The sequence below is a fragment of the Argiope bruennichi genome, chromosome 4 (genome assembly GCF_947563725.1).
Source record: "Argiope bruennichi chromosome 4, qqArgBrue1.1, whole genome shotgun sequence".
Classification (NCBI taxonomy): domain Eukaryota; kingdom Metazoa; phylum Arthropoda; class Arachnida; order Araneae; family Araneidae; genus Argiope; species Argiope bruennichi.
In genome coordinates this window covers 77,011,514-77,293,916 of record NC_079154.1, presented here as the reverse complement: position 1 = coordinate 77,293,916, position 282,403 = coordinate 77,011,514, and the positions used below count along the sequence as shown (strand labels likewise).

General features: G+C 27.5%; 9 protein-coding genes and 1 long non-coding RNA gene across 16 annotated transcripts; 6 read left to right on the top strand and 4 right to left on the bottom strand.

The window, feature by feature from the left end:
- Nucleotides 1-28,493: 28,493 nt before the first annotated feature.
- On the top strand, nt 28,494-84,260 carry LOC129965713 (ras-related protein ced-10-like). 3 transcript variants are annotated; one of them, XM_056079830.1, is made up of 6 exons: nt 28,494-28,694; nt 67,099-67,230; nt 72,217-72,331; nt 74,026-74,143; nt 78,240-78,379; nt 84,096-84,260. In XM_056079830.1, the coding sequence occupies exons 2-6, from the start codon at nt 67,109-67,111 to the stop codon at nt 84,171-84,173; spliced, it is 573 nt and encodes a 190-aa protein (XP_055935805.1). In that variant the 5' UTR covers nt 28,494-28,694; nt 67,099-67,108; the 3' UTR covers nt 84,174-84,260. The 3 variants fall into 3 exon arrangements, with proteins under 3 accessions (XP_055935805.1, XP_055935806.1, XP_055935807.1); XM_056079831.1 differs by lacking the exon at nt 28,494-28,694 and adding an exon at nt 28,820-28,972; XM_056079832.1 differs by lacking the exon at nt 28,494-28,694 and adding an exon at nt 65,882-65,904.
- A 14,376-nt stretch (nt 84,261-98,636) lies between these two features.
- Nucleotides 98,637-104,700, top strand: LOC129965861 (heparan-sulfate 6-O-sulfotransferase 2-like). Its single transcript, XM_056080100.1, has 2 exons — nt 98,637-99,367; nt 103,760-104,700. The coding sequence occupies exons 1-2, from the start codon at nt 98,778-98,780 to the stop codon at nt 104,415-104,417; spliced, it is 1,248 nt and encodes a 415-aa protein (XP_055936075.1). The 5' UTR covers nt 98,637-98,777; the 3' UTR covers nt 104,418-104,700.
- Nucleotides 104,701-116,026: 11,326 nt separating this feature from the next.
- Nucleotides 116,027-124,258, bottom strand: LOC129966730 (heparan-sulfate 6-O-sulfotransferase 2-like). The gene is made up of 2 exons (XM_056081272.1): nt 123,527-124,258; nt 116,027-121,686 (listed from the first exon to the last, which is right to left on the bottom strand). Exons 1-2 carry the CDS (start codon nt 124,081-124,083, stop codon nt 120,999-121,001), a joined length of 1,245 nt encoding a protein of 414 aa, XP_055937247.1. The 5' UTR covers nt 124,084-124,258; the 3' UTR covers nt 116,027-120,998.
- Nucleotides 124,259-124,692: 434 nt separating this feature from the next.
- LOC129966054 (protein FAM204A-like) lies at nt 124,693-131,717 on the top strand. The gene is made up of 6 exons (XM_056080410.1): nt 124,693-124,965; nt 125,040-125,200; nt 126,744-126,858; nt 129,465-129,554; nt 130,264-130,370; nt 131,586-131,717. Exons 1-6 carry the CDS (start codon nt 124,804-124,806, stop codon nt 131,626-131,628), a joined length of 678 nt encoding a protein of 225 aa, XP_055936385.1. The 5' UTR covers nt 124,693-124,803; the 3' UTR covers nt 131,629-131,717.
- A 3,717-nt stretch (nt 131,718-135,434) lies between these two features.
- LOC129967133 (uncharacterized) lies at nt 135,435-139,703 on the bottom strand. The gene is made up of 2 exons (XR_008784350.1): nt 139,292-139,703; nt 135,435-136,223 (listed from the first exon to the last, which is right to left on the bottom strand). It is a non-coding gene; the product is annotated as an uncharacterized LOC129967133 (long non-coding RNA).
- Nucleotides 139,704-139,983: 280 nt separating this feature from the next.
- LOC129966907 (probable ubiquitin carboxyl-terminal hydrolase MINDY-4) lies at nt 139,984-157,274 on the top strand. 2 transcript variants are annotated; one of them, XM_056081518.1, is made up of 11 exons: nt 139,984-140,062; nt 140,658-140,791; nt 141,267-141,409; nt 141,598-141,708; nt 142,376-142,467; nt 143,261-143,359; nt 148,829-148,901; nt 149,202-149,267; nt 151,685-151,748; nt 151,847-151,946; nt 153,739-153,853. In XM_056081518.1, exons 3-9 carry the CDS (start codon nt 141,299-141,301, stop codon nt 151,688-151,690), a joined length of 558 nt encoding a protein of 185 aa, XP_055937493.1. In that variant the 5' UTR covers nt 139,984-140,062; nt 140,658-140,791; nt 141,267-141,298; the 3' UTR covers nt 151,691-151,748; nt 151,847-151,946; nt 153,739-153,853. The 2 variants fall into 2 exon arrangements, with proteins under 2 accessions (XP_055937493.1, XP_055937494.1); XM_056081519.1 differs by lacking the exons at nt 139,984-140,062; nt 140,658-140,791; nt 141,267-141,409; ... (1 more) ...; nt 142,376-142,467; nt 143,261-143,359 and adding exons at nt 146,852-146,892; nt 155,043-155,115; nt 157,169-157,274 and having other exon boundaries at nt 151,847-152,008; nt 153,739-153,919.
- Nucleotides 157,275-158,194: 920 nt separating this feature from the next.
- LOC129966714 (ras-related protein M-Ras-like) lies at nt 158,195-172,688 on the bottom strand. 2 transcript variants are annotated; one of them, XM_056081238.1, is made up of 6 exons: nt 172,605-172,688; nt 172,009-172,294; nt 171,334-171,487; nt 168,469-168,568; nt 166,795-166,874; nt 158,196-161,104 (listed from the first exon to the last, which is right to left on the bottom strand). In XM_056081238.1, the coding sequence occupies exons 2-6, from the start codon at nt 172,193-172,195 to the stop codon at nt 161,029-161,031; spliced, it is 597 nt and encodes a 198-aa protein (XP_055937213.1). In that variant the 5' UTR covers nt 172,196-172,294; nt 172,605-172,688; the 3' UTR covers nt 158,196-161,028. The 2 variants fall into 2 exon arrangements, with proteins under 2 accessions (XP_055937214.1, XP_055937213.1); XM_056081239.1 differs by lacking the exon at nt 172,605-172,688 and having other exon boundaries at nt 158,195-161,104; nt 172,009-172,197.
- A 603-nt stretch (nt 172,689-173,291) lies between these two features.
- LOC129966749 (protein disulfide-isomerase A4-like) lies at nt 173,292-187,422 on the top strand. Its single transcript, XM_056081306.1, has 10 exons — nt 173,292-173,529; nt 173,611-173,746; nt 176,046-176,251; nt 176,409-176,547; nt 177,505-177,710; nt 177,792-177,947; nt 179,192-179,340; nt 180,495-180,651; nt 183,232-183,471; nt 185,211-187,422. The coding sequence occupies exons 1-10, from the start codon at nt 173,457-173,459 to the stop codon at nt 185,615-185,617; spliced, it is 1,869 nt and encodes a 622-aa protein (XP_055937281.1). The 5' UTR covers nt 173,292-173,456; the 3' UTR covers nt 185,618-187,422.
- A 1,748-nt stretch (nt 187,423-189,170) lies between these two features.
- LOC129966874 (uncharacterized) lies at nt 189,171-236,662 on the bottom strand. Of its 3 annotated transcripts, none has more exons than XM_056081479.1 (10): nt 236,523-236,662; nt 199,072-199,202; nt 198,885-198,989; nt 198,062-198,133; nt 196,491-196,634; nt 195,455-195,527; nt 194,115-194,251; nt 192,458-192,754; nt 191,311-191,461; nt 189,171-190,111 (listed from the first exon to the last, which is right to left on the bottom strand). In XM_056081479.1, exons 2-10 carry the CDS (start codon nt 199,198-199,200, stop codon nt 189,582-189,584), a joined length of 1,638 nt encoding a protein of 545 aa, XP_055937454.1. In that variant the 5' UTR covers nt 199,201-199,202; nt 236,523-236,662; the 3' UTR covers nt 189,171-189,581. The 3 variants fall into 3 exon arrangements, with proteins under 3 accessions (XP_055937454.1, XP_055937452.1, XP_055937453.1); XM_056081477.1 differs by lacking the exon at nt 236,523-236,662 and adding an exon at nt 200,418-200,506; XM_056081478.1 differs by lacking the exon at nt 236,523-236,662 and adding an exon at nt 200,668-200,860 and having other exon boundaries at nt 189,172-190,111.
- LOC129966876 (WAP four-disulfide core domain protein 1-like) lies at nt 210,996-276,212 on the top strand. Its single transcript, XM_056081480.1, has 7 exons — nt 210,996-211,150; nt 256,139-256,340; nt 257,888-257,944; nt 259,876-260,031; nt 261,093-261,146; nt 274,637-274,721; nt 275,335-276,212. The coding sequence occupies exons 1-7, from the start codon at nt 211,028-211,030 to the stop codon at nt 275,375-275,377; spliced, it is 720 nt and encodes a 239-aa protein (XP_055937455.1). The 5' UTR covers nt 210,996-211,027; the 3' UTR covers nt 275,378-276,212.
- The last annotated feature ends 6,191 nt before the right edge of the window (nt 276,213-282,403 follow it).

Genomic DNA, 282,403 nt, shown 5'->3' with positions numbered 1-282,403 from the left:
TTTATAATAATATAAATCATCAATTCTTAAAAGAATGTTAAATAAATACGAGTAATTTATGCATTTAATAAATATATTTTTATCATATTGATTTTTTCGTATTATTTATTACTGGGAAAAACCCAGCAATAATATTTCTCAGAATTGAGGAAATCAAATTAAACGCTTCTCAAAATCGCATTCGATTATTCTAGTATGTATAAAAACGCCAAACTTTTGAATACATAAAACATCATACATGCATACTGCATTGTTTCCAATTTATTCTCTCTTTTTGAAGTACAGTCTTTAGTATTATGTTAGTAGAAAAAAAAAAACATTTTTGAGTAGAAATTCCTAGAAAATTGAAATTTATTTGACGAAAAAAAAAGGTATAAAATATTGCTTCATTTATGAAATTTAAGCTGTATTAAGCTAAATTATCGTCTGAATGTCTAAAATCAATATTTTCTAATTATTTGGCAATAATTTAAGAAAATCAGATAAAATAATTATCTGCTTAAAAATTATCGTTTTCATAAACCATTCTTCCAGAAGAATTTTTTTTTTTTTTTTTTTTTTTTTTTAAATTTTCTTTAGAATTTTGTAATGCAGTGAAAGTAAACTTTAAAGAAACAGATTTAAAAAAGTTGTTTACTGAGATCTTTTTTTTCTTCATGTAAGTTTCGTTTTTATTTCTTATGCCTGAGAATACTGCAATGTGATTTTCAGATAAAATATTATTTGAATTCTTAATATTTTTTGACTGGCGTTTCATTAGAAATTTCCTAAATTTAATTTTTTTCTTGCCCAAAGCACTAACTTTTAAAACAGTCAAGAACGTTTTAATTAAAAAAAACTGTTTATTATGCATATTTTATAATTATTTTTATCTTCCATACTTTATTTCAAATATATTTCAATATAATCGACGTGAAATCAAATGAAAAACTATCATATCTGTTTGCTTCTTTTATTAAGATTTACATTTCTATTTATGGATCCTATTTATAATTAATTACTAAAGAATATACTCACATGGCAATTGTTCATGACATGATTCTTAGAATATTAATTCTCATTCGATAAGCTTGGGAAGACATGAGACAAGCAAAGTCATAATAGTTCAGACATGACGGAATATTTTTTATATTGAAAATTTACAAGGAAAATCATTAAACTCTCGAGAAAAACAATAATTAAAATTAATCAATATAAAAGATATTTTGGACATTCTTTTCAAAACCGTGGGTACTATTTCAGATATTACTACAAAAAAAATTTTTAAGCGATGATGAAATTACAGAAAAGGATGCAGGAATTTTAATTATAATTTTTTAGTTTCTTGAGAAAACTTAACTTTATTTTGAAAATTTCGCATAATTCTATATATTAAATAAGATTTTACATTCAAAATAAATTTTATTACAAAGTAGTTATTTGCTCTATCTGATATTACATCGTTTTTTCCCTAAGATAATCAGAAACCGTCCTATAAGCAAGTCAACGCTAAAAATCACCCTAGGCAATATAAAATAATAAATAAAAAATTTATGTATTCAAAATTAAAATTTAGGTTGCGAGTTAATCTGAATCACCGTTATAATAACCTTTGCATTTTATTTCATGATTGTAATGCGATAGATTTGCATACAAACAATTCATTTTTATGAGTGTAGAAGCAAGAAAAAGTGATTTTAAGAATCAATCAAAAAGGTGGTATTTTTTTTTTTCTTCTGTAATCGCTTGAATGTCCCGAAAACAAACATAAAATTTGTTTTGAATCTTGTGTGTAATTTTTCAACTCGTTAGTTTCTTAAAGGTTACCAGTACAAATTATGCTGAAATTACCAGTACAATATACAGGAAAATGTCTTGCAAGATATTTATTTAGTGATTATTGCTATTTCCATTATATTAGTGTATTGTTTTACTAATCCTTTGATGCATTACTCGTGATAAAATGTCAGAACAGATTCTGTTTAACCATAAGGTAAAATATTGTAAATCCTTGCTGAATGGCGGGATTATGCCAGTAATAAATTGCACGCATGGCAAAAATCACGTTTCGAAAGTTAAATTTTTTGTGTGGATAAAATGCTTTAGATGTAATTCAAAGTAAGAAAATATGTGTAATTTAAATCTAAATACACTTGCAATTAAAAGTAAAAAAATAAAACAAATGTTAATTGAGTTAAAAAAATATTATTTAATATAAGTAGGCACTTGATACAATTTTTCTTTTTAGAAATCTAATGATTTTTGCTTAGAATAACGATTTTTTTTTAATTTTAAGGAAATTAAAAATCTATCTAATCTAATCATTGTCTATCATAAATTGCCCACTTCTTTTTTTATAAAGATCAACTCTAGTGCAAACTCAAATGATTCCCATGGTTTTTTTTTCTTTTGATAAGTCGATAGGGATTGCAATACCGGTATACCGGGATACCGAATGCCGGTATTTTGAGCCATTTGTACAATTTTGTAATACCGGTATTCACAAGTTTAAATACCGGTTTTTCGGTATTTACTAGAAATTTTTAAAATTGTCTCCACTATATGTTCAGGGATCACCAACATAGCAAAATAGTATACGTTTTTGTTTTTATGTCTCCCTAATGGGCGAAATTAATTAACTAATTAATAGCTTAATTAATTGCTTAAATCTAAATTAGCGAAGCATGGATTACCCCTGAAAGAAGAAATTGCATCCATAATGACTGATGGAGCAACAGTTATAAAAAAAAGTTTTAAAGTTCATTGGTGCAAATTAGCAATTGTACTATGCTCATGGAATTCAGTTAGGAATAATAGATGTATTATACCAAAAAAATAAAGAACAGAAGAATCCAAATACTGTGGATATAGAAACTTCGGATTCCAACTTTGAAGAGAGTAAGAGTGAGAGTGATATTGACAATGAAGATAATAACAACGTAATTGTTGAATAAGTTATTGCTAATGAGGATGAAATATTAACTTATCAAGAATTGCTTCCTATAATTTATAAAGTTCGGAAAATTGTTAAAATATTTAAACGTTCCTCTATAAAAGATGACATATTATTAAAATACATACTAACTGAAAATAAAACAGAATATATGTTAATATTAGATTTTAAAACACGTTGGCACCGTTTACTCTTAACAGCACACATCGTACTAGAACAGCACACATCACTATCTGAAGATTATATATTACATTCAAAAATCGCACAGAAGAAAGGCATATCGAAATAGAAAATGTCTTATGGTATTTACATAATTATAATGATTTTAAAAATGAAAATGAATAAGAAGAAAAGAAAATAACCAATTCAAATCTGATCAAATTTATAGTAAATTTTCTTAAAATTTTTTACCCACAAACCTATCCACATTCAACAAAATTCTATTCAGTTATCGAAGATTATGATGACACTAATGTCGATAGTGAAAAGGAATTGTCTCTTGAACAAAAATTAGAATTTGCGATAAATAAGAAAATTTCAACGAACCAAAATACAATACAGAAATCAAATATCCAAAATCATCCGATAAGAAATCGATTTATTTGAAGATGAAGGATTTAGAGGTAAATACTTGGAAAAAGTATATCGAGCATTGCTAACAGTACCACTAACTATGCCGAAAGAGCGTTTTCGACAGCTAGTAATTTTTGCACAAAATTATTTTTCAGGCTTAATGACAGTACAATCGATGCATTATGTTTCTTAAGATCACATTTCAAAAATTTGTATTAGTACCACAGACTGAATAGTGATATTTACAGTTTTTTGTGATTTAAATAAATAAGTTGTTCCTTTACTTTTTTGTGATTCTTTATATACTGTTATAATTTATAAGTTGCAAATTATTTTTGTGATATTTACCCTTTCTAATAAAACTGGCAAATAAAACAAAGAAACACCTGCTTTTTCTTTCTCTTTCTAAAATTTCTAATACCGGTATCCCGGTATTAAGATCTAAAAAATACCAAATACCGGTATTGTAATTTTGGTCCGGTATTGCAATCCCTCTTATAGACGTATTATTTCGTCTTCGTTATCTCGATTTTTTATAGGCAGCTGATGCTACTATGATCCTTTGATTCTTCATCATTATTTCTCGATCAACTTAGCAATTAATTCCTTGCTTTCTCCTTTGATATCTTAATTGCTTTCGCAAAATGTACGATTTCTGAGGTTTGAATTTTAATATGACAAAGCGGCCTACGCTCTGCTGCGTACCACGCAAGCAATGGCGGATTTACGAATTTTGTGACCTTACTTAATGCTTATTATAAGGTCCCATTCATTTAATAAGTTGATAAATTTTGCTTTAAATTTTAATACTTTTTTTATGGTCATAATATTCTGAATGGTTTATTTTAGGTTAATTTTTTATTTTAGTAATTTTTTTTAAATATGCACTTACATTTATCTATTATAAATCATGACTTCACTGCATCCACAATTATATTTAAGCAGATACATGATATTTATAATTATTATAATAACTAGGTAAACATAAGGAAACATATAAATGTCTAACCACTTATAATTGACAAATATCATTATTGTCCTAATATTTTTTTGATTAATATAATTTGCATTTTTTAAAATATATTTATTTGATAATTGGGCTGAGAACAAATTTTTTAATCTACCTGTGTATGATCGCTTCTCAATTCAGAAGCTCTATGCATTTTATTAATTAGAAATCTGTCACTGCCATCACGCCTGAAATTCCAGCATTGGATCAATTAAATGGGATGAAGAATGGAAAGATTACATTGATATGGAATGATTGGAAAAGTTACATTTGGAAAGATTACATTACTAAATGGAAAGATTATATTTATATATGTGAAAAATCACATTCAGCAAACGTTTACTATGGTAAGCAAGATCCACGATAAATGACGAAAAAATATTGGTGGTGAATTGTTAAAAAGAAAAAAATCTACATTTCAATTGCATTTAAAATAAAAATTGGAAAAACTATCACAATAGCAGACTATTCTTACAAGCGGAAATTCGGATTATTGTTCTTCTAATTTTCGTTAGTTAAAAGTCCAACGAAATTTGAATTAAATGTCGTCTTTTTTATTTTAAATGTATCAAAAACAAAACATATTTTAATGAAATCTCTTAGAATGTTCAATGCCAAATTTATAATCAAAATATTTATCATATAATATCAGGCACATTTTAATTTAATAAATATTTGAAAAATTAATTTTTTATTCTGACTGACAAAACAAAGCTTCCATTGTTTTAATATTTGTTTTTGATAAAAAATGATAGATCTTTCCGATAATTTACATTTAGAAAAAAAATGACCTTCGGATTGTTCTAATAAAAAAACTATATTTACAACAATAGCATGATTTTTCTATTAATTCTACTTCTTCCAAATATGGCTTCAAAATTGCATATGCTATTGGGAAAGAATATTGACACTTCAACCCACGCCTAAGCGAAGGCGTTTTCGTGCCTTTCAAGTCCATAACCGTTTCGGCTTTTAATTTTTTTCCCTAACTGTCACTACCGCACGTGAGGAGAGCGATTATTTAATAATGTAATGCTCTGCCTTCATAGTCGTTTGGCAGAAAGCCAGAACTCGAATCAAAAGAAATCCCAATGGTCTCTAGTTTCTGACAAATATTATTTCAAAGTTGTAGCACTGAATTTTTTATACTAAATTCGAGTTGCAGCCTTTCAGGATATTACAGTAAATAACTGAAATATTTATAACATTTTGAAATATTTTATGTAAATTATAAGATGTTGATTTCTAATAAATAATCTTAATTTCTACATCTTTCATATAATCTTTAGAAAAATTATAAAAAATAGCGTAATTTAGGCTTGAAAAATGCCCCACAGTAAGGATTAAAAATGCCGTGGATATATATATATATATATATATATATATATATATGTAATGATATTTTAAACTCTTAATTTAATCCAAATTAATTTCCAAAACTTTACCTTAATTTAGCCCTTCCTAACTTCATTCTAAAATATTCTCTTATTTCGTGATCCAATTCCACTTTCAGTTTAATTAATTCCTTTGTAAAAATAATGTGCCATTAAGAACTACGTTTCAAATGAGAGTGATACTTCGGTACCCTTGAACAGGTGTCAAAGGTCATTCCCTCGGCGCGTGCACGGAAATCCTATGTTATATAAGGCAAGTCATCATCTGCTCGTCCCTTTTTTCCCTTTTCTTACTTCTGTGTGTGCCGTGCTGCTTTTTCTTGTATACAATCATGCCTGCCACTCGGAATAGAATAAAACGTAATTAAAAATACCAAGTCTCTTCACTGTTTCGAACCTGCATTCTACTTAAATCAAAATATGTTACATATTATTTAGTTATTTAGCCGACAAGATACGAAATTTTATTACATACATACATACATACACACACACACACACACATATATATATATATGTGTGTGTGTGTGTGTGTGTGTGTGTGTGTGTAATGATATTTTAAACTCTTAATTTAATCCAAATTAATTTCCAGGCTTTATCTTGATTTGGCCCATGGTAAAATATTCTCTTATTTTCTGATCTCATTCCACGTACGAAGCTGTGTAAAAATTACTGCGCAATCAGTCTACGTATCAATGATCCCTTCGGTGCCCTTGTTAAAGGTAAACTCGTGTATTCAATCGCCAATTGGCCGGAAATCCCATGTTATATAAGACTAGTGATCATTTGGTTCGCCCTCCCTTTTCTTACTTCTGCTTTTGTGCCGCACTGTGGCGAACGTGCCTTGTCCGCTTCTCTTCTTGTAAATAATTATGCTTTCTCGGAATGGATATTAAAATTAATTTAAAAATGTCAAATGTCTCATCTATGTCTCTTCAAACCTGTCTTCTGCTTTCAAGATATATATATATATATATAAATGAAAATAGAATATGTAAGAAAGATAGTTAAATGATAAAAATAACATTTTTGAGAATAAAATAAATTTAGAAACTTCAAATATTTTTCGTTTTTTAAAGAAAAATTCAATGTTCCTGACAACGAAGACGTGGGAACGTGATTTATAAATTAAAAGCATTTTTTTCCTAATAAATATTAAATCTGATGTAAAATTTAGTATATATGTAAAAAAGAATTAGTTGATTTCATTGTAAATCAATATAAAAATATTTGTTTCTGCAAACATTTATTTTTACTGACGAATCGAAACTATATTTTTGGTTCAGTAATTTTCAGATTCATAATCACACACCAATGTGATGAAAAAAAAAAAAAAAGAATTCTCATAAAAATCAGTCTAAAATTAGTATATTAGTGCGTATGAATTAGTAATAAATTTAGTATAATAAAATAAACTTTGCATAAAAAAATATAGAATTATCTGAAAATTGAAAATATGAAAAATGCGAGATACTTTACAATAAAAATATATTGTTCTGCCGAAATAATAAAAAGGTAGGATTAGCAAATGAATGATGCTTGTAAATATTTAGTTTAAAATTCATTCGAATCCATTGAAAAGGATTTTGTACATGCGTATCAAAATTTGAAGAAATAAGTTTCAGAAAAATACAAAACACATGCATATATTTCCAGGCTTCGGTTATTTTCATTTTTACTTTTTTGAATGCGAAATATATAGAAAGTATTATAATCGTCAAAAAAATTCGAACTCGAGATTGTAAAGGATCTCCATATTTTTGATAAATGTACTTTGCATTTCTCTAGTATTTTATTATCTTAATTAAAATTTAATTAAGATAATAACTTAATTTGAAATAGAAGTGATTCAAACTTCAAATAATACAAAAACGTGTTTGATGAAACCAAACATATTTTTAAAAACATTTGAACAGAAGTTAAAGTCGTTCAACATTAAAGTCTTATCTGTAGAATATAATAATTTTTTTTATATAATTTATGCAATACCTCAGAGGATTATTCAATAAAAAATTCTCCCATTGAACATAAAATACAATTCCCAACAGCAAGAAAAAAATTATTAATTATAGATCTTTGTACCGAGTGTCTAAATAAAAATTTAAAATACGTAATTGATTCAAACTACATAAAATATAATTCTTTTTTCTCAATTACATTTTATTCGATCAAATGCCTATGCCTATTACTAACGGTTTAGAAATTAGTTGTTGGTCTATCTTGTATATATAACCAATGTTTGACTCAAATAATGCAGAATTAGGGAACCAATAAAATGGATATTTTAAAAGTTCACAGAAAAGTTTTTCTTACAATAGTTTTTTTCAGAAAATATCGTGATTTATATTTATTTCACTCCATACATAGGCACACCAAAAATTCCCTTGTAATTTCCTAAAAACCTGTAAGTTTAGATTTCTTTTCTTTCAGCTTTTGTCTGCTTAATGACAACACGTTAATGATTTTTTCGTGCGCATAAAACGAGCTCGAGGAGGTAAATTTTATTTTTTAATTTGCACGAAATATATAATTGGAAAATATGTTTAAAATATTCATAAAAAATTATAGAATTAATTATACGACAAAAATGATTGAAAAGATAATTTTTGAATTTTGTGAAATTATTAAAAAGATAATTTTTGAACTTGAAGTTGAGGTAAAAACCATTTTTATGCTATAGTATTTTCGGAAGTTATTGCAGAAAAAAGACAAAGTTTTGCTAAATTTTTAATTATTTAAAATTCTAATTAAAATTTTAAGAAAATCGCTTCTAAATGCTCATTTCCACCCTCCAAAGTAAATATGAGCCGAGTTCGGTAGCTCTAGGTCAACAGTCTAGCCTATAATGCATCAATACACACATTCATCTTTATTATAACTTTTACTTAATGACATTAGACTTAAATGTACTTTAACAACTTTAAAGAATTGCAGTGGTCTGGCCGCTTCGGAATCGTAAAATTATGGATTCGAGACACAATTGAACCGATGGTTCGTCATTATTAGGCATAGTATATATTGAATATGGTGTTGAGGGTCAAACATCCGCAAACATACGGAACAATGAGTTTGGAAAATGAGCTATCTGCCACGAATAAACAATGTATAGGTAATTTAATTCAAATCAAACTATTAACATTCCCTGATGGTAAAAAGGTCTTCGCTACAAGTCGCGATTTATTTACATCATTATTTATGGAGATTTTTTTTAAAAAAAATTTAAAATCGGTATAAGATTAATTTAAAAATTTCATATTCTTCATGAAAGTGCTCGTTTGTTCATCACTTTCTTTTTAATTTTCGCATGAGTATTCGCTGTCGATTCAAATTTCTAATTAGGTAGTTAGAAACGATGAAATTTTGGCGATTAAATTGGAAACCTAATGCTGTGTATTTATATGTTACGTCTTCTTAATAATAAGCAAAATAACAAATTTTCTATATTGAATAAAAATATTCACAAGAAAATCACCTTATTTACAATATATTAACACTATTGTGGAATCATGGAGGATTTATGCAAATTTATGAATTATTCCTGCTTCGAAGGCTATAATTTGAGCATTCAACGTCATTGTTAATATGCAATTATTTAATAGTGAGAAGATAATGAAATACTATTATTTAAGATAATGACTATAATGACGTTAATTACAGGGGAAAAAATTACTATATTTAGCTCTCTTATTAAGGAACCTTTTGACGCTCTGTTGTATGCATATCAAATCTAAATAAAGTTTAAAGGGTGATAAGAGCATTTTTAATAACCAATTTGTTTTAGAAATTCGGTTTCTTGTTATTGGAATTGCATATTATTATTGTTTTTATTTAATTAATTAATTTATTTATTTGTTTTGTTAACAGCATTTGAAATCAGCGGGAGTAGTAACTCCAAAACTTTCTCGCACACTCACTAATAAGCTTGTTATGATAGGGAACGCCTTACAGGGGATTGGCGTACAATACTTCAGAAATATTAACTTTTGGCGTGTATTTAGCATTTTTACTGAATCTATCGTGTCTACCTTGGTGAGTTTTTTGGCGATTAATCCCTGGCATGTGTTAACAATATACAAAAATTCGAATTTGTGTTTCAGACATGTTTCTCTCAATCGAATGAAATAAAAATTTGACACAAAACTGCACTTGTAATTTCATACCAAATTTGAGATATTTAAATCATTGCGTTTTTGAATTATCGCATTTACAATTTTATGAAAATACAGATAGATAAACAATCAGCCTGTAGTTGGACTTAGCTCAAAATTTGACAGATGTCTACACTACAAATGTTAAATCTGTGTACCAAATTTTATCTATCTAACTTTCTTAGTTTTGCAGTTATCATGTTAACTTATATTCGAACAACCGGAGAATCCTATTTCCTCTGAACAGATTTTACTCAAAATTCTGAAAATTTGGAGAGATCTGCAAATTGGAGGAAAGACCATGTACTAAATTTCAACTATCTAGCTTAAAGCTTTTTTGAGTTATTTTTGTCATAGACAGACAGACAGACAGATAGACGTTTTCCAAAAATGTGTTTTTCGATCTGAGGGAGGTCTAAAACGTGGAGATTCGTCAAAATCTCGAGTTCGAATGTTTCACTATTACTATACTTTCTCTATACTATGCATACGAGAAAGTAAAGTGGACTTACGTGCCGGCGATAAAGTCAGCTTTAGAATATCAAAAATCTTTACAATAAGAGTTTAATTAATAATAGATGTGCCATTTTCCATTCAATTTTAACAATTTAAAAAATCATTTTCGGAAATTATTTTTTGCTTTTTTTTTTTATTGCAATATAAGAGGAGTCACTCTTACGAGTACCAAATAATTCAAATAATTTTGATATGCCCTTCTAACTTCATTTTCTAATTTGTGAAACATCACGTGATTTTATTTATTTCTGATTCAAAATATTTCAGTGTCAGTTTGTGCTAAAAGCATTGCTTTATTTCTGAAATTTTGTTCATCCCTTTCTTCAAATTTTTGATTATAAAATATTTTGAAAAGCCAATTTTGTAAATCAGTCTTCTATCTGTATTTAAATTTCATTTAATAAAAAGTTCTTATTTCTAAGAGTTAACATTACAGCTAAAATTTGTTCACCATTCTTTCGACTGGCTTTTATGATTTCCAAAAGTTATAATTTTTTTCTTTCAATAATAAAAAAAAGTTTAATTGTAAAACTATTGAAAACAGGCTTCCATTTCTAAGAAATATATAAAAAAATAATTATGTTTCATTAGAGAATCATCGCTCATGTACCAGGGCTTTCTATAAAGGGTGATAATTTTTTAAAGGTGATTAAAAAAACTCGAGAAAAATTAAATTAATATTACATATGTAGTAAATCATTAATGGCTCATGTTTCACGGTTATGACATTGCTGCTATGGCCTTTGCGGTCATCCAAGTACATGCCGTTTCATTTTAACATATGCCAAAAATGGATGTGACATGCGATAAACATACGAAAATTTTATTTTTCCCTTCATTAAAATTTATTAGTTGAAACCTATGTGATGCTGCAAGTAGCTTATGGAGAATTTCTCCTTTCTCTAACCAGCTAGAAGACGTTCAAAGGAAAAAGACAATCGATTTGAAAGGAGGATGGACTTTATTGACTATTCCAACGCAAGTAAATATAAACGCACCATGATTGATGATGAGAGAAGTTCATCGAATGACATTAAGAGACATATAAAAAAGATTAAACCTTTCATTGGAAGCATCTCATGCACTGCTGACAGAAAAACTGCACATAGTACATATTTGTGTTCGGTGAGTTCCGAGAATGCTCTTTATTATCTTTCAGTGTCATATATTGCTCATTCTCCTTATAGTCTTGATGTAGCACCGTGCGATTTTTTAATTACATGAGTTTGAAGAAATACCTGAGAGGAAAGCATCTTCTATCATCAGAGGCAATGTAAAAGTTGTGAAAGGTATTTTGAAGTGCATGTCAAAAATTGGCTTCCAGAAAAAAAAGATAGAATAAATGTATTACACATAATAGGAAATATATTGGTAAAAACCTCTAAAATTAGTAATTATTTTTATTAGCTTATTATCATTCTAGCCTATATCATATGTATTTTGATGATAATATTTTAAATATATTTCATTTTCTTTCGCAGCTTATCTATATTGAAAAGCTACCTGATTTACTACCGATATCGGAACTATTATTGCTGTGCTAATAGAATCTCTAGCATATTTACAATTTTTGTTTTATTTTTGAATTCCGAGTGAGTGCAGGGCTGAAACCTTTAAAATATATTATTTTAATTAAAAAAAAGATCTTGATTGTGCAAAGTTATATTTTTCCGAAGTATAATATGAAAAACATTTAGTTAATTAATCGAAAAAAAAAAAGAAATCTTTTTATTTCTGTCACTGCTTTCCAGATGAAAAAGTAAAAAGAGTTTTTGCGCTTAAATCATTGAGACATAGAGTAGAAATTCATCCGATATTTTCATCGTTCCCACATGTGTGTCGCCAACTCAGTAAGTTCATAAATCAACACTACTGTCTTCCTCATTCCTCACTATTTCCCTTTCTCTTGTTTTCCCTTTTGCAGTCTGTTTCAATGCATTATTATCTTCTTGAGAAAATAATTTTGCTAGTCTCTATCTCCCCCCCTTTCCCTCAAAGTTTTTGTTTACGATAGGACTTGAATTGGAGAGAAAATTAAATTAAGAGAAAAGCTGCAATATATTTATATATATATAATTTCTTAATCTAATTTAAATTATAATTAATTTTCTAATTTTTATCTTAATTTAGCCCTATTAATTTCATGCTAAAATGTTCTCTTATTTCCTGATCCAATTCCTACTTTTTTATTTAATTAATTATACAAGTGCTGTAGAAAACTGTAAATTCAGCATTTTTCCACTCTCCGAGTGAAAGGATAAAATTCCTTAATGTTTAGTAAATTCTTTTAAAAAAACCTGGATTTCTCTTTCCTAAGACTAAAAGTGTGAAGCAAATCCCTATCAAAATTTCATTACAAAATCACTGAGAGAAAAATTTCTGTCTCTTTTGCTCTTCTGCTCTTGTGTCGTGTTGTAGACTAATGTATTTCTTACCACTTATTCTTGAACATAAACTATGCCACCCGGGATGTAGTAAATCGAAGTTGAAAAATTCAAAAGTGATTTCTCTTCTCGACCACGAAATTTACTAAAAAATATGTTTGCATATATAAATATGTAAACATAAAATTTTATATTTTATATTATTATATATGTAAGCGTATTTTAACAGTTGCTTGGCGAAAAAGAAAAGACTTCTAAAAGTTTAACTTAGATTTATTTCATCCCTGAGGGTATAATTTGTGCAAGAAACAAACTATCATAAAGAATGCGTCAGTCTTCATTGCAGCAAGAGCAAAAAATTGAGAAATTTTTCACTTCAGTGATTTTACTATGAGATTTTGATAGAGATTTCTTTTCATGATAGATGCATGTGTCTACTTAGGAAAGGGAATCTTAGGTATCTTTAAAATAATGTTGATGTATCTTTAAAATAATCTTTAGGTATCGTTAGGTATATTTAAAAGAATGTTAAAGATTTTAATCCATTCACTTGGAGCGTGAGAAAATGGTGGAGTCATCAATTTTATAAAGCACGTGTAGAATTAATAAAATAAAAATAGTGGAAATGGATCAGGAAATAAGATAACATTTTAGAATGAAGTTAATATGGGCTAAATTAAGATAAAAATTAGGAAATTAAACAGAATTTAAACTAGATTTTAAAATATCATTACATACACTAATGTATGAAAAAAAAATTTGATGACGCTATAAAAACAAAAATCTTAACATTTTTACAGGATATGTTGATAAAATACAATAAAGTGCAAAATTTCCATAGTAAAAAAATTGCTTCTTTACTAATAATTAAGGAGAATTTATGTATGTTTATTAACTCTCTGCATTTAAGATCGTTTGACCAAGAGCTACGAAATTTAACACAAATACACTTTGGAGAGTTAGAATGTGTATCTTGGAACGATTTTGTTTTAGAAAACTTTAAATATGCTGTTTTCTTTTCTCAATATTTCGATAATATTGAAACCATAGTCAAAACGTTTTTGTTTAAAAAACAGATATTTTTCTACTTTATCTTTTTCTGTTGTTTGTTAGTAGCAACTCGCTCTATCTTAACTGTCTCATCTTGAACTTCCTTCAGTTCATAAATAGGATTAAAATATTTATGAAAGTTTAATCTTTTCCTCTCCAAGTTCAATTTTTTCTGCTTCAAAACTACAGAGAAATTTAGCCTTTAATTCCAAAATCCCTCACAATATTGATGTTAATCTCTCTTTTTCTTCATTTGAAAAACTAATCCTTTTCTCAAATCAAATCAGTAATGATTTTACTCCAGACACACCGAATTTTTCTTATTTTGAACCACTGAACTGAACGAAAGGTTTTCTCACAGTGAAGGCTAAATTCTGATGAAAATTTATTCGATTCGATGGATTGTTTCGATATGCATCAACTAAATGTATCACTGAAAAAATAATTTTTTAAAAACATTTTACGATGGTATAAGAATTCTTTTCATGAGATAAAATTTTTAGGAGTTCTCAGATTAACAACCAAATTTCGCTTCCTTTTATTAAAAATTAAATCTCCCTTTGATTTTTCGAAAAAATAAGGGATACACATTCCCACACTTCAAGAATCTTTGTGCTAAATTCCGAAATATAAAATCAAATGGCTTGATCCGGATTGCTTAAACTGACAAGCACATGTATTTTCACTTTTGGTATTAAAAAAGATAATAGAACTATGGATATTAAATATGCTTGGAGATTCATAACAACTTTTATAAAATCTTTTCAAATGTTTTAAAAAGAAATTTTGTGAAACTTGCTATGGAAGTTTTTGATAAATTAATACTTTTCCCAATTAAAATGAGCAAAGATAAGAAATTCCAACAATTATTTGTGGAAGTTTTATATCAAATTTTGAATTCAATCGTTCAAATAAAAGGAATCCAAACACATATTGGATTTTTTTGAATTGCCAACGATTAATTGACAAAAAATAGTCTAAAAAATCTAACTTTATATTCATTAAAAAAGGAAGATTCATACCAAACTTTCGTCACAACTGTTCGCAATTATCATGCAATTAATACCCAAATATCGGTGTTCTTTTTCTTTTTTTTTACTACGAATCACTTAATTCTAATACGTGAGATTCTGAAAATAAAAATCTGAGCACTCATAACGTTCACGGTCTTTTTCAAAATTCATAATTTTATGCGGGGGAAGGAAAGAAATACCTTTATTAGAGAGAAAGCGAAAAATTTTTGGAAAGACCACTTCCGCTGTTAATAATTGCAATTGCTTTTATAATTGTTGTGTTTTCATACATAGTTTAATTAATCGGATAAGATAATTAAGAGGCTTTAATAGGCGGGTAGATCATTTTCAAAAATATTTTATGCATAATTAATTAAGAGTTGTTTTTCGTTCTCCCTACTCTAGCATAAAACTTTGTGGCCTTTGAAATATGGGGATTACACTTAAAAAAAGGGAGTGGTAATGGTGCATTTCATAATTTGCCATGGCGTCATTTTATGTGAATACACTTTGCACAGCTGCAATATTTTTTGTATGCTGTCTTAACGTAACAACTGTTGTTTACTCTGTAAGAGACTCCAGATAAATGAGAGAATTCTATTGCCTCAAAATCCGGGATAATGTTTCGTGCACGAAAACGGAAAGGAACAGTCCCTTCCTTATAAGCAGCTGGTCCCATACTATCTTTCACCTCTTGGTTTCAGCTTTGCGTCCGTAAACACTGAATCAGGGCTCTGCCGAACGGAGTGATTTGGGGCTAATCCGGGCTCATAGGGTTAGAGCCGTTTTTATAAAACATGTTTTACAATAAAGTTTTTCTTAACGTATTTTTGAAGTGAGCGATGAACAATGCGTTTAAATTGTTTTATCACCAATTTGTGAAGAAATAAATTGCTAAATTTTTGAAAGCTAAAAAGATTCACACTGGGAGGAAAATAGTTCACTTCTGATAATTTTCCTGATTAATATTTTTTAACACATTCTTATAAGAAATATAATTTGCACGAAGAACTAACGCTATTGTAATTCCTATGATGTTTCTTTGGTATTAGTAAAAATTAAAACTCAGCATAAAGTATATTATATTTTTTTATTCATACATTGTCGTATTTGACATGCTGAATAACCATCAAATTTAAATAATTAATATCGCTATGAAAATTTATAAAAACAGGCATGCACTACATTATTTTATTAGCGCATTATTTATATTAGCGAATAAAAAAGCAACAAGTAACATAATTATTAAAATTAAAGTAAAAATATGAATATTCAGTGCATTTGAAATCTAACTTTTTTTTATTTTTTCATACATAAAGTATAAAGAGAATACTGTAATTTTAAAAAGTTTTGAATTTCATATTTTGATGAATCCCCACATTTCAAACCTTATTGATTTCGAAAAAAAAATTTTTTTGTCTTTATCTGTGTATGTCTGTGAACACGATAACTCAAAAGTGCTTTGAGCTAAATGGATGAAATTTAGTATATGGGCTTAAGACCAAATTTGTAGATTTCTGACCGAAATTAAATTACAAGAAGACTGTCTATTCGAGTTGCTCGAATACAACTATAAAACTATAAAACAAAACGATTTAAACATATAAAATTTGGTGTACAAGTTTAACGTCTGAAATATAGATTCTTATCAAGTTTTGAATCAAATCTATCATTAACCGTCTGTTTGCCTGTACTTTTACAGGAATGCAAATGGAATAATTCAGAAATGCAATTACTTTAATCAATGAAATTCAGTATGCGATCGTGTGACCATAGCTGTAGATATATGTTAAATTTTGGTTTCAATAGATCGTTTAATCGTTTAAAATATACAATAAATTTAGTACAAGCGCTGGATTCACGTCAAAAATCTATATTTTATTTTTGTTCGAATTGCATTTGCGGCTTTACCCTAGGTTCACAATTTTATGCAATTGTGGTCCACAATTTACGGGAGGAGAGAAAAAAAAAATTTTTAATTGGAAAATATTCAAGAAAGTTTCCACTCCTCCTGAATTAAAATAAATTCCAATCATTTGAAAGGTCACCACTTGTATTTTTAGAAATTATTATTTGACATATATAAATATTGGTACTCGAAACAACAAAGCAAGTTTGAATCATTACGCATTTTATAATCTGGAAGATAAACATACAAGATCATTCAGATTTGGAGAATATCGTATACTCTGCCGTAAATGAATTAAGAAATTTTGTTATCATGTTTCACATCAGCATTTTTCGTAAAGACTTTTAATTAACATTTTCAGAAAACTTTCGAAAATTTGTTATTTTAAGATTATAATAAAGTAACAAACTCTAGTTTCTTCCTTTTTTATGTTCGTTTTCGCTAGCAGTGCAGAAACTATCACGAAATAATCCTCTTCGGGAAAATGAAGATGGCAACACACGTTTTGGAATCTCGGCTTTATGAGGGTACTAAAGCAATAGAGAACAGATGTGTTTGTCATCTCCCAGATGATTTAGGTACGGGCATGACATAGGGGACGCTGGTTTGGTGCACTCATCTGCTCGTAGACAATCTGTTCGTGTGAAATTTCTAGCTTGTGACTTAAACTTTCGCTTATTTGAAGTTTTATCTAATAATTTCCAATGTATTTCGATTTAATGTATTCATTTCGTTTAAAAGAGCCATAGTATTTATTCAGCTTTCAATCAAGATTTTGAAAAAATTAAAAATGTAAATAGTGGGAATTATAGAATTTTATGCGGGTGAAATTTAATAGAATTAGATAGGAAAACATATTCACTATCGCACATCTGGGAGCCCCTGGAGTTTATTTTGAATTTTGTTTTTCAAAATTAAATTAACGAATAAAAATTAAATAATAAATGAAAAATTATTAGGATCAGTATCGATTTATGGGTGTTTATCAAGTTTGTTTATAATTTTAAAATTTATTATTTTAAAAATTCCATTGATTCTTTGACAAAGTTGCTTCAGTTACTTATTTTATTTTAGTTATTTATTATTCATTTATTTTTAAAAACTAGAACCAATGGTGGCTACTTTGAGGAATTTCTTTTCCTACATACATAGCATAAATCTCAAAATCTTCGGCAATCGTAACATCATTAATAAATTCAAAAAGAAAATGATGTTCGAAAATGTTCAGTTTCATTTACTTGATAATTTCCCCACTTAAATATCTTCAAATGTCAGCTGACCACAATACAAAACTATTAAGTTCATCATCGGTATTCTTTGTGCAACTGGAAAATAGAATGTTGATTTAATCAATTAAACATTTTTAAGAAAATTAAGGACACATAACAGGAAACAAGAAAATTTATTTTTCCGGTTGAAACTTGAGGATGCTTTTTAGGATGTTAGATGATATTAAACATTTTAAAATAGCAGAATTGACTTAAATGTTCACCTTTTTTAGAAAGGTTTCTTAGCTCTTAAATATTTAATTCTCATATTTTCTCAAATTATTGAGCAGATTACAAGTTGAAATTACAGTTTAACATTCAGTTATTATCATTGTCAATGCACATATTGCAGTTTCTAGAAGAAAAATTGCTGTTTAGTAAAAACATTATTTAATAATACCAGCGTTTTATAAAAAAAGTACTTTTAATTTTACAGTCATATTTCTATCTGGTAAACATCCTATATGTATTGCATCGTTTTACACAAATTACTATACTGAAATCCACGTGCTAGTTATTATATTGGTGCTAAAACATCCTAAAATATATTTAATACACTTAATTCATTCATGCTTTAACATGTTTCATGAAATTTTTTTTATTCAATCCAATATTTTTGCAGCCAATTTTCATATCGTATATGATAATTTTCTTATCGTATATGAGCTAGTCAGAAAATTAAAAGACGGTCATTCAGACAAAAGGAACTATTGCTAATCTTTCGATATTTGCACCCAGTAATAGTTGCGCTTCTTAACGGATTGGTAACGGAAGTGTAAGGCGAGGGTGCAAATACTCGCCTTTCTTAAAAGTTAAACCATTAGTGAAAAACTTCGGCTCATTTGTTAATTGTTAGTGAATAAAAGTGAGTAGGGCTTTCTAGTGCTACAAACTGACAGATAATATTAAAAGCTTTTATTTTCAATGACGTTTGCAATGATGTAATTTTGTAATCGATTTTTTCACTCACTTCGCACGTTAGAAGATTGAAATTTCATAAACTTACTTATGATAATATTCTGTTGTAACATTTTTGAAATTTAATTATCAGTTAATCATTAGTTAAATTTAGATTTAGCGATAACATCCCATTTAGTGTAGTGAATTTGAGAAACAATAGATCTTAAAATTAAATTTTTTTAAAAATTTCTTCTGGGATTTTATTAATGTGATTTTTAAAATTAAATTTATTATTTATTTTAAATACTAGGAAGGCGCTTCGCCTATGTAAGCACTGTATTTGCTATGTGCAATTTCATAATAATATGTATCTCCAGTCTTTTAATTTAACCTGTTATTGTGACAATAACAATTTTCCTTCAAAATTAATAAAACAGACAAGATATCTTATAGAATGGAATTCTATTTTTATATATTTTGGACTTCAAACAGGAAACCTAAAACTGGGCAAAATAAAAAGAAAAGAACGAACTACTGGTGTATTAAATATGTTATTCTTGTTCAAAACCTTTACATACCTTAACAACATAAGCAATGCAATGATTTGAAACTCTGATATTGTTTTTCTTTCATTATAGAATCATTTCTATAATTCATCTCTGTTGAAATAAATAAATAAAAAACAATCTACGCTGGTCCGATGAAAGGTTTCTCCAGATCATTTCGCATTGTTTTCGCAAGTAGAACATTTTCATTCCTCTGTTTAGCACATCATAAATTTTTAAATCTGTATCTGCCCAATATGTAACGCGATTAACACCCAAAGGCTTCTTCTTTGTTCAAGCTGATGAGTTGGGGAAAAAAAAAGCTACTTATTCTATTTCTCCCTATTTTTTATCTTTAATACAGCTACGATTGAAAGCTGACTTCAATAGTACCGAAAATAAAACCTAGGAATACATTATGATCAAATGTTACTGAATTAAGTTTTGTAATGAATGAAATCAAATTCAATAATAGTTGTTCTCAATTTTGATTGGTTTTGTTTTGTATATTTCTAATTGGTTTTGTTTTGTACATTTGTATATTTTGCTTTTTTTTGGCGGCTTATTGGCGTTTATCCATAAATACCATTGCATTAAGGACCATAAAGATATATTTTTTTAAAATTAAAATACTACCCCTAAACACGGTTTTGAGCTCACGTGATTCGAAGTATTTTCGAATGAACATTCACCCTACGTTTTCATTGATCACCTATCACGTGTTATATGACTGCTTTATTATTTTAGTTCTGCGGCTTTCTAAATTTGATGACGAAAAAGCAGATAAATTATTTATTTTTCGTTATCAAATAATGTATTGATTACATTACTGTAGTGATAACGTTAGAGAATGGAGACCTTAGAAATTTGACAATTTCAGTTTCGTAATAATTGGTTTATAGGATAATGCTAACAAGGCGAAAGTGAAATGGTGCAATAGCTTCATTTTGATGGTTTATAGCAAGCGTGACCTTGAAAACTTACGAAAGAATAAAATATTTATGACATTTCAATAAATTATCTAATAAAGAAAATATATGTCGAAAGACCTTTTGTCCTTAAAGAGAGTACGCCTAAATTTGAATAAGAACAAAAGATAAAATTAGAAAGTCTTTCGCTTTTTGTTTTAAACGAATATATTACAATTCATTAAAATTCATATTACCACCGCTGTAACAAGATAATCACAAAATGAATACTATAACAAATAGTCTTTATGTCGAATGGTATTTGCAGTTATGAAAATTTAAATGGAAATTATATGAGTTTATAGAAAATTCATTACAATACTGTACGATTGATTTAGCATAGGTTATTCACTTAACAAAAAAAATGTCCGATTCGCGAGATGACAACAAGAACGTTCGCACAAGAATATGAGAATCATAAAAAAAATGTACTATTTCAGATTTGAAATTACATAGAAATGAATGAGTTTGCGATTATTAATTTTCAATATTCTTAAGAAGAATTTTTACATAATAATTTGTCTGACATGTTTTGCGAAATGTATTTTTTTTTTTCATTTCACCCAAGCCACATTGGATGATCAATTTATTTACCGGAATATTGGCTTTCGTAGCTATTAGACTATTAATTACGAATGCATTTATTTCAAATTTCATCTTGCTTTTTTTTTGTAAAACTAAAAACAATTAATTTACTACAAACTATTGCTTTTTTAGAATAAAAAAATTGTACCCACTACAAAACAAAAATCGAAGCGAATGTTCACCTTCGGAGCTAATGCTGAAAAGATACAATTTTCAAAAGTCTTACTTTTAATATTAGGGAAAGTATGCTGTTCAGTACTTTAATGGAACAATGACATTTTCCACTACTGATGACAGATGTTTGACAGCAATAATTAAAGAATGACAGTTGCTTGAATTTTTTTATAATTAAAACATGTTACAAATTGTATATCAAATCAAATTTTAAGAATTGTGAAAAATAATAAATCATGAGATTGATATCATTAAAAAATCATTTCCTGAATTATAAAACAGTGAAAAAATAATTTTGTGAGATAATAATTTCAGAAGATATGAATGAAAAACATATAAACCTCGCTAAACTTTTTATTGATTTACATTTTAATTAATTTTTGGACTTTCAAAATTGATAGTGATCTTCTTCTTACTTTGAAGAGCGCATGTACCAAATTTTATTAAGATTGGCAACAATTGTAGAATTTTTGGAAAAAAAAAACATACTAATAAGCATTCCTCTTTATAGATAGAGATGGTTTTTTTCGGTTTTATAATATTTTTTATTGATGTACTAAAGATGTTTTCTTTCTCTTTTTTTCTTCTTTTTTTTTAACACAGGAAACATTTCTAGGAATGTAACACTTGAACTCGAGATTGCAAAAAACTAAAAATGGAATTTCACATGCAAAAAAATTATTGATACTTTCTTTTAATGAAAAGGTTATTAAATATAGATTAACTAATTTTCTTATTAATTTTTAAACGCACTTTTAATACACGTTCAGATTTTATAAATGACAAACATGAAGTCTGAGTTTAGAAAAATATCGGATGAAAAGCTTATTGGAATTTATGTAAAATTTACAATAAACAACTTCATATATTTTTATTTCGTTAAACATTATTCAATAAAACCAATAAAGAAAATTATATTATTGTTGGTAAATTTTTTTAAGGAAGAAAACTTTTTATGATATCACATTTTACTAAAAGTGGTTTTGATTTTGATGGAAACATTTAATAAGAACATGTATTTTACCCTCACTTGTGCTTTAGTTACTTTTATTTTTATTAGCATGTCATAATTTGTAAAAATGACATCTTGTAATCGATTTTTCATTGCCTTGCGAATGTGATGGAGTACTGAAATTCAATTTGTTTCGGTTGAAAGTAAAATATCTTAAATTTAATTATCGATTAATTTTATCTGGTAAATTTGAGAGAAATTCATTGCAGGATTCTATAGTAATTTTAATAATGAATTGTAAAAAATTCTATAATAACAAAAAATGATTATTTATCAAGAAAAATAATTATTAATGAAAATATAATTATTAATCCTAATTTAAAACAAATTAAATTAAATTTATTAGTACATTAAAAATTAAAAAAAACATTTTTAGTAAAAGATTTGTTTATAAAATTAAAAATTATAGATTTGTTTATAAAATTAAAAATTATAAACGTGTGATGCGCTGAAAAGAATACGTCAAAAGAATGCTACGAGAATTTCAGACATAAGTTATTTTATTAGATCATTGTTCTGATCGCTAGATTTTCAATAAAAGTTATTTTCCATCCTTAGAACTTTAATAAAATGACTATTATTTAAAATCGCAATTTTTTAATTACTTAGTTCTTAATTCTTTTTTTAAAAAAATTAAATCATGCTAATTTTAAACAACATCTCTTCAAGAACTTCGTCAAAAATATGAAGATATTTGAAACAAGGTTACTCGTATTTAAAACGGTTGCGCATATTTAAGATCTAATTATTTTTGTCATATTAATAACTATAGTCTATTTATAAGTTATCAGCAGTGTTTAATCATCGAGTAAAGTAATAATAGAGTGTTAATAGAGTATAATTAGCGTAAAACCCAGAAACGTTATCAACAGGAAACAGGTCTTGACTATCACATTTCACTTTGTCTTTTTCATTCTTTTGTGTGTTCCCCCTCCCTCATCTGTATGATTATAGTTCAGTGTTACCCCTGTTAGCCATTTTAATTGTAAGCTATTGTTTATTCATAAATGTAGGTGCGATGCAATAAGATAATCTCATTCTGTATTATGTGTATTTTTCCAATTGTGTATTCTTTTTTATAATTGTGATTATTTTAGAAATTTATATATTATTTAATTATATTCTATTATTTTTATTATATTCTATTTTATTGGAAAATTCAATAAAAAAACTCTTCCTACAATTAAACTCATTGCATAAAAATGCGAACAGAAGTTTTTGTTCTTTCATAATGCCTTTAAATAAATTATTTGAAGAACAAACTTTTTTTTTATTATTTCTAAGTTCTTCCCATCGAAATTACTCGAGTTGAATTAATTAAATAAAAAAAGGTGGAATCGGATCAGGAAACAAGAGAACATTTTAGAATGAAGTTAATATGGACTAAATTGAGCTAAAAATTAGAAAATTAATTAAGTTTAAATTAGATTTTAAAATAGCATTACACACACACACACACACACACATATATATATATATACCGAATTTGTCGGTGTCAAACGTTGGTCTGGCTTATAGAGTTGCAAAATAAGCACATGCTCACACACGCACACCCACATGAGCATGTAAAATTTTCTTATACATATACCATTTATTTATATACACAGATCATTTATGATATACGTCGACATGATTAAATTATTATGGCATGAGATTAAAATAGCATATCGAATAACGGTGAATAGAATGTAAAATGCAAATGTTGCAGGCGTTACAGACAATAGAGAACTCTATTATTTATATGAAAAAATTAATATATTTATCTGAATTATCCGATAACAAAATAAAAGACGGAGAATTATTGTTCAGAATACGTAACTGGTCATTACAGATTCGCTCGAGTCGACCGTCTATCCTCCCTTACAAAGGGATTCCACGGTTGTGTCACAATGAAATAATAGAAAGCTACGAGTTTATTTTAATTATACTAATAAATAATTATACATGCTGATCTGTCCAAATTGTAGGTGCGAAAAATACATGAATACAAATCGTTCGAATTTTTATTTCAACCTATAAAATATTATTACTATTTATTGTGAAATTTTGTAGCCTCCCCCCAAAAAAAGTGCTGCCTGGGAAATGCCGTTCCTATCTCTCCTACTATGTTACGCCACTGCTGAGAACTATTGTCATATATCAACTTGGTACGCGAATTTAAAAACAAGGTATTAGCTTAGACGCTGTCATTCGCTTAAAATTAGCATGCCCATCTCTTACATTCCTCAATAGGACTTTAAAATAAAATGCCAATTTAACAAAATATTTAAAAATAAAATTATTTACAAGACGCGAAAGTTGCCATGATACGGAGAATTAAATGAACTAGTTTAATTTTTTTCTGTTATCCAATGAAAAAACGTTTGACAAATACTTTTTTTAATAGAAGGCTTAGTAGTCCTTTCAATTTCAAAGTAATAATTAGAAAAGTGAATTTGAAACTTATTGGAATGATCTCCTTTCGATTTTCTCCTTCTATGCTCCTCTGCATCTTCTGCACATAAAGCGGAAATGAGGTAATGTAAAAAGAAAGGCAGCAAACCGCGGAAGTCATGGCTGCCTACAAGCGTGTGCGCCCCCGGTTCATTGCTTCTGCGTATAGTGATGCAATACAGTACATTTCGCGCTTCGTAATCTGATAAAGAAAACTAAATATGCATTTCGCACACCTACCTCTCCATATATTTAATTCAATATTTGACATAGATTAACAATTTCAATAATAAAATTGTATATCAAATTTCATTTCTAAGTTGTTGTGATTTTGAGTTTTAGCGTTCTCACATATGCGAATATATACAACTACAAATGCCCCCCTTTTGACAGATAAAAGTCCAGAGTTTGATATACATCTGCAGCCCTGATGATAAATATAAATACCGCATTTCATCCATATAGCTCTTAACGTTTTTAAATTATTGTATCCACATGCATACAGACAGACAGATAGACCTCATTTTCATTTCTATCAAAATTTGTCCACGGATTTCGTTCAAGTTTTGATAGAAATCTACAAATTTAGTGTTCAAGCTATTTACCAAATTTCATTGATCTAGCTCATTCGTTTTTGAGTCATCGCGTTTACAAGTAATCAGACATATAGCCAGAGTGGCAGAGAGATAAATGCAATTTTTTAAAAAAAATCTGTTTTTCGGACTCAGAAGGGTCTGAAATATAGAGATTCATTTGATTTTGAAGTTCGAATTTTTTGACAATACTTTCTCGTTATATACGGAAATGTAAAAATGAATGACATGTCTGAATTTCTTATATTTTCTTAATACAGATATTTAATTCGTGCACGAGATTTAACAGTGCACAAAAGATAAGATAAATAATAATAATAAAACAAATATAAGCAAATCAACGTTCAATTAATAGAAATTTAATAGTGTCATAGAAGTGAATTTTCGAATGGAATCGGTGCAGATGCAGCCACAACATAATAATAAATGGAATTACGAAAATTATTTAAAATCCAGCATTATATTCACTATGACAAAATATTTATTTCTAAAAAGAAAAAAAAACATGAAAAATGTATTTTGAATTCTAAAATGAAATTGGAACAGTGTTCTTGTTTCATGTGTTCTTCACTTAACTTGTCGCATGCTAACATGATTTAAACTCAATTTTTAATTTCAATACAGCTCTCGATTTCAAAATCTGATTCTACAGAAGAATCATCTATCTAGTATAACGTCGAAGATCAAATATATCACCCCCTCCGCCTGTTATGGTGTGAAGTTTGGTGAAGAGATGCTGGTTCAAGTGTTGACTACTATATTTGATAACGGAACTAAATTGGGAAATTTGACACAAAATAGTCTTTGTGTTGCTTTAAACGGGATTTAAGCTTCAACATATGTAATAAATTTCTCATCTTTTAAATTACGTATTGAAACATCAAGATAGGATCTTTTCGTATTCTTAAACGGAATCCGTAATTAATATTTCAAAATTATTTCTAATCAGATTAAAATCTTCCCATATAAGAAATAAATAAATAAAATCTTTTACATTATCCACTATCCTGTGTATTCATTTATCGAATTTAGTGGGAAAAGAACAGAATGGAATGATTTTGTGTCATGATTAAAACGCATTTGTATATATTTATATCCCCCCCCCAAAAAAAAAAATTCCGCAGAAATGTTCCAACTTCTTTTAGTTGTTTAATTGCTAATTTTTAACCTGCTCATTATACTTAAGTTAAAATCAAATTATTATTTATAAAATAAGACGATTATAATAAAAAGTAATTTACATCTATGAGCGGAAATTTCTTTTGTTTAAGAATTTTGGTAAAAATTTTTTAAAAAAATCCAGGAAAATACAAATTTAGAAATGGCTGCAAGTTTTTTTTTTTTTTTTTTTTTTTATTTGGATAAAAAATTATTTTCCCAAAAAAGGTGACAAAAAAAAAAAAAAAAAAAACCACCCAACTCAGGTACAAAAGATGTTCAGAGAAGGAAGATTCAAATCACGATGCCATAAATGTATTTTGGGGTGAAATTTTAAGTGAAATTAACAGGAATTTATATTTATCGGAAACAGTAGCATGAAATAAAAAGCAAGAAATTTAATGCCTCAAATTTGCAGTAAAGGCTAAAAGTCAGCAATTTCTATGGAAAAGTTATAATTATTTAAGATGGTCCTAAATATGCATTATTATGGACAATAAGATGGCAAAATTTTCTCAGAAACATTGTAAAATAAACTAAATCGGCGATAAAACTGAAATACAATATTCTATTAGAATATAAGTATGCATATATCTTTATTTGTTTTCTGCGAACTGGTTTCTTTTTTTCCTTCTACAACGTAACACTTTTTAAGAGTCATTGATATTAAATTTATTTTTTCTAAAATTAATTCATATTTCAAAAATATTCCACACAAAATTTTTTAAAAACTATGTTGGTCACCATTCATATATGTCATGATCAATGTGCTAATAAGGGATAAGGAAGAGAATTATCAATGTTCCAGTCATAGCGACACAAAGAAGACAAAATACTATGTTTTTAAAGCCAGATGCGATCTGAAGATGACAAAATGAAGTACTTTATCTTATGCATCTTTATCTCTTCTTTCTCTGTTATAATATGAGTCTAAGAAAAACATACTGCTGCAAATGATCGTTATGACCTGTTGGTGAAGTTTCAAGTTCAGAACAGAAGAATTCTAGGTTTGGAACTCATTTCTATCGGCAATGTAGACTTGGTGCATATTAACCCTTTGCACACGGAAAAGTAATTCGATGCAAAATTATTCAGCTAACACAAGAACTTGCCTATTGCTATGAAAAATATATTTATTATAGTTTTAAGTTGAATCTTACCGAAAAATTAATCTACATCTTCTTACTATTCTTTAGGTATTTTTTAAAAATAAACATTTGAAAAAAGTCAAAATAATGCCCCGTTTTGAATGGTGCGTGAGTGGCACCATCCGAGCACAAAAAGTTAACTCTGACTCAAGAGTCAAACAGTCTTCGGTTGGTATGGAGAGGAAATTTTGAAAATGAAATTTCCATCATATGATAATAGTTCAAAATTACGAGGCCCATTCCAAAAAATCTTCGAGTTGTTTTAAAATCGGATCTGATCATAAGAAATACTTTCTATTCTATAATTGTGCCATAATTAAAATAATCTTTTTAAGATATAAATACCCAAACAGAAGACAAAGTACTAACATCTGCTACTCTTTAGTTTTATGTCAATTATATTCCCGAGGTTAAAAATATCTATCGGGACGTAAGTGACCAAATAAAAGTTAAAAGAATGACGTCTGCTACGTTGTTCTTTGAGGTAATTAAAATTTCTATAACTTTCTCCAAAGCTAAAAATATCCATCGGAACCTCAACGAACAAGCAAATATGGAAGGATTGACGTCTACTGTACTAAAAATAAACTCAAAGTTACACCCTGTTTACTTCCTTAATGTGCTGAAATAATATACAATCTGCGCAATATGCAGTCGCTCCCTATACAATGATTTTGTTATCATTTTTCCCTGCGGTTTTCAGAACGGATGAGAAATCCCTCTTTACGGGAATTCTCCAAACAGACGTAGAACAGTTCAGAGTTCCTCGTTGTGCACCGGAAGCATAGGTCACGTGGGCGCATCAGAAACGGAAGTCAACTTTCCAGAGCTGAGAAAGTGCACGAGCGATATTGTTCGGAAGGAGAGTGTTTTTTATCTGTCAATTTTTTTTCATGCTGGAAATCGTAACTCAGCTTTTCGATTTACTCTTCTTTTATTTTGGGATATAATATCGATTGCATCTGGATTTTTTTGCCAACAGGTGCGTACTGTTATTTCATTTTTATTGTTTTACTTGAATTTCATTAAAGTGCGTGGGAAATCGTGTTGATAAGAGTAGTTTGACAACTAATCGGATCACGAGAGCTGAGAACGTTCTTTTGATCTGAAGTAAGGTTTCGCTTTTGCGCTATTTTCCCTGTCCTTTTCAGTTCAGTTAAAGTTTGTCATTTGATTGCATTTGCCGAATTTCAGCTTCTGTATTTTTCCGTGGTTTTAAGAAATAACGAAAGCTTTGCGTAAATTAATTTGGTAATCAAGGTTAGTGCTAGTATTGTATTTTGTTTGAATGATGAATCTTTTTCATTATTTCCTTAAAGCATAAGATAATTTATTATCATAATACTTTGTGACTTGCTGAATTATGTTTTTGTTTGTATAATGATACTTTTTTAATTTATTATTTATTGTTGTGTACTTTAGTGAAATTGAATGCTATTTTGTTGTTCAGTTTTCGCACTATTTTAAGCCTATATTAATGGTCTGATTAGTATTAAGGATTAACCCCTTTAAATTTTAATAAAAACGATAATTTTGTGCATGATGGATAATTTGTTATTTATTGTTGTGTACTCTAGTGAAATTGCATGCTATTTTGTTGTTCAGTTTTTGAAAAATTTCAAACATATATAAATGCTCTGATTATAATTAGATTTTAATAAAATCGATAATTTTGTACTTTATGGATAAATTATTAACCCACTTCTTAGGGGAATTCAACAAGTGGTTTGTTTTGAAATAAAGACATTGCTTTGAATATGAAATAGACATTTTGATCTAGTTTAATATTTGAAGCCACACCCGGTCTCAGCTCGACCTATCTTTTTGTATATTGTGCTCTGCTAGAAATTGATGTATGGAATTCTATTAATTGCTATTCTATTAGTCTCTTTTTAAGTTTTGCCTTTTTTGATTTGCGAAAAAAAAATCAAAATGTGTATGAAAAGCGATATAAATACGTAAATTACTTAAACCTTCGATTTAGACGAGGAAGTATTTTTTCATAGCACTGTAAAATCGAAAATCAATTTGTAAAATATTATTAAAATTCGAATTCTGGAGAATATTTCGGTTTCTTCTTATTAAAGCTTATATATAAATTGTGAACCCAAATATAAAAACTCAATGTAAATATAAAAAAATAAATGTAAAATGTGATAAATGTGTTTAATAAGAGCGTGGATTTTAAAGAAATGTTACTATTCACGCTTACTAGTGAATATGTATAATGAAAACTTCAAATATAATAAATGTATGTTAAATGTGAATTATTTTTTATTATTATTAAAGCGCTTAAAATGCTCATTACTAGTAGTTGCAAAACATTATATAAAAATGAATTTGAAGTGTATATAAAAGCGTATGTGAAGTGTGAAATATATAAATTGTAAAATCTTCGGTTTAGATGAGGAAACATTGGAAACCTTTTCATAGAAATTGTTCACTTTGTATAATTTTATTGAAATCTTGATTCTGAGCTTCTTGTTACGAATGTATAAGTCAAATTGCTAATATTGGCCCTTTATGTGGGAACTACAGATATTAAGTGCTTTGAAAGAGAAAAAAAAACTTTCGGAAATCATGTTACACTGTTTGAATTGCATTAATTAAAAGAAGTATTATCCATCATTTTATAAATATTTCAATTGGAATATTCATTTATTGATATTAAATGTAGATTTATATGATGAATTATTTAGAACATTAAATTGCGAATTATTATATATTGTAAAGTTTATTATGTATGTGAGTATTCTTTCCTCTTGTGGTGCTACTCTAATGTTTTAGAAAATATGAAGAAAGTATGCAGAAAATATGAAGAAAGTATGTTGAGAAAGTATGCAGCATTTTAATAATGTTTCTATGCTACATAAATTTTTGCACGAAATATCGGTGTCAAATACTATTGTCATTATTAATCTAGTGAACAATATGGAATTAAATATCAATTTTTTTAAAATTTTATTTTCAAAATATTTTATTGTGAATTTTAAAAATTATCCATATTAATTATTGAAGGCATTCATTTTATTTTTGTAGATTCAATGATTTTTTTTTTTCTGAAAGTAACAGAAAGAAGCAAAATATTTAGCTAAAAGCAATTTAACTTTAATTCCAATTCTTAATTAAAAGTCACACTAAACCAATTCCAGTAAATTTAATCATTTTATTGTTAGGCGTTTTTTAAAAATTCTTTTTTGAGGAAACTGCATATCAGTTTACCTCACTATGGTGAGTTGGAACAATGAACAGAAGTTTGGACAATGAGGGGACCAGAGAAATTATACCCAGTTTATTCGATAGCATTTCGTAATCTTGAAGTTCGTATCCTCAATGTGTCTTTGTCTTGTTTCAAAACTAACAAAACGGATTGTTTTGGTTTCAATTTTTTTGCATTACTGCATGACTAGCATAAAGCAAATTTTGAAATTTGCTTTGTGCTAGTCATTTTTTTAAAAGTTTGAATTTGAAAATTTATATTTCAGTTTAAGTTGTCTGGTCAGTACAAGCATAGTGGATTACATTGTCGAAAACTATATTTTAATCCATTCCCTTCCGTTTCATTTTTATATTACTGCAATGAAATTAATTAAAAATAATAATATAAGAAAAGTGTCGTTTTGAACCAAATTTATGAAAAATACAAATCTGATATTTTTCTTATATTTTCTTATTTCATTTAATTAAATGTATTAATTTAATCTTTACATTGCCATCGTCAGGCTATAAATTTTGTCGGCTTGCACTAAGTTAAACTGAAAATGATAATAGTGCATCGTTATGGAGAAATATGAAGCTTTTAAAAATAATGAAAAATGAAGTTGTTATTTACAACGAAAACGTAACCCAGAATTATATTTTGTTGAAATGGACATTTTGCTGTTATCGCTGTTTTTATTTTCTGGTTATATAACAAATTACAATTTTTCAGTTGTTCAGAAAATACTATCTTTTATAAATGTATGCAAAATACCTGTGAACAAACTGAGATCTTTTTTTTTTTAAAAAAATATCTCAAATAAGTTGAATAATTTTCAAGAAACACCAGGTTCGTTTAAGCGTTTCCATTTTTAACGCCATCTCCAGTCTTATGATCCAAGTGAAAAAAATATGCATCAAAAGCCAATGAAATTTTATGGTGGAGTCCTCGACTCTTTTCTTAGGGATTAACTCAGAATTCATTCCAACTCTATTATATTGGCCTTGTGTGACATTAATCCTAAGTGGAAGTAAAGCGAACACCAATGTTATGAAGCAGCAAGTCTTTTCAACTCACGTAAACAAGGCTTCATTGACATTTTTAATGGCCGATGACGCAACCGGCGTCAAACATTGAATAGGTCATTTTAAGTCTCAGTCAGCTGCGCCGTTGGCATTCACAGTTACCACATCTAATGTTATGTCTGGTTGGGGGAGGGGGATCTACACTATCGTGTATTGAAATCGATATAATGCATAGCGGTATGAGTAAGATTTGCCCCCCCCCCAATTGCATCGATTACACTTACTTTAAGAGAATTGATGATAAATCCATTTAGGCATCTTGTAAGCATATTGAAAATGTTAATAAAATAGAAATTATGATGATTTACGTTTCTATTCGTATTCGAAGACAAAGCAGTGATTAACGAACATTTTTTACGTTATTATTCTCACGTGCTGAAGATAAATTATTTCTAACATTTCCATAAACAGAAGAGGTATTGATGGTATTCAAACCGCGAAATATGAGTCACTGGAATACTATTTCTAAAAATAAAAAGAGCCAGTGGTTGTTTTACGCCACATAAAAGTTTTGTGGTGGGTAGCAAGCCTACGTGTGCTTAGTTGAAAAATTTTAATGAAAACAACATGTGGTTGAGGAATTTAACGCCAAACCAAATATACGAAAGGAAACGATAATATTCTATGAATCGACCAAATGCGAAAAATTTGAGGATAGTATTAAATACAAATTTTAATGCTTATAAAGATTTGGTTTGTACGATAACGAAATTAAAAATTTCATTTCAAATATTACCTTTAGACTACTAAACAATTTAATATTTTTGTCATGTTTTAAACATGTTTAGAGTTATGTAACTCAAATATGGCAGCTAAAATAAAACTTCCGTGAATAAAAGAGGCTAAAACTTAATTTTATTTCATAAATTTTGCCTTAAAATTAAAAATTCTATGAAAACTCTGTATTATTTTTATAATGAACTAGTGAAAAAGTGAATTAAAAAAATTAGTACTTGATTTCGCCCGTATTTGCAATTTAATCTGATACTCGATTCCATAACAAATCTAATTACCTTGGTTTAAAAATTCAAAGTATAGCTAAGTAAATGATTAATCAAAATTTTAAAATAACGCCAAATTATTTTAATAAAACAGTCGATTAAATAATGCCTTTCCAAACTCCGCAGAAATATGTCTACCGCATTCACTTGCATTTAAGAAAGAATTTTATTTATTAGATTGGTATTTGGCAATAAAACTTAATTTGTAGATATTGTTATATTTGAATAAACTGTTGTTTGTACGTGTACAATAATAAAATATTTATTGTATTAAAACTTAAAGTGCAAGAAATTTGTTTTAACGATTTCCGATATCTGATTAGTTTCTTTGGTAAATTTTCTTTTTTACATGAAAAGTGTCAATAAAAAGCGAATTGAGAAATTACTTACCTGCGAATATAAGAAACATACTTTATTGTGTGGATCAGAATTAAGAGACAAATCTTGTGTAATTTTGTTCTTATCTGTGAATTTGAAAAGCATACATTTTTGAATATTAGTGAGATAATTCTACTGTTGTCATAAGAATTTATAAGGAAATTTATCAGCATTCTATTATTACCATGAAAAGGGATTTATCAGTCTCTTACAGGTGTTGTTGTAAATATTGCAATGTCACATGAGTTAATTTCATAAACTCCTGAAAATGCATAAAGCGTAAGCTAAAAAGCATCAAGGTGAGCTTCCAAACACAACGGGAGACGAAAACAAAGTGTTTTATGACGTATCTCATAATAAGACTGTAGGAATGCACAGTAGCTTGAAAGAATTAAGAAATCGCAATTTCAGTGGACATCTGGAATTAATACTCATCTCAAAAATCTTGCTTTGCCCAAACAGTTAAAAGAGAATTATACGATGCGAGTATTTTTGGCTGAATGGCAATTCATAGAACTTAAGTGGCATACCGCAATGCTATCAAACGCCAGTGATATTTTTCTTTTAGAGACAGGCAGGGTGGGTTCCACATCAGTGCAAGAAGTCATTTGGTCTGAATGAATCAGAATCCACCCACTGGCGGATGCATCTAAGTAAGCCTGGAGAACGCATACATAATTTTCTCCTGATTGCCTTTTGTTGACTGTGAAGCATGGAGGTGGCTGCCTATTAATATGAGTTGCGATGTCTTGATATCTTTTTCCACCTATTTATTATTCTTAATGGGATAATCAAGGCAATCAATCTTAAAGCATTTTAGGAAATGACGAGCATTTTTTTGTTAGCGTTATCTTTAGAACTTTTTTGAAGATAACAGTGCTTATCCGCTTTGCTAAATATGTTCAAGCATAATTAAAAATGAGTGACGATTGAATAGAAAATATCCGCGAGCAATTAATTATCAATTATAATATCTGTGCGCAATTTAATCCGCAAGTGTTGCTTTCTGCCACACATCCAGAATTAGAGATTACTTTGCGGGACGACTTCTATATGTTCGTTTCACGTCATATGCATTGTATAGTCTATCACTATCAGCCCCGCCCCATTAAATTTTTTTCTCTCCTTTGTATCATAGATGTTTGTTTAATGTTGTCACTAACTATATTTTACCAACTTTAAATTATTAATCAACCTTCCATTTCCCTATCATGCTTTTCAGAGTTATAAATAAATTTATTTAACATCGTTGAGTTTTCAAAATATTCATAGTAGAGTTTTCAAAATATGTTTGCAATCAAAATTTGGATCGATTATAGAAAAAATAAGAAGGTAAAGGATGTGCAGATTCGTTTTTTATTTATAAAGAGAACTCTTATCTGAAATCTTCATTTAAAATCTTTTTTTCTCCAGAATTTTCATTCTGAGTGATGTTGAGAATGCATCTCTCTTTGTGAAAATGATTTAGTTACTCTTGGAATATTCTGCTCCCCACTTAACAATAAAAAAAAGAAAGAAAAATCTCTTATTGCCACACATTAAATTTAGATTATGTCAAAGCTGCTTTGTGTAGTGATTAATAAATGCCAAACTCATGTACATGAAATCTGTTCTCATTTTTTAGCGAAATTCGAGATTCTGCCACCAAGCAGAATTTCGATTTCAGAATAGGAAGATAGCAAATCTGACATCTAGTTCCATCTCTGTTTGCGCTTGGGATTACACGAATTGATATTGGATAGATTTACATAACACAGTGATATAGAGTGATTCTGTTATTTTTTTCTGTCCTAAAAAAGTTTCAATAATTAAAAAATATTTCCCCAAAAAAGAACTTGATGTTCATTGATTGGATGATAAGCAAATGCCCGTATAAAGTATGGAAATTTGTACAAAGGGCTTCATTTGTCAGGTATCAGGATATGTTGTCGTCTGATTATGGTTCAAATTTATCCTTGTCTCAAAATTATCCTTGTGTAGCTAGCTCCAAGGGTCGTAAATCAATTAAATCAAATCATATTTTTTTATTTCCCCAAGTTCTTATTTCTGCATGTGCACATATTCTTTATGAAAATTTAACATATCAAATCTGAAATCAAAAGAAACTCTTCATTAATTCTTCGATTTTTTTTTCTTCATATTTTATGGATTTTATCCTAAGTGCAAATATGGATACTTGCACTTCGGGCGTGCATTTTTTTTTAACTAAAAATAATTTGAGTCTTAAGTTGGAAGAAGGAATTAATTTTCTGACAGGGTCAATTTTTTTTTTTAAAACAGCCTTCATAAATTTTTCTGAGCATGTTTAGCAGGTATGCATAAATAAATAAATGCCATGTACGTTAGTTAATGATTGCCATTATTGTTATGACTAATCGACTCTCAGTAATTCGGCACTGCACTGTCCGGACCCTTTTGTATTCCGGCGCTTCCAGAGGGGTGAGTGAGAAATGTTTTAGAGAATGTCATTCATTGCGTGTGTATGTCATTGACCTTTGCATGACGCAGAAGTTCTGAAATGTATATTATAATTGTTATAATAATTCCCTGTAATTTTTAAAAAAATATTTTGGACTACAAACAGAAGTTTTACTTTTAAACTGCATTTTTAATGAACGAATTTTAATCTGGTACTTTCTTCTATTCAGTAATCCTCTCCTTTGATATTTGCTAGATTGCTGAAATTCTACTTAAGTTCAGTTTTGTGAAACTTTACTTGAGGTCTTCTATTGTTGCTTGAATCATTTTTTCCTACAATTGTTTTCAATTGCTGTCAATCATGATTAATCTTCTTGTCTTGACCTTTGTTCTATTTTCACTATGATTTTCGCCATCTAGAAGTTTCCCGTTTCAAAATCATGTGTTTGTGAAACTTCTGTTGCAGGACTTCCTGTATAACTAACTGTTCATAGATTATTTTTGACCTTTGCAAATTCATTCAGCAGTTTACTAAAAAATATTGATATTTCTGCTCAGGTTGCTAAAGATGATTCTAATTCAAAAGTTCATTAATAGTGAATTGATTTTGACGACAAGCTCATGTGCCAGCCGGTATATTAATTTTCTGTTAGCTATTTAATGATTAAAACGGCTTGCAGAGCTGTTTAGACTTATATTCTTTATACAATATGAAGAAAGTGATAAACAATATAGGCATGATGCTGAAATTTAGACGAAAATAGTTTATCTATTTCTAAACATGGTTTCAAAATTGAAAATGAATGATAAATGTATTGGAATTTTACAATGAACACATTTTGATATCAAATAAAAAACAGGTAAGAAAAGCTGAAAAATATCTATAATACAATTTATTAGATGAGTAATAATAAATATTAAAAAACATAAATTATTTAAAAGGAAAATAAAATTATAAATAGTTTATAAAAAAAAGCAAAAAATTAAAAACAAACGAGGATTAATATTAGAATTTTTCAGATGTTAAATTTCTTAAAAAATAAAAATTTAAGGCATAACATCTCAATTATGGATACTGCTAATTTGAAAAGAAGTTAAAAAAAAAATGCAGTCGGAAACCAAATCAAAAAATGTCTGTTGCTGTGTTTTAAAAAGTATTAATTTAAAATCAACGCAAGGAAAATTCCGGATGTGTATCAAAACAAATCAATATTTAACTGTAGAAATAAAGAAAAAAAAACTTAGGTACGTTGTTCAGAATTGACGACCAATGCATTTTAAAACTATAATATATGAACCATGAAAACTTCGTTTCTTTAAACTTTTAAGCAAAGTACAACCAATTAAGGCAAAAAATTCAAGAAGAAAAAAAAAAGGTGATTATTGCTTATGGTTTTACGAAATAAAAACAAAATTGAAAGCTGATTTGAATTAAACTCTCAAATAATACTTTTTAACATGTTAACTATTGTAAGCTGACAAGCTATTTATGAACTGCGTGAATGCGATATGGATGACACGTCAAGAATGATGTAAACATTGTTCAAAACAATACTCTATAAGGCAGATAGTTGAATGTATAGCTACATACAAAGTTGACATACAGTTATTTATTAGCTAATAGATGCTTACCAAGAAAGGTTTTTCATAAATTAAAAATAAAGCGAAATTTTAACGTTTTTTGTGATTTCTGATTTACCGTACTCTTTTGTAGCACTTGAAAATTAATTTAAAAAATAAGCCTTTCATTGATCCCAGTTTTATATTTGTATAATTTTTCTCCAATTTCAATAAATTTTCAGAAGTATATTTTACAACAATACTTTTTATTGTTTTAATTACTGGATTTATACTCAAAGCTCATTGTGACGGTATTAATTATAATTTTTGTATGCTAGTTATTCGTTACTTTATAAATAAGAGTAAGTTTTAAAAATTAGATAAGGCTTAAGATTCGATTTATTTATCTTTATCATAATATTATGCTTTTTCTAGAAGTTCGAATCTCCCTTATTTTTATTTTTGAATTATTGTAAAATTTAGAATTGTAAAAGCCTTGGCAACTACTCTTTTATACGTTTGGTTCTAAATTGAGGAAGAAACATGTCGCTCACTTGCCAAATCGATTAACTGCATGTAATAAAAAGTGGTGAAAAGTGATAAGACAATATACTTCGTTTATTAAAACTCCATTTAAAATATAAATTCAAACAAACATTGTAGAATATAATTACTGCAGATGTAACTGATTATGAAATGTATAAAATTGCTTACCGTTGAAATTTTCGTTATTATTATATAAATTTTGGTATGATTGAAAAAGTTAATTAATTTGGTAAATGAAAAAAATAAATACAAAATAATAATTAATTTCCAAACATTTTTTTATTGATGAGAAACTTTATTGTTGTATACTTTTTTTAAAAAACTTAACAATGATTACTATTATTAATTTAAATTGATTATTTAGCAATATAAATTATATCTCCTTTTTCAACTACTGTACTTGAAGTCCCATCTTGACGATTTGATTTTATAATAATCATACTTAATAGAAGGAGTTTATATCAGGAAATCCATCATATCTTTTTTTGCATTGCTCTAGTCACATATTTGTTCATTCTTGTTGAATATATAAAATATAAAATAAAATATTTTCCTAACCTAAGCACTCTTCCTAACTATGAATTTCCTAATATTAACGACGGTGAATTCTGAATCTTCTTTAAAGTCATATTTGAACTATATGCTGTAGGATTTCGATTTTTCTAATTTTATTCAGCGCATTTTCAACCAATTTACCGCTTCCTGTCTAATACGTATTCTTCTTATTTTTTCTAATGAATTTTCTGAGATGCATTCATTAGATTCATTTAGATTATAATGAAATACGTATTGCAGTGTACGTTGGTGGATTTATATAAGAGTATGGAGTTAAGTAAATTGTCTTTGAAATAAGTAAAATTTTTTAGATTATCAAAAAATTTTTTTTATTAATTTTTTTTGATTTTTATATGGAGAAATACACTATGAATAGAAAGGAATTAGGAGTGTATCAAGTGCTTTGGCACTAAATAAAAAAAAACGATTCAAAAGTAGTGTTACTCGTGAATAACTGAAATGTTATTCAATTTATTTGATACTGAAATGATCTTATGATAAGGTCAAGTATGGGTTTCAAGATTGGAAGTTTCAGTTTCGAAACCTGATTCTGTCAAGATCTGCTTTGTATCAGAGTCTATAAATCTAGCCTCGAGAGTCGATTGTCTTTCCTTCGGTATAGTGCGGAAATTTGAAGAGGGGGTTGCTGGCTCAAATGTCAATCTCGTAATGTGCCTTCAAAGTTCGTAAAAAAAGCTAGCGAGTTGTTTTAAAATGGGATGTTGGTATAATAAAATTTCTCTAGAATTGAGATTAGGCGTTGCATTTAGATATCTTACGCTAGAATTTATGAAGTTATGAATTTTTAATATTTTTTAATGTTATAGAATAATTAAATAATATAAATGCGAAATATCTAACTGATAGTCAAAAGAACTGAACATTTAATATCCAGACGCGAAATTACAAATCATTGCTATAATTTAATATTTTTTCTGCTTGATTCAATATTTCTTTATTGATATGAATTTAGTATATATTCTTTTGGCATATTCCCTATGTGTTTGAAGATTATATATATATATATGTAAAATTGGATTTGTGTAATGAAATGCGAAAAGGGAAATGCGCATTTAAAGAAAACCATTGTGAAATACTGCGTTTTTCATAAAGTTTATCTGATATAATAAAATATGCTACTGCAGTGTACGAAGAAAAACGCCTGACTATTCTGACTCCTAACTATATGTTCCACAAATAGTTATCATGGTATTACAAGAATAAAGCAATTTGAATGCACGTACCGTCATTTTTTTATTTGTGTGTATGAAGTTTAGTTGAAAAAGTATTTTAAATGAAGTGATGGATTGAATGTATGGGAAATACAAGATTTTATCGAAGAAAAGCCGCTTACATATTTTAATGGTTTTGAAACATATTCCCAGGTTAGAGATTAAATTTGAATAAAAGTAATTTTGATTTGAATATAATGTAATCCTGAGTTACATAGAAACATTCTTTTACTTACCTGATGAACCAGGCCAAGAAATTTTGATCCTTCGGGCTTTGATCAGGTCTTCAATTAGACAAAATTTTATTTAATTGGAAGATTAATTAGGTAATTTTAATGTTCAAAAAGTTTTTTTTTTTAAAGTTTCTTTTCTAAACTAAAGAATAAGATGGTTTTACACTTTAAATCCATGCTACTTTCACAAAAAAGTAAGCATGAACTACGAAACTAGAACGGTTTCGGAACAATTGTTTCGGACTGCATCTAAATTATAGAAAACAGTGGAACATTCTGAATCGCCAGAAATAGTAAAATAAAAGATTTAAAATAGGCAGAACTGGTTTTGTTTTCGAGATTTAGTCTCAGATTTGTTTTCGAAATTTAGTCTCAATTGTTAACAATTTCACTTGAGAACCCAAGACTGATTTAGCAGTGGCACTGATTAAAAAATTCAATGCAGCTTTTTATAATTAAAATTTTGAATTTCGATTAAATTTTGGTTTGAGATATACATGCAAATAATGTTAAATCTCTGTTTCATTTTTATATTCCTGAAAATAACGAAATAAAATTTAATTAAAGGGTTTATTGTTATTTAATAAATAATATAGTAAAAATTAAATTATTAAACTTGTCATGAATGCGAGTTAGATTTATCAAATTTATTAACAACTTCCGACTACAAAATTTTTAATACATTATTCAAATTTTGCTTTTATTTCTAAGAATTTATATATTTATTATTTATTACAGTTGCATCATCAATAATTGCAAGTTTCAATAACTGAAACGCTGCTAAAAATACAAATGCGAAGCGATATATTTTTTCACTTCATTAATCATTAATAAATTATCTATTTGATTAACCGTTTGGCGTCAAAAAGACGTTACAGATCCGTCACATTGAATTAAAGAAGATTGAAGATTCGTGAACAGTTAATAAATAACTGCCGTATTATGTCATAAATATATTCATCGGATTAAGAGTGAAGTTTAGCAAAGATATTTATTCAATGAAAGAACGGGACTTTCATCTTTGAAAAAAGCTCATGCATCATTAAGGCATTTATCATGCTAAATAATCGTATCGATTTTTTTTCAAAAAAATTTATTTTCTTTAGACTTTATATGCAACTGCATTGTTTTTTCTTATCGTGTATGTTATTATCGATTAGACGTATTTTTCTTTGAAGATAATCGTTGGATTATCTTCAATGAAATTAATGCTATGAACAATAAATAGATTCAAATTCGATCCTTTTTATTAGAAATGAAAAAAATGCACTCATTTTTTGTGTTACATAAAATCTTTGTTTATTCATTGTGTGATATGTGTCCCCTTCCCAATAGGAATGTTTGTAAAAAAAACATTATTATTATTTTTTTTTTTTAAGTTTGCTGTTTCAATTTTTTATTGGGAACAATTATATGTCTTAAATATGCATTCTAAAAATTCTTAAGTTCTAAATTTCAGTTTTTCATTTTATAATTTCAGCATGTCTGATGTTTAAGTGAGTTAAAAAAAAATTCTTTCTAAGTTGTATATTCACAGACGTAATGTTCTCTTTCTGTAATATTGATTACAAACTATAAACTCCTTGATCAACAAATTTATTTCAAATTATACTTAAATAGCATATCCTATTTGGGACATTTATTATTATTTTTTAATAAAGAGTAAATGGACCTGAGATACGCTTGTCGAAGTGATTTTAGCTTTTAAATTAATTGCTATTTAGACATAATCTTATATTTAACTATCAAAAACGTGTTATTTGATACATGACTGTTATAATTCTACTGTGAAATTGATAATACACTTAATAAAACGGAAAATAAGTTAGTTGTCATTATCTTTCTTTTCTCATAACTCATGGATTCGTGGGATAATTAAGACTTCATTTTTTTGTAATAAATGTACTTTTTCCATTTAGATATTCTCAAATACCAACTTTTCAAGTGAAACTAAAAATTTTGTATTTTTCAGCATTCTACATTTAGCTGTCTAATGAAAATGACTGATTCGCATTAAAGTATGTAGGAACGACTTAAAAACCCTACATAATGGCACTTTCAATTTATTCTTTGCTATGAAAGACACCCAGTTTGGAACAATACGCTAATAATGATGTAAGAATATAATTTTTTCCTTTGTGTCGCACAGCTTCGATGACTCGGTTTATTAACTGTCCCAGTCCATAAGAGGATGCGTCATTTAGGAGTAAGACCGGAAAATGAAAGACTAGGAAAAAAGGAAGAAAAAAACTGTGTCGGACGTAACTGCCATCTTTAAAACTTAGATAAGAAAAAAACAGCAGAGCTAAATGGTGAACGTGTGATCATGGTCTATTCTAAGCAACTGCAAGTGCCGCCGGAGTCTTAATAGCTTGGGGTGTAGACCGTTGTATTACAAAATTCAAGTTAGATAACTTAATTAGAGTAACGTGATATGGCAGTGCGCATGGTATGAAGTGCAGTGACCGATGTTTTAAATTAGTCATTCTGTCTTCTCATATGGTTTAAGAGGGTGAAAGGGGATATAAATAAGGATATGTTCTCTAAATGAACCTTGTCGTCAAAGAAAATGTTATGCAAGTCCATAAAATGGGATATAGAATAAAATAAATTAAATATTTTAACAACAAAAAGAGCATCGAATGCTTACAAAGTTAAATAATGGGAGGAAAATATAATTTACAATTCGGTGCTGAGGTATATTCAAATCTCGATTCCCCAAGAATACCGATTTTAAATTACTTCTTTCAGTTCCATAAAATACCTTTGCAAATAAAGGAAATGTATCTCATTTACCAAGAAACGAGAAGGTTCTAGTTACTTTTGCAATAATAATAATAATTAATGTAAAATTTAAATATTTTTCAAAACTATTTACTAGATTTCCTTCTAACGGAATTTTTTTTAGCGGAATCTTTTTATTTCGCTTGTTCACTACAAATATATATTATCGAGAAATCTCAGAAAAATGATCATTCTATTTTCGTTACATGTATGATTACATTTTGAAGAACGCAATATATGTAATGTATGATTGAATTCATTTACAACTATAAAAATGATTGATTTTTGAAGGTAGAGAGTGATTGGTTGATAAATACTATCTCTTCAAATTCGATGTTCTCTTGCTAGAATGGTTGTTAACCAGTCATCGAACTGCCTTCGATATTTAATCATGAATATTTTAATAAGCCCCTTGAATTTGTCGCCAAATAGTAATGCAATGGTGATCAGTAGCCAATCCTATTGTTGATTTGTTTACTGGTGTCTTGTTGAGTTGTACATACGTTGCTTAGGCAATTTAGCATTGTTGGCATGTTGGGCGATGTGAAGAGAAGTATTAAAATAGATTTTTACCTCAAACTTAATTGAATTTGTTTGAAAACACTGAAGGACGTGTTAACCTGGTAGTAAGGTTTCGTCTTTGGCAGTGGAGGGTTCCGAGTTCGTGACCCGATTCCACCGAAGAACCTGGTGCACGTTAAATCCGTCGAGGCCAAATGTCCTCCCGCTAGTGTGGTGCGAAAGTTAGGAGAGGTTATTACCAGCTCAGGTGTCGTCCTCGTCCTCTGACTACGTTTCAAAATTACGAGGTCCGTCCCTAAATAGCGCTAGTGGTGCTTTAAAAACGAGAGGTTAATATAATTAAACTAAGCTTTAAAACACTAAAAAATAACATAATTTTCTACTGCGTAATTTGTACGCATTATGAAATACACATGTCTTGCTTGATTTCATTCTTTTTAATTTATGTAACAGCTGAACCTTGAGCTTCGGGGCAGTTTTTCCAACCGAAAGATATATTGCCCCAGAATGATATTTTCATCATCATCATAACATAGCTTATTAAATAAACATGCTCAGGATAGCATGTATTGAAATTTAGAGCACATAAATCATCTGTGAAATACACAAAAAAGTGTGTGTGAAATTAGCAGAATATAGTTCTTCAAGACCATTCATAGATATATTACTGTTTACATCTTTCCGTTTCGATTTTATTTTTTATTTCATTTTTCATTCTCATTTTTTTTTTTTTTTTTTTTTTTGCTGTCTTCTGGCAGCCTGTTTTTCGATTATCCATTTCTCTTGTGACACCAACTATTACTATTGTTCATCGATTCCATACGATTCAACAAATCTTAATCTTGTATTGATTCTATGATATGTTAACTATTCGGAAATCTGCCCATTATCAGATTGTAAAAAAATTTTTCAAAAACTGTTTGTAATTTTATTTGTTTACAGTCCACACGGTTTTTTTATCGGTCATAACCTATATTCTGATAAATATTTTTTCTTTTTCGTTACCAAAATCTCTAAACCGAAATTCTTTCCTGATTCCGTTAATATTACCAAATTGAGCTGAGACTGGTAAAAGAATTTTTTTTTAATTGGTTGTTGCAACGATAGCTAGTCAGTTATGTCAGTGGAATAAAATGATGATAATAATGTTTTAGTTTTGAAAAAAAAATGATTCTATTAAATCATTGATCCTTATTGAGAATTATTATAAATTTAGATTTTACTTTTGAAGACAGAATGTTGATAAAAATAGAGTGCATAAACTAAAATTTGCACAAAAATTCCAAAAGAAAAAAATGTGTCCAGATATTTATTAAATTTTTTTCTTAGCTACTAAATATATTCAGTAATGGTGGATTTGTTTCACAATATATCATAATTACTAACTAGAAATTTCAAATTCCATATTCTTTTTTCGTACGTTTATTCACTAAGCATATTAATAGTTGATAATTTTATGTATAGTACCTTCGTTTTATAAGTACTAATTATATTGTATTATATTTTATATTTGTTTTACAAGTACAAATTTTTCATGCAATAAGGAAACTTAATAAATTCCTATCACTGTCCTTCGATTTGAATTCATGTAATGTTAATGTTTATCAACTTTATATTCACGTCTTGTAAAACATTTTTAAAGTAATTTAAAAAAATAATTTGATAAATACATTTTTAATATTTTATATCTTTTAGTGTAATATAATCTTATCAAAATTATTTTGAAATATCTTAAGGAATTTTAATAAAGGATTCATTTATTATATTTATAGATTCATTATATTAGATTCGCTAAAATAAGTTTCTTATATAAATAAGTTCTATTATAATGATGAAACATGATTTTTATGAATTATCCTAATTTTTCTTGTGATTTGAGATTTCTTAATATGCATCTTGCATTCTCGTATAGGCATAATAATTTCTAAATATACATTTTCAATTAAGCATCATATATTTATCTTTGCTCAGTCTGTTATTTCTGTTCTATATTGGATAAATTTTTTGAAAAGCTGTTTGATCTTTCCCGCTTATAGGGATTGGATATCGATCTTAATGTGGATGGACCTTGAGTTTAGATTTTTTTTCAAATGTCTATGAAAGAGATGACGAAAAATAAAATATTTAACATGTAAACTTACTGTGATAACTAAATTGCAATGCTTGGTATCTTTTTAATTAAATATTCTTTCGACTTTCGTTATCAGCCATTTCGTATCCAATTCATAGCCAAGTGAGTCTTCTTTTGCGGAAGTCGTTTACAATCGAACTTCTACAAAAATCTACATTTTTAATTAACGCAAATATTTGTTTTATGTTGATGTGGGCGCTAGTTTGGAGGCCCAAATTTATTTGATAAAACACAATTTTCGAATTAATACTTTTAAATAGGTTTATTCATATGTGTGCAACTTAACAAAATAATAGGTCTGAGATTTTTTTGTGTGTGAATTTTATTAACTTTTTAATTGTTTGGGGACTGGTAAATGTCATCTTAATATATCTTTTGATATTCGATAAAATTTCTTTATCTATTGAAATCCTTTTCTGTATTTTGATGTGTAATTTTCAACAAATCTTATATATTCAATTTTCATCAACATGATTGTCTTTTACAGGATTTTTACGACTTTATATTCAACGACTATATCCATAATCCGATTAGAGTAGAACTAATCTAATCGAATAATATCAATATCCATTATCCGATTAGAGTAGAACTATTCTAATCGAATAATATCAATATCCATTATCCGATTAGAGTAGAACTATTCTAATCGAATAATATCAATATCCATTATCCGATTAGAGTAGAACTACTCTAATCGATTAATATCATCATTCGATTACAGTAGTTCAAAACCGACTTTGAATAAATCAGTGAGATTAACTTCATTATGTTTTAAAACTCTAATAATCTGTAAACTTTCTTACTAAAAAGCCGAGATAAAAAAGAATTTCAACGTAAATGTAAAACAAAAATTAATAAAACTTGTACAGAATAAGGTAAACAAGTTGTCGACATTAACAGGTTCTCGATACTTTGAATCATTTGCTTCGTATTTTATTATCTATTGATCTATTTCCATGATTATCTAGATTAATGATAATTTTATGAAGCACTTAATGTAATAAAGCAGCACATCCACCATTCATGTTTTATTTTAATCTAGTTAACCATAAATATTGTTTATTTTTTTATTTCAGTTATATCGTTTCGATATACTTTCATGTCCTTGATCCAAATTATCTAATATTAAAATCGGGTAATTTTAATTGCCTCCCCTAAGTTCTGATTATTGTCTGATCTCCTTTCTAATGGAGACCAATTAAACAGAATCCTTCTTTAGCTTTAATAATAAAAGAAAATTATGGGATTAAATATTTGATGAAACAGCAAAAACGATTTGAATTTCAATACAACAATATAATTTAATAATGGAAATTAAGCTAAAAATATTTTTTTAAAAATTGCAACAATCCAGTCGAAATTCGCGTAACTATTTAATTAGGATCATTAGAAAGACATTTTTTTTTTAAATTTTAAAATAATATAGAATTTTTTTTTGAGTAGGAATATTTTCTGTAGTTATCGCGTAAAAACGCCAAAATTCTGTTTAATTTGTAATTAATTGAAATTCTAATGAAAATTTCAAAAAAATCATTCCGAGGTGCACATTTCTACTCTCCAAGTTACCTATAGCCCATATTTAGTAGCTGTAAATCAAACAGTCTAATTTGTAGAATGCCAAAACGCACGCACGCACGCACACACACACACACACACACACACACACACACCAATGCCACCAACCATTATTTATCATTATTAGAGATAAAAAATGATTGGTGGCATTGGTATTTGGCAATATTTTACTATTCGGAAATTAGAGGTTTTTTACATTTAATTTATTAGTTATTGGAATAAATTCCTATCTATAAATAAAAGTTCTTTATTGGTAAAATAACTGCATTTCAAAGATATTTGAAGCAAATCGAAAAGTAGATTTATTCACTAGCCACATTTTTTTTCATTAAAACTGCATAGATTATCTTTTAAATTCTTTAAAAGTTTTTTTTTAATATATCACTCATCTATCCTTATGTTGAGTAACTAATTAACTTCACGGTAGTAAGCTTAACTTCACGGTCTAGTAAAGTAATGAAATGTTTAGTAAGTCATTAGAAGTTCTCATTAAAGATCATTGATCTTTATCTGTGAACATTTTTTCTATCTCTCCTGTTGAGAAGCGTTTCAGAGAGTAGTGGCACATGGCATCGTGGGGGTTCGACGCCTTAAAAAATGCATTGCGGAATTTAGAAAGAAAAACAAAACAAGACACAAGGAAAATAAATGATGGCAACAATAATTTTTAGCGCTGGTTCTTAATTAGCTGGAAAATAAGTGAGAATGGTTTATAAATTGCTGTACATAAAGTTGATATGCATGCAACAGATGTTAGCTGTTGCAATATTTTATTATGAATTAATTTAATATGCCGAGTCTGATTTTAGACGGAAAAAAGTATTTCTAGGAATCAATCCAAAGTTTGCTTAACTTGTTTTTTTACAGTGCGTGTATGGTATTTGTGCTATTTTCCCTCAAATTTCAAAAGAGTGGGAAGAATGTAATGATAAAATGTGGGATACGAAAATATGAGAATGCATTAAATGTTTGTTCAGCTTTTGTTGCTTCATAATATGAAATATGCTGCTTCATAGAAAAGGCAGAACAATGGAAAATAAATATAATGATTTGTCTTTCCTGATTCGGTTATTAACTGTCGTGGCTGGTTTAATTTTCTTTTTAACGGTAATAAAATTCATAGCTATCAGTTAAGAAGATTTTAATTTGCTACTTAACCGCTGAATGAATCGCTAACGTCTACTTTGTTTTTGATTTGCTGCTGTTTGCCATTTCAGTCCGGATCATTCATAGCGGGTTTTTCAGGATTTGTGTAATTATTTAGTATGAAAACTTTAAGTAGCTTTAGAAATAGTTCATTTTATTATTTTCGATCTAATAACAATATATAAACAATGGAAAGATATTCTGCGAAGATTTAATTCAAAGACCTTTGAGATATGGCATCCGTTAATTAAATAAATTAAGTAACAGATTTTAAATAGAAATGATTTGGTTAGATTATATGTGTCTGTTAATAAAAAACGGGCAAAATAAACAAAATTTGAAGTGAATGAAAGACATATATGATGATTGTATCATTTTTGCTGGTACTCACAAAGAAGAATCAATATTCTACTAATCCTATGGAATTTACTGTTACGGTATTTTTTGTATGTTCTATTGGAGATTTTTAAATATTTCAGATTGGCTCCTCTAATGTGCATAGCATCTATTTTCATTGAAGGAATATTTTGGAAGGGTATTAAAAAAATTAGAATGAGATGAGTCGAGAGAACGACATCGATTTTAACTGTGCAGACAAAATATATTCATCATTTTTATAAATACAATGTTTTTGTCGCTTAGTTCTGAAGTTGTAATTACGGTGACGATTAATCGATTCAGGTTGCAAAGACAACATTCCTGCAATTATGTTAAGAATTTCTTTCTTCTTTTTTTTCTATAATAACAAAAGAAGTTTTTTTTTTTCTAAATTTTTTTACTGAGTTCTATTTAGAAATTCAATAATCTGATGCAAATGCAGACAAAATAATCTTATCTTGAAACCGCAATTTAGATATGAAAACTGCTGTCGTAAAAGGAAATCTCTACGCTCAAGGAACCAAACTCTACTTCCCCAACTGCTACAGCTCCAAATTAAATAAAAATTGACGTAGTGCGCATGACAAAATGACATATATAAAAGGGTTGTGACGGCTTTGTCTCCATGCTGAGTATTGAGTTATATCGAGGAAGCTCTATAAAGTACTTCATTACTACCCAATGGGATATTTGAATTCAGCATTTATTTTCTTTCTCTTTCTCCCTTTTCTATTCTTCACTCCCCACTTTTAAACAATTTCTTAGATTTTGTTTAAAAAATAGTTTCGTTCTAAGGAATTTTGACTTTTATTCTATTATTGCTTTGTGATATTAAGTAGTTATTCAGATGAATAAATTATTATTTTTACAGGAAAAAATATTTATACGGTCATTTTTTTAAATATGTTTTTCAAAGTTGAATCTAACCCGGTTAAATGAGCAAAAAAAAATTTTTTTTAAAAATCCGATATTTAGTTTTGATTTTTAAAAAGAGCACCACTTTTTTGCGCTTGCTTTGATGAGTGGTTGGATATCTGGAGATATTTTACCTTTGAGAAATGAATGAACTCTAGATGAATTGATAATTTTACTTTTGTAAATTATTCTTTATAATTTCCTTGTTTAATCTAGTCGTGTACACCTGTCTTTTTTCGAATATATGTTATCACGAATTGTGACCATGCTCTATACTATTTGATGACATCGATATTTATATTTTTTATTGATAATATTCTCTAAATCGGTTACATTATTTCCCTATTATGATTTTAATGATGTAGCTTCATGCATCTAATTTTTATGAAAGAAAGAAAATTAAAATGCAAATTAAACTAAACTGCTATACATCTAAAGTAGAGAAGACTGTTTTATAAAGATGTTTTATGTTTCTTACATTGGGAGTTACTATAAATATATATATATATAATTAAATGTATTTTAGAGTTATATGTATAAATAAATGTACCACTAAATATTTGGCAAACAATAAAATGTAAACATTAAGATCCATCAGAAATTATTATAAATTTTTAGAAAAGGATTTTTTAGTCGTTAAAAGTCATTTTTAATAAATACAGTAAACATGGCTAATATGAGTTATAGTATTTTTTCCGTTTCACTAAATAATTCTTCCAAAAACAGTTTACTCTCACAGCACAAAATCGCTTTGATTTTCATAGCACAAAAACCTAAATGGGTTCGTTCAATATCTATAAACATCCTTTAAATTTTAATTTAACTTTAATGTACCCGTATTAAACCTCGAAATTAGGTTTAAATAGTATGCCATGTTACCAATTTAAATATATTTTGAGAACATTATTATGACCCTTACTAGTATCTGATCTTGCAAGTTTGTGTCCGATTTTCATTAATGGCCTCTAAGTGTATTTTATAAGAAAATGCCGACGCTTTGTTTATGCTCCTTGCATATAAAAAACACGTGTCTTTATCTCAATAGTGTAAAAACCAGATAAAATAGGCTAATTTATGAGTATGACAAATTTTTAAAAATAGGCAATGAAAAGATTAATTTTCGCCATGTTTATGAATTCCAGAAAGACGTGAAGTGGAACTGTACGCGCGCTCACACACACACGCTTACAAAAAAAAAATCTGCTCTGAGATCTGTGAGGGAAAAAAGGGTTGATTTCGGAATGGCGATTTTACACTCCAGATCAACCAAGATTTTTATGACCATCCAACAGTAATGATAACATTGTGAGTGTTTTACGGGAAGAAAAAAAGCCCTAAAATAACGATTGTTAAATGTTGAAGTGTTCAACGTAAATTATAATAGAAAAATAATAGTTGAAAGTACAGAACCTGTAGCACAAGCTTGGCTACACCCTTTGAAATTGTTGTTGTTGAGTATTTGACGGGAAACCACCATAATTATTCATTTCGAGCTACACCAGTGTGATGAATCCAACGTATCAGATAAATACTTTGATTAGTTGTCTATACTCGATGTAGCCAAATTTGAGCATTCTAGGAAAACGTCTGTTCATGGAAAACAAAATAATAATAATAATCTTTCTTCACAACAATGTCGCATCACAAGTTGCACTATAAACGTTGAGAACATTTTAAAAGATGAAATGGCAAATTTTTCAACGTCCACCTTATTCTCCCAATCTTGTGCCATTTGATTATCATCTGTTTTAGTTTTTTCAAAATAGTTTAAATGGCTAAAATTTAAAACTGGAGAAAGTTGTTGACAGCAATTTCTTTCTAGGAAAGCCAAGATCATTCTTTAAAAATTGATTTTGTAAACTTGTAGATCGATGAAAATATACCATGCAGAATAACGAAGATAATATTCTTTATTAATAAATATTATATAAATTTTACCTTTTTAATGTTATCAATAGATCGGGAACGAATTTCTGCGATCATGTAATGCATCAATAATATTCTCACTTTCACCATGATTAGGTTTTTTTTCTATCCACCCCTGTATAATGTGCTCTAACGAAACAGATGTGAGAACCAGATTAATCTCGTACTGAGGGTAGTTTCCGCACGTTTCTGGAATCTATCTCGATAGTCGGAGATTTAGCTCATTATCTATAAGATTAGGTGGTTGCTGCTCACGTTTAAACATCGTGCTTTTAGTTCCTGCACGTATAGGCAATAAAGAGATAAGCAATAGCGTTTATAAAAAATTATATAACTTTATAAATAAAAAAGACATCATTCAACATTTATGATTGTAATATTTTTAAGAAAGACAAGTTTATTCCTTACAGAAATTGAATTTTCTTTAGAATACTAACTTTTAGTGACTTTCCTCAATTTGGTATGTTAAACTAATTTTTGATTACAACATTGTTTTTGCTGAAAAGCATTTTTAAAAATTCAAAATTAAAGAAATCATTATAAAAAATAAAGGATTATTTAATATATTGCTCGCTAGTTTAAATTTATTTTTATTGTAAATGCGAGAGATTAATTTGATTCAGTTACAGCACTTTTAAGAAGTTGAGGTCATTTTTTATTAAATAGTTACACATGCCGGTTTGTCTTTTGGGTGAAAACGTTAAGGATTTCAATTAGAGAAGGACTCCATTCGCTTTTTTTTTCTCTGGCAAACCTACAAAAATGTTTAGCAACCTCATTTATGAGTGATTTTTTTCATTCATAGATGAGAGTTTTAACCCATTTTTAACCTCAGATATGCATAAAAGTAATGGATGCTGTGGTTATATCTAAATAATAATTTAATTACAAAATATTTTAAAATTTACTTGAGATAGGATGGTTGCATTTAATTGCTCTAAGGCACGGTCCTGGATATCCATGTGTAGAAAGAAAATAACGAGTTATATATAGAAATACGGAGATTACTGATGAATCTAATCTTCCAGGTTGGCCTATACCTGCTTGTCGCAAGTGAACCATTCATTTTTCAGTAACAATTTTAAGGGTCTAAAAATAAAGAGACTACAGTGGAAAATATCAGGGATGTGTGGGTGATTTTTTTCAGAACTTCTAATTGAAATTTTATTATCAGATCCAGACTCTTCAGGGCCTCATGTGAATGAAAGTTGTTCCGTTGCCCTTCAGTAGCATTATTTTGTTTTTCAAGAATTTGCTTCTGCGTTTGTTTTTAATAGCTTGTTCGGACATCGGTAACTATTGATTATAAACTATTTATCCCTTTTTTCCAGCCTTTGGATTAGTTTAGACTCTTCTTTGTTGAAAAAGAAGATGAGAATTTCTTTTCTGTCTCATTAAAGAGTGATCTTTTTTAAGAGCATGGATAACCGGGATGCCACGATTTTTTACTCTTTCATTAGATATATTAATTCTCGGTGATTAGGCTCAATACCAAAACTATCTTTTTCATTTGGGTATATCTTATAGTTAAATAACATAATCAAACATCTAGTTCAAATATCATAACATGATAATATTTGAAATTTAATTCGTCTGTTTTCATATTATTTAAAAAAATTAATTATAGAAATAATAACGTGCAAACAAACAATATTTCGTCATAGCGCGCGTGAGTATAAATCTAATAACTTTAAACAATGAACTATATTTTTATAATATATTTAAAAATATTTTTGAAATATATTAAAATCAGAGAAAAATGTGCGAAAATACAATTGGTAGCACTGAAAAACTATTTCTTATTTTGTTGTATAATGCTGTAAGAATGATTTTTTTTACATTAATATATATCGATATTGTTGATAAAAACTATAAAACAATTAGTTTTTAATTATTATTTTAGGAAAATTTTGGGAATTCTGTTATTTGCGAGTACTTGCATCCCAATTAATAACTGCGTTCGATATTTGGGTAATTCTAAGTTCAGCAGTTTACCTTCTATAGTATTTTAGACGATTTTTGCACTATGTATATTGTATTTCATAATTATCTGGTAGTATTCATTACACAAACATTATCATGTTAAAACTGAATAATAAAATATTGCTTGATGATAATACAGGACAGCTTCCGGGAAGAGACTGGAATCTATACTTTTATGTTGTAAATGATCTTCTAATGTACGTGTCACGTAATCAACTGTTACTCCGTTTATACTGAAGGTTTCTTTAAAGTCTTAAAAGCTTTATTAATATTCACCGTAATCGAGCACCTTCTGTGAAATCATGTGCATAATATTGAATCATATTCTACATTCATTTATTTCATGTATCGCTTGCGCACAGACTTGCCATTTCCGCCTAAATTTCAAAGCAAAAGTTATTTGTTTCAGCCCATGAAGTCATCTCAGTCTTTTAACATTACTCTTTTCAAAAGATCCTCTCAATACGCTGCGCACTTCCTTTAAAGTTAATAATTTATCCATCAATTAAGTGTTGACTTGTGCTTTGTCCTTAGATAAGAAACAATTTTGTTTATTTAATAAATTTTTTGTAAAATATTTGATCATCCAAAAAATAAACAAAAAGTTTATAGAATTTATTTAATAAAATTCGCGATAAATGCCAAGCTTGACAATTACCTTATTGTTGCGGTCGTCTATGTTATGTGTTTCCTCTTCACAAACAAGGAAACCTCTTCTAACACTTTCCTACTATCCTAATAAGCACATTGTTTGTTTGTAATCTTCAAAATTTATTATCAGAAGTTTGTATATTAACCTTGAACGTGATCAAGATGAGTGAATTTGTAGATTTTCACCTTTCAGATAAACATATATAAACAAAATATAAAAGTCGAACTTTGTTCACAAGAAATCTCTTACCAGGAAATTCCGTGGTATCATTTAAGTATTGACTTATCCAAATGAATTCATATATTTTTCCGTTCAATACGAATAATTTTATGTAAAAAGCAATGATTTTCAGTTTTCATAAAAACAGGAGGGAGCAAAATATTTTTTATCACTTTTCAGTAAAAAAAAAGTTATTTTATTTTCAATTATTTTGTGTAGAAATCGATCTTTGCTTTGGAGGATTGCAGGTTTAAATCCAAATTTCATTGAAGTATCTGCAGGAATATAGATTTATGGTTAAATTAATATATTTAAAGCTTTTTGTCCCTCTCATTTTAGAATTTGAAGTGGTAATACTGATCTTTTCTATTTAATCACAATTTAGATATCACATTCTATCCCACAGTTATTCAGGACATATCGTTTTACTCGCTATGTTATCAAAGGACAACTACTGCTTTTGCATTAATTTATTAGCACTAGTACAGTAGACCTTTCTTTCATTTTTGATTACCATTCTGGAGTGAAAAAATTTATCTTTTGCTTCAACCATATCGCTAAATAGTGTGGAAATGAGCCGTAGTGGGAAAGAAGGGGTAGGTGTTGACTTGCCATCTTTGGCGACAGTTCAAAAGAGCGAGGCTCATCTCCAAATGATCTCAAGTAATAAATAAATAAGTGAATGTAAGTGAATAATAAATAAATAATCACCGAATATGAAGCTTTATTATGCAAAAATTGCTGTATTTATTGGACAGATACATACTTCAACACGTTTAGCGCCAATGTTAATTTGGCATCCTTTCCATTTAGCGAGCGATATACTATTTCATCGACATGCTGATGGCTGGAGATCTATCTGTATACGGTAATTTTAAGATCACATTATTTAAATATATTATTTTGTTATTTAAAATTTGTTAACAAAAGAATGTAATATTTTAAATTGTATATTGGCAGTTATAAGTGACTGATGTGGTCTGAACGAAAAATATAGTGTAATCATTTGTGACTAACATGGCGCTGAATGTATTAAGAGATAATATAAACAAATTTATAATTCGAGAAACGGAAATGCTTACATGCATTTCTTTTCTTACTTGTTGTAACATTGTAACTTGATTCTTGCCAAACCTTATTGCTCGCAACAGTTATTGTAACAAAGATTTTCAAATCCTTGATTATCGTTGGCCGTGAAAATGCATATACTTGAACTACAAATCCCCACAAAAGAAATCACAAGGATTTTACATTTGGATATCATGACAACAAAGTAACAATTCATCTCTGCGAGGTGGGCGACTAATCCACCAATGTAGTACATATTATTCAGATAGTATCTCTGTTTTCAATGGTCATTACAGATTTATTACTGGTATTGGTCATTACCTTTTCCCCTACTATAACTGCGTACAGTGATATAGACTTATTACGGAAGGTTTTGCAAAAATTGTATTAAAAACTTCATGTTTGTGTGTGTGAAAGGGTCACACATTAAATATTTGTGTATTTAAATATATTATCTTCTGAAATATGTATTTTTCATACATTGAAAATACTGTAAAGGATCGAAATCAGAGCATTCATTTTGATTCACTCTATGTAACTAAATACTTAAATGTGAAACAAAATTTGCTATATTTATAAACGAATATATCCATTTGTCTATTTCTCTCAGCTGAATGAGTAATCTAAGTCAGTTTAAAAATCTCACTGAAGTCAGGATAGCATATAGGTTATACTTTTCAATTTGCAGCAAGTGTTATGTCGAAGAATTTTGATGTTATTTAATTACACCAGATTTCTGTTTTGTTTCTATTAAGATAGGCCTATAATAAGAATGCCACTTTGGAAAAAAAATGTAAAAAGCTGTAATTTTGATGAAAATTTTAAATATTACCAAATAATTCTGTAAAATTTCTTTTTTTTAAATCAATGAATATTTTTTTTGTCAGTTCAACATTCATTCCAAATAATACAATTTGTGATAAGCTCAGTTGAAATCTTTTATATAAAGTCATTTACTGAAACCTTTATTTGTCATACTTATTAAGAACTCGCTCCTAAATCTTGTTAAAATTGACTTTATGTTATCGAATCTGAATTGCCTTTTAAACTTTTAAACTTTTCTTTAAGTTTAGGTATAAAATCCCTTTTTATACTCAGGTTGAAGAATAAGCACAGATAATCTAACGCATATTATCAGGAAAAAGACAGAAAATTTCTTCGTTGTAAATACGTGAACTGAAATTTTTATCACTCAAAAACTAAAAAAAAGTATAAAATTAATAATTTTTAATCTTTTCCTAAAATTTTTATTCTTTTGTGCTGGAAATAACATAGTTTCTTATAAGAATAATAACATAGTTTCTTTAAAATCAAATCAAATAACGAATTATTTTGATATTACAATCTCAAATGAGTTGATAAAAAAAGCATATGGCCTTTTTAAAACTCATTATATAAAAGAGACAGATTCGAGATACGGAAGATAAAGCAAGCCTTGAAGCAATGAAGTGTTATCAGAGAAGCTTCAAAAAGAAATAATTTATACCGTCTAATCTTTACTTTGTCTAAATTATGGTCCGTTACGTAATTTTTAAAAAGCCAAATATTTTATCTCATTACAGAAGGACATAATAAATATTTTATTGCTTTTTTCCTTAAATGGAATAAAATTGAGACTGCGTGGCACTGTAAATGTTTCTTAATAGATGAATTAAAAAGCAAGTTCTATAAAAATTTGCAAATTTTTCCCGATTATTTTTAATGTATTAATGTCAAAAAATTCCCGAAATAATCAAGCTTCTATTTAATTTCTTTGCACTAGCGTAATTCTGATTATTTCAGTTTCCGGTGTGCATACATTCAACGTGAGGACTATAATTTCCATATTTCCTTGTCATTCAAAAATATAGTTTTATTATAATACTTTTTTCTTTATTTTATTTTTCCACAGCCAATCATTCACAGGAAAAGCACTGTAATCATCAAAGAAATTTGATCTCGAGATTTTCATAAAATTTTGTACTTTATAGTTTCCTGAGTTAAAAGAAAATAAGAGGCCGGCATATCCTGGTTGGTAGAGCGTTGGATTCGCGTCCCTTAGGTTGCGAGTTCGAACCCCGAAGATTCTCTGCGTGCTTGGTGGCTGACGCGCGTATAAATCTGTCGTGGTCACAAAGTCCTCCATGTCGAGAGTAATACCACTGGGGTTATTGGATCAGGGGTGATCGCTCTCTGATTTAGGTCTAAATTACGATCTGTGGATGAGTGAATGAAATCCGCCCCGTAAAAAGGGTTGTGACGTGTGTGTAGCTAAGTCGCTCTCTTGGTCCTAGATAGCGCTACTATAGAAACAAGAGGCGCTCCACTTCAGGCTTAAATCGGCTGTCTTCGAACAGCGGGCTTATCCATGGCAAGTGCCATAAGAAACAACAACAACAAAGAAAATAAGATTTTTGTCCATCGCTTCGTGTATATGAACATAATTCAAAATCCTAAAAGATAGAGGGTCGAAAGTTTGCTTGCCATCTTATCACTCAAATTTGTAGATGCATGTAGAATTTTTGACAAAATCTGCCAACGTAAAGAGTAGCATATGTTATAATTGTGTACTCAATTTAATTTATCCAGTTGTTTCGTTTTTTAGTAATCGCGAATGGATACAGACAGACAGAGATACGATTAACTCTTTGAAGGATTACATTCAAAATTTCACGCGGATTTGCACTTTAGATACTGTTTCTTTGTACTTAATATTATCCTTTTAGTTTCTTTTTTATGTTTTGTAGTTTTTTTAATGTTTCGTAGTTCTCTCGTTCACCTATATTCTAACGGTAAGACAGACAGACAGATTTTCTTTAAATAGATTTCCTTCAAAATTTGCTAAAAATATTTCTAGTTTGTTGTAAATATACCAATTTTTTTTCAACCAGTTCTAAAAGCTTTAAAGTTATTTATAGACAGTCTTCTTAGATAGTTGAACAGTATGCTAAAAATGTGTTTTTCGGACTAGCGGATGACTGAAATATGAGTATTTTTCAAAATCTCCAGTTTGAATTTTTTGATGATAACAATATGTTCTCTTTGTTTACGAGAAAGTAAAGAGCAGTTTGACTTTCATTCTAATAATGAAATTTATTGTTGAAAAATATATAATATAATATTTTAAAAATTTCAAAATTCAATTAACCATCTCATAGCAATAAATTTAGTATAATTTAAAAATTTTTTAATGTTTCGAATAGTGGAAAATAAATTTTGTGCAATAATGTTTTCAATACTTATTGCAAATAAACTGCAAAAGCTTGCTTAATTTTTAACTAAAATTTTAAAAAAATCGTTCCGAGGTGCCTCTTCCTGCTCTCCGAATTTTATTTTTACCAAATTTTAGATCAAGCGGTCTGTCCTATCGAATGCCAATATACACATTCTCCTTTATTGATATCTTCTTGCGTCATTTTGAAAAATAACGTTTCATTTCTGTTGAATATAGTGAGTGATTAAATCTCTAGACTATGTTTTTTCTTCATTTCTATTGTTAGATGCTGACCTTTCATAACTTACTTACATTTTTCAGTAATTCCTTGAAATGACATTGCATGGATATAATTTGATGACCGTGCAGCCTATGGTTTCGGGAAATAATTGACTTCAGTTTATTCATCCGTGAAGTTCTAAGGAAATATTCAGCACTATTTCGTACAATTATGAATACTCCAAGCATCCAAATTGGAGGAAGTCTGCTTAGAAACCTGGCAAAATCATTGTTGATTATGCATAAATTTATAGATTCGTAGATAATATAGATATCTTAAAAATTCTGGGATGTTTTTTCAGTGGGAAGTTTCGAATCTGAGATGCCTTTTATTGTTGACGGAAATATGGAAGATATATGAAACGCATAAATCGGTGTAAAAATTATTCGTGTTACTTCATGGAAATACACTTTGGATTTCTAATTAATAATTAAACTATTTATAGTAAGAAAGATCAGACTATTCTTACAGACTTTCTTAATGGGCATCTGAAAACTGTGAAATATTCTGAGGATTCTGAGTTCTTTAAAGTTTGCCCTAAATGTTTTACGGAGGGGACTTTACTTGATTACATTCTTATTTGTCTGGGCCTCTCCAGGCAGAGTCTATTGACAATCCATTGTAGTACTGAATTTCTTCAGGATGCACAGGTTCATAGACTTTTTATAGTTCTGCTGTCCTTGGGGGAAGTGCAACAACACATTTAAGCTATTTAATTTTGATCCTACCTTTAAAAACTACTCAAATCAAGCAAAATTGATAATTTCTTAAAATTAAGATCCTTCAATAAAGTAATATTATAAACTGCCAGACAAATTACAAAATCTTTCAAAAACTAAAAAAGTTAATATTTCACTTTTTTAAAATACTCTAAATCCTTTGGATCAGTGGCATAGGTTTAAAGAAAGTACTTCATTTGTTTTGACTCTGAATATGCTAGTTCCATAAAATTGTTCTTTTCGTAATAAATCTAAAATGAGCAAATTGAGTAGAAAATACTTGTTCATCATGTTATTGTCTTCGCAATAGAAATAAATAAGCTCAGATTGAATTAAATATAAAGAATATGAAATACAAAAGTAAATATGTTTACTATTTAACGCGTTAGCATTAAAAAATAAGTAAACATTAAAAATGAGCATTTAGAACGCCAAAAAAGTAATTGCAGCCTGGCAATGAAAAGAAAAAGAAAATATTTAAGATTACTAAATACTTTTTCCATTTTATATGCTCAACTTTTGTTTTAATTTCAAGCTTCTAATTATTTTCCCGTTGATAACCGAACGAACTTTACATAACGAACATTAGAAAAGTTTCTTTTCTGCTTATCTCTTGATAATTTAATGCAACAATCATGGATAATTAATATCTTCTTACGAATACTCATTGAGAAATAAGACGTTTTATATGACATGCTAATTATAAATTGACTGAATCATTTCTTTGGCGATCATTTTATACGTTAGAAAAGAGAATGGTATTTCACACTTGCTGAAATTTTGGTATATTTTTTATGTATAACAATTTGAAGGACTCTTAAGTGTTTTGTATAAATATTTTTTGGGATAAAAAAAATGTTATTTTAATTTTTAAATAAGTATTATTACTTTTCAAAGAAAAGAGATTGTTATTTATATTTCCGTTTTACTTGAATAACGGAATGCATGGAAATTTTTCTACACGTGTATTTCTATAGGTAAAATAGTACGCATACGATTGTTTTCTATTATATACAAATGCTATTTTTCTTCTGATTCTAGGCTGCCATCTTGCAATATTAGATTCAATACAACCAAAGGACACAAATATCCCTTTATAGTAAACATTTGTTTTTATCTCTTTTGTTGATTTAGTTGATTACGGTTCAAAACTACATCTATTTCAGAAAAGCCCTCCTGTAACTTCAAAGTGGACTTAAAATTAATTTAAGCCACGTTACTCTCATCTTTGAATCAAATCAACGCTCAGTATTCATTTCTCTTTAGTTTTGAAGCTAAAATTCTACCATCAGATCTTACGAAGCTGTTAAATTTGAATTTATACTCATAGGAATATTAATATCTTGCTCTAATAAATTCGAAGATTGCAGAAACATTTTGAAATTTGGTTATATTTCTTTACAAGTGCTGCGTTATGAAACGTCTTAGTTAATTTTTCTGTCATAACCATAATAAAATAAGCTTTAAAGATACATTAATTTCTGACTGAATTACTAAAAAAACCTTTTCAGTGACTAAATTTGGTGCTCCTAGTTAAAATGTTTCCGCATAATCCACCGTACAAAAACGATATGTTTGATTAGTAGGCCACCCTTTTCCTGAAGTTTTCTTCAATCCGCTACATGTAAACAAAAAGAGTGATAAAGAAGCATGCTTTGTTTTTGAGTCCACCGCTGTTGTCAGAAGAGTGATAACACAAACTGACCTTATGGCTTATCACTCACCGGGCTTCTTTTTAAAAAGTTTTTCGTTTCATTATAGCTGCTTATTTCATGGGAAAAGGGTTTAAGAGGAAATGAAAAAAAAAAAAAGGAATGCATCGCCTCTTTAACGGAAGTTGCGGCGATGCAATTCTTTGAAATGGCTGTATGAAAAAATTTCATTTGTGGGAGGTTTCTAAATAGACCGTCATTTACCTCCCTCCTCCCCCCAGCTTTTGGACTATTCATTTCATTGTTAATAGAGTATTGTTGTTAACACAGTAAAAAGATATGAAGTAAAATGATGAAATTTTGAAAATACCCAAACATAATCATTTAGACGCTGATTCTTCTCCTTATGATTTTAAGTTTGGGGTTGTAAAATTAGAAAATTTCAGTTTTCTAAAAAAAATCAAACCTCTTTTTCCCTTTTAAAAATAGACAATGGTTTTTCTCCTAAGGAAAGAAATTTTTATCCTAATCTCAAATTGAAAGTTGCTGCTTGCTTAATTTCATCAATGATTGATCCATGTTTTGACGCTTTTTGAATCTGACATAGGCAATTAATTTCATGTCCGTATATCGTGTAGATGGATTTACATGTGAGCTATCATCCTTTCATTTGAATAGGGTTCATAATTATGATGTGGACTCAAAATAGCCTTTTTATAGATTTAAAATTGAAATCTGTTATTTGGGCGAGTTGAATCCAGGATTTGCTGTTTGAATTTGTGAGTTATAGATATTGATATTTTAATTCCAGATATTTTAAACTACATTTATTTTTGCTTCTTGTATTTATCTGTATCTTCTTGTATCTTGTATCTGAAGTATACAAAGAGAAAATTTGCATTATTTACCAAAGAAAAAAAATCACCCTCGAGATTTTGATATCTCGTTTTATCCTTTCTTCAGACTTCATTGAAAACACATTTTTAGAATTATAGACTGTGATCTTTGCAGTAAATTTGCTGATTTCTATCAAATTTACTGCAAAAACTACGGAGTTTTCGGCAAACATGTATGAGAAGCTTGTCTAATCATCTGTCAATGCTCTTGTAAATACAGTAATACAAAATAGCAAATCTCTAGATCAGAGGTTCCCAAACTTTTTTTTCTCGTGGACCACTTCCAAAGTTTTACTATTTTCGGTAGACCCCCTGCTGCTACATTTCTACTGCAGCAAACACTGGATATTTCTACTTCTTAAACATTTCTACTTCTCAAAATTTATAAAAAAATATCACCCTAAATTGGGGGTGTTAAGAAGAAAAAAAAAAGTAGCACATTTTTAGTTTCAAAAAAGTAGCACAGTGCAAGTCGCATTTCATCCCTTTGCAGGTCTAAACAAGCATCCCGGACGAGCGGGTGCACGGGCGACACTTTGGAAGTCTCGACATGTGGTGTACACTTGTACTATTATCTATTGTTCTATTTAATTCTGTGTTTGAACTGAGTCTCGAATATTTCTGAGTACCTACCTAGTGAATGATGCTACCTACCTACGTTGATAGGTAAATCCAAGCCAAAATTTTTGTTCTTTATTATGAAAACCAGAAAATTTTTCATGGACCCCCACTTACAACTTGTGAACCCCTGTTTTCTTTTCACGTCTCCTATGGACTGGGGGTCCACCTGGACCACTTTGGGAATCTATGCTCTAGATAGATGAAGTTAAGTATATTTATCTTATAACTTTAAACAGCAATTTATTTATTTCATGTATCTCGGAAACGGCTCTAACGATTTTGATCAAATTTTATATTTAGATAGGGTTTTGCTTTTTAAGTTTATCTATGTAGGTCTCTTTCCTGAAAAAATACGATTTCACTCAAAAAACACACACATTTTTTTATAACTATTAGAATAAGTATATTGAACGTCTGCTTCAAAGTGTGGGCAGTGCAGTATAGTGGTCAGAACGACATGAATGACGCGGGGTCTTCGGTTTCGAGTTGCGCTTTTTGCATTGTTTTTTACTTATTTATTTATATTTAATATTTTTGCTTTTTAAATTTATATATATATATATAGATGTCTTTCCTGAAAAACTAAGATTTTTCACAAAATTAATTAAATAAATAAATTATAACTATTAGAGCTTTTTTTTCTGACTGCTCTCATGCTGACAATGTCATATTACGCCATCTCGGACCCGATTTCATTTCACCATAGTAAAACTCAGTGTAAGTTCAAAAATGTAAATAATGATAGATAAACTGTATAATGAATACTGTGGTATAGCAGATTGTTTCCAATAACATGCTAAACTAAGTGCATCCATTAATTTTGTTATTTAAATTACAAATTCCTATGTTGGTAAGATTGAAAAATATTCATATGTAATCAGTATGTGATTCGTATCTAAATATTTTCTCCAAAAAATCACAATTTTACAAAAAAAAAAAAAAAAAAAAAAAAAAAAGCCTGTCGAGCGAAGATCGGTTTACCAGATATTATAATATTAAGTTGTAGATCTGGATTAAATTTTGGATGCAATCCGTCAAAGGGTTTATCATCTGTCAATATTTGTATATAAACACGATAACTTGTAAAAGTACCGACTTAATCTAATGAAATGTGGTAATAATAATCTTATCACCAACATTGTCCGCTTATACAATTTAGGTCCAGATTTTTCTTCTTAAATCGTGTTTAGATAAAACATATTCATTTAGCATTTAAAATATTGTTAAATTGCATAATGGCTTTGTAAATATCCTTCCTGTATTGTTTCGTATCTTCTCGTTAAAATGGATAGATTGTAAATTTCGCAGACAGCGAATTCAGTCATGTCGCATTTCCTTTTAGATAAACAAAAATGTATGATCACAAAAGATCACGTCCGTATTTTCCTACCGCCCCTCAAAAACAACAATTTGAAGCACCCACCCTCATAATTACAGTTAATGCCTGGTTCGCTAAGAAGAGACAGGCGAAGGTCAAAGAACAAGATCAACACTTTCACAATGAGCGCTGATGAATGAATGAGAGAGAGAACAAAGAAAAGATACAGGAAGGGCACAAAAAGGAACATTGCAGAGAGAGAGTTAAGAGGGATGTTCGTTCATTTCATAAGAAATTAGTTTGCTAAGGGCGAAGAACTCGTTATAGAGTATACATGCAGCCAGATTTTCTTAACAAATATCAAACAGTGCATCTTTGATGGAAATAAATGCCAGGTAGCATAGACCATTGCATAATATTGTGAGACATTATATGATTCACTATTCAACAATATTATACAATATATCGAATATTGTACAATATATGAATGCTAATAGGGTGACGATACCCAATGAAAAAATATAAAATGAATTAAAAATTTATTTTACTATATTCAACCTAACAATACCAAAAGCATACCTCAGTTTTTCAGTGATATTACTCGTTCAACAAAAGTTCCTTCCATGACTAATGAGTAAATATTCTGTTCACTCTGAACTGGTAAATCTGTAATATTTCTAAGAGGCGCGGTGGGTTAGTACTAGGGTCTCGGCTCTGAAACAGGTTCTGGACGTGTTGGCCTAGTCGTCTTCAGTAGCCGAGGGTTCCAGATTCGAGACCTGATTCCACCGAAGAACCGTCGTGTAAGCGGGTTTGGTACACGTTTAATCCGTCGGCGCCAAATTTCCTCACGCTGATGTGGTATGGAAGTTTGAAGAGGGGTTGTCAGCTCAGGTGTCGTACTCGTCATCTGGCTGAGGTTTGAAATTACATGGTCCGTCCCAATATATCCCAAGTATTGCTTTAAAACGGGACGTTAATATAATTAAACTAACCGAAGCAGATTCGAAATAAGTGTTTCTGTTACTAGATGTGATGAATGTTTGATCAAATTAAACTTAATCCTATGTTTGATGGTTTGAGGGGACAGCTGATGGCTGAAGAAGTACCGTTGTTGCTGCCGCATAACATATATTATATAACATTTGTTTTTAATTTAAAAATGAGACTTAAAAATGATTATTTGCCTCTTTAATAGCACAAAATGACTCGTGCCACTTGGCCGTACACCCACACAAACGAATGACGTACTATGAATGTCCGATACTTCTTTTAACTTAGATGTGTAAGATCGATAACCACTGGAATTTTTTCCAAGGCAAATATTCGAACGATTGACCAAGAAGCTCCTAGATTGAAGGAAACATTCTGCATCAACAATACAGAAACATTCTGCAACCCCAAGAAATGCCAGCTGATATTTTTTTAAACGAATTTTTTTACAATAAATAAAATGAAACTAGAATGTCGCATTTGAAAACATTTTACAAGTCTTGCGCACCTGCTGCAACTTTCAAATGGTAAACAATTTATTTTTTATAAATTTTTAATAAATTAAAAAATATTAGAAATTTATTTTAGAAGTATTTTATTCAATAAAAATTGTCCTTGTTTTGTTTCTGATTTCGTAAAACTCTTTAACACTGTCAAAATAGAATAATCTTGGACAGGAGTCAAATTGACTGAACGTTTCCGTTGTTGGGTCACTGCAGTGACGTTTTCATTCCAGGGTTGATCTACGTAACAGATTCATATTTTCCAATCTTCAATCATTTCTGAGATAAGTTGCTTTTCAAGGACGTCCTTGGACTTTCGATTGTAATGCAGCAATCACTGGAAGACCCTGTAAAAGGATGAAATTGGAAAATTTCCGTCGATTGTGTATGTGTGTAAACGAGATTAACTGGAAGTAGGAAGTTGGATTGTGTTTATATTTTCATTTAACAACAGAAAGGATGTAATTTTGTATCTTTATTCGATAAATCTGAAGCCTTTGAAAGAACCTTGGTATAATTCTGGAATTTTCAAATGGCAAATTATTTATGAATATTAATGAAGATATATCAAATATGCTTGTTAAACAAATTTAATATATTTTTTTATGGACACACATTTATTAATGTATGATTTTATTTTAATTATTTTTTTATCTTTTGTTTATATTTGGTATGAATATTATGGATTCCAGATATGAAATTCCTAATATATGACGTCACTAATATGTAAATTAATCATTAATCAATAATTATTTGTCATCGAGAATAGGCAGATGTGCGAAATTGAAATTGCTAATGTTTTGTGACTATTATTTTCATATAAAAGATTCTTTTTATAATATACTAGCTGTTGAAATTAGGATAAACGATTTTATTTATCAAATAGAAAAACCCAAGTGCATCAGTGATACAGTTATGGAAAAAATGTCTCAGTTAATGAAGAATTCATTAAAAATAAATGGTTTGTCTCTCAAATAATTAAAGTAGATAGGATTGAAGAAGTTTTATTTATTCTAATGAAACCTAAGGACACACTTCATATTGTCAAGAGTTTGTTAAAAATGGCACCAAAATATTTTCGATGATAAATATCGTTTATATGCTTTTAAACAGTTCATAATTACAAAATTATTTTTAAAACATATTTTTATTAGTTCTTTAAAAAGTATAACTTTTTTTTATTTTAATTATTTTCTCCTTTTTAGTCTTATTTATGATTCTTTAGTTTAATTTATGATTTATTATTGTAAATGTAATTGAATCTTGTAATCAGTTTTTCTCAAATATACTACTAAATTTTATGGAATCAAAATTTGATGAAATGAATGGGTTCTTAAAATATTAAAATAGTGAATTGTCATCGAGAATACATAAGTGTATGAAGTGTATGAAGTGTATAAGTGTAACAAGTATAAGAAAATGAGTGGAAAAATAAATCACAAGCTTCCACTTTACGAACATGAAACAAATCATCAACATTTAAAAGTGTGTAAAAATACTCTTTTCTGAAAGAAATTATCGTTTTTATGATTTTTTTAATTCAATAACACTTTATTGGCTTTGGCTTTTATAAAAATCAGAGTCTTATGATTTTTGAGTTTTTACTTCTATATTTATACTAAAATTATATATTTATATGTATTAAATTACTGAAAGAGTTAAAGCCTTAGTGCTTTCTTAATTAATGATTACTTTTTATTTGCAGATTTTAAGTTATGACATCACCCAACAGGCCAATAAAACTGGTCGTTGTGGGCGATGGAACAGTAGGAAAAACTTGTATGCTGATTGCTTACACTACAGGCAGTTTCCCGGAAGGTGAATATGTACCGACTGTGTAAGTTGAAAATTGTATTTTACTTGCTTTAAGTCTACTAAAAATAAATGAAAATGTTATAATGCTGTTTCTATACAGGCCTGAATTTCTCGTTTGACTGAGAAATTCTAAATTTAGTATGATATATGATTCTAAATTTAGCACAGTAGTAGGATTATACCCCCTCAGAGTGATTTTAAAAAAAATTAAGCGAAATTTTGCATCGATAACTTTCTAAAATGCCATAGCACCAAAAAAAATTAGCAATAGCATTTGATGTGAATAAATATGTTTTTAGTTATTTCATTTTTTTAATGCGCAGATAATTCTGTCTTTTTTTAAATTGAGTAAATGAGACAAAATTCGCACAGCTTTCAAAGTGGCATCGCTGAATAGATAGGCTTTTCAACTTTAAGGTGGTGTAAAACAATTTTTGAAATTTATTGCCAGGAAAAAACTGAATTAACTGCTTGGAAAGTTACGAAAGTAATGTAATCATACTTTGAATATATTTAGGGGATATTTATCGTTACTATTCGAAAACATGTACATAGGTAAAACAATTTTTTTGACACATATTTTGAGCGACATTCCTTCAGAAAATATACAAAAACGACAAGGGAAGAGAACTCTGGACTTTTATATACTATTTAATGGACTATTCTTGAGTATATTTTTAAAGACTTGTTCTTGCTGGCGTCAAATATTGATCTGCAACAAATATTGATCCATTACTGGATATGGATCAATATTTGATGCAGATCTAGAATTTTGCTAAAGCGATTACATGCTAATTCGGCTGCATTTTTAATTATTATTATTCGCTTATTGAGAGAATAAGGTGGATAGATAAATAAATGCACCTACATAATTCTAAAAGTTTTTTTTCCGAACTCAGAGAGGTCTAAAATTTGGATATCAAATCAAATTACTGAGATTAATTTTTTTTTTCATATTGGAAATGTAATAAAATATATTTCCAATATGTTTTTTTTTTTCGTATGTGAAAGAGTAAAAATTTTTATGTACTATACATGTAAGATAGACTTTACACATATAAACTTCAAATCAGAATAATATATGAAATGTTTGATATTTGATTCCTACATAAAAAAAACTATTAATATTTTTGACTAATTTCCTGGTTTGGATGTGTAATTGATTTATATATTGAGGGCTATGAAATGTTTAAATAATGATCAGAATTTTTTGAGCTTACTCATCTATGGAACAAAATTTCTCTGAATTAGCATTATTTCTCTTTCTTTTCCTAATTTTCCATGCATATTTAGCTTTTGAACGTGCATTCTTATTCTTTTTACTTAATCAACTCAAGTGAAGAATTCAAATACAAGAAAATTTCCATTTAATGGTTTCGAATCAATGGATTTCAGTCTTCATGCAATAACTAAATTTTCGTTCGTGATCTTTTGTTTATTTTTTTCGTAAGTTTGAGATGGAATGACTCTTCCAGTTATAAGGTTTTCTTTTTATTATTAATTTATTAAGATGATGTATAGATTAACTATTTAACATTATACATCAAATTTACAATTTCAAACGTAATATCTAATTGTAAATATTCTTCTGCTGGAGTTGTTCCATCATAGAAGCAGATTGTTATACCAACTGTTAAGTATTAAATACGGTTAATACTTAGCATTTAGTGGTCATCACAAAGGGCGGAGCAAATTTAACCAAAAGAACTTTGCATTAAAAGAAGAAAAAAAAGTCTGTATTCAAATTTGTTTGCATGAGTTTAATTACTGCCTGAATAATAGTGAATGCTAACCATCAGATGTTTTTTTGACACATCAATGAGATACTCAGTGTATTTTTATAATAAATGACTTTCTTTTGGGCAAATATTTCCTGCATTCCATCTAGATTTTTCATAAATAAAATATCATGAATCATTTGTGAACTTGGAAGATTTTTCTTAGGATTTTTCTTGTGGAATTATTGCATTTATTCTCTCAAAGCCAGTTCCATTTCTTAATTAACCATTTATTCTGTACCGTGACAAGGAGTTCCAGACAAATTATTGACCTAATAAGGTATAAAAAAGAATAAACTGTGTAGTTAAGATTTTTCTAAACTTTTAATTATTAATAGTAATGGATTGTGTACTTACACTAGTGAAAATTTTTAAGCTCCTTTTTTTTGTAGCTGTTTTATGTAGAATTAATATTAAGGTCTTTTACAAACTACTATAACACAGACATCCAACAATCAAGGATGGTTAATTCCGAAATAAAATAATTAAATAAAATGAGATGTAAAAGAATAACCCTCACTTTAAATTATATAATTTAATTCGACTAGACAGGAAATGGAAATCGGAAATTTACTTCTGTTTCGAGGTGGTATGGAAGGAAGATGATTGCGAGTTTATGAAGCACACCATACTGATAGTCCATTTCCAGAAAACCATAAATAGAATCCAGTATGAGTTAAATTTTTCATAATCATGAATTTTAATGGGAAGACGTTTTCTTGAGAAATAAATTTTGTTTCATTGTTTTACTAAACTATGTATAGTCAATAAATTTATGAGAATTTAATTGAAGCCAAAAGTATAGCCTATGGTTCAATATTTAAACCAAATATTAAAGATTATTTACGTAAAAAAAGTTACATAAAATAATTTATTTTCTCTGTTTTAACTTTCTTTATACGTATATTAAATTGAAGCTTTATAATGCATATGTTTTCTGATTAAAAAGGATAAACTCTCAGAGATTGCAGACATTGTGAAAATGGCGCTTAATTAATTATTAAGTCTGCTATTTTGGTTATAGCCTTCAAAATAATGATTATAGCTTATAATTTGGTCTTACTTTCTAATTTATAATTTCATCTCTAAAATTAATTATTCAAAGATTTGGCAATAAAAAGAACATATTTTTGGATCTTTTTTTAGATTGTAATCCGAAAATTAATTAAATTTCATACTTAAAAATTATAGAAATCTTTTTTAAGAGGAATAATTTTGTTGCGTGTACTTTAACTGAAATACAGTGTGTCTCAAAATTGTGTAGACTGGCGCTTTTTCGAAAAAAAAAAAAAAAACAATTAAAAAATGACGCAATAATCGGGAAACAAATGATCACATGGAATCATAAGTGTATTACAATAAAAAAAATATAGTATAAGTTTTACAGAATGTCTATATAAAAAAAGACCGTCCCAAAAATATATGCACTTTTCATGTATTTTGTGTTCAAATTTTAATCCATTGCTTTGAATTATTTCGAAAATCTTATCAGGTATGCTCTTAGCTGGTGGTAGGAAAAATGCGTGGCATTAATGTGAACTAACTCTGCTTTATTCTTGTTTTAATTCCTGAATAGTGAGGATCCTAGATATATTGAGGAATATTGAGAATCCTAGATATACATCTTTCGTGGAAATAATCCATAAAGGTTTTCGCTTGGATTCAAATCTAAGTTAATGGCTGATCTATACATAGTAACTCATTTGATTTTGTGTAAACTATGCTCATGTTCAGTAAGAGGTGTGAATCGAAATATTGTCCTGTTGGAGTTTCCACTTTTCCCCTCCTAACTTTTTACCAATTAGATGTAGATAACTTTTGAAGACATTTTGATAATTTTCAGAGCACCATCGACCATTAAGAAAAGCAATATCCATTGTTCCGTCGAAGCAGAATGCATCCCATAGCATGAAAGAGCAGCAGCGTTTAGTCGACAGCAGCATGTTGTCGATTAAAGAACTCGGGAATTTTTCTTCGTATATCATGCTAATAGTATGCCCAGTCATCAGGACGATCCAAATTGTTTTTTTTCCACTGCAGAGAAACATTTAATCATTCATAGTGCATGTAATTATAGCCTGAAATATGCGTGCCTTTTTATGGTGCAATTTCAGCATAGGTGTCCAAAACATTCTGTAATATTTATGAAAACTATATGTGACAGTGAACATAAGGTATCGAAATGGAAACTTTAGAATCCTCGCAATTTCACGTCATATATTTTTTAGGATAGTTAAAATTTGTACATTTTTTTAAAGTATGAAATATCTGTATTCTTATAAATTTATTACGATTCCATATGTGAATTATTTTTTCGAGATTATTTCGCCATTTTTTGAAATGCTGTTTAAAAAAATCGCCTCTCCATATAATTTCGAGCCGTACTATATTCCATGGATATTATTGTAAAACTATATATGTGTATTGTTATAATTAATGAAAAATTCTAATTTAAAAAAAAAATTAGTTATGTTTTCTGTCAAGAAAATCGCTTTTCTTAAATTTTCTAATTTATTCTAGTTTAGTTTTAGTGAAATTTATAAAATAAATCTTTTAAAAATAAAATAAAGTTTAAAGAAGTAATATATGTGCAACATATTTTTGCAGATGTTAGACTGACAAGAAGATAAGTTTGGAATTAACTTCAATTTATTTTCCCACTGGAGGGCATGGTTTATGCAGGGGAATTACTGACAGAACGTGTCTGTTCGCACCGGACAAAATGTGAAACGTTTTTTCCTCGACACTCTTTTACTGAGAAATTCTTATGGCGATTTCTTTGAACTTGTCAATTCGGGAAAGGGAATCTTAAATATCTTAGGAAGAAATGACGTGAGCCTTAGTAATTTTTATCCCTTCTCTTGCAATGTGAGAACTGCATAATCGCAAAGCTTTAGAACGCGTGTTAGAAATAATTAAATAAAAAAGTGAGATTTAGATTAGGAAATAAAAGAAAATTTTAGAACAAAGTAGTATGGGCTAAACTTGAGGTAAAGGAAAAATACGAAATTAATTAGGATTTAAATTGGAGAAAGAGATAGCATTACATATATATAAATTAAGTGTAATTATATTCGTTTATTTTTGCTTCATTCGATATATTTGGAAGTAAACTCAACTACTAACCTTTTTTTTATTTTGAGCAGAATAAATAGCACCATACACAAAAACGAGTGGAGCTATCAGATTGCTAGGAATATTATAAATTATGTCTCATATTTTTTTCGCAGGTTCGACAATTATGCTGGTACTATGGATTGTGATGGAGTAAGAGTCAGCACAACATTATGGGACACAGCCGGACAAGAAGATTATGAAAGACTTAGACCTCTTTCTTATCCTGGTGTAAGTACGAATCTGTTTCCTTTCTTAGAAAAAAATAAGCATCATAATGCATTTTAAGAATTAGTAAGTATCATAATGATTTATGTGCTATTATTCAAAATAAATGCAAATATTACAAATGGCTATAACTTCCTTGCAAACAACTATAAAAAGAAAATAATTGAGCATAATACAGAAGAAATCTGAAAGATTTCTTTGCATGAATCATAACTGCTCTATAAGAATTTCTTTGATCATACTGGCAACATCCATGTTAGTTTATTTCTCTGACGCAAGCTTTCAGCCATTGATATGCATTCGATAGCCAACGCTGGTTAGTATAGATAATGTATTTTGATGTATGAATTTTATAAAACTGTATAAGAAGAAATCTTCTGTAATACGTTCACGTCGGTACGTACCACCGGTTACTCGTATTTGAATGTTTCATTAGGTGCAATACAATGGTTTTTGATAAAATTTCATTTTTGTCTTCAATTCTACATTACCAGATAAAATAAAGAATAGCCGTCATGGAAAAGAAACAGTAATTACATCCTCGACGAGAGCGTAATAATTAAAATCAATATCAGACCATATCAGCATTGTTAAATCCTGAAATTATATATGCCTTTTTTACCTAAATGAAAGTATAAATTAAAAAAAGGCATGAAGATTTTACTCTAAGTATACAAGTTTAGCTTTCATTTTTGAATTGTAATTGTATTGCAAAACTGCTTGATATATATATATATATATATATATATATATAATAGTTATGCAATTTTCAAAACAATACATATATATATATATGATATTTTAAAATATAATTTGAACTTAATTAATTTCCTAATTTTTAGCTTAATTTACCCCATATTAACTTCATTCTAAGAGGTTATCTTATTTCCTGATCTAAGTCCACCTTTTTATTTAATTAATGCAACGGAAGCTCTGTAAAATTGCTGACATCAACAAGTTCCCACATTCAGAATGAAGGGATAAAAAATTGTCGAGCTAAGACATTCTTTTAAAAGTTCCCTATAATTCCCTTACTAAAATCGGCACGCGTAAAGAAATCACTTTCAAAATCTCACAGTATATAATCACAGGGATAAATCTTTCATTAGCGTTTCCTCATTTTCGCTCTTCTGTCTTTCTGTGTTGATGTGTTCGTCGCTTCTGCTTGTACATATATCATGCCGTCCGGGATGGAATAAAACGAAGTTAAAAATTCAAAGTGTCTTCGGCCAGGATTCTACATAAAAAATTATATATATATATATATATATATATATATATATATATATATATATATATATATATATATATATATATATATATATATATATATATATATATAATATTGCTTTTTAACACTATATGTAATTTACCAAAATATATTTTAAGAATTAAAAAAGATTCACTATATTTGCTAAAGTGTGTCCCGTTAAACCCCTCTTTAAAATTTGATCTATTCATGTGCGCATAGGTCTGTATTTTGAAACACTTTAAAGGTTAAATGGAATAAAACGAAGATGCCAAGTAAGTTTAAATGCCAGTAATTGAAAAGCCTTTGAATTGCAGATTTCCATTCGCCAACGATGGAAAGTTGATTTAATTTTGTTTGTTAGAAGATTTATTACTTTTTAAGATACAGTTTTGGTTGTCTTTTCTTTTGTTTCTTTCTAAGATAATGATTGCTTATGTTTTCGCAGACAGACGGCTTTTTGTTGTGCTTCAGCGTAGACAACAACAGATCTTATGAAAATATTATAACTAAATGGTATGGCGAGGTTAAACACCACTGCCCGAGGACGCCGATCATTCTAGTAGGTAAGAAATTTAAAATTTGTTCCTGTGCATATTTCGGACCTTTGTGGGCATGTTAACCGAGATAAGCAATATTTATATGTTACTTAAAATGAACATATAAGTGCTAAAATTTATTTTACATTTCAGAACAAATAGCATGCTTTTAATATTATATAAACTTGTAGAATCCAAAAGTTATACAACTTTACTCTGCACGAGCATGATGAAAATAGGGGGTTCAGATAGCTTAAGTGAAAAAAAAAATATATATCCGGATTATCCTTCTTTATATTTTATTCCGTTTATGTATTTTAGTATTTCTCTCATTATTTTTGGAGTTTCGAAAATATGCAGAATTCTCAAAAATATCTGGTAAAAATGCAAAGACCAAAAGGAAGTTTTATTGTAAAATGAGACATATGGAATCTCACATGTGAAAAAGGAATAAAATTGATTTATAAGAAAATGGATAAAAATAAAAAGAAAAAATATTTTAATGGCTCAGTTTTATTCAATAGTTGCGGGAAAGTGTCTCCTCCCGAAACAGCTATATAAAATTTACAGCTAATACTAATGTATTCGCGCATATTAGCAAAAAATTCATGCTCAGTTTTAGTATCAATTTACAGTATAGCTACTCTATCTCATTGAGCCTAATGTCGCAATTAGACGTACGTTTTCCGAAGTAGATTAAGAACATGTTCCATGAAATTCGATAGAATATGCTTTGTATGAGCCGCCAAAATAAATATATACTTGTTAAACTTTATGACCTTTGCGGTGAAAGAATAGGAACATCCTTTCCGTAGTAATTAAGTAATATCTAGATCATTTCTGATGTTTATTCTGAAGTGAGCAGATGTTCATTCTTTTTAAGGCTCAGAGTAACCTTATAATTAATTATAGGCTTAGGTTTGAAATTATTTGGTCCTGTCCCAAAATAACTGTCGTTTAATTTCAAACAGATTAATGTAATTAAAGTTAATTAGATCACAAAATTTAAATTGGATTTGAGTGCGATTTGCTGAAACATTAGAAAGACTTCTAAAGCAAAATATGTTCTAGAAAATGATCTTATGTATGACTTTTTAATATTCTATATAGAATGCACGAGCTTCGCCATTTCAATTTAAACGTTAATGGTTAACTTTTTCTGATTTGCTTCCGATCTTATACTTAACAGATTATTATGCATCCTATTGTGTAAGAGCAACTGATATTAGATGGCTTTCGTTTATAAATATCGCCTCTTAGTTGACCGCTGATTATTGCTCTGAATGAAGGATTTCCACACATTAATATTTCATTACAGAATCTGCTTATATTCCTACTATCATTAATGGAGATTTTTCCCTGATTAGCATTGAATCTTATTCTAAGTGGATGATCCTGCACGTTATCTTTGATATTAAACAGCTTTTGGACATAAATGTAGCTTCTTTGTCTACTGTCCCTTAACATCGTCTTTTATTTCTTCTATGAATGATTTTGGAACATCCATTTTTCATTTTAGAATCTGCTTATATTCCCACTACATGTCCTAACATTTTTGTTAGATATTTTAAAATCTGAAAATAGAATCCAATTATTGCAAAGGAATCTCAAAGCAGTTTAGACACTTGTTATTGTGTTTTTTCGGTGCAAAAAGGAATTGTCTTCTTTATAACATTTCTTCTTACAACATATTACGTTTTGAACTTGCATCATGTTCTGAATACAACTTCGAAACAATGCAAAAATTCCTATTGCCACAAACAACTCGATTCGGCTGTACAGGAAGAAATGTAGAAGGTATCATTGCCTCTTCTTATACAGTCAACATTATGATCCTAATATTATTTAAAGTAATTGATATACTTCAGGTGTTTTATTATTCATTTTGATCACCAGTAGCTGATATTCTGTGTAACAAAAGCACTTGAAAAATTATTAAGTTCTTTGCATAACTCTATTATTTGTCACGTCATTTCCATGAAACGTTTTTTTTTTCTCGTAGCGTTCTGTTCATTGTCAGTTTCATTTGTAAATGTTTATAATATAGTGATTGAATTTTTCAGGACGTGTCACTGAAATATCATCAAGATTTATTTTTTTATTCAAGTCACCGTCAAATTTGAGGCACATATTACGCAGTTTATATCTAGAAAATTTTTATTTGTATACAAAAATTATTCGATATTAATTTAGTCGAGCATATATTCAATTTCAATATTGTCTTAAATTTCGTAAATCAATTTTCTATGAAATGTGTATACTTATTTGAAGGGTGATTGAAAATTGTAATCTCAGAAGATAATTCAAAACGATTTTTAATTTCTTTCATTTTCAATTAATTTTTAAATTCTGTATTAACATATTTTAATTCGAAGTATTTCTACACATTTTTATAATGACAGAGGTTACTTTAGACTTCTATGAAACTTAATAATCATATTTTAGAAAATCATATCATAGAAAATTATATCATAGAAAGTAGACTAATGGACTACATTTCATAAATCTTTATTTCAGTGATAAAGACACTGCAATATGTAATGAAATGAAATATTTTTGTCTTTAAAGGGCATTGGAAGCATAAATATTAACTTAGTTGTATCTTCATATATACAAACTCAAACTTGTCAATTCTTTCTTTATAGTATATAATATGATTGCTTATAGCATTCTCCATTTATTTTATATGATTATGTAATTATTTCTACAAATATTAAATTGAATCGCTAAGCTCTATGCATGCTCATGAAATTGCTGGTACTGCATATTTTTGTAGAGAAAACCAAAATTGGGGTATGTTGATGTTGAGATGTTCAAAATACTGACTTTGGACAGATTTTTAAAAACAACTGGGGAAATAATACTTGTAGCGTATAATTTTGATTTTTGGTAAAAAAAGATATCCAATCCCAGTAATTTGACGAGATTGGATTAGACTTATTAATTTTGTTTTTCTTTAATCATTTATGGCAATAATCATATTATTCCTATCTGTTACATTTTAGCTTCCATTATCGGTAGATATCAGATTACAAATCTATAAAAAAATCTTCTGATAAAGCTCATCCAATTAAATTATCTCATATTTCTTGTAATTACAACCATGCTAGATTTGTTTCTTTGAAGTAGTTTATATTATATGGAAGAAAGGAAAAAAAAAAAAAAGATACCTTCTGTTGTTACTACATTGATACCACTCACTTTATTATCAGCACTTTTATCTCAGTAATGAGCTACCACTTATAAGATCATTATTTTTGACATATATCATTAACCAACTATTCTTCATGCTTTGCTTCAACTTTATTGAACTTAAGATTGCAGTTAAAAATCTTATCTTCATATTTAATATTTCCTTGTAAATTCTGCAATTCAAAGCATATTATAAAGAAATGGGAATCTTCATAAAATCCATCAGATTTACACAGTTCCAAATCTATCAGAAAAAAAGGGGGGGGGGGATTTCGTGATCTTTAGTTAAAATTGTCTTTACGAGTCTTTTTGATCTCTTCAAACGTGCGACTTGATATTGAAACTTTGAATAGATCTAATAGTTCATTGAAAGAATAAAACGCAATTTTTTTAAAGAGGGTCAAAGGAATCAAGTGGTACCAAATATGACACAAAACGATTAAAGACAGATGGAAGAAAGACGATGTAAGCTTTTCGAAATCATAATAGTTCTCATTGATAGGTTTTAAAAAATCATTCACTTAACACTCAAAGGATGCCCAAGACACTTTTGTTTTACATTTCAATAAAAAAATATTTATAAATGCTTTCTGAAACGCTTAGCAATTTAACAAATTTTCATTTAGTGTACAGCTAACAGATTTTTATTTGAGTTTGATTTCGATTAGTTTTTTTCTGATGGTTTTATTTTACAACTGTTATTTATAAGTTATATTTTTTTCATTAAAGTACTTCATTGTATCAGTATTTAAAAATGGAAAATGCATAAAAAAAATACCAAATATACTGAGTGGCTAAATGGATAAGTTGATTAAATCTCTTATCAATTTAATGGACAAACAAATTAAGTCTATGCCTTTTAAGTTTATTATACTACGACATTATGGTGATGTGTTATTATTATTATTTTTCTTCTTTTTCTGTTTTATAGGCACAAAAACCGATCTGAGAGATAACTCCTCTTCCAAAGAGAATTTTATTAGCAAAACACAAGGCAAAAAGTTGGCTGCCAAAATTAAAGCCGTCAAATATATGGAGTGCTCGGCAAAAGAATTCACTGGAGTGAAGGAAGTGCGTATCTTTCCAAACCTTCTTTTAGTTCGTTCGTTTTTAATTTGCATTAACGTTTTGTGCTCTTCCGTTGACACTCATTTCGTAGCCATGCTTGAAGTCTGACGACATGATCATTTTTTTTCTTTTCATAGTAGATAGAATTTTTTTTATCGAATATAATTATAATGAACATTTATAATATAAACTTGACATTGGATGCATTATCATCGTAGCTGGCATTTTATCATAATAAATCATTTGAAATTAAGAATCATCACTGTGATTGACATAATATCATAGTTTTAAAAAGCAAATCGCTCCTCCACTAGTAAAAACTGAAAAATTATACGTAGTTGAAATATAATAAGAATATGCTTATATTATTCGAAAAACACTTATTTATTCATAAAAGTGCCTTTGCAACTGCATACAAGGGAGGCATAAATGCCCTGAGCGCCACGAAGAAAATATTAGTGCATTTATATCGCTTAAAAACCACGATGAAGGGGGGAGAGTGTGGAAGGAAAAAATAAAACCATGCTCAGGGTACCATATATCCTAGCTTACACATTGATGAAGATTGTCGCCACCTACCTAGCTACGACTTTATATCAGCTATTAAGTTTGTAACTTTAGCTTCTATGCATAACAAAATATATCTCAAAATAATAATATTAAAGAATAAAAAATGAATCTTATTGTATAAATGGAACATGAGTCAAATAATTGTCACAGACTTAGAAAACCCAATAATAGGGGAAGTATAGATGACCACAGCTTTCGCTGGAAGAAGGAGTGGGGGTATAGAGGCACTCATAGAGTCAGCTTTGGCGGGCGTCATGGCGACAGAATATTAGTGTATTAAGTATCAAATATGATGAGGAGGTGAAAAAATAATTCCGCGTGTGGACGTTATTTATCGTGATGACGGCTAGTAGCGCAACAATCATATTAAGTCCCGAGTGCCACTTGCCATCATTAATTATTGAATCTATATTTAAATACAAATGTAATTTCATGTAGCAAAAATATTACATTTTTTATTTAAATTCCTCTGTTATTTTTAATATATTACTAGCTGCTTTCGATGACCAGATTGTCACCAATTATATTTATTGTATTGGTCTATTTGTGTCAAACAATTCCAAGAACTAAATCTTATCTCACAAAAAAGAATGCATCTCTTTAAATTAAATTTGTATAAGTAGCATAGAGAGAGAAAGCAATCTGGTTGGTTAGCAATGTCTGCAAATTCGCGAATACAATTGGTAAAATCAGTTTAATTGTTAAGGTTGAAAGTTTTGTAAAAGTTTTATTTTGAGATATCTTTGGAAACACTAGAATAATGGAAGGGAGTACAGAGATTAATTGCTAGCATATCTTGAAATCAAGAACTTACATATAAAATGAAAAAAAAAAAAGTGCAAAATCGGCGCAGTATTTGTGACATCTAGAAATCAAGAACTTGCATATAAAATGAAAAAAAAGTGCAAAATCGGCACAGTATTTGTGGCCGGGAGATTTTCCAAAAGTTTTTCCCGTAATGCATATAGAGTGAATTAGTGTTTTTGGAATATTTTCGAAAATGGAGGGTAACCATTGATAACATCCTAAAAGTCTTAAGCTCTCATATAAAATAGAAATTGTATGGTTTGGTTATATTAACGTCCCGTTTGAAGCAACACTGGGGCTATTTTGGGATGGACCTCGTAATTTTGAACCGCGGTCAGATGACGAGTACGACACCTGAGTTGGCACCCCCCTCTCCACACCACACCAGCGGGAAATAGAAATTGTGGAAATCACATCAGTTGTTGGGGAATTGGGTACTATTTTTCTAATTATTTTAAATATATAGCCTGATTTATATATATTATGATCGATGTGTTTAATCGATTATGATTAAGATAACTGTTAAAAGTGGTTAATTGATTATACTGACAGTTATTAATAATTGATTAATCACATTCACCGTAGTATGTAGATTACATATATAGGATCATAGATAATAGATCCAATGTCGCTACTCTTCATAGATATTTGATCGAATTACAAACTTCGATTTCTTGCTCGAGTCTCGGCATCACTGAAAATCCGCCGTATGAAAGAACTTTTTGTTCTCTAAATCGATTCGTACTGAGAATATTGAATGTGATTGTGAATAGTAGTGTTCTAGAAATCCATAGTTCAAATTAGACGCAAAATAGGATTCTAATCTGACTGATGATATCTTGGATACAAATGCTAACAAAGAATACATGAAATTTATTCAACACATTGCTATAAAGCATCAATTACAAATTTCACTTTTTCTATGCTTTGAAAGTGTCATTTTGTTCGTTTTGTAAAGGGAATTTTCAGGTATCATGAGCTTCATTTCTTAAGAATATTTTAGAGATTGAAATTAAAAAGTAGTGATATTTCACATTCAATGATTTGTATTTGTAACGATAGTTTCAATCTTGCAGTGTTATTCGTGAATTTTACTTTCTTTTTTTAAAAAAAATATTTTTGTATATGGCAAGGCTTACAAAAGTATGTATTTTTGATAATTACACAAATAAAGTAAGCAATGTAATAGTTTTTAAAAATTCGGCTTTAGGAATTTTTTGATTCCCTAGTGCTTAGACTACCATGAATCCTAGAAGTTAAAAACACGAAGAACTAGTTGGATGAAATTTTGAATATGATCATTTTAGCAAAAATGTAGATCTATATTTTTCGATAGCATTTGTCAGATACCGTCTATCAGTCTGTTTATTTGGTAGTATTTTATTTTGCATAAGAAAATTGAACAGAATAAGATTTTTTCTTTCTTCTGTACCCTTATTACTTTCTCGTAAATAAAGAGAATGTATTTCTTTCTTCAAAATATTCCACCTCGAAAATTTCCCCCTCTCTTGAATCTGATTTTATGTCTACCGAAAAACACAATCTGATTTAGGTCTGTCTGTATGCTTGTGAACATTATAACTCAAGAGCACTTTGGGCTAGACGATTGAAATCTGGTGTGTAGAATTTACATCAAATTTGTAGATTTCGTTCAAATTTTGGACAAATTCCAAAGACAAGAATTTTTTTCTATCTCAGTTCACGTAAACTCGATAAATAAAATATGCAAAGAGCTCTCTAAGTGAAATTAAGTATACAGTTTTATAATTAGAAATTTAGATGTGTGATTAAATGCGAACTAATTCTGTTAAGTGATTGGCTATTTATTGACCTGTATATTCAAACGTATGTGAATGCGATAACTATAAAAGAAAATGACTGATATAAATAAAATTGGGTATATGATCTTGTTTCTTAAATTGTATCTCTGTGTTGACTTTTGATTTCGATTGATCGAAAAGAAGGCGATCAAAATGCATACTCGGTTTTCATCATTGCAGTTCAAAACACAAAACTCTCATACGCTTTACTGTATTATTCTGCACCTCTATTAGCACAAGATATTGTTCGATATTCTGAATGTTGGGCAATATTGTGAATATATCGTTACAATGTTGGTAGATATTGTTACAAAATATTTTTCTTCTACAAATACCGCCAATAAATCACTAATAACGTAACGCATGTAATCGCTATAGTTCAGCAGCTTGCTTGCTGTCTAATCCTCCAGTTTCTCTACGTGTCGGCGACTCCGACTACTCTCACACACCACTTCTGACGATATGCACAACTTCACTGCAGCTTCAGAGTGCCCGTCTTTTATAGTTCCGGGAGGCGGGGCTAGAATCTTCAGACCAATCAGGGCTTATCTGTGTGTTCCTACTGGATGGTTCGTGAAACTTCTCGAACTTTCCAGTATGATCCATTTAGTCGCCAAACTCGCCAAATTCGTCACCAAATGGCCTCCAAGCTCTCAGGTCATTGACGCACAGGACAGATCTTACAAAGGGTTTTAACGGTTTTTCCCAGGATGACACTATTCGTGCCGGGTAGCAAAATTACAGATTTGTAACAATATTTTATGCTAACTGGGATGAGAGTCAGCAAGGTGAAGAAAACACTTATTGTTTTGTCACCTCCTGTCTTGCCCTGTTCTCTTAGTCCCAATGTAATAAAGATTGAGTACCCGTTTTCTTGTGGTGGCCTTGCTAAGGCACAGGGTTTTCACGGGGAAAAGAGGGCCCTACGTTAAGGAATATATCCTAGGACCTAAATGCATCAGATTTAAGGAGTATAGAAGAAAGTTTCGCATTTTTTTTTCTTTTGTATTGAGCTTTCTATGTTTGTTGCTCATTTTTTTAGAATTTTAATAACTTTCCTTGTTTTTATTTGTTTTTCAAACTCAGGTTGAAACTACAAAATGTGATTAAAAAATGTCAAAGGTTAGATTGCATCGGAACATCGAGTTCTCATCGTAAGAGCTTACTGATATGAAAATTAAAAGAAAGAAATTCGATTTTTGAGATTTATTTTTGCTCATAAATCATTTTACCATCTGACCATGATACGAAATCTATTCTAAAGTAACCTACTTGTATCTTTTTAAAAATAGGTCATTTGTTGAACTAGAAATCATATTATCTCAAGAATGAAAGGTTTATATTTAACCATGTGTTCAAATAACGAAATGATCAGTCTTTGACTCGTCACAAGTATTAAAAATCGTTTCTGTGGTTTTGGACCTCTAATATAATAATAATAATTTTGGAGGAGTGTGAAATAATGTAGACTTTTGCTGTGACAATCCATAGCGGATATGCGGTTAAGAACTATATAGATATAAGAAATTGAAATTTTCGCTAGTTATAAATTATTAATTCAAAATTCTCATTTTTTTTATTATAAATACTTTAGAAATAGATATAATTCATTCAATAAAATTTTATAGAGTCGTAAATTTATGCATTTGGAGGTTCACGTTCTCAGAAATTCTTGAAGTTTTATTTAATAGCTAAATAGACAAATATTTCAACTGAATTTTCTAAGCTTATATAAAAATGAATGGGTTTTTTTTTGTAAAAAAAATCATAATCCATGTTTTATAACAGTCCGATGAAAAAATTTTTTAAATAAAAACTTGTGTTTTATAATTGACAACTAATCTATTCTGTTTTTTCTTCTTATTGAAATATTACTCTAGAAAATAAACAGCTCTGGTGAAGGTAGTCCAAAATTGTATAATAAAAATCTATACTTTGTCCATCAAATATTGTAGAAAACATGGACAGTAAACAAAAACACAGTCAAGAAGAGCATTTGTAGGAACTAACTACACAAGTAGACAGCAAATTTCTACTTCAGTAACAACATTAACACTCTCACTGCAAATACAATTTTTTAAAGAAATTTATTCGTTTGAGCCCCTACTCGAATTTATATTATTTCCCTGCAATGTGTGACGTCAAATTGAATTATCTAGAAGAATCGTCATATTTCGGTTCCTAATAAAATTAGAACCATAATTCTTGCATTTTTCAGAGCCTTCTTGTTGCAAATTTTCTCTTTGGAGATCATAGAATTAGCTTTCGTTAAGAATCTGTACATTTTTTTATTTATAAGACTAGCAGGACAAAGAAACAGAATATAGATTTTAGAAATATTCCAACGTTTTCATTGGTAGTTGAAATGTGAAGTGAAGAAAATTATAGTTATACTACTTATTCTTTAGATATATGATTTCGAATTTTGGAATCTAATTTTACTAATAATAGCAAATTTTTCATGTTTTGGCCTTGGTTTACCCAAAATTCATATATAATTAGAATTCATTCTTGTATTTCAGGTATTCGAAGAAGCAGTGAGAGCTGTTCTGAATCCTCGACATTCCCCTAAAGTGCTTCATCAGTGTGTTTTACTTTAGATACAAATGTAATTGTTCTCCATGTTCTTAGTATTTTTATATTTACATCTTTTCATTTTTCATTGAATAAAGTATTTGTATATTTTATTTTGTTTTGTTTATTGAATAATACCGGGAAGTGCCGCATTAGCAAGTATTTTCTTGCTCCCCTAATGGATATAATGAGATGTGATCGAATTATGCGTACTCTGATGACGGCTTAAATGAAGGACGAACACAGGGCTATTTTGTGTTAACCTAATTGCTAGTTTTAATTGTCGTGATGATGCAGTAATTCAGGTCACCTCGTACGCAAAAGCAGTTCAAGTGAGCATTCTTTGGAAGCATAGGTTGTAATTATTTCAATTAAATCTTCTTGCATTACTGGATGCTTATGGTTTCTTCAACAAAGCCATTTTAACCATCAAATTATGAGAGACATCAAAGCCTTGACACTTTAATAGATATTCATTTGTTTCCTTAATTATATACATAAACCTTTATAATGGAGTCGAGTTCCAGGAATCATAATGGCATTAAATACTATTGTATGCAATCCGTTTCAAATTACGCTTCAACTCTTTTCAAGTAATATTATTTTAATTTATGTTTCGTCATGTAAACGACAGATATAATAAACAAAATCTTTCTTTCTTAGCTTCAACGATGGAAGGAAATCAAGCGAGTGAATATTTAAGGAAAAATGAAAATGATTGGAACTTTAATGCAACAATATAATATACTATCACAAAGAAGTATACTATAAACACACCAAAGAATGTACAAAGTGCTAAATTACTTTTTAAAGGCAGTCATTTTGCTCTGTGTTTTATTTGCTTCTCAACTCGAATGTGTAAAAAACGGGCTATCTATTTAATATGTAATATCAAGGTGCGTACTTTTTTTTCCATTTTATTAAAAATTTTCTAATTATGCAGCTATTTAGTTAGAAGAGTAAAATATAATATTTTTAATCGCTTCTAATTTATTAGTGGTAAGCGCTTTTGTTCCATCCACACACGAAAAATGAATTATTTATTTAAAATAAATAATGATTTTGAAAAATCCTATGTATTAGTGCCAATCAACTTGCATTGTCCCGACAATTTTTAAAACGTATACGTAATGCTTTCATTTACACAAAGATACTCTTTTTCGTTTTATTCCTTTTTAACTCTTGATCTTTTAGGAACTTAAATGACTGAAAAAAATGTTGTTCATATTCATCGTTTCTTAATTCATTCTGCATGTAGTAAATTAACTCATCGGAAACGTAGAAAGAAATATCTCCGTCTATTAAAAATGGCTGATATGAATGAGCAAAAGAACTTCGATTTTGTCATTTAAAATATTGCCTTTTGCTTTTTTTTTTTTTTTTTTTTTTACTTATACGAAGTAGAATAATCGTCAAAAAATTCGAACTATGGATTTTGGCGAATCTTTACGTTTTAGACTCTCCTGAATTCGAAAAACGCATTTTTGGAAAATGTTTATCTGTCTGGGATAAAGGTAACTCAAAATCGTTTTGAGTTAGACCTACGAAATTTGGTGTACAATCTTCAGATCTAATTAGTAGATTTCTATCAATTTTGAGCAAAGTGCATTCTGAGAAGTTTGTCTGTCGGGCTATCGGCATAAAAGTTAATACGATAACTACAAAACGAAGAAAGTTAAATAGATATTGGTATTAACCCTTTAAAGGGTCATTTTTTCATATTATGTAAAAATATTTTTAGGCTTGAAATTAGAATAAGAAAAGGGATTCATTTAGCTTATTAGATAGGTTTAATTTGATTAATTAATTAATTTGGTTAATTAATAATTAAGTAACAAATCAAGGCACGTCATTTTGTCTGTGATAAAGAATTGAATCATCTAAGTTTCTGTCTTTCTAAAAAAATATGTCAGAACTTATGCCAACCTACATAATTCCATACAAAGATTGATAAATTTGGTGGGAAGCATACTTCCCACGGCCCTAGAAAGGGTTAAAATATGGTACATAGATTAAACATCTATAGAGTAGGCTTATATAAAATTTTCGGCCATATCCAACAACGGTTTGATCGTCTATCGGTATATACTGTCAGAAAATGTAAACCCGACTCAAAATTGCAGTGACTTCAACATATGAAATTTGGTATCTGATTTTGTGGATACAATTGTAATTTTGTGTAAAATTTTTGTTTCAATCGGTGGAGAAAAATTTGTCTGAAACCCAAATTCGGTTTTTGGATACTATTAATCGTATGACAGGGAATAATCACCAAAAAAACTCGCCAGTGATCACGAAAGATTCAATAAAAATACTAAATTCATGTCAAAAGTTAGTATTTCATAATTATTGTACGCCAGTGCCATGCAAGGTGCTCTCTAGGATAACACCTTTATTTGAGAGTATGCGAGAAAGTTTTTGGGAGACCACTTCCGCTGGTTATTCCATCACAAATAAAACAAAAAAAGTAGTGATTTTTAGCAAGTAATATTTTTTTTTAAATCAAGTGTTATTTGTTCCGCATTTTCAAACTTGCGACGTCACTTTGCGCACTACTAGTTTAAGTTTCTTAATTTTAAATGATTAGTTTCGCTCCATCTGGAATCCCGAGACTATTCGCGCTCTTGTAAGACGCAAGTTATGTTTACTCCTTAACAGTTTATTTGTAACCATTTTATAATCGCACTCTTACGAATCGTATTTTTTTCAGTAATCTGTAAGTATGAGAATATAATCTTTAATCAAGCTTCATTATATTCTTTGGGTTTTACTACACATACAATAGCTTCCAGAATATTCCAATAATAACGAACTTTTTATTAAATAACTTAACTATTACTTACTTGTTACTTTCAACTACCGCAACAGCATTGAAACATGACTGAAGAACTGTTTTCTTTTCGGTAACAGATAATATGTTTGCTACGTGTAATTTTAATTTGAGAAGAGACCGTTCTTTCTTCTTCCAACTGAAAGATTGCTTTTAAAATCAAGCCATGTTCTTTTAACAACCATAATAGTTTCTTATTAATTGAAAATGCTTATTTTTTTTATCATCTTTTATAATAAATATCATCATCTTGTTTTAATTCCTAGATAATTTTTTCATTCCATACAGTGACGCTACTCGAGCACCCTAGTCAGTCTGCAATTAGAATTGTTAAGCTCTGACAACATTTATACTAATAAAGCGTGAAGAAAACAGCCTACGCGAATAGAAAGGAAAATTCTAGACGTTCACTGAATGAATTCCTACTTCAATAACTCATTAGTGCAGTCTGCCTTTTATGTAGCTTTTGTTTGTACAAAGGAATTTCATTTGCATAGTTCCACTCAGTACGCCGCCTTATTTGGATTAAGATTAATCAATGTAATTAACCCCAGAAGAGCTTATTAGGCGCTATTCCTGAGAATCTATCATTTCAATATTTCTTGATACCGATATCGAAAAGTCAGTTATAAAAAGACGATTAATTCTTTGGAAGAATCAGTTTATACCATCATAATTTTCAGATCTCGAAGTTTTAAAATGAATCTTTATATTCATTTGTATAATTATGAATGTAATTTCTTTCCAGAGTGACTGACAGAAGTTAAAATAAATTTTTAAGTGAAATATATTAAATAAACTAAGCGAACAAAATGCGTTACATAGCTTTAAAATTTTGTTCCTAATGAAAAGTACTGTTTGATATTATAAGTTAAAATTTTTTAATTGTAAGCAACTTCAAGGGGTATTCAAAAATGTTTGCATTTTCCTCCATTTGCTGTTTTAATCCTAATGTGACCTGGTGCATATTTGATGATAAATTAAAACTTAATTTATGATTTACATTTAATGGTGGCAAACATCTCGGATATTAACTTGAGTTGCTCGCCTCTAGCCATTTTTATGATATAAATAGGAATATTTTGGTAATATTTCTGGGGCTAGAGTGGAACGTTATGTGTTCATGTCACGACATTTTTACCGCCAGAAAATTCTGAAAAAACGCAGTTCAGCTATAGCAATCTTTTAGGTATATTCTTATTTTGAAAGTAATTAACATTGGAATGAGAACTAATTGTTGGAAAAAATTGTAAAATTTCAGTAGTTCATAGCTTTAGGGGTCCAAATATAAGTTATTACAGTTATATAATTATTGTTCCCTTCTTAAAAAGACTGAAAAATAATCTCAAAGACTGTGCCGAATATTGGAAAGTTAAATTATTTTTACAGACAACTGGTTTTCGGCAAAAATGCTATCGCATTTTGATCAGTACTGATTTTCTTATTCATTCGAAAGTATAAGATCATTTGAAATGAACTGGCAGTTTTATAAAGAATGATTAATGCATCTCAAGAAAACTTTTCATTTAATGATAAATTTGATTTCCGGATTAAGGGCCCTTCGAATATCCTCTTACTGTCCAATTGTATCAGTAATTGCAACATTTTATTTCGAACCCAAGATACTTTTAAGATTGATATAACTTGGCCAAAATAAGTCATCAGAGTGTTCTTTGTCGGAAATGTTAATGCTTTGTTTGGCTGTATTTCTTGCACTTGAAAGATAGATGTGTCTTTTGAGCCTATAGCTTAAATATTGATAAAATAAGTCAATTTTTTTGGATAATGAAACTTTTTATTTCCTACGTGTAATACTTTATGAATTTAAAGATGTATAATGCTTTATGAATTTAGGAAAGGCGTGAGTTTAAGAACTGCACAAAAAACATTCCGAGTATTTGTTTAAATGTGTTCCTGTTCTGCGCACTGTGAAAAAAAATAATTTTGTAAATTTCAAGTTGAAGATTTTTTACCGAAACTGCCGAGACGGCCTTACAATGTTGATAACGGTTTTGTGAGTGCTTTAGTTGAATAAAATAATACGGTAACAACTGAGGTGAAAAATCTGAGCATTAATGATTCGATTGTGTTTCGTCATTTAAAAAAAGCTTGAGTACATTTCTAAGCTCGATACTCGGATAACTCATCTTTCTCTCTGTGTCATTCATTTCTACATTGTATGTTACAATGAAGATTTTTTTTTTTTTGATCAAGTGGTATCAAGCGATGAAAAGTGAATTTTATGTAACAATGTTCAATTCAAAAAGAAGATGGAAAACGCAGATAAAAGTGCAGAGCTTGTTCGCAGAAATTAGTCTCGCAACTTCCTCCTTACACGAAATCCATACATGTTTATTTAAGAAAAAATAATTCCCATACTTTATCACATGGTAAAGAAATATCGAGCTAGCTTGTATCAGAGCATCAACATATACCTGCTTTTGTCTCATGATTGCATTACATAGTACTTTTTCTACAGCAGCACTTGAAAAATAATGATCCTATATTTTCATATAATTTTTTATGATTTGTCTGTCAAGGTCAATTTTGTTATTAGTTATCTGGGTTATCTTCGAAATATGCCTCCATAACGATTTATTTCCGATGGAATTTCACAACGGAGTAAAATAGGTTCTCTTCTCTCTTTTCAGTTGTCAAATTTTTGGTAGCATGACCATTTTTGGTATTAAATAGCATGACCAAGACAAATATGCTCCTTTCGAAAAAGCTAACATTCATTGCGAAACCTGTTAAAAATGATTATGATGCATTTCTAAAAATGAGCAAGGATTTCGCATCATTATTTTTTTTTTCACTTTTTCGTACACAAAGAATAGAGAGAAAATTGCAACTGTCAAAAAATTCGAACTCGAGATTTTGATGAATTTCTATGTTTCAAAACTTCCCTGAGTATGAAAACTGAATCTCTGACATCATGTATCTCCGTGTCTGAAACAATCTCATTGAAAAAAAAAAAAAAACTTTGAGCTAGATTTATGAAATTTGGCATATGGTCTTTACATCAGATTTGTAGATTTCTTACAAATTTTGAAGAAATCTATTTGGATGAATTTTATCTGGATGTTCAAGTACAAGTGACCTTTATAACTTCAAACTATAAAAAGATAGATAAGTAAAATTCAATGCACAGATTTAGCATCTAAAATTGCTGATTATTTGCAAATTTTCCATACTCGTCAAAAAGTTGGCCTACATTGGTTTGTACTTCACAGCATGTAAATGTATAAAAGCAATGATGATGATGATGATGATGTCGTGTCCGTGTTACCACGGAAAGGGGGTGCAGTAGCTTCTGAGAGTAAAGACCCCTGAACACCCGAGGGCAGAAGTCTGACTTCTAGCTCATATGAAGACACACATTCGCTTGCACAACCCCTTTTTACAGGGGGTTTCTTTCGCACACCTCACAGATAGAACACAGAGGGCCCCGAACCAGAATTCGAATCCAGGACGCCCAAAACACGGGGAAGACTGCGCTATCCCTAGGTCAGGACGCCAGCCATAAAAGCAATGACTTAGATCAGTGAAATTCAATATGTGATCTTGTGATTACAGCTGTAGTTCTTTGTTAAATTTTAGTTTCAATCGGATCTGAAAAAATATCCAAAATAACATATTCATACGATAGAATCAATAAAAATGCTCCATATATATTTCGTGCCCATTATTCGTTGATACTATGCAATTCATTTGTAACCATACCTAAAGTCTACAATTTTACAGAGGAGGGAAGGGTAAGACCTTTATTGGAGAATATACAAGAAAGTTTCAAGGAGATCACTTCAGCGGGCTTAGTTTTAGAATAACGTCATATTCTGGAAACTACACGAGAGTTATTTTGAGTTGTATTTCATAATTTTGATCCATAGTAGGATGGTACCAGATCCCAGATGCTGTCTTCAAAACTTCCAAGTTATTTCAATCCGAGTGCATTTAGCTCATGGTGAGAATTTTGTCGTGCGTCAAGTCCACATATATGGCAAGGAAGCGCTATCGAATAAGCAGAATTAGGCAACTTCCTAGAGGACCCGCGACTTTGGAGGTAGGGGATACTTCACTAATTTGATTTATTTATTTGCAATATTTTCAGTAATCTGATTTAAAAGTATCTTATGCTTATTTAAATTAAAGCAAGAAATTTTTAAATTTTATAGCATCATCAGTATTTTTTTAAAAATATATTTTCATATTCACTTACGGATTATTATAGCGTCACCTTTTTCGCACCTGACTTACTGATTCCAGACTCAACAATTTTGGCAACATTTGTTAATAGAGTATTTAGATGATATCAATAAAATTTTACAATTATTTTGTTTAAATGTAATTTTAAATTCAAATTTTTGATTCCTAGGACTACCGAATCGAAATTAAAGAGGGGAAAAAAACTTACGTTGCTTAAATTTTTTTTACAAATTTTGTTGAGTCTTTTATATGGCAGATCTTCAGAGGTCTCTAAGATCCTCTGATTAAATAACCGGGTCCTTACCACTAAACGACATTTAGTCTGAATTTAACACGGGATTAAGGATAGAATAAATACAAAGAGTTTAGGTGCAAATATATTATCTTCTTTTAATGGTAACGTAGAGTGGTAGTGGTCTATTGGCAGTCTTGGTTTCGGGTTAGAGAGTACCCTAAAAGCGCAAAATGTCCTATAATTCGATGAATTTGCGATTTTCTTCTAAAAAGACGACAAATCTTAGACGACATCTCAGAAATAATCCACGAGTTGTCACTTTTCAAGTGGGTCTTTTCACGAATTGTCTTTTGCGTGGGTTTCTTGGAAAAAGAAGTTCATTCCACTGAATATTTGCATATTTTTACAAATATGTGTGGGTTTGAAGGGTGTGCTAACTTCCACACTTTTGCCATTAAGAAATACACTTAACACCCATTAGTTCTGCGGGAAAGAACTAATGCCTATAAATAATTCCTAATACAGTTTCGTTAATTTGAAGTTCTTTTCTTCATTTTATGATAATTTTAAAAATATATTATGACGCGGATGGGCGTAAATACTTGAAGAACTGGTGGAATTATTATTTTTTTAAATTTTCGGTAAAGGATTCGAGAATTTAAAAAGAAGGAAAGAATGAAAAGAATAAAGTTGACAATTTATCAAATTCCTAAAATGAGTAGAAAAGAAAATTGGACGGATCATTCCTCCAAGTCTGATCCCAGGGGGATGATAGTAAGATTCTGACTTCAGGATCAGAGAATCACAGTCTTGAAGCATCATTCTATAAATTATCTGCTCTTTCAGAAAACCCAATACATGGTAAATCCTTTAGAGACAGTTAAATATCTTCATGTTGGTGTGGTGAGAAAGGATGAAAATTGGAGCTAGTTTAAGTGCAGTCTCCGCTAGCTTACCATGGCTCAAAATTACTAGATCCATCTCAAAATCTGTTCTACTGTTATTCCAAAATAGGTTTTTATTTTACTGACGTAAACTAAGATGAAGTCTTCCGTTTGTACTGAGTGTTATCAGTTCAAATGATATAAAACAAATATCTTACCACGGTCCAAAATCACTAGATCCATCTCAAAAGCTGTTCTACTGTTATTAAAAAATAGGTTGTTATTTTACTGAAGTAAACTAAGATGAGATCTTCTACTTGTACCGAGTGTTATCAGTTCAAATGATATAAAACAAATGAAAGAAGAAAAAAAATCTCAGTATTAAAAATTGATTAATATAAATTTCATATTTGCGTCGAATATATATTTTAGTATACATGTTGTTATCCATTTCGAATGAAAATATTGTATTTAATTTTATTTATTACATTCTTTTATCTGTGCATTGTCGCTCACCTTTCGAAATCAATGGGAGCAATTTTTTCAAGATTTTCTAGCACACTCTCTAATAAATGTACTACCCCTCCCCCACCCACACACACACCAAGAAACTGTGTACCTTTGGTAAGGCCGTTGAATCTCTCTCACAAGAGTAATGGATTTGGCAAATAATGGTTACTAAATGTAGCATGAATCTAGTATTTTTACTGAAATCGGCGTACGATCTTTAGCTTTTTAGTACGATCGTTAAAAGTTATAAGATAAATCTATGAAAATGAAGTACAGAATAATATTGATTTTATATGTCGATTTTTCTTCGTGACAGTGACGCCGTCTGCTGGTTTTTCTGTAATATTTTGCAAAAGGAATTATGTCTCGAGTCTGCATTTCAATGTCCTCAAATGTGAAACTGCATGCAAATTTCTTTTGCAAAAAATACTGTTACAAATATCTGCTGTCCATTCGTGACGGTATCTCTTTTCTGTCAAATTGGTTCAGTGATGACGGCCTTAAATGAACGGATTATACCAAGGAAGATACATTTTGAATTTGAGGAATGTGATGGAAATCTGAATCTCAGTTTTATTTCGTTTTTAGCGTCCGTTTGCGGTGGAAAAGAAATAACTGATTAGCCTTCTCTTCGGTTTTATCGCATTTGCAAGCGTCTTTGCATAGCGTTTCTAGAGAAGGAAAAAAGCTGATTTCTTTTTCTGGGTATAGTTTGATAGAGAAGTTGAATTTTCATTGGAAAAGGGAATCACTGAGAAAGCAAATGCAATCGAAGAATTTTCGATATATGAAATACTTGAACAAAAGAAAAATGCTCATCGAACGATCTGATTGTGTTTTTGAAGAATAATTCTCTGCGATTGAAAAGTGGATGCTAGATTGTTTATCGTGAGTTAATGGCAATTTAACATCGAAAAATGATGACAAAATGGCGTAATTTTAGAAACTGAAATATTTGAACGTTAAAATTTACTTTATTATTTACATAATTGGCTAGACTAGGTGATTTATTCTTTGTTCATGACTAGTTTACTAATCGTCTAATCAAAAGTTGAGTTTACTATGACCAAATCAATTACAAAAATTTTGTGAAATGTGAGTTGAAAAAACTTATGCCAAATTTGCAATCCAAAATTATGATGTAAATTCTAATTAATAATTAATTATTCCAAAATTATAATGGACAATGCTTTTTCATCAAACAGTAAAGGGTGAAAACTTAACTTTTACAAAATACAATAAAGAAAATACAAAATACAAAAAAAAGAAGAAAAAAGAAAGAAAGAAAGAAAAAGATTATCGACTTCATGACTGACGAAGAATGGAAAATCTTACAAAATGAAAGCAGAACTTTATTCTGTGTAAATAGCAATCCTCTAAGAAAGTCATATTTAAAATTGATGTCATATAATAAAAGGGACTGGGTATAAAGTTTTGTGGCTCCCCCTCCCATTATCATTGCGATCTAAACAGTATTGGACATATTCGGTCAAACGTTAAAAATTTGATCAAAGAAAAAATTATCACCTGTAATTCGAGTCTGCGGAATATAGAAAATCTATTGTTCAAAATGACGGATGGAGGCAATTCTAGAGTTCAGTAACATCTCGTGGAATAAGTTGAAAAAAAAAATTCACATTGAGAAAAGGATAAATTTTGCAGGAGCCAGTAAATGAATTTGAATTTAACGCAGTAGAAGGGATTTTGGTCCAAAATATGGAATCTTAAAACAATTGCATTTTTTTTTTCAAAAATCACAAAATAATAATTGATAGAAGTGTTTCTTATACAATTGTGTTTTTGAATGTGATTTCATTGGTAAGGAAAATCTTAATAAATATTATTATAAGATGTAGAAGTATATAAGTAAAGGTAAGATTTATAATCTAAAGGTAAGATTTTTGTTCTTTAATCTTTCTTACTACGCCGGTTTCTCCTTCAACTTCAATACTAGTTCTGATGAGTATTTTAAATATATTCATATTGTTACGAACCTGTGATGCTGCTTCCCAGCATAGTTGGTTCCATGGGAGGTCTCAGAGCTTGGCGACAAACTTGGCGACAAATTTGGCGTCAAAATAGATTATACCCGAAACATCGAGAATTTTCCCGATCCGTTCAGTAGGAACCGAGTTACGCCTCAAACGTTCCTGATTGGTTGAGAGGTTTCTAGCCCCGCCTTCTGAGACCTATAAAAGGAGCGGCCCGCAGCTGCCGGGTGGTGGTGGTGGACAGAGAAGAGTAGTCGTGAACCAGTGGAATTGACAATGAAGAACTGGTCTTCCAAGGATAAGTGGAGCAGCGACGGAGTCAAGCTAGTGCTGAACTAAGCTGTGCGCTACTGTCTGCAGTAAAGAGTCTTGTATGCTGCACATCTCGGCTGAAGATAATCGTCTTCTGTGCTGTATATAGTTGTCGTATTTGTGCTGTCCTGTGTGTAGTTGTCGTATTTGTGCTGTCCTGTGTGTAGTTGTCGTATTTGTGCTGTCCTGCTGATTGAGCGTTCTCCACACCATATAACTCCCACTATCCAAACGAACCCCGGAAATTTCGTAACAATATATTACCAGTTTATAAAAGTAAAAATGAGGCTTTGAATCATTTTAAAAGTCTGAATATCTTTGCTTATAAATTTTATTAAGGTAATTATGGTTTGGAAAGTGTGTGTGCTTGTGCGTGTGCATGCATGAATGCATTAAAATAAAGCTATGAATCAAATTTTAATGTAAAAAATTCTTCACATGGTTCTTTAGTAAAATAGTTATTACATGATTTTCTCTCTACAGCAAGATACATATCTCAAAAATAAATAAACAAATATTCTAAATTTTGAAAAAGTTTCACGCATATTTAATAATGAACTTTGTAATTGATATTAGATTCTAATCATTCCTTTCCTATTAGTATAATATCCCGAACATTATTACGACATCCTGGCCATCATGCAGAATATCGAACAATATCGTTGGAATATCGAACAATATCTTGTGCTAATAGGGTATATAAAAATCAAGAAATAATTCTAATAAATTGCATCTTTTCTATATTAAACTTGCCCGGTGTTTTCTTGAAAATTTGCTATTGACAATTTATCTGATTTCAGTACAAAAGAATTGAAAGCAATTCATTTTTAATAAACGAATTTTTTCCAATACTGCTGCATATTTTTTAACTGATTTTTTTTTTCCTTTACTGTACAATCTTAAAGCACACAAATAATTATTTAGTGCTTCAGTTTTATCTGTGTAGGTTTGCATACACCGTAGATATACCTGGTATTTTGAAGATTCCAGTTTTATAATAATTTTGATTTCGGTGAATAATTTTTGTTTGAATTTGTTTTTAAATATTGCATGAAATGGCAATCTGCCCTTAAATGTACTACTGTAATCTGCAATACTTTTAATGAAATCTTTTATTGAAGGGATATTGAGGGCTCGTCTTATATTGTCGTTTCTCATGAACCATCTCACTTTCGTTATTTGTTTAAGGATTATATTTTGGCACCTGTCTATGATATTTATGTTGGATTTTACTGCGTATGCCCAAACTGGGCAAGCAAACGTTAGGACAGGTCTTAGCATGGCTGTATAAACAAGCAACTTATTTTCCCTAGTCATTTCTGAATTCCAGGCAATTAGGGGACATAATTTACGAGCGTTATCATGGAATTTTTGTTTAACATAGTTAAGATGGGGATACCAAGTTAAGGTTTTGTCTAATATTACACTGAGGTATTTAGCTTCCTGAGACCACGGGATTTTAACTTTATTAATTTAAATTAGGTTTTGGGTAGTTTTCCTTTTCTTTGTGAAAAGCACTGTTATTGTTTTTGAGGCATTTATTCGACTTTCCATTTGGAGAACCAGCTTTCTAGTTCTTGGATGTGTTTGTTTAATGCGTGAGTGATGAATTTTATGTTTCTGTTTTTGGCCAGTATAGCTGTGTCATCTGCAAAAATGCATAGTTTGGTATTGTGTTTCTGATGTATATCATTAATAAATATTGAGTATAAGATGGGGGATAATTTAGCTCCTTCCGGTACACCTGCTTTTATGGAGTGAAATTTGGAGAGTGTGGCGTTAACGCGCACTGTGAAATTTCTATTAAGGCCTTTTCACACGGGCAAATACCGTCTATACTTTTGTGGACAGTTTTCTGTTTATACCCGCAGGCAACCGGTCAAGCAAGATTTTAGTCATCGTGGACTGTTTTCAACCGGCTTGAAAGTGTAGACGATAGTGACGGAAAGATTGTTTGCAAACGAAATTCAACCAATCGTGCATGGCTTTGATAGTGACTTAGTGACCAAGATAGTGACCAAGAATGACGTGATTGACGTCAATATGAAACTAATTTGTAAACACATTTCCGAATCACTCCTTAAAAGACGGCAAAAAAATGTTGCATAATCGTGTGATAAAAAATGGGTTTTAATCGACTTTTTCATGAAAAGCCGGCTATTTGGAATTCACTGAATATTCATTATTAAAAAAAAATGTTACACGAAGAAATTCGAACAATAATTATCAGAAGATGAAGATATATTAACACCTGTAGATAGTCATCAAAACCAAGATAATTTATTTTCAGAATTAAAAAAAATTATTAATGTTTATGTGAACTGTCTTCTTTTTATGAACTGTATTTGGTCAGATTAAATCTTTAATTTTTTTTTAAATAATGGTAAAATTTTTGAATTTCTAAAATATGTAGTTATCCATCTTCCATACAGTTAAAAAATCATTTAATTCCTATGCTGTTGTGAAAGTTAATAAGGATCAATTCATTTTCTTAGCGCTGAAATATTGCTCAGCACATTATATAGTACATTTGAGGGAATTGCAGAATATTAATGATTCTGTTATTGTTTAATGTTTTAATTAATAAATAATAGTGAAGTTTTTATTTTTAAAATTAATTGCACATCCAACTCACAAAATCGCTTTTTTAGCATATTTTTGTGTTAAATTTGATTTTCACAATTTAATCTATAAAATACCAATACAGATACATTATGCAATTATTAGATTCTTTGTACGTAAACCTGTCATTATTACTGAAAAATTAACAAAATTGATGGAACAGCAGTATATCCCAGGATATAATTGACGGAATGTATGCACAGGAATCCAATTAACGAAATGAGTAACTACAGATATTCACCAAACAGAAAAAGCGAATAAAGAGCGATAAATTAGCCATAAAGTACACCTGTGTTCTAGGTTTACCATACAGCAAATCCCTACGTGACGTCTCTACACACATTTTTCCGTGCGCGTTTGTCCACGAAAGTGTAGACGGAATAGAGATTTTTTCATAAAGATGTTTCTTCTATATTTATATTTTACAGTCAGCAGTTTATTGGTATAAATGATGAGTACGAACCGAATTGTATATGTAGACTAGCTGGAAAACAATGTTAATCCGTAGCAAAAATTCGAATCATCTCTAGATAATCGTTATTCATCGCGGAAGTTTAGATATGTATTCCTTATTTGCAAAATATTAAAAGGTGTGATTGTTTGGAATAGTTTGCTGAGTTAAAGTGGAACCAAGATTCCTCATTGCATCAAATGTTCTGCTCTGCTAGAAGAAATCCAGGACATGTCATGTAAAATTTTTTGAATTTATAAATATATAGCCTTACAAACATTTTTAGTGATTGTCATGATGAAGCATTCGCAAAGAGATAATTATTGCGAAATTTCAAGGTCAGTTTCTTGATAATTTTTAAGCTTGCAAATTTCATCTGTGGGCAGAATTAAATCATTAGATTATGAAATGTGTTGTGGCAACGAATTCACTAAGTAAAGCTATCTAAAATAAAACCGAAAAAATTCATGAAAACAATACTTCCATTCATTAGTTTTAAAATGCTTTACTTGGGTGTAACTTCAAAAAGTAATTTTTCAAAATTTATTTTTATTCCAACGATTCTCTAAATTGGTTGGTTTCAAATGTTATGGACTTGATGAAGAAAAGCGTAAAGTACCGATTCTTTTTGGGGTTTTGCGTTCTTGTTACTATATTATGTTTCATTTTACTTAGTTGGTTATGCCCAGATAAAGTGTGTGCTCTTTCAAACTGGCATTATTCGCAATTTCGATATCCAAGTTGGAGTAAACTGAGTTTAAAACATGTTGTTGCAGATAATTTAGGACGACCATTAACTTTTCTTTCGCATCCTTTAATAAAGGAAAGACTGAAAGTAGTCGATGTGCACGATAAACTTTCATTTGACGAATTAATAAGATCTGATTTTCATTTTGATATTAAAGGATCTGATGTTATTGTATTTCTTCATATTCAAAAAACTGGTGGTACTTCATTTGGAAGGCATTTAGTCAGGGATTTAGATTTAGAACAACCTTGTCAATGCCGGAAGGGGAGGAAAAAGTGTCGCTGTTACAGACCGGACTCCGATGATAAATATTGGCTTTTCAGTAGGTATTCCACTGGTTGGAAATGCGGCTTACATGCCGACTGGACAGAACTGACGAATTGTGTTGAAAGTGCCATGGACCAAACCGAGAAAGGGTCGGCCAAAAGAAGGTAAAAGTCCTTACTTTCTTTCTACATGAAAATAAATAAATTTAAAATTATTTAAATATTTTCTTTATTCTTCGTATAATTTTCCTTAGTATTGATAATAATTGGTTATTTATATATTTAACAATAAAATTTTTTCTTATAAATGGCTTTTTTATGCATCTAACATTAAGTCATTAACTATTTTCAAATATTATAAATTGACCTAATTTTAAAGTATGCAGTATATTTTATATACTTAAAATTTTTTTCAATGAACCTCAAAATTTGATATTATGTGCCTAATTGCAAAACATTTTTAACCTTATTCTTAATGATTTTGTACGTGACAAATATTTAGATTTTTTTAAAAAGCTTCTATTATGCAAATTTATCTGTTAAATATTTCCATAGAATTGTGTGACTAATTATCCAGTTATCAGTTACCTTTTACTTTTCACTTTACCTCAACTCTAGCCCTTGAAAAATTAATTTTAAAATGGAAAAACCGTACATTTTGACGTAATAGAATCTTTGAAATCTTAAGAATGAGTTCCTTATTCATGAAATTTTAATAACATAGATAAGTAATAACATATATAGTTTTAAACTGCACTTGAAAAATAATAAAATTTCTTTTAACCATTTAAAGAGTTAAAATATATTTATTGTTCTTGAAATAATAAACACATATTCAAGTTTCTGAGAAAATCTGTGTTTATAATATATATTGTGTAATTTTGCAGTCATCCCAGAAAATAGTGTATGCTGCTAGGAATGCATATTTTAATATTTTTTATAATTTTTTTATGAAAACTGAAAGTATTAATTAAAAGCAATGTCATAAATGTCAACAGTAGCTTAGTATTTATTTTTTACTTTCTCTCGACTTAATTTTAATGTCGTATTCTTTTAAAATAACCTCAAAATTGTATCGTCATAATGTTTCCAAAAGCTGGCACCTGAAGCATCTTTTGCTCACCCTTTAAATGTGTTTTCTCCTAAGAATCATGTTAGATCTTGCTTATAAAACTGGTATGGGTAAGACTTAATTATGAACTTTTTGTCTAGTAGATCAAGATCACATTAAATATTAGAAAATTCAGCAAATATTCTCCTGATTCTATTAATTCAACTATCATATTTAACAAGCTGTCACTGAAGAAAAATTCAAGTTTATCAATTTGATCATACAATTAAGTCTCGCTATGATATGATTGTTTTGAATCTCGTTCAGAAAACAAAAAAATGTTTTTTTAATTTTATAGCAATAGATATATTTAAAGTAATTTTTAAATTTTAAGTAGCAAAATACTTGATAGTTTATTTTCATAAATATTATTTTCATCTTAAATTTGCTGAAATTTTGGAGTAAACTATTAGTTTTTAATCTGGACTTGTGTATTTAAAACTTTAAAAATAATGTATAAGATATATGTATGGATTATCTACTCAAAATTCAACTAAGCTTAATTTTTTTCATGTTAAAATTTGTATTATTAATGAAATTTATACTTAAGTGCCTACTTTAATTATGGCTTTGAAGCTAATTCTGAATTCTTTGAGATTAGCATATATTTTCAAATAAAAAATGATCTAAAATATGTAAATAATTATATCTTATGTTTGTGACTATAAATATTCTTCTGAAAAAAATTATCTTAACTTTGTATAATTGATGTGTTTCTATTCATCATGTTTAGTAAAATTTTCCAGACTTAACATTATAAATAAATAGGAGGAAAAAGATGCCACTTCTCTGACTACAATTCACCGAGTTATGAAGTTTTGAATATCATTATTTCAGACCTTTGCCTGTATGAAGATCAATTAGTCTACAGACTCTTGTTATAGCAGTGACTGTTGATTGGCATAAGAAATTAAATTCAAAATTTCATAATTCATTAGATTTTGTTGCAGTAGGGTGGATTTTTTTTTATTTAAAATTTTAATATGTCAAGAAAATTTTATTAAATATGTATGAAGAAATATGAAATAATCATCATTGTATAAAAATTAAGATACTGTAATTTTTTCAGCTGTAAAATATTCCTCTTTTTTGAATAGGAAGAATTTGTCACAAGTTTGGGGTTTATTTTATCTTGGTGGTAATTTGAGGTGGTAAAAGTTGCTAATCACCCATCTTCTCATTTTTACCTCAATTGCCCAATGTCTTTATATTTATTTAGATAGTTTCTTTTAAATTTTATGGACCTTTTTTTTCTTAAAATTAATTGTATTACATTATCTATTTTTTCTCTTAAATCTTCATGCCTGGCCTTTTTAAGAAACAAAAAGGTTTAAAATTGCATTTGATTCATTGAAAGAATTTAAAATAACATTTGATTCATCAAAAATTTTTTAAAGAGCATTTGATTTATGAAAAGAATTTAAAATGTTACACATATTTAATAGTGATTTATTTACTTGATATTAGAATATAAACAAGCTTTTATAAAAATTATGAAATAATTCCAATTTACTATACTATTATTTTTGTATTTAATTAGATGAGTTGCCGCATGTTTGCTATGCAAATTTGGTGATAATGACTTAATTTAATGAAATGAAAATTATTAATTTTGGCATGAACCGATTCTAATACTACTTTACATTATGTTAATGATTTTTTCACTTTATTGTGTAATTATTAGACATATAAATAATTACTTAGTTTTTTCATTTGATTTGTATTGTTCCTTGCTTACTCATGGTAAAGATAGCTGATGAGTCTTCTAACTTAAGTTGCTTTCAAATATCAAATGTAATCATGCAACCAATTTGGCCTTAAACATGCCAATATATATAGTATAAAACTTGAATGATCTTATACTGATCCAAAATTAATTTTTCATACAGTAACATGGTTCAGTAGATCTTTGATCTTTGTGGAAGATCATGTGTGTTTATAGCCCCTTTATACTGTCCACATTGATCCGATTTAGAAATCAGTATAATGAAATGTTGCTAATGGTGTCGTTCTCATCTTTTTAACAGAGTTGAAAGTATCAAGTTTCATTATCAGTAGTCATCATATAACTTTAAAATATGTATTCATTAAATTAAATTATTCTTTGATATTATTTTTTGTATATTAAATTCATAGTTTAACATAGGATTTAAAGAAGGGAACAATAGTTATTTTATACATACAAAGGTTTAAAAATTTACGATTTTATTTTCAAATATTTTATTTGTAAACAACAAATTTAATGAAATGCAGTTATTCTTCAAGGTTGAAAGAAAATATTTTTAAAAGGGGGAAAAAATTGAATTATTTAATGAAATATAACTTATATTTTTATATATATAATTCTATGTCAGTTATATATGTATTTCATGCAATTCTAATTTTAAAATGCTTTCTTAAATGTATTTGTACACTATTAAATGCAATTGTGTATAATATACACAATTGCATTTTAATTTTAAATTTAAGAATAGTAAGATTTGTAGAATCGACACATTTTGGTTGATTATCAAAATGGCATGATAGTTTCTATTGATTGCAGAAATAATTGCAATCAATAGATTGCAGTTATTTTTATAATATTGATTAATATTTTGATATAATTTCAACTCCTTAATAGATATGCCATGTCCTGAAATTGCTGATTATAGATCAGATGCTCTCTCATTTGTATACTATGAAGTTTTGGAAAATTAGTGGCGAGCTGTGGTTTTCACCTTATCGTCATCTGAGTAACCATTTATGGTGGTGTTGATGTGCATGTTTTTTAGGAAGATTGTTGTGGGATGAGACCTGTTTTGTTTTTATTGCTGAAAATCCTGTTAGTGTTTTTCAAATACTTTGATAAAGACTTCTTAAACCGTACTTTGCAATCTTGGATGAGGTTTTATAGAGAATATCGAAGTTCTAGAAATTCTTGAAAAATAATAATTCTTGAAAATAATTTTCAAATTCTTTAATATTTACAAGAACAAATAGTAAAGAATACTTTCCTGACTTCAAGATTTCATTAAAATTTACCAATGAAATATTTTATTAGATTTTGATTTTTCATAATTTTATTAATATTTCTCCTGGAAATCAGATTGTGATTACGTGAAAGCTAGTAATTTTATTAATGCTGCTGAAATTTTTTAAAAAATAATTAAATTAGATATATATATCCTTTCAAAGAAATAATATATATATTATCATAGTATTCATAAATTCTGCATTCTTATCTCGGCAATAATGTTGATAACTTTTATGAAATTTTTTTGCAGAATTTATTTTTTTCTTCTCTCCCTTGTCTGGTAGCTGAAAATCTATCCTTGTAAATAGTTCTGATTTTTTAAAAACTGAGGATATTATTGAATTTGAATTTTATATTTTTAATGTGTGTTTAAATGATTGAAGAATTCTGAAATATTTCTTTATATGTAAAAAATGCTTCTGATTTATTTCAGATATTTTTATATCACATTGCTCAGAGAACCTGTAGCAAGATTTCTGAGTGAATTTCGACATGTACAGAGAGGAGCAACGTGGAAAACTTCCCGTCATTTATGCGATGGGCGTCCTCCAACTCCTGAAGAACTTCCTCAGTGCTTTGCCGGTGAAGACTGGAGAGATGTCTCTCTAAATGAATTCATGACATGTCATTCCAATCTAGCTATTAATAGACAAACTCGTATGCTTGCTGATCTTACTCTTGTTGGATGCTACAATACATCAGCCATGCCTCCTCGAGACAGGGATATGCTCATGCTAGCAAGTGCAAAGGAAAATTTAAGAAAAATGGCCTTTTTTGGCCTTTGTGAGTATCAAAAAATCTCTCAATATTTATTTGAGAGTACCTTTCATCTCCACTTTCTCCAACCATTTCATCAGTTGAATGAAACGCACGGTAGCCTTGCTCGTTCCGAAATCAGTGAAGACGATATCAAAAAGATCCGTAGGCTTAATCATTTAGACATTCAGCTTTATGAATATGCCACAACTCTTTTAAAGCACAGATTTGAAATTGTAAAGAAAAAAGATAAAAATTTTGAAGAACATTTTAAAAATTTAGGTAAGAAAAAGAGCACTTCTGATGGCTATGGCTCAGGATTAAAAGAATCTTGATTAAACTGCATTATAAAAGCATTTGGTTTCAGCAAACATTATAGCTCCTATAATATTATGAAAGCATTTTTATCTATATTTTTTAATTATCAGCTAGTTGCAACAAAATGGTTCTTGCTGTTGATCGCAAAGATTAAAATATCATGAAAAAATCTCTTATTACATTCAGTCAAAATATTTTATACAATAAGAAATTTGGTATTGGCTAAAATTGAATCAATATTATACAATTATTTCTTTGAATTCTTCATTTATTCAAAATGCAGTTTATATGGAAGCTATTTTATTTAAAAGATGAGTTAAATTATTTTATAATGTATTTTTGACTTTTTACACTATTTTATTTAATTTGACTTGTTTCATGTTTGTTAAAATGAAATGTCTTACTGGAATTTCCACTGGCCATCTGTTGTGCTAGAACTTTAAAATTTTGTATGCTTATGTGTTGCATTTGCAAAAATGTTTATAACTTAATATTTGCAGGACTTAATTATCCATTAATTAATTAATTTAACCAAATGTTAATTTCTTATGAAGTGCATTTGATCATGGATGAGCATTGGTCATTTGCTGAGAAGTATCATTTTAAGTTTTATAATATTTATAATAAAAGAATGATAGATTAAAGACATAAATTTTTTTTAATTGCATCTTTTTGTACACTAACCTGTTTTTAAAAACTTTTTAATGCTTATTTTCAGTCATGATCTATTCATTTTTAGATCATAATCATAGTATTTCTCATCTTTATCAATTGCTGGAACCATATGCTAAATTATTCATTGCACACATCTTGATTGAAAGCTGTTGACGTCTTTTCAATCATTTTGATATTTTGCTATCTAATCATTTTGCACAATATTGACAAAAAATCTTTTTTTCTTGCTTTTAAATTGAATATTTAAATTAAATACTCATTGTGCAGTTATGAACATATATTTAAGTATCTTTAATTTGAACTAGCTAGCACATTTTTATTTTAAAAATCACTTCCCTAATAATTTAAAATGTTTTAATGAAAAGTTAGTACAATATAATTACTCATTATGCTGAAGATATTTAGATGTAATCTGAAACTGTAAAATAATTTATCTAAAAATCTTTGATTTTTAATTGGAAATGATAAATATTTTAGTAATTTTTATGATGATCAGCATTTAAAATTGATAAAATTTAAATATTCTTATGATAATTATCCAAATAGTCTTTTATAAACCAATGTTAATATGAATAGAATATGATTGTTTGCTGCACTATTAAGCTCTATAGGGGGTATTATATACAAGAAATGCATATTGATGATTCTATTAGAATGGAAATGAAACATTTTCTTGTGTGTCTTTTTGAATATATCTTAGCTTATGAATATTGTTTTATTATACATTCTGATAAAATTTTTAAATATGTAATCAGTATTTCTGCATGATTAAAATGTTGATCTACAGAACAAAGAGTAAAAAGAAAAGTAACATTTTTTTATGTATAATTTTAAAATTATGAATATTATCAAATATTTATACTTTTCAGAATATTATATTGGCATTTGAGGATTGTATAAATGCTTAAAATTGGTGGTTCTCTCTGCAGCTCTTGATTACTGAAATTTTTTATTCTTCTTATACTTTTATTAAAAACTTTCTTAAGTATCTAGCATTGAAGATTAAAAATCTTATCAAAACATTATAATAATTTTTACATTTCTTTTAGAGTGTTTGTCATTTTATAATAATATAGAATATATATTTAATAAAAATAAAAGTTATATATTAACATTTAAGTATCCTCAAATATTACATAAATCGTTTGAATAATGCTTCTAAATTTTGATATTAACGGTATGGTGCTTTCAAAAATTTTATTTTCCTGAAATATTACATTAGCATAACATAATTTTATCAACTGTTCGCTATGGCAAGGCTTCTTAATCTGTCATTTTGGATCGAAAATATTTTGTCTTGTAAATAAAAAAAAAATGTTTCTCTAACAAAAAACAAACAAACAAGGAAACCATCAAGTGAGGCATGAATGAAATGACATGAATCTATTTTTGAAGTATTTAGGAAATTATTCAATTTAGGATGACAAAGAAAATAATTTTGTTTACAAATACTGAAAAATTGTTAAAAGCAAGTTCTATCCATGTTTAATATTTTCAAAATATAAATATGCAAGCTGAATTAATTGACATTATCTATAATTTAAGAAGCCTTGTGCTAATATATTTGAACTTTTTTAATTCTTAGCATTTCAATTTTGCATTTTTACAAATCTCTAAAGGATTTAAGCCTTATGTATATTTCAATCACTTTGTTAAAGTTTGTTTGCTTTTATCTGTTTAACCCCCTAACTGCCACGAACACATGCACACACATACCTTCCTTTGTAATTTGTTACTTAAACTATAATGCAATAAACTGCCTTTGAACTAGGGCTCACTTGGGAAAATGGCCATGTCTTGAAATAGGAGAAAGGGATATTACTGTAAGAATGACACAATGTTTGATTACTATGATCAGATAATTCTGCAGATCAATTGCATATGATTTTATCAGCAGTTATGGTGTTAAGAGATTACAAAGTTTTGAAATTTGAATCACTTGTCTTCCTTGAAGTTTTCTTGCTATTTATAAAGATCATTCTTCTAATATATATTTCTGTTCTCATATCACTTCATTATAATCATATATCGGTTATAATTTTCCTTGTAGATCAAATTCCTTTCATTGGAAAGCATTATATGGCTTTTACTTAAAAATTACTCCTTTTATGTTGGTTACTTTTATCTGTAGAATATATTTTTATAGTGGGAATTGTCCTGTTCAAGACAACTCAAACATGTGTTTGATTTTATGAAATAGTTTTGATCTGTAATTTAAAAGCTGAATACATCATTACTTTCTCAGTGTCTGTTTCCCCTCCCCCCAAAAGCATTGTTTTTATTGATTTGGAATTTTAGATGGTTTGAGGTCTTTTAGCTGTATTCAATATGATAATTTCTCTGTTGTTATTCAAATATTTAACTGAATCTGTTTTTAAAATTATGATTTTTTTTTTTTTTTGCTTAGTTGCATAGAAGAATATATTTTAATTTTTATAAAAAGATTTTTTTTTTTTTTTTTTTTTATATATCTTTTCATTAAAATAGTAGCTATTGCTATCATTGTATGTTGTTCATCTATGTCTCGTGTCTAGAAATTCGAATTATGAAGTTTTTATTTGGCACTATAATATAAACAATTTTACAGAATACAGTGGTGCAGTTATATATTTTATCAGGGAACTGATAATAGTATAAGTATCTTAATGGAATTATATAAAAAATATTGAAAGGAAATTAATTTTTCATATTTATTTATATTAATGTGACTTTCATGATTATTTGCTTCTGAAAAATTAAACTGAAGTTTTGTAATGGATGGATTTACAAAGTTTCTTACTATGTCTGATATAAAGATTTTCTGACAGTCTTGAAGAAAATTATTTGATCTTGTATAGATATTAACTTTTTTATATTTCAGTTTACTAGGTTTTTGAGAAAATGGTTGAATTATTAAATGTTTTGAACTATATAAATACAGAGAAAAGTAGGGGGAAAAAAGGGGAAGGGGTAAATATTCTGCTAAAAGTTACAAACAAGAGTTTTCCCTAAATAAAAATAGTTTGATATATAGATTGTTTATAATATAAAAAAGAATAATGACAAATTTCAAATTCCTTCATTTTATTCAGATTTTTATGAACCATTTTAATAAGTTTTTAAGAAAGGATGCTGATTTGTATCATATGATTTTAATTTATATCTTGATACATTTTTCTTGTGTATGTAGGCAGTTTCAAATTTTATTAAAACAGATACCCTTTATGTACTTTTTTTTAGGTATATTTGATAATTTTAATTCTTGCTCAAATGAAAAGTAATTTAGTAGTTCATGTTTATTTTCATTACTCATTATTTCCTTTTTTTGCTACATTACTTACAGCTTACTTAATTACATGGGTTTATATTTATTTATAATTTATTAACTTTTAATCCTTAATTTGGTATCTAATCAGATTTTTAAATTGTTATATTTATCAATTTGTATGTATTAAAAATATTTAAAGCTTTCATTTATTGTTATTTTAATCATGAATGGATTTTATTGATAGACATCTGAAATTTAAGCACTGAAGATCTTAAATTTATTAGTTTAGAAAATTATGAAATTTAAATACTTCATGTTGCTCAAAATTGAATTTTGTAAAAATATCTTGTTCATATATGTTAAAAGAATGGAAAGTGGTTTTAATACTTGTAATTCTTTATATTTACGGTTATGCTAATTTAACATTTTTGTCTGTTGAGATCTCTTTTTATATCTATATATATTTTTATTCAAGATCTGTTTTTATGTGCTGTGTTTTCTGTTTTATTAAATGAGATTTTTATTTACTGCAATTTTCTTCCATTTTGTGTTTTATGTGTATAGCTTAGAAATATAACTAGCATGAGTAAAATATTTCGCCAGTCTAAATTTGCAATATTATTACTTTTTCTATTTAATGGAAATTTATTTGGAATAATTTATATGGAAAAGTTCTTAAAAAGAATATTGGGTTTCAAATATTTAAGTCGTTTTGTGACAAATTTGATAAAATTTTGAATCTGTTGCATATTGCTTCCTTTTATCATCATAAAGTATTTTTTGTTGACATTGAAATGGACGATTTACATTATATATTTTATACACTTATAATATTTTATTTTCATGCTATTATATTTTAATATTTCATGTAGTCAAGCTTTAAAAAATGCTAGTCAGTAAATGCCATATCTCTGACATCTTAGATTTAATGGATGTCTTAGATACTATTTAAAAAATATATTTATTAAAATGTTAAATTTTTTTTCTACTTAACAGACTTTTGATTGTTATCAGACTTTTTTAATCATAATTATTATGACTTGTGAATGATTTTTTTCAAGTTTTATTGTTTAGATGGACTTATTTATAATTGCATAATTTTTATTTTTAATCTATTATTTAAAAGTATATTGATACTTCCATATTCATCATATTTTAAATACATTTTGAGCTGTTTAACATATTTATGTTTAATAGTAACTGGGAAATTTAAAAGGGAAAAGTGGTACAAATGCTTTTGATAAATTTTAAAATCAAATATTTTTGATTTTAAATTAATGTAGACTTCAATACTATTGGGACCATTTGTACTGGAATAAGAGAGACAATCATTATAGTTCCTGTATAATAAAAACCATGCAAAGGTATATATGTGATGTTAAATTTTTTATCGGTTTTCTTGAAAGAAATTAAATCTATATAAACCATTTTGTTTAAATAGTTAAGTATGTATTATAGAATTTTTCTAATGTTAGAGCAGTTTTGCTGAATATTTATTGGGAAAAAAAAAAGGTTGATGGCATTTAACTATGTAAAAAATAGCGATTCATTACGACATGATTATTTAAAAAATATTTTAAGTCTTTAAACTATCTGGATTTTATGCTTTGTGGTGGTGAATATGTAAGTATCATACGAATCTTTTGTATTTTTTTTTTTTTTTTAACAAACCAAATAATTATACCTAACATAGTCAGTTGATAATGGAGTGTTTGTAGTTTCACTGTCAACCATTTGAAATTCAGAATTAGATGCATTCATTCTGTATGTGCTTATCTGCGCTACTGCAAAAGTAGATTTTTTTTGCTTCATTTCTTTTTTATTTGTATTTAATAACTTGTGTAGATAAATGCTACTTTGTGTAAGATGTCTATTTGTATGTGAAAGTGATTTGTAAATGATAAATGCCTTTTTGTGCCATAATTATGTTAACATGTTAACCTCTATGGATTCTTGTTATTGTACTAGAATTAACATATCATGCAACACTGTTTTAACAGTGCAGGGATGGCCAGATCATTAATTTTGCATACCATTGTAGCCTCCCTTCCTCTAATGTGTTTCATTGTATCTATGCCATTTTTGTTGAAGTTTTGTTTTAAATGTTGCTTTATTTGTTAAAATTAAATTTTGTTTTGTAGAAAATTATCGTTTCAAAAATGCATTTATTGATTTTCTTTTGTTGTTAATTTTTCAGTTTTTTCTGGCAATCCCTGTCTTCCATACTGTGATGAAAAATGAAATGGAACTAATATAGTTCTATATATGTTTACAGTATATTATTTGAAACTTAAAAACAGTGGTTCTTAAACATGCTATTGTAAGAGCTATAAATAGACTATATAGGAAAAAGAGATATCTATTTTAAATACAGTTAGTTTTATTCCTTTTGAATGTTTTATTATTTATGCATATTCCAAATGAAATTAACTTTTCCATTGAAATTTTAACTTTTCTCTGAAAATAACTTTATGTATTGAGCTTGTAGTGTATTTAATTCTGCCTTACGGGCATTAAAATTACATATTAGTAATATGATACTAAAAAAACTTTTAATATTAAGATAACTTTACCTTTCGCTACTAACTTGGTAATAATTACTAGGTTTTGACTACATTCAGGAGTAGGAAGGTTATGTATTTCAAAAATTAAATATTGCAGGAATATATAATGCATTTATCTTTATTACTGTATTTCCTCTGCCAAAGTTTATTAGATGAAACCAATTGCGAAAAATTGAGTATTTATTGTTTGACATTAGATCTTTTTCTCACTAAATGGAATACATGTTTGACAAGCAGAATTACTTAACTTATGGGCTGTTGCAATTTTCTACTAATAAGCAACTTTAATTTCACTGACCTGTGGAACTAATCGTTCTTTTCTATTCATATATTTGGCTTATTATTTTATTTACCCAGTTTTATTTATTCATCTTAAATGCGATGGGAATATTCATTTCTAATAGAGGAAAATAAAAACTGTAATTTCACAGGTAGTTAAGAGAGATTGCAAACATTATCTTCTAATTACAGAAAAGAACAAAGAGTTCTTCCCTGTTTTCATGTGCAATTTACTGTGGTAAAAAGAATTCAGACTTTACCACCAGCAAACAGTTTAAAGATTGCAGTATTAAAATTTTGACTCGATATATGTTAAACTACATTGTTGTCGTTTTTTGCTCAATATTTTCCATTTTAAATTACTCTTGTAAAGTTACTTCATGTTCCTTTCTTGTTAATTAATGTCAAGTTAAGTAGATTTCATATTAAATTGAAACAATTATTTCCTTTTACTATTATAATAAATTATTGAACGTTAAATTATCATACATTAAAAGAGTATAATACAGATGTTCTTAGTTTTCTAATGAGCAATCAAAGTAGCTTTAAGATCCTTTTCCATCATGTTGCCTTTGATTTTCTCTGTTCATCTTTTCTTTCCTCGGCTGAATCTTATAAAGGTGATTGTTTTATATCTAATTTGTTACACTTAACTGGTATAAATTGTTTATAATTGTTTGACTTTAATACTACTTTTACTTGAAATTCTAAAATCCTTCTTCTGCAAAGTCAATAAATTCAATGAAAAAAAAAAAAAACTTGTACTTGTGGAAAAATATACCCTGTGGAAAAATATCTAATTTATAGTAGAATTTTTTCTCCATGGGGAATGAAGCATAACTCATTACCAAACTCAAATATCTGAAAGCATAGAATATAATCTGTCCGCATAATGGCATTAGTTAAACATGATTTCAGACTTAGGCAGAGCTTATTTGGAAATGTATCTACTACTGCCAATATTAAGCATTTAAATTATGTATTAATTTTTTTTCCCCTCCTTGAACTTCAACTCAAATAAATTTATTAATTTTTTGAAATTCTGGATTTCTAAAAATCTTTTTCAAGTGAATTCTACTTCAAATACAATAAGCTTAATCTTTTTTGGTTTTTTGCCCTGGAAAGACTGCAGGCTCTTATTTTGTATAATTTCATTTTTAATATAAATACTTTAATTTGTCATTTTGGAAATTTAATTGAAAAAAAAATTCAATTATGGAGGTGTAAGGTATCACTTCTAAGGATATTGTAATTATAGCTTGTCTATCTCTTTATTTTTGTGGTCTTTTTTTTTTAAATATAGAATTTATTAAAGTATAAAAAAACTCTCTCTCTTTTTTTTTTTCAATGTTAAATTACTATGGTGAAGGAAAAGAATTACATGTAAACTATTTGTAAGAATTTTTTATCTTTATAAAATTGTTTGAAGGAAATATTTTTAACTGGATGTTATTAGCAGGTAAATAACAAAATAATTGCTTTTATGAATTTTGTCATCAAATTAAAAGTGAACCACATGTTACAACAAATGTTACATTTGGTATTGACCATTATTATCTTGTAATATCTTGCATGCATTGCATTTTTTTAAGAACCACTGTTGACCAGAGTAACTATAAATATTATTTTGTATTCTGTGTCTCTGAATGTTAATAAAATATATGTAAAAAGATATAAAGGCTGTAGAAATTAAAATGTAATAGAATAGATGGGTTTTATTTGAAATTTAATAAATAAAATTCCATATCTTTGTAAAAAAAAAATTAAAAAATCATACATTATTCCATGGTTCTATTAAATACATTTTGAAAATTTTACAATTATATTTAAATTTTATTTAGGAACAAGAATGAATTAATGTTCTTTTCAAAAAAAAAAAAAATGATTTCCAAATGCGATATATTGAGAATTAATCTCTTATAATTATATATTGCTATTTAAAAGTGAAGAGATTCAGTTAAAGTTGCATAGAAATGTTTATATTTTGTCTTTTTAATTATTACCTAATAATGATATTATCATTTGCATCATCTATTTGATATATAATAGAAACTAAATCAATATTTTGTATTCGTTTTTTCCTGCCAACATAAAAGTTACGAGATTTGTTGATCTTTTAAAAACTGTTTCTCCTTCCCCTAATATTTTTTTCTCTCATTATGTTGATATCAGTGGTAACTTTACAATTAAGTTAACAGAGATGTAATACACAGCATATTAAAATTTCATAAAGCTTGCTGATTTTTTTCTAATTTTCAGTGTTATCATATGATTAAAACTAGAACCAGTGCATTAATGGAATCCTATAACTGAATTTAGTCATGAAAACTAATTCTACAGTATATTGAAATTGCAGTTTTTCTAGCTGTTTCTCTTACTATTTTGTGTTTTAAAAATAGCTGGAATTGGATTAAAATTGCTAAATTTGTATGGCAAAATGCTGCATTAAAAATGGCATTTATTGAATCCCATTTGAATTAATTAATCACAGCAGAATTAAATAATCCAATCTCAAATTCAAAAGGAAAAATCAGATTGGTTCTTTTAATTTTTTATCACTTCTTTCTAAACTGTTATCTTTAGCATTTTTTACTTTTCATCACTTTGCTTTACTATTCATTTGAAGAAGAAACCTTCTATTTACTCTTTATTTGAATTTATTTGTCTTGTTTTGTTTGAATTTATTTTTCTTGTTATCATTTATTCAAATAAAAATGATGTGATTAGGAAAATGCTTATATTGAAGTATATTTCTACAACAGAGCAATAATATTCCAGCTGTTCTAATATTTATAAATCATACATAGGTTTTTACATTCTACTTATTTAATGTTAAAATGAAAAACATTTAAATTTTGAAAATGAATGCAAAATTTTTGGAATATTTAGAACATTTCAAAGTACACATTTGGTTATTTTTTGCCGTAAAGACAAAGTAGGTTTGTGTAGGAATCTAAAAGAAAAGGATAGAACCTGTGCTTTGTTTGTTCCCTCCCCCTTCTTTAAATACAAGTTGAATTTTTGCTTAATATAAGAAAATATACTTTAATTTTTATACTATCGTAAGGTAATAAGTTTAAAAAAATTATTTTGAAACAAATGCTGCTTCTGAAAGAGTTTTGAAAAATTTAAGGAGCTTTTTAGCTCCAGTATTACTCATTTCAGAATTGATGGACCTCCATTAGTTGATCCAGGAAATTACTCTGCTGTTACGAATTTTATTTAGCAGTAATTGTAAATGCTAGGGGACTAAATGACATGATTTATATTTATTCTATTGTTCATACATATAAATAATATTAAAGAGTGAATCACATCAGTCTAGTGTATGTATATATGATAGTTAAAATAACGAGGTAAAAAAATAAGGTGTGTTGTTTTTCAATAATTTTTTTAAATAAGTTCAATGATGTTTGTAAATGTTGGCTCTGGTATAATTCTATGTATAAATTGAAAATTGTAATAATTTTATTGTGAATAAATACAATATGGTAGTTCTAATGAGACACAGAATGCAGATTAATTATGTGCAAATATTTTATCACTTAATCTGTAAATGATAGACCATAGTTTTTAATTTTTTGATAGTGAGTTTCAAAGCCAAAATACATTTTTACATTAAATTTGTTAAATCTGTGATGTATTAATATAGCTCTTTTACAACATGTTGCTCCTAATAAAATATTGCATTATTCTGCTTTTGTCTATTCTTGAGACCTAAAATTTTTGATCATTTGTCTATAACAAATTTAAAATTATAGAGTTAAAAAAATGTATAAAAAGGTATTATGTAGTATGAAAGAATTGCATGATTTTTCAGTCATCTTGAAACAAAGTGTTTTAAAGCATTTCAGGGATCCAAAATAAGCCCCAATCTAATAACCAAAATTTTGGTGGAAGTTATTCCTAAGTTTGTTTTTTTTACATCATTTTAAAATTGAAAATTTTGCCTTTTCAATTATACTAATTTTTTGTAATTTTTCTTTCAAAATTCTCATTTTTTAAAGAAAATGTAATGCAATTGGTTTTGAAATTAGTAAATTTATAGGTACTCCTGTGCTGGGCAATGTTAAGACTTTGAATTACACTACTAACATTTTTTCTTCCCTGTGAAAGATTTTTATAATATAAAATTTTATACAAAAGTAAATTATACATTAAAGATTTTTAATGCCGAATAACAATATAGCAATAGTATTTTATAAAATTGAACACTTTCTTATCCAACTTCGTTAATTTCATCTTTAATATACAATTCTGTAAAAAAAAAAAAAAAAAAAAAAAAAAAAACCCTACATTAATATTGGTTCTTATTTTTTCTCTAAATGTATTTAAAAATTATTAAGTTTATTTTTAAAGTTAAAATTTGACTATTCACCTTGAAAAACTTTTGTACAAATTGAGTTCCGTATTCGTCTTTTCTATATTAAGATTCACTGATATGAAGGCATGGCAAATTTCATTAGAACTTTAGTATGTTTATTTTAATAAAGGATTTATTTGTTATGAAATTAAGCATTTAATTTTTGCAAAATTTGTAAAAAGTAAACAAGAAATTATACCCATATATTCCTTCTAGAATTTGACTAAACTGCAAATACACTTGAGATTTAACAGCAGTAAAAGTTTTTTCACTATCCATTATATTTAACACTAAAGCTACTATGAGTGATTAAATATCTGATTGGGGAAATGCTGTTACGTTTAGTGTTAATTGTCGACATAAAATTTTGCAAGTTATTATTTAATGAGTGGAAAGGAAAAAACATACAATATGATGAACTGATTTCATACAAAATAACACCAGCATATATCCAGTTTTTCTTTTTTTATTGATTTTTCAGTAAAAGAAATACTTTTATATGTAAATGGCTACATATGCAGAAATTGTGCAAGTGCTTACTAGTCAAGTTGAAAAAATATTTTATAAACATCTCTACTCAATTTTAAATTGCTACACAAGGTTAAAAATGCTGAATCATGCTTATTTAAATAAAATAGATTATTTTAAATGCATAAACAAACATGAGCTATACAAATCAGTATTCAAATGATTGTCTTTGCCATTTAAAACAATGACAACATCAACAAGAAAATAGTACTATACAAGATTTACATAGAAACACAATCTTTTTACAATATAAGAAATGAAAGATACAAAGTTTTAGCTTAGGGATTAAAAATTCTTCCAATTCCACCAACTATTTTATTTACTGTCAAAGAGTAAATAAATGTTTGATTATAACATGAATCGCAAGAAATCTATCTCAAAACTAGAAGTATTCGACAGTTTAAAAAAAAAATACCAAGAGTTTACTGTATGTTTTGAGACATTGAAAAACTGGACTCTCACATAATACAATCACTGAAAAATTTAGAATAATTAGCAATAGTATTACTGTGGAAAAGTTTGTTATTCCAATGCTCATTAGAACATATTGGGATAATTTTAACAATGGAAACCTGCACAGTAATTAAATTTAAAATCATAAGGATATTTGACTTGTAGATATATAACACAGAATAATGTGGCTTCATGCAATGCATCTAATAAATATACTATTTTGTCGGACATTCAGTTAAATTTTTTTTTTAAATTTAAAAGAACATTTTCTAAAGATTAAATATACAAAATCTCCATTTGATAATTTAAATGAAAGGCTATTATTACATAAGTATGATTCTCGAATACAGATTTATAGAGGAGATTTTTTTTTTCAATATATGTGTTAAAGTATTAATTGCAGTAATCAGAAGCAGCAATAATTATTGAATAATCTCAAAAATGTTTAAAATATATCTCTTAAATATTTAAAATAATTTCTTTAAAAACATTTGTGCAGTCTCTATTATCATGAGAATTGCACAAATGTTTAGGAAATTATAGATTTAAAAAAAAAATAAAGTCTTCCTCTTTTAGAATACAGTGAATTCTACCATAATATATATATATTATTTTTAGAATAATTTTATTACTTTTTTTAAAAATTCCTGTAATAAGTACCTTTTTAAAGAAATATTTAAGAATTAAATACCTATTTAAGAAGAATATCCACTTGTTAAAATTGAATTTATTGCTGAAAGTGGTAATTCTGACAATTTTTAATTCTAAATAACAGATGTTACAATTTCTTATCGCCATCAGAGTTGGCATAATTTTATGGAACCTGGCAATAAATCAAATACTAATCTTATGTCTTCTAACAAAACAGATCTTTTAAAAGATAAAATAATTAAAAATTGCATTTTTTATCATGCATCGAAACTGAAAATAATTATTGTTCTGTAAAAAATTAATGCTCATGCATATAGAATGTACTATCTTGTAAATGAACCCAAATATGGTTCGCTTGAGAGATGTTTCTTTCTTTCTTTTTTAAAACATTTTTCAGATTTGTAAGGCAGTTTCAGCAGTAAGTTTATGCTTATAACAATCACTGGTAATGACAAAAAAGATAGTTTAATTTAAGTTTTTAAAAAGTGATCATAGCAAATCATCAAGAATTTAATATGTATGTGATTTTAATTAAACTATCTTATATTTTAGATATCTAAAACAGACTTTGATTCAGATGACAAATCAAGGTGTATAGAATCATGTTTTAAATATCTAAATTATGCTTTGATTTTATATGCTATATATATATATATTATTACCAAACAAATTGCAGACTTAATTTATTGAATGCTATTTTTATGATTAACACTCCAACCTCTCAGATAATGTTACTCGTAGATTTTTCACTAATTCTTTCTTTAATTCATGTTATTTTCTTAAATATGAAATGATTTCCTGTTATTTTTATGCCATTTTGAAAACTGCTTGAAGTGTTCTAAAACAATTTTATACAACCTAGTCGGATGATATTTCAGTTTTTCTATATTGCAAAACCTTTTGCAATTCTAGTATTTCATCACAATCTCTCTCTCTCTATATATATTTCATACAAAAACAAACAAAATTCTCTGATCGTCCTATATACCATGGCGAAACTTCAATATTAAGAATTTCTAGGAGCATAAGTTTTGGAAGTTGAATAAAGGAAAACATGCAAAATACGAGGATATTTTCATATTTGATTGTATAAAATCTGATTATCATGGCTATTACAAAACTCAACAGTTTTGATAATATTATTCAAACCAATAATATATAAATTTTAAGAAATTAGGAAGCATTTTTTTGCCAATTATTTTTTTACTTCTAATATTTAAATTAAAAAAAAAAAAAAGGCAATAGCATCAAGCCTTATATCTAATGATATAATATTTTTTATTAGTTCATCCAAATTTGTTACCAATTAAAAATGTTGAGACAAAATTTTGCATTTATCATTTTGTATATAAAATAACAAATAACATAATCATTAAAAAAAAAAAAATTGATCTTGAGATTTTAACTCCTGAACTCCATATTTTATACTACCCGAGAGAAACTCACAATTTGAATTACAGTAAATACAGTAAAGAAAAATAAATTTTAAAAAAGTAATGATCTATGCAGATGAAATTTGGCACAAATTTTTTTTTTCACCACAACTGCAGATCTACATAAATTTTGAATTGAATCCCTCAGAGTATTGACTATCTGCAAATCTGTTTATTTTTAAGAATGTGAAGGGAATAATCATTACAAAAGATAGGTAAATGAAATATAATATGTAATCTTCACATCAAAATTATAGATCTATATGAGATATCAAATCCTATCAGTTAAAGGAAAATTATATAATTTCATAATGTATACTTAGTGCTTTTTCCTATTTGATGAACATAAAATGTGCCATGTGTGTGGCACATAATAATATGGAAGTACATAAGGAAGCTAGAAAAAGAGAACACTGACTTTTAAGATATCAATCGGCAAAACATGGCATAATGGAAAGACAAACATAAATGAATTACTGTGAAACAGATAAATATCTATGCTATTATGATAGTATTAAATTAGATAATTTGAAGAACTGGCAAATTTTCAATACAATATGCAGAAATTTAAAAGAAATTATTAATGAGATTTAACAACTTCAGACAAATACAGCAATGCATTAAACTCTGACATGGTCTTAAAACAGAAATCTGCAAGAGGAAACAAAGGAATTAAGCATTTATTGCATTGCAGATTTCAATATAAGTTTTAATTATTACAAGTAAGTATTGCAATAAATATATGGCACTAACACCATGAAATTATAAATTAATTATAACTTAAACATTTTTACCATATTGAAATAAAAAGTATTACAAAGAATGTATAAAAAATTGAGCATCATTAACACATACACTACCATTTACAAAACTGCACCGTCTAATCATGTATTCACATTTATTTACATAGTATTAAAACATACTGCAAAACCTTTTAAAAAGTGAGAGGTATATTTTGCCTTTCCTTTCCAACTACATAGCAGTTTGCAGGAATGCTTCTTATTTAATTATTTTTTCTTCTTAATGTTTAGGTGAAGATCAGAATATACATTTCCAATCTCTCTGTAATTATATATATATAGAAATCCCTCCCCCCCTTCCACAAATCAAACAGCAAGATAACATTAACAACAAAGTAAAATAATTAAAGCTGCACTTATAGAAATTTGTTGAAATGAAATAAATATTATAGAAAATAAATAGTTTCAACACCATAACAAGTTTATATATATGTGTATAAAATGCTGCCTCAAATAGCTGGGAAAGTTGAGGAGTTTACAATATTTGCCGAAACTAAATTTGTGGAACACTGATTATGGGTATTTGTTCGATAAATGTTTAATAATATAATGGCCAATTTTACATAAGTAACACCTAATAAAATTACCAGAAGCAATCTTTACATAAAAGATGATTACAGAAATGCAAATTTGATTTTGTAAGGATTTATCATTATCAACTTTTTGAATATAATGTAATAGTTTAAACATCTATTTATTTTTTTAGAAAAAAAAAAAAAAGAGTTAAATATCTATTTGTTTTAATGAAAAAGGGAAAAAAAAAAGTCCCTACAAAACCAATTTCAAAAGGTTTAAGAATTAAACAAAAAATTATTAAGCAAAAAAAAAAAGAAAAAAAAAATCATAACTTTTGATTATAGTTACTAATTTACACCCTAATAATATGGAGCAGAATGATCAAGTCTGGTTCTTGCGATATAAATCAAACCAACCAACCAATATCTGATTTTATGTAATAAGAAGAAATTTAATATATATGATTTTTTTCTAGTTATATTTTATCTAGTATTCATCAACTCTTGAAAAAATATTGTCTGAAGATTTATCTTTTACAAATATTTTAATCTAGCAATACCCACACATATTTCCTAGCTTCATACCATTTTAACCACTATACATAATAATTCATAAAACAATAACAAGAATAGCAAATTATCCAACTTCAAATCCAATATTATCCTTCAAATCCAATGATTATCCTTAGATTGAAAAAAATAAAAATGATTTAAAAGAAGAATTTTAAGATTAATAAAATGGGTAAATATACAGAGAAAAGAATGAAAATAAATTTATCAAATATGTATGGCATTTTATAAAACACTTATCATAAGCAGTATCAAGAATAGTGAAAAATTAATTAATAAAATTTTGAAATAATTCCGTTTATTTATACATTTATGGATTCATAATTATTTTTTGAAAATATTGCTGTGAAAAAAAATGTTTATAATTGTACTTTTAAGAATGTTCATGTAAGTTCAGACTAATTACATTTTAAAATAAAAAAATAATAAATTAGAGTAATAAGATTATTTTCTATAATTAAAGTAAACAATTTCATAATCTTGCATTTAGTTTTAAAAAAGAAGAAATAACAATCATATTTTAATCAAGCAAATTATCAATAAAATCCTCTTTTTCAGCCCAATTTTCAGATGACAAGTCATTTTTATCAAAAACTTCAAAATTATTTTCAAAAAGAGGATCCATTTTTTTCAGTTTTTCAAATCTCAGGAAAAGAAGTTCTTTGGCATAATAATACAACTCAGTGTCAAGATAATTAATCCTTTTAATGTTTTCAATATCTTTGGCACTTATTTCTTTAAATAATTCCTTTCTGGCTGATCTGTTAAGAGAATCATGAGACAACGAATTTTTGGCTTTAAAATTCATACCAAATGTTGCTTCAAACATGTATTGTGATACTTTTGGAAATTCTGAGAGACCAAAAAATGCCATCTTATGAAGATTACTTTTAGCACTAGTTAAAACAATGAGATCTCTGTCTTCTTTTGACAAAGAAGAAGAGTTATTGTAACATCCTACCAATGCAAGATCTGCAAGCATTCGCGCTTGTCTGTTGATAGCTAGATTGTGCTTGCAAGCCATAAATTCTTCTAGGGTTAAGTCACTGAGATCATCTCTATCAAAACATGCAGGCAGTTCATTTTCTGAAACCTCAATTCCACCACACCAGTGACGTAAAGAAGACCAACTTTGTCCTTGTCTCACGTGCCAGAACTCACTTAAGAATCTTTTCACAGGGTCTCGTAACACTGATATGAAAAAATATCTGAAAGAGAAGAGGCAGTTTTTCATTTCATATGGATTTCATGAAATTCCTTACATAAAAAAAAGGGAAATTTATCACATACAGAAATTGTATATCTATATATTATTAATGGAGCTCTGTAAAAAAAGTATATCAGATTAACAATTTTGAAGGCAATGTAAGAATTTTCATTTTTCTCATCTTTAAAATGCAGAATATTGAACATAAAATACTAAATGAATTTCCAAATAGAATGAAGAATTTTTTGATAAAACAATTCTTTTTTAAGTCAAAAAACCTCGTATATTTCAGCTCTTTAAACAGAAAAATAATGAAATTCAGTTGCTGAAAAATTTATTAAGCAGACTTTACTTTTGGTGCCAGCTTATTTATCTCTATAAATAATTAAAGTAAATGTGTATCCTGCGTTCTAAAAGACAAACTTTTGAACTAGGAGATACTGAATTCAGCACATATATATTTTGGAGAATGTAAGTGTAAACTTTAAAGAAATTATTTTAAAAACTTTAATTAAAAATTGAGTGAAATTTAGACATTTTTCTATAATGATTTCTTAACATATCAATGTAAGAATGATTTCAAAATGCTTTAAATTTTAAAAAAATACCTTTTCAGAATCATGAATTTAATTGCTGTCTTTTTGCTAGTTAAAAAAAAATTACGATTTTCAACAATAATTTTAATTTTTATAATGAAAATCAAATCCATTTTACTATTTCATCAAGTTCAAAAATCAGACATTATATTATAAATTTTTCATATTCTATAAAAAGAAATTCATAACTTTTTGATCTGAAGAACTGATAATTGCCACATTTATCAATTTTCTTTTTATGGAGTTTTATACACTTGATAATGCTGTCAAATTACTTTAAAAAGGGTTATTTTTTAAAAAACTTAAAATCTGAGTATTTTAACTTCATTTTAAAGTATTCCAAATTTTACGTTGATATCATATAAGGAAAAAAATATCAACTTCTTCATAATTTCTGCTAAATTAACTGATCATATGCCATAAGAGAATCATTCTAATATAAAAAATAGTCAATTCATGTTAAAAATTCTAAAATTTTTCATTCATGTTGGTCAAATTGAGGCAGTAGGCAATACAAATGAACAGTACTACTCAATGTTGCAACACGTTTTTTTTTCTTTTTTGCTTTTCTTGAACAAGCAAGATCTTCAAACCTTAATGCTATATCAGTTCTTATTCTGTAATACCCACTATTTTAATTCTATTGATTCTATTTATAATTTTATTCCTATTTGTGCATTAAATATATGCCAGCAATTAATCAGCAAAACAAGTAATGTTTACTGCAATCAATAATAATTTACTAAAAACATTGTCAAAAGTGCTACATTTTTTATTGACAATATTCACCAATGACAGGCAATTAAACATAAGAGTTTATCAATAGTATGTCATTAAGATGCAAAAACCCTTTTTATGTGATGATTTTCTGCAAATTCTTTTGAATTCATTTTGTTATTATATGTAAAAAATTATTATCATTACTTTTTTTTTTATCAGAGTGAATAAAAAGATCTTCCAAGTTTCAGTCATTTAAAGATTATGAACTATGCAAACTTTAAGGTATATTTATGTAATAAATTGTAGAAAATTTTAAACTTTTTCTTATCAGAGAGATAAGTACAACAAAAAAGCAAATAATCATTACAATTTAAAACATTAATATATAAAAAAAAATATTTGTTGAGTTAATGTAAAAACAACTTTTGGCCAATTTGTATTCTGGGTTTTCAGTACATATAAATAATACTAGTAGCCCACGTAAGATACTGACAATGGCAGTTTGAAATATTACAGAACACATACCGCCTTTTCACTGGTTTCCCTTCATCTTCATCCATGATTCGATCAACACAAGTAGATAATTCTGACCAGTCTGGATGCACTCCACATTTCCAGCCTGTTGTATAACGACTGAAAAACCATGTACTTCCATAATTCCCTGGTCTATAACAGCGGCAAATACGCCGATTCTTTTTGCAACGGCAAGGTCTCTCCAATTCTAAATCTTCTACCATGTGGCGAGCAAAAACACTTCCACCAGTGTTTTGAATATGTAAAAATACGATGACATCTGATCCCTTTATATTAAAGTCTACTTTGACAGAATCTAATTTATTACTTTCAGAAGCATATTTTTTATCAGTAGTCCAATTGGATAAAATTAGTCGATTTGCTGTTAGCCTCCGCCAGCGGGTATCATTTCTTCCAGAAATCAGAAATTTATTAAATGAACACGATTGATTTGAGCACACATACCACATACACAGCAACACAAATGCGCTAATAATAATTACACCTACAGCACAAAACCGCAATAGTCTTCCAGCATATGATTGCATGTTTATTAATGAGCTTTTCATATATGTTGTTGCTACTGTTATAGCAACTAACAATCTTAAATGACATTTCAAACTGAAATCTTGCTTCAAACAGTCAAAACTACATTATTATTTTCAACTCCTTAAGATTCTAGCGTTTGAATTACATATTATAAAATCTTTATTGGAAACTAAACACCAGAATTAATATTCAATCTTGTCTTTCTTGTTTTGTTTACAAATGACGGTTACAGTTAAATGTAAAAAACTGCTGATCAGGAAGAATTTCGTTTAAAAATTTATACAAAATAGATATATTTTGAAATACTTTGAATTTTCTTTTAATATAAATTTAGTATTTTTGCAAGATATTTGCACAATTGTCGGAATGTAAAAATTTTCTCGATCAGATATGCTTTTAAAAAAATGATTTGTTTATGAGTTGGGTTAAGCCCTCTTAATACCAAACTAAAGGTGGGTTCACATGAGGCTTTTTATTGCGCGCAAACGTTGTCCCTCTATTGTCCCCGTGTGAACAGTTGAGACAACGTGTCGGGACAATGGCTAATAATTGTCCCGACGGGACAACCATTTGCCATTGTCCCGTTGCAGTCACGTGATTTTCCTGAAGTAGGCGTGACCTTCTATTGCGCGCAATAGACGTTGCGATTGAGACGCTCATAAACAAACTGCAACTAGGCACTGACAGTGACAGAATATATAAAACTGCAGAAAATGAAATGACTGTATTTTAAAAATCTAATGGTCGACTCAAATGAAGAATCATCTGACTCTGATTTAGATGATATAAATTGGTTTGCAAAGAAAAGAAAGCAAGGTGCTAAATCCTCCTTTGAAAATGCAATAGAGCCCAGCTTTACAGATAACAAACATTCAGAAGATACAGTTTCTGAAAAAAATAAGGTTTGGTGATTTGAGTAGAAATATCATTTTTCAATCTTAAGTAACGAAAATTATAACTTTTTTATTACTTTTAGAAATTTGAAGAACTACAAAAGAAAGCAGAACAAATAAGATTACATAGTGCTCGCAGACGTGAAATAGCTGAAAAGAGGAGGGCTAAACAACTTATTAAAAAAGCATTACGAGACCCTCTTGTTAAACACCTAGTGGAAAAGGAAAAGTGTTCTTCGAATAAGTAAGATATAATATGAATTTTATATTTCAAATTTCTACTATGGATTTGTCCCCCTCCTCCTCCCAATCTTGAAACATATTAATTATTTACAAACTGATGTATATGTATTGAAAAGTGGTTTTTTTTTTTTTTTTTTTTTTTTTTTGTACTTTTCAAATCACATTATTATTTCCGAATATATGAAAAATATTGTATAATATGCAAAAACTATTAATTAGAAAAAGGGGTATTATTTCTCTAAAATTAAATGCTGAGTTTGTGATGTAAAATTATAGAATGAGCATTACGGTTCTTGATGTTTTGCTACTAAATTATTACTCTTTTCGTTTTTGTAGATTTAAAAAAAAACTATTTGTAATTTCAGTTGGAATTTCACAAATGAAATAAAAAAGAATATGAAAAGAAACTAAACATATGTTACTTGTGATATTTTTCTTGGAATATTATGTATATTTTGATTTCTATTAGATTTAGATTGTACAGCATTTTTCTTAGATTTGAAGTACATAAAATATTTTGTCAGATTTTTTTTTTCAATTGAAAAATTATTTTATACACATTCATAATCTGACAAGAAAAATATGAATTTGAAATAACTCGGATGATGTTATTAAGTCATAATCATTATATATGTTTTTCTAAGAAGTATTTTCGCTAATCATAACTCATCAAGTTTACTCAGAAAAAGGTGTTTTTCATTTTTCAAGTTGAAATCAATCTATACAGCCAAATGATATTTGATGCCAATTATCTTTAAAATCTAAGTAAAAAGTTCTATTGAGTGTTAATTTTTAATTGCTTCCAAAAAATTTTCTTACTCACTTTAAAAATATTAGAATTGAAAGTTATAACTTAAAAATAATTGGTTGCATGCTAGGTTAAATCTATTTGTTCAGTACAATTAATAACAATGGGGACAATATTCCTCCTACATCCTTTTAATGCATGCAAAATTACAACACTTGAAATGTCCAACTATCTCTTTATTGAAGTTATTTTAGGAAAGTTGCATTATTATTCATAATAAAAAGAATCCTTAAAATTTAATCCATCCATCATTTCATCTTTATTATCTATAAAATCTTATGCAGTAACAAAATGATTTATGTAGAGCTAAGTTTAACTACATTGTATTAAAGAAATGTTTAAACCGAAAATTCAGAAATCATTTTTAGGTTCTTGAGATAATTATGAGTTAGTTTTCTTGATTGAATACATTTGCCATCAGTTACTTGATATTTTGATATAACAAGACTGTCTTTATTATGTATTTGTGCTATGTTTGAAGTAAAATATAGAAATTAAGAAATCATATCTTTAGTAAATTAAATTATAAATGAAAAGATTTATCACATATTTATAAAACTGATAGTATCCGATGGTATTCATTTTACTCCTTAAGATTTATTAAAATAATGAGAACATTAAAAATACACAGTTTCTTTTCAATTATGTTTAAGTTTTTTTTTTTTCCTGTTTCATAATTATTTTTGCTCACTAACAGCTTTTATGAAAATTTGATGCATTAATATTCATTATATAGTAACGAAGAAGCTTCTGAGAAAAAAGAACAAGAACAATGGAATGAAGTGAAACCTTATCTTAATATAAATAGCCACTTGCAAGGACCAGTATCCCATGGAGATTGGGGACCAAAGGTATTTAAACAATTAATTTTTTTTATATTTATTTATAAAAACAGTTAATTATAAATCTTTGATTGCACTGACTTTTAAGTAAATTTTGAATGGAAGTATCTGTTATAAGATTTATCTTTAACCATTAACTTTGAGTGTGATTTATAAACCATATAGTTTTAAAAATATCCTCATTTAAAATCTTAAAAGGCTAGGTTTCCGATTCATATTTAGTTGATTATGTCATTCAAATTATAATAGTATCTCAAATAATATGGACATGAGACAAAATATGTGAACATTTCGTTAGTATGTACATATTCTGACAAAGAAGAAAAAATTACAAATGTTTGTGCATAGATCTTAATCATTATTTTGAATTTCACTGTCTGTGTATGTATGTGGAGGACAGTGTGTGTGGGAGAGAGAAACAGTTTTTCCAAAATTTTAATTAATTAGATTAAGCAAAATGTTAACATTTTTTATTTTGTAACAGTTGATTTTGAAAAGGACCATCAGACAAAATATTAAATATTATTTAAGATGCAGAAAATATCTTATCTAAGAATGTCATGCAACTTTGTATCCATGTAATGAAATCAATATTTTAATTTTATTTCAAATAAACTGCATAATCAAAATTATTTGAATTTTGCTGTTAATACTGAAAGAAGAATAGAAGAAATATTAATATAATATATTAAAATGCACTGGTTTTTATTGATATTGATTGATTTTTTTAAAAATAGATTTTTAAATATTTTCTGCTTGTTCATTTTTATTTTTGAATCTTTTTCTCTCTTTCTTATGTAATCTCTAGTTAAATGAATTATTGCAATCTTTAACTTAAATAATATTTGATTCTTTATGTATATCATTACGATTATATTATAATAATTTTAAATTTTATGGACTTGGCATAATTATTTCTTGTTAGATTGATTGATTTCTGTAAAATAGTAGTGAAACCAATTATAATATTTATATATCATATGAATACTGCTTTCAAAATAATCAATATTTATTCTGATGAATATAGTTTTAAAACTTTTTATTGCTTTCGTGCTGTTTATTGATTTTTAGTATTTTTTTTGTGTGTGTGTGATTAAATAAGTTGCTCTCAAGTCAAGTCAGTTAACTCCTCATTTTGAACAATTTTCTGTATTTTAGTGATTCATTTGATTTAATCCTAATTTTGTATATTCATGGTACAGTTCTCCAACAATAAAGATCACTGCCATTTAACAAAATGTTATTTATTTCTGGAACCAATGTATTTAACCCTATATTCTTATTCAAGCTTACCAGATGATCGTGAAATGGGGAAAACCAGAAATAATTTAAGGAATTATGACAGATTTGGAAATGTCTAGGATATTTATTCTAAAACTGGCATTTCTTTAAATTTTTATAATTACTAACATAGTCAACAATTTGCTGATTTTTTTTTTCATAAGTTGAATAAAATATTGTTGGCATCCAGTCAAAATTGGTCATTTACTGAAGGCGGAAATGAAGGCCATTTTCGTTTTCCTCGCACTCACCTGGTGGTGGGGTAATTACATTAAAATTACAAAGACCAAAATTTTGATTATGTAGGACCATCAATGCCACAGGTGCCTTCAGTTCTGAAGGCACATGGTATATGTTTTTATATATATTTATATATATATTTTATATATATTCTATATATGTATTTATATCGAATGCATGTAGTATATCTTATTATATCCTTTGTTATAAACATTTATAAGTATATATTTTTTTAAAAACTGGATTTTTTTCACTGCAATTTCTTTCATAATTTATGATATTATCATGATAATCTGATGGCGTTATAATATGTTAATTCGTCATTTTTAAATTGAATTGTGATTGAAATTTGGTTTATGATTTGCACTCTCAGCTAAAACAGTTTAAAAATAGTGGTTGGTTATATTAACACTTGGAATTGCAGTGAAAAAAATAAAGAAAATGAATCACAATAATTAATTTATTGCATGTATATATATCCCCCAAAAATTTTCCTTTTATTTTCACAGTATCAAGTTGATCAGTACAATTAAGAAAAATGATTTTACTTTTGCGTTCTGTGCAAAATGCATTGTAATCAAAGGCAATCTCACATTACTTTTAAGATTTTTATCTTTTGCACATTATTAAGAACATACTGTGCAATACACAAAAGGACGGAAATGTAGCAAAATTATTCTGAAAAGTTTAGATACTCTAAAAACCAGGGAAATTTTATAGGTCTGGAAATAACACGAAAAATTCAGAGAAAATTTGAATAGTTAAAATTCTGGCCACAATATTATATAAATCCACCAACATATTCTGCAACATGAATTGCATTCCAATTTATGTCACAGTGGTGTATTGAGTATCTTGTAGATACAGTAAAATTTTTCATATTATTTCATCATGATATGTAAGTGAAAGAAATTAGTTACTTACTTTCTAAGGCTATTTATTATTTTTTTATAAGAAATTTGATGGATTTTTTAAAAAATTTGTCAATGATAGGTTTTTATTGAAAATTGCAAGAAACACAACATGCTTTAAATTAATTTAAAACTAAATTATATGCAATTCTTGAAAGATTTTTATATTTCTCTCTTTATTAGAATGAAATAGAAACCATGATTAATGATGCTATAAAAGAAGGAGATTTTGAAAAAGCAGAACTTTTAAGTGACACATTAGCAAATAAGCAGGTAATTATATTTTTATAACCATTTAATATGCTTCGTTACTTAAATATTTAATACTTTCAATTATCTAAAATGGTAATATGGTGTTAGTACATTAATAACTAATAACTGCATGTTTATTTTGAGATCAATTAACTAAATTGACCAAAGTTAATAACAGTAATCGATTATAAAATAATGTTCATATATTTATATTTTAAATAAATAAAATCATAAAAGTATGAATAAGGACTTATTTTAGATAATGTACTGAGATATCGTTTATGGAGATGATAATTAAATATATCAAATAATCTGATATTGCAAAAATCATTGAGATGTTCAATTGCTTATTACACTTAATTTTTTTCTCTCTCATTTAAAATTATTCATATGTTTCAGTATTTTTTGTTTTTTAATTTGACTTGAGCTAATTAAAATATGCTTCTGTTGTAAATATGTATTTTCAAATGTATGGTTTTTAATACTGATATAGAGTGGATAAATTTTATCTATTAATTGTTAGAATTTAGCAAATAGTAACCTACATATTTTTATTTTGCTATTGCTATTCCATATTAGGATGGAAATTTTACCTTATGAATACTAATCACCTTATTTATGTATACTTATGAATTCAAGATTCTTTAAACTTTTTTTGTATTATTTATTACTTAATGCTAACACGAATTTCTGAGAACAGCATTTACTTATTTGCATTTATTTCTTTAAGTTTGCAGGAAAAATTTGCAAAGCTTTTGCTGCAAAAAGGGAATATGATGTAATAGAAGAGCAAAAATCTATTGAGAAAGCTAAAAAGCCGAGGAAAATTCGATGGATGTAAGCATATCTATAATTTATAATGCATACTGAGTTGCAATCTTTAAGTTATGATAAAATTAAATAATTTTAAATCTATAACTTGGATTACAATTGTTATAAAATATTTTTCTAACACCTAAAGTATTGTGATTATATATTAAATATATCAAATAATTTAACATTTAAAAAAAATTCAGAATGAATTTGACTAGCTTCTTTGTACATTAAAAAATGTCAATAATCTAAACTATTACACTAAAAATTAAATGTACTCCTAAGCCAAAAATGAAGATGAAATGATTTGTTGCAAAAAAGAAATCTATACTATTCTAAAAATACATGAATAAATTGATTTCAAACTGAACAGTTAGACTAGAGGTAGATGATCGTTAGACATTTATCAAATAACATGCCAGTAATTTTCATAATTCATTCAGTTCTTCAAAATTTTTCAATTAAAGAAGAAGAATTTTGGGTAAGCAAAACAAAAATAAAATTATATGTTCTAGGCATTTATATTGAAGCAATCTGTGCAGAAAAATTATTAATAATTCGACAATACCATAGCAATACACTAGAAGTTAGTTCTTTCAATTTGAAATCCAATATTAAAGTTTATTCATAAAGAAATATGTCCATATAAAAACACAATTTTTCCTGAAATTAAAGTTTTTGTTGTTAAAGAATATTTCTGAATTCTCATTAAAGTTTTAATGCCACCAGAATAGTAGTTTTTGATGGAGAGCCTGGGCGATCAGCCTATAATCTCCGCTCCCTAAATGTGCTATTGAAAAAATAACTGTGCAAATATAAAAAGTTTTAACTTATTAAGAAATGTCTTTTTTTTTCAGTAATTACAATGATAGATTGCAATCATAACCATCCTAGTATACTTAAAATTACAAATGTTACATGGAAATATAATCATTTTAAAAATATGAATTTTGTCACTTTAAAGAACAGCCTACTATGTATTTGTGTTAATATTAAAATAAATTATATTACCATTAAAAAGGAAACTCAAATATCAGTATTTGAAGCATTGTTAGCTTATGTGATTTTCTGCTGTTTGGTTACTATTACTTATTCAATTAAAAAATTATGCTAAACCTACTATCTTTGGATAGATTTTTTATTGTTATATAAACTTTTAACAATACTGCAGCAATTCTGTTTTAACGAATATTCAATTTTATATTTTTCTTTTGTTATATATGTATATTTTTCTTTTAGATTTGAAGCTAAAGAAAAATGGCAAATGAAAGGAAATATGTAAGAGCAAACTTGAAAAAAATCTCTTTATTATTGTTACATATATGTAACAAAATCACTGTACATAGAAAAATAAATTGATTTTTTATTTTACTCTTTTTCTGATTGAAGAATGTTTTATTTATATAAATATTTAAAACATTAATTATATAAATTATTTAAAAATTGTAAATAAAAGAATACAATTTACAATATTGTTAGACTAACTGTTTCAGAAAGCAGTTTGTTAAAATTAATTTATAATGACTTAAATAAATATTAGCAAACAAATCTGATAATTCTATAATTAGTATTTATTTATTTTTTTAAACATATATAAGACACTTCTTCTCTTACGACATCTCCATTGAATAATATATATAAGTATGCTTAATTTTAAATCCAATAATACATTTATTAAACTGCTATGCTTTATTGTTAAAATATTTCATAACAATTTTCTTTCTTTAAGCTGAAAAAATTTATTACTATCTTAACTATAATATAAAATAATTAGATATTAAAACTCAAAAAAAAAAAAAAAAAAAAAAACATTTCAAAGAAATTAAAAATTTAACTAAGATGTCATCAGAAATCTGAGAGCAAAAGTTATATAATATGAAAATATGATACATTTGAATATAAAATATGATTACATTTTTTCCTTCTTTCAATCTCATTGCAAATAAATCTTTTTGCAATGATCTTAATTTTTAACAAGTACTTCAGAGTGGAAGTAAAATTAACCAATGTATTTATTAACCATTGCTTAAAAAAATTTTTAATACAATGACTAATAAAATATCAAAACAATTGTACGTCAAAAATTTCTTAATTATTCTTGGTTTTTCATATTGACACTTTATAATGTGTTGGCAAATGCCGTCGAAGATGCATTTTTTGTACAAACCTTTTTAAGCATATTTTACATTGATAAGGTCGAAATCCTAAATGGACTGCTTCATGGGATTTTAAATTGGTTGGATAATTTGAACTGTAAGTGCAAAATCGACAACAGTAGCGTCCCCCATAAGTTTTGTCATTTGGTGTTCTCTGATAGACTGAAAAAAAAAGAGGACAAGAGAATTTTATTGTAAATGAAACAAAAAATGAATATGATCTAAAGTAATATATTTCTTGATACATTTCAGAATCTACAATATTTTAGAATAATAAATACAATTCATAAATTTCAGGCTCATAATATATGAAAAAAAGTTTTATAAATGGAATGATATTAAAAAATTCAAATTATAAAATTTATAAATAGGGTGATATATTACAATGAACATCTCTCATTCGTGTTCATAAAATTTTGATCATTCCAAGCTAATATGAATCAAAGACAGTAAAAATATGAAATCAGAAAAATGCTATGCAAATATATGTGAATAAATACGAACAAAAATTCATTAATGTTGAGTCATAAAGATTGACATATAAATATGCTTTTTTTAAAAAAACCATTCCTACAAGACTTTAATTATTAAGAATTATGAATTTAAAACTGTTTAATATCACTTTCCATAATTTGTACATAATTATATTATCTTTTATACTGTATAATTTTGGTTCTGAAAAAAAAATCCACTTTTTTTTTTACTTATTTTTTTTTACACAATTAATTCTTTTTGTATAAAAGAAATTTGTAATTCAAAAATAATTTGAATAATACTGGATTTGTACTTGAACTTCTAGGATTGTATTACAAAAATATTACCTGACTGAAATCACAAAGAGCATCCAAATATTTGTTAAAAGCAGTAATAAAATTGCGACTTTATTTAATTGCAATTGTTTTTTAAATGAAAAAAATTGTCATATCTCTATAAAATTACATTATATTATTAAGTAAAAATTTCAAGATTAAAACTGATATATATATATGTTTCTGAAATATATAATGCATTTTTGATTCTTAAATTTCTATTAATTTTGATAAATTTTTATTTATATTGCTGCTATTTTAAAAACTCGATTATTCTGTGGAATGTTATTCAATGTAGCCATTGTTTCTAGAATACAAAATCTGAATTTTTTTAGAAAGTAATGATAAAAGAAACAATTTAACTATCCTTAAGAATAAAATTAACTTAATACTGTGCATTAAACGCTGTTTAAAATATCATAAGAATGCATGACCCTATTTATTATGTATTCTTCAGAACTGTAAAAGAAGAAATGTCATCAGTGAATTTGATATTTTCAAATGGTTCAGCTGTTTTAATTTCTATAAATAAAGTAAAACACCATTTATATAATGTGCAACAGTATAAAAATGAAAAACATATTTCCAGAATTTTGCTAAACAGTTGTGATTTTAATAAATTTAATGCTATTAATGTAAATTCATGTAAAAATAATAATTTTACAGAAATTTTTTTTTAGAAAAATATTAGTATAACACTACTTAGTATTGAAAATAATTAATTTAAAAATTAAACAGTTATCATAAAAGTGTGAAAAAAATATGCTTTAATTATATATCTTGAGTTCTAATTATAGCTTTTTTTTTATTTTACAGTGTACATTTAATTGAAAAATTTGTTTACCGCCTATCTGTTATTCCAGTTATCAGCGATTATTCAATACAATATTATGAGTCATTAACTTCTTAGATTGCTTTTTGCTAGAGCTTTCACAACATAATGTTTAAAAATTTTTTTAACTGGAAGTCAATGTTTTTTTTTTTAGATGGAATAACTCTCCATTATTTAAATTAGCACCAGATAATTTGACTTCTAATTAATTCATTACTTGTGAATAATTCTGCAAATATGATATCAATATAATGGTTTACGTACTTTTTGATTTACATTAATTTTGATCAAAATGATTACGTGATTTTTGCTTTCAGGATATTCCGATCTTCTTCACTGCCAAAAAGCTTTGCTTTCTTTTCTTATAGGAAGAGAATATAAATAAGAAATGAATAAACTGTGCTTTACTACATTTTTAACTGAATGTAAAAGAAAGTATTAAAGACTTGTGCATCAAATAATTTAATGATAGTCTAAATATTATTTATCAATTAATTATTAAAATTAAGAATTTTAGATATTTCTTTTTAGAAAATAAATTTCTTTAAGCTTTTTTTTTCCTCTGAAATGATATTCGACAAATAAATTCCTTCAAACGTATTAAGTAAACACCTTTTAAAAGCACTTTATCTTTAAATAATGACAGAAATTTAAGAAAAAAAACTTATATTAATAATAAAAATATTTATTTTAATGCCATAATTTTTTTAAAAATTGTTTTGATATATATATATATATATATATATATATATACATATATAAAGTTGCATAAAAACACCAGTTTTATTGTAATTTAAATCAAATATTACACCTGAATACAGAATTGATAAATTTATATTACACATTGTCAATATTCCATCTTGATTGTAATAAGTGATTTTTATTTTTATACATAATATCAAGTGAATACAAAAATTACTAAGTATTATTTTTCAAATTAAACAATAAAAGAAAAATAAATATAAAATAAAAATTAGTTGTATAGTTTAAATAAAATAATTCAGTAATAATTTTAGATTTTACTGTACAATACACAGCAAAATATTTCATTGAAATAAATATATATATAAAAAACAAAAATAACTCCATTTACCATTATTGTTAAAGGTGAGAAAAAAGATGTAGATATTAAAAAAAATCCTATTTTTGAAGCTTTTAGTGAGAGAAAAAATTAATATAAAAAAATGCAAGTTATTTTATGCTATATTTAAAATTTGTTCAGATTCTTAGTGCTCGAAAACTCACTAACAAAATTTTTTTGCTGCTCTGTTTATTTCTGAGCAGCCACCAATTTTCAATATTTCAGTAAATGTCAAATGAATGAAATAAAAAACTCTCCATAGTACCCAGCTGCCATAGGTTGTTTTATGTCGTAAATACTTTTATTTACATAGTGCTTATCACCTCCAGATTATTTAAAAAAAAATATAAATGTAATAATTTTATAGACTGAATAGACATACAATTATTTATGCAACCACCAAAGATTAAATTTTCTCTTTGTAACAAGATTTTGTACCAATTATAAATGATATAACACAATTAGAATATTATACTACTGATATAGCAGATATGGATTAGCTTATAATATTATCAAAATGAAAACTTATTTCTGGTAACAATCAAGAGTGAGAGAAGATTTCTTTAGTGAAATTTACATTTGTCTATATAAAAATTATAGTTCAATTACCTGATATTTGCTAAAGAAATATAAGAATAATATACTTCCTGAACAATGTCAAAAATTAGCAAACAAAATAATTGAAAATGGTTATTGATAATGCCAAGAGAATTATATTAACTTTTTAGCAGTTCATTTATCTTTATAAACATTTGAACATATAAGTATAACTGATAATATAAAGTTAAAATTATGATAACTTATAATGTGTAAGCAAATGACGCTGTAGCTGCATTTTCTGCACAAAAGATTTTGAACACATTTCACATTTAAAAGGCTTATATCCTAAATGAATAGCTTCATGATTTTTCAGGTGAGTAGTTTTAAAAGAAGAATAATCACAAAAGCGACAATAGTGCACTTTTCTGGATAGTTGACCAAGTAATTCTTTTCTCTTCCCTAAAAAAAATGATAAAAACAAATATTAAGTAACAGTTCAATAATAAATATTGACCAAAACTCATTTAAAAAAAACAGTGTCTAATTCTTCATTAAAAAAAATCTTATTACATTCATAATTACTTTTATGCTGTAGAATATATATATATATATATAACTGAACATTTGGATACAATTTTCATTAAATCCATGGTAATGTAAGAAACTCGGATATTTTTCTCAAAAATGAAAATGCTCTGTCATATTCATTACTCTACTTAGATACACTTAAAAAAAAAAAAAAGTTGAAAAGTGTTTTGTTTAAGAAGCAAAAAAAATTCCAAATTTCTTTTGGTAATTTATTATAGATTGAAAAAATAGCATTTTTTTTTATTTCAAAAAAGTTATAATAAATTAATTTCAGCTAGTTGCTTACAATTTCATTTATTAAAGTAAACAATTATGATCATAGAGCAGATTGATTTTTGGAGAAGTTCCACAATTTATTATATAATTTTGAAAATAAAAATAAAACAAAAGCAAACACTAGCTTAAAATATAAGGGATCCCTTGTGAATTCCTTGGCCTTCTAAAAAAAAAACAAAAAAAAACTTATATTCTGATTTTTTTTTTTGAAATTCAGGATTGCATGAATATTACTTATAAGTAAATAGCACTTTTACTTATATTATATACCAAAATTCTGGACACTTTTGAAAATTTTAATGTCTTCTAACTGTATATTTATAGAAAATGTAACGTTTCACAAAATGGAAACACTCATATATAATTTTAAAGGGAATTTGATGCTAATTTCAAACCAAAAGCAAAATTCAAATATTTGCAATACAAAAAATGTTGAGAGACAATAATTATTGAGATACATTAGATGCTGATGGCTGCAGCGAGTTAGTAGGGTAGCCTTTATTTTTTATTACAGCTTCACACTGATGTTTCATTGAGCTGATGACAGTTTTAAGCTCTTCCTTCGTTATTGCTTGATACCAGGAAACAATTATAGACTCAATTAATCCTCTTTTATTTGATGAACACTTCATATATATAAGAGTTTTCAAACGGTGCCATAAGTTCTCAATAATTTTGAGGTCAGGACTGTTTCTTGGCCATGATAACAATTCAATGCTCTTTATATAAAATCACACTTTTGATATTTTTGCTGTATAGTAAGGAGCTGAAAAATAAATGATGCATTGTTAGAAAAGAGATCACTGATGAAAAGTGTAAGTTTTGACTCTAGAATAGTGACAATGTATTTTCTTGCATTTAATGTCCCATCGATAACATGAAAGAGTCTAATACCATCTGTTGACATGCATGACCAAATCATTACACTAACCGAGTTCATAGTTGCCTGAATGCAGTCAGGATGTAGCTCTTTACCTATTCTATGTCTTACCTATTATCGCCATCGCTATCAAATAACAATATCTTTGTTTCATCACTCTGTATAACTTGTAACTACTGATCATCTGACCAATTAATGTGTTCTTTTGCCCACTGTACTCTTTTTATACACTACTGTAAATTTTTTTGTTGAATTCTACCTCTTAGTCTATCTAATAATCTTCTCCTGATTGTTCTTGAACCGACATAAATGCCAGAATTATTCAATTCACTTCTGGTGGCCACTGATGACATTCTTCGATCATGGAGACAAAGTCTTTATATTTTACTGTCATGAACAGATGTGGTGTACCTTTTTCAGCCATTTCCTGCTTTGTTTTTTATTGAATTTGTCTCCTGGTATCGTAAACAAAACTTAGGGACGCCATATGTATTACTGAACCATCCACCTGTTTTGCAATTTCAGCATTGGAAAGACCACATTCATCTAAGTTCTCTTTCTAAGTATCCAATCTATTCTTTTATTTGATGGCATTGCTTCATTTTCAAAAGTGTCCACAATTTTGACACCACTGTAAGATATCTGTTATATATAATTTCAAATATGATTTTCAGCAGTATAATAATCTTGTTTTAGACATGAATAATATCCTTTATGATGAAATATTATAAAAATATTTTCATTTCTCGATAAAAGAAATGCAATTTCTTATATTCTGTTTGAAATACTTCGACATCTAAAAATAAAATAAAAGCAAACTGAAAAAAAAAATCCAATTTTTATCATGTAAGCTTTAATGACAATATAATAAAGATTTATAATACAATTAGTAAATTTATAAATACCTTTATAATATATTATTACGACAGTTAGTTTTACATTATAAACAGCAGCAAAAACTTTAAAGTAATTCAAATAAAATAATTACATCTTTTAAAAGAAGGCATCACTATTAATCATTTAAATCTTTGAAATACTAACATTAATCATGATTTTGGAAGACTATATAAAACAATAAAATTTATATTTTTTACACATTGTAAGATACCTAAATGAATTATTGTACTTTGATTAATGATTCATTTATCAAGATTAAAAGACAATATTAAGTTCAAGATTTATAAATTTTTCTAGTTATATTTGGATAGTTAGACAAAAGACTTCCTTTGAATAGATTTTACTCAAAATTTGATAGGAATCTGCAAATATGTTATACCATACATCTCAAAGGGGTTATGAATTATCTTTTTCACTGTCAGACATAATGCCGCATAGGTGTTTTTCAAATTCAGGATATTCAAAAACACAGAGATTCATTAAAATCTGGAGTTCAAATTTTTTGACGTTTACAATACTTTCTTGATACTTTAGGTATGAGAGAGCAAAAATGTATTCTCTATTAGTAAGCAACAGAATTTTAGTTTAATAAAAGAATTTGATGTATGCCTTAGAAATTCAGTTTTCCTTAGTCCATCCTGACAAATCTTCATGTACCATTTCATTAAAATAATAGAAAATTTCTTTATTTGATGCTGTTGTAGAGTGTAGAATATCAACATAATTCCTGCATTTGCTAGGAATATTTGTAGAACACTGTATTTCTTTTTTAAAAATTTTCATCCAGATATTTATTAGTACTGGTAAAAAAATGTCCGGTTCGATAATCAATAAAAAACATTTCTGAAGAGAATTTTGCAAAAACCAAGCATTATATTTTTATTACTTCTAATTGCTGCCTTGAATTGCTGCCTGCTTTCTATTTCAACTCCCATACTCAATTTCATACCAATTTTATTTAGCACATATTTTTTAAACAGATTAAGTAGTTTTTCCACCCTATATCATAAATAGAATAATTCTACGGAACCTTTTTTTCAGAAATCAAGTGACGTAACTAATTGTAGCTATGGAGATCGCTTTAATTTGTCAAAATATCATGTTTTGAAAGTAAAAAAATGGGTTCTAAAAATATAGGAAAGCGTGAAAGTCTGCAGAAAAAGGGGGAGGATAATTTCTCATAAAAATGTGAAATTGAACAATCATTAAATTCATTAGTTTACATGCAATGCTTATTCTTTATAATTTTTTTAAAAATTTTCCTCTAACGAACCCAAACACTAAACCGAAACAAGACATCCAACAGCACTAAAAGTAAATAGCAAATAAAATTCACAGTGGAAGTAATAGTTCTATTGAAATTCAGAAACTGTTCACATTTTTTCTTACTCTTTTGTACTTTTATCAAATAATTTAGTAATTATTTTTATTAATAAATCTAAAAAACTATTTCAATTTTTTAAAATCATAGCTGTGACATTCTATTAAAGATTAATTTATTTCAGGACAAGATAATTTCTATACTTACAATTGGCAGCTACACTTGATTGGTTGCTATAGTGATTGCACGGACATCGCGGGAATTTGAATGAAAGTGTTTGTTGATTTATGCGATTGAGACAGTATATTTTTCGACAGAGGAAGCCGACTTTTTAAGGTAAATATTTAACTGCATTATTAAACGGATATCACTATTGCTTGCAAAACACTGACTACACGATTCAAAAAGTTACCAAGTTTTTTTTTCCTATTAGGTTATTAAATTTGTTTAATCGTTTTATTTTCCGTAAAAAGTAAGTAATAAATCATCAAATTTCATTTTTTCTTCCCAAATTTGATACCATTTTATAGCAGTTATAGATTTAAAACTATTATTTTGACATCAAAATTCAAATATTTCCTTTTAACTATTGCTATTACTAAAGTAAACGATCTGATTATCCCAGTTAGTATGAACAGACTTAATTTTTGAGTTGTTCGTGTATACTGAGAAGATACCATGAGGTTGAATAAAATTTTCGGTATTAATTTTTTTTTTAACATTCGTAATTATTATTTCATACATTAAGAATGTGAAAAAATTAATTAAATAATATTTTTTGAAGTCTACTTTTGTGAATGCAAAGCATGACATTATTTTGCAGAATAGAGGCAGTAAAGATGCTTTCACAAAAAAAGGAAGTGGCTGAGAAATAGTTAAGTCAAGAAGTCATGGTTTCTGATTTTTCTTTTCTTTTCTCTTTTTCTTGTAGAAATGTTTATCCTTCTGGATTGGTTTACATATAAAACGATTAAGCATCTTGGATTTGTTGGGGCAGTTTGAGTTTTAACATTCTACCATCAATTTAAATGATTGTTCCAGATTGCACCATTTCTTTCCAAATAAGTAAGTATTTTGTTTAAAAATTATAGATAAACTATATTTAATTTTTGAAAAGGTTTCTGAAGAATTCTTTATTAAAATTTTTTATCAAACAAAAAATTAAATTACCCTATTTATGTTGATAATGATTATTCTATATCTTTCTTATACATTACTAATTTCTGTTTTATATATTTCATATTACCTAAGTGTCAGTGTTAAGTCATAAGACTTCCTGGATTAATCAGAACAAAGTTTTTGACATTTGATCACAGGTTGAGCCGTATCTCAGAATCTAAAGTTCCTTAAATTTAAGTTAATCTGCTCACTTAGTAAAACAGAAGTTTACGTAAGAAAATTTATGAAACTGATAATATAATTAAATGCTAATTTAACCTATGAATAGAATAATTATATTGAAAAAGAACCATTAAAAAATCCTACATATATTAAAGTGATATTTTCATAGTAAAATAATATTTATTTAATATTTTTGTAGGGAGAACTGAATTTTAAATATAGCTGAAAGGAATGAATGTTAGATCTTCAAATGGATCAACTAGTCGTTTGATTAATAACCCATGTGGTATTCTTGCTGGTCTTATGGCTGAAGAGAGGCCAATCACTATTGATGAAGCCTGTGTAAATATTTTTTTAAATCATATTTATGCTTTTTAATAATCTGAAATTAAGCATTATATTTGTGTTATGAAACTTTTTTTATATGTTGAAAATGGAACTTGCTACCAAGAAAATAGACTATGCATTTTTTTATATTATTTATTTATTTATATACTTCGATAATGTAAATTTATTTGATTTTGTTATAGGCTCTAAGATATTTACTTTTTGGAAGTTTAAAAAAATCTTTTAGTAATGCTTGGACCGAACAAAGTTTCCATTTTAGAAGTGTGCCTCCTTATGGATTTATTCAGAAAAAAGTAATCCTTTGTATCAATCTTTTTCTATTAATTTTAAATTCAAAAGTGTATGCTTTTCATTTAAGATTTCAGTTACTTATTATTTATGATTGCTTCTCTACTATGTTGGTCAGTGAATGGAAGAGATTATACTTTGGATTTTGCAATATATAATCTCTATCTTATGAGATGTAACAAAATTTGATTGTTAATTATGCCTTAATGATACAACAAAAATAAGAATGTAATGATGTATCTGAATTATATAAGGTAAAGAAATTTTCTATTAATTTGTTAAAAAATATCCCTGTTGTCTTTTTTAAAAATGTGAATCAAAAAAGTAAAAATAGATTGTTTTAAATTTGTTCGTTCCACTATAATATTCTAATTTTCTTTTTAAAACCAACAAATTTTAAATACTAAAATAAAATGTTAAAGGAAAAAATGGTAAATTCTTGTATTTACTCTTTAAAATTAACAATTTGATTCTTCACTTCATTGCAATTATAAAGAAGTTGAATTAAAGATTTTAAAGGTACAGCTTTTCATACTGTAGGGAGAAAGTCCCTCAAACATTAGTCTAGATTCGAACTATTACATTCATAGTCTTCAATACCAAGGATTTGCAACATAGAAATCCAACCAATTTCACATTTTAACAGATGTTTCTATGTATATATTCTAACAGGCTGGACCATGTGGAGTTTTAGCTGCTGTTCAAGCTCATGTAATTTGTGAATTACTTTATGGTGTCTCACGCATTAATGCAGATTCAGGAATGTAAGTATGTAGTCAACTTTAACGTATTAAAAACAAATAAAATTTCAATTATAATGGAAACATAAAATAAAAGCTAAATTATTTTATTATTTTTTATTTATTCAGCATTTAATTCAACATTTTGAGGGTTATGGTACCTAGTGTTAAGATCTTCTCTTCAAGAGTGGAGAGTTCCCAGTTTAAAACCTGGTTCCCCAAAGAAGCAATATATCATTGTTATTTAAGACTTTTATGACACCAAACTTTAGCTAAAAAATTATGTATAAATTATCAATAATTTTACAAAAATTAATTTACCTAGACTAATTATGTTTAAAACACTCATGGCAGAAATAAAAGAATAGTAAATCTGATCAGTAATCAAGACCTTTGTACCTGCATTCAGTATATTTAATAATTTTATCTCTTAGAGAATTTGTTATTATTAGAAATAGGATTTAAAGCTCTCTCTATATAGTCCAGCTTGCCTTCAAAATTTATTGAAACTATGCTTAAAAAATTGCAGAAAAAAATATTTTCATTTTTGATGTTAAATATGCAAAATAATTTTATGAATAATTAAAAATTATTAACTTTACCAATGTTTCTTTATCAAACTTATTTCTTTTGTTATTTTACCATAAAGAAATTGAAATAAAAAATTAAATAGAATTGTAATTTGTTACTTAGATATTAATCAATTAATAACATTTATAAGCACATTTTTATTTTACTATAATTAGATTTTGCATATTATTTTTTATTTATTAATTTAAATTTTCCCTTTAAATATTCAAATTATTTTTATACACAGTGTTAAGCTAACATTAAGTGAAAAACGGGAGGCCCTTGCACGAGCTATGACTTCAATACTGTGGCAGGCAGGAGAAAATAAAAGAGCAATTGTAGCTAAGTAAGTATTCTTTGTTTAAAATCGTGCTTACTTATTCAGATTTACTCATTGTTATATTTAGCACTTTCTCTGTATCAATCAGCACCATGAAATAAATTAGCATACTTATTACTTGCAGTTGACTAAAATTCCATTTAAAATTTTTGGTTTTCGTTTAAAAAATTGTAAACAGAATTTTGATCGGAATAAATCTTTTGTACTAAATTTTAAAAGAGTAAAGTTTTTTCTTAAATTTTAAAATTATTACAATGAATGGCATTACTTCTTTTGTTTATCCTTTGAACAAAATTTTAAGTTACTAATTATTATAGCAGATTTTTCTGATCTATATTCTGTTACAGCCATAGAAATAGTAGCTCTTAACAAATTAAAATCTGAGTTCCCTTTTTAATTATATAATTTTTTAAAAAAAGTTAATTAGTTTAAACATAAAGGTGAATAATATTTCCTTGACTTGTCTTCTTTGATTTTCTAATTTTTAAACCTAATTTAATAAAAAGAAATTTGATGATTTTGGAAGTCAGTACAGTTAGATACTGTATATATAAGTAGTTATCACTTTTTTCCTGCCACAAGTGTTCAGAAATGAAATTTTTTAAATTATCAATTCTTAAAATGACATATCTGAAACATACTAAATCTTTGGTTTTCTTTTTGATTGAAAAATAATTATGCTTTAAAATAGAAAAACTTGCAGCGTAATATCAATCTGTAATAAAAACAGTAAATGGAAAAATTTGTGTGTAGAAACAATTTAATAATTATCCTTCATGTTGGCAAAATTAAAATATAGTATTTTATAGCATATTTCTTTTAAAAATCTTCTTTTATATACAAGATTGCTATGAATTAAGATTGTATTCTAAACATTTGTTTATAAAATATTGAATAATTGGATATTTATGCATATCTTCGACCATTAGATGTTTTGATTTATAGTTTTTTCCTTTATATTATACAGGGTATCCACTCAAATTTTGGTTTAATAGTTAAATTCTGAACCTTTAGAGATAAGTAAATAGTCTCTTTGGATTTTTCCAAATAGAAATATGCTCTAAGTGGCATAAAGAAATATGTTTATAGTGTTTGGATTAATAAATATAATACTGAAAAAACTAACAAGTCTAATTTTGTATAGTGTTCAATCAGCATACAGTATACAATTTTTTATACAGACCAATCATATTTTGTAAATTCTTAATAAACTAACTTTAAAAAAAAGAACTCATTCCTTCTTTAAAATTGATCGAGTCATAAAACTTTGAATTTCATTATTTTACACTAATCAACAGCTGCCACGAGAAAAAAAAAAAAAAGCGGTTTGATTGAATTGTTGCCTTGCCACGAAGAAAAAAAAAGTGGTTTGATTGAATTGTCGCCTTTTTTTCAAGACGACCATTGAAATTACCTAAAACCATACAGAAATAATAATATTCAAAACTTTATACCTTATTATAGAAAAAAAAAAAAAAACTCATGACTGAAACATTATTACTTAACTTTAAAAACTCAGTCAGTTTGGGTCGGAGAAAATGGGAATTTGCTGATGAGCAGTTGATTCACCAGGAAAATCGGTTTTAAATTAAATCGTTTTAATATAACTCTATATTCACGATTCCACCAAATTGTTAGAAATTAAAGTTGCATTATTTTAATTATCTTATATTTATTCTATTCATTGTCTACATTGTCTTGTCTATTATATTGTGTAGTGGAGATCAATTATAGATATTGTAGCGTGCAGTTCATTTATCTTAAATTTCACAGGATTATAATTTCATTTTTTGAATTCTTTTTATCTATTTTTACAGTTTTATAGCTGTCGGCAATGGACATTAAACATTTGATAAAATAATAAAAATGGTAATCTATTGTTGGAAATTAAACAATAATAAATAAATAAATTAATTAAAAATTGCTAAAATTACGGAAAAAATTTGTATGCATATTAAATTCGTATAATTAGGAATACAATTTTTTAAAACTTGAAACGGTCTAAAAATGATTTTTGTGTTTATTTTTTAATTAATTAAATTTCTAATTAATTTAAAAATCGCTCCGAATCGTAATATCCTTCAAGATATATATATATGCCAATGTGGTAACTGTAGATTTAATGATCAGACCTTGAATGTCAATACACACACAATCATTCATCATCATTATTAGTAAAGAAGAGATAGATTATAATACTGAAAAAGTGTATAAAAATTTAGACTTCGTGATTTTTATTATGCTTATTGATTCAAATAAACAAGAATATAATTCTTTACATTGTTTAGAGATTTTTCAAATTGGAAGAGCTTAATTATCTCCACTATTTCAGAAATAAGCACTACACTAAGATTACAGTGGACACTTTGTATATTATGAAAAATGTATGAATATACTGGTACATTTTGAAATCTTACATCTACACATCTTATACAGATATATACGGCTTTATATTATCTAAACAATTGCCTCGACTAGAAAATATAATTATTTAATTTTCTATCTATATGTTTGCTTTTCATCTGAAAGCGAAACTCTACTCCTACTTTCTCATGTTCATTATCAACTATCCATATACGTTATCTTGGTTCCTCCCCCCCCCCGAATCATTGTGTTTTAGAAATCAGGTCAAAGCTATTCTCATGATCTGTGATATAACATTAAGTTCATCTAAAATGGCCTGAATTGAAGCCTTAATTTTGAAATTTAAATTATCTTAGAAGTGTCCACTAAAAATTCATATAAGGTGAATTTTAAATACATTTCACTTTTTAACACATGTACAATTATCATCATCAACAACACCAAAATGGAGCACTTCTGTAACTTCGTACTTATTATCACATCTTCACAAAATTGATGTCATTGAAAATGGCTTAAAGGGACAAGTTTGTGGAGAGGGACAAAGTGATTAACAGAGTTAATTAACATAATTAATTACTAATAATCCGAAATTTTTTTCATTATGGAAACAGTGATTCTTCCAATAATTCGATCCAGCAGGAATTTTTTTTTGCATATGTATCAAATTTCGTTCCGAAATTTGCTGTATATCTTGAGATATACTTAATTTTATTTCCTGAAAACTACACCCAAAAGAAGCCAACTCTCAGGGACCGTATGTTAAATGAATCTGTTTTTGATAATAGGAAAATTTCGTACCGTTGTTTTTTATAATAAGCACCACTATTCAGATTTATCCTTATTAGGAGTATAATTTTTCAAATCATTAATATTTTTTTTGTTTTTATTTAAATACTGACGCATTTAATTTTTAAAGCAATTCATCATTCAACCTTTTTAATTGATTCTTCATTTGAAATCATTAATTTGAATGAAATTTTAGATGAAATCGCCGAAAAGAAATCTGTCTATCTTACCGCCTAACATAATAAATAAAAAAAAAAAAGAATTTTAAAAATTTATTTTGTTAAAATGGAAGAAGTTTTGTACGGGTTTAACCATCTGGCTTGTATCTATTTCAAATTTGGAAATTCCAGCTGTATGAAGATAGTTCCTCTGAGACTGTCTATTCCGAGGTATTAGAATGTGACTACTCATGAACGAAACATGCCAGAAATGTGAATTTCAGTTTGTAGTTATGATACCTACGCTATTCATTATCGAATTTTTTATTCGATTAATCGAAAATATGTTACTTAAAAGGAATACTGGATTGTATGCTCTAATTGAAGAAGCATATTTTTGTAGCATACGAATAAAGTGTGGAATTTAGAATCTTGAGTTGGCCGAAAATTCTTAATGGATTACATGATACTTTTTATTTTAACATGTTGCTATTTGTTAGTTAGTATGCTATCTATAAACTACGTGGTGTATGAAAACCACTCATGGAAAAAAAAGGGGAAAAAAATAGTATTTTAAAGAGCTGCTGTAAGATTGACTGAGCGATGGGATTACTTTCTATTACTATTACATATTTTCTATTACTAGTAATACTTTCTATTACAATGGCTAGTGAAATCAAGATGAACGAATGCAAATGAATTAAATCTGGCACATTATCATACGACGATTTTTCGTATGACAAAATTGGATTTTTACATAAATGCAGCTGCAAAGAGGTTATACTTTGGTGTAACTTAATATCTGTGAGAGAATCATTTTAAGGACATTCTGAAAATATCTTCTACCTAATCAAAGAAATTTCCGAGTAACTGCCCAATTTTAAGTTATTGAATATCTAAATAATAGGCGCTGATTAATTTCTTTATTTTAGCGTTATTTAACTTTGTGAATGATGCGACTTTCTTTAGATTTCTATTTCATTTACTTGGAAACGATAACTGTTAGTAAAGAATAAAAATTGGTCATATATTTCTATAGTCAATTTTCCTGGAATCGAATTTCATATCGTTTGAGTGGGAAAAAAAACACCATTAAAATGTTTAAAGAAAGTAAAATTGATGTTCAATTCAAATATTGTGATCAATAATTTCAATTAATTCAATATTTTCAATAATTATCCAACTGCGCTTTTATAATGGCCATTGAAATTCGTGTTTCACAAAGAGTAGATCTATAAATAAAAATAAATTTAATACATGGTTCCTGAAAAAGAGGACTTTGCTAATTGACTGTGGGAATTTTACAATTTTTATTTATATTTCGAAAACTATTTAGAGTGTGAACACAATTTTTTGGATTTCGACATTTTAGTATGTCAGTTTTGCTCTCACGCAAAAATTTTACTATGTTACAATTCACTTTTTCCCCCACATTCATGGTTAAAAATTCATTAAATATATTAAATTTGTGTTATTTATGCGTATTTTGTTTCGTGATTTTATAAAAAACAGTAATTATCCTTCAGTGATTTAGAACATTTTTGAGAAATATATTTGTTTTAGACAGCGGCAAAAGTTCATGAGTTTCATTTAACATTGAAAGTGTAATTTTTCAAAACTCTATCACTTGAGAAATTATCATCAGAATTTCATAAAGTTTTATTGAGAGATTACTTTTATGACGATAAATCAATTAAAAAACGATAGCCGTAATGGGAAAATTTTTGAAATAGTACTTGTTTAATCAATTTATGGATTGGAACTTTCAAGTAATTTCCAACAAAACAAATTTCCTGAAAATGCGATAATAAATAAAAAAGTTACAGAGGTGTGCCTTTTTGTTATTGTTGTTGACGAGTGAACACCATATTTGTGACATTATTATTTATTTAATAAACTGGTACATACTTAAAGTCCAATAAGAAGAAGAATGGATTATTTTTAAAATATTGTGAGAAATACAATTAGTTTGTGATGTTTAGAGTTTTCCTGTTTGTTTCGTTTTCATACCATTTTTATCAAAATAAAAGTAAATTGTAAAAAAGTTATGAAAAATTAAAAAATATTATATATCGGGTCTACTTGATGAAAATTTCTTCAGTAATTGTATAGCCTTTATATTGTAATGTAGCTTCGGAGCACTTCAATAAATCATCGTTTTTTTCAGGAAGCACAACAGAATTGTTTTAAATTCTTCAGCGGTGTCAGATATTTTGGAACCAGATGGCATTCTAGAATATGTAAGTTTGAAATTTATTGTTTGAATTTTTCTAACATGTATTCTAATGGGAATTTTTTCTAATATGTTGAAATTTTCATAAATATATTGCTAATCATTTGCTAAATCATTTTTATTAAATTTCCTTTTATTTCAATATTTCATAATTCAAGCATTCAGAAAAATAAAAAAGGATACAATTAAAAAATGTAAAAAATTACTATTATTTTTTTTATAAACATTTTCATAATAAAAACAATAATTTGTGCTCTTATTACCTAATTTTTTTTTTTTTAACATGTGCAATATGTTATCTTTTCAGTTACAACTTATTTATTTTGAATGCAAATCATGTCTCCTAGAATATTACATCAATTTTATACCCGAGGTAAGTAGATAGCATTCAATGTACTCTTATAGACTTGTATAATTATTTTTGTGAATACAATCTTAATCCTTTTTATGACATTTTCAACTATTCTATAATGCAGAGTTTCAAAAGCTCTAAGAAAATATCTGTTAATGCTTTAATATGTTTATTTTCAAAACAGAAGAAAGTGTTAATTCAGGTTAAAAGGCTCAGGGCTGATAAAAGGATTTTCTTAGCAAAGTTTTTTTAATAGGAATGCTATCAAAGAAACAGAAATCACGCAAAGCAATTAAAATGTTCTTTTTCAGTGACATTACTACTGACTTTTATATAAAATAATTTTTTGAATGAATAAAAATTTTAATGTTATGAAAATTAATATTTGTTCAGCATTAAAAATATATATATAATTCGCAAATTTTAGCAATTGACCTTTGTTTTTAGTTTAAGGTTATTTAATTTTAATAGCAATTTACTTAAAATTAAAAAATTTTTAACAATGATTATATTACTTATATTTAACACCAACATATTAATGGAATAATTCTTTATTTTTAGAGCATTAATTTTGTATATGAAGTGTATTATAAAAGATGAGGTGAAATAAAATTTACAAATATATAATAGAAATTTATAGTTTTCATATATCAAATGAAGAAGCTTTATTTATTTTTAGCCATAGTTAAACAACAATTTCATACAAATTTTTTTTATAAAATTTAAATGATATATATATAAATGGGTGTTAAAAGTTAAAAAAATTTAGCATAGCTCTTCGCCACATAAAAATAATCGTTTCTTAATATACCCATTACTCCTAAAAATGTTCATCTTCAATTATTCATTGCTAAGATTATTATTTTAAATCTAGATGACAACAGATAATAATCCAAGCTGTATCTTCTTTCTTTATTCTGTCATAATGACACATGGCCTTGAAAAGTATGTAATTTTATATATGTGATATTGCGTTAATTATTTACGTAGTATGAGATAAAACTCTGATTTCTAATAAAATACAAATTACTTTTTTAAAAAAATTATATTCGTCTGTGTGGTAAATAGAGTTTGTATAAATTAATGAAATATTTTTTTATTGATGCATAAATACGGTTTGAATATTATTTAATAAAAATAAATTAATTTTTTAATTATTTTTAAAATAATTTATTTGAAAAGAAATTACTTATCTTATTAGTGGTTTGGAACTTATCAACTCAAAATTAAGAAGTGTTGATGAAATTTAAGATAATTCCTGAATTTTATTTTTTCTTAATTATACTGGTTCTAAGATAAAAGGTAGACAGATATTCTTTTTTTAAAAAAAATAATCTTAATAGCAACCTAATCTTAATAAGACCTCGATCTCCGAATCCAGAGAGTTCCAGGTTCGAAACTTGATTCTACTAAAAAATCCGCTATGAATGTGGCCCTGGTGCACATTAAATTTGATCTCGTGGTTCATATCCTTCTCCCGTTAGTATGGAAGGAAGTTTTGGAAGAGAAGGGTTTTCAGCTCAGGTGTCGTCCTCGTCATCTGACCAGAGTTAAAAATACGAAAATAGATCCAATGTTACGTTGAAATGGATGTTATATGAGACCTAAATATTTTTTTCTAACAGTTTTTAAAAGAGCCAGCATCTAAATTGTTAAAAATTAATGTTATTTATACTTATGAAATTGCAAAGTAACAAAAGCATCAAATATTAAAAGGATATGTTTTTTTAAAAGGAATTATGAGCATAGCGGTTTCTATCCTTTATGATTTTTATCTAGAAATATAGTACCTTATAAGAAAAATAATAAGACAGTTCAATTATGAACAAAATAAAATCTTTTAATTATGAATGGATTGATTACATTAATTATGAATGATTAATTATTAGATGATGAAGTGTCATTAGTAAGTTTGTGATTGGTTTGTTTAATGCGAACAACTTTCAGTTCGTTGATCACTCACTATACACTGGGGGATTCTAAATGGATTTCCATTTGGGAGTGAGAATGAAATCCTTGGGACTGAGAGAGGAAGAGGCCTCATATTGGATGGCTATATGTCATTGCATGATATGGGTACTGAGACTAAATATCATTATAGGGATGTAATTCTTGAACTTCTCATGCAGAGCTATTGGAATCTTGGATTTTCTACAGAGCTGTTGGAATCTTTTAATGAAAAAATCTTTTTTTGTTAAATCACACACATCTCAGCAAGTCAATCTATTTTATTTTAATATAAATATATATACTGACATAACTTAGAAACTGTTCAAGACTTCAATTATCAAAAAAATTAAGTACTGCTGTGGAAAACTCAAATTTATAAATTACGAATAAAAAGCAAATGAGGTTATCCAGTTGCTAATTAACTATGCAAACAATTTAATATGTATTGCTTTTTATTCCACACATGCTTATCTATCTGGTACTTACAGGTTTAAACAAGAAATGGATTGTACAGATAGCCATTTGATTGGAACAGATGGATATTGTTCTCAGGTATTTTTCTTCAAATAAAAATTACTGATTTTTTAAAAGTAAGTTATTGAAAATTATTTGATATCTTGAATCAATACTGACTTACCATATATTGCTAGGAAGTTGTTAATTTAATGCTGACTGGAAAAGCCGTACCAAATCTGTTCGATGGAGTTGTGGAATTGAATTCAGGTGGTTCAGAAACAACAATTCTTCGAGGTATACCTGGACAGTCAAAAATTGGATTATTATCATTATATGAATACCAAGGAAACTGCACAGTATGTTTACAAAATGCATGGCATCCATTAATTATATTAAGCATAATATTTTCATATTTAATGCAAGGAATCTTGTCATATAAAGATGTGAAAAAAATCATAAAAATAAATCTTAATCTGTCACAATTAATTAGATCAATTTAGAGTAATGATGGTAATTAGACATTTTTTTATTGACCTCTCAATATAATTTCTAAAATTTAAAATTTGCTTCATAAGAAGTCAATCCAAAACAGTCTTGTTAAATATTTTCCAATTATAAAAATTTTCAGAACTCTTGCTTTATACATCAAAATATAATTAACTAAAGATGGACTCCTATTTCTGCGCCATTTAAAATTTATTTAATTCCAAAAATATAAGCACGAGCAAAAAGCTGTATATATGATATTTTAAATTTAAATACGGTTTTTTAAAAGTATTTGTAATGTCAAAAATTAATTTTATTTATTTAGAGGTACCTATAGCTAATGGATAGAATGAAATCAGATTTCATGTATACATAAAAAGATGAATTTTGAAAAAGAATGAATCAAAAGTTGCTTATATAAAATCTTTAACACAGATGAGGTTAACACACTAAAAATTCTCTACATAGTCCAGGGCATTATTACACTGATCAATAAAAAAATTATTTTCTTTAATTTTCATACTAAATATCATACACTTTTGTATGTGCATTTTTTTTTTTTATATTTGAGCTATATTGAAATTTTTCATGATTCATTTTGTATCTGTTCAGTGTAATTCTTGATCCGTTTTCATTCCAACAACTTCAAAATCTCTTCTGTCTGTGACTTGTGAGACTAAATTTTCTGCAGAATTATTTTTTATGTCTTTTTCCACAGTTTGTATAAGAAATTTAGTTTTATTTCCTTCATTAGTTTAAGGGGAAAATGCCTCCAAACGGGGAAAATAAATTATGTCCACCTTATGCACTTATGATATATATTAACAGAAAAAGAAGCTTTGGGAATTTTAACTTCTATTTATTTCATCCTGGGAGGCATAATTTGTACAAAGAAAAAGTGGTAAAAAATGCCTCCATCTATATTATCTGATTGGATCAGGAAATAAGAGAATACTTTAGAATAAAGTTAATATGGACTAAATAAAGAAAAAAACTTAGGGAATTAATTAGGATTTAAATTAGATTAAGAGATATCATTATTTAAATAGAGGGACCACAAATAAAAATAAAACAGTTGAATATCACTTTAAATCTAAAATTAAAAATAAATATAAAAATGCATATATGATTTTGGATACTCCATAATTAAAAATATTCCATTCACATTTCTATCTGTTTAAAATAAATATTTTGTATTGCATTTTTTATTAAGTTTTTTTTTTTGTATCATTGCACTAAATTTAATTGTAAATTTAAACTAAATGTTTTTCTAATATCTTTCTGCATAAATTATAGCAAAGTCAATACATGTGTAAATAAATTATAATAAAGCCAATAAATTATTTTATAGATGGTCATAGCATTACCAATAAATTCTCTTTTTAAGTAAGATTTAGAATAAGGATTTTTTCAGTGAAAATTTAAATAAGACGATCGATAATTCTAAATTATGCGCATACACCAACTCAAATATAAAATTATTACACTTAAAAAAATAACAAATTCTCCTCCTTAATGAACATAGAAATTCTTTTAATTCAAGCATTCAAAGGAAATTACTTTATTTAGAAATGTTTTCTCATAATCTATTTTGTTTTAGGTTGGAAATTACTACAAAAATCCTGTTTACCCAATATGGATAATGCTTGCAGATAGTCATTTCACAGTCCTTTTTGCTTTGTCAAGAAGTATTTTGAGAAATAAAAAGAAACAAGATCCTTTTACTTTGTATCATTATAATGGATTGGCAAAGAGACATGCTGAAACTTCTTATATTATAAGTGAGAAATATATACTAATTGTCAATTTTAGCATTATACTCATTTATATTGATATTTATATTAAAATATTTATATATACTCATTATTAAATACTTATATATTTATATTTAAATACTCGTATATACTCAATATATTCATTTATATTGATTCCACATCAGCTATATTCTTAAAATAATAAAATTTAAAGAAATCTTATAATTTTTCACTATGAAGAGAAATGTTTGGGGAACAGTATTAACACGAAATCTCCACATACTTTTCTAGGGGCCATTTTTAAGTTAACTGTACTATTTTCAATTTCTATAATTAATTATTTCTTAAGATATTTAATTAACAAAAATTCACTCATGTTATTACAAAGTTTTTTGCAATTTTTTGGAAATTTCTATTACATGAAAATAGTTTATATATCATCTTAAAAAACAAGCAATTATCTTTAAATCACACTAATTTAAATGTGCAATTTTTCATTTAATTTTTATAATATTTTTTCGATTACTTTTACACTTACTTAATAATAATGTTTTCTATTGTTGTAATTAATTTCTGACTAATTTTACTGTTTCTTCAAATCACCGGTTTTACCATTGATTTCTAAAGGCCTTAATTCTAAGACAGAATTTTTACTGTTTTTTCATAATATACACAGCAACCCAATGATGCTAGATTTAATAACTATGCAATATTTCATTTAATTATTATGAATTTATAAATGATCTTGTAAAGTAGTATGTATAGTAGTAAAAGGGTATCAAGCCCCATTCTATCGAAAGATGAGCAGGGCAGAAAAGAGAGGGGGGGGGGGGTTAGAGGCAATTAGGCAGATGAAAACCAAAGAGAATAGTGCTTTGAATCAGTGTGATAAAAATTGTAAAATAAAGGAATTTCTGTGGTTACCATAGCAGTGACAGGAAAGAAAAAAATAGAAATTCCAATAAATGCTAGAAAAATTCCAAGAAAATAAAAACTGTTATAGTATTATTTAAACTTAGGCTTGAAAATCCTTTTTTCTCGAACACTAGATACATCATTTTATATTATATAAATTCCATATACATAAATCTAAAGCATTAATTTAAGTTTTTTTTTTCTTTTAGAAAATTAATTAGGATTTTGATTTTAGATCCTGCAGGTAATTCTTCTCCTCCACCAAATGACAGAACGTTGCCAGCTGTTATATGCTGCATTCATACCAGGTAAATAATAATCTTCGATTGATTTCACCAAAGTTATTAGAGAATGTATTGCTTTATTTTAAGATTTGGAAAATCTGCAATTTATATTTCGTTAAGGAAAGTTAAACTGAAATTAAAACACAAATATATGTAATTTTAAACCATTAAAGTTAAGAAAATTCTGTATTGAAAAGTGATAATTCAAATAAAAAATGTAATCAAGATAGATTACATTCTGATTATAATAGATTGAGAGCATCGTCAATGTTATGCTTTCACGACGATAACACAATAGAAATATTTAATTTGAAATTAGATTTTTATTCTTTTTGTTTAAGAGATAGTCTTGCACTTCAGTTGAAACAGATGCAAAAACAAGAGCAAAAACATTTTTAATTGCAGAAAAGAATTATAGTTTTGAATGTAAATGGATAATCATAATTTATCCATTGCAGAGAATTATAAATTATCTTTTTATTTAAAAATAGCTTGATATCTTTAAATTAAATAATGTAGAAACTGAATGCTTAGCAATTTAATCTTTATCCACATATTTATTTTTTACAATTAATACAAAAATTTTTGGTAAAACTAAACATGCTTTGTAAAAATATGAGTACAGAAACTCGTTCTGTACTGAATGTGCACTACAGATTTTTTAAAAAAATTTATAACTATTTTGAATGATTATTCTATGAAGATTTCTCTGATTCATCATAAAATCCATCTCTAGTTGTAATTTCAAAGGAGTTAAATGGTACAAATAATAATATTTTATTTTGGTGCAGTCTATAAATACACTTTTGAAAAATTATGTTTAAATTTTATACAATCCTTTGATCATATGAATCAAAATTCAATAAAATATTCTTGACACTCCTACTTTTAAATCAACTAAAATGTTTCAATTTTCTGCTCACAAATCTGACAAAGTCATGAAGTTTGGAATATTATTATTTTAGGGCAATCAGCAATTTCATTATTTTAGGACAAAATGTCTGAAAGAAATTCTGAGTGTTGATAAATGTATTTTCTTTGAGATGATTAATGGAGTAATCGAAAATTAGAAATAGCATTTTTATAATTTTTTTTAGTCTGGTGTAGCATTTTTATAAAATAGTGTCATTTATAAAATTTTGTAAATCAAATCAGTTTTTGATGGGAAAAAGGAACATTTTGTTAAATATGACTCATATAAAAATTTAAAATTCTCTAATTCATCAGTATATTTATTGATGTAAATGGCATACATTACAATTACTTAATTCATTTAGACCATTTTTTTATTATATGTGTTTATTTGTTAGAAATTAGCTGTTGAGCCCCAATTAGGGTGATATCCTATACATATTAAATTATACTTGCCTTTAAAAAATTGAGATTTGTATTAATAATATAGATATTTCGAAAGGTCACAGAAATCTTACTCTTGAATTTATTTTTCACGAAATTATGAAATTGTCATATTTCATAATTATTTTATTTCTTACAGACAATTACAGCTTTCTAATTTTAGTTTAGTTTGTAATTCTAAGACAGAATTTTTACTGTTTTTTCATAATATACACAGCAAATTTTTTAATTTGTGTTTTTTATCAGCATAATGACAATATGTTAATAAAAACTAACTTTTTTTTCATTCAAGGATAATGTACTCATGAAAGGTTAAAATTTATTTTGAATGAAAAAAAAAAAATGCTTTAAAATATGCTTAAAATATTTTTTAAAAATTAAAAAACAAATTAAGTTTAAAATATGTAAAAATCACTTTTGTGGTATAATACTCTTGCAAGCTATCTGAGAACATACACACACACATTATTATAATTAAAGAGAAATTTCAAAGAAAACACAAAAAAAGTACTTTAAATAATATTCAGATTTTTTTTTTCCATTTATCTATAGCTTAAATAGTTTTAATATACTTTACTGTACTCTGTTTATGCATTAACAATTTTTTTAAATTTAAAAAATTCATATAATTAAATTAAAAGAACGTTTGAAGCTCTTAGCCCTGAACATTGCATATTTTTTCTCCAATCTTGCACATTAATATTTTAATTCTTTCTTAAAGGTGGCCCAATGCTTCAGTTGACCCAAATATTCAGGTTAATGAAAATTCTGCTGAAACAAATGAAGAGGATACTAATGAATAAACATGTTCATAAACTTGAGTCCACTGGAAAAAATCATAAAATATTGATTAAAAGTCTAATCAAACCTTCCATTAGATGAATCAAGCTATTTGTACAGGATTTTATTTTCAATTATATATATATATATTCTAATTTAACTGTGCTTATTTTTCTTCCAGAATTTTTTTTTTATGTTAGAATGAAATGAGTATTAAATTTAATGTTACAATGAGATAAACATTATAAATTTGGATATTATATGCATCATATAAAACATTTTATTATAATCTACCTATTCTATATTTCCTAAATTCACATCCTTTATTTTCCCTTTCTTGAAAACAAAATTACGGAAATTATATAATATATTCAATGCATTTTACTATTAAATCATCATTAAAATCAAAACCTAGCAAAGTTGTAATCAGCATATTATATATATATATATATATATATATATATATATATATATATATATATATATATATATATATATATATATATATACACTAACCCAAATAAAATGCAATAATGAATATAATTCTATCTGATAATGTGTGTTCAGCAAATTCTAACAGCATAATTTTTTTTGACTAAATAATACATTAAAAGTATAACAAGTCACATACTTTTTGATTAAAATAAATTAATTAATCACAGAAAAAAAACACAAGAAATTATAAAAAAGACATTGCTTTATTAGTTATACAACCTACATTAAAACAATTTTATATTAAAAACGTAATATATTATAGCATAATTTTTCCAAACATGAATAGATCTCTCAATTTAATAAGACTCAAATCAGACAAAAGAAATATTAGTTTTTGAAAAATCAACCATCATACTTTAATCATATATTTTATATCTTTGAATTTAATACATTTTTTTTATTAAACTCATAGAACTGTATGTTTCACAATATAATATGAAATATTTTTAAAAACATTATATTTGATTTGAGTGAAAATCAAAATGAAAACAAACAAACATTAAAATTCTACTTAAAAATATTCAAAAAATGTAATGAGACAATTGATTAAAATCAATTTCTAATATAAATAGACAAACTATTAGGCAGAATCATTTGTATACCATCACTTACAAAACACGAACATTACTTCTATTTACATAATTGGTTTTGAAAAAAATATTTTAAAACTATTAAACCACAAAACATATATTTTTTACATTTGTACATTTCTTTCATAACTTTTACAATTAATGTTTGAAACAATCAGAAAATCTTTAGTTTAAAACAGTTTTATATATTAATAAAAATTTTTGTTATATTCAATAATAACTGATAAAAATTTTATATTTCCAAGACACATGTAGCATTTCAGTTTTTATGTCTAAAATTTAAACAAATATAAAATTATATTTTGAACAAAGAAAAAATATTTATTTAAACACAAATATACAATAAAAGATAAAAGCAGACATTTCAAAATCTTTTATATTCAAACATTCCCTAAATCCCCTCCTCTCAAGGTAGTTAGATTTATATGTATGGACAAAATATTCGATTCTTTTACTCCGATACATATTAGTAGCTATTTAAGCTTCATAACATCAAAAAAAAACAAAAAACAATAAAATAAAGAATTATTTTTTATTTCACTACTGATAGATAACATCCCAAGAAATCTGTTTCATTTTTAAAAAACATATAAAGCGGAACTGCTGCCATGTCATAACATTTTTACAAATTGCCTAATTATTAGAACTCTATTTTTCAATTTACAATAATATTTTAAACCTAATTAAAATTCATATTGTTATCCTATGTAGAACAAATACTTTTATGATTATAATTTCTTATAAATATAAGGAATATTTAATGTTACATTGATATTCCAGTACTTCAAAGAAAAAGGTTATTTTTCAAATATATAAAGTGTTAGTTATGCATTTTTTTAAAAATGGTTTTGTCCATAGACTGGTTATTTCATTTGAAATTTTTAAAATACAAAAAATATTTTCAAAAATTTAAATTTAAGAAGCAATGACATATGACATGATATAAATCTGAGAAAGTACTGAAAACATTTACAAATATTATCTTTAAAATCGATAGATCTTATTTCAGAAAATAAATTGAAACATATGAACATGAAACAAAAGTAATTGTTACTGAAATTTAGAATACCTTTCATATCAAATGGATAAAATATATTTGACTCTGAATACTCTAGGAATTGTTCATTGAAAAACCTATAAAGCCAACACAACCTTAGTAGCCACCATGACTTGCTTTCTTTGATTTGGGAAATATGACATTATTTTATATATCTCGAACAGTCTTCCACAAAATTTGTACAATAAACATATTGTTAAACATCCTAATCAGTTCAACAGTTATCTATTGAATACTTTATTAAAATTTCTTTAGAATTTAAAAACACCAGATTTCAATTTCTGATTACAGAAAATTTATTTACTAACTTCATACATTTGGGTTCTCTAATTAATAAATGAATGGAAAATTGAAATCAGAAAGGTTTTTAAATTAAATTGATCTAAACTGAACAAAATTTCAGAAAATTCATCAAGATTTAAATTTTATTTAAGAATAACGTAGTACAAATCCTTATAATGTAGAACATATAAAAAAATATGCCTTATGAAAAAAATTTATGTATGAAGTGCTAAAAAAGAAATCATTTATTAAAATGCTGAAATAGATAGTCTCAAAGTCTATTTTAACAGACCACAACTGTATCTCAAAATTCTTTGGCTGCAAAAGTGGCAACAAACCAACATTTTGCTTAATTAAAGTTAGCACACTAAAGATATTGTGCTGTTAATTAATTTCTTTATAATAATCCCAGAAAAGGAGTATAAGTAAGCTCTTTGTCAAGGTTTAAACCTTTTTAAATGCAAAAAGAATTAAAGAAAAAAGTGGTATTTTTCCATTAGTCCAACAGCAGCTAAAAAAAATATGAGTCAAATGTGCCACTTTTCCATTAACAGGAATTACTAAATGTGTCTAGTATAAAAACCCTTTCATTGCAAAGTATGTGGCCTTAAGAAAAGGTTTCTATACATAGAATATCTGTCTAGATTTTGTGGATTGGCATAGTTAAGTTTTTATTAGAAATAGATATTTTGCACCTACCTAATATATTTATATAGTTTGTCAGTAACTGCTGTTAAACTAATGAAAAGTAACAAAAATGCTACCTTTAAAAATAACATTTTCTTTTATTTCTTAATCACAAAAAATTAAAGCTAGTTTGTTAACTGCTTCCAGTTTAAGCAGTAAAAAACAACAAATCAAACATATATATATATTTTTACACAATTAGTTTATGCATAAAAAATATGCTTGAAAAGCAATATGACACAAAAACAACACTATAAATAGTACAACATCCATAGGTTATTTCCAAAGGATTTACAACAGTTAAAAATTAGTTGATATATACAAATTTGCACATATTAAGAGAACACATGTATTAATGCAATAAAAGGAACAATAGTATCAAAATAAGAGTGACTAGAGTATAGAAAATGAGTTAATCACTAAAATACTTTACTAAGAAAAAATATCTCCGTTAATTTTAATTAAAAAATTTTTAAGGGAAATTTATAAAATAGAAGATAAAGAAATATAATTTTTTTTATCAATGAATGATATTCTTACAACATTAGGGAAAATGTTGCAAGAATAAAGCTTGAGCCAATGGCACCTATCACAACATGTTTTATGGAAAATTTTTAGACAAGCATCTAACAATTTAGCAATGTAAATGCAAATATATTTTTTTCCCAGAACATTTTAGAAAGTGCAAAATTAAATGATGACACATCGGTTATCTCTTCGAAACCAAAATCTTCGGCGTCTTTTATCTTGTAAAGGTGGTTGATTTCTGTAAAACACAAAAAAATATAATTTAAACACCATGAATTAAAAATTTTCTTGATATAAATTTTAATATAAATTGAAGCCTGCATAGAAATGAACAAAATGTAATATGAAAACAACAATTATTAATCCATTTAGGAGGAAAAAAATTGTAAATTAAAAGGGTTTTACATTAAAAAAAAAAAAAAAAAACTTAGATTCATCAGTTAAAATGTTAATCAGTTTCATTTATTGCTTAATATTTTATATTGTAAATTATGATATTTAACTAATTAAAAAAAAAACAGATTTTTTAGAGAAAGCAGAAGTTATTTTGCTGCATTCACCATTAATAAATACAGAAGTGGAAAATAAAATTCCAACACCAAATATATATATATGTTGTTTAAAGAAGTATTAAAATTTTAAAATATTCTGCAAGTATTGTCAAAAGTATACTTAACACCTAGACAAAATTGTTGCCAGAGATATTTTTCTGAAAGCAATAATGCGGGAATACCAAGATATAATAAGCACTAAGAAACTAATTAAAGGGCAGATGACTATGTGAATATCCAAAATTTGTCAGAGAATCAATTTGAAGCTGGGTTTATGTCCATGTCACATCATAAAGTATATCTTAGACCGATGTTTTTGTTCCAAATGTTTTATCATGTTAATTGTTTTTCTTAGAATTCTCAAAGTATTAATTAATATCACACACACGCACACAAATAACTGTTTAAATGTCTAAATCAAATGTAGTTAAGTTGATGTACAAGACCTATTTCTACCTTGAAGTTATTAATGGTTCAGTGTCTGATACAAACTTTTGATGACCATTTTTGAATATAGGTATTTGAATACAGGCCCCTAATGAAAATAAAAGATTTTAAGAGAAATTTGGAATAATATTAAGATCATCCTGCTGTTATCTTGATGGACTTGAATACAGATTGATGCATTAGCAAGCTGATGTAACAACTTGTTTTTGAATTTCATTATTTCAAAATAAAAATAGTAAACCACATACCATGAATGCAGTCTGATATATCAATACCCTACCACAACAACCATTAGTGAACATAATACAAAACAGCTCCTTCTCCTTCACACTGTGCAAAAATTGTTGATCTTACTGAACAGGTGCAAGAATCATGGTTGTTTGGTTAGTGAGATTTAATGGTGAAAAATCCATATTTAACTAAACTGTATCAAATGCGAGGTATAAAAGAAATCCGAGTAGTAAAAAACAAAAAACAAAAAAAGTCTTTTGTGAGTATTACAAATGATAAATTTTATAGTAAAAGTAATGAATATTAAAAAATGAGCAAAAATATCATGAAATGAAAATATTTTTTTTCCTCCTCAACAGTGTTCAGGATGAGAAAAAATCCACTTGACATTGAAAGGAAATTTAATTTCAACTTAGAAGTAAAAAAAAAAAAAAAAAAAAAAAAAAACTAATTAACTACTAAGTAGTAATAAGTTAACTAATTAAGTAATAAAAACAACAAACAAAAAAAATGTTATTCTATTAGCAAATGGTCATAAAAATTGACTTTAAAAAAAAAACTTAGTGTTCTTTTTAGTGCTAGTCACTGACACGGATATTTAAAGACAAAGTATAAAAGATACTAAATTAAACTCAATGAAAAGAATTTTTAATTTTTATTTCAATGAACCTTTATCAGAAGAAATAATAAAGGATTGCTGCTGTTCACCAATAAGAAGTGGTTTCAATAGAATTTCAATCAATAGTTCCACTTGCACCATGATTAACAATGAAATTGTGTCATCTGCAATTCACTGGCATCCAGAATGGCAGATGACACAATTTCATTGTCAGTTTTGTTATGGGAAATATTGCTTACTGCCCTTCAGAGGAACAAAATCAGAGGTGATGATTTTACTTCATTACTAACTATGGGATAATTTGCTTCAGTTGAACAGAATCACCAATCTGCATACTAATAGAAACTGAAGCCTTAAAGGCAAGATTGACTGAAACCTATTTTTTCTTCTTTTGAATTTGATGGGCTTTTGTTAATAATTATAGTTTTGTTTGTTCTTTCAAATTTTTCTTCGTAATTATTTAAAAATTAAATAAATCATGTAAAATTTAAATTTAATTAGAGTTCAGCATGAATTCCTTTTGTTCAGTATGAATAGCTGATAAATTAGGTAGAACAAAATAAAAAAAATAATCCATATCAGTAGGAACTATATGTGTTTAGTTTGTTGTAGTCAGTGGTATACAGTATGTCTACTGACTTTATCCGTCTTTCATAAAGAATGTGTCCTTGATTACAGATTCATAGCTAGTTACAGCAGAAGGTGCTTTAAATTTTGATAATTTTTTTACCTTAAAGAAATAAAATCTATTGTTTTATTTTAAATTCAATAATTTCTTTTTCAAACTACCTGGACGAACAAAATTTAAAAAATGAAGCATGATTTCCTTCACATTTCACAAACTTTTTTTAGGAGTTACACTGCTAATTACTGTTAACCTTTTTATCACAATGAGCACAAGTAATGGTTCCATAGCAAGTAACATTTGCGTGTCTAAAATGCTGGCAATTAAAACAATGGAGTGGATTTGGTATGTAAGGTTTTGCTGTTTATTCATGTAATTTGCTATAATGGATTGAGATGTTTTGGAGGATGGATGTTAAGAGGAAGGAAACACATCTTGTATTTCCCTTCTGTTGGTGCATTAAAACTTTACCACAAGAATATGCACTCTGGAAAAGTTCAAATTATGAAACTGAACAATAAATTTCATATTATAGAAAAATGAATTCCATTACAAGGAAAAAAAAAGACTCACTGGAAGATAGATTTGGAACTTTCTAGTATTATAGAAGGAAATGAATTTCTTTTTGGTTATTCCATATCAAATTATATTGACATTGGCATCATTCACCATGAAGCCTAATAAGATAAGGCAACACTGGGTCTGGAAATTTCCAGGATCAGCATTTACTTTAGTGCTTTTAATTAAAGCCCTTGTAGCTTTCTCCAAGTATGTAATTTCCTCCCTTGAACCTCAGCAGATTAACTACTAATATAGCTAACTATCAGTTGAATAGATATATCGGGGATCACAATATATCAGTCTCCTAATGTATTACCAAGCAAGTCCAATGAGTTATCAAGCACATGGAAATTTTAGCTATTCATGAGAAATAAGAAACAAATATAATGACAGTAACTTCTCATGGAGAGCTTTTTTATTCACTACCAAAGAATGGAAGTAAATAATAGAAGATGCACAGGAAAGCAGAACGTGAATTAAGAAAAATATTTGGGAAACTCAGGATTTGGGCATCCATTCTTATTTACAGAAAGGAAGCTCTTAATTTACAGAAAGGAAGCTCTTAATTTACAGAAAGTAAGCTCTTAAAGGAATAAGAATCATAGATAGCAATCCTACAGAATCACATCTGACACTTATATAAATAAATATATACCCAATTTCATTCAACAATACAATATCTACAAGGGTTTCTAAGAAATAATTCTATTATTTTTTTTGTAACTTAAAGTCTACTTTTTTCCCTTTTAAGCCTTTGAAATTTTAATAACTTTGAAATTTTACTGCAATATGTAAGCTATATTATTTTCATTCATTTGGCATTCCTTACCAGTGTCGCATTTTTCTTTATGTCAGTATATATATTTTCTAAGGAAAAAAACATATAAGAATCCCTCAAAGAAGAGTCAGTTCCCACTTAAAAGCTACGTAACTCATAAATTAATATGACCTTCATCAAAATGTAATGAACAGTTTTAATGAATTATATTTGTTTTGATGTTTTGTTTTTTCAAGTAATATTGATAACATAACTGAATATCCTGGTTCCAAAATATAAGAAAGGGATACATTGCTTTTATCTATGTATTTATAAAGAATTTCAATATTTGACTATAAGGAAGATTACAATGGAAGTATAATGCAGATAACACATTTAATTTATTTAAAACTAGCCGCCTTTGGCGACCAGCCGGTTCGCCAATCTTAACGCTCGTTAAATTTTAATAGTTAAATATTTTATGTAATTCCTACTTCATAAAAATATTTCAAAATTTCAAATTTCAATTCACTCATAATATTATAAAGACCTTCAGTCATAAAGTAATCTGTATCTCTCTAATTTTCTGTTAGCTCCCGTAGAATTTAGGCTTTACATTAAATTAAAGTGTAAATGATTAATCTGCAATTAATATAATAATTAATATAACTTTCAGTAAATATTTTTTACTGAAACAAAGCATTTTTTTTTAATAATATGATTACTGATAATAGAGTCACTGAGCGTTTAAACTTTATGGGCACTAAAGAATATCTTTCTTAATTTATGTATTATCTCAAGAATTTGTCAACAAAATTTTCTCAGATTCTTCATGAACAGATCGATTCATTAACAAGGTTTCATTTTAAATGCATCAAACACTAAGAAAATAAAATGAATCGTTTAAAATAATCGGTCGAAAACAGGTTTAAAAAAACTACTTAAAAAACGATGTACTTAAATCTATTAGCATATACAAAAAATATATATAACTAACATAAATACAATTTAATTACAAAAGCATGCAACTAACCTAAAAATAATTTAAATCGTCCGCTGATAATGGTTGTCATGGCAACAATCGGAACAGAATGCGCATGCGTGAATTTTCTTCGCCAATTACGGTAACGCAAATGCGTGAATTTTTCTACGCCAGTTGGGGTAACGCTATGCAAATTATGCATTTTTAATTTCCTTTATTCTGTGTTATTTTAATTCAAAAGTACTTCAGAATGAATCTGAAACATGGATTAATTAACAATGTTTAATTTTAAATGCATAAAACATTAAGAAAATAAACAGAATCGTTTGAAATAATCCGCCGAAAAACGTTAACCCTAGCCTCATTTCTGTTTGGAGAAAAAAAATCGAAGCCTTACTCATTGGTGGGGAAAATGGAAGATTTTTTTGGCGAAAAAGTTGGCGGTGGAGAAAATGGAAGATTTTTTTGGCCGGAAAGTTAGTTTTTAATTAATAATTTAAATTCTAATTAAAATTTTTAAAAAAGGGACCCCAGGTGCACATTCCCGACCTCTAAGGTATACATGTACCAAATTTGATAGCTGTATATCAAATGACCTTGCCTGTAGAGCGCCAACACACACACACACACACACATTGAGCTTTATTATAAGTATAGATTTTATAGACAGAATTATTTTTGAATTGAAAGAACTAAAAAAATGTCTGTCAATACTAAAATAATTTTAACATAACTTTCTCAGATAAGCAATAAAAAATATTTAAATAGAGATATAAAATTAAAGAAAATTCAAAGGTCATTCAAAATCATGCTTTAGCTGATAATTATTTCAATAAAAATCCCTTTTAACTTCATAATAAAAGGATTATAGCACATCATCAACAATTTATAATACAAATAATTACAAATAAATGGAAATGTTAAGAGTTACAAAAAAAATTTAAATACATATTTCTCTATAAAGTACAATATTTTTATAAAATTTAATATAAAAATAGAAATGTGATACAATAATAATAATAATAATAATAAAACTGTCAACAGAATTTGCCTATTTTTTTCTATGAAAAAAAAACAGCTAAAAATACTGTGATAAACTATACTCAAATTTTCAGCAACTATATCTGCTTTAAATATTATTAAATGCTTATTTACCTTATTATCTTAACCACTTCATGAAAAGCAGCATCAACATTCAAAGGAGGATCTTTAGCACTAGTTTCAATATATGGTATCTTTAAAAAAAAAAATAATAATAATTTGAAGTATTCTAAGAGTCATTCATTAATAGAACATAAATTATCATAAATGAAATTATATCTAAATTATTACAAAACAATTAAAATACTGATGACCTATTGAATTTATTATTTTCCGGAAACTAGTAATAATCAAAAAATTTCACTTCATAGTATAACAATATAGGTTTAAAGTAAAACTGCCATTAAAAATAAAAATTTAGAATTCATTAATAAGACAAAACATAAAAGTAATATGCTTTTTCAATCTACCTAATTTAGAAATCAGTACTTTTTTTTAAATAATTTATTATTATTTTTACAAATTCAGCACCTAAAAGAAAAATTAAAAAAAAAAAAAAAATGCTTAAAATAATAGTTATGTAGAATAAAATTTCACAAAATAAATTGAAAATTTAAAAATATATATAATTAGAATAAGAATAATACTTTTTTTTTGTATTCATAGACAGTTGAAGTATGTTAATCACCTATCTGAACAAAGATCTCTTTAATTAGTCTTTTTTTAAAAATCTTCTTTTTTAGAAGTACATCACATTTCTATTATTATCTTGCCTTAATTACTATATCACATATTTTAATTTACTTATCATTTTGCATTAAATGATAATACCATCAATATCAGCTAAAGACTTATGCTTTAGATATATAATCATCTAATATGCAAGTTTTCCAACTTTATTAGATTTTTTATCATTTCAAGAAATGAGTGCAAAGTTTTTTTTTTTTTTTTTTTTTTTAGCAATTATTACTTTTACTACTCAAATATAGTCTAATAAGTTTATATATTATACTATTCTTATTTTTAGTTGAAACTTGATATATGCATAACAAATCCATTTTTCTTCCAAATGATTAAAAAAATCATTTGAATTTCTTAATTAACAGTAAATGATGTTAAATCTAATACAGTCACTTATGCTACACAATTGTCAGAATATTTGACTGTCATTTGTATATTGCATGTGTATGGATATCCCTTATACATGCAAACATTTATTTTTCAGATAATTTATTTCTCATTCATTTGCCAATAACTAATATCCAATCAATCTATTTTATAGAAATATTCTTTATTTATTAAACACTTTCATTTTTTTCGGACACCAAATCTTATTACTGTAGATGATTTTCATTGTAGAAAAACTTCATCACCATTTTTTAGAGTCTTAGCCTGGAAAGCTTTAAAAAGGTTAAGCCTCTGTTTAATTTAGCTTCATAATATTATATTTTATATATTTTGACAATGGAATAGCTAGCAATGGCCAACACTTGAATATTACTAAGCCAATAATACAAGACCCTGATTATTAATACATATCTGTAAGACTTATCATTTATTTGAATACTAGATTATAATCATTATTTTGCCAAACACTGCAATCAAATCAAGCATAACTTGTATGTTAGTGAATCAAATAATTAAATTTGACATTTAATATACAATTTCCATCAAATCACTTAAATGACCAGCAAATTAAATTTTCTTTAAAAAATATCTGCACAAATAAAAATATAAAAACATTTACAAATGATAAATTTTAATTATTAAACATAATCAAATATTTACTTTCAAACAAGCAGCCAATTCTTTCCCCTGTTCTTCAGGTACTTTTCGTAAATGTACCAAATCGACTTTATTTGCAACAAGCAACATTGGATAAGAATCTCTAAAAAAAATTTTAAAAACAAAATAAATTATATGAAGGAAATATTGTTTGTTAAATGTTTAATATCCTTATTTTTTCAGGAAAGAAAATTTTATTAAAAATATTCAGTAATTTCACAGAAACATTAATAAGATATTTTTAGCATAAGTTATGTCTTGAATTCTTTCATCTTGAGAAAAAAAATAATATCAGCATTGTTTCAAAACATATTTTATTACAAAATTACAGAAATTTAAAAAGTTATTGGATTCAGTAAATTTAAAAGCAATAATGAAAGCAAACTCTGCTGCTAATAAAAATGAATACATGTGTGTTGGTGCCTAGAGGCCAGATTATTCAGCCTACAGGTACCAATTTTGGCATATATATATGCCTAGGAGGATAAAAAATGTGCACCTTAGAACAATTTAAAAAAAAAATTAATTACATAAAGGATTAATTTTTAATCCTTAATTTTTATTCAATTAAAAATTAAGCTAAATTTTGGTATTTTTCTACAATAACTATTTAAATTATTATTGCACAAAGATAAATTTTACACTATTTCAAAATTTAAAAAAAATTGTCTTGTTAATGATATCAATTTAATGTTTGTGCAAATTTTTCCTAAATCTTTTCAATTTTTCAAAAGTATTTTTTTTTTTTTTTTTTTTTTTTTTTTTTGCCTGATTTCCAATAATAGATTACATTGCTTCCTGAAATTTAAATAGTTTTCAATGTTTCATCAAATATACTATCACAAATTTTTTTTCCATTATTAAAACTTAAAGAAGAAGTTTTCTGTTTGATATATGTGCAGTTAGGTTACACAAGGAATAAAAAAAAATGAAATCGCAATATCACAAAATTTATAAAATAGGTGCATAGCATAATGCTTCCGTTAGAAAGTTTCATATACACAATGAACAGAACATATGTAAGACAAAATAACACAGCTTTATTGTCAGACAATTTAGTGGAATCATAGAATTGTAAAAAATAATTTATCTGAAATAAAATGCAACTAATATTCCTGGCAAACCAGCTGATCGCTTGAGGCAACAAGTAATAAATAAAATATACATTAGGTAGAAAGAAACACAACCTCTTATAAAATATGCATAACAGGTAATCTAAACTAAACTAACCAAAATGCAAAAAGTCTCTCTTATGTGCCTTATGCAAAATATAAAAATACTTTTATATCTACAATCAAAGTATTATTTATATTTAATTGATAGATATCATATTAGAATACTATGATAACATACTGAATACTGTCATGCACATATTAAAAGCTGAAGGAGCATTTTACAACTACATAAATAAAATCTTTCTTGAACTGTCAAATATAAAAGAAAAGTAATAAATTGATATGTCATAGCACCTTCACAATTACATTATTGAAAAAAAAACATCCTTTGAATTTTATTTTACTAATAAACAGCCCACAAGGGATTTAATCTTAAAATCTACCAATTTACATTCAAACCAATGATTTTTGTAACACCTCTACTTGTTAAATCATCAGATTCTCTGCTAACATAATCCAAATATTACACGAAAAAAATTATACTGAGTAAAATGAAGTAAACTCTTTTTAAAAATGTATATGATTTTGGAATACTGTAAAACTGTCAACAACAACAAAAACCCATTAATGGAATTCAGGAAAGAATGAAAACTTCTTCCATTATATGAGAGGTTTGATCAATATTCTACATTTCTTCCAATTCATTTTTGAAATGGAATTATAAATTTTTTCATTAATTTTTGAATTCCGTATTTGTATGATATTCTAGAAAGAGAAACATTGTTATAAGAATTAATGGCAAAGTTAAGCTTATTTTATCTTGTAGCATAAACCAGTAAAAACATTCTTCAACTTCAACAAGAAAAAATATTCCAAATGGGAAAAGAAATATGGACACAAATCTGAATTCAGGTAAGTTGGAATGCCATTATACATCTATGCACATTGAATAATGACACCAATTTTGTTCTAATAGCAAACAAACAAAAAACACTTCTAATATGGCCGCTAAGAAAACCTGAAAATTACTGAATCAAATATAAAATGCTGCCAAAATAATTAACAGCATAACAATTGCTTCAAAATACAGTGTGTAATTCATAAAAAAATAATTATGACAAGATAAATTAAATAATACTTTTGAATAACACATATATTTTGATAATGAATACATGCATATAAAAGCAGCACTTTGCAGAAAAACATTTGAAACTGACCAAGATATAAGATCTGAAGAATTGTTCTCTCAAACACATGTTGATGCCCAATAATTGAGATCAACAAAATACAAAATGAAAACTGTAAGACAGATGAAAAGGAAATAGGATGTCAAAAAACTGTCAAGAACAGCAAGTCCAAAGGGCAATCAAATAAAAAAGAAAATCAATACAAATAGTGATACAAAAGTCAAATGAATAGAATTTTATCCATCAGTTATCTGAAATCATATATTGACAATTACCTGAAGAATTTTTTAAACAACATGATCGATTTTTATTCTCCTATTTAATTTGTTTTTCATTTTCAATTATTTGATTAAAAATTGATAATATTATGGAGGTGTCTATAGAAATTGCATAAAAATTAAATTTTTCATATTCTTAATGAATTGTTCAAATTTTCATAAAAATTTGTGATAAATTGATGATTAGTTAACAAGCAATTCTTCAACAAATGACCCTTTCCATTGAATAGACTATGATTTTTTAAAAACTAATTGCTTAATATAAAAATTGATTTAAAAAAAATTTACCTGTCTTTAACACGTAGAATTTGAGTATGAAAGTGGCGTATATTTTCAAAACTTTGTTTGTCAGTAACAGAATATACAAGCAAAAAGCCATCTCCTTTTCGCATATACTGTTCTCTCATGGCACTAAATTCTTCTTGACCTGCAGTATCCAACACTAAGAAGACAAAGGAAACATAATAATAAAGAACAAGAAATAAAAAAGTTATTTCATTTATTTTATTTTTAAGGCCAGAATATTAATTACTTTAAAATATATTTTATTAACATGATAATTCTAAAATTAAACCTAAAATGCAAACTTCTATCATTTTACAAATATCAACTTATTTTTTAATATATAACATAATACAAATCTTTAAGATCTTAATCAGAAAAATTTAATAAACAAACAAAAAAAATAATGCAAAAAAACATTAAAAAAGCTAGGAATTTTACTTTTATTATTTTACTTTTATATTTCAATTATGTAAATTGAAATACTTATAATTATGTAAATTCCAATAAGACAGGAAATAAGGAATTTATAAGGATAAAAATATGAAATTCCCACATTTCTTCAGTCACTAAATAAATATAATAAACCGGAAATAAAACAATTTTCTATTTATTATCATTATCGTAGGCAAAAATAATTATCACAATAATATCAGAAAAATAATGCATTTATAATCTTACCGTCTAAGATGCACCACTGCCCATCTACTTCAGTGTGCTGTATGTAAGAATCTTCGATTGTAGGGTCATAATCAGTAACAAACATTTTTTGAAAGAATTGAATGGTTAAAGCGGACTTTCCAACACCTCCATCTCCTACTACAACCAACTTGTAGGTTGTAAGATTATCATTCGGTGGTTTTGACATTTTCAGATATATACTTCAAATTACAACGAAATCAAATCCCTTTGCAGGCAGATCTTTTAAGTGTCTGTAATAGATTTGAATATAATTTTCGTCCAATAGCTGAAAGAGGAAAAAATAAATAAATAAATAAAATAAAAAAAATTAGTAGAGAAAGAAAATATAAATTATTTAATTTTCGTGAATCAAAACGAATAGCGTAACTAATATAAACAAACGTTAAATAGTAAACAATATGTTATGATATTTTTTACGTGGGTGATGACATACATATGATTTCAAATTTAAGACGTGCATCAAATATTGTCACATAAAAAAAATGTATGGAAATGAATTTACTGTTTGGAGATGCAGAACTAAAGCTGCATTTCTATGAAGAGACGAAAACAGTATAATTCAAGAAAATGAATACCTATAATCCCAGATGGTGCGATGAAATTTTGTAGCAGAAAAAAATATGGCTGGTTTTGTTTTGTTTCTGTTTAATGGTCAAGGAAATGCCAAACCAATTATCTAAATTTCCTTAAAAACATTTCCTTCTTCAAGAATGTATTTGATAAAAAATAAAATAGTTTCTTGTTAATATAATTGCATCTTAAAATCAAATCTTGAAAGAACTGTATTTGTCAAACGATAATTTTTAATTCTTTATTTTTCTTTTTTTCTTTTACTTATTCTATTCTGAGGAATTAAAATTCAATGTTAGTAATTTTTTTGCTGTTGCTCTCATTGTCAAAATACCAAAAAATAGTGAAAAATCTTGAAAAATACATTAAAGTCTGAATAAATATATGTGTATGTTTGTGTATGTGAGAGAGAACTTCCGTTCGTATTCTGTAAAGCCTTAAAACTCTTTTAAGTCTTCATTTCAATTTTTAAATTTAAGCTCTGCAACATCACGAATTGTTTTCATTTAGTAATATTTGTTCTTATCACAGTCCATTATCATTTCTTTCATATTTTTGAATTTACATTTTTTAAGTAAATACGTTTGTAGCTTTTGAAAATTATAAATTTATGTTCCAAGTATCAAGTATATGACTTTATTAAGTTGTTGGCAACGTATTATTTATTCGGTTTCTAATGATACGTCATCTGTCTGTTTCTATTACCAACCGGCAAAGATAAGCGATACCAAAACAACCTTTTCATCAGTTTATTTTAGATATATCTTCCACGGCTGACAGTTTATTAATTACTTTGTAATTCTAGAGATATTAAAGTGTGCTTCCGTATCAAATGTCATTCATTTCTTTTAATTAAAATGGATTTTACATATATTTTGTGTTTTTTTATTTGCTATTTGACATTACCGCAGAAGACTGTAACTGAAGATGGTATGAATTTATATAATTTCATCTTCTATGATATGATTGTTTTATTTAATTATTTATTTAGTATAATATTTTTTTTTCTAGAAATACCTGTTGTTGAAGGCGATGGTGGCGTAATAAAAACTGCTATCGAAGATGACGTTTTAGTTCTTACTAGAGAAAACTTTGATATTCAAGTTATGTCTAAAGACATTATTCTTGTAGAATTTTATGCGCCATGGTAAATGCGTTTAATTTCAAATTTTTGTATTAATTTTACATTATAAGTGCATTTGTTTAATTTAAAAATTATTTAAAGTTTTTTTTATTTTTACTTCATTTATTTTTTTTTATTCCGGTGAAGGATTTTTTATATTTTTTTAGATAAGTTCCTAATCATTTTACATCACAAAATTTTTCCATCCTATCCTCTGCCACTAGTTTTTTTTTCCCCATAATTATTTCGGATTTCAAAAATCTCACTTCTATCACAATATGCTCATTTTTGAGAATACATAATAATCTCATTTATAGTATGTTGTAAATGTAGCCCCTAAACTCTTTTGGAATCATTGCATGGCTTTTTTCTACTTATTCTTCTAGAAATTTATAATTTCAATTATACTGATTTCAGATGCTTCATATAAAATTTTTATTGTGTTTGTTATTTTTATTTCTTGTATCTTAAAATATTTTTATTTCCAATTATGATAAAAATGACACAGCATTAAGTAAATTCACTCCTATTTTATCTGAAATGAAACATTTAGATTCTACATAATTCTAATAAGCATTATATGATTTTCATAATCAAGTATTATTTCATAAACTCTATATAATTATGCTTTTATATTAACTTAAAACATTATAATTTCATGTAAAGTTTAATGGTTCTTTATCTTATTGTGATTTGAGTTTTGTTTTCAATAAGCTAATTTTGATATGTTCTGAGCATTAATTGAAATTATTTTAGATGTATACTTACTCATTGGCTGCTTTATCTCAAGTAATTTTCTATTATGAATGTTGTTTTCAGATTTTTGCTTACCATTTAGCTGCTTTGAGTTTTCTGTTTTTTACTAGTGGTAGATTTCCAATTAGGCATTTAAAGATATTTATTTACCTAGTTATTAAATAAATTTGTAAGAAATATAAGTTCTGTAAATCATAAAATAATAGGGTATCATTAAGTTTTTATCAAGTATAATTGGTCAGATTCCAGTCTATTTTATTATGTTCATGTAATTACTAAAAGACTTATAAAACTGAATATCTTATAATGTGTACAAATGTAGGTGTCAAATAATCTGGAGTAATTAATAGATAAATGAAAATAAATACATATCCACAGAGTTAATAAAATTTATATATATATATGTGTGTGTGTTACTAAATTAAATTATTAACATGTTAAAACTATGCTGAAATGCAAAACTAAATTAGCTTTTAATTGAACTAAATTATAAAGGTGCCTCAAAATATGTATTGCTCAGGATCTTAAAACATCTAAATCCACCACTGATCTTTATATTAGACAAGTAGGATATAATAGGTTTTAGAAATGAAATGTTGCTGTTTATTAAATTGAACGATCCTTTGAGAGGAACAATGAGACTTCAAAATTTATCTATTACAAATACCGAAAATGTTTAAGACATAGAAAAATAATTGTCGAATTATATTTATCAGATTCTGAATACTAGAATTTCAGAAGTCTTCATGCCTATGGCTCACTTCATCATATTTTTGAATTCTTAATCTTGTATTCTAAGCTGCCATCATTATATTAGATTCTTCATTCAGATTTCTATTTTAGAATTTATGAAATATTGCATGTAGGTATATAAAAATGTTGATACTTTGGGAAAATAATTCTGATAAAAAAAATTAGCTGGTGGAACTATTTATCTATAGTACTGTGAAAAATGAAGGAAATATTTAAGGGTTTAAATTTAATCTGTTCTTATTTATAAACAGTTTGATAAATAAAAAACATAAATGTTGTAATGAACAGTTTTGTGAAAATATTTTGGTGTATTTTAGAGTGTTTACTATTTTATCAATCTGTAATGTTGATTATTTTTTCATAATAACACAAATTTTATTTATTTCATTCATAATTTTTCATGTATTATGTTTTATCCTTAAAAGAAGTCTTATGTAACTTTATGAAATAATTACTCAAAACTGATGGTTGTCCTGTCTTAGAAAGAACATTCATACTATTGCTATCTCCTTCCTACTTTGTAAATACTGATGCATTTAATCAAATTCATTATTACTTTGAATTTCTCTTACTTTGCCATGAAAACAGCTGTGTATTCTGTCATGGGTAATCTTTCTAAATAATCAACTTTATTATCATGGGTCATTTATTTGCTGATATCTGCTATAGTAATCTATGCAATAAAAAATGAATTTGTATTAAAAAAAGTAAAAATCTTATGTATATTTTTTTAGTTGTTGTTATCTTAACTTTCTGTGTTTTTTCTGTGAGCATTAAAAATTTAATATGAAATAAAAAATCATTTTATTTACAGGTGTGGTCACTGTAAATCCTTAGCTCCTGAATATGCAAAGGCAGCTAAAATTTTGAAAGAGGAAGAAAATCCTATTTTCTTGGCTAAAGTTGATGCTACAATTGAAACAGAATTAGCTTCTAGATATGAAGTAACTGGTTATCCTACCCTATATATTTTTAAAAAGGGAGAAAAAATCGAATATGATGGGCCTCGAACTGCAATGGGTAAGGCTACTTTGTTTGCTAGTATTTCCTTTATTTACTAATATTTTTATGTAAATACTTTTAATAATTTATAAATGCTCATTAAAGAAAAAAATAAGTTAGTAATTAATAAATTATTTTGGTTTATTCACTTGATTGACACTAAATTTTTTTTCAGGGATTGTGGAATATATGAAAGAACGAGCAGACCCTAATTGGAAACCTCCTCCATCTGTTGTTATTGAATTAACTAAAGAAAATTTCCATGAAACTGTGAAAGATGCTGATATAATATTAGTTGAATTTTATGCTCCTTGGTAAGTATTGTTTGTTAATTTATAAAGAATTTATTAAATATAAAATTAAAAAATGTTTTAAATCTTTTATTTTAACCTTTTTAATTAGATAAAAATCAATGATTATTTTTGCAACATTATTAATTTTTGTTTTATGATAGTTGTTCTATATAAATTTGTTGTTTTAATCTAATTTCTTTGATTTTTATTCTTTAAACACTTAATTAAAATTTTAGAATAAATATGAACATCTCATGAAATTATTACTTGGATATTTATAAACAATTACAAATTAAAATCTTTTATGTTAATCTCTCCCCCTCAAAAAAAAAAAAAATGGGAAATTATAAAATAGTAGAAATGTGTCTATCGCATAATAATTGTAAGCATATAAATGGATGTTTCTCAATTATTTAAGGAAGGTTATTATAATAAAAAAATTGGATAATTATTCTGATATTCTTTACAGTATAATTGTCCTTTTGCTGATTACATATTAAAACTTATGCATGTATTCTCATAAACCATCATAGCCCATGAAAAATTAAGTAAAAATTTAGCTAAAAATCGAATTAAAAATTTAGGAGTTTTAGAAATAACTATAAGAATGCACATTGATGAAAGTCTATGTATTCACAAAATCAAAATATATATTTTAAAATAAAACAAAAAGACTTTATTGGCAAGCATAGTAACATAATGACAGTCTGATATTTAGAACAAAATGGTTGAAGGTTCAAGTGTCAGTTCCTGAAATATATTTGCTGTGTATGGTGACCTGCTATGTATTACATCTGTTATTGTGGATCGGATGTCTTTCTCTTGATATGATATGTAAATTTTTAGAGAGAAGATACTGCTCAGGGATCATCTTTATCCAATTATTTGGATAATATTAAAATTAGGCTGAAATAAAATTAAAATAATTAATAACTATGCTTGGAAATATTGTTTATCATAAATGTATCTATGCAACAGGTGCGGTCATTGTAAACGTTTAGCTCCAGAATATGAGAGAGCAGCCAAAGTACTTAATGATTTACCTACTCCTATACCATTAGCAAAAGTGAATGGAATTGATCAAAAAGAACTTGCTGAAGAATATGGAGCAAGTGGATGGCCAACTTTGTTCATATTTCGAAAGGGACGCAAGTACTCATATGAAGGACCTCGCGATGAATTGGGTATATTGAATTAATTATTAAAAAATACTGATTCATTCAATGATAACTGAATTATGTTTTAACAAATGCAATTTATTTCAGGGATTATTAATTATATGAAGGAACAAGCAAAACCTCCTAGTGAAGAATCAAATTCATACAAGCATTTGAAAAATGCAATTGGAAAAATTGATACTACTGTTGTTGGATTTTTTGATTCCAATTTAGATGATTTTTACAGAAACTTTGTGGAAGCAGGTAAGTAAAACAATTACATATGTATCACAAATTTTCTGAATTCTTTTTCTACCAAAACTCTTCTTAATTTATAAAAACTTATTTACGTGTAAATTTGATGCTAGCAGTGATGGCTTATTAACAGAAATTTTTTAGTACTGCAAAGAAAAAAAATTTTTTTAAGCCACTTTACCTATAAAAATAGCTTTTTAATTTTAAGAAATTATGATGATATGATTCTTTCAGTAGCTCTGGTATCTCTAAAGTTTAAGGGTTGCTTTTGATCTTCACATAAATCACTTGAGTGTGCCCAGTGGATTCTCATAGACTGCTTGATATACAGCCCCAGTCTGCATTTCTCTTTCTTGTTCATTCATTTTCTGTATTTCTTTTACGTCTTTATTGTTGTTGTTTTTTTTGCATTTTCATTTGCTCTCAGCATTTTAAAAATAAATAAAAATGCAAAAATTAATTAAAAATTTAAAAAGAGGCAATTTTAAGAAACTAAAGGTCATTAATTTGAAGGCTTTTTTTTTCTTATTAATTTTTCTAATTATTAACAAATTGTGATTTAAGTTTTTGCTTTTATGTCATCCAATAACATACTCAAAAATTTTAAAATATAGTATTCACAATTTTAGACTTAAAGTTACTAGCAATTAACCTTTTAGGATAGATTTTTTAAAACTCTTTCGAAGTTTATATTGTATATTATTGGTGTACAAATATATTTCAATACATTTTAAATTTATGGCACTTGTGCTAAAAAATCCAAACCAATTCAATACATTTTTTTTGTTTGTTAAATTGATTATATAAGGATGTGTTAATGTAATAATATTGATTCCTTATGTTTTTATATAAATTTTTGTGTGGTTAATATATAATTATGATATGAATATGTGATTAATATTAATTAATATGTTTTTATGTAATTCATAATGAATGAAAATATATTTAATTTACTTTACTTACTACAAAATTTAAATTTTAAATTAGTAAATTGAGTTAGAATTTTTGAGATACTATTTGATATCTTTTCAAAAACAGAAGGAGAAATATTTCATAGAACTAATTTTATTTTTATAGATGCAATTCAAAATTTTCTTTAAAGTAAAAATATATTAATTGCATATGCTCCATTAAATTTTGTGACTGATACTTCAATTTATGAATTATTTCTGATGATTATAAACTTCTCTGTTTATTTGCAATGTCTGCTGTAAATACTTTTAAATGTTATTACTTTTTTTTTTTTTTTTCAGCAAATTCACTGAGAGGGAAGTTTACTTTCTTGCATTCCTTTAAAACTGATGTGAGAAAACAATTAGGTTATCAAAAGTCAACCATTGTTTTGTTTTTACCCGAATTATTTCATACAGAATATGAGCCCAAGAAATATGATTTTGATAATGTAAGTACTTTTGTGTGATTTTTAAAAAAAATACTTAAAACTAATACTTTAATATTTAATTTGCTACTTTTGACAACCAGCTAGTTTGCCTATCATATTTATTTCATTAATTTATGTAAATCAAATTCCAAATTTATTAATTTGTAACAGGCAAAGAATGTAAAAGAAGTTGCATGATAAATATTTATATATTTGATGTTATATATGTAGAGAGAAAGAGAAAGCATGGAATTTTTACTTTCTTACTCTATCAAATATTGAATTTTATAAAGCAATGAGTTTGGTTTGATTTTCATTATAATAGAGGAAAGTATGTTTGAAAATCATATTAACCTCTCTTTATATATAATATGAAAAAAAAAAAAATGTGTATGTAATACTTTTATATAATTTTAAATTTTATGGTTTTGATTTTTTTAAATATATTTTTTTGATTATTTTGTTATAAAATAACAAAATATATAAAAAAATAGAAAAATAATATAAATATAAAAATATATAAAAAAGAATGTGTGTGTAATAAATTGATATAATTTTAAGTTTTATCATTTTGATTTTTTAAAATATATTTTTTGTTTATTTTATTATAAAAGAATATATTTAAGTTTATTAAAATTCTAAAAATTTCACTTAATTAAGAAAATGATTGCACTCCAAAATATGTTTTTATCCAATTTTGATAACTCCAGAAGCTACAGAGCACCAAAAGACAGACAGAATTTTATCATGTATTTGTTTTCATTATTTGTAAAGATTTCTGAAATATTTTGAAAATCAGTTTTTGTTCTTATTTAGTGTATTAGAAAGCTCATAATTTTAAGCCAGAATCATTCTTTTAGAATTTACATAAATTTCAGACAATCTTTTATGTTATAAATCTAGTATGATCTTGTTTATTTTTAGTTTATATTCCTATTAAAATTTCACATAACATTGCATTTAATAGAATTGATTTCCCTCTTTTCAAAATTTGGCAAAAGTAGCATGTTTGTCATTTTAAAGTTTCTTCCGTGTAATTGTTAGTTTTACTTAGCCAAAAGCTTAATAATCTTGTGGGAGAAAAAAAGAGAAAGTAAAGTCTCCTACCCTATGTAAATGTACTGTATGTTTGTGAAACAGAATTTAGGTTAATTAAGTTCAATAAATTTTTACAGGCTGAAGCATCACCTTCTGAGATCATAGATTTCATTCAAAAGTTTTCACTGCCATTAGTTGGAGAACGCAGCCGTAAAAGTCAGTGGAAATATAATAATAAATTTCCTCTTGTGGTGGTATATTATGAAGTGGATTTCAGCTTTGACCATCGTGTCCGTAAGTGTTGCTTTCATTGTTTACATTTTTTTTCCAATAAATCTAAATTCAAAATTTTCACTATGCTAACATTTTGAGTGAAGTTTGCGAGTTGTAAAAATTAAATAAAATGTCTGTAAACTGTATAAATTAAACTGTATTTCTTCTCTTTTCTTCCAGTTAAAAGTATTAATAATATAAAGCATAATTTTAATCCATTGAACACTGAGCAAGCATTTTAGATCTAATATCTGAAACTATCTAGCATGGTTTATTTTCAATTATTATTTATGATTTATTATTATTTTGTTATAAAAATGTTGGGAAATTCAAAAACATTTTAAATTTGATGCATTTTATGCGACTTATTGTAAAGATAAAAATACTGATTCTTTATTTCTTTAAAAAAAGTACCCTTACAAGCATTTAAAATAAATTTAATAGACAAAAAGTATTTCTTTAGTAGTGCATTTATAAGCAATCATTAAAATCTATAGCAAATGTTCTATTATCACTATTCATAAATAAACATGATGATTTTAAAGATGTGATGTTAATGATATGTAATATATTTGTATGTTCTATTTTTGATAGTGTTAATATAGTAAATCATACAATATATTTCATAAACTTTATTCTTTAATAAATAAATTTTCTTATGACATAATGCTATGAATATAGTACCATGTCATAAGAAAAAGTGTTTATTAAAATATCTTATTATCTGATATAGTAATCTTATGTATATAGTAAAGTATCTTATTATTAATCTTAGTGTAGTAATGATTTTTAGGTGTTGCTAAAAACCATACTGAGAAAAACTATAAATAACAATACATTTTCACTATTCTTATTCCTCCCATATATGATGAGATATGTTTTACCTTTTTAATGAGTAAACTATCAACTATATTTTAAAATATTATTAAAATTGCCAAACAGACCTGTAATTGCATAATATTTTGATTTTATAAAGAATATTGTTACAATACTTTAGGCATATATGTGTTTTAAAAATAATTTTTTCATCTGGTGTCAAAAACTATTTCTGTTCATCCCATTTTAATATACTCATTTTAACTGAACCTAGAAGTGGATATTATATGTTAAGATCTGATTTAGCTCCCATTTATGAAATTATTAGACTTAACCTATTATTTTCTATTAACCGATTGCCAGTAGGTGCAAAGTAAATTCTAATGCAATAATTCCTTATTCCCTTTTGTTTGGTAGTTACATGCCAACAACTTTGATAAGAATAATAAGTTCGTAATCAAAATCTTTTGGACTAGAATATTCAAATTCTGTTTCTCTTTTTAGACTTTCAATTTGTGACGACATTTGAATTCAGTGTTATTTATGTATGCTACAATTACTGAGTACATTTTCTTGACACTGTTTTAAATATCAGTCAAGCATTTTTAATGACTTTTTTCTCTTCTTAAAGGATTCATTCTATTATTATTATCATAATTTTCATATTTTATGTTACAAAAGGTGGTAAGAATGCCTTAGTATGCCAATTAAACATTAAAACTCTTTAGGCATGTGTTCGGATGCTGTTGGGAATGGAAAAGTGTAGCATGTGTTTACTTGTACACATTTATGGATTTGAATACTTAGTACTCAAGACTACATCATAATAAAGCTCTATAATTCCTTATTCTTTAATAATTTTCATGCACTTTAATGGTTTACTGTTTTGTTATATTCAATTTCTTTTGTGTATTTAAAAATTCCCATTAAATAGTATATGCATTAGTTAGAAGTGTACAACTGCCAATGTGTCTGTTACATAGGCTTAATAAATTGCCTATTTTTTCAGCTCATCAAATTATTGTTCCATGAATGTATTAAGAATTTCATTTGGATTTTCTTTTTAATTATTATATATAATTCTCATTAATTACTAAAGTGACTGCTGCTTATTACATGTTTCTTTATTAATATGTATAACTTTCAAACTTTAGTTAGATTTTCACCTTTTTGAAAGTTTAAGCCATGAGACTAAACAAAAATTGCCCTTTTTGGGCATGGATCAGTAATTGGCCTCTTTCATTGAAATTTTTTATTTCAGCTGTTTCTCAAAAAATAAGCATAGGTTTATATAACTACATATATTACTTTCAATCTTTTGCCTTTTTTGTTTTAAAGATTTCAAATCTAATATAATTAATTGTAATTCATGCTGCTTTAAAATTCTAAGCTTGCTCATTCTGCAATTATTTTGGTGTTGATATTTAAGGTGGTTAATAAATTCATAATTTTACATTTTAAATTATATTATAATATTCTACATAGTAGAACAATATTTTTTATTATTGATAATATTTATTGCTTTTCTATTTATTGCTTTAATTATTCTTAATGTGATTGAATTCACTGTGCTTACTTTTACAAACTTTTTTTATTATAATAAAAATTTCATTCCTTTGCTATTATTTTTCGTCCACTACATTGAAAGTTTTTTAGTATGTAATATATTCGTTTTTAATCAGCATACACTGGATCTGTATTAAAATAGTTTACTACAGAAAAAAAAAAGCCGATAAAAAAACTTGTAAATTTTGTTACATCTTCTAATTCATATATATATTTCAGAAACCCAATTAATTCGCAAAGAAGTTGCAAAAGTTGCTAAAGATTACAAAGGAAAAGTTACATTTGCTGTTTCCAATGAAAATGAATATGAAGACGAATTACAGACATTAAATTTAGATGACAGTGGTGAAGATGTCAATGTTGGCTTTTTTGATGCTAAGAATGTTAAATACAGAATGGAACCTGTTGAAGATTTCTCTGAAGAAGAGCTGAGAACATTTGTTGAAGATGTTCTTGCTGGTAAATATAATAATTCTGTTAAATAATCAAAATGTATTATCAAATAATGATTTAAATTTGTTAAAAATATATTTATATTTGAGAGGTTTTTTGAAACATCAATCTATAATCATTATAATATATAAACCTAAAATTATCTAAAAAAAATATTAGGGACATATTTATAATGTCACTTTTATATTTGCATTTTTCCTGTCCCTCTTTTCAACTTCTCTAATCTAGAGGAAAATTTTCTTATTATTTACATTAAAATTCTAGTCCTACAATAAAGGAATATATATATATATATATATATATATATATATATATATATATATATATATATATATATATATATATATATATTATAACTTCCTTTCACTAATTTTTTCTTTATTTTGTTTAATTCAGACTGAAATATTTCAGAACAAAGCCATAATTAGAAAATATTAACTTTTTCTATCCATTTAGCTTCATTAATCAACATTTAATAATTAACATATGTAATCTCTCATGTTCATGGAGGGTTATGCCATCTTGATACAAATGAATAATTTTAACAATTGGATGAAATAAAAAAATTTAGGCATCAGGTGTTTCTAATTTGTTATATATAAATAGAGATGTAATGTTATGTCAATCTAATTTCAGTCGTAATTCATTTCCTTTTTTTTATCTTAATTTAATCCACGTTAACTTTATTCTAAAATGTTATCTTGTATCTTGATCCAATTCCTATTTTTCTATTTAATTATTTCTAACTTGCGCTTAACAAAATTGCTGACTTCATTATTCCCACCTCATGAAGAAGGGGATAAAAATCTTTAGCACATCTTTTAAAAAAGATATTTAAGATTCCCTTGCCTAAATTGGCAATGACAAAGAAATTCCTATCAGAATCTCATAGTAAAATCATTGAAAGAACAAATTTCCTTTTCTTTTGCTCTTGTGTAGCAATGTAGACAGACACATCTCTTATCACATTTTCTCAGTATTATAACATGCCTTCCAAGTAAAATAAATTGAAATGTATTTCTATAAGTTTCTCCTTTTTAGCCATACAACTGCAAAATTCTGTTTAAATAATAACAAATTACAATTTAAGTTGAAGAGGGTTAAGTATATTTCTTGCATTTAATTATTCTTAGGATATATCCTTTTATTATAAAGTTGGTTCTAAATATAGAAATATAAATTTCTTGATGTGCTTTGTAAATATTTCTCTATTTTCATTTTGTAATATACAGAATGTTCATTTTAAGGATTTACTTTTAACTCAAAAAATTTATTATTTTATTACAAATATTTCTATTGGAAAAATCATGAAATTAATAAATTTGAAAATAAATATATGGATAAAATGTATAAAACCTTAAATTATTTTAAATCCAGATGATTTATCAACAAATATAAATGAAACAAAACAAAACAATTCTCAATGTTTTGCTAGCACATTTAGTTTAAATCAGTTTGTCATATTCTAAAAAATGAAAAATGTTATACAATTTAAAAAAATGTGAAATAGTATTTAATCCTATGATAGGAAAAATAGCTATGAGGGTTTAAATTCTCTATAATGAACAATCTTGAATTTTTTTCTTTTAATTTTACAAATCATTAAGTAGAATTAATATTCTGTAAATTATAAATAAAGATTATATCTTGATTTATGAAGTAAAAATGTTTGTTAATTAAGTTAAAAATATTTCAGTTTAAAAGCTTCAGGTATGAAAATATACTAATTTGTTTATTATTTTCAGGTAACGTTCCAAAACATATTAGATCTCAGCCAATTCCGAAAGACAACAAAGGGCCTGTTTTGACAGTTGTTGGGAAAACATTTGATGAACTTGTTACTAAAAGCAAAAAAAATGTATTTCTAGAATTCTATGCTCCTTGGTGTGGCCATTGTAAGAAATTAGAACCTATTTACAAGAAATTAGGTAAAGCTTTTGCTGATAATGATGATATTGTAATTGCAAAAATCGATGCTACTTCAAATGATTATCCTAATGATTTCCAAGTAAATGGTTTTCCAACGCTATATTATGTACCATTTGATGACAAGTCTAATCTGGTAACCTACGAAGGTGAAAGAAATTTGAAAGAAATGACAAAATTTATTAATGAACAGCTTTCCAAAAGTAATATTAAGGATGAACTTTGAAAATAATAAACATGAATAATTAAGATTATTTTGTTATAATTTTTTAGTAATTTCTTTTCTTTAATATATGCATATATAATGAATTTAAATAACAAATTTGTTCCTTCGTATTTATTTCATATACACTGATCCTAGTTTCTTTTTGCATCATGAAGGAAAGCTATCTGAACTATTGCATTTACTTAAATATATTTTTGTAGTGTGCATAAACTTATATACAGTTTGTGGTTATTGAAAACTCTGTCTAAAGATTTTTACAGAAAATTAAATTTTCAAAATTAGCATTATACTTAAGTTCTTAAATTTATCATTAATGCCGTAGGTCATATTGAAAACTGTTTCTGAGAAAAGAATATTTATTATGTATCAATATAGAAGATTCTGGTTATTATGCTTTGCTTTTTTTATATTAGGTATATAAGAATTGTGAAAAAAATTGTATATTATGTTAAACCAATTTCATACTATATATGCAAATAATTTTTGTTTGTTATTTTTTGTGTTTAAGATTAATAGTATTGTTTATGTTTAGTAATGTCATATATTTACTGTTACATTTGTAATCCTTCATACATGCAGTGCAGACGCTGTACCAGCGCCTTTTTTCCCCATCCATTTCCTTAGCAAGATTATCACAACAACAGTAGCATATTTAAGAGAGGGGAAGGCAGAGCATTTGAGTTATTATTGCTAATATTTTGAAAAATTAAAATGCAAAGTAAAACAATAAAAAGTGTGTAAAGGATAAGCTTGCTTAATTGATTATTTTAAGTGTTATGCAAATTAAATTGTAATAAAATTAACTTAAAGTAGATTTTTTGCTTGAAAAGTAAGAGCAAAATAGTACTGGGAAAAATACACTAGTTAAGCATTAAACAACACCATATCTAGACATTATATCATTTTCTAAATTTAGTTTTAATTGCCTTATTAGTTTTCAAACATTTTAAAAATATTTTTGTGATAAATATAAACAGCCTTTAAATATAAAATGTATTGATCATTATATAATTATTTATAATGTGCAAAATATATTGATTCAAAAATGTTTTATATATTATTATTTAAATTTAATTGCACTTTTAATTTTAGAACTCTTCAGAAAAAAAAAAGAAAAAAAAATTACCTTCTGAAAGAAATAAAGGGAAAGACACACTTTTAATATTTGCCCTGCCGCTGTATAACAGTTGTGATAATACCTCATGTTTTTTATTCCACTCATTAATTTAATTTATAGGAAGTCTTAATCATTCCATATATCCTTTTACTCTGAGCTTATTGTATTAGCCCAAATCTGATGGCTAGATTGATTGCTAACTGCACATATAAAAATATGGAAAAAAAAATTTTTTTTTCACCACAAATCTTTTTTTAAGAAGTACCTAAATGTTTTTTTCACCACATTTTAGTAGTATTTTTATGCTCTCTTTTGCCCTTTTAATAAGAGCTTTACTACGTTGTCCTCCCCTTTTTAAAATATTATTGGTGACTTAGCTGTAACATAAGGTTTTATATCATTATAAGTATTTATTCAGTATTTTTTCTGAAAACCTAATTTCTTCCAAAATGAAAATTGTTCAACTTACACAAACGTGTCTTTACAGAATATGTATTTATTAGTCTTCCATTAACAAAATACTGCATTGTATTTTTTTTCATTCTCCATATTTCTGAATTATGAAACTTTCATATAGCAGTAACATTTGTATGTTGTGGTGATTTTTTTTCAATGCTTTCGTTTTAATAGTGTGATGGTCACAAAGACATTTCTTTACAATTATAAACTCTCAGAAAATGTATTTTTCTATTTCATTTTGTAAAAATAAACTTTTTTTAATATAAATGATTATTCTTTTATGTCTTATTTTTATAGAGTAACTGTCATGAATGGTATATTAATTTAATTTTCTTTCATGTAATAGATCTAGAGAAATTTAAGTTTTACTATTTTGGAAAATCCTAGAAAAAAAATTTATTGCTAACATATTAGTTTTAAAGTAGATGAAATACATAAAACCTGACAACATTTTTATGTTTTGGATGGATAACCACTTCACTGAAATGTGTTAATTTTGTTTTCAAAATTGTCCATAACATGTTGAAATTCTTTAGTTGCTTTGTGCTATATGGATCTATAGTGACTAGGATTTATCTTTGAGAACATGCACATATTATACTTGATTCCACAAATAAATTTTTGGTCTTTTCTACAGTTTATATCAAATTTTTGTTAATAACTCTCATGAATAAAGGTGAAAGCATGGAATATCATCAATCGCCAAGTTGCATTTAATAGCCGAATAAATAAGAATAAAAAAAATATTTTATTAATAATTATGAGAGCAATAAGCATTATGACTGTCAAAAATATCAGGAAACTACAGGTGAAGAATTGCTAAATGAGTATTTTATTATACCACAGCATAATGATGGACAAACTGCCAGATGTAGTCGGTTATATATTTTAAAATATTATTATTAGTGGATTCAAAATTCAGAAATGTATTCATGCTTCATTTATTGCATTAGTATAAGAATTTAGATATTTTTAAAGTTTACCTTATTGAGTTATTACCAAGTTATCTTTTCATACCTTATTGAGTTTAATAATAAAATGACTTTTTTTGTATATTTTGCTGAAAAATATTTGCACATCCTGGCCAAAAAAAAAAAAAAAAAAAAAAAAAAAATGTTAAATGTAATAAGATACTTTGTGTTATTTCAGATATAATTTCTGAAAATTAATATCTTGCAAAACTTTACATCACTAAATTCTTTTAAAAAAATCCTTTTAAAGTGGCAACTTTATCATTTAACCAGGTACCTAACTACAACACTGGGTTTAACATGATATACTACACTTTCAGTTTTAGAAAATGAATATATAGATGAGTTAAAAATAGTAGTGTAAATAAAAGTTGCAATGCATCATAAAAGATAATGTTATCATTATAGAAGAATCTTCAATTTAAATTTAACCTAGGAATTGAATCTAATCTGTGCATTGATTACATTTTAAAAAGTAATTTAAATCCATTCACCCTGTAGTTTTATTTTTAAAAACAAAAACACCTACAAACATTATATCCAATCAATTATGAATATTGACTGAGCAAACAAAAAATGTTAAAAATACATTATATATATATACACAAACTGGTGTATAAGTTGACAACGTTTAAACTTAATAAGTCATAAGAACCATTTACATAAAAGTTTCTATTAATGTCGGCATATGATAAATTATAACAATAAATAGAACTGAACATTAATACATTAGTATAAAAAATATATATTATTTCAAAAATTAAGTAAATTTAGCAAAAAAAAATTCCAAGAATTTTTTAGAATAACTTTTTTTTTCTTTTTTTGCTTGTTTGTTGAATAATATAAAACAGTTACATTTGAAACTTATTATTTAATATAACTCAACAGACTTTTATAAAGCAATTTTATTTTTTTTAAAAAGGCATGAATGAAATATTAAGTAACATAATACAACTTAAGAAAAATAATTTATAAGTAACTTATTATTAAAGGGAAAAATATAGAAATATCTATAAAGCATGAAGAGAACTAACAAGTCAATTTTTTTTTTATAATTTTAAAATGGAAAAAATATAGAAAACATTATCTTAACATCTTTATATATATATATTTTTAAAGGCTTAATTTCACATTTGTTATTACATTTTAAAATATGATAATTAACTACTCTCATCTTCAAGAATGAACATTAATTCTTACTTTATTTAATGCAACACTTCCAACCATCACAATGCATTTGCTAAATAAATCTAACTTTTAAAAAGTTTTAGATTATTCAATATCCTTTTCTTTTAAAACCCTATTCAAGAATGGTCATGTAATGAAACTTTTTATATTTTAATGTGAAATAAGAGAATGTATTATAAAATCTCATATAATTATAATATTTTATCAAATTCTATTTTTTCCCCCCTGTTTAAATTTTAACCTCAGGAGTGTCACCAAATTCATAGTCAACAGAGAATGTCTTCTCAGGATATTTCATTTTACTCTCCGAGTTTATTTCCTCTACTATCTCTTCTACAGTTTCATTATCTTGCTGAAATTTAGTTTCAGTACATTTTCGGTTTTCATTTAACATCTTTTCTCTTTCATCTAATTTTGATTCTTTATCTAGAAGGTTCAACCTTTTAGCTTCCAACCTACATTCCTTCTCCAGTAATCTTTTAGCCCTATTTGCTAAACTACACTCCCAGTTTGCAATTTCAATTTTTTTGTCATCCATTCTTCGGTAGCCTTCATCTAACTGATGCTTCTTGAAATGTAAAAAACTTTGCAGAATTGCCATTTTTTGTTGCTCTTGTTTTACTGAATATATTTTCTCTCTAAGCAGTTTGATATTCACTTTTAATTCATCTTCTAATTTCATGCCACTTTCTTGTATTGTCATGGTTTTATTTCTATCAGTAGTAATCTTTTTCTGGAAAGGGCAATCGCCATGTACATCTGATAAATACAAAATTAAATTATCTTTTTAAATTAATGGCTAACAAAGTAAATGAATTAGAACAAGTAAATGAATTAAAGAATATATATGCTGCAATGAAATAGAATTTTAACATAATGTTAGTAGTTTGTATATTATTTAATTATTGCTACACATGATTGAAAATCATGCAAAAAACTTAATTAAGCATATTGTTAGCCTCAAAGCATTAATTTCGATATATATTTATTATTTGAGGAGCTTGCTTTTAAGAACAGGTGTTTAAAAGTAACAATTAGATTTTTAATTAAAAATTTCTGGAAATTTTAACATTTTTACTCGATTTTGGAATGTATCATCAAATAAAAATGATTCTTAAACCATTTTTTAAATTAGTTTTATAGTGATATCGTTTTATTTCTAAATGTTTTTTTCCCAATTACCTTTTAAGTTATTAAGAATATTTCAAAAACAATATTTTTGTTGTAAAATACAACAATTAATTATATTAATATAACAATTATTTACATTTATACGCATATGTAATGATAATACATTTTTGCGTGTGTGCACAATATTGTTGTTGCAATCAAAAATAAAATTTTAAAATATGATAAAGATAGATGAATCATTCCTATGACATTATCTTTCTTTAATGTTTTGACACATTAAACAGAGTTTAAAATCCTTCTTTAATCATTTTGTAATATTTTTGTGAAGAAACAAATATTTAACTAAGAATACAGATTTTATGCTAGAGCTAATGTGTTCTAATTTATTCTCGACTATATTACAAATTCAGTTTCCACATAATGTGCATGAAAAGCAAAAGTTGTTTTTTTTTAAAGTAATTGTTATACTAGAAAATAATTATCCAAAAGTAGCCATTAAAAGAAACCATTCTATCTTAATTATTGAGAGTGCAAATAATGAAACTGTATTAACAAAATATATAATACTTCTGATGCAGTTGTAATTGACATTCATGTGGATTTAAAATATTTGGTCAAAATTTGTTAGATTAAATTAATTTTGTAATTTCAACTGAGTGTTCTGGAAATACTAAATATATATTTATTTTATTGGTGTATTTATTAGATTTTAATAGACATTTTTAAAATTTAATTCGGAAGAATGAAAGGAAGCATTTTAGGGTTTTCTTTATTACTTGAAAGCATAATTTACTTTAATTTTTGATAAAACAATGATGATATCTTACCCTTTGAAGAATTTTCTTCTAAAGATTCAAAAGAATCGGAAATTCTAGGTCCATAATAGCTACGAGAAGGAATTTTCTTGTAAAATTCATAATCTGAATCCAACATTTCTTTTATAGGTATGCCATTGTCAATGCTTTTTTCTGCAGCTTTCTTTAAAAAGCAAAATAAATAAATAAATAAAGTATGAAAATGTGTTGATAGTGTAGTTCTATGATCAATACATAATGAATAATTTAGAAAAGACACTCTAGATTATGCTAAACAGTTCACAATGCAATACCAAAATTCAACTGAAATTTATAAAGATTAATAGAATATTTTTATGTTTCGAAAAATTCCTTAAAAAAAAAAACACAGTATTTTTAAAAGTGTGCGATTCTCTGTCTGAATGTCAAAAATTGATAGAGAAAATAATTCATCACTGGGGGAGGGGCAAAAGAGAATGCTTTTTATCCTTCTGTTTACATTCACAAGAAATCAATTTTAAATGAATGATAGATAATAAAAATAAATCTACACTCCAACAATATATAAAATAAAATTCATTTTAAATCTATCATATCTTAAATGTTTTTTTAATATCCTTTTAGTTCAAAACAATTATAAAAAATATGTATTTTTTTTCCCTCATCTTATTTTCACCTTTTCTACCTTCTATTGTAAAAAAAAATGATATGCAGCTTAAATAATTTAAGAAATAATAAGACCTTAGAGAAGACATAGAAAAATATTTCTCATTTATCTTAATATAAATTACAAGCATTTGTTTTTGTGATGTAAAAGGCTATATATTATTACAAGGTAAAATATTTTTTGATTTAATTTATGGTTTCCTTTTCATATAATAAAACGGCAAAAAAATTCTTTTCTTCTCAAATTCTTTTAAAAAGTCACAAACTAAATTTCATTATTTTAAACAAATTGTATTTTAACATATTAAATAATTTGTCATAATGATATCTGAAACAAGTAAGAAAGAATCTTTTAATAACAAGTTAGAAACTTACAAATTTAAACTTTTTTTAAATCCCTCAAAACAATCTGCAACAATTATTAAAATTAATCAAATAATTTATCCAATTAATCAGAATTAAATTAATCTAATTAATCAAAAATAAATTATTAATATTTTTTGATTCTACATACTTTCAAGTTCACATCAAAATCAGATTTAAATGCAATGTTTTCATCTTTAAAAGTTGCCATGATATTATTTCCATCGTCGTCACAGATTCTATCATCTTTGCAACTTGGATTCTGATAACTACAACTTGAAATCTGGGACTGGCTAGAACAATCAATATTTGATAAGTTTTGAGTAATAGTTTCAATTCCATTATTATCTGTTGCAGAAAGAGTGCATTCATCATGATCTGGCTGCTTGTCTATTTCTGAGATTAATGTACTACCACTTTTAGCTCCAGAATCCCCATCATTTGAATCCTAAAAATAAAAATTCAGATTGCTTAGCAAGATTTAATTTTTCTAATTAAAAATACTTCTTATAATTGAGATTCAGTTAAATAAATGTGATCTAAATTATAAAAATTATCTCCAAAAATTTGAAAAAAAGGTATAGTGGTAATATATTAATAGAATATCACAGATGAACATAGACAAAATTTAGTTATGAAAGAACCTATCAACATATGATGTTTGGTAATTAATTGCTGATATGCAGTTAATATGTAAATACTGATATGGAAATGCATTAAATTAAGTATTAATGGGTACACATAAAAAATACAGTATTATTCCAATCTTATGTTCGTGTCTTCAGTATTTCATCCTTGTTCTCGATTGATATTCCTTAGATTTTCTTTATTTGAGATCTTTAAAATCCTCATTTTAAGAAATGTTAAGTTTACTACCATTTATATCATGCTAAGTAATTAAATGCCATTGCAACCAACCAAAAGTACATTTTAGAGGGTCATCTAAAGATGGAGATGAAATAAATCGATAATTTTTATGAATTTGAACAATGGACATAAAGAATAAGAGACAAAAACACTTATGATTATTTATCTCAAGTAATAATTGTATTTTACATCTAGATATAAGTGTATGTTAGTATTGTAATTTTGATACTCAAATTTTCATCCAGAAAAAGGACATTGCAGTTTGGATGATTCCATAAAGTAAAAGATAACAAAATTAAAAGAATATATTACACAATATTTTACTTAATTTTTTCTAAATAAATGATCAGCGAAATTACAAAGGAAGTGCAATATCAGCAGTTAATTTGCATTTGTTATGTATCTGAAATAATTATTAGTAATAAGAACTATATAGTTCTATAATATTATTATATATTTGTGAAACATTTACTTCTTTTTTCCTGGACATTTTTACTTATTTACGATTAAGTTACCAATGGTTTGCACCATTTAATATCTGGTTCCTTGAAAAGTGTAAAAACTTGACAATACTATATTTAAAATTATATTAAATATAATTCTTAAAAAGCTTATAGTGATCTTGTTTTAGATTCGAAAATAAGTAATAAAGAAAAGTTTTAAATACAAAACAGAAGATCAGTTTCAGAATGGTAAAAATGCTCTGAAAAAGGAAACATTGCAAGTTTCAGCTCCAACATATATAAATATGTCTTATTCAACTGAATAATTGAATCATAATGAGATTTTATTATTTCTTTTGCTATTATTATTATTACTATGATATTTCATTCATTCTTTATATATAAATTTAGAGATTTTTTTTACATTTTTTTTATTAAAAATATGCACAAATTTTAAAGATAAAAATGCATTTTGAGAATATAAAAAATTTTACTTACAGATGTAATACTTTCTTGTGTTGTAGAAACTTCACAAATACCATCCAAGATATTTTTTCCATTCTTTGGATCAATGATTGGTAATGGTTTTTTCTTGCTTCTTGAGGAGCTCTCAAAACTTGATTTTGAAGAAGATTCTTTAAAAAAATACAATATATATTTATATATATGAATTGGAAAAATTCCGCATATTATGCTTGTAATTGAAATTTTCTGTTCACCTATAATTTTTTTCAAATATCCAAAAATATAATGCAACAAAGTGAACTTGAATAATCTTAACATATTCAAATTTATTTGGACCTGCAATTTAATTCTATACTAGTCACAAATAAGATATATTTGAATAGTGAAAATGCAGCAGAACTCTTTCTGCACCCCCTAAAAAAAAGTAAGATAAAATTAGCATTTTTCTTTTCTTTCTTTCATTTTGAGGCATATGATTATCATCTGAATGTACTTATATTATGAAAAGTCCATGTTTCAATAAAGAAGGAAAAGCTGACAACACTATATATATTTGAAGACGGAAACTGAAACAAAAGATTGTTTATAGCAAAAGATATTAAATTTTATGAGAACATTTATGAATTCATCAACACATTAATACACAAATTGCTTAAAAAAATTTATCAATCTTCAATATCAAATACAAATCTTCAATACAAAAATATCTTCAATATAAAAATTCTAGAACATGTGTTTATTAAAAATTCTAGAATATATTGTCATAAAATGCAAGGACTTGTAGTACAGAGCTTAGCAATAAACTAGATTTATCAGTTCAGATCAACTTGCAAAATATAGGAACAGAGAACTTAATCATAATTTGTTAGTTGGCATTTATACTATTAAGGAATATTCATGATTAATTATTAAAGATTTTAAAGAAATATGCAACTTTGCTCGAATTGAAAGAAACAAATAAAACTTTCAGTTAAAATATGAATTCTTGGATTCAGCTATTATGTATGAATGGAATTTAAATGAATAAAAAAGCAGTTTAACAATTATATCTATTAACTGTGCAACAGGACAGTTAGTAACAATCTAAAATATATACTCATTAAAAATTCAATCTTCATCTACTTTGTTAAACAAGAATTTTAAACCAATGCAAAATAAGAATACACAAAGTTATATTTCAAGATTATATTGTCTTTTAAATACATATTTCAACATACCAAAATCTGCATAAAGTTAGAATCAAATTAATTCCATTTTAAATTTTATGATATATATATATATATATATATATATATATAAATTTCCCAGTTTTATTTATCAATTCAAAAAATTCCAAATAAAGCTTTTTTACAATTTTAAAAACAACTACAAACCATGATCAGATCGCTGGTTTCGACAATTCCATGTTTCTTCTGAAAATGAGCAACACTGCTTTAACCAAGGAGCCTATAAATATTTTTCACTTTCAGTTAAATAAAGATAATGGTATACAATGAAATCTAATTCTGTTATGTAGTATTCCAATTTAACTAAAGGAAATGTCTAAATTTAACAAAACCTTGAATTAAAATTTGTAAATTGAATATTAATGTTATTTTCAATTTCAATATAATAATGATATAACTACCCTTCTACTTTCCTTTAAAAAAAGATTAATTTATTTACACTAATTTATATAATAATTAGCATAAAATTAATTATTATAAATATTACGCTTGGAAGCAAACAGTGTATATATATATATATATATATATGAAGTTTAACTGCATTATGTTGAGTTAAAATATAAGATTATATAAAATGATTTTGGAAATTTCCAAATACGAAGTGATGCAAATAAAATACTCCTGAATTATAAAATTCTCCTGAATAAGTTTTTCCCTGCAGTAAGTCAATTTTATGTCACTATTGAAAAGGAGATCCAGTTATATTACCTAAAACATGTATTTTGAATTTAGTTTAGTTTAATTATATTATCCTTTCATTTTGAAACAGCACGCAAGCTATTTCAAGTAGATCTTACTAGTTACAGCAATGATGAGATGAAGTGGCATGCAAATCTAAGGCAACACCTGCCACACATCCTCCAATTCCCACACCATCCTCAAAAGAGAAATGTTTCATTCCCAATAATTTCAATGTTCACTGGGCCTGTGTACATAGTTGGCTCTTTATTGAAATCAACTGCCAAACTTGAGCTTCCACTTTCAGATCAGCCCAAACCTCATACACATTTTGCAATATGATTGAGCTTGTGAAATATTACATAAAAAGTAGTTATTTGGCATTGTTGGTAATACAAAAGAGCACACACATATATATTTCAATCAAATTTTCAATAATGAATAGAAAATCTATAAACTGGCTTAGTTCCCTATTGTGTCACTATAACCATATGAAAGTTCTTACATTTGAACAATAGATATCATCATGTAAAAAATCTTCAAAATCAGACGAATTCTGAAATTGCAACTTCTGTATAGAGTTAACATAATCGGGTATGTATAGTTGACGACTCTTCGATGATGGTTTAACATGTATTCCAGTATTACACTGTAAAAATATATACAATTTATTATATCATATATCAAAATAAAATGGAAAGAGTTATAAAGTAGAAGTAATACATAAAATGATAATAAGCATATGAAGAACACTTTTATAAGCATATGAATAAATATCATGAAATGAATTTGTAGAACAATTCAAAGTTTTTGCCATGCATCTCTTCAAATTTAGATTAATTTGTATATAAAGGAAAAAGTTTCAGAATATAAAAGATTAAAAAAAAAATGCCCAATATTGGAATTTCTTATTTTCTCAATTTTTACACACTAAAAGTGAATTACATATAGTATAATGACAAAATTTCAAATATATAATTAAAAAAAAGTTTATTGAATAGGAAAGAGGTAGTGGGTTTAAGAATAACATGCTAATCATGTACCAAATACAAAGGAATTAACATTAAAATCTTTCATAAAAACTTGAAAAAAATCAAATACCTTCTCTCTTTTTAAAGTTTGCTACTGCTAATTAGTGAAGACAGGATTTATGATTGATGATGAGCTCTATTTTTTGCTTTGTAAATAAATAAATAAAAATTTCTAGACAATATTGCCATCAAATTGTGAAATATGTTATAAAGAACAATCAATTCACTGACATGTAAGAACAAAGACTAGGAAATTACAAGCAAAAGGAAATAATGTCAAAATAAAACCAAACATCAGTAAAATAAAGATATTATAGCTAAATTGAATGAAAAATATTTTTAATAACTGAAAAAATATTGCATTAGTTTAATTACAATAATCCTGTATACATCTTAAAAATTAATTTATTGTATAAAGTTAGAATTACTTTAACCTTAAGACAGGCAAATTGCAAATTGTATTATTACACAAATTTTAAAAAGAAAGGGCAAGGTAGATTTTTATCATTGTATAACAAGAATTAAATGCTGATTTTGTGATTAATGATTCAAATATGAAAACACTTATATATAAAAAATTCAATTTATTCAGTTAAGAATAAAATTTATTAAAGAAAATATAAGTAAATTTATCAGCTTTTATTAAATTTTATGATTCTTAAGAATTAAATTTTTATACACAATTACAGTTATCTTTTAGGATACAAATTGTAAACTATTTTATTGTTACTAGATTTCAGAATTATTCAACATCTTTTTATTTTAATTAACCAATGGATTTTAATTACAAAAAAATGAAACTTACATTATTATATTCAATATTTTTGATTGATTTGACTGCCATTTGTGGTCATACATTTTGTATATGAATGGTATATATTACATGCAAAACATAACTATACATTTTTATAAGAAAAGAAAATCATTGCCTATATATATATATATTAAATTTCTGCATAACAGACACATGAAAATGTTAATTGCATTTATTTCAAACTTAAGTAAAGAAATCATCTATAATAATAATTTATTTTTTATTTTTTACCTTACGTCCAGTGATATATGAAGAACAGTTTCTAGAGTAACAATTTGGAATAGAATGATGATAACGCAGAATCTATAGGAAAAAAATGAGACAATACAAGAGAAATCATAGAAGACAAAAAATTATAAGAACAGAAAGAATGATGAATAAAAAATACTTTTCAATACAAATATTTTATCTGTAAATAGGTAAAACAAAAAAAACTTATATGCCTCTTACTGAGGCCTCACTACAGCCAAATAAAGTTTTACCCAAGTTTAAAAATATTTATGTAATTATTTCAATATTTTTCTTTAATTCATTTAACATGAATATTTAAAAGTTATTTTTGTACAAAGGTAGATGCCACATTTAATACTGAAAATCTTCGAAAAAATATTACTATTTGTCATTTTGTAACTTGTATGTTACTAACACCCTTATTAAACATGTTGCAACATTCACAGTAAATAAAAGCATCTGTTCCTTATTCTTCTCATAAATTCATATAGTTGGAATGTAATTTTAAATTTTCTGAATAGGAATGAATTTATGATGCCAAGTAAAGGTATGATTGAATATAAGTATTAAGGACACCCCTTCTATCTTGCAATGCTTATTTATAAAAGTAACTCGGGAAATCAAATGCAACTTGCAGAAAAAAAAAAAAAAAGGTTACTTTAAATGAAGGATTGCAAAATATAATATCAAGAAAAACTTTAAATGCTGAAACACTGCGCCTTTATAATTCAAGACCTGAAAATCCTAATAGAATTGGTATTTTTCATTTAATGGATATAGCTCAATATTATACAATTCTTCTAAAATAAAATAAAAGGCTTACATTTTCTGGATCCTTCAAAGGCATTGGAAAATCTGGATAAGTACATGGCTGGGATAAATGGGTATTTTGAGATCCATTGCCAAAGTTTAATTGGTGTAAATAAAGCTATCACAGAAATAAAAATTATTTTTTGAAATACTACATAAATGAAAAATAGCAATTATATGATATCAAAAATATATCATACTTTTTCTTTCACAATATCATGATTTTTTAAATTGTCTGGTTTCTGTAAGGAGAAAGGATGGAGCCTAAGTTGAAGTAAATAATCTCGTCCATACTTATGCTGAATCATATTTTGAGAAGGTGCATCCATATCTAAAATACAGAAAAGGGAAAAAAAACTTACTAATGATTTATAAATAATTAATTTAAGAAAAATAAGTCATTACCATATTCAAATTACTGCTTCACATTGCTTGCAATATCTTATAATTGAAGAATATTCACATTTTCTTTTTAAATTCAAAAACAAATTTCATTTTAGTTGGAAATTTTTTAAATGAGTTGTTGTTTTCTTATTCCATTCTTAAAAATACAAGAGATAAAAAGCCTACTATTCTAAAAATTAATTTTAATAATTGTTTAATAAATCTTCACTTGAAAACAATAATGTATAATGGACAAATGCTAGAATCTTGTAGTTTCATAGGATAATATAAATATTAAAAAATATTCAGCATTTTGAAGATAAATATATATAAAAAAATCTTAAATCATTTCATAAAAATCTTAAGCTATTTTCATATATACTCAAAATATTCATTGTCCTTTTTTTTTTCTGTCAACATAAATTATAAGAAGGGGGGGGGGGCACTCATACGTAAAAATTCATCTAATTTAACTTTTAAAATTAATTCAATTACAATTTTTTAAAAAATATTTAAATTAATAATTGGCTATTATTTAGCCATGACCTACAAATACTTTTGGCTATACAGTAAATTATATGAAAAAATTGCATAATTTTTTAAAGTTGAATTTAAAATGTCTGCAAATTGTGAAAAACCCAAATTAGCTTATTATTTTTATTCAAGATATAATCTTATAATTGCATTTTCTTATTAAAAAGTAACTTTAGTTTTGTGGTGGTTTTATCTTCAGTATTGAAAATTTTATCAATGTATTTAAAGTTTGCCCAGCAAAATTAAATTACTTACAACCTGTTGGATAACAAATAACTTATAATTTATTTTAAAGATTGAAACATTATACTTTTTCCTATAACTTTTTGAATTAAATCTCAAAATATGCTTTTGAGAATTAATTTCCTACACGTAACTGCATAAATAATCATAAGCACATCACACAGAAATAAATGATAGATAAAATTTGAAGCTTTTCTTAATTGCACTGAATCTATATGTATTATTTTTAATATGTAATTATGAGTCAATTTTTTCATCCTTTTATTTTATATCAATTTTAGAATAAAAATAATTATCAACAAATAATAATAATAAATAATTCAGTAACAGGTACATTTAATGAATACTATTTTTTAAGTATAAAAATAGTATTCATATTTATCACCTGCTTCAACATGTTTTCCACATTTAATCCTTATTTTCAATAAATTCTGAACGGAATTATATTTTAAACTGTAAAACATTACTAAAATATTTTTTCAGATAACTGACGCTTTAAACAACACTATTTTCACTACGACTAAATTTTTGAAACAACGTGACAGCAATATAAACAGTAAGTAAAGTAATGAGAGATGAAAAATCTATTCCTGTAATTATGACGTTTCTTACGAAATTTTCAAATGTTTTTTTACCTCCAAGTCAGTTTCTGAAACACTAGTCATAAAATAAAGGAATAAGTAATAATAATAACGAAAGAAGATATTTTTAATGTTTGATGACAACAAACATAAAAAAATTCTCACAATATCGTTGAAATAAAAATAAAGTTATTTCTTTATAAATAATTATCCGAAAAAAAATAAATGTTTCAGAATCGAAACTCGTTTTCACAGTTTCTGTTTCTAAAAATTGCGTAAAATTAGAACTGAGATTTAATTGGATTATTTTATGTTGCCATATGGAGAAAAATAATGAACTCTTTCAAACCACATATTTATTATTTTGAAATTAAATTATTCTGAAATCGTGGAATAAAATAAAAATACTAGCTAACAAACAAGCTAATATAACAAGCTAACAAATAGTTTGAACGTCCGAATAGCTTTGTAGAAGTTTTATTTTCCACCTCAGATGATGCCAAACATTTACAGAATAAGCACAAAGAAGGAGCACAAGACTGTAGAACATAGACACCATACAAGATATTTTTTTTTTCTGTTCACATTATTTGCCACTACGTTCCGTTTTAGAACAACACATGGGTGTTTTGGAATGAAACTGATAATTTTGAGCTGCTGTCAAGTAGCGAGTGTGACACTTCTCCTTTCCAGGTTTTTACTAGAGATGCATAATTCACGAATTTTTGAATAACAAATAATTTTGCTATTGTTATTTTTAAATATTTGTTCCAAATATCTGTTATTTCAATCATATTATTAATTAACAATTATTACTTAATATTAAACATAAAATTTATTAATTGCAATTAATACTTAATTTAATGACTTAAGTAACGTGTGATTGAATTAATTTTTCTATTTCAGCTTGCTTCTTAAATTTGATTTTTTAAAACTATTTATTTAATTTTTTTATTGGAGTAAACCATTTTATGAAAAATTTGAATTAAATATATATGTCATTTCTTTAAATTGTTAAATTTAGTTCTATATTCTACCAATAAATGGCGCCAGTAGTAAACAGAGTATATGCAAAGTCAAGTCACAAGCAATTAAAAATGATTTGTATGGAATAGTGCATTATCTAATGCGAATATGGAAAGTGAAGATCACTCTCATGAAGTGGAGCGGCGACTTCACACTTTCCAGTGAAGTCACCGCTCCGATAAATTTCAGTGATATGCAATTCAATGATACGATAATTCCAATAACCGGTCCTTTCACTTTTCAAACCATTCACAGATTCTCTTTTCCTGTTTTGTTCGAGAGCTCCCATTGGACAGATCGTATCGATTGTTACTTTCCAGTGAAGTCACCGCTCCGGGAAACTTCAGTGATATAGTATCGATTGTTACTTCCTATCGTGATCCAAAACCTGTAATCGAAATATCGCCAGTAAGATCGTAGCAAGGATTTGAATCACACCCCTTTTTGAAAAGTATTGATCATTGGTATTTGTGACTTTATGATATTGGTTACGTAATAACCGCTCGTAAAATATTCGTCATCCCTAGTTTTTACACGGAAGAACGGGCATTTGGTTCCGATGGATTTAGCATGATCCAAACTCACTTTCACAGCAGAACAGCGTTCCGAACATAAACCCACCAATACCTAAACCTTATCACTATGAATCGCATCCTTTCCTAAGAATTATGAACAGAAATAACTACAATGCTGAGAGAAGCAGGAAAATCGCCAGACTATATAGTCCAGTAACTTCAACATTTTTTTTTTTTTTTTGAATAATTTTAAGACAAGTTTCTTTTTCTTCACAAAGATCTTATTAATGCCATAAATAATATCTTAATGCTTATGCAACTATAAATTATATATCAATATTATATGAAACTTAAAATCATGGACATCCTACTATCCCCTTCCTATTTTTTTTTTTTTTTTTTTTTTTAAACATAGAAGACGAAGACTGCATTTTAGAAATATAAACCTAGAGCACTGGGAAATTTAGATCGGAAAAAATTATGGTTAATGTTTTACTGTTTTAATTATTTCAACCAGTTAATTTTCATATTAAGTCCTAAATAACTAAATAAAGTGATTAAAATAATAAAACTTTAGTCAGATTTTTTCTAGTTTAAATTGCTTCTCACTAGCCGATATCCAGAATGCTAAGATGCAATTTTGTCCTGCCCCCCCCAAAAAAAATATGATAAGAATACAGAGAATTCAGGAATTTTTTAAGTATCATTTATGATGATGCGAATAAGATTTCTTTTGGCTTAAAATTATTCTGATAGAATATTTATGTTTCGATTAAATTTATTCAACTATTATAAAATGGAAATGAAAAATGAAACTGCAAGCGAAAAGTGTGTTAATTTTTATAAATCCAAGATAATATCTGACATGAAATTCTTGGTGAATTAATAGAAATTATCAGTGATCATTAAAATCAAAAGTCTTCTAAAATATTAAAATGTTTTTTCTTGTTGGGAAGATTAAAAATAACATAATTTAAAATATAATGTAAAGTTTAGAACTTTTCTATATCGAGTGTTTTTTTTTTAAATAACTTTTCTGCTGATATGTAATTTTTTATTTACTAAATACAGAATTGAATAAAAATAAAATAATAATTTTCGAAAAAGTTTTTCTTTGTAAGAACTAAAATTTTTATGCTTAACTATAGTTTTAATATTAAAGCCATATATAGCATTTCTCTTTTATCTTCTCATATATAAAAAAAGATTTCGAGATTTTTTATGAATTTCCATGTTTTAGAACTTATTGAGTCCTAAAAACACATTTTTAAACAATTTAAAAAACATTAATCGTTCAAATAAAATGAAAAAAAAAAAAACGTGTTTTAGAAATAAAAGGTATATTATTCTCTTGAGATAGTAATTACAGCCCCAAGAGATAATCCCTGATGATTCCTGCCCACGCGGTGGTTCTAACCCTCAGCTAAGATTTCTGCAGTAAATTGGAATGGGTATTATTCATCGTTCACATTTGTGTATTATTGTTGTTGTTGTTTCTTATGGCACTTGCTATGGACAAGCCCACTGTTACGAAGACAGCGATTTTAAGCCGGTGGGGAGCGTCTCTTGTTTTTATAGTAGCGCCATCTAGGGCCAAGAGAACGACTTAGCTACATACACGTCACAACCCTTTTTACGGGGCGGACTTCATTCACGCATTTCATTCACTCATCCAATGCCAATGATGATGGGGGTTTTTGGAAGCGCCTAGGCTCGGCGGCCTTTCATCTTCTGCTCAGCTGAAATGGTTATTAAAACAGACAAATTATGTTGAGCATTAACTGGGGTAGATATAAATAACAGTTTAGTTAGATTTTTAATTATTGTGTGCATTTATATGACATGGGACGACACGATACACAGAACAAAAAAAAGAAAAAAAAGAGCTATTTACTATGAGGTGTTTTGATTGTCCTAATGAGTAATCACTCATCCACAGATCGTAATTTAGACCTCAATCAGAGAACGATCACCCCTGATCTAGTACCCCCAGGGGTATTACTCTCGACATGGATGACTTTGTGACCACGACAGATTTATACGCGCGTCAGCCACCAAGCACGCGGGGAATCTTCGGCCGGCGGGGTTCGAACTCACAACCAAAGGGACGCAAATCCAACTCTCTACCAACCAGGTTATGTGTGTTTATGACGCTTTCTGAACCCAGATCCTGCATGCGGTTTCGGCGATTTTCTCCCTCTCGACGTGGTTTACAATACCACATTTCATTGCAATTTTTGTTCCTCTACATCCTATTAGCAATTCTCTGAATTAGTCGGTTCAATTAAAAAACATCCTGTAGAAAGATAAAGTATTATAAATGTGAAGAATTTAATCTGAAGCATTTGATAAATATCGGCGTTTTAGATTTCGTAGGTCTGAACCCATCATTTTTAGGGTTATATCTGTCCGTGAGTGTTATTTGTTAAACGTCAATATAGGTAAAGAGGAATTTAGGGACAGTCTGCAAACACGATAATTTTAAAAAAATTCAACAAACTAGTAGTTTAAAACTTTCTCATTTAAATTAAAATTTCTTTTAAATTTTAGATAAACTCTAATAATGTGAAGTTTGATTATAAGTCAGTCCATGTTCATATGAAAGCTATTTAAAAAAAGGCATAAGTAGTAGGTATCAATTTTTATATCTATTTGAGTGACAGTATACATATTCCATATTCTTCACTTTATGATGATACTTAACACATGCTGTATTGCGGAATCATACGAGAATATCGAAGACCAAATATTTGATGTAAATGAGTTGTAGTGTTCTCATTGATATGAAAAGACAATAAATAAATGAATAAATAAAGGCAGGTTTTTCCCCCCTTTCAGCAGATTCTGTTAAAAATATAACAAAGATCTATGAATTTTGTTTAGCCTCATATATCCAAATTTATACATTTAACTGGTCGCATTTGTGAATAATATATTGATAAGCACAATAACAACAGAATGACAACAGAATTCTTGTTTCTAAATTTAATTGGCAATTACATTTCTGGTAATGGCTAATTTCATCCACCAACCTCTACCTCTCTGAGTTACAGGGCTGGTTATTAAATAGGCAAAGTAAACAACTGCTTAATGGCCTATAATATCAGAGAGCCACAGAATATCGTTATATCATTTGCGATAGTTACTGAGTATGTAAATTTTATATTCTCATTTAATTTATAATGGTCTTGCATTCGAATTTATTCAAATTAAATAAATTCGAATTTATTCGTTTAAATGTTAGAGCATTTTTTCATATTCCTAATTGATTATCTTTTATAAATTTTATATTGTTATTTTGATTAAAATTTTTTTAAAATGTTGCTTTTTAATTTAAAAAGGCATGATTCTATAATTAAACAGTATTAAGAACACATTAATTTTTTTACTATTTTTTTAAAATTGCTTTTAAAATTGAACCTTGAATATTTTTACAAACGAAATACGGAAACCAAGTCTCACGAAAGGCATGCATACTTAAATGTTTTTGTCAATTTATCAGTATTTGCTACATAAAACTCATATATAAAGAATGAAAAGAAACATGAAACGTACCTGATGTAGAAAGCTAGAGAGGTGAAAAGGAGGGTCCAGAGACTTGCATTGCTAAGGACTCCTAGAGGGGCTTAATTCAACCTAGATGAGTCATCAGTTCCATATGAGCAAGGATCAGTTGACTGATTTCATATCGATGAATATTATCTAAGATTTACAAGCTATCTGTGATTTGGATGTGATGACTGCACATTAAATTTCATTAGTCTAACCATCATTCTTTTTGAACAATAATGGTAATAAGCAAATACATATAGCTACCAAAATATTTTTTTATAGTTCAGCGTGGTTTAAGAAGATTCATCAAAATATTCAAATCAAGCTGTTTTGCGATTAAAATATTTTCTCTAGTAATCTTTGTTTACGTCGAAATATTTTTTAAAAAAATCACAAAATTGGAAGTCAAAAGTTGATTCTTTTATCATCTAAATTGTTTCCTAGTTCTTTTTAGTCCTTACTCAAAAACAATAAAATATTGCATATTGAAGCAAGCACAGATACAGGTTTTATTGATATCGCATAATTCATCATTTATTACCAAATGTATTAATTCTGCTTTTATTCTTAAAAAACTTTCTTTGGAGACAGAAATGTTAAAATTATTGATTAAGAAATATTAATTTATGTGATTTGTATTAATTAATTTGTGTAATTAAAAACAAAAGGTAGTTATGAAATCGAATATCTGAATATTTCTTAAATTATTTCTTTATTTATTTTTGAGAGGCTGTGGTAAATTGACGTCTGTTTACATTGCGATGTAAGAACGAAATGGCAGAAATTATTTCCTTCAGTGATTTTACACTGAGTTTTCGATTGGGATTCCTTTGACACGTTTAGACCTAGGAAAGGAAATTTTAAGTATCTTTAAAAGAAAGTTGTAGCCATTAGGGACTTTTACCCTTCGCTCGGAGCTTCGGAAAATGATTAATTCATCATTTTTCTAGAACACTTGGTAAAAATAATTAAATAAAAAGCCGGAATTGGATCAGGTAATAAGAGAACATTTTGAAATGATGCTAATATGGACTAAATTAAGATAAAAATTAGGAAATTAATTAGGATTTAAATTAGATTGAGAGATATCATTACATATCTACTATATCGATATTTAAAACTACATTTTTATCTATATCTATATTTATATTTAAAACTACACCTATATCTATATCTATGTATATATACTAACGTTTCATGAGATCTATTTAATAGGTTGTTTTCCTATCAGGAATCTACTTAAAGAAAGGAAGAAATCGAAACCCTATGCACAAAATGTCCCCTATTTGCTATGTAATACTCCCTAGCAAAAAAATCAAATTTTATTTATCTGTTTCTTTATGTTGATGTAATTGTTTTAATTGCATTCGAGCAGACAAACAAACAAATTTCCCCAAAACAGATTCAATTTAAATTTTAACAGAAGTCTATAAATTGGATATACAAACCACGTATCATTTTTTATAGGTTTTCATCAGAGCGGGTTTTAGCTATCTTGTTCACCGACACAATTCCAAAAATATGTTTTTCGTACTAAAAGAAGGTTGAAAGGAGGAGTACATGGAAAACTCGAGGTCATTTATTTTATTTTATTTATTTATTTATTAGATGATTAAAATACTTGGTAAGACAGATTTTTAAAAAATGTAAAGAAACAGTTGCAAGCGAACATCCTAATCACGTAACCAACATAACTGCACGTGCTAATAAACGCAGATCTCCATCATTTAATGCGGAAGCAACTGTCATTGTCTAAAGCTGAGTGGTGACGTAATTCCTCTTCTCCTCTTGTGAAATGCGAAAAGGATTCCAGATTTAATTGACGCATTACCAGTATGCGTCGCGTAAATCAAATTGATTCCATTAACTTCTAAATCTTTCTATTTACACCAGACTTCAATTATAATCTTTGGAAGCAGGAGTGCATTTTAATGAGAGTAGTAGAACAAAAAAGGTAATAAACTCGCATTGTGTGCTGATTTATATGAGCAAGGTTAAGGCATTCGCTTGGAATATTGAGATTTAAGATAGTTGTTTGTGAGACAATTTTTTATAAATCTGATTTACGGATATTTATAATTATGAAAGATATTCGAAAATAAAGCTTTTATGATTTTCACTTTTTTACCTTTTTTTAAATATCTATATATTTAAAATGACTGATATCCCCTCCCTAAAAAATAGGCTTAAGCCACAAACACTGTATCGATTTTCTTAATTTTTAATTTCTCATCTACGAAGTATATATAAAAAAACATTTTAATGGTAAAAAAAAAAAATCGAATTCGAGAGTTTGATGAATGACACGTTTCAAACTTTCCTAATTTAAAAGAAGAAAAAAATAATTTTTGGAATTATGTCTGCCTGTCTGTCTGTGAACACAATAACTCAAAAATGCGCTGAGCTAGGAGGATGAAATCTGTTAAATATATCTTTGACTAAATTTATAGATTTTTATCAAATTTTGAACGAAATCTATTCAGAGGAAATTTGTCTTTCTAGCTGTTCGAAGATTGTCTCTCCGGAGTACAATTGAACTTGTTTACTATAAAACGTAGAGAGCTAGATAGATAAAATTTGGTATACATGTTTAGCATCTAAAATAAAGATTTTTATCAAATTTTAAATAAACCTATCAAAGGCCATCTGTTGGCCTGCACTTTCTCATACATGACATATAAATGCAGTACCTTAAATCAATGAAATGTGGAACATGATTTTGTGACTACAATTTTTGTCTTGAGAAAAACTTTGGTCCCAAATGGTTGAAAAAAAAAAAAAAAGGCTTTCTAAATTCATATTTGCACGATAGATTCAACTGAAAAGCTAGTTCACGCCAAAGATCTATATTTCGTTACTATTGTTCGCCAATGCTATGCTAGTTATTTACGACCTTCTCCAGATACACAACGCTATGCAGGGGGTAGGGAATAAGAATTTATTGAAGAGTATGTTAGAAAGTGTTGGAGAGATTACTACTATTGGTTACTTTCTCGTATATGAATTATACAAACAGAAAATATTGCAGTTATCAAAAAAAAAAAAAAAAAAAAAAAATCGATCACGAGATTTTTTTCTCTACGTTTCAGACTTCCCTGAGAAAGAAAAACCCATTTTTTAACACTATATCTGTCAATTTTCAAAAACGCAAATTGAACTATTTTAAGGCGAATTATGTTTTTCAGTACAAAACATTAACCAAATAAGTTATTATTTTTTTCGTCATTAATTTTTAAACTGTTGTTACTTTTGTTTTCTTGTATGCGAAATACACAAAAGAGAAAGTGCTATAATCCTAAAAAAAATATTTTCACCACGAAATTTTGAACACATCTCCACATTTAGATATCCCTTGTCCGAAAAACACATTTTTGTAATTTTTTTTCTGAATACGATAATCAAAAACGCTTTGGGCTTGGCGGATGAAATCTGGTATATGGTTTTTATCCAAAATGTATAGATTTCTATTAAATTTTCAACGAAATTCATTCAGACGATGCCTGTCCGAATATAAACTAAGAGATAACTACAAAACTTTTAACGTTAAATTAATAAAATTTAGTACACATGTTTAGAATCTAAAATATAGATTGCTATTTAATTTGTACTATTTCAATCAAAGGATATCCGTTTGTTGGCCCGTGCTCTCAAAAAATGTAAAGGCCATAACTAAAATATACAGTGATTTAAATATATAAAATTTGCGACTTCAATTGTAGTTCTGTTAGAAATTTTAATTTTAAATTGTCGAAAAGAGGAATCCAAAATACACATTCGGTCTTTCTGTTACTTTTATATTTACCGCATCTCAGTGGTTAATTGTCAAAAAATATTACCAAAGATCGCACTCAAATGCACTCTTTCCTAACGGCATACTATTAATTTTAAAATACAAAAGTACATTTTTTAGAGCGTACGCGAGGAAATTTCGGAGAGACCACTCTTGCTTGGTTTTTTTTTATTTGAAAATTCATGAATCCTAAGCGATTCATCAATTATTACCTGTATTAGTTATATATAGTTTTGAAAGATATTGTAAAATCAGATTTTGAATGGTAGTTCAGTTTCAGTAATTTTACCGATTTCGCCATTAGCATGCATAGTTAACCAATCAGACTGATCCTCTATTATTTCGCAAAGTTAAAACAATATTTTACATCTGCGTGGTATTCAACCAATATCTTGTGTTCATAACAAAATTGTAATTCTTATAAAAGGTATAATTGTATTCTTGTAATTGTATTTGTAATAATTGTATATAAATATAATAGCTGGTCTTACCTTCATAAGACAAGTTCAAAATTAGACAAAGATCTATAGCTTCCGTGTAAAAATCATATATCAAAACTCATTCACATAGTTTTTTTGTAGTTTTTGAGTTATTTTTTTTTCATATACAAATGAAAAGACAGACAAACAGATTGATGAAAATGGTATATGAATAGATACTGGTATACGAATATGGTTCAAAATTTGACTTAGGTCTCAAATAGTTATTATATAATTTTCATTTAATTTGATCATTTGATTATTAAACTCATAGGCACAAGGATGACTTGTGAAACTCCAAGACATCTAAAAGATAGGTTTCATTCAAAATTCGATAGAAATCTGCAATTTCGAGATAAAATTTGTATGCGAAATTTTATTTACCTAGAAAGTGCTGAGTTTTGAAATTGATATGTTCATTCACAAGGCAATCGACAAAAAAAAAAAAAAAAAAAAAAAACTATAGAGATAATTCTGAAAATAGTTATCCCTAGGATGTCAGAAACAAAAAAGTTTGAAATGTCGAACTCATTTTTTCTTCTTTTTTCTTTTTTGAAGATTATAATATTTTCTGTACGTGTACTTCCTATATTACAGAGGTAATTTTGAAAATAACTAACTCTAGAATGTATAAACAAAAAAGTTCGAAAATGTTGAAGTCGATTTTTTTTTCTTTTTTTGACAATTATAATATTTTCTGTATTATACTTCCTATACGAGAAAGAAAAAAGAAATGCCAGTACGAGGAAAGAAATGAATTGTATCATTATTTAAGTTTCAGATAACTCTCTACTAAGACAAGACAGTCATTGAGATCATAGTAATGGAGTCACATAAATCCTATAAATATTTCAAAATATGACAAACTGTGAATACCTCCATAATAAAAAGCAACGGATATAGTACAACATTACAGTTTCACACTTTAAATAATAGATGGCAGCACCAAGCTATTTCGCAATTCTGCCGGTATTTTCGATGGCCGTCTATTATTGTATTTGTTGTGAGAGTGTCAGTTGACAGTCATCAAAACCGCGTGGTCGTTGAACGGAATGGAGTACGGTAAATCCTTGTCCGCTCTTGCGCTTTTTATGTGGATTATATTCGTTGTGATATCACAAAATGAAGGAAAAGTCGACGAAGCTCATCCTTTTACTAATCATCGAGTTACTGCTGTGAGTATTCAATTCGATTTAATATTGATACTTTGACAATTAAAACTGTTTTCTCAAAGCAGATATGCTATTTTAAAATTTATAGATAATAATATATGCAAAACAATTTATCGTGAAGATTTCATTGTTGTTATCCGTCTCTTAATAAAACGATAAATTCTTAAGCAAGTAATATGAGTATGTGTTCATTTATGTATTGTTTGTGCTATTCTCAAACTAATTAATCGAAAGAAATCATAACAAAACTCACGCGATTAGTTTCAAATGATTTAATGAAATTGAAAAGAATTTATTAGATATGAAATGAAATTTCAATGAAATATCGTGAATTCTATTATAAAAAGTTTAAAAAGTAACACGATTATTTTAATAATTAAAAAAAACTATAATAATTTTTTGAGTAAAAATGGTTGAAATTACCCTTATCTTAGAGCTGTCCTTTTAACATTTTTTGATATTAGAAGTTTGCTATCTGTACTAATTATGAAGATGAATGTATTTGTATCTGTGTGTGTCGATTGGTGCTCTATAGACCAGATCGTTTGACCTACAGACAATAAATTTCGCATATACATATTTTTTGGATGGTAGGAAAGCCCACTTCGGAGTGTTTTTAATTTTTAATTATAAATTTAATTAATTAAAAATTAAGCTGATCTTTGAAGTTTTTCCGAGGTAGTTTTCTAAAATATTAATCCACAAAAATGAAATTCATGCTGTTTTAAATTAATTTTTAAAACAATGTCTCTTTAATGATACCACATTTAATAATCGTGCAATTTTTCTCTGCCTCTTAGTAATTTAAATTTTGTTTTACCTATTTTCAGCAATAGAAAATTAGGAAATCAATATTTAATCGCATGATTTTCTTCCATTATTGAAAGTAAACTAAGAATTCTGTTTAATATCCGTGCCATTTACAAGACGAGTAAAAAAGATGAAATTACAACACCACGAAATTTAGAAGACAGATAAATCGTTTATTTACGTTTTTAATAGCTCTATGATGTTATGGGGCTGGTCTCTATTAGGGAGGTGCGTGTATTCAATGAAGAGAATATATTTACGGCAATTTAAATAGCACAAATTTAATACGTGACAATTTGGCGGAATCCTGGAAATGAAAATATATCTAACCAATTTAATTTGTTTTAATTGCATTCTATTATATAATGTTTTGGCGAATTAGCTGGTCGCCATGGCGACAAGTTCATGAAGAATAGAGCGAGGGAAATTATCCTACAGTCTTTTCCCACCAATATGACAAAAATTATGCTTAAACTATGTTGTATATCTTGTGTCTTTCATATATTTTAAGATAAACTACGTAAACGCGGAAGCTTGTTTTTTTCCCAACTTGTCACTTCTCCAAAAATATCAATAGTTAAATTGAAGAAAATTTTTTACCCCGCAGGTAATAATATATTTTTTAAAGCTAGTCCAAAAATGTATGACGGTAATTAAATATTGTATTTACAGAGTTTCAGTTTCAGAAATTAGACTAGATTCTTTTTTTGTTTATAATTTGGTCGTTAAGATTAACAAAAATTTGTATTCGACAAAACAGAGTAAATACACCTATCTGAATGGGTAAAAAATAAAAATTCAGCTCATGCCTTTAGCGTTAAAAGAATAAAGTATCGAACGAATAAAAGAATTATTACTCATCATGGGAGAGATTACATCATGAATTTTTTTGAAAATGTTATTACATTTTATACATTTTTTTTTTTCATGACTGTTATATCAAAAAAATTTGCTTGTTTTTCTCAGTTGTTATGAAAATGAAAATAATTTTTTTTCTTATTTTTGTGTATGAGATATACGATAAGTTCTTTATGTTATATATCACGTTTTGCAAGAGCAATAGGATCAAATACACACATACATCCATGATGTAATAATTATTAAATCACCCTTTTTTATTAGACTTCTTAAAATATGAAATATAAGTAAAATTATTTTTTATTGTCATGTTTTCATAACGATGTCAATTATATCTTCCATTAAAGGAGATAAAAAAAATCATTGAATAAAGAATCATTCAAAGATGAATTTCTTTTTAAAATTAGAAACTTATATCAATAAAAGAAATTAAAGATTTTCAAATGTTCTCAGCTGAGCTGCCATTTTATGACTTTGTTTTAAAACAGAATATAAGCCTCGAATATCCGAACCTATATGAACTGGTCTCTGTTAACCGAGCCGGTATCAGAAAATCAAAATATGTTTTGCGTTTTTTAACAAAATCATCAAATTTTCTAGCGAAGCATATTAAAGTTGGCCTTGGAGTCGGTTTTCGGGATGCGAAAGCTTGTAAAGGGCAACCTGGAGATGATCTTTGCTAAATCAAGAAGTTATTTAGAGGGGGAAAAAGTGCAAAACTTACTCGCTAGCACTTTAATAGTGATGTGAGCAAATTCCATGCATTTTTCGTTGAATTATCATCAACTTAGGTTCTCTCAATTTGCTCTCTAAAATATTTTTAAATATAAGCTTTCACAAAGGTTCTCTGTTTTTTTTAGAATATCCTCAAAGTATCATTAGAAAAATGTGAAGAAAATAGTGAAAATAAGTTATATAAAGACGTGTGCTAACTAATAAAAAGAGTTTATTAAAACGTTAATTCGCTGTAGAACTTAATGGTTTATTTTTATAATTTCAAATATGCTATTTTAAAGACTCTTCCTGGAAGTAAATCATGGCTAAAAACTTAATTTCTATTAACAGAGATTTCAACAGAGAAAAATAAGTTATATTAAGATATGTGATAACTAATGAAAGGGTTTATTAAAAAGTTAATTCGTTGTAGAACTTGGGGACTTATATTTACAATTTTAAATATGACATTTAAAAAAAATCTTGTTTTTGTGAAAAGAAATCATGATTTAAAACTTAGTTTCTATTTAAAGAATTTTCAATTATCCGAACTGATTACAGTCCCAGTCAGATCGGATAATGGAGGCTCTATTATAATAGCAAATCAATATTCATTAATTTCTAAAGCTCTTATAATTACCGTTAGTTAAGATTTAGTTTTTATCTCTAATAACAAACTATATCCAACGTTTTACTACCATCCATTTTAATAAGGAAATAGAGTTAAATGGAGCAGACTTTAATCCTCCTTTCTTATATGGCAGGTAATAAGCAGAGTTTATCCTATCCTATCCCATCCCAGAGTTTATCACCTTGTGAAGTGGGGTGGAACATAAATTTATCCCCCCCCCCCTCTTCATCTTTGTGAGGATAAGGAACTAACTTACTTTAAGTCTTTTCAAAGCAATTACTTGCCATATAAGAAAGATTTTTTTTTGTCTTTCTTATATATATTTATAATCTTTCTTTTAAACTAAACTTACATTGTCAAGTTAAAAAGTACAGAGGAAAGCTTTGTTTTATACTCATTTTATAAAATTAATCCTCCTAGAGCAGGACTCTTATATATCTATTTTCATCTCAAAAGTAGATGATTTTCAACTGAAGGAAATTGGAATTGATATTTGTACAATATTAGTAGTTAACGTAATTAAAAAAAATCTCTTACATTTAGAGCTTCTTATTTTAGAAAACCTTAATATAATTGAAGCTTCTTCTAGCATATTTTATCAATATCCGTATGATAAATTATTATACTAATATAATGCATAATTAATAACCAACTGGTCAACGTCAAATATTGGTTGCGCTTAATTTCAGTTATATCTGTTATGCACAGCTTGATCCTCTCAATAAAATATTTCTAAGCATCAAATGGTGGTAGACATTGAAGCTGTGTTATTTTAATAGGCTTACAATTGCTTTCTTTATTAAGTGCAAGAACTATTTTAACGGAGTAAAATCTCTTGACTTCATAGAACTGTTCAAAACTTAATTTTCCGGTAATCTATCTTCAAAATGCACGTTGCCTTTTGCAATATTTTAACTTCCCTTTCTTATTTTTCATGTAAACTCGCAGATAATAAGCAGAATGGTCCTTCCTTAGCTTTCAACAATGAAAGAAAATCTTGCGGTTAAATGTTTGACGGAACTAAAAAAATGGTATTGAATTACTTTGAAACAATGAAATTTATTATCAAAAATCATGTAAAATACATTTTAAAAAATTTCAAAATTGTGAGGGAAAATTACACGTCTACTAAATTGATATCGTTAAAAAGATAACTTTTTTTGGTAAAATTTACCTATTACATAGTGTAAAAATTACTTTTGTACTGTAATAGTTTTAAAGGTTATGACGGGAAAAAGCTCAACATTCTTCTTATTTTGTAATTAATTTAAATTTCAAAAAAAAAATGCTCCGAGATGTACATTTCAATTTTACAAAATATATTTGTGTCAATATTAATTCCAGATTAGGTGGTATATCCTATAGAACAACAACATACACATATTCTCCTTTATTAGTGGATCCCCCTCTCTGGGGGATATTTCAAAAATGTGGATGAGAAACTACCGGCATGGTAGTTGTTTCTCATCCTCCTGGTGGATACAGAAATGACATGAAGTTAGCTATCTGCTCATGTGATGGAACGTGTCTCCTTTGGGTATAGTACAAGGAACCTATAATACAAGGAACTCCTCTCCTTGTACTATAGTTGGTGATGGTTCTTAGGATTCAACATAGTTCCCATCTATGCTGTCCTTTTTTCCGGCCATTCAGATTTATCCAAATGCCTTCTGGTGGGATGGAGTAACTAACCTTTTGTAGTTATTAATAGTAGAGATGTTTATTAAGCAGCGAAAATGGTTCTCCCATCGAGTTCCTCGTGTGCTTCTATAACATGTCTCATTTTGTGTTGAGCTACTTTGTATAGGAAAAAGAATCGAATATCGAAATTCCGGTTATAACTGGTTGCATCCAGATATTGTTGTAAATCTATTATTTTGATGTTTTGACCACATACCGAATTTCAATCGTCTTCTTTTTTTGTATTTTTGAGTTATCTTTTCACAATGCTGAAGTTAGTGACTAGTTAATCCTTTTACTTGTTGGTACCAGAATCAGACACATATAGTAATTAAATATTTCAAATTCCAATTATTTAGCATTTTGCTTTTTGAATTATTATGTTAAAAAGGGGCACAACTATGGGCAAACTGAAATTTGTCAAATATTATCCAAAGTCTGAAGAAATCTACGATTATGATTTAAACAACGCACTACAAAACAATTGACAATTTAGCAAATATCATACGTCTAATTTAATAAACTAACAGCCAGAATTTTGAAAACATAAATTTTTTTTAAAATTTCAAGATTGACTTTTTTAATACTAATTTCCATTCTCCTATAAAAAGAAAAGATAAAAATAAATAAAAAGAAGTTTCGCTTTTTTCAATGTAATGGGGCAGCAACGGATAGCGTGTTGTTTTCTAAAATTTGTCAACACTGCAGAACAATTACAACTATTATAATCATCAAATTGAATAATTTACTAGCAGTATAATGAACGTTATTTAAAAAAAATCAAGCAAAGCAAGTTTCTGCCAATTCATTTTTGTATTATTTAAAGTTTTTACATTGCCTAAAGTTTAGTTAAAAGTGTTTAATTAGAATAATCGTTCATTTGAGCATTCTCCAGATTCGACTGAAACAGCGAAATTATACATGTTCTTGTCACAATATTTTATAAAAAGAATGTGAAACAAAGCTTATTTTGTGAATTTAATTCTAAATTCTTCTGGTTTATTACTGTAATAATTCATTTTTACTAATTTATATATAGAGGACGCATAAAGAAAGTATTACAATTTTTCAAAATATTCAGCCAAAGAATTTAGAAGTTCTCAATTGTTTCTGTGTGTCAGTAGTGGATTTCCGACTAGGTAGGCTATGCTGCTGTCTAGGGCTGATAAACTGAAAAAGGCCACAGAACGGGATATTAAAAGATTTTATCTTCTAACTTACCAAATAGATAAATTGGTGAAGAAAAGTGCAAATTCTATGAAATATAAAATATTGTCAAGTAGATACTTTAGTGTGGAACGCAATGACACACACAAGAAGTAGAGCTAAACCAATTTATTAACTCAACTCAGAACTGAGAACACAGTGACTGACAAATCTTCTGCTTTTATACTAGCAGGGAAAGTTCCAGAATACTTTTCTGGGGACAGTAAGAAAAGTCCAGAACACTTGTCTGGTAAACTAAAGAAATGGCCAGAATCTTCTGGAACATGAAATAAAGGAAAACATAAAATCAAGGAAATAATTTTTTTACACAAGTTGTGAATCGCATTGCCTATAGGGGGATTCGAACTTACAATCTCTTGATCATGAGATCAGTGCTATGACCATTCGGCCATGGAGAGTCGACTGCCTCTTTTCAATGCGGCAACATTAGAATATTTATAAATATCGAACCTCTGCTGCAATAATATTTTGTAAAACATGGATTCCGGGCAGCCTATAGTCAAAACAGATAAATTAAAACAAAATACATTTTCACAAATAAAATCACCAATTTATTAAAAGAGAGGGAGTGCCTCGTAATACATATTGCCTAGGACCACAAGATACTTAAATACTTGGGCACGTGATGAAGGCAGTAAATAAAATAATGAAAAGTATTTTTTTAAATATATTTGAAAGTTTATTAAAATTAAACACAATACGACAGAAAAATTTGGCATCATTAAAAACAAAACAAAACGAATGTTTAGAATTTTGAAATGGTGTAAAATGGCTTTTGTGCAATAATATCCCTCGAAGTTATTAAGGAAAAACAACTAATATTTTGATTAATTAATAAGGCGAATAAAATTTCGGAAAAATCCTTTCAAAATGAATATTTTCTTCCCTAGAAATAATACTTGCCAAATTTGATAACGCAATAACCCATAACTGTCATGACAACTCAACTATCTATCAACTAGCTCAACAGCAAGCATTTTGAATCATCGTTTTTGTTTTCGTCATACACGTCAAATATCGATAATATGTCCTGCTTATAAATTATCATATTAACATTGTGATTCATATGGTTTACACATAATTAATTTTAACTATTGATGATAAATGATATCCTCGTGTAGGTGTATTACAGAAAGTGATGGGCAAAGTATTTCCCATTTTCATTTCAAATTTTCCACATTGTTAGTGAATATTATAATGATCTCGTAATTTCAGATTCTGCGTCAGAAATACCTTTGAATCATTATCTAAAACCGCAGCGAAAAATTTCGTAGAAAGTCAAGATCATTATGAGATTACTTTTTATTGCGGTTAAGATATATCTCGAGAATTCTCCATTATCTTTAAAAGGCAACTCGCAGATTCGTGAGGTTGAAGTTGACTACTTAAGGTCAGAAGCTAGTCACAAATATATGGAAATGGCTTTAGGCTCTATTCTATTTTTTTTCTCTCTCCCCCCCCTTTAAACAGCAGAGATATTTCATTTTTTTTCATCTGGGATCAAAGGGGTAGACTTACCACCAATTGTATTATATGCTGGCCATTCAACTGGCTCTCTCCTTTTCAAAATTTATGTCTCGAAGATATCACCTTGAGGTCACTTGAAACTCATTTATAGTACAATACCATCTCCGTTTGTACAATGCATACTCGTAAAATTAGCATATGTAAAAAAAATGTGCATCTATTGTAAATAATGTCTAGACAACTTGTGAGATATAAATGCAAATATTGATAGGAAATTGTTATTCATTTTCGAAAAAAAGGAAAAGTCACAAAATTTATTTAGTGCTGCTTGGCTTAACACCTAAAATTTTAAAATTATTCATTAGTGGTCGAATGATGTAATTAAAGAAGACGTAATTTTTAATTCTTCTCTGCCTAATGAATCATTGTTACACACTTTCATCCTTTTAAATCATAGGAAGTACATTTATCCTATTTATTGTCAATGACTGATTTAGGCGTTTTTGAAATATTATGAAACCTCTTTTTTTTTAGGGAATTTGGTCCCACATTTCTATAAAATTAACATGCTTATTATTTATCTTAAATAAAATATTTATTTCAGTAACTTTGTAAAAAATGTTAAATTATTGAGTTTCAACCACATTTTCACCCAGTATCATTTAATCAGATACTCAGTGCGTTTATAAACACATTAAAAGTCCCACAGGGGGCCACCTCAGAAATGAGGATCAGGATCTTCCGGTGTGGTGGTTGGTTCTCGCCATCCTGGTGGGTACAGAAATGTTGACGGTTGGTTACTTCCTATCGATGATGGGATGTGCTTCCCACAGGAAGGGTTGTTCCGTGATCGGTGATGGTCCTTAGGACTTAATTTCCGCCTATGCTGATGTAGCGGTTCGTTCATTCAAATTTTTCCGTGTGCCTCAGGGTGAATCGGAGTAGTCAATTTATGATAAACACATCAATAGTTAAGTGACGTAATAAAACAGATAGAGACTAGGATAATTATACTTTAGAAAGTCTATATATCCTTATTGTTCATACAATTTATATTTTTTCAAATCTATATTTTTCATCCCATGCTTTTTAGCAATTTTGAACTTTTTCTGCTCATTGAGTACATGAACGTCCCTAATAAAATTATGCAATTTTCCGTGCTGTCCAACATGTAATTACTCTTTGTTGGCGCCATGCTCATGTTTTTAGAGGCGTAAAGGAGGTAAAATGAGAGTAGAATAATTTTATTTTTCTTCTGGCGTTCAAAAAATTGACGCTCCAACTATCCCAATTCCATTTCCAAATATTCCGCTATTTTCAATCAATTTTTAAAAATTCAAATATAATTTATAACTATTACATTCTACTAGTCGAAATATTTAATCTACTTTAAGATTCAATCACATCAATCTCTCATGCCCTTCTGGTAATGTTACGTTATTTTCTTCAAGATTTTTCACTTTTCTTTTATTTCGAAGTGTAGGAAACTTTTTATATGCGAGAACTTTGTATAATTTACTTTTAATAATATCTTTTAAAACTGTTTGATTTCTTTTATTAATTGGTACAATTTCCTCTCATATTGTAGCCCTTTCATATTTTTAAACCACCCATTTAACGTATCATACGTTTTTATAATGACAATTCTAAGATTTTATTTTACTTGATAAATCTGCTAGTTTTTATTGAAGTGAATTTTATCGTTTTTTTTATATTGATTCCAAAATTATATTCGTAAAAACGTGTCAAAGAACGTTTCTCAGTTTTGATAAACTACAGAATTTTCACTTCTTTTTTTTAACTTCTTAGGATCTGAAATTCAATCTTTTTTACTTTCTGATATAAAAAAGAAAAAGGTATAAAACAGAAGTATAAAGAGATAAAGTATTGTAGTCATCAAAGATTAAAAGTCGGGATTTTGATGATTCTTCACGTATCAGACCTCTTAGAGTCCGAAGAACAAAATTTTGGCATTATGTGTGCCTGCAAATACGAATAACTCAAAAATTCTTTGAGTTATACGGATGAAATTTAGTATAGGATCTTAACATTCAATTTGCCGATTTCTGTCAGAGTTTGAGCTGTCTGAATTCGATTCAAAGAAAATGTGTCTGACCAGCTGTCTGATTACTAATGGGCACGATAATAACGAAGCTTAAAAGAATAGATTAGTGTCACTTGGTATACAGGTTTGGCATCTATAATGTAGATTCATATCTAATTCAATCAAATGAACGACTGTTTGTATTTTTGTATGCATATAAATGCGATATTTCAAAAATATAACAACACAGATAAATGAAATTTGGCATTTTATCTTGTTTTTAAATTTATAGTTCTGTCCTTCAGTAAATCAAGAAAAAGGAGTCCAAGATTCATATTCGTTTTCCTCCACTATCCTATGAAGCACAAAACTCTCAAGTCCGGGCCTCTGAAAATAAAAATTTGAGCACATGAGGAGCTCACGGGCTTGCACATGGCCCATAATTTTATGTCTGATAGAAAGGAGATATCATTTTTGCTAGAGTTCATGTGAGGAAATTTCATGAAACCTCTTACGCTGGTTTTTCATGTTAACTTTTACTGCCATACTTGCATCTGAATACAAAATTTAGAAAAACTGGATTTTGAATATTTAATTAAATATTCAAGAACATTTGAATATCACGTTTCCTGAATAATTATGAATGTAGATATAAATTACAAAATCTGCACGAAACTAAACATATTTCGACAAAAAATAGTTGCAACCAAAGATATTTTCAAAAAATGTGGTTATTTTAATGCGCATTAACATTCCGTTGAATCCACTTTACATCTTGTTCCATAAAAATTTATCGAGAATTTTTTTTAATTTTATAATTATTGAAATATTGTTTTTCTCATATTGTAAAATTATATAATTCTTTTTATAGCTTACGCGAAACATTTTTCATTTTCTCAACTGTAAAAAAAAATATTTATATCAAAACGCAGACGATTATTTTAAAAAATGTAAATGCATTCCGAAAAATTGTAATTCAACGAAAAACTCTTTTTGTGAAAGTTGTTTCATAACGCAAAAAGCTGTGTTTTTGAATTGGTGAAATAATTATGGTTTTTTTGTATAAATTATGCGTTTCGTTTTTGTTATTATTCCATTATTCATTTTTTTCCATTCATCTAGAGATCTTTTTAATGACTTGAATAAATTTTAATTTTTGAAAACGCTCTTGACTTTCATTTTTGATGCTTCATTTGCAGTATATTTAGTATTAATAGTTGATATTAAGATATTTACGCGTGTTATTAAATCAGATTTAAATCAAGGAAGTATTAAATATCATAAATTAAAGAACGCTTTTAAGTTGTCTTTAATTTGTTTCTTAAGTTAAAATTTGACGAATTAAAGTTTCCAGAGTTAGTCAAAAAACTTCATATCACTTCCAAGACCAAATATATTTGCTTAAGTTCTAGTTTGAGAAGTTCAAGAAATTTGTATGTACATGCGCCAAACAGTGACACCATGATTATTATTTATACGAGAACTTTAGAGTAGCAATTAATGAATTACAAATATTATTAAGCATTTTATTAATATAATAATGTTAATTGAATAATTAATTTATTTGTCCTAAAACCATTTAAAAGGTTGAATATAAGAACTCATACACTATTCGACATAAAAGTATATGTATTTTGCTTTTTTCTTACATATGTGTCGAACAAATTAACGCGGACGAAGCCATATGTATTGTAATTAAGTTGTAATGAAAAGCTGAGAGCAGAATTATTACATAGGAATAACTACTTTTCCCAATTAAAAGATTTGATATACTTTCAAATGGCATTTTACAGTAAGTCCTCACTTGCAATGAAATTAAATTTTAATTGGTTAATAAATTCTGCTTTCTATCTAGGAAAGCTTCAATTTGTAGTTTGTCAAGATAATAAAAAATATAAATTTAGTTTGTCATGCTAATAGGCTTTGATAGGCTTAGATGACTTTTAGCGCGTACATCGTCTAGCTTTAAAAGATCAAAAATATCAAATTCTCTCCTCACATTAGACATCTTCGCGGCCTAGATAGCATAACAGTATGAGAAAAAAATTCATAGTTCAATTTTTAAAACTCCTGATTATACATAAGAAAGAACTGCAATATTCATTAATGATCAATTATGCGACAATTAATAATTCATCTCTTGCAACATTTACACACCATTTTTCTTCATCAGTATCATCAAGATTTGTAAACTTTTAATACTTGGAAGAAAAATTTATCCTGTTTTCTTCGATTTTCTCGGGAAGATGCTAAACTTGGAGGTTCGCCAAAATCTCTACTTCGAATCTTTTGTCGATTACCACATTTTCTCTTTGGATATTTGGTACACGAGAAAATAATTGAAAAGATACTGCTTATTTCGGAATAAAGCAAAATTCTTATTCGCTGGAACTCAAAAATTTTTTCTATTCAATTACCGTGAATAAATCTTATATAATTTAATTTAAGAAAAGTGAATGTGCAACTACAACAAAGACTTCACCGAAAAAGCCCCGTTCTGGTTTTATGAGCAATTAGCTTTATTCAGCGCTTGGTGGTCTACTTTCCGTAGCTAATTGAGGTGACTCAGGAGCGGTAATTATGTAACTGCTTAATGATCTGCTTTTTATACCGTCGTCATTTGGAAAGTAATTGCGAACAAGATTCGTGGAAATGACTTCTATGTGATATTAAACCTAATAATTACCAGATCACAAGTTTATTTGGATTTTGGTGGGTTGAGAGATCGAGGAAAAAAAATATTGGATAGAAATAGTACTTGAAATGACTGTCATTTCACGTGATGTGTTCCGTCCTATTCCAAGAAGTTTATTATTGCGATTTTTAATAGACCATCATTACATTCTCGAATTTGAAAAAGGAAATGAAAGAGAGAATCTTATAATAATAATAAAAAAAGAAACCGACTTCGAGATTTTAATAAATATCTTTTTCTCAGTCCGAAAAAATCTATTTTCTAAATTGTGTCCAGTATTCGGTCGGTCGGTCTTCAAACATAATAACCCAAATATATATTGAGCTACAAGTAAAAAAAAGAGAAAAGGATAAGATTTGAAGAATAAAATTTGATATAATATATTTACATCAAAATCTGTCGATCACAATCTAATTTTGGATGCAATCCATTAGACGAAAGGTTTTTTTTATTTGCCGTTAAATTTCCAGAAAATTTGTTTCTAAAGAATTGTTTTTGTGACTTTTACTATTTATAGAATATGGGTATTTTAATAGCACCAATGTAGATGATTAAACTTGAAAAAAAAATACCCCAAAGTACAAATCTTTTTTTTTTTCCTCTTCCCCCATAACTTTTCAAAAAGATAGTTTCAAAATAATTACCTTGCAGTCTTATAGTATGATCGCCTTCATAGGATCAATGCAAAAAGTTAAAATAGTAAAAGTTGGTGCAAAATATAATATTTATTCTCCTTTGATTTTTTTTCCATCTTTTGTTTCGAAAAAAAAACATTTTTTTTTTCATTGTTTCTGACAATTTATTTTGTTTGTTTTACTGTTATTACTCGGATTTTATATAAATTTCCCTTTTCTTTGTCTGGAACTAGGTTAGAGATTAAAAAAATCTTTTCATTCTAATTACGTAGAAATCGGCTCAATGTACAAAATCAGCTGTAGTTGTCTCTTTAAAACTTTCGTTCTATTTCCAAATTTCCTGCTTTGTTTTTATTGAATTTGTCATCTGATATCGTAAACAAAACTTTCTCTCCAGATGCAGTCACTGAACCATCCACCTGTTTTGCAATTTCAACGCAGGAAAGAAAACATTCATGTAACGTAATAATCTTAGTTCTCTTTCTGGGTGTCCACTCTATTCTTTTATTTGTTTCATTGCTTCTTGACTAAATATTAGAAATATTTACAAAAATTCCAAATGTATATTAAAACGTTTAACAAAATTTCCAACTTACAATTGGATTACATAAAAAACAGTCTTCTTTCTACAGAAAAAAGCAAATAATGACTTGTTCCAATTTTAAATATGATTTCAGCTTCTGCTAGCAGTTATTAATATTTGATTGGTTCCCAGAACAAGAACAGTGATTTGTGAGGAGTTAGAAATTACATTCCACTTTATCACTGTCTTTGTTATTCATATTAAAGTAAGAAATAATTTTTTTGTATTACAAATATTTGAATTTTGCTTTTTGTATTGAAATCAGCATAAAATTCTCTTTAAAATGATATGTAAGTCTTTGCATTTTGTGAAATTTAACATTTTCTACAAGCATACAAAATTAGAAAACATAACGATTTTCAAAAGTGTCCACAATTTTGGCCACCACTGTATGTGGATAGACACACCTTTTATAAATGGATTACAATTAAAATTCGATACATATCTATAAGTATAGCGATAATCACATATTAAATTTCATCCACCCAACTCAAAGCATCTTTTAAATATCGTATTCAAGAGACAGATTAATTCCAAAATTTTGTTTTTCGTTTTGACGGATGTCTGAAACGATGGGAATTGCCAAAATTATGAGATATAATTTTTTAACGATTACAATATTTTCTCTCTGTACATTTAGCATATGAGAAAACAAAAATAATAACTTATTAAAATTTAACAATTCAAAAAATAATAACTGATTTCTTTAATAAGTCGTATTTTAAAGCTTAATCTGCCTTAAAATGATTCAGATCCTCTTTCTGAAAATTGGCAAACGTATTTCTAAATTCGAGAACTGGAGCAATGCAGATGTTTTCTACCTTTTTACTTCCTAATTCTATTTTAGAAAATCTCCAGTCCGTAAAATAGAATATGTTCTACAGACTTCTCTTTCTAAACTATTCTAAAACTGGCATGAATGGTTTCCCAAAACCTTTCTCGCATACTCTTTAATAGAGTTGTTATCCTCCATTCCCCCCCCCCCAAATTGTGGACCTTGGGTAAGGCAGAGAACGCCTTGCATGGTATTGGCTTATAATAGTTAAGAAATATTAATTTGTGCTATGAATTTTGCATTTTTATTGAATCTATCATGTTATCTTTGGCTAGTTTTTTTGGCGATTTATCCTCTAGTCTGCTGTTAATAGTATTGGAAAATCGAATTTGTATCTTAGAGACATTTTTCACAACCGATTGAAGCCAAAATTTAGCACAGAACAATAACTGTAGTCACAAACTTACCGATCAAATTTGATATGTTTAAGTCATTGAGTTTACATATTTCCGAAAGAATTGACCGACAGAGGGTTTATATTTTGTTAGATATGTCTTAAAATTATGCTAAATTATTTACCGAATTTTATCCATTTAGCTTACTTGGTTTTGCAGTTATCGTATTAATTTATATTCGAACAGTTGGCTGACTGCAATCAAATTTGGTGAAGACCGTGTACCTCAAAGTGTTTTGGAGTTATCTTTGTCACAGAGAGATCTGTTGACAGACAGATATAAGGCCAAAAATATGATTTTGAAAATCAGGGGGTCTAAAACATGAAGGTTTTTCAAAATCTCGTTCTCGAATTTTTTGTCGATTGTAATATATTCTCTATATTTCGTATACGGGAAAGTAAAAAAAAAAAGAATCTCTACAGAAAAGTACTACAAATTTCCCTCAACAATCTTCATCTAAAAAGCATCCAAAAATAGATAAAATCTCATTAAAAAATAAAATAACTCGCAAAATGGCGCCGAGACAGACTCGGTTGCAACCCCCAATAACATTGCAGACACGACCGCTATCATATAAACAGCGGCAACGGGCCATGCAATTTAATACAGCTGTTAAAAAAAAGAAAACAAAAAGTCAGCCTTGGTCAAGGTGAAAATAAAAGCAGGTCGATAACTTAAAGAGTTTTGTTCGTTTTGCAAAATAGGCAAGTCAATCCAGTTTTGCATGTCAGTAGACGACTCAGCTAACATCACTTTATTTTTGTTAGCAACATAATTAAATGTTGAATGTTGTTTTTTTAAGTTACTGAAAGATCCTGTGATTGATTGGAGAATTATACATTGACGTCCGACTACTATGCGAAATGAAAGTTGAAAACTCAATAGTAAAGTGTAAAAATGCGATGAAAGTTTTGTCTCTTGTTGAAAACTTGGTGTCATAATAATGTTTTAGGATTGATTCGTCTTTTAATTATTTTTAAAAATGTATTCTTAAGTTAAGTATTGCAATGATAGCCAGTATCCAAAAATGTATTTAATACGGTTGAAACACGTACATAATACTTTAATAATATTTACTCGCTAAATATTATTAAAGTAATGAAGTAATGAGTTATTAAAGTAATGAAAAGTACTGTTGCTAAAACAAAGAAAAGAAATCGATAAAAGTCTAATTAATGATTCGAAAAGCCCTTCTGAGTGAATAACTATCTGTTAAATTGACTTAGCTTGTTTAGTTTATTAACGTCCCGTTGTAAAGCAACGCCAGGGCTATTTCGGGACGGGCCTCATAATTTAATTTCTATATAATCTGAACCATGGTCAGATGACAAGGACGACACTTGAGTTGTCGACGAGTGTCGACAAGACGACACCGATTCTTGCGTATCGATTTAATGGCGTTGGCGAACAAAAACTATGGAATATCGATCTTTGTTATGATTCTAATATGCGATTTATTGTGTCTTTTTTTATTTCCTTTTAGCAGTTACTCGCTACTATGCGATTAATACACAAGTACCAGAAAATCGAATATGTACTTTGGACGCTTGTTTTTTAAACGATTTAAGCAAATATTTGACATGAAACTACAATTGTAGTTGCTAGACTGATGAAATGTATATTTGGTTTTAAGACCAAATTTGTAGATTTCTGTCAAAATTTAAGTAAATTCCTTTCAGAGGTTATCTGTCTGTTCGGCTGATAGAATACAAAATAACACGATAACTATCGAGCAGAAAAAGCAAGATGGATCAAATTCGGTACATAGATTTAGCATCTAAAATGTAGTTCATAGCAAAATTGGGACTAAGCCCATCAAAGGATTGAACGTCTATTGTTCTTTACTCTGCATGCACGCGATAGTTCAAAAAAGCAGTGACTTAAATATATCAAATTTGGTATGTGACTACAAAATAATACTGTGTCAAATTTTGGTTTCGATCAATTAGGAAAAAAACGCGTTTAAAATACAAATTCATCTTTATTAGATTATGCAAAAAAGTTTCGGAGAAATAAATCCCTTTGATTTCTTTTAAAATGCATTTGTTTGGCCATTCTTCCACGAATTTATTTCGCATTTAATGTATCTACTGTCCCAGTTGAATTTGCTACATCATCTAAAATTTATACAGAACAAACCGGAATTGCATCCGTCTGTGAACTGATTGCCATCAGACAATACCACTTGAGAAAATACAGAATGATAAATAACTCGGCGAGAAGAGGATAATGCATTCAGTCGCACCATGAGCTTCCTGGACAGTTGATAAGCAAAGAAGTAGGTGGGCGGTGATAAAGCGCTGGGTGTGGGCTTTCTCACTTTGTTACCCAACAATTTTAAATGGAAATTTATTACTTACGTGCATATTTGAAATCGTTTACTGAAGGTTCTGCGTAGGATGACTTAATTACTAAAAAGTAATTACCACATGATTTTCAAAGTTGCTATTGAAATTAAAGCGAATTAGGCCGGATTAGGTAATTTTATGCTGACTGAAAAATCGATCAGCTAAAATGCTATGAGTACAGAGGTAAAATCAGTTTAAAATATACTATGAATTAAAAAACCCCTAGTGGTGGGAGTGGTCCCTCTAAAACTTTCCCGTATATTTGTAATAAACTTGTGCCAGAGAACGTCTTGCATGACTTTGGCGTACAATAGTTACGAAATATTAACACTGAATTTTACTGTATCGCATGATCATTGGCGATATTTTTGGCGATTAATCCATGGTATGCTGTTAATAGTATCTGAAAATCAAATTTTTGTTTCAGACGCGTTTTTCTCAATCGTTTGAAACAAATATTCAATACAAAACTGTTTTTGTAGTCACAAAATTCCATATCTAATTGGATGTATTTCAGTCACTTTGTTTGTTCAGGTATCGCGATTACATGCTTCTGAAAGTACAAATTGACAGACGCTCAGCCCCTTGTTGGATATGGATTAAAATATGACAGTTGTTATTTAAGCTATAAATGTTAAATCTGCGAACCGAATCTTATCTATCTAGCTCTCTCTGTTTTTGTAATTATAGTGTTAACTGACATTCGAGCAGCTGGATATACAGACTTTCTCTAAACGGATTTTGCTCAAAATTTGATAGAAATTTATTTATAAATGTGGTTTAAAGTTTGTATACCAAATTTCATCCGTCAAACTCAAAGTGTTTTTGAGCTCTTTTTTGTCCCAGACAGACAGATGGGCATTTTTCAAAAATGTGTTTTTCGAACTCAAAGAGATCTAAAATGTGAAGATTTGTTATAATCTCCATTTCGAATTTTTAAAGATTACTATACTTTCTCTACTATACAGGAAAATAAAAAGTTCTTAAATATGCTTTAAAAGTCCTTCGCGAATTTTAAAATTTGAACTATTGGCCCGCGTTGACAAATGCAATTATTAGAGATATGCGAGAAAACTTCGCAGACATAATTTCAGCTGGTTCTATTTAAGATTTGTTATGAAATCCAAAACTAAGTTATGGAAATACATTTTAAGTGTACTGATTGATGTATTTAGTGAATTGACTCTAAATAGATTAATAAGATAGTTGGTTTCTTGATTATGGAATCGTCAAAAAAAATTGTTTCAGAGTTTCTTTCTTTCTTTCTTTTCTTTTCTATTTGAATTATTTAATTGCTTATAATAAAGGACTGAAGATATATTTCAGATATTTTTGAGTTTGTAAAATTCACAACACATTTAAATTAAATTCTTTAATTAACGTATTTATAACTATGTTAAGCATAATATGACGCCTGTTTTCTCATAAGTCGCTTCATCTAAATTAATATAAAGATAATTTCCGTGGATAAATATTAATTTCTTTACAATATATTTTATTGATGAGAATAGTATTTTTAATGCTATGTTTGGAATATTTCAAAATTTTTTTTGGATTGTAGTGAAAGGTTGTAGATAAATAGTTTGACATCTAATAACTGCAATGGAGTATTGACAGAAATTAAAAGCGATGACTCGCATACCTATGTGTAATATTTGAGTTGAAGGAGATTGCCACAACGAAATAAAAAAGTACATATTTAAAAGTTAAATATGGCACTAAGAGGGGGAAATAAGTAATTAATTACTATTATTATGTCTCTGAATGCTTGATAGTTGTTACTATATCTATATTTTTTGTCAGTATATTTATAAAATTTCCAATTTCCAAATAATATTTAAATCAGTTAAATTCAATATTTTAGCATTTATTTCATTTTCTAATGCTTCCAGTTTAAATAGTTTTTCAATCTCAAAGCTATTGAAAAATAAAAATAACAGAATTTTATATGATATAACCCTTTTTTAACAAGATAAATATTAATGAGCTGGCACATGACTTAAAAATTCCGCAATTGCAATATCCAAAAATTTAAATGCTTTATAAGACAGATTGTTGAGCCAAGCGTTATCAAATCTACCACTAGTTATTTCTTGAATAATAGCTATTAATTAAAAAAGGATTTTTTTCAAACTTTTAATTAAATATTTAACGAAAAATTAACCAATATTTTAACGTTTTTGATCTCAATAATTTCGAAATATCTTATTGTACAAAACCATCTTCAGGCCACTTTAAAATAAGTAAATAAATAAGTAATACAAAACAAAATTTTCAGTAATATTGATTTTTTTCTTTAATTTTAATACATTTCAAGATATTTTTAATTATATTTAATTATAACACATATCAATGTTTTATTTAATGCATTTATGTGTAATCATAAGAACAGTGACAATATAAAACACATTTTAAGTGCGCATGTTATCATTGATATGTAATTAAATTTTTAAAATAAAGCAACCATAGACGAATCAAGTCTATAATATTATCGTGATACCATGTTGTGGAATAGAGTTCGAATCTCCTTAATTTTTTTTTGGGGGGGGTTACTCTTTTTTTAGTAAGGATCTTATGAAACCTATTGTCCTGTCACGTGTTTCTGCCTCACAAAAGAGATGAAACAATGCCATCTTTAAGCAGCTCGTGACTTGAAGATGAGTAATTTCTTGGCACATTCTCTCATAGATTATGCCCCTACTTCTTTTTATAGCATCTGTCATAATCGTTTTCAGAATCTGAAAGCAGGCCTGTTTGACGCGAACCCCCTTTTTACACCCTCCACGTTTCACTCTCGGCTCACGTGACACTTCATGAAATAGTTCCAGAATGCAAGCAAAGGAGAAAAAAGAAAGGAGAGGAAAAAAAAAAAAAAATAAGACCGAACCGAGTAAATAGAGGAGGAGACAGTAAAAAGTGATATGGGTCGACAACCCAGAGATACCAGACCGAATTAAAGTGAACATTTTCGAGGCAAATAATATGTTGGCGAATTTAAACGGTTTCTTGGAAACTGCAGAAGCTTTGGAATGGCGCCTTTTCTGTAATAACAAATTGTCTCGTAGCTTTGTGTTTATCATAAATAATGGAATGCTTTTATCATTGAAATGGAAATGTTTAGTGATATATTGAATGTGCAATAGAAAGGTGCGTTAACTACCATTATGCAATTTAATGCATTTGATCTTATATCAAGCAAAGCGTTAAGCATACGATTACTCTTTCTTCAAAATTTACAAAAAATGAAGGCTTTTTTTTTTTACTTCACACGTTAATATTTATTATTATCTTTGACAGCAACTATTGAATTTAATTTAAGATATTGATTTTTTCCTAACGTTTTTCTGGCGTCTGCATTATTAATACGAAATGTGGAGCTATAAGCAAAACTTTCATATTTTTGAATCTAATTCCGATGAAAAATTTACAAGTATTGTTTTGCATATTTAATATCTCCAGTTAAAATTGTGAGATATCTGGGAATTAAAAGTAGAGGAATTATTTTGAAAAAAGATTTTCGTTATCAAAACTAACTACTAGTGTAGTCATTATTGTAATTATTATATATATTTAGTAATGTGAGCTCTAAAATGGAGTTATGTAAAAAAAACAAAAAACAAAAACAATATCAGTAAGGGAAAAAACGAAGTGTTACTTTCTTTTTCAAAATAAAAGATTTAAAAACCATTTTAAATTGTCATCCACAACTCATAGGCACTGGCTAGCAGAGACAAATGTCTATTCTTTCTTATCAGATTTATATTGATAGTTAGTTTTTTTTTCTCGTATTAAGAGAAACTCAAAATTTATTTCATTATTCAATATTTCATCGTTTTATATTTAATTTTTTGCTATGTGTGAATGTTTTTGCCAGTCGTGTAAATGGCTTTTCAATGAATTAATAAACGATTAATTGGTTTAATTTAACAATAAACAATTTAGAAGAAAAAATAGATAACAATATTTATTACTGGTACGACTTTCTTAAATGAATTTATAAAGGATTTAACACTTAATTAGGAGGGTAAAGTCTACGACATCGCATTTTCTAAAAATTCAAATACGAATTTCTAATAAAAGATATCATTGCGAGTTCCATCAATAAATTTTCTAGATATTTTAATGTTAATAATAATTTTTTTTTAAATTTTATGAAATATACTGACACTAGAAAAATTTAAATATTTGGCAAAATATTTTTTTGGAATATATATGCATTAAAACTAAAATAAATCTAGAGAAACATATTATTTTCTTCCATTATATAAATGCATGATAAAACTAATAGAATGTAAAAGTTAACTTACATTTCACTTTCATCATCACATTTTTAGTTGTATTGACCCATTTAAAAACATATTCTAAAGTAAATTAGCACAGAATTTAAATTCAAAGTTATATACAAGTACGCTTTCTGCGGCTATACAAGTAGAGTTTTGCAGCTATAAAAGCATGCTTTTTGAAGTTAATGTTCTCGTGGAGAAAAAAAGTAAAGAAGATACAACTTCAAACCTGGAACATGATGGTATGATAGATGTTTTAGACTTGAATCATTTTGAATGATTGCATCAGCCATTATATATTGTGCGTAATACTTAATCTTATAACTTTCAGCTAGCAATTCTTATATATATATTTAAATTTATTTCGTGTATCTCGGAAACAGCTCTAACTATTTGGATCAAATTTTATATTTAGATAAGGTTTTGCTTTTTAAGTTTATTTTTATTAGCATCTTTCCTGAAAAAAAAACGCGATTTTACATGCACAATGTTTTTTTATATCTAAATATTGACATGTGGCTATTCATGAGCTACATAAGCGTATCAGAGGTGGTGTAGCGGTTAAGGCTTCGGATTCCCATATATTTTACTCATATTCGGTCACCGTTTGCAATTCAATTAGATTTCGCTTATAACTTTAAACGAGCCATAGAATAGGATTTTATTTACGATTTTACAAAATAAAAAAAAAATGCCGAGAGAAACTTTGTTTTCCAAGTACTCAGATTAAAACATCATCTTGTTAATTAAAACGAATGTGAAAAATATTACTTCATGGCATATGTCCTAAAGAAGCATTTTTTTTTATTATAACGTTATCATTGACGAAAGCACCCGACTGGAAAAGGCTAATTCTTATTTGGTTATCATTACAACAATAAATCAGCGGGGAAAGTCTTCCCGAAACTTTCTCGCATACTCTCTAATTAAGGTCTTAACCTCCTTATGGATCTTGTGTAAGGCTACAAAGCCTTGCAAGCCATTAGCGAACAATAGTTACAAATATAGATCTTTGGCACGCATCTTTTGTTTACTAAATCTGTTGTGTGAATATATATTTTGAAAGCCTTTTTGTCAACTGAATAAAGGCAAATTTTGACACATATTTACAGTTGTAGAAAAAAGATAATACAGCGAATTTCATTAGTTTAAGTTATTCCATTTATGAGTTAATGCGTTTACGTATATGCAAAGTACAATCGACAGATGGTCAATCTTTTGGCAGATTTGTTTAAAATCTGAGAAGAATCTATATTTTATATACTAAACCTGTGTACTAAATTTTATGTGCAAAGCTCTTTGCGTTTTGGAATATTCGATTTCATTTATAAACAAACAGCCAGACAGACAGTCTTCCTGTGAAGGATTTTGTTTAAATTTGATAGAAATTTAGGAATTTTGTCTAAAGTCCATATACCCAATTTCATTCGTCTAACTAGAAAGCGCTTTTGGTTTATCTTTGCCACAGACAGACAGAAGACAGATTAACATTTTTCCAAACATGTGTTTTCCGATTTTAAAGAATTCTAAAACGTAGAGATTCGACAGAATCTCTAGTTCGAATTTTTTGAAGATTACAATGCTTTATCTATACTGTGTTTACGACAGAATAAAAAATAATAATTATTAAGCTTGAAATTAATTAAAGAAAAAATTGGACATAAATAAAATCATATAACTAAAAAGCTATTTTTTAATGCGGCGTAAAAAGGATTTTATGTGATAATATACTCTGAAGTCCTTAAGAAAAAATATTATCTTTATATAGTTTCACACCTAATTAAAGGTTTTTAGTGACAATCTACTAGTTAAGAAGTAACCACTATCCAAATTCGGTTACTCTCGACTCAAAGATGTGTCCTTTAAATCATTTCTACCGATTTTTTCATTGCAGAATGCAGGCAAATCTGAAGATAACTAGCGAAAATGGTCCCTTCAAAACTTTTTCCTCATTCTAATTATAAAAAATGTAACCACACACACACTCCGCATCCTGGGGAAAATCGTGAATGCCACGATTGCTCAGAATTTTATTTTCGGAGTACCATACAAAAGCGTTCTGAGTTTCGTAATGTAGTAAAAAAAATGATTATGCAATTTGGGCGCATTCTTAAACTGAATAAATCCAAAAAATAACACAGAACTACGATTTCAGTAACAAGATCACATACCAAATTTCATTTATCTAATTTGTTGCGTGAGAATGAGCAAACTGGTAGACGGTCATCTCTATGACAGGTTTGACTCAAAAATTTATTACGGATATACACTTTCATACAACCCTTTTGTTGAAATTACAAAAAAGTACCTTTCGTAAAAATATTTGCATATATACATATATATTTATAATGAATACTATTTAAAATGTCATTTCTGAAAACTGCATCTAAGCCTGTGTAATGCGTTGATGCAGTTAATTTTTTTCCCCAGTCAAATGTGCGGATAGGAAAGAAAAAAAAATGTCGAGAACGATCCCAGTAACCTCCTTTCCACAGCTAAGATTGCACAGAAAGCACGATCAGCGAGAGAACAGACGATTTGGGAGGAAGGGTTTTAGGTTTTTAATGGGATGGATGTCTTTTCCAGACGCACAGCCTTTGATGATTCAGCTGTTGTGTGCCGGAGATTTGAGACACCTGCTGCTTAGCGAAAACATTCCCAGCAATCTGTGATTTATGCTGAAGGCGTGCTGTTCATTAAATATTACCCACACCAATGGGATGCATTTAAATGTTGATAAAATGAAGTGTTGTTAAATTTCGTGATCAATAACAGCGAATAACGAGATGGTGAATTTTGGTGAATCATATTTTTTTAAAGCCTGTTGGGAGAAATTTGATTAACCCTTTAAAGGACCATTTTTTTTCTAGTCATATTATGTTAAAATATTTTTAGGCTTGAAATTAGAATAAGAAAAGGGATTCATTTAGCTTATTAGATAAATTTAATTTGATTAATTAATTAATTTGGTTAATTAATAATTAAGTAACTAATCAAAACACATCATTTTGTCTGAGATAAAGAACTAAAGCATCTAAGTTTCTGACTTACTAAAAAAATTTGTCAGAACTTATGCCAACCTACATAATTTCATACAAAGATTGATAAATTTGGTGGGAAGCATACTTCCCACGGCCCTAGAAAGGGTTAAGTGACTTAGATGCTTTGACGGATTTCTGAACAGGCAATGTATTTTGACAATGCAACTGCATTGATGTACATGATGTTCTCTCTTACACAAATGATGTTTTAAAACAATAAGAATACATTAACCTGTTTTTCTTTTGAGATGGTCACATTTTTAGTTTTATGCCGACAAGAAATCTATTGAAAATTCGAAATAATTTCTATTCGAATAACACTAATAAGCGTGTAGTTGTATTTTTAAGAGTGGTTTCTTTTTTTTGTGGTATTTTTAATGCTTTTTTGTTCTTACTTATTCATGCAATTGTTACTTTTAAATTTTTCTTAACTAGGGTTGCTTTATTCATGAATATATATTATAACACAACGTACTTGGAGCTAAAAGCAGTGCCACTAAGGTTAATCTAAAATAACACATTGAAATCAGCATCTGTTTATAAGCTGAGATGGTCAATTTGTTGTACATTCTGTTATATGTCATTTACCTATATATCGACTATAATAATTTTTTCATATTTTAAATTAGAGTTTTATATCGAATTCGGATTAAACTGGCCTTCTTGAAAAAAACTGGTGGAAATAGGTATATCCAGACAGGAAAGTTTAATAAATCGGTGAATACATAGCATATAATTGTGTATATAATTGCTAATATTGCATTTTTCCAGTTCTTATGCATTTCTCCATGCCAGTATGTCAATATCTTCTTCAATATCTTCTTCTTATTATCTTCTTCGTCGATATATTCTTCTTTTTTAAAAAATAAATATGATGTTTGGTGAGATTCATCGTTATCGTAGAATTTTTGGGCAATACGAGTACGTTTCACAAAACTTGATAATATATATTGAAAAAAATTATTCATCAGTTTTTGAAAATGCAGCTTATTTTTTAGTTTGTTAAAATTCCGGCTTGCAACGAATTAAAAATGAAATATCACTGGAAAACCAGTCCCCCCCCCCAAGAAAATAAATCAACCCAAACTCCAAAAAATGAATCAAAATGATTTAAATATTATTTACTAACTTGAAAAGACTACAACTTAAAAATAGATGATTTTGATGAATATGTTATCGTTATGGCGTCCTTTATTTTTCTACACAAGTCGACTGGCAAGCTATTTGCAGCAGTGGAGCTTGGATATGATTGCTGTACAATACAGTGTTGCTATAATAGTGTAATCCAACTTTATTCGTTTATATCTTCTTTCTTTCTTGTACGTATTTATGTGTGCACAGATGTATTTGTGCTCACAGTTTTACGAAGAAGGTTTGCACTGATATGAATGCTTGGTTTTAAAAGTTCACAATAACATTTTTAAATATCGCCAGAAATCAACTTTGCCAAATTTCTTGTACTGTTGTTTTAAACATTTATTTTGTAGGAAGGCGACAGATTCGCATTTCATAATTTTAAATGTATTTTAGAAGAGTCTGTAAACAATGTCAGATTTAGTGTGGTAGGAATATATTTTACACGACATGCTTCAAGAACTAGGTAGGTTAACTATTCAGAGATTTATTTATTTTTAGTTTAAACTATAAATAAATAACTACGCTATCTCTAACCTTTTCTACTGTCTAGCAGAACAATACCCTCTGCACTATTCTAGTAGACAATAGGTTAATGTTATTCGGAAGTACTAAAGATCTTGTTGTTTCTTCAAGCTCTTGGCAATTGGATCGACCTTTGTTTGCCATTTGTTTATAGCAAATGAAATGCTATGAAGAAATTGACAAATTAAGTTTTTTAAATAATGTATTAAAGAAAATGGGTGGTTGAAAAATTAGTTTAACAAATGATTAAGGAAAGCTGGTTTTGATGGTTGTGGTAAAAATTAGGTAAAATTAATGCAATTACGAACCAGATTAATGAAAATATATTGGATATTCTCTAGTATTTTTAGGAAGTTGTTGAATGTGTCATGGAAGTGACTTTCAAAATGCACGCTACTTCATTTCAGGATAGTTTCCCATTGGAGCACTTCGAGATATTATTCAATTTTTATAATATATTTATTTGTATACAATTTTAATTCATTTTTGAAGGTTGTGATGTTTTTACAAAACACTTATCATAGCCTTTCGCTTAGATAGAGAAATATATCTTTAAAGATGAGGATATCGATAATTTTTCGTAGTTTCAAGATCTGTTCAAGTCATTTCTTTATCTGGATTTATTGTTGTAAAAGAATACCATCGGATTGAGTTGTTTTGTCACATTTAATTGAAAACAAACTTTATGGCCATGGAATGAAATGAGTTTTGGTTGGCAGTCACAAATGAGTATTCACCCTGAAAGTCTAAAACACAGAGAACTTTAACTCCATTTGCCACTTCTGATTTAACTTCAGGAGTTGCTGTCATAACAAAATATGGCGCGAAAGTCAACGAGGGGGAAAATGAAGATAATTGTGATTATGATTGCAGATGTCTAGAAATGAACAAGCTCCTTCACCTTATTGATAATTATATTAGAATGTTCAATTTATTTTTATGTGATTTAAAACGTATTTTATTTATTTTTACGTAATAAATATGCAAATATAAAATATTTTGAATTTTTTTTTTTTTTTTTTTGAAATTTTTAGATAGGCTACCTTGAAGAAAGTTTCTTGGACTGAGAGTCAAGTATGCTTAGGATATTAAAAAAAAAAAAAAAATAAAGAATAACTGAGCAATAAAAAATGGCACTGAAGAATGAAATATTTAAAGGCGTTACAGATAGATAAATATTTTTGGATTTGGACAAAAGAGTATGCAAAGAGGAAGTGTTGCATTGTGACTTATAGCACTTTACAAGCCCGCTGACAGTTATTTGTCAGCGATTTAAGCCGAGCGAGCGTCTTTTGTTTTTGCCAACTAAGTGTAAGTGCCAACTAAGGCTAAGAGTACGACTTAGCTACTTCATGCGTTACATTCGCTTGCACAACTCTTTTTACGGGGGGGGGGGGCGCATTTACACACTTCACAGATAGAACACAGAAGAAGAACAACCATGACCGAACCGGGACGCCCAGATAACAGGGAAAAACGGGCTACCCCTATGTCAGGATGCCGGCGAGAAAGTATTGTAATAGTCAAAATACTCGAACTTGATATTTTGACGAATCACCTCGTTTCAGGCTACCCTGAATACGAAAAACATATTTTTGAAATTGTGTCCATCTGGGTACCCGATAATTCGTAAAAGCCGGATAAAATTTGATATATGACCTTTATACCGAAGCTGTAGATTTTTCAAAATCAAATTTTGAGCAAATTGTACGAAATCCATTCGGATGAAGTCTGTCTGTCCGGTGTCCGAATATAAGTTAACATGATAATCATAAAACGAAAAGAACAAGGGTTTCGGTAAATTTCGGTAAAATTAAGCATTCAGATTTAATATCTAAAATGTAAATACTTATCAAATTGAAACCAACTCCGTCAAGGGTTGACCGTCTGTCGATCTGTTCTTTAAGAAACATATAAATGCGATAACTAAAACGCAACGACTTATAAATATGAAATTGATATATAATTTTATGACTACAATTGTAGTTTTGTGTTCAATTTTGGTTTCAGTCAGTAGGAAAAGAAAGATGCTCAAAATACTCCTTCGTTAATCTGGTGAATGTGTGTTTACTGCCAAGCATCGAAAGCTACTTGGCTGTTTCATAACTAATGTTCATCAATGTCAAACTGTTAATATTGTGGTGAAAAGCTTATAAGCCAGACAACAGATGCGAAACACGGGCATTTGCTTTTGTCTTGTGGTCTTGTTACACGACTGCGAACCACAAGGTCTCAGGTTCTATCCTAGCTCATAACAATCCGCTACAATATTATTAGAGAATATGCAATTATATTTTCAGGAAGGGCACTCCTTTTGTTTTTGATTAATATGACTTACTGATATCATAATTATTATTACAATAGTGATATTTTTCGGTTTCAGATTAAGAGAAGACTAATAAATGATATGAAACTATTAATAAGCTTATTATCTAGATATGAGGTTGCACTAAGTTTAATTGAAAACTTATTACATAAATTTATATCTTGTTTGGATGATGAGGTAGGCATTTCACACAATTTCCACACCACACCAGCAAGAAAACATTTACTTCTGATAGTTTTAAAGTGCTCCAAGTTTTTACACACATCAGGTATTTGGCGAAATCAAGTTGCAAAACTGATATAAATCCAATACATTTTACTTATATTCCTACTGAATCGTATAAGCAGCACTCATACATTTCACCTAATTTTGGAAAAAACATTGGAGATGTAGAATGATTGTTAACAACACATCAATTAAACATGATGATTGTTAACAACAAATCAGTTAAACCTAATGATTTTTAACAGCACTCATGTATTTCACTTATTGGAAAGAACATTGAAGATATTATAGAATGACTGTTAACAACACATCAATTAAACCGTAAATTAAATCCCATGAATTTTAAGCTAAAACTTGGCTTAAACAATGGAAATATCATTCAAATATATTTCTTACGCTCTCATTTTCAAACAAAATTAATTTTATCATTTCTCATTTCTACAAGAAACATTTTTATACATTTTTGTAGAATTTCAACTCGGATTTCTAAGTCTCTCAATGACTGGATATTCAGTTACCTTTAAAGGCACACTCATTCAGGAAAAATCCCGCCATAAACAGCTACAATTTAACGAGAGGAGCCGGAAGAAGTCATAAAACTTAACTCGAACACATCAATCAACTGTTCCAAAAAAAGGACGCGGGAAAAAGAAAAGCAGGCGACAGTCAGGTTGGTTATTAAAAACCTCAAAAATTCTTAAACGGTTTCCTCACGCTCGTCGAACAAGAGTTCTTTCTTTTTCGTTGAAGATAGCGAAGAAGAACAAATTGTGTTGATGAAAGCGCTTCTTTGATCGTTTCTTTCTGGTGCCACATTTGTTGATGACAGCAACATATGCAAGATGGCTGATAATAGGCTAATAAGTTTTATTTTGAATCAGATAGAGTTTATGACAAAAACCCTATTTAAAGAAAGGGTTATCTGAGTCTCTTGTGGTGCTTGGTAATATTATGTTGATGGAAGTTGTAGTATTTATGTTACTGTGATGTCGTTTGGTTTATTTAAATAAGGTTCTATGAAAGAGAAGAATTTGATTCATAAAGTATTTCGGCCCTTGAAGTTCTTAAAGCTTTTCTTTTACTTGAAATCTGAGTAATAGTTAAGAATTCTTTTCAGTTTATTGTTAGAAACTTCTAGAGTTTCAAAAATAATATATTATAGCAATCAAAGAAGGAAGTATCTTTCATATTTATTTTATTTAGAAGATTTGGAATAAGAAATAATAAATAAAAAAGTTTTTTTAAGAAATCAAATTATATTACTAAGAACTTTTTTTTGTCTCAGTCAGATTTTATTTTCTCTTATACTTTGTACAGAGAAACTATGGTTATTGCCAAAAAATTCGAATTCAAGACATTGAAGAATTCCCACATTTCAAACCTTTCTAATTTGAAAAACACATTTTTGATATTATATTCATCCGTCCGTTTGTCTGTCCGTGAATATGATAACTCAAAAACGTTTTGAGCTAGATGAATGATATTTTGAACGAAATTCATTAAAAAAAAGTCTGTCTGTCTGGCCTTTCAAATACAAATGAAATCGATTACTTCAAAACACAACGAACTAGATAGGTAATATTTGGTAAAAGCTAAAATATAGATTCTTACTAAATTTTGAACCAAAGTGGTCAAAGGGAACCATCTGTTAATCGGTACTTCCGCAAACATCTAAACGCCATGACTTAAATCAATGAAATTTACATGATCTTGTGACTACAACTGTAGTTCCGCGTCAATTCGTATTTTCATTTCAAGAAAAGCATTCAATATAAATGTTCGCACGATAGAGGCAGTAAAAATGTTAGATTAATGCCAAAAATCTATATTTCATTAGTAATGTTCGTCAATGCATTGCATGACATTAGTCCACAAATTTATGGGGGAAAGAGAGCTAAAACCTTTTTTGGAGAGGCGAGAAAGTTTTGTTTGTGATCACACCCCTAAATTAAAATTAGTAACTCACTTTTTAATTATTTTTATCTCAATTTAATTAAATTAACCTTTATATTTTAATTAGTAAAAATTTTGAAAAAAAATATTTTTTTAATTTTTAATTATTGAAAGGATTAGATTTGGAAACATAATAATTCAAATAATAATAAAATTCAAAAATGCTTTTTAAAAATATCTTATTTTTTTGGGATATTACTATTACAAAAAATTCATCTGGTATAGGATTGATATGATTTTTCATAAAAATATATTAAATTTTAAATGATTTTATTTTTTAAAATTTGATAAGTTTTCATTTATTATTAAGTTACTGATTATGCAACAATTACATAAACTTTTAAGTCTTTTTAATTCTGATAATTTGAATTTTAGAATTTTATTTAAATTTTACTTTTCAGAAATATTGATTACACGAATTTCTTTCGAATTTTATGCTTACAAAATTTCTGATAAAGAGTACTGAGTATCAAAACAAAATTAGAAAAAATCTTTTATATAGTCGTTCAGTTTTTTTTTTCTTTTCGAATTATTGAATGATGGATTCAATATTTTGGAAGATTGCACAATTAATTTTAATTTATACTAACTATTTAACCAAATTAATCTTGGCGTTTTCTCTTTATTCAAGATTGCCCAATTTTTTAACTCATTAATAAATAATTCACATTAAATATTTCTGGAAATTTAAACTTTATATTTAGTAAAAAAAAAATTATCTTAAATACTATGAATCTTACTATTTTCGATTAATTTTCCGCTCTTGCTATCATTAGAATAAAACGATAGAACTACCTGAATAATTTCGAATAATCCCTATATTTGGTACATTTAACTCTTTTCTCCGATTTAATCCCACCTGTTCATTATATTTAGATAATCCTGAGTTTCAAGAAAACAAATATAATTTATTTTAGTTAAGTTAAAATCTTTTAAAGCCCCCAGTTTAACCACAACAGTTTCAACCGTTTAACCCAGATTGAAAAAATAATTTGGATTTGTCTTGCAAAACTAACTGTTTACATCATGCAATCAATAATTGTTATGCTTTTTTAGTATGTTAATCAATTAAACATTTATGCAGTATTAATATGAAACAGATAATGAATATTTTCTTTTATTTATTATCTGTGTAAATTAACCAATTTTTATCTAATAAAACAATGTATAAATAAGAATAAATAAGCATTCATTTCATACTAAATAAATAGACAATATTTTGATTTCGGCTACGTATGACCAATTTAAAACAGCATACTGAATCATTATTGAATATATAGCATTTAATTATCTAAAAATATAACATCTTGGTTATCTAATCAAACATCTTTTTAAAGAAACAGCTATAACGAAATTTTACTTTTTTTCAAGATAATGCGTATTTATTTTTTAACGAATCGTCAAGATAGAACAGAACATGGAGCCTTCTAACTTCATTTCATTTGCGTGTGCTACTTTTAACCGCGACAGTTGGACGCACCATTAACTTCTGGTGACCCTTCCTGAATTGGCACCAGCCTATTTTTAAGTGCCTACATGTAAGGCAAACAGATGAACATAAGTGTGAGTAATGAAAATGTTTACAGAACAGATAAATCAAACAGATAGACAGTGGTGCAGAAAAATAGCCGTAAATTCATTTGAGAATATGTAACATCATTATTTAATTAAAAGAATGCTTTCTTTAAGGTTGAAATGATTTATATATGTACAGAAATTTTTATTTGTTAATTTATTTAGTTTTACTCACATCAAAAACTATACCTTTAAATAGATATTCATATATAATTCGGCTTTTATTCTTTTTAAAGCCGTCAGAAGTATATTAATGACCAAACTAATAAATTTTTTTATTGTACAGGACAAGTTATTTTGCATTTCTGATTAGACCAGTTACAAGTTCAGAAACTGCAAAAAAATATCCGTAAACACTTTGTTCAAATAATGTGACTTTGATATTCCAATTCATTTTCGACTAACAATATCATTATTTTGATTTTGAAATAAAAGGAAAGCAGCAATTAACGCTAAAGGGAAGACTAGCATTAAGTACTTGTCTCGATAAAACAAAAATGTTTTGATGTTTTAATTTTCTATTTCAAACCACAGCGAAATATCTATATTTCTTAATTAATTAATGTATCAAATTAAATTTTATACAAGTAATTTTTATTTATTTAAATTTTCTTAATTAATGTATCAAATCAATATATCAAACACTCGAAATGAATTTCTTCATTTATGAAATACAATGAAAAAAATATTTCATTGCACCATTACTGAAAAAATCGGACTTTTAAAAAAATTAAATGAAGTGACAAAATTTTTGAAATTCGATCTGAAAAAAATTCTAGAATTTAAACATGCAATCCATGACTGACAAATGAGAAATGTAGAGAATATTGATAAAAGCCCCCCCCCCAAAAAAATCTGTAAATAGAAAATCAACGAAGTAAAACTCTAATATTAAAAAAATAGTTAAATATTTAGAAAAAAAATCAGACAGTCAGAAAAAAAAAGATTTTCTTAATTCTTCGACAATTTTTTTCAGTCAATTTAAGAAGATCATATTTTTTTAATTAAAGCGAAAGCAATGGGAGAAGCTATCACATTTATAATTATTCTATTTTAATTAATAGTGAATTATAAATGAAATTATGATTAAAATTTACTTAAAAGATTTTATAAATGCCCATCATGCCTTTATAATTTTGTTTTGTCTTCTATAAGTTTAACAGAATTATTTTTCTTTTTAATATCTACAAAAAATCATTTTTAAAAAGCTTTTATATATATATATTGTTTTATACCTTCTATAATTTTTTTTTGCATTCTTCTTAATAAATTTGTTATATCCTTTCTATAAGCATAAAAAATTGGATCTAGGAAAAGGCCTTGAACGCCGCGAATATTCAGATTTTTATTTTCAAATAATAATCTGAATATTCAAATAATTAAAAAATGTGGTTATTGGGCTCATTGAGATCTGAAAAGTAAAGACCGTCAAAATCTCGTTTTACGTTTTTTACGTTATTTTTGACGATTACAGTACTTTCTCTGCACTTGTATGAAAGTAAAAATTTGTCGGTTTCTTGTGATTTTAACTCTGAACAATTCTATTTGTGTATTTTAAAAGATCCTCTGAAATTGCTTTTAAGCACCAAGTTAGCGGTGCCCTTTTCTTTTTCTTTTTTTTTTTAGTCAATGCTAACTGCGTTCACAGCACAATAAAAAAAAGAGAGAAATGTTTGCTTTACAGAACAATTTATATGGACCCTACTTGTTTGTCTTTCATTGTCAAAAAGTTTTTTTCTCTTCTTGGCGGTAGTATTTATAGCGTTAACAGAATAAAAAAAACAACACTCATTTTGACGAGATAACTATGTACTTAGCCAATTTGTTGGACCCAATTATTATCCTCTTTCATAACTGCTGGGCTTAATCACACCGCAGAAATTATTCTTCATGTCTTCTTATTCAACAGTGATAAAGACGGATTTCGTGACATAAATCATACTTCTGTCCTAGATAGAAACATTTTCCTTTTCAAATGCGACTTGACAACTTTCAATTATGTTTTTAAATGACAGTTTAAAAATAAAAATATGGACAGTATATAATTTCTGTGTAATAACGGTCTTTTCTATGAAATGGAAAATAACTGGATACTTCGTAGTTGCAATAAGCAAACCCTGGCGTTTTCAGTCAGTGAATATCAAATTAAATCATTCGATTATAGATAAAATTCCAAAATCATATTCTTTTATCCTTCATATTAAAATAACAGGTACTTTAAAGAGTATAGGACCTCTAACAACTAAAAGCAGCTCTCCCTAATGTAAGAAAAAATGATTGAATCTGATAGATTTTTTACCACAGTTTTATAAGACATTTAACCTTATAATTATGAATATTTAAGTTAGTGAAATGATTTTCATTAATTAAAGCATATGTGAAGAAAAACATGTTCCGTATAAATTGTCGAAGACAGAACATACTTGCGGGTAAAGTTTTTCACAAAATAAGCAGCTTATATTAACCAAAGTTACATCAATTTATTCTTAAAGAACATAACTTGGTATACTTGCAAAGAGATAAATATTTTAATTGATTTACTGGAGTTATTTTACTTTTTATGTTGTTAAAACTTAATAACGCTTTTTAAAATCATTTTTAGCATATTTAGCAGGCATTGTAGAAAAAGTATATATAGTAATAACGCTTTGATTTTACATGATTTTCTTTTTTTTATGTATATAAGCATACCTGGAAAATTTCATATTGATACGATGAAATATTTTTGTTTAATCCTTTGCAATCTGAAAATGAAGTACTGAGAAAAATGACTTTAAAGTAATTATTTCTAAATGAGAAATCAACAATGATCTTCACGTTTTTAACTATATCTTTTAAACTAATTAAAGTACACACATATACAATACCAACAAATTTCCAGAAGGGTTTCGGCTAGCAAATGGAATCTTAAAAATTTTTGAAAAATTAAACGTTTAAAGGTTTTATAGCCCCATAAATCAAAATTTAAAAAAAGTATATCTATCGGAAATTGAATTAATTCTGTCTTCGAAAATATTCCCAATCCTAAAGGCAGTAGCAGTTAGGGCTTACTAAGCAATTGTCTAGCCTGAGGGTAATGAGGGCAGAGAGGTCGATAGAAAAGATGGTATTAGGGTGTCCCAAGAATTAATTTCTCATCGCACTATGAATGGCTTTATTTGACTCTGCTTGTGCAAGCATACAAGCTTATATATTATCCGTCTATGTACTTGGTGTAAAGACAATAGGCCTTCAACGACTACAAAACGATTTGGGGTGTAGCCGTGACTACACCCCAAAAAAGTTCTTTTGTCCATTTGGTTGTATTGGAAAGGCGTAATTTTTTCCGCGAGCTCCTTCCTCAAGGTGAAACAATAAATTCTACGAAATATTGTCATAAACTGGATCAATTGAAAGCTGCCGTGACATAAAAACGGCCACAATTAATGAATCGACGAGGCATTGTTTATCATGATAACAACACGAAATCACATATTGCATTAGTCGTGAGAGAGTAGCTCTTACAGTTTGATTGGGATGTTTTCATGCATCCTGCATACTCTCCAGATCTCGCTCCATCTGATTATTACTTCTTTCTATCCTTAAAAAATTTTCTTCGCCGCAAACGCTTTAAATCTATCAGTGAAATAAAAGCGCACCTCGAGGATTATTTCTTGTCCGAAACACAACAGTTTTGGAAAGAAGGCATAATGAGGCTTCCTGAGAGATGGAAGAAGATAATAGAGCAAAATAGTTCTTATATAACAAAATAAATAATATCTTAATATTAAATATTGTGTATTCATTTCATATTAGAAATAGGAAAGAAACTTATGGGACACTCTAATACTAGTCTAATTGACAAATAAATATATTAGTAAAAAGAGATTAAATTCTATTAATTGAAAATTAATGATATAAATATTAACTTCTTATCAAGTATCCCTGGCAAAATTCCTATCTGGCTCATTAAGTGTCTTAATATTTACAATCACTGATTATTTGTTTAAATAACCAGCGGAAATGTATTACAGTTTGCAAGCTCACATATTTTTCTTTCCTCAAGGCAGAGTTGAACGATTCTTGCTTATCTTTCTATAAGTGATAATAGTTATCATTTTCCGGAACTCGGAAACAAATCGTTTGCATTTCCGGAACAACAAAAAACATTGGATAACACGAATCAAGAGAAGAAAAAAAACCTCTTTCTTCTTTCAATTGCTTTCTTGTCAAAGGCAATTGAATTGGATTGCTTCGTAGCAGAAAGGTTACATAAACAACAACGTTTTTTAGATAAACTATAAACTAACGCATTTGTAAACTTCTTTTTCCTCATTTTTTGTTTCGATTAAATTCTGTAAGAAATCACATATACCTTGCTCTATAAATTGTATTATACTTGAACTTGTTTCAGCAACATTGTGGAACCGTTAAAAATAACGAATACATTTTGTAACTTTATTTCTTTGCTGATCAAATGGGCACAAAAATGTAATAAAATAGCTTTCATTTAGCTCAACGTATTCTGTTGTCGAAGTTGTTAAACCTTTTTCTATTCTGCATTTCATATAAATTCAAACTATTACGGATATTCTTGAAATTTATTTTTTTAACATGTAGAATTCACTTCACAAAGTGATTTGACATTTGAACACTTAAATGCACTTTTGTTCTATAATTTACTGCAATTAAATATTGATTATTATTATTTTTTACCGTTTTATTAATCGATTGAATAATAATATAATTTGTAGCAGTTGCATTACTCTGTCTTCTGTTTTGGATAATAGATGGCAATACCTAATTAGGTACGCATCCCATGGTGCTCTGTGATTGCTATTATAATGAGATAAAATGCTGTTCTGTAAGAGATGCGCGCGTGAATGTCTTGTGTTCGTGTTTTGGGTTTGTTTTGTGTGAAGTGGGATCATTCAAGAAATGTGTCCGAAAACATGGGTCTTCTTGTTTCCACTGCACGGATTATATTCCTTATTATACTAGGGTAAAACACTTATTCAGTACCTCCTCTATCCATTTGGTGTTTCGTTCTTTCCTGTGACAGTAACGGATACCTTCTAGCGGTTCACTGCTTGCTCTCCACCCATGCATTGTATGGTGAAAATTGCTTGTTTAGATGTTTCCTATTTACCCTTAAATTTTTGCTTATGAGTTTTGAAACACCCTGTATAATACACGCACCAGGAGTACGTGTTGTACCAGTTAGGAGTACGCGAAAGTAAATGCAGAATACACAAAGAGAAAGAGATTAACATAATAATAATAAATTAAAATTTTTCTTTTCCAAGTTTGAATGAAAGGGTGTTATGCAATCCGAAACCTGAAAACGAAATGAAAAAAAAATAATAAAGAGTAGATGAAGCCCCTATAATTTATTGATAATTATTTGTCACCAGCCCCGGCCACTATCAAGCATATTGCATTGTGCTTTTGCCGCCCCAGAATTTGAGAAAGCTGTGTCTTTACTAGACGCCATTCTTCTCTCTGATCATTTTTCTTTTATTTTAGTTTAAAGTTATAAAGTTTCTTATTTCAAAGATTTTATTTAAAATGCGATAAAAGTACGCACAAGAAATTGATTATCATGGCAAGTAATTGTTAGATTTAAATTGTATCATAAATATTATTATAAAAATAGAATAAAATGTAAAATCAGAATGAAATCCTACAAATGTTATTAAGTTCATTCAAATTGTTTCCCTCTTGAGCTAACCTAGATAATGTTATTAATAATAATTTCGTTGTAAGGAAAGATAGTGGATAGATTTAAAGTAGAAGTACTCCAAAATAAAATGATGAATCAACGAGTTAAAAAAAGTTGTTGCTGTTGATTTAAAGGAATAAAATTGGTGACTGATTCGTACGAAAATGTTAAATTACTCCGTGATGAATTTTCATTATATAACAAAATTACTTTAAATGTTTTACTGCAGTCATAAATAGTTTTTGACCTCTAGCAATTGACTAACACAATATACTACTTTTTATTAACTCATAAAATGATGAAATCCTAAAGATGTTTCGCAATTTTCAAGTTGCGCGAATATCCGCCAGCTGCTTAAGTTCTTGCAAATTATACGACCTCCGCCAATTGTTCACTTGGCACGACTAGTGGGGAATATTTTGCCATAAATTGTATTCTTCCTTAATTCTTTAGAAGAGGAAGTTCACGCCTCTGATTTTATTGCTCAAAAAATGTTTTTTCAGCAATGCGAGTTATGCGTCTGACGCACAGAATTTATTGAACGGATTTGGGTGCACTTTTGTTTGGCACCCAGCCAGTTACAATTGTGCCAGATTTTTGGCATGTACAGCAGTTTCTAAATCATTATCTTTCATTATCTTACAAATATCTTTTGTACAATAGAAGTGTTCCGACGAACAGTGTAATATATATATATATATATATATATATATATATATATATATATATATATATATATATATATATATATATATATATATAGATTTAGATAGATAGATGTAATGATATTTTAAACTCTTAATTTAATCCAAATTAATTTTCAAAACTTTATCTTAATTTAGCCCATAGTAAAATATTCTCTTATTTCCTGATCTAATTCCACTTTCGGGTTAGTTAATTTCTTTGTAAAAATAAGGAGCCATCAGTACTACGTATCAAATGAAAGTGATCCCTTCGGTGCCCTTGCCAAGGTGTCAATACTCAACATGAGTATTCAATTGGCGCGTGGCCGGAAATCTCATGTTTACATAAGACTGGTGATCATTTGTTTCGCCCCTTCCTTCCTTTCTTTACTTCTGCTTTTGTGCCGCACTGCGCCTTCTTGTAAATAAATAATCATGCCTGTCTCCGAGGTGAGAATAAAACGAAATTAAAAATACAATGTATCTTCACTGCTTGCCAAACCTGCATTCTGCTGCAACCAAAATGATGTTACATATATATATATATATATATATATATATATATATGTGTGTGTGTGTGTGTGTGTGTGTGTTTTATACCAATCTGTAGATTTTGGCCTATCTTAATGAAATTTGCGTCACATACTTATCAACCATTCAATCGCCTACTTCTGTCATTGTAAGGAAAAAACATTAGTTTTTTTTTAAACATTAACTCCGAAGTAGGACATTTATTATAGCAAGTTATATTTTTCTATATTTTTTTCTTTTTGATTAAAAAAAATTATCCCATTCGTATTCATGATGCGAAAATATTTTAAAAAGTCACTACAAAATTGATATCACAATGATTTGGAAAGTGTTTTTTTTAAAAGTGGTCTTTATATACCTTGAAGAATACTATATATATATAATATTTTTTTTTCTTTTTGTCCCCATTTCGATTGGATTTTTTTTTTAAATTTAGAGCAACAAAAGTCGATATTTTATCACTGGAAATCTCAATGACCCGCGACGATATTTTTGAAACAACTTTGATACAAGCGTCTTCGTTATTCGTTATATAGAAATCGATAGCCTTTAATTTAGTCTCACCTATTTCAGTATACTCTTGCACAGTTTACATTATCTATGAGTGATTCCATCATTTAGATTTACCAATTCAATTGTACTGAAATTCTGCTGTCTCATTTAAATAGTTTTTTTTAAAAAAAACTGAATGTATCTTTAAAATTTCAATTTTTAAAATATTTTTAGGCTAATTTTTTAACAATGTTTTTATTACTGTAATTAAAATCCCCCTTATTTTATTACTTTATCAAATCTATCTTTCGCACATTTTTGCCACTCTTAAAGTTATTAACTCTAAAGTAGAATTTTAACTTATGTTTTATTAAGTTCCCTTTCTTTGTGTAATTAATTGACACTTTAATGACTTTGTGATGTTTCATTTAATTTCCACAAATTTTCAAATGAACCTAATCAGTGTAAAAGTTCATTGAAAGTTATTGAATCTCATTGTTTACGAAGGAAAAGGATACAGGGGGGGGGGATCTATCTTTTATGATTATCGTCACTATCCGGTGTTTTGTAATCAGGCATACAAACATGGCTATAACAACCATGATATGACGAAAGTACTTGTTGCCATAACAATCAGTAATGGCAAGAGAGAAATGGTATCCAAATTATTATGATTAGATGCTGCCGGGTGATTTTTGGTACTGTTCTTGTATTTCGCTCGAGCCAGGTGGTTCAAAGTACAAAGACATAAATAGAGTTAAAATGATGATTAAATGGCCAAAAAAATATAAGAAAAGATAATCAAATATTAACGAAAATCGCAGCAGAAAAAAACTGTTCCATTAAGTTTTAATTCTTGCATCTTTTCTTCTCTATTTGTAAAAATGGGATTTTGTATGCATTTTTCCCTAACTTACTGGTGTTCTAAAGAACAAAAATCTTATTTAATATTCTCAAAAACATTATACTGTTTCTTTTCAATGCTTAAATTTCAGTTAATTATCTATTAAATTAAACTTTGGTATCATACAAGGCATTCCATCTAGTAGTGAATTTGAGAAAAAATAAATCTCAGGGAAGAAGCGTGGAATATAATAAAAATAAAAACACACTACCGTTCTTTAGTACATTAATACAGTTCATTTTCAAAAAGTGCTTTTAATTAATTAAATTCGATATGTTAATCTGAAAATTACAAATTATTATTGATTCTTTATAATTTCAATATATCAGTTGAACGATTCTTCAGTTAATCTTTATGATGTTTAAATTTTCAGAATAAAAATTGGATAAACTATTACAATGAGGGTAGATAGCGAATATACAAATTTGTGGCATATTTTTCAAAACTTTATGAAAAAATTCTTTTGTATTTTTAAAAAATTAAATAAGCGTTATAAATAATTTGAACTTTTGCATGAAAGGAACTGTATTCAGTTTCGTATATCAAACTGCTCAAACCTAGATATCATAAACACAATAGCGAACTCAAAATTCGTAAAATGAAGGCTGGTATCCTGCGTAATTGCATCAAATTGCGCAGATGAATAGCTCTACATCTACCTTTTTTTATTTTTCTTAAATGATTATTATGAGTCACTAGTAACAATTATGCGTTACTTTTCGTATTTTCAGCTGTACATTATTTTCTTTCATTTAAAATTGTTGCCATTTACCCAGCATTATTTGGATATTTTTTGTTGTTTTTTCATTTGTTTAGTCAGTATATTATCAAATAAGAAAAAAATAAAATATTGATGGAAATCTAAAATTTTATTATTTTTCCGTGTTTATGTCCACATATGCATGTCTAAATAATCCAGAACTAAGATAATTTAACAGCTTGTTAAAAAAACAATAACAACCAGGAATTCAACAAAAGTAACGTGGCAGAACTAGTTTTGGATATAAGAGCTACTGGATATTTTTTTATGCCAAAGAAGGTTAAAAAAAATCCATTGTGATAATAAGGAGCTTTAGTCAGAGAAACCATGACCTGTAAGTAATCGTGCCCAACAAATTTTCCTACAGAAATAAGAAACGACCGTAGCATTTTGACCTTGGAGAGTGTAACAACCGGTCGTCCAGCTCTTCTTTATTAAATGCGACCAGCTTTGAAGGTAAGAGGAATTGATCGATTATATTCTATTGAATTCGAAAAATAATCCGATTAAGGTAGAAGAACGAGAAAGAGAATACCTCAAGGACAGGGAAGATGTAAAATAAAGAAGATTTAAAATAAAGAAAAAAAAATTCCAGAACATTCATAAAATACTATTTTTCTCGCGACACTGAGTTTCTTGGAAATAATTCTTTTTAAATGAAACCATTGAAAAAGATGGCAGATCAAGGCCAAGATTGTTCTGTTTGTTTTAATTAACGGTTATCCGACACAGTACGGAACAAATCTGATGCTACTAAAAGCTCAAACAGAAAAATGTATTGTTAAATGCATTAAAAACTCACTGTCTTTGATTTAGTATATTATCAGTCAATGGATTTGATTTAGCCATTTTACTGCTTTAGCATAAAAAATTTTAATATTGGTTTAATTTCACAATAATAGTATGAAACGTTCTGATATCGTTATCAAGATAGAACACATGATTATTAAAATTGTAGTAAAGAAAACAAAAAAGGAATTTTCTTTTAAATTATACATAACAATTCCTCGAATTTTTTTACTTTCTCGTTGTTTCTTATGGCACTTGCCACGGACAAGCCCGCTGTTCAAAGACAGCCGATTTAAGCTTAAAGGGGAGCGCCTCTTATTTTTTATCGTAGATCCAACTTGGGTCAAGAGTCCGACTTGACTACTCACGCATCACTCATTCGCTTGCACAACCCCTTTTCACAGGAGGGCACATTCACACAACTCACAGATAGAACAACCATGCCCATACCGGGACTCGAACCCGGGACACCCAGATCAAGGGGAAAATGCGCTACCTCTATGCCATGACGCCGGCTTACTTTCTCGTACTCGAAGTATAAAAAAAGTATTGCAATCGCCAAAAAATTCGAATTCCAAATTTTGGCGATCTTCAAGTTTTAGTTTTGAAAGTCATCCAGTCATTAGTTTGATTATTCCGGAGTTTAAAAAAACACATTTTTGGAAAATGTCCCTCTGTCCGTGACAAAGATAATACAAAAACGCTTTGAGATATAAGAATGAAATTTGGTAACGATATTTGCATCAAATTAGTAGATCTCCGACAAATTCGGAGCAAGAGGAAGTCTACCTGTCTGACTGTCCAAATATACGTTAACACGGCAGCTACAAAACGAAGAGAGCTCGATAGATAACATTCGGTGCACAGATTTAGCAATCACTGTTTAGACACTTATCAAATTTTGAGCCAAATCTAACAAGAGATCGACCGTCTGTCGGTCTGTACTTTCAAAAACATTTATCGCGATAACTTAAAAACGCAAGGATTTATGTATATCAAATCAGTTATGGGATTTTCTTATTACAAGTTTAATTTTGTATCAAATTTTTGTTTCAATTAGTGGGGAAAATGCGCCTAAACACTAAGTCGATTTTCGGATAATATTAACCTCATGCTAGGGATTACTCGCCAAAAAAACTCTTTGAGGATCACGCGATAGATTCAGTATAAGTGCTAGATTCACGCCAAAGGTTAATATTTTACAATGACATGCAAGGTATTCTCTGAGATAATATCTTTATTAGAGCTTTATTATCTTTATTTTAACCATTCCCGCTGATTTAAATATCAGTTCTATGCAGTATTGAATTTTCGATTAGGCAAACTATGTAACCGCCTAAGGTCACAGGAAATGTATTAAAAAATTATTTTCCTAATTTCTAAATAGATAGATTTAAAAAAATGAATTCTATGAATAATGAAATATTTAAATGATATTAAATTTTAATATATTATTATTAATAAAACAGGTCGATGAAAAAAACTTTATTTTCCTGGTTTCTAAATAAACAGATATATAAAAAATGCAAAACTTATGAAACTAATTATTAGCATTTTATCAAATATAATTATACATGCTCGTATATGTTTCATTGCTTTAATTTACTTTAAACAAAGCCAAACATCTGCTTCAATAAAGTTGTGAACAAATGTGAACTTCAGGAAGTTATGATGTATAATCTCTTCTGATAATAAAGATAAATGAATGTGCATATGACACTCATTCGGGTAATTGGTTTTAGAACTACTAAATTCTGCATACATGTACTTGAAAAGTAGAAACGTGTATTTCGAGTCGATTTTTTTAACATTTTTTTATTAGAATTTTGATTTATTAAAAATAAAGTGAAAATTTTGCTTCTTTCCGTGGTAACTCCCAAAAATATTACGGGTAAAGCAAGTATAAATCTATTAAAATAAAATGGCTTTAATGTATATCACTATTCGATGCCTTAAAATTTTTGTCGCAATTTGATGCTTAAAAATATTTTTAGAGAATCAGGAATATTAAGTTATGCAAAAGAGATTCCATTGAAAGTAAATATAATTAAGATTTCGAGAGAGCCGACCGATTGTGAAAGGCGACTAGTAGATGAATAAAAATGAATATACATTAACAAATAAAATTAAAAAAATATTTACCTAAAATAAATAATTATCGTGTTAAATGTGATTACTTGGTGAAAGCTTTTAAACTGTACTGTGCTAAATATGATGCATTTTATTTCAACCATTTTTCTGTAAATCATCAACACAATTCGGGAATCGACTTTCCTTAGGTTTTAATTAAAGGCTAGTTGATAAACACTGCACTAAAATCCTTTCATATATAAGGTTTTTAAATAGAACCTGCTTTTGTATAAAATATTATAATATTCAAAATCCTTCCCTCATCTAATATCTTAATTATTTTGTTGTCATTTTTTAGATTAAAATTAGAAAATTATCAACTGAACCAGACGATTAAAAACCACCGATAGCCCATTTTATACATATGTTGTTACTATTAAATTAATTACATTTTTTTTTCACAAACGCTGAAATATAAGAAATATTGTTTTCGTTTTAATTATGCATTTAAGCTTAGATTTAGTCATGCTTCAGTTATTAATTTAAGATCAATTAAAGCATTGTCAAAAGAAGTATTAAAATAAAAGAGAATTTTTTTTTAAAAAAAATAGCTGTTAAATAGTTCTGAATGTGAAAGTGACAAAAATTTTCTTAGTGTCTAATTAATCGAAAATTTCATTAATTTTTGGGAACAATGTGACAAATTTATATGAAATTGGAATAAGTACTAAGGAGTGTGGAACAAATATGCAAGTATAAATGCATAACCACAATTATTTTTATTTATATTAATAAAATTAATTAATCATATCCTAATTGTATAAAGGATAAAAATGAAATATCACTCTTTTCAATAAATATAATAATATTTTAGTTAATGATATAGGGAATTATAAAAAAACAATTTTAATAGCTCTATTTGACTTATATCTTATCGATAATAAACCTATATTGAAACTTCAAGCTAGCTTTTCGTTTGTCTTCGTCATTGAATAATTTAATTGCTTTAATCATTAAAAATTCCTGTTTCTTTACACCGAAATATTTAAACAACCAAATCTTAATCTTCTGTTTTAGGAAGAAATTAAATCCTACCTGACTGCCATCATGTCCCAAAATGATTCATTCTGGTCTTGTCCTGCACCCAGACTACCTCTGTTGGACGAGGACTGCAAACTACCAACATGCAAAAATAACGAGGACTGTCCTTCCAAAAACCAAAGTTGTTGCTTCAATGGTTGTATTTTCACTTGTGTCGAAAGTTTGACACCACCTCCAGGTAAATTTGCTGCAAGATAAATTTTAAATTAGTTGAAATTGGGCATTAAAATAGAAATAATTTGGCTGCTTGTGCTTATAACTATTTTTAAAATCTTACTTCCATATCATGATTCAATAGAATTGCGATCTAAATTTTGAAATTAATTGAATAAAGAAAGTGTATTTAGTCGTATGCATTTTTAGGGACATTTACTCGTTTATTAGCTAGAATTCAAAGAGGAAAAAGAAAGAAAGAAAGAAAAGAAAAGTCCTAGAGCGGTACCAGATAACTGCCAACATGAAGAATTTTCTTCTCTAGAGAAATGGAATTAGAAAAAATGCATTTACTGCAAAGCATAAAAAAGATGCCTAAATCATAAATACATTTTTGAGCATTTTTTAAGGTGGGACTCCTTAAAAGCTACACTAATTATGAATTATCTGATATATTTTAAAGAATTTTAAAATTCCCATTAAAATTCCAAAATAACTTTCACATATGATCGTTAAAGTATACAAAACTTAATGACCTATTTATTGAAATTTATTTTTTCCGATTCCACAAAATATCTGAATAAGAAAATGATTTTTTCCGATTCCACAAAATATCTGAATAAGAAAATGATAATTTTGGAATTAATATCATATCTCCTTTTTTTTGAGAAATGATATTAATTTTGAATATTAATTTAAAAATTTTGACTCAAATTCAAATGTACATATCCTGTAAAAAGGTATAATTGAATCTATTTTTGATCTAGAATAAGCATATATACTTAAGAAAAATTAAGGGAAGAAAATGAAATAATTTGCTGTGTAAAAAAGAAATTTCATGGAACACGAAGGTTTTAAATGATTTAACGATTAATTTCCGTTTGAATCTCAAGGATAATTTGTTTTACTGCAACAACTACAGTCATGTCAGCAAGGCAGTTTTACAGAATATTAAACGAAGAAGAATCAAGCTTATTTTTACTTCAAATGCCGTTCAGAATTCATACATCATTATTTGTTAAGCGTTTCTTAAAAATTTAATCCATATCGCAGCTGAAAATCATTGAAGTGCATTGAAAGAAGAAGAAGAAAAAAAATTCAACTTGTATATTCCATTATTATTTTATTCTATGCTGGATGCAAACCATCTATTAGTTAGAATCTCATATATTTCATTAATAAGCAAAATTATGTTACATTTTCCTCTGAACATTATCGAGATTATTATATGGGTGTTGCCATTTTATGTATTAAGTATTGCAATTTAACTTTAATTTGATTTATTGATATGAATCGTTTTATTAGATAAGAAGGTGGCATTTGTTAAATAACATTCCATCTTTTACTTAAATGTGCTTTTTTGTGTGTGTGCAACGACGTAATACGACTACTAACAACAAATGCAAATGCAAGGATTTCAACACTAAATTGGTCAGAATCATTTCACTTGCTTTATGTAAACATGCACTGATCCGATTGCAAAATTTCTTGGGGAGTTTTAAAATGAATAAGCAATAATCCAGTAGAGACATTTGATGCATTATTAATCGAATGTATATTTTTCCTTTCTAGTTATTGACTGGGACAACGAAGTTGAAGCTCCGCCACTTAGGCGGGAAGGTGAAGCAGGTAACCACTTTTTTTATCTTACGAAAATTTATTCAGTGGCGTAGCAGTGAGGAAGGGCAATGGTATCACTAGCTCGGGCATATACTTCTATGAAGTCTCACAGATTTTGGTAGATGTCATAGAAGCAAATCTTACCACTTTTTTGTCACTTTTTAAAATCATTGATGAAGGGTGCGGAAACATTATATCATGCTTCAACGTCATCTAAACCACTGAAGACGACTGGTGATGAAAAAATTATATTTAGTCACGGGCGTTTAATACGTTAATGTGTCAAAAAACACAGTGGTCTTCCTATAATCCGGTTTTTTGGTAATCCGGCCTCTCCAATAATGTGGTGTTTTCAGATTGGCATATGAGAAGTTGAAAAGGAAAGTAAATAATCTCAAATGAATGTTAGTGACTTTGGGGCGATATAAATAATAGAATATTTTCAGATTTAAAAAACTATTATATATCATCATACAATAGCTCACACATCATATATTATATTTTTTTGTGCAATAAACATGGGACAGTAATTAAAAATGCTATAGTTATTAAAATATATTTTATAAAATAAACATCTATTAATCCTGTTTTTCACTTGTGTGCAGTTTTCACTTAAGATTATTTGTACTGTTGTAAATTAATAAATGAACGTGCAAAAATAAATTCTTCTTTTATGATTGATTTGTAATTTCTATAAGTTAATATTCTATATATTGCTACTATTTAAATATCTTATTCTGTTTTTCATTCTCGTCTGTTTTCTCTTTCTTTTTTCCCTCAGTTTTCTTTTTGCTTTGTATTAGGCATCATAACAATTTTTCCTCGTTTTCCTCATATTTTGTTGCTTCATTTTATTCTCTCATTTTTTTGTACTCATATTTTGTTCTCCATAAGCCAAATCAAATGAAAATATATAATTTGGAATCTTCATAGTTTTTTTTATTTAACTAGCTTACGTCTGACTTACTTCTAAACAACTTAATAACACGAACAACACGGAAAATAGCCCAGTCTAATGAGCTTGCTTTTCTTAAGAATTTAGTGTGAACAAAAAAATAAAATAACCCCCTCAGATGTGTGATTTATCCATCTTCCATTTTCATGCCCGTGATACTTTAAAGTTTTTTAAGGCGGTGTAGTTGCAAGGAGTAGAGTAATGTTATGTCGTGTGTTGTTACCACTGAAAATATGATTCAAATACTTGAAGATATTGAATTCATAAATGGTAGTAGTGAATGTATATCTACTTTCTTCGTGGAATAGTTTGTCTCTTATTTGGGCATTTCACTATACATTAGACAGCAATAATAGGAAATAATCTGAAATTTACATAGGAAACTCTTAACGCAAATATATCGATTTATAACAGCTAATTTTAAATTCAGTAAGAATGATTTTTGTAGAAGAGTTCGAAAGTGAATATAAGTAGAAGAGTGATAATATTTCATGAAATATGTAACTTTATATTTCTGTGTTTTTATTTTTTCTTTATCCTATTGAGATGTAAAAAGGGTTACTCGATTACTGTGGATAACTTTTTAAAAATCACAACTATTTATGTTCTTGTTGAGAAATAGTTAACTGTCAAGAAATTTCAAATTTTTTAAGAATTTTTGTTAGTAAATTTAATAAATTTTTATTTAATGAGATAGTAATTTTAAGCATTTTAACGTGTTTCATCCTTATCAAAAAGTCTCTCAGTATCATTGATGAAAATACTTAATTATTCCTATTGAAACTACCATAAAAAATTATAGGATCCAAAATATAACAAAATTATCATCAAAAAGTATCGATAAAAAAAGCAATCGCACGTTTTTATTTATATTAAATGAATTCTCATGAATCAAACGTCCTTGTAGTTAATTTAATAATCGTTTTTGAATCAGATTACGAATTTATATATTGAAATAATAAATTCGATTTCTCATTGATTCTAGTTTTACGTTGTACCACATCTCCAAGGCCAGCACCTTCTGAACCATTGGGATGTCCCAAAGGATATGTTTGTAAAATCGAGGATTACGGGGATCCGTTAGAAAGGCGATATAATTCTGGCATCTGCGTTCCTGATTCCGGCGCTGTAGGAGAACCAGGTACTGCAAACTGAAACCTAAATGCCATTTAATGTACATATTTTATGATATACATAATGTAATATCTGTATCTTTTAAGGAATGTACATTTATTTGTGTTGGTTTTTGCCATTGTATTCTTCTATATGGTTTAAGCCAAATAGATGAATTTCTGTATGGATCATGGCATTGCATTTGTCTGTTCATCGTTTTTATCATATAATGGTACAAAATAGTATGGTTAGAAGCATATTTTAATGTTTGACGGGAACAAAAAAATTTTTAAATAAAAAAAGAACGTTTAATTTATGAGTTCAGATTGAATAGATTCATCTGTTAATGTATAACCGTAAGAAGGTTTTCTAATCTGTAGACTTCAAGCTCAAGTAGAATCGAGCAAAGCAATATTAGAATTTCAGAAATTTTACAATCTCGTCTTATTTCATATATTTCCGTATTTTTAAACAAAATAGCTAGCAAATCATTTCGATAAATTGCATTTTCCCCAAATCATTGAATAATTAGTGGTTTGAGCTACATTACTTTTAGATATCTTTATTTAGTATTCGATTTATTATTTTAATTCTGCAATTGTCAAACGTTTTTTACAAATAAAATAGCAGTTTCGAATGCAAAATGTCGAAAAAGATCTAACTAAAGTACAAAATGGAGGCTATATAATAAATTATGTAACTCTGAATATCTCATATGTAAAAACGGAAAATGAAAGGACAAAAATTTATTTGACAGGAAATGATTATTTTCCGAATAAAAACAAAACAAAAAAATCATTACCTAATTTTCTGTTCATTTCTTAAATATAAGTTAATTGCAGTTTTGCTTAATAAAAGCATAATTACTTAGCAACACATTATCTTTTCACTTTATTTATTGATTTAATTACATTTTATTTCCTTATTTAAAAAATGATGAAGATTCATAGATAAAATGTAATGAAATTTCATAGCTTTATCCCATTTGAAAGTGTTCCTGAACATAAACTCATCAGAAATTTCAATTTAGTTATTTCTAGATGAATCACATTAAATTATGTCAATAAACGATATCTTTTTGTCTTTCAGAAACCGAATCGTTGGATGGATCAGGCCTAAAAGAGAAAACCCGAAAGCAAACAGGTATTTTATCATTTTAGTTACTACAGATTAGCAACAGTTGAATTTGCATCATCTCATAAAGAAATTCTCATTTTTAGACTGTTTATGATTAAATATATATGAGAAATATATAATCGAAAAGCAGTAAGTTTTATTTTAGAACTAAGAAGAAAACCTGAATTGTGAATCATCGATAAAAATAAACAAAACAAATAAAAAAAATATTTGCATATTAGATATGTAAATAATTCTAATAAGAAATTTGGTTGATGAACTATCACACATAGAGTTTGAAATATTATTATTTAAATGAGGGAAGTTATGATTGTGAAAGCTTTTTTTATTCTTTTCAAAAGCAAACTGTTAATGAAACATTTAAATATTAAAAAGGAAAAGAGGATGCTCTTCTATATTCACTGTCGAAAGTGTGTAATGAGAGGCTGTGCACAAAGATAATGCTAGTAGATAATTTATGCACCAAATTTTTCGCACAATATGGAAATAGTGTTTATTGTGGACTGTACTCTATAACAAGTGGGAGTGATTTTCCCAAAATTTTCTCGTATAATCTTTAAGAAAGATGTTATACTCTTCTGAGTAAGACCACGAATGTCTTGCACCTTCAAGATTAATCCTAGCTTGTGGTTAAAGCACAAGTGGCCATAAACGGATTTGTATTTTGGATGCCTTTTTACCCGAACAGATTTACATCAAAATTTGACCTGGAACTACAGTTTTAGTCACAAGATCACCTATCAAATTCCATTTATTTAAGTCACGGCAATTTTGAATTATTGCCTTTACATACATAATGAAACACTAATTGATAGAATATCAATCTTTTGGTTGGCAGTTTGATAAGAATCTACAAATTTGGTGTAAAGTTCATATACCAAATTTCATCCCTCTAGTTGAAAGCGTTTTTGAACTATTGTGTCCACAGACACATATAATTGCAAAAAATATGTTTTTCGAACTTAGAAAGATCTGAAATGATTAGATTCGTAAAAATCTCGAATTCGAAATTTTAGACGATTACAATTCTATCTTGTGTATACTAGAAAGGTAAAACTAAATATAGAAATGAGAATTTCTTTCTCGCTTTATGTACAAGAAAATAAAAAGCCATTACGAGTACATAGCCTTTCTATTGAACTGGTCCTGCTAGGTATGTCACGTCTGTGTTTATTCAAAGCCTTCTTCTGCCAGGAAATACATTAAATACGGTGCAATATACAAAATGAATTACAAAAGCAGGAGACTAAATTGAGAAATCTTATTTTTTATTTTTACTTATCTACTGTTGTTCGTGGGTAATCAAATAAAAGGGACCTGATCTGTCTTTTTTCCATTTATTATACGTAAAACAACTGCTGATGAAGACACCTAAAGCAGGGGTACACTAACAAAACGTGTACAGACATCACAAAAGCACACACACATAGAGCAGCAGTAGACACGTCTTTTTTTTTTTTTTTTTTTTTTTTTTTGTGCCGTAAAACAAAAGTACTCTGGCGGGAAACAGTTGTTGCCAGATCTAGTTTAAGTTCTTGCGCTGGCTCTGCAACAACTATTAAAAAATAAATTGTTGACAATTTTTAATTTTCTCCCTGTATTATGTCATTTCACTAGCCACCTGAAGTGACTAGAAAGTTCTATGGGAATATTGGAACTGTTTAATTTTAATTTAATCTCTTATATATGATTTCCCACAAAAATTATTTTTTAAGCATTACGTTGCGATAGATATAAAATAGCGTCGTTTTCATAATCTGACATCTATTTTGTTTATTGTGCACTCAAACCTTCCTAATGATATCTAGTTTAATGACATTATTTTCCATTAAAAGCTTAACCGTAGCCTATTTTCTAAATGCACATTGTCATTCTCGATGCGCCACTTTTTTAGTCCTTTCAAACTGCGGAGGTAAATTAAGCAGAATCATTTTTCCTTAGCTTTCATTAATGGAAGAAAATCGTATTATTAAATATTAGATGAAGCAACGAAAACAATTTGAATCTCACGATGACTACTGTTGAAAACTATTAAATTTTCTTTTATCAAATTATCAAAATTCAAGAAAAAATTATTCAGTAACGTAGTGCTATCATTAAAAAGAAAATCTTTTGAATTTGAAAACGATGTAAAAAGTCATTAAAACAATTTTTATATAATTTCTAAAATATGATACCTCTGCATTAAATGATTCGTCTGAGATACTGCCACCTTACGTACACTCATATTTACTTTCTATTTTATTTTCAGTAGAGAGAAAAAAAGTTCTTATTTATATTCTAAAATTTATTTCATTCACATAATTTTTCTTTTTTCCCTTCTTGGCTATCTTTACCGATTCATTTTTTATGTTATAAAAAATTGTCCCGTAAGATAAATATATCATTTTTGACAACTTTTCCGTTAAACATTTTTTTTTTCGTATTATAAATGTGACGCTTCATCTTTCAACTTCTAGCACATTTTCCATAGAAGCTTCTTTGTCAGATTCAACATTTTCGAAGAAGTTTTTTTTTTTTTTTTTTTTTTCCAAAAAGAATTTATTACATCAATACCAAGTAAGAAGGAAGAAAAAAAATTATCTGGTGATTTATCTTTCGATATTCATTTAATCCAAACATTGGTTATTACAGAGAATTTAAGCTCATCATCTTATTCTAGCAAAGGGCAAACAGTCAAATAGTTTGTTTATGTTTACATTTGGAAGCAATCCAATCTTGTTTATCGTTAAATAACGACAGAATCACCCACTGAAGTGAAGCCATGCGAGCTCGTTCAGTATTTATCTTCCAGAAAATTTTCAAACTTTTAAATAAAGAAATTAATTTTTGATCAACCAAAACTTAATATTTAGAAATAATATATGTGAATATTTTTTGCGAGTTCATAAGATATTACAAAGAATAATTTGCTCTAAAACTAAACTTCGTAAAATGAAAAAAGGAAGACAACTCCATTTTTAACAATACAATTAGAAATTCTAGTTTATATATATTTTGTTGAGCAGAAGGGTTTTGTATATTTTAGTGCTTGACAAAACTAAAGTAAAAGCAAGATAATTATATTTACTCTTTACGGTCATTCATAAATAAAATACCGGTGTTAATTTAAATACGGAGTTTAGTTTAGTTTAGTTATATTAATGATCTGTTTTAAAGGAACTTTACGGCTATTTCGAGACGGGCCTCGTAATTTTGAGCCGCGGTCAGATGACAAAAACGACAGCTGAGCTGGTACCCCTCTCCCCAAGCTTACACACCGCACCAGCTGGAATACGTCCCGACGGATTTAACGCGCGCCTGGCCCGCTTACATGACGGTTTTTCGATAGAAACGAGTCTCGAACCTGAAATCCTCCGGGTTCGAAACGGAGAGCTTACAACCAGGTCACCGCAGCCAGATGTATATTCGGAAGCCGAGCAGACGTATCTTCTCTGAATGGATTTTCTATTTGGTGTTTACTCGATATTTATAAATTTAGAATAGATACTACATATTAAATTTCATCTGTTATCTCAAAGCAGTTTTGTGTTATTATATTTTCGAATAGAAATAATACCAAAAATTTGTTTTTCGGATTTAAGAAGACGTGAAAATACATCAAAATCTCGAGTTCAAAGTTTTTGGTAATTACAACATTTTCTCCTCTTCTATACTTCATATAAAAAAAAGTAAAGAATGCATTAGGCTTGAGGAATGAAATTAGAATGCCAATTGTACATTTATTTTTGTACAATAATATTTAACGCGGGAAAATGCAAAATTCAAACTTAATTTTTAATTAATTAAAAATTGAAGATAAAACCTTTCCGAGGTGCACATTTACACTCTTCAAGGTATATGTGTGCAAAATTTGCTAGCTGTTGATAAAACGGTCTCACCTGTAATGCTCCAATAGACACACATATACAAGCACACACAGATAAACACACACGCACATATTCATCCCTATTATTAGTAGAGGCTTAAGGGATTAAATTAGAATGCCAATTGTACATTAATTTTTGTACAATAATATTTTCAGAAGTTAAATCTGGAAAATACAAAACTCAACATAATTTTTTATTAATTAAAATTCTAATTAAAAATGCAAGGCAAAACAAGGGACATATTCCCATTCTCCAAGGTACATGTGTGCAAAATTTTGTTAGCTGTTCGTAAAGCGGTTTCATCTGTAAAGTTTCAATACCCACACAGAGATAAGCACATTCATCCCTATTATTAGTAGAGATTACATTTAAGCAAATGCCTTTTAGACTGCGTAATAAACTAAGCGAACATATTGAAATAAATAGAAAAGTGAGCAAATTATACTTGAAAAAGTGTTTTTATTCCAATGTTTTATAATTTACAAAATTTGAATTTTTTATAAATTTATTTACTTGGCAGCAAATATTTTTTGCATCAATTTGCCTATAGCTATAGTTTTTAGACCAATATCCCTAGGCAGCTGCCTACTGTTCGTTTCAATATCTTGAGACGACCACTTTTTGACGATTTTATCTCAAGAAGCGGAAGGATGAGTACATTTCCGGAATTCTTCGTCATTCTTTGAACTTGATTTCTGTCCTATTAGATACTTTTTCGTTCAATTTTTTTTCACATGTATGTTTCACATGTATTTTATTAATTCAGTTCACGAGCAATACGAGTTTACTTTATTGTTAAATGTCAAAATCTCCTCCTTTCATCTTTCCTCTCAGGCCTATTTTGATGTATTAAACTCATCCTAACGCATGCGCAAAAGGTTTTAGAATTCTTTGGCAAACAATAGTCTGAAACCCGCAACTGTCCATAGGCATGCTAAGATAATCCATTATTTCTGTCGCATGCATTGGTTTCAGATAACTATAATAATTATCAAGAATTTAATAGGTAGTCGAAAATGATATTTTATTTTATAAGTTTATAATTTGATAATATGTCATTGTTGCTTTCCTTGTCATTAACTTTATGTGACTCAAAACGTGCTACTCTTAATTCTATTCTTGCTATTCTGCTTGAATTCTGTGTTGATGAAAAGTCTGAAGAAAAACAGTTGAACAACAATATTCTATCATAAAAAGTGTAAATTATTAATAGCAGTTCGTGGATCTTCAGAGATAAAAAAAAAATTAAAATTATCAAAAATGAATCAATTTTTAAAACAAACCGCTGTCCTACACTCGGAATAATTTCTTTTGAACTTACATCTTTCCAAGAATATTTTAACATATGCTCACTCAGTCATCTAGCCTCAAAGAGTTGATGTTTGTTATCTCACAGATTTATTTGACCACAGGAATTTTTATCGCTCTCTGTGACAGGAAACAAAATGCAGACATGTGATGACCTTGTAATATCGGTTCAAAAGAAAAGAAAATCCATCGCTCATTTCCATTCGCGGGGATTCTGACATATACGAAGCAGACAATGATCGAGTTTATTGACTTGTCGAACAAGCCTTTTTTGGACAACCCATTGACGGTCACTTTCGAAAGTTTCCGTTTATTTGTTGCTGTTGAAGGCGATTTCATGGAATGGAACGAATAAAATTGCATTGTTGAATGAGGAAGTGAGTTGGCGTGGAATATTTCGAATATTTGTTCCGATTATCGGATGAGTTTTTTCTTCCTTAACTTGTATATATGATATCTATATAAATATAAAATCTGATTAAACAAAAATAGTAATATTACATTTTGATAGTTTATAGCTAAAATGTACATTGAAAAAAAAGTACTTATCGACAGGAAATCAATTTTAAAAGTTTTGAAACTTGAATATTTTGTTAAATTCTTTCTTCCTGCATTGTTCGAATAAATTTAATGTAATCAAATGGTGTTTAAAATATTTTTATATGATCTGATGACTGGCATTATGTAAAAATTATCCACAATTCTACAAAATAAAGTTTGAATCAAAAAAAATTAAAAACTATTTTTTCCATAGCAAAAATTATATACAAAAATTTCTATCTTTTCTCTGTTTTAAAAAGGAACCTAATATTTTTATCACGTGCGTTTTTCTTTTTATTTGCTATAAATGTAATCTACCGCAAATAGATTCTTTTTATGCCTTTTCCATATAAAAAAGCATTTGAGATAGAGGAAAAAAGTACCAGATGGTCTTGGACAAATTTTTACTTTTGGAGTTATACTTTTTACAAGTTATATAGATAAATATCTATATAATTTATTTTTATGAATTAAAATTTTTCTCCTAATTTTTCAAAGAAATTATATACAAAACGAAATTAAAGAGTTTCTGTTGTTTGCGATCATACCAATAAGAAAAATGTCCGTTTTTTCCTCAAAAGTAGTCTTCTGGAAAACATAATAATAAAAAGAAAATTGAAAACCTATGCAAATGCATTTCAAACAACGTTTAGGAAAAATAAGTTCTTTCCACGTGTTTATTATTTTCAACAAACAGCTGGTTCGCATTTTTCAGGGGAAAAAACAAATGAAAGAAAAAAAAGCGCTGAATGCCATATTTCAACCGTTATTTAAAACAGTTTTTCCAAAAGCAATTATTTACTTTCAACAAAAGATTCATTTTTGTTTTCGAAAATAACCGAAAAGTTTACGATAACTCATGGTATCATTGGACTTGAATTAAATATTTTTTTTAAGTGTGGAAACTTTAGAATATGAATTCTGCTTTTAAATCAGGTTTTAAACTTGTATGTTAGCTTGAAGTTTTATGAGACATTGAAACGATTAGATGCTTAAAAACTGAATTTATAGTAACATATAAATATTTCCTTCTAAACAAATGATTCTATCATAACAAGTAAAAGTATTTCATGGCCCCAAAAATTTATATAAAAATTTATATGTTAATTTTTTCATGCTGTTTTTTTTGAATAAATGATTAGAATAAATTAATTAATTGTTACAAATAATGCTTTTAAAACTTAATGGTATAAAGTATTAAGGGTGTTATTTAAAATACTTTTAAATAGTTCTCAAATTATTATTTATTAACAATAAAATTTATATATTATGAAATAACTTTTCTTATTTCTTTGTGATTATTGAAACATTTATAGATATCTATTTATGCTATGTTTTCAATGTGTTGCAAAGTGGAGGAAAAAAATTACGAATTCCCTTTGATGTAAATGTTTTTACAAGTGAATTGAAGAATGCAATGCTAATTTGAATTCATTATTATGTGTAGGGGGGGATAGAATTTTCAGTTCAAAAATGTAAAAAAAAAAAAAAATGATTACTAAATTATTATTAAAGGATACAAAATTTTAAAAAAGCGACAAGATCTAAAAAATAAATTTATTTAATATTTAAAAAATAATAATTGTGAGAGTATTTTTAAAAAATGTGTAGGAACAGATATTAATACTTCAACAGTGTATAATTATATTATTTTTTTAACATCATATAATTATGAACTACAGTAAAAGTCAAGTAAGTGACAATTTTTAATAATTAGGTATTTCATTTAATATATTTTAAAGCATTCAATTATTACCATCTTTCTCCATGAAGTTCTATGAATCTTATACGGTCTATGGCATTGTTAATGCGTTTAACCCTATTTCAATTCCTAAATATTTTCTCAAATTTTGTTGATAGAGCAATTTAGTTTCAAAGATATATTGTTTTCCACTTGACACTAATGATTCACTAACACATGGCGTGTGAGTCAGTAGCTGAAACCACATGCGCAACGTTATGGCTTTAAATAAATACACGTGTCCTGTTTGCGTAGAAGATACGTTATGCAAGATTCACTGTTTATTTTCTCAGGCTGAAAACCTATTCTTAAGTACTATATTGCTCCATTTTCCTGTTCATAAAGTGTTCAGCGGGTTCTTTTTAGGATCCTAAAATAGATATCAGCGTGTGTTTTTTTTAGTATATTGCTTTCAATCATGAAGAAGATAAATGATATTAAGTGAATTATTATTAATATTTTTTACATTTATTTTTTCCTACAATGATTTTACTCAGTTTTCTAATATTGTCGTCATTAAACGATAAATAAATTAAAGCCTTAATGTGAAGTGGGGGTAATATCATGATTCATACCATATTATTCAAATCATATATATAATCATATGTAATTAAGTAATAGGAATTTGAATTGTCAATCAGGATATTTTTAATAATTTGCATGCGATAAAGAAAAGTAAATTTTAAATTCAGTTTATCATTTTATTTCTCAATATTTCTATGGCAGTGCTTTGCATTTGCTTATTTTTCATTTAATGAGATTATCATATCATATTTTTGATCTGAAATTACGATTAATTTATGGTCTCCAAAGTTGAATTATTTTGGAGAGATTTCTTGTCATATGCAATAATAACAATTTTTGATCTCAATATTAAAAGTTGTTCAATACCATTTTTAGTAGTCATTAAAAATAATGAGGTTTTGGCGAATTTTTGCCAAAACCTCGTTATCTTGACACAATTTTGGCGAATTGACAAAATTTTGATGTACTCCGTAAAAAAACAACAACCGTATATTAAATCTTATGCCTTACCTATTTTTAGCGTGTTTCGTCATTAATTCTATATCATAATCTTATTACATCAAGTTATATTATTTGATTGAATGTTATTGATAAATAATTATTCTAATTATTTTTTTAGCGTTAAAAACAATTTTCGATTACTAAGTTAATTTTCGAAGTCAATTCTCAAAGCTATGTTGTTCATTTGATAATAGAAAATGCTTTTACAATAAATGTTTACAAATTTTAAATAAATTATTTATTTTGAAAAGTAAACAAGTCTTCAGTTACGAAAGATCATATTGTACGAAACAAAAAGGAAGCAAGAAAAAAAAAAGGCGATGAGTTTTACATTGATTATTTGACAAGCAATAAACAATAGATATCATCGTTTTCTCTCTGCTCCTGAAAGTAAAAATGCCTTCAATACTTACCAGTGTTCTTTTCGAGAATATTTTTTCGTATGTAAATTTATTACCATAATATTTAAATTCTAGGATCAAGTATGTAAAAGATATTTCATATCTAATTTATATCCAAATTAAAACCAGCATATAATGTTGAAACAAGTCAGTTTTACATGCATGTATTCAAAATATTTATGTGTCTGCATCGTTAAAAATTGAAAAAACCCACTTACCGAATATCGCAATATATATTTGGTAACTGGTTTTACCTGTCTGATAAAAAAATTATAATGAAATAAAAAAAATTGAAATACGCACCCCCCCCCAAACAAATGTAGAAATGGAAAGGGGTTGTTAAAAATATATTAAGACACGAGTAGTAAATCGAATGGGATAGATGGCTAAGTGAAAAGTCTCCTTACCTATATATTTTACTGGAAATGATAGCATTGTCCTTGGAATTCCTCGTCATAGCGGTAAGCATTTGGAGCGGAAATGGTGCTTGAAGTTATCAAGATAACGTAAATTATGCCTGTTTTTTTTTTCAGTAATGCATTTGTAATAGCTAAAAGATAATAAGCGTCTTATTCATATCTTTAAGAAAATGCTATTCGATGGGCTAGTTTGTGCGTTGAATGAAATGAAGAATCAGTAAGGAATTTTCCACTTTTTATGTGGATTTTTTTATTCTTTTTCTGTTTTAAAATGGAATAACGCAATAAAAATATATTCAAACATCAGGTCTGTTAAATGGTGCTCTTAAAAATGGCCGTATCTTGAATACCAAAATAATGCTAAAAATACAAATAAAATTTATTATCTCTTGAAATAATGTCATGATTTTATTTTTAATCTCTCATTAATTTTTTTTCTTAACCTACGCAGTAACAAATTTGGGCCTTTGGTGGCAAAACACAACAAACAAAGCGTATCATGAGGATCCTCTTTTTGTAAATGTTCAATTTAGTTACATATTTCAACATATTTTTAACAATCAACATTTTATTGTTTATTTGAGTTAATTCGTTTAATTTTAGTAATTTTATAAAAATTTGTTGTTATTTATTTTAAAATTATTTATTTGAAATAAATTTCTTGCAACATTAACCACAATTATTAGTTAATGATTTACCTTTCTATTAAATATAAGTATTTAATTATTATTAGATATTATAAAGAAATAATGAATCTCAAACAAATAAAATATTAAAAATTATCATTTTACAATATCTTTCATGTGAAAAATAGAATACTGAATTAAAGAATTATTAATATATGTTTAAAAAGTAATTTTTAAATGTAATTTAATGGAGATTTAAATTACTCAATATACACATAAAATGTAGTTCTAATATTTTATGATTCATAAAAATTATATTTTTACAAATTTATATAATAACTTCGCTAAAAACATTTTTAATTAACTCGATTGCTGCACCCTTCAGTCGAACGGCGCTCTAGGCAGCTGACTAGACTACATAGTCGGAAATCCGCCGTTGAAACTACATTACTATTATTCCTGTATCGTTGTCAATTATTAACTTATTTTAACCTAACTATTTTATTGTTGTGAAATCAATGAAATTAATTTAGAGAGGATATAAATATTTTAAAAGAGAATTAATATAAAAACAGCAAATAGTACATACAATTAAAGTTATTGTTCTAAAATTTACTTAAAGTATTAAAAAAATTATTCGAATTCGAGAGAAAGATAGTGGAGAAATGGTTATTGATGGAAAGCTTCTTTTATGTGTATTAAAGTTGTGTAAAGATGATTTTTGTATAATTATATACTCTAAAATTAGCAAGGAAAACTTTTAAAATTTTGATTAATTTTTAATTAAAAACTCAATAAAATATAGTAAAAGGCCCTTTTTTACGAGCTCCTACTACCTAAGAAATATAACTACTTGCCAAATTTGGTAGCTCTGTTTCTACGTTCGTTTTGATCGTTTGAGATCAGATCGTTTTGAGCGATATTTTCATTATTTATGGCGTGTCATTCAGTTTACAGATTGTACGTCGGCCTATAAATTTTACATTTTTAAAATCAACTTCTTGACATTTTTCTTTTGACCTAAATTATCCGATACAGTCACGTTATCTTTATTTTCGCTGCTGTTTTTAGACCATTTCGAGTTGAAATTTGGAAAATTTAGCTCTTTTATTAATAACTAGTCATTTTTACCAGTTAATGAACAAAATTTATATTAACTGCGTTCGAAAGCACTTGAAATTTAAAAATATGAAAATTGAATGGTACAACTCCCTTTTATTCTGATGTTTTAAAAAAAACTTTGGAGAATATTTAAATTATTTTAATAATAATTTTTAAAATTAAAGAAATATGAATTTGATTTCATAATTCAGATATGTAAATTAGTTATTTTAACATTTTCAGAATTATTATTATTATTATTTATTTTTTTGCATCTTGAAATTTAAAAATAATTTGAGCATAAGAAAATTTATGATGCACTTTTAATATTAAATAGGGAAAAACTTTTTGGGTCGAAAAGATGAATTCTTTTTTTCAGAATTTTTATTATTAATATTATTATTATAAAAATAATATCCATTAAAAATTAGTTTTACTTTCTGTATCCCTATGAACAAACATAATTAACGTTCATTAAGAACAAAAATTGAAAACAAATTTTAGTTCTTAAATTATTTCCTTCAGATGCTACGATATATCGTTTGTTAAGTTTGTTTCAACTTTTTTAAATTTGAAAAATCGCTTAAAACGTTTGCAGATGGTATTCATAAATGTTATCACATGAAATCAATTGAAAAAATTATTCTTTCACAGAGGTGTACAATAAGTGTAACCCTGGCCTGATTTGACCCACAAATCGCAGCCAATGACTGCCAACGTTTCCTTATTGAGAGCGAAATGAGATAACTGTCCGTCCGCCCACGTGTTTAATCAACTTCCATTTCAGGTTCTTTTTCTATGCTATTGCGCTTTCCGAATAGAGATCTCAGTTTTGTATACTGCTGCCATCTATTGAGGAAAAGAAGAAATACAAAGATGCGAATTCATGCAGCTACACAATAGAAATTGCTCAAATTTGAAAGACAACGATTATTTTTTTTTGTATCTTTGAATTAATTCTATTATAATATTGAGACAACAATTTATGTATAATATTTTTATAATCACTGATTGAAACTGTTTTAGATTAGAATATTAAAATAGCAGTTGATCACGTTTAACTGCTGTATAGTTCATGGAAATAAAATTCTGAAAAATTAACATTGCTGCTACATTTTTGTTTCAAGGATTCCCTATTATTTTTAAACGACTTTTATATTTGTAAAATAATTTATTTTAAATCTAACATAATAATTATCGTAAATACAATAAATAGCTTTGCATCATTTACTTATTTCCTTTACAACAATTGCATACAAAAAAAAAAAAAACGTGGCAAAAAATTTATGCAGCTGGTTTATATATAATATGATTGAATAAATGATTGTAATTTTTAAAAAATTATTTTTGTATAAAGTTTATGAATTTGGAATTATCTTTCTGAGATTTCTAAATTATACCTTTTCCAAAGGAACTTATGGTAATTTTTAATTATGTATCTAATATTATTACCCCTAAGCTTTATATATTATCATTATGTATTTAAATATTTCTATAAGTAATTACAAAAAAAACACACACACAAAGGACCAATTTTCCAATACCAATTACTTGTTCGATTTCGTCTTTTTTCTTTTTTTTTTCTTTTTCCCTTCTGTTCACGCGAAAGCCTATGGCCCTTGGAGAAGTAATCATTTGTCGTCTGTTCCCACCCTATATCCATTTTCAAAAGGAAGCTCAGAACAACTACTTCATTGTACATTCACTATGGGAAGAATCCACTATGGAGTTCCCAACACGACCAGTGTATCAATTTCGGAAATTTACATTTCACTTGAAATTTAGCTTATGATATCCCGGTATTTTCTCAATGAACACCTTACACTATTCAACTATTACTTATGATGATCATCTTACCTAATGGTCACTTACACTATTACGGCCCCAAGCTTCATCAATTGGACCGATTTCGCTTATTTCGCTGAGTTCCCACTTTTTATTTATAACTGTTGGTTTATTGGAAAACTATTGGTTTATTCTTCATTTTATTTATAAATGTCAGATTTGCTAAAACAGTTTCACGAATAAAAAAAATTCCAAAAAGTTGATCATGGTTGTGGGAAAGGAGGAGCTTCAATCGTTTTCAAGACCTTGGGCATCGGGAGGTGTGGGCTCAATGAGCTCCAATTCTCTACTAGCTTTAGCTGTCTTGGGTATATCTACTAAGTTATACAATCCTGAGGTAATTCGATCATTCCGCCCAAAAATGTCCCCCCCCCGACCAAGATGAGACATCAGAGGCGGACTTGGGAAAGGATTCTTTAAATTTAATTTAAAATAGTACCTTCATTTGGTGTGGTAAAATATAGTACATCAAAATCTGATTGACATTTACTAAATTTGTGTTCTTGATAAGTGGACGAATAACTGATCGACGGTGGCTGCTTGTAAATATTACGTAAAATTCTGACCTTTATGAATTTTCTCATTTGAAGCCTAATTTATTATTTTAAATTCCTTTCTAGTCTATCTACCTGGTGGCTGCATTTTGAGTGAAAAACAGTACGAAGACATGAAAGAATTTATGACTCGCTCGTACGTTGATGATTGGTAAGTAAATAAGATATTATACTTTTATAATTTAGCGAAATACAAAACAGAACGCCGTCTCATACTCCTGTATTTGCGATAATTTCGGTCATGGCAAGGGAAGTATAGCGAACAGATTGATGTAGTGCACAAAATATTGTTACCGAAATTTTTCAAAAATCAAGGTATGTTCAGCTCAGATAATAATAAATAAAATAAAATATGCATTTTGAAAAAAAAATATTTCTTTTTTTTAATGAATTTTGCATTAGTTCCCAATTTTGATTTCAATATCTTGCGTCAAATTTTCTATACCAAGGTAATCTTGTCACTCATCCAAACATATGTTCATAATATGTGATTGAAACTATATCAATAATGGTAAATTGAGGAAAAAAATTCATTAAGTTGAGACTGTTCTCATTTATTTTTGCCCTATTACTTCTCCACGACCCACTCTTCGTTTCATACTTTTCTCCCTTTCTGCAAATGCACTCTTTCCTTGAAAATCGAAGATCAGTTGCCAGCTCGTCAGAGCCCCGCTATATTGACATCATTAAGTGCATAATTATATTGGAAAACAATGTAATGAAATCTGTCAATTTCAATTTTTTTCTTTTCATTTTATTTCTAGCTTGTGCATTGAAGGATCTATAGAATGTAAAGTGCAGCCATGAAAAATAGGAACCATTCATTCAGGAAAGTTTGATAAAGTACTGTGATAAGCATGTAGACCTCGCCATGAAGTTTCACAAATACAATGAACACACTGTGCTCAGTGAGCTCAGATCAGTGATAGAAATCTGTAATATTTCATGTCAGTCATCATAATTAAAATTGTTCGCTGGAGGATTAAAAGAGTAGTACATCACAGTATGAATTTCAGAATTCTGAAAAGAATGAGCAAATCATTTCCATTTTTATATCGATCATAAACTAAACACAGTTATGCATTTTTAAAACTGTAAATTCCTTATTTTATTTCTTCCATTACTGTTTATGATTTTCATGTGATGTTTTATATTGTTAGCAATGTTTTTTTCCTAATGCCAACATCATTAGAATGATCAAAATGATCACCATTAGAATGATGAAATGATTTCACAAATTTAAAACCTGTTATGAAAACATATTATGATTAAAGAATGATGATATATCGAAAAAATAATTCGATATAAGCATTTCAATGATTTCATTGATATCAAAACAACTCAATTTAAATTTATATCTCCTCTACCTTATAAAAATGTCTTTAATCCGAGTAGACAATTGTCTCCTAATTAGATAGTAAAGAAAATAGATCAATTAAGTAGTTAAAATCACTTATTTTTAAAGCATTATTCATTGTACAGTGCTTTTGACTCGAAAATTGTAGCATTTTTTCATCTATATTTGCAGATTAACAATAATACTAAATTTTACTCATATTGTGTTGTATTTAAGAGGTCAGTTATACCCATACTTTTATATATTCATTATACAGAATATAATATTACTTCAATGCTTTTTATTCAAATAAAGGATATTTTCAGTTATTTATGTACTGTTTTTAAAAAAATTATTATAATTATACAAAAATGTATTAATTAGGGAATACATAATTTATTACTAAATTGATTGACATTTTTGGACATTTTCTTTTATTCAATGTATATTTTGAGAACAAGTTGTAAATATATTTGTGTTTTTGAATCATCCAGCATTGTATTTTGTTTTGTTTTGTACAGCGAGAAGTTTCATTAATATGTGTCTTGAAAATAAAATTACTAACATTTTTTTTTTTTGTATCTTCTTTCACAATTTATTACACTTGTGCTAAGTTTTTTTTTATCAAAAAACTTCATTTTAAATAAATATGAAAATAAAAACAAAAAATAAAAATAAAAAAAATGTTTTTTTTTTTCCTCTCATGCTCAAAAACAAAGAACGATTGATAATTCTGATTTACGTCAAAAACTTGCAGATTATCTTCAAATAAAAATATTATCTTACACTAAACAAACCAATGTAAAAAAATGCATACTTATCTCTATTTCTGTATTAATCCAAACACTTTTGATTGTTTTATCAATACCTTGCTAACTTACTGTTTAAAAATCTTATCAATATCAACAGATTTGTTTTTGAAAAAAAAAAAAAAGAGACAAACGTAGAATATGTTTTTATTACTTTACTTCGCAGCTAAGCCTTATCGAAAAATTTCTAGATAAAGTATGACAGCGTTCTCTTAAAATATTTATGTTAACGAAGTGAGGTTAGCTTATCTCTCTCTTTTTTTTTTTTTTTTTTAATAATACAGATAAATTCATTTTTTTAAATAGTTACAAATTTGTTCAATAGATGGCAGTGAGCAACCAACCAATGCAACCATAAAACCCCTCATATAAATGTGAAGAATTAATATCAAAATGTATTTGAAATGCCAATAAATTGAATTAACGCTTTTACTAAAATTTTCCTGGTTTATTTTTCAAGAACTTTAACATTCTAAAAATAATTAATTTAAAAACCGTCAATGAGAAATAGAAATATGTTTTACAACATTTTTAATTCAGATAATAATATTTTCATTAAAAAATTTTCAAAATTTTTTTAGGAATTGGGAAAAATATAGAAGCAGTTACAAGCGTTGTAAAATTAAATAAATTACAGAATCTAAATTTGTAAAATCACGAAAATTCACATTTCTTTTTAGGATTTAGGAGAAATTTGTTTTTCATCCAATGCCTGGAGTCTGAGCTCAAGACATATGATCACACATTTATAGATGCCTTTTTATGAATTATCATATTGCCTTACAATATAGTGGATTGTTAATTTAGAACTAAAAAGAATTTTTGTTTTCAAAGAAAGAATAACATCTATTTCTATAAAAAAAATCTTTGCAATTGTTTGTTTTACAAGAAGATCCCTTTTGAAAGCAAGACGATATTCTATTTTGAATATGGTCCTTATTTTTAGATGTTGATATTGTGTTCACATTCTTTGACTTACATTTACAAAGTTTGTATACATCTATTCCGAAGCTGATCATTAACAAAACTGTATTAGTATTAGATTCGCCCATTTAGATTCAGTTACAATTGAGTTTTCCTCTCTTTTATCCTATCATTTTTAATTTTTTGGATAAAATTTAGTATAAATTTTAAAACTAATTTTAGTACTTTTATAATTGTATTTAATTTAATAACAATCAGAATTACTTTTATTGTACACTATTCTCCTTTGTCGACTAGCTGATTCGCCGGATATATTGGCTGGGTTTGCATTCAATTAGATCGTTTATACTAACTTGATATTCACAATTCTCCCAAGAATATATTATTGAAAATCAAATTGTGACAAACAACAAAGCTGCATCATTTTAATAACCTCACATCTGTTTTGTACATTTACCTTTATGAGTCAACCTCATAGTGTTATGTCCCATGATATCATTGCCCTATTACAAATACAAAGTTCCAGTTAATCTATTTTCTAACTTCCGAGGTACTGAAACTTCATTTTCTTGTTCTTTGTCTAAATTACATAGATACAAAACGAAACTTTCTAAATTTTCGACAAATCAGACGATTAAATATTTGATGAAACAATGGAAACAGTTTGGACTTTAGTTCATCAATGAAATCAGTTGTTAATAATTATGCAAAAAAAAAAAAAAAGTTGAAATTGAGGAAATATTTGTGGAACAATTAAATTGGTATCAATAAAAAGACAATTTTCTAAATTTTATAATGTTGCAAAAATCATTTTTATGTAATTATATTTTCGGGAATTATTTCGAAAAGGCTCCAAAACCTCTCTTAAATTTAAATTAATTAAAATTTTTAAACAACCAATCAATGATTCATATCCTTGCCCTCCAAAGAAGCTGAATCGGTCTATCATGTCGAGAGCCAAGACGCGCGAGTACATACGGTTTTTTTTGTTATTAATAGAGATTTTAAATAAACAAAAAATGATGTTAAGGTTTTCAGGGACAAAAATTCGATTCCATTAAATTAGGATTACAAAAAAAAGTGACTTCGAGGTACACATTTCCGCCTTCAAAAGTGTATGTGCCTTGTTTGGTATCTCTAAGTAAAACGGCCTGGCCTGTAGAGATGCATCAAACATAGATTTTTACCTTTATTAATTGTAAGACTTAATCTTTTCAATTTTTATCTATCTTTTTCATCTTTATTAGTCGTAGTAAAGACTAACCGCCTCAAGCGACCAAGTAGTTCACCGGTGATATTAGTTCTATTAAATTTTAGTTAAGTCATTTAGATATAACTTCATGTCCATGATTTTGTCAAATTGTAAGTCCATTTGTTTTGATTGATTTACATATGTTCTGTTCATTGTATATGTAAACATTTCAATTGGAGATGAAATGTCATAGCGCTATTTAAAAAAAATAAATGGTGCATCCATTTTCTAAATTTTGCAGTTTTATAACTTTCCTTTTTTTAATGCGCTATATAAATGAATAGGTATTAAAAAGAATCCTTCTTCTTATGCTTTAAACAATAAAAGAAAATCATGTGATCAAATATTTGATGAAACAATGAAAACGATTTGAGTTTCAAAATGACAATGCAATATATTGTTAGAAACTAGGCAAAAGAATATTTTTTAAAAATTTCCAAAATTCAGGAAAAATTAAAGCGATTGTTAAATTTCTATCATTGAAAAGATTTTTTTTAATTTTAAAATAATATAAAAATCATAATATAAATTTTTTGCCGTAATATTTTTGGAAATCCCATTAATAAAATTCCAGTACCGTTCTCCAAGGTATATATGCACCAAATCTGATAGCGGTAGGTCAAACGGTTTGGCATATAGAGTGCTATGACACACACACACACACACACACCTTATTATTAGTAGAGATTTTTAGAAAGAATCATTTTCAGAAACTTTTGTCATAATCTGCAAGAATTAAATAAAATAAATACTATAATTTACTATAAATTTTATCTTTTATTTCACCTTTTAACTAATTTTCTGTAAATTACGTGTGTATCGGTTTCCTTTCTTTCTTTTACTGAACTCCTGGAAACAAAAGGTTACTAAGTTTGACAGCCTTTCTGAGCAGTAGAATTAGCGAAAATATTCCACAGATAATCAATCAGCTTATGGAATTCATTCCCTTTTGAGCAGTAGGAGTAGCAAGGATATTCCATAGATAGCTTATCGATTTATTTCTTTCTTTTCAAAATATTTGACTTATAAAAAATGAAAGGAACGTATCATTATTTTATATACAAAGTGCTTTCAAGAATCCGCAATCTTCGATCTCTTGGATTTTTGTTTTTCAGAAGGGGGAAATAACTTCTTTTTTTAACTTTTGGCTATTATAATTCGAAAGAAAAAGATAATTGTCATGTGGTTTAATTTCATAATTCCGAATAGTTAATTGCAAGGATTGTGTAAATTTGGTGGGAAAACATTAACTCTATTTAAAAGTACATCATGCGCATCAAAAGTACATCATCATGATTTTAGGCTTAGCTATTATTGATTATAAACATGCTGACATATATTTATCAACTAAACCTCTAAAATAAGAAGTAAAATAATGAAAAATTGCAGAAAAATTAGCTTAATAGAGCATAATTTTTAAAAACATTAATATAATTTGGATTATAGTTATTCTAATAGTATTAAGGAAAAATACCGATTCTAATAAGAATATAAAACAATATTAAATAGATTAAAACTAATTCAGAAACAAGCGAATATGAGATTTAATATACAAATTATAATTATATTATCGAAAGAAACACGAAGCAAAAAGTAAATTATTTTTTCAGTAAGTAGAAAAATCTTTCTTACCATTGTAAGCAGCAACAGAACGATGCACTTAGGTTCGAAATTTGAAGTTTTATGGATCACTTGACATTTATTAAGTCAGCATGAAGCGACTTTACTAGATATTAAATATAGTATGAGCAATAATTTTCATGTAATTATAATATTATTTGAATCAATTTCTCTAATTCATTTTGTCCTTATTCTAAGCCTAATAAATAAAGAAAAATTCTTAAGTTGTAACAATCAACAGCAGTAACAACAATCAAACAAGGACATGATCGTTTTTTTAAAAAAATCAGTTGCCATGTCTTCTAGAATCTAATTGTGTGTTGTGACTTAAGTTGTGATCTGGCGTCATAAAAACGTTCTATCTGACAGATGCGAAAGCGATTGCCAAATCAAATCGGTGAAATTTTGACGTTTAGCTGGAACTCGAAAAGAAATCGTTTCTAAATAATTTAGAATCGTCTGCTGAAATGTGTAACAAATTCTTTTGATTGCTTTCAAGTGAGTTCTGACAAAAATACTGAAATGAGCTTTTTAAAGAAAAAGTAGAAGTATCATTGTGATTTGAAAAAACAGAAGAAAATTACCCACAATTTTTTTCTAATTTATTTTGGAATTTACGTATAACAAAAGCTAGTTCGTAAATTAAAGGTTAGTCAAAAGAATTTATTTTTCGTTTAATTTAAAGAATATTATTTCAAATTAAATTTAAAAAATGTTAGTAACAAAACTTTAGCGAGATCAATGAAAAATTACCTTTGATAAAAATATTACTACATAAGCTCTGAAAATAAGATATTTTTAGAAATAAAAATGAAAAATCGACAAAAGGATGAAAAAAATTTATTTCATTTTTACAGATAGATTTATACAATTTGATTTTTGACATTTTCTCCTCTATTTTATAAATTTCAATAAAGAATATCTTAAATGTACTTGATATCCTTAAATTACATTTTGAAGAAGAACAAGAATGTGTCGCAAATTCTTCAAAATATAATTTTCACAAGATTTCGCTCAATAAAAAGGGGCAGATATTAAAAATATTCTCTGAACAAATAATTTAATATTTTACTTAATTAATTGAAACGAATGTGATAATATTTTTTATGATAACGAATTAGCGACATAAAAATATTACAGAATATACATTTTTAGCGTGTATAATAATTTATAAAAACATTTTAATTTCTGATTCATCTAAATGTTTAAGAAAACGTTTTACTTCTAAGCATCTTGTGAACAAATGAATAGCACTAAGAATGAATAACGTGACAATTATTCACACAATGTTTGATGATATGTATTTAATCACGGAACATTTAGATATGTTCGCGACGATTATCTCTATAATAATCAAAGACGATAATTTTTTTCTTTATCACAAACAGTTAAAAATGCCTTATGACGATATCGATTATTTAATGCTGCAAAATAGAAAAATTTATTTTTTTTCTCACCAATTATCTCCCAATAACTCTTATTTTAATAAATATACAATACTATTTTTTAAGTAAAATAGACAATAAAAGAACCTCTAAAGTAATAAATCATTGAATGATATTTTAATAACAAATAATAATCGGTGAACAATGAAAGAGAAAGTAGGCTTTATGAAATCATAATGCATAAAAACATATTTTGAAAAAATAAAAAAAAGTCATAAGCATACATATCTTATTTTAAGTTCAAGAATGATGTGTGCATGCGTGTGTTAGAGTTTAGATTTTTTAAAAGTGAAATTATATTTAATAAGAACAATGAAAATCCCCGCATAAAAATTCAGAATGGGTTTTTAATTATTCTGAGAGAAAATGATTAAAAGAGAAAATCTCATTTTCGTTATTAAAATGAAAATATTTATTTACACTTCAGTTCTTATGGATAACTGTTGC

Bases quoted from the DNA above. Each gene is read 5' to 3' on its own strand.
- LOC129965713 (XM_056079830.1), top strand. From the start codon at position 67,109: ATGACATCACCCAACAGGCCAATAAAACTGGTCGTTGTGGGCGATGGA. The intron at 67,231-72,216 runs GTAAGTTGAAAA...TTTTTTTCGCAG, and splicing joins GGTGAATATGTACCGACTGT to GTTCGACAATTATGCTGGTA. The intron at 74,144-78,239 runs GTAAGAAATTTA...TCTGTTTTATAG, and splicing joins GACGCCGATCATTCTAGTAG to GCACAAAAACCGATCTGAGA.
- LOC129965861 (XM_056080100.1), top strand. From the start codon at position 98,778: ATGGACTTGATGAAGAAAAGCGTAAAGTACCGATTCTTTTTGGGGTTT. The intron at 99,368-103,759 runs GTAAAAGTCCTT...GATTTATTTCAG, and splicing joins AAAGGGTCGGCCAAAAGAAG to ATATTTTTATATCACATTGC.
- LOC129966730 (XM_056081272.1), bottom strand. From the start codon at position 124,083: ATGAAAAGCTCATTAATAAACATGCAATCATATGCTGGAAGACTATTG. The intron at 121,687-123,526 runs GTATGTGTTCTG...CTTCTCTTTCAG, and splicing joins GGGAAACCAGTGAAAAGGCG to ATATTTTTTCATATCAGTGT.
- LOC129966054 (XM_056080410.1), top strand. From the start codon at position 124,804: ATGGTCGACTCAAATGAAGAATCATCTGACTCTGATTTAGATGATATA. The intron at 126,859-129,464 runs GTATTTAAACAA...TCTCTTTATTAG, and splicing joins ATGGAGATTGGGGACCAAAG to AATGAAATAGAAACCATGAT. The intron at 130,371-131,585 runs GTAAGCATATCT...TTTTTCTTTTAG, and splicing joins CCGAGGAAAATTCGATGGAT to ATTTGAAGCTAAAGAAAAAT.
- LOC129966907 (XM_056081518.1), top strand. From the start codon at position 141,299: ATGAATGTTAGATCTTCAAATGGATCAACTAGTCGTTTGATTAATAAC. The intron at 143,360-148,828 runs GTAAGTATTCTT...CGTTTTTTTCAG, and splicing joins AAAAGAGCAATTGTAGCTAA to GAAGCACAACAGAATTGTTT. The intron at 148,902-149,201 runs GTAAGTTTGAAA...TTATCTTTTCAG, and splicing joins CAGATGGCATTCTAGAATAT to TTACAACTTATTTATTTTGA.
- LOC129966714 (XM_056081238.1), bottom strand. From the start codon at position 172,195: ATGTCAAAACCACCGAATGATAATCTTACAACCTACAAGTTGGTTGTA. The intron at 166,875-168,468 runs GTAAATATTTGA...TTTTTTTTAAAG, and splicing joins AATTGGCTGCTTGTTTGAAA to ATACCATATATTGAAACTAG. The intron at 161,105-166,794 runs GTAAATAAGCAT...TGTGTTTTACAG, and splicing joins GAAGTGGTTAAGATAATAAG to AAATCAACCACCTTTACAAG.
- LOC129966749 (XM_056081306.1), top strand. From the start codon at position 173,457: ATGGATTTTACATATATTTTGTGTTTTTTTATTTGCTATTTGACATTA. The intron at 173,530-173,610 runs GTATGAATTTAT...TTTTTTTTCTAG, and splicing joins GAAGACTGTAACTGAAGATG to AAATACCTGTTGTTGAAGGC. The intron at 180,652-183,231 runs GTAAGTGTTGCT...TATATATTTCAG, and splicing joins CAGCTTTGACCATCGTGTCC to AAACCCAATTAATTCGCAAA.
- LOC129966874 (XM_056081477.1), bottom strand. From the start codon at position 200,496: ATGTTTTACAGTTTAAAATATAATTCCGTTCAGAATTTATTGAAAATA. The intron at 199,203-200,417 runs GTGATAAATATG...TCTGTATTTTAG, and splicing joins TGGAAAACATGTTGAAGCAG to ATATGGATGCACCTTCTCAA. The intron at 198,134-198,884 runs GTAAGCCTTTTA...TTTTTCCTATAG, and splicing joins CTTTGAAGGATCCAGAAAAT to ATTCTGCGTTATCATCATTC.
- LOC129966876 (XM_056081480.1), top strand. From the start codon at position 211,028: ATGGAGTACGGTAAATCCTTGTCCGCTCTTGCGCTTTTTATGTGGATT. The intron at 257,945-259,875 runs GTAACCACTTTT...CATTGATTCTAG, and splicing joins TAGGCGGGAAGGTGAAGCAG to TTTTACGTTGTACCACATCT. The intron at 274,722-275,334 runs GTAAGTAAATAA...TTTTATTTCTAG, and splicing joins CGCTCGTACGTTGATGATTG to CTTGTGCATTGAAGGATCTA.